This window comes from Sorex fumeus, unplaced genomic scaffold (genome assembly GCF_029834395.1).
Source record: "Sorex fumeus unplaced genomic scaffold, SorFum_2.1 ptg000003l, whole genome shotgun sequence".
NCBI lineage: Eukaryota > Metazoa > Chordata > Mammalia > Eulipotyphla > Soricidae > Sorex > Sorex fumeus.
Window position 1 is genome coordinate 60,378,362 of NW_026606060.1, and position 285,373 is coordinate 60,663,734.

Below are 285,373 nucleotides of genomic sequence, written 5' to 3' on the forward strand. Positions count from 1 at the left end.
CCCTACGTCCCACGCCTCCCCCTGCATCTATGGCAGACAATTTCCCCCATACGTTCTTTCTATTTTGGGGCATTATGGTTTGTAATACAGATACTGAGAGGTGATCACATTTGGTTCTTTATCTGCTGTCTTTATTGGAGAAGATGCCTGACCCTTTCCTGAGGAAAACAGAATTTAATTCAATGATCAGTGTCTTTTAGCATAAACTGTTCAAATAACAGTGAAAAGTATCTGGACACACACAAAAGCAAGAAAACTTAAGCCATGGGGCCAGAGAGACAGTATAGCAGGTAGGGCATTTTCTTTGCATGCGGTCAACTTGGGTTCAATTTCCAGCATCCCATATGGTCCACTAGGAGTAATTCCTGAGTGTAGAGTCAGGAATAACCCCTGAGTACTGCCAGGTGTGATCCAAAAAGAAAAAAAGAAAGACAGAAAAAGAAGACTTAAGCCATGATCAAGTATGAAACCATCAATTAAAAAATAGTCAATCAATTAATTGGAAATTAATCAAGAAAGGGTACATATTTGAATTATCACAGTATGACAAAAATATCAAAGAACTTATAGGCAAGGTGAAAACTACATATGAAGACATTGGCAACTTCAGAAAAGTGGTAAGAGCAAAAATATATGCATGCTAAGAATACACAATGTAGTATCTGGAGTAAAGCATTAGGTAAGGTGCTCAATAAACTGGATAGTTCAGTGGAAGGAAAAAAATACAAAGTATCCTAATTGAAAGAACAAGGAAAAAGGAAAAAAAAATCATTGTTTGAGATCTATAAAGCAATGCCACACTGTCTGACAGTTTATATTAACAGGATACAAATGAAAGGCTACCAGGAGAGGAGAGAATGGCAAAAAAAAAATTAAAAGACGGTAGTTTTCCCAAACATAATGAAAGCTATCATTTTACAGGCCCAAGAACTTAGTCAGCATCAAGAAGAAAGAATTGCAAAGAAAACTACATATAGGCACAACCTGGTCAAAGAAAAAATTAAATTTTTGTTTTGGGGTCCTACCCCAAGATGCTCAAGGGTTACTTCTGGAATAACTCCTGGCAGTGCTTGGGGACCATATGGGATGCCGGGGTTCGAACCCCAGGTTGGCCGTGTATAAGCTAAGCAAGTGCTCTATCTGCTGTTATCTCTTTGGCTCCCTGGTCAAAATTCTGAAAAACAAAATTACAGGTAGAGGAGCGAATCCAGGGAGCTAAACTGAATCACAAATGCAGTTTAATAAAAAATAAAGGAGACATTGACGTGCGTAAGGAGCCAAAAGGAGAAAAAAAACTGTCAACCTAAAACATTTATATATAGAAAAGAGTATCCTTCAAAGCTGATTATTAAATAAAGATTCCTTCACACACACAGAGCAAAGGCTTCCTCTCCAACAAACTACTCAAGAAATGCCAAAAGACGTTTTTGAGGTTCAGAGAAATGATCAGGTCTGCAAGGAGGAATTTAAAAGGAGCAAAATGGACAAATATGTAGACAAAATAAAGAGATATGTATTTATGAATGATATGAAATGATATACTCATTTCTAATTTTTTTAATCTTCCCCCAATCAATGGTAGATTCTATGACATGTGTAAATATAAGCATCATAAAAGAACGGAATTAAGCTATTTTAAATTTCAAATGTATTCAAGATACCGTGATAATTAAAGATGTAAATTGTAATTTCTGGGGCAACCATTATATTTAACAAAATGAAGAGAAGCCAGAAAGGCAATCTAGGAATTAAAATAGAAGATGCGGAAAAAAACATTTATCCTCCAAATTTCAGAAAATGAGGAATAGAGAAACAATAAATGGAAATGAAGAAAATAACTTTCCTCAGTCTGTAATTATTGAACACAGAATGGCTTTGGAAATTAGCCTTTGCTACAACTCGGTGACATTTATGAATTCAATGTAAAACTACAAAGCAAACTAGAGGTACATGTACAGCTTATCCTGAATTTAAATTATTTTGACACAACTAACATTGTTCGAATCACAAGTAATCAAGCTCCATTATACACTCCTCTTGCTGTGAAAAGTTAAAACAAGAACCAAGTCCTCCATTTCAGCAATTTACAGCATGTATATTTTCCTGAACTGAAAACTACTGCTCCAACAGTGGTTTTCGGATTCAACACAAGTAAAAAAAGAAAGTTCCATATTTAACATACTCTGTGCCACTGAAGCACTTCTTCCTAGCCATCGATTGGAAGTGATTAATCTTCAGAGTAATGGTATTCTGAAGGAGAAATAGCTAAAATTTACAGAGATCTAGTAGAGCTCAGTAGATGACTATGCAGTGTATACATTCAAGGAAAATCATAGCTCAGAGACTGATATATTTGGCAGCCTCTACCTGAGATAAAAGAAGTATGGAAAATCTCATTAGTCAGAACATTAAACATTTGCAGTCAGCTTTTTGTGTGTTTGTTTTAGTGCCACACCCAGAGTTGTTGGTTTATCTCCCCAGGCCCAGCAATCAATTTTGTTTATTTGTTTATAGGCCACACCTCATGGTACTGGGGTTGAGGGGAGGGGAGGGAGGTTGCCCCCTTGTGCTTGGGGATCACCTGGTGATGGGGATGTTAAAAAGGCCTGTGAAATCATTTCTCCGATCCTACAATTCAACTATGAGACAGAAAAACACTTGATGGTTTGACTAAATGAAATGTTACAACCCTCCCTCGATGCTATCCATTCGTCTTGTGATTGAACCCCTATCACAATTATTAGTGCTGCACTTTAGAGCGTGTCAATAGAAATTTGTAGTTATTTGTTTTCCCTTTTGTAATTTATGTACCTACACCATTTCCTCCATGTGCCTCTAGGTCCTTACCAAGCCTCACAGCTTTAGAGTCCTTTAGTGAGTGATTGCAACCCCCAAGGCTTAAATGCTGTGTTTGCTACAGTTACCATTGCTTCTTTGGCTTGGCAACTTCCGACATTCTAATGCAAACTGGTGCTTTCAGAGTCTCTTGGAAAAGGAAAGGAGGAGGTAAGAATGGAAATCGACAGACCAGACCCGAGTTAAAACCTTGGTAGCTAGTATGGATGTGGCAAGCACTCCCGGTCATTCAACTCTTTGTAAGGATTTATTTGCTCATTGAACACACTCACAAGCGTCTTACAGCCCCCCCCCCCCCCACACACACACCGTTTTATAGAAGCAGAAGAGGAATTGCCAGGCATCACTCTATTGATAAGTGATGTCAGAATTTAGCCCAGCTAAGGGACTCCAGAAGCGAAGTTAGCAAAATCATCCTGATGGGGGGAACTGAGGAGACAAGTGGTCCAAAGCAGAGGGGCGCTGTGGCCTGAGATCTTTCTTCTAGGGAGAACGGGGCTCATCATATGATAAAACTGGGGGCTCACAGACCCCCCACCCCCTACTCACTCCCACGTCCCCCCAACTCGGGACTCATTCCCACCGCAAATGCTTTAATAAACTCAATGAGTATTGTCTGGATGGGTGTGTTTGATAAAGCACGTGCGCATTTTATGATGCAGGGGGTAGGATGGGGGGGTCAGAAAGGTGGGTAGGAAAAGCTCCTAGGGGCGCCGGGGATCTGGGGAATCAGTCCTGAGCTCCCCATCAACACGTCAGCGTGGATAAACGCGTTGGGTCGCACGCACACCGTACGCCAAACTCCTCTACTCTGCACCAAGCCGGGCTGAGGAATTGAAAAACACCGCGCCGCGTTCCGTTTCCCGGAACAGACAACCCAGCGCGTTTTTTTTTTTTTAAAGAGGCAAGTACTGTAACACTGTAGCACTGTCCTCTCAGTTGTTCATTGATTTGCTCCAGCGGGCACCAGTAACCTCTCACAACAAATTGTGAGACTTGTTGTTATTGTGTTCGGCATACCGAATACGCCACGGGGGAGCTTGCCAGGCTCTGCCGTGGGGACGGGATACTCTCGGTAGCTTGCGGACGGAGGACTCGAACCCGGGTCAGCCGCGTGCAAGGCAAAACAACGCCCTACCCGCGGTGGCTGAGCGCTCCAGCCCAAAGAGGGCAAGACGAGCAACCAATCAACATCCTAGTGCTCAACATCCTTTGCCACCCAAACAAAACGAAACAAAACAAAAAGAAAAAAGATAAACTCCAGTCCCACCGGCCGTTTCTCCCAGGCACATCAAGATTCCAGCCGGGGCACCCCGCCCCCTGGACCCTGCGGCCGGCTGGCCAATGACCGCTCGGGAGCAGCGCGGCCCGGGGGGCGAGGGGAGGCGGCGGCCGGCCGGGGACGGCGTCCTGGCAACTTTGTAGTCGAGTCACCTCCGGCGCGCCGGCGGCCGCTGTGGCTTTAAAAGGGCAGCGGGTTTCCAGCGCGGCGGGCGGGCGGGGGCCACTGCCCAGGCAGGCGCGCGCCCACCCCCCCTTGACCCCCGCCGGCCAGCGGTGGCACCCCCAGACCCCGCCGCGGCGCACCCGGGCCAGGCGGGTGCAGCGCCCGCGCCCCGCTTTGTCTCCGCGCGCCCGGCCGACGCTTCCCGGGGCGCGCGCGGTAACCCGAGCTCCGGTTTCCTGGTGGATTCTCTTAAAGAGGCCGCGGCCCGCACCCAGAACAAAGGCTATTGTCTTATTTCCTCCCGGGCAGGTCCGCGTCCTCACCGGAATGTCCCTTCCTCGAGAATGAATCTCGGCGCCTCTGTGCTCCGAGGAGGAGAAGGGAGGAGGAGGAGGAGGAGGCGGGAGGAGGAGGAGGGGATGGGGAGGGGGAAGAAACCCAGCGCACCCCCCCACCCCCCACATACACACCTAACCCTATTGCACCGAATAACCCACCCCGGGTGCCTTCCTGGCTCTAAAGAGCTCTCAAGGGAAGGTGGGTGGGGGGCGTGGAATGAACACAAGCAGCTGGGGGAGGGGGTGTGTTTCTGGAGAGGAGTTCCCCCCCACCCCACCCCTCCAAGCCTGGGACTTTTATTTATTTATTGGTTAAAAAAAAAAAGTGTCTTCCTGGAGCGAGGCGATTGTTGCGCCGAGCTCAAGCCAGGAGGGGGGGCGGGTGCTGCACCGGCCGGACCCCTCCCTAAGCTTCCCCTTCCCCAGGTCTCCTCTCCTTCCCCCCTACCCTACCCCGGCGCCCCTCCCCCGCGCCCGCGGCGCTCTCTCTCTTTTTTTCCCCCCCCCATCCCCCTCCCCCGTGTCCAAGCCGGGCTTGTAACCCGAGCTTGAATTTCCTGGTGGCTCCTTTAAGAGGCAGAGCTCGGGTGCTGGGAATTCACGTCAGTTTCGGGCCCGAAACTCTCCAGATCAATGAGCAGCGGGCTTTCTCGGGGCTGCCTTTCAGTTTCTCTCCTCTTCCAGGAAGGAAAACACTCGGGCGAGCGGGGAGCGAGCGCCGAGCGCGCGGCGGCGGCGGCGGCGGCGGGAGGGCGGGGGTGGGAGGAGAGAGCGGAGGGGCGAGCGGAGCGCCGCGCAGAGGGGAGGAGAGCGGCGCGCCGAGCGGGGCGGCGGGCGGGCGGGCGCGAGAGCCAGCGAGCTGGGAGCCAGCGAGCGAGCTGAGCAGCGAGCGCGGCCGGCCCCTGCGCCCCGGCTCCCGGCGCCAGCCGTCGCCGCGCCCCGCAGCCCCCCCGCCGCAGCCCCCGCCGCTGCCCCCGCCGCTGCCCCCGCCGCCGCCGCCGCCGCCGCCGCCGCGCCGGGCCCGGCTCCGGCTCCGGCTCCGGCTCCGGCTCCCGCTCGGGCTCCCGCTCGGGCTCCGGCTCCCACGCCCCCGCCGGCCGCGCCGCGCGCTCCGCCCCGCGCGCTCCCCCCGCGGACCCCCGCGCCCGCCGCCGCGATGCTGCAAGAAACTTCTTAAATGACCGCGTCCGGCCGGCCGGCCCCGCGGGGAGCGTCGCGGGCTTGGGGCGAGGAAGGGGGGAAAAAAAAAGAAGAAAAAAAGAAAAAAAAAAGGAAAGTGGAAAAAAACTGAGAACTTCCTGATCTCGCTCGCCGTGAGACATGTCTGAGACTCCTGCTCAGTGTAGCATTAAGGTAAAGAGCTCTTGCGCGTCCCTCCCCGGCGGCGGCGGTGCCGGGGTTGGGGGGGTGGGCGGCGGCGGCGGCGGCGGGGGGGCGACCTGGAGCTCGCGCCGGGTGGGTGGGGGGCTGTCTCCAGCCCCCAGGGGTGCGCGGGGTGGGGTGGGGTGGGGTGGGCTGCGGCGCTGGCCCGGCCGCCGTGCGCAGTTATTTGGGGACGCCGGGGACGGAGATGCAGCTCGCGGCCGCCGCCAGTACCCTTTGGTGTAACCTTGCTGCACCCCCCCCACCCTCCTCTTCCTCCTCTTCCTCCTCCCCCTCCTCCTCCTCCTCCTCCAACCAAGCCCCCTCTTGGGCTCCTCGGCCCCCCCACCCATCCACCCAGCCCCCCCTGCGTTTGTTTTTAACAATGCAATGCCAGTTACCGTTGGTCAAAGAGGATCCGGAGTTGTCTCTGGAAACCCCCAAACACTCCCCCCCCCCCACCCCACCCCATAATTAGTACGCTTAAAAAAAAACTCAACAAAACCCAACCAACCCAGCGCCCCTACTCCTGCTCCTACCATGTGACTCCAATGTAACTTTTGTTTTGGAGGGTGGTCGCCTTTAGGGGTGTAGGGGTGTGTGTGTGTGTGTGTCGGGGTGGGGGGTGAAGTTGTGCAGTCTGTCTTGGGGATGCAATTGATTATTTGAAGGACTCTTGGGTCTGATCAGATTAGGGTTGTTTCCCCCCCCCCCCCCCCCCCCCCTCTGTAATCGTAAACGTTGTCGGAGAGACAGTTCCTGGTGTCAGCTTTTTTCCTGGGCATTGCACAATGAATTTCTCTCCTTCTTACTGTTTTCAACCAAGGTGAGCCAAGTTGCTGAATGGTTATTGACTCCGGTGCCTAGGAAAGTCGTGCAATCCCCAAGTAGAAAACTCCCGTGGACAGGGAGAAGAGAATTAACCTGAGTGACCAGGGCAAAATGACCTTCCCTGTTTGACAGAGCAGAGAGCAGTTCCCGGGAGCTGAGAGCACCCGGGTTTTTCCTGGCTGTGTTTTGTAGCTCGGTGAATGCGGGCTGGTGGATGTTTGCAAACACAGAGCTTTGGCGTCTGAGTTCTGTTGGTGCATATGTTTTTGTATCTGTAAAGGTGGTTTGTTGCTTCTGAAAAAGTTGTTGTAAAGTTTGCCACCGGGAGGAGGCAGAATGATTCGTTCCTGGCACCCAGTTATTTTGCGTTTATTTATTCTGTGCTTTTATTCATTTCCCTGTTCTATCAGTACCTAAGGGGGGGAAAGCCAGCTAACTCGGGAGAGCCGCTGAAGTTTATTTTGGGCTTGGGCCCTTGGTTGGTGTGTGTTCACCGAGTGTCCAAGGTAGAGAAACAATGAATAAATGACCCGGTTTCTCCTGCAGGGAATTTGACAAACCTTTTCTGTTTTAACACTGCTTTCCCACTGGGATCTGGTTAGAGGAAACAGCTTTTTTTTTAAATTATTATATTTGCTTACTAGGTTTTCATAATTGGACTAGATCTAGCCTCTTCTCATAGGGAAGATTTTCAGGGGTTTGAGGTAGGACTGAAGTGAACCTAAAAGGTGAGTTTTTTTGTTTGTTTGTTTGTTTGTTTTGGGGCCACACCCAGCTGTGCTCAGCACTTATTCCTGGCTCTGGCTGGCTGTGCTCGGGACCATATGGGGCACTGGGATCGAACCTGGGTCAGCCATGTGCCAGGCAAACCCCGAACTCGCTGCATATCTCTGCGGCCCCACGTTGTTTTTTTTTAGTCTCAACAGAGCGCTCAGGGGAACTTGGGAGGTCCTGTGTTTTGTGTTCCTCTGACCAGACCAGTGGGTATTGACAGAGGGGCGGGTTGTCAAAGAGTAAAGAACTTGGGGAGACTTTCAATTCTGTTGGAAAGTTTCACTGCTCTGTCAAATCCTCTGGTACGGATCGTGTAATACGTTAATGAATCGACTTGACATTTCCTTACCCAAACAGCGGTAACTAAATAAATAGGAGCACAAAGTCAGAGAATTCTCTTTTGCTGAGTGACAGTCAGTTTGCTATCGGGACAACGGGGAAGGAACACCTCTAGGGGGAGTGATTTTAGAGTGTGAACCGCAAAAAAATAAAAATTAAAAAATTAGAAAAAAAAGAAAAAGAAAAGCAAATCTGTCTCTGTTGGCTTTTCTTGTTGCCTCTTCCAAAGGAACTCAGCCCCCTCTCTTGTGATGGGCCGGTGTGGAATGTGGCCGGCCGGAGTGCTGTGGAGTGACTTGTGTGTCTGAGACCGGTGTCACAGCCCCTTACACACACAGAACCAACCCCCTTCTGGACTGACAGTTGGCCTGTCATCCCCCCCCCCCCCACCCCCTTACTGCTCTTTTTATTTTTTATTTTTTTAAAATTTTATTTTATTTTATTTATTTATTTATTTGCTTTTTGGGTCACACCTGGCGGTGCACAGGGGTTACTCTTGGCTCTGCACTCAGGAGTTACTCCTGGCGGTGCTCAGAAAACCATATGGGATGCTGGGAATCAAACCCGGGTCGGCCGCGTGCAAGGCAAATGCCCTACCCGCTGTGCTCTCTCTCCAGCCCCTCACCCCCTGATCTTTTTAGGTGCTTGTTTCGGGCCTTGAGTCTCTAATTTTCTATGTAATTGTGCCTGCCCTCCCCTTATTTGGGCTTCTTCAGGCACCCCTCCTGCACAGACTCCTTGCCTAGCCAGCGAGGACCCGATCGGGGGCGGATGGGGGGGGTGTGGATTTTCCCCTGCAGAGTTTGTTTAAATTGCGGCTGTGTTCCAGTCCTGAGAGCTGGAGATGAAGAGCTGGGATTATTCCAGGTCATCTGAAGATGTGGTCGGGACGTGTGCGGGGGGGGGGGGGGGGGGGGGGGGGGGGAGGGGAGGGGGGACGTACTGCGAGTCCTTGGGATGTGGTGGAGTGACTACAGAATAAGCAGTGTTTGCTGGTCACCCACAAGCTAGTCCTTGGATGTTTTGCGGAGTCCTGCTCGCTGCCGTGTGCCGCAGGGAATGAGGGGCTGAAGCTTGTACGGCCAGGCGGCTGGCTGCAGGGCAGAGGCTCTGCATGTGGAGGGCTCGGCCTGGGACCCCCAAGCCTTCCCCGCTCCCTCACACTCCTCGCAGGCCGCAGGCCGGGGATGTCTCAGCCACAATTGGAGGGACCACGGGGGTTCCTGAGCAGAGGCAGAAGCTATTGAGGGAGGGACTGGGTTGACTTCTTTATTTTGGTTTTGTTTTGGGCAGGGGCACACCCAGCGATGCTCAGGCCTTGCTTCCTGGCTCTGCGCTCAGGGGTCACTCCTGGTGGGCTTGGGGGACCCGATGGGGTGCTGGGGAACCGAACCCGGGTCGACTGTGTGCACGGTGCACGTCCTACCTGCTGGCTGTCTCTTTGGCCCCTCGGTTTCCTTCTGAGCAGTGGCTGTTCTCCTCTGAAACGGTGGGGCAAGTGGTGACGGATTTCCAAGGCGAAAGTTTCTCGGTTCCTGAGTGAGAATTGTTGGCCTGGTTCGGGAGGCCGGGGAACGCCTGGTGCGGGCTCGCTACTCGGAGATGTTCACGCCAGGCCCAGGTTTTCCCAGAGAAGTGTGGCTGGGCCACCCGGGTCCACTCAAACAATTCCTTAAGCCCCTCAGGGCCTCAAGGTTCTGTCTGTCTGCCTTTCTCTGTGTGTGTGTGTGTGTCTGTGTCTCTTTCTCTCTGTGTTTATACGTCTGTGTATGTGTGTGTCTGTTTCTCTGTGTTTGTGTATATGTGTGTCCTCTGTGTGTCTCTGTGTCTGCTCAGTGTATGTCTATCTCTGTGTTTGTGTGTGTCTGTCTCTCTCTCTGTGTTTGTATGTGTGTCTTGTCTCACTCTCTGTGTTTGTGTGTGTCTGTCTCTGTCTCTGTGTGTGTGTTTGTGTATGTGTGTGTCTGCTCTGTGTGTATCTGTCTCTCTCTGTTTGTGTGTGTGTCAGTCTCTGTGTGTCTGTTTCTCTGTGTGTACATATGTGTGTCCTCTGTCTCTGTTTGTGTGTCTGCTCTGTGTGTGTCTTTCTCTGTGTTTGTGTGTGTTTGTCCATGTGTATGTCTGTCTGTCTCTGTGTGTGTGTTTGTATATGTGTGTCTGTCTCACTCTCTGTGTTCCTGTGTCTGTCTGCTCTGTGTGTGTGTCTGTCTCTTTCTCTGTGTATTGTCTCTTTCTCTCTCTCTGTGTTTGTGTGTCTGGTCTCTCTGTCTCTGTGTGTGGTGTGTGTCTGTCTCTCTGTTTGTGTGTGTTTGTTTGTCTCTCTGTTTGTATATATGTGCGTCTGTCCCTGTGTTTGTGTGTCTGTGTCTCTGTGTGTTTGTGTGTGTGTGTGTTTTTTTGTGTGTGTGTTTGTGTGTGTGTCTGTGTGTTTGTGTGTCTCTGTGTGTTTGTGTGTGTGTGTGTCTGTCCCTGTGTTTGTGTGTCTGTCTGTCTCTTTCTGGCCTTTTGGGGGTTTTCAGTGTAAAGACAGGGTCACCTCGCTCCAGCAGCCTGTCTTCAGAAGATGATCGCGGCAGCCTGGGCTGGTCACGGGAGGGAGGGAGAGGCTGTCTTTTCCGTCAGCCTTCACCTTCAAGTCACCTGTTCAGCTTTAAGTTCAGCCAAGTTGCAGCGGACAGTGGTCACAGCCCCTGGCGGGCACTGAGCACCTGTGCCGCGTGGCCTTGTATCCCCTGCCCGTTCGCCAAATGCAACCGTTGGGATTTTGCTGCTCACTGGGGCGCTCTCTGGGTTTCCCCCAGCCGGACTCGGGCTCCTTCGGTTTCGCGATGATTATCTCTGTGTCCTCTCCCACCGCTTGGAGTCTGGCACAGAAATGTTTCTCAGTAATGCCTGCAGACTGGAAGCGATGCATGGAACGAGGTCAGCGCCCTTTCCTCTGTCTCTGCCTGTGTGTTTGAGGGGGCCCTTTTAGCGCCAGCTTAACCTGCCTGGCCTGAGCGTCCAGCTGGCCACATGGCTCTCTGTGGGCATGGGTGGAACAGAGCCGATCAGGAGGAGGATTTGGGCACAGTATTATTATGAATGCTGTTGCTGTGTTTTTGCTATCCCGGGCATGGATCTCAGGGGTCTCCTGCATACAAAACACGTGTGTTGTTACCCTTGAGCCTTATTCTTTGAATACATTTCCCCCCCACCTCCCAAATAGCTTTGGGTCTAAACCGAGAAAGAAATTGAGTCCAAGAGACACAATAAAACGCTTTGAGAGGACTCGTGCCAGAAGTTTGCCCTCGTAGACTCCCGAGTTCCCGCAGTTCCTCAGATCATCCAGGGAACTTGGAGACGCTCAGAGGCAGGTGGCCTTGGCCATGACCTGGCCCCAGCCCCTGTGTCTGGGGAAGACACCAGAGCTCAGGGGCCACTGCCACTTGTGAGCAGGCTGGCTTCCTGGTGCGCCCCTATAAAAGGCCAAGGAAATTCGATACAATAGGCTGTGCTCTTGCTGACACTTCCTTGCTTGGTCCATTTTAATCACCAGCCAGCTGGTCTGAGGGCCTGGAGGTATGTGCCAAGGAAGCCGGTGTGGGGGGGTGCCAAGGGCGACGGGGAGATGTGAGAAGAGGAAGTAGTAGGCGTCGGGGGGCAGGCAGGCAGGCTGTGTGTTGGAGTCCTATCTGCCCCTCCGTGCTTGTACATGAAGGAGGCGAGTGTGTTCCTCAGGTGGACCACTTCACTGTTTCCAAGACGACAGCGTGGTACAATTCTCTGGCTTTGCCACAGAACTCTGGAAATTCTTCACTTCCCAACACTGAACCACTGAAACGGTGTACACGGATTCTCCTCCTCGATCCTAGCTAGCCCCCTTTCTCCTTCCAGTTTCTATGATTTTGACTGAATTTGTTCCATAGAACTTCATGAGAGTGGAATCTGTATACAGTTTCTTTTTTTTTTTTTTTTGGTGGTGGTGGTGGGCTGGTGTGCTCAGGGCCCCGCCTGGCTGTGCTCAGGGCTTACTCCTGGCTCTGTGCTCAGGGGTCAACTCCTGGTGGTGCTGAAGGAATTGTTTGCATTGCCGGGGATTGGACCGGGGTCTGACTGGGGTTGGTGGTGTGCAAGACAAAGCGCTACCCCCTTGGTTTTCGTTTTGCTCTTTATTTTTCAATGGAAGCCATCCTGCATGATTGCATGGTGTAAGTTTCATGTGCATTGTTGCTCAGAGAGTATTTAAAAAAATTTTTTTGGCTACCCTGGCAGTACTCAGTCTTACTCCTGATTCTGAACTTGGGGGACACTCTTGGTGGGGATCTGGTGAGCCACTGGGGTGCTGGGGAAGAGCCAGGCTCTTGGCCAGAGTGGCCACATGCAGGGCAAGTGCCTCACCATCTGTCTCCGGCTGCTGCCTTTCCCTTTTTAGGGCTGTGTCCTATTCCACTTGGGGGTATGGGACCCCTTTTCTTTACCCGGTCTCTGTCAGTGGTCCTGTGGGCGGCCACCATATCTCTCACCTGTTGTGACTAAGATTTTCTCTGGTGGACACGGTTCTTCCAAATCACCTTTGAGTACAGTACCCCACGGTAGGCTGCAGAACCCCCTTCTCTCTGGTGTAGCAGGCGGGGCATTCTGGGGCCTCTGTCTGCTCTCAGCCAGGAGCGGCCAAGGTCACTGTTTGCTGCCGTGGGCAGCATCAGCTGGAACATGGGCAGCTGGGCCTGGAGGAGCCATGACCTTAGCGTCAGGAAGTCGTGGGGAAAATTGCCCCCCCATCTAGGCACCCGCAGAAGGCAGGACAGGACCAGACCCTCCCCCAACTCTTGAGTTGAGCTGCGTTTATTCACCCCAGGGAAGGTGGAGGGAGTCAGGGAGATGGGGTAGTGGGTGGAAGGGCGGGAGCATTTTCTCAGCAGTCTCTAACCCTGGTGCTTTGAATGGCTCAGTGTCAGCCGAGCCCCTCTCGTTGCTGGGGGCGCCCGGCGACCGCTTTTCCTCCATGAATGCTGCTTTGAGAACGCCCTGGAGTTTGTCTTCCGAACAGAGCCCCTTGCCGCTGTGTTTGTTGTTGGATGCGTGGAAGAAACCAGCCAGTGTGCCTTTGGAGAAAGGAAGGAGTTGCAAGTTGACTCAGTTCCCACGCCGGAAAGGGGCCCCTGACTTTGACCCCGTGCACTGCCAGGCCCAGTGTTTGCGGCCGGCTGAGAGAGGCTCGGGAGGAGGAGTCGGGATTCCGGCCTGCCCGGCAGCCGCCGCATCCTCATGGATTTCTGAATATCCAGAAACAGACCCATAAAGTGTTGCTTCCCAGGGCATCTCAGGACGGGCTTCTGAAGAGGCAGAGCAGCCTGGGTTTGCGCATGGTCTGTGGGTTAGAAACGAGAGTTTCTGTGGGCTGAAAACTGGTCCTTCAGCGTTGAACGATTACCACAAGTACACGCTTTGCGCTCTTAATCTGCCCGATGACCCTCTGTCCTTAAGAGAGTGAAAACACATGGCCTTTGTCCTCAGGATCTAGAATTCGTGGAGGCGGGGTGCGGGGGGTTGGCAGGCTGGGGGAGGCTGGCAGGGCGAGGCGTCCCACTGTGTTTGCTATGTGTGCTCTCCCGGCTCCCCCCGAGACACAGCGTCTCGGCCTTCCTCAGTTGTAGGGGCTGCGCTGAGCGTTATCCCTCCTGCCTCTGGAGCGCTGTCAGCTCGTGCTCGTGCACACAGATGTGTGTGTGGTTCCTGCCCCTCCCCTTCATCCCGACTTGGGTACCACTGCCTGCTGGTCCCCGAGCTCCTCACTTCCGTCTGCTCTGTTCTTCACGACTCTCAGGGGTGCACGTCTGTTCCCCACTTTACCAACGAGGAGCCTGTGACTGGGGACACTAAGCAAGGCCCCCCTCACCGGCGACATGCGACAGGGGCGGGCACTCCTCAGCCCTGCCGTGTTTTCAGCGCGGCCACATGCAGGCACCTAGGAAAAGCCAGCAGCGATGGGATTGTACAGAGCTGTTCCCTGGCACCTGGGATTGTACAGAGCTGCTGTTCCCCAGAGCCCGAGTGTCTTCCCCGCTCTGTTCCCTGAAGGTGGGGGGACGCCCCACCCTGGCCAGGCCTTCTGGTTCTCATGGCGATCTGTGGTTTTCTTCCCGGCCATGTTCTGTTCTGCAGGAGTTTGATCTTGGGCACTTCCTGCCTGTTCTCAGAAACCTCTCTGCTCCTCACCCTTCTCTCTCTCTCTCTCTCTCTCTCTCTCTCTCTCTCTCTCTCTTTCTCTCTCTCTCTCTCTCTCTTTCTGTCTCTCTCTCTCACTTTTTTTGGGGGGGGGTGCTGAGTACTCAGTGGTGCCCAGGGCTCTCTCTCTCTCTCTCTCTCTCTCTCACTTTTTTTTTGGGGGGGGGTGCTGAGTACTTAGTGGTGCCCAGGGCTCTGCATGCTCAGTGATTATTCCTGGCTGAACCCCGGGGACTCTGTGTTGCCAAGGACCAAGCCCAGGTCAGGGGCGTGCAAGGTCAGCATCCTGTCTGCTGTCCTCTCTCCGGCTCCTTCCTTCTCTGCTGCTCTCTCTTTCTCTCTCCCTTGGCTGGATGGAGGAAGGCCAAGGGCCCTCTCACCTGCCCGGACTCATCCCCTAGCCCGTCCCTTGTCTTCCCACGTCTTTGTTTTCCTGGAAAGCGCTCTCGCAACCCATGAGCGCCATCACCGTGCATTTGGTTCGTTTGGCGTCATCCCGCACGGCACACACAGTTTGGGTACCGCATGAGCTCTAGGAATCCATTTGCAGATTTCCAGGGGAAGGGGGTTGGGGGAGGGGGTTCTCAGACGGACCTCACCACCCCAGGATTCCCCTCTCTCTTTTTCTCTCTCCTGCTGGCCTGACCCCACCCGCCTGGTTCTGTGTAGGGAAACTTTCGGGCACGCACTCCTGCCTGGATTCTGAAAAGCTTCTGGGAAAGGGGTGGAGAGAGGGAAGGAAGCAGAGAGCGACCAGCCGAGGCAAACCGGAGGGGGGGGGAAGGACGCACAGGCCACGTTTCTCGTGAGGCAGACAAGGAAGAACTTGTGTCCAGCGGCAGGGAAACTGCTTCCTGCCATCACGACACTTGTGTAGACAAGCCAGAGTCAGAGTGAGCGAGTCTGGCTGGGCAAGTAGTTTTGGAACATTCACAAATGTGGAGGAAAGTTGATGAAAAGGCCCACCGGAATTCACTGAGCTGAGCTTCAGTTTTTTCGACTCAGGCTTAAACCCTTTACTCCTGGGTCTCATTCTGGTGAGGCTCGGAGGACCATTTGGGGTGCATAGATTGAACCCGGGTCGGCCACGTGCCTGGTAATTGTCTTACCTGCTGTATTATCGCTCCGGCCTGAGTGTGATTTCACAGGGAGACTGTGGCATTAGCCATGATTATGACTTCTGTGTTCAAGTCAGAATTTAAGAAGTGTAGAAAAGCACACAGTGTGTTTTTCAGAAAGTTCTCTAACAGAAGTAGGTGCTGTGGGGGCTGGAGTGATAGTATCGCAGTAAGGCATTTGCCTTGGACGTGGCTGGCCTGGGTTTGATCCCTGGTATCCCATATGATCCCCGGAGCACCTCCAGGTGTGATTTCTGAGTGCAGAGCCAGGAACAACCGCTGAGCATTGCTGGATGTGACCCCCCCCCCCCCCCCCCAACACACACACACACAAAGAAGTAGGTGATGTAAAATCACTTTTTTTTTCTTTCTGGTTTTTGGGTCACTCTTGGCAGTGTCAAGGAGTCACTTCTGGTGTTGTTCCGGGCATCATATGTGGTGCTGAAACTTAAGTGGGGATGGTCGCATGTAGGGCAAGCACCTTAACCCCTGTGCTATCTCCTTGCTCCTGGGAATAAGCTTTAAAAGGTGAGGATTGAGGATCAGAGCAACAGGACAGCGGGGAGGGTACTGCTCTTGTATGCGGATGGCCTGGCTTCGATCTCCGACACCCCATATAGCCCCCCCCTTCCCCCAGCCCACCAGGAGTGATCCCTGAGTTCAGAGCCAGTAGTAAGCCCCCAACACTGCCCGGTGTGGTCCCCAAGCTGAAAATAAATAAAAGGCGAGACCAGTCATGTGCACAGCTGTCTGTGACCGACCCTGACCAGTAAGCCCAGGAGAGAGTCCTGCAGTTAATCTGCACGTGCGCCTGTGCTCTTCTGGGACCATTTTCTCTGCATCCACAGGAGTCGGGCATTCAGGCAAGGGGCTCATTTCCCAAAGGAGCTGAGAAGGACTCAGTGCCCTGATGTGGGGCTGGCCACAAGACGCTCACGTGACAGCAGCGTGGCTGTGGGGGTCGTTCCCGTCGACTCTGCCTCAGACGTGAATTTGCATTTGCTTCTGTCTTGTGTTGCCCGTTGGTTCCTGGCTGTAAGCTGGTTTGCTTAAGTGCTTCCCAGAGTGGGCCTGGTGCAGTACTGCCCGGAGGAGTGTGTGTGTATGTGTGTGTGTGTGTGGGGGGGGGATACAGAAACAATGTGCTGGGGGGATGGAATATTGGAACAGTGTGGAGGGGCTTTGAGAGGAGAAGGCTTGTAGCTTCTGGAGCAGTGGGGGGTGGGGCTTCGTGTCTGCTCACTTAAGCAAAGGTCCATTTTCTGAGGGGGCCCCCCGAATTGTGTTTTTTTCTGAAAAGAAGGTGCTTAGGCCAGATTAGCCTGGGAACCCCTGTCTGGCGAGTGGTGGCGTGCAGAGGAGCAGGGTCCAATCTTTGCCCTCCCAGTGGGCGAGCATAGCCACGGGGCCCGGCAGGTCTGAGTGGGATCCTGCTTCCGGCTTGGAATTTGTTCAGATCCATCCTGACCTTTTAGCTCCTCTCCCTGGGCAGTGAGGGAGAGATATGTCAGAGGCTGGTGCAGCGCCTGGCACTGTATTTATTTATTTATTTAGGTCTCCCAGGGTGGAAGGGAAACATCCCCCTTCCCCCTCCCAAGCCCAGGAGTCACTCCCCTTTACACCTGGGGCTGTGGTCCCAGGCTCCAGTACTGCCGGGGGTGGGGGGGGTGGGGGGCCCTTCAGTGTCAGGGATTGAATAGGGGGCTGGCCACAAGCAAGGACCCTCATTCCCCTTTACTCTCTCTCTCTCTGACCTGCATATTGATTTTTTTTTTTAAGCTCCGTTTCTCTCTCGGCCTGGAGAGAGCGGAGCTCTGTGCTGCTCTGCCTCCTTCCTGTATTCGAGTGCACAGAGTCAGGAACACTGATGCGCACATGGCAGATTGGTGGCATTGCTGGAACTCGGATCCTGGCATCCCACGCTGGCTGCTGCCCAGTACACCCAGCCACTGCCCTGTGAGCCCGAGCTCCGATGTGACTTGGATGATGTGACTTGGATGGAATCGCAGCCCTAGGAGCCACGGGCCCGGGGGCCCCCATTTGCAACTTGCAGTGACTTATTCTTAGGAAATAGTGAGGACGTTCCTGAATAAGTTTCCAGGGATGAAAGAAAGGTGTGTGTGTGGGGGGAGGGGCGGGAATAGCCCCTCCAAAGGAAGTCCTGGAAGGAGCTGCACTGGGGCTGCAACCAGCGCTATTACTCAGCGCTGAAATATTCGGATCTATTCAGGGGTCCGCTTGTTTATGCAGATGCTCATTATTCCCGCGCAGGGCAAATCGTGAAAGAGAGAGAGCATTGTCTGTTCTTGGGACTGCTTTTGTGGCCCGAAAGACAGTTCTCTCTGTGTGTGTATGTGTGTGTGTGTGTGAGAGAGAGAGCACTCCCAATGTGTGTGTGTGAGAGAGAGAACACTTCCAATGTGTGTGTGTGTGTGAGCGAGAGACAGAGACAGAACACTCTGTGTGTGTGTGTGTGAGAGAGAGAGAGAGAGAGAGCGCACTCCCAATATGTGTGAGAGAGAACACTTCCAATGTGTGTGTGTGTGTGTGTGTGAGCGAGAGACAGAGACAGAACACTCTGTGTGTGTGTGAGAGAGAGAGAGAGAGCGCACTCCCAATATGTGTGTGAGAGAGAACACTCCCAGTGTGTGTGTGTGTGTGTGTGTGTGAGCGAGAGACAGACCATTACGTGTGTGTGCGCGCGCACACTCCTAGTGTCCAGGGCCAGCACCAAGCAGTTGCTTGGTGGATTCGAATCCACAAGCAGTTGAATAGGCCAGATGGGGTCAGTAGCTACAAGAGCCAGAGCTCCGGCTCCTGGATTGTCCTTGGTATGAGGATGGTGACCAGAGTGGGCCCGGTGGGGAGATGGCGTGCTAGTTGCCTCTTCCTCCCAGATCTGGAGGCCGCTGTGGGTCCCGGCAGTGAGAGGCTCGCTGTGGAGAGAGACCAAGGGGCATCTGCTCAACTATCTTATGCCCCCCCAAACCGGTGGGTTGTGATGGGGCAGGCTCACTGCCGTTTTTTTTTTCCTTCATCTTTTTATTTTATAAAGTAGTTCACAATATTTGATTATATTTAATATTCAAACGCCAATCCGACCACCGTTACACCTTCCTACCACTATATTTTGGGTGTTTTCACCCAAAACCCCAATCCCTGTCCCAAAGTAGAACCGAAATGATATAATATTCTGCTCTAAGGTTGTTTGCCTCCTACTTTGAATCCCATCAAATGTGGTGTGGTACTCTTGGCACATGGGTAGGGTGGTCCTGCGAAGTGTTGCATGGCTGCATTTGTGGCCGTGCGGTTCAGAAAACGGTTGACTCATGGGTGAGGCTCGGCCCAAGCTTACGGAGAGCGGAGAGCGGTTGTTAGCAGGCTGGCGGTTGGGTTCTGGAGGGTTTTGGCTGCTGGGGCTGGGTCCTTTGGGGTGGGGAGGGGTGTCACCCGTCCCCCTCTGGGGCGCCCCGAGTGAAACAGCCTGGTGCGGGACCACTGCCGTTGTTGGGAGCCTTCCCTGGAGAATGGGGTGGGGAACCCCGGTCTCACTGACTTCCCAGAGTGCAGAGGCCGCATGCATCTCCTGGCCTTCCCGGAAGAGCTGGAGCTGGAACTCAGCCCCGTAATTACAAAGCGCCCAGCCCAACCCCCACAGCGCCGCCTGCTTGTCCCCCAAGTGACTCCTGCTGCTTGTTCCTGAGTCAGAGTGTGGGTTCAGGAGGTTGTGGGTCAGCAGAGAGACCAGGAAGAAAGGGGGAGGGCTCGGGTGGGCCCTGTGGGCATGGCATGTGAGGTTAAGTCCAGGCCAGGTGACAATTAGCAGGAGTCTCTTCCCCAGCCCTGTCATGAATAGTCGGTTCTGTCACTAGCTCCGCTCCTGGGTGGCTGGAGGCGGGGACCCGGAGGTAAGATCGGATGGGATGGGGAGGGGGGGTTGCTGGGCCCCTTCCTGACTGCGGAGCTGGTAGCAGGGAAGGAAACGCCTATCCACCCGAGTCTGTCCACTCCTCACGGTATTTCCAGGCCTTTTTCCTTCCCTGTCTGGCCGGGCCTTTCCCCTCAGACTCCCTGGGTGGCGTCTGACTGAGCCAGGTGCTCCAGCCCCGTCCTGGAGAGCCCCGTGACCTGGGGTGCCCAGTGCGAAGGGAGAGCTGTTTCCTGGGCACCTGTGGTGTGCGTGCATGCTGGCCGGTTGGGGGAAGTGGACACCAGAAGGGTCGGTACCCTGGTTGGTTTGGTGGCTGCTCTCTCCACCTTTGCTCTTGAGAACTGGGAGGTTTTTTTTTTTTTTTTGTTTGAGTGGGGGAGGGTGAAAAGTCTCCCAAGTTGCACGCTGGCGGCCCGGGATTGCTGTCCTTGCATTTCTCTGCCACCTTGACTGGTGGTTCAATATGAGGGCCTGAGGCTAGAATGCTGCTTGGACCTGGAGGTACTTCTGGGGCATGGAGGTGCTCCTGGGGCCTGGTGGTGCTCCTGGGGCCTGGAGGTACTCTTGGGGCCTACTGGTGTTTTTGGGGCCTGAAGGTGCTCCTGGAGGTGCTCTTGGGGCCTGGAGGTACTCCTGGGGCCTGCTGGTGCTCCTGGGGCCTGCTGGTGCTCCTGGGGCCTGAAGGTGCTCCTGGGGGCCTGTTGATGCTCTTGGGGCCTGGAGATACTCCTGGGGCCTGCTGGTGCTCCTGGGGCCTGGAGGTGCTCCTGGGGACCTGTTGGTGCTCCTGGGGTCTGCTGGTGCTCCTGGGGCCTGGAGGTGCTCCTGGGGCCTGCTGGTGCTCCTGAGCCTGGCTGTGCTAGGAATTATTGACCTAGGCACCACCAGGACTGGACCCACCCAATGATGCTCAGACCATGAGGTACCAGGAATCTTCCTAGGTGCAGTCACAGGAAGGCACATGCCTTAATCCCTTAGCATCTTCCCACCTGAGGGTCAGGTGATGAGGGACAAAACAAGGAGCCCGTGGAGTGGGAGCTGGTTTGACCGGGAGCCCTGAGACCACGTGCTGCTGAACGGGCCCTGACTGTAGTGGCCAGTGCTGGGCAGGGTCACAGGTCCCGGAGCACCCGTGGAGCTAGTGCCCCGGGAAGGGCCCTCACATGGGGCTCTGTTGCCTGGGGAAGTCTCTTGCTCCCATCTTGGGGACCTGACTGAGCGATGTGGATGTCCTGGAAGGCCACCAGCTCTTTCTGTCCAATTCTGTGCTGCTCCTTCCTTGCCCCTGTCTGCCTGCTGACTTTTGGCGCCACTTCTGGACGAGGTGGAAGCAGAGACCACATAGGACAGAGCCTGCACCTTCCTTGGGGGAAGCAGAGGAGCCAAGACTTCCTGAGCTTGCGCGGTGCCATTGGCAGGTCAGGGAGTGTCAGGCCAGGTTCAGGTCCGGGAGAATGTTGGCAGACACGGGAAAGTCGCAGAGACGATTCCTCAAATCTTCTTTTTTTCTTTCTGGCCAGCAGGAGAGGGTCATGAAAGCCGTAAAGCAGGGAGGAGCATCCTAGGGTCCAGTTAGGTCTCAGGCTGGGCACCTCGTGGCATCAAGGGGTCTGTACCTCCATGGCAAGACACTTCCTCATCCCCCAGGGTTACCCTGCAGCGAGGCAGAGCTAGACCCAGGACACAGGCCTCTGTCCACAGAGGATGACTTTTCTGTCTGGAAACATTTGCTGAGATGCTGAGTGGCACCTCTCTGAGACGGGGGATGTCCATGTGTGCGTCAGTGGCCAGCCAGCGGCCAGCATGCCTGGCCAGCCCCTGCTCTGTGGGTTCCAGAGGGGTTTCTCTGGAAGAGGTGTGGGTGGATGAGCCTTCCTCTAGCCTCTTGGGTCTTTCCACGTGGGTCCCGGAGTTTGCAGCGCTTCTGGTTCTGATGTGGGTATGTAGCCAGGAGCCCTGCTCGGGTGATTCCAAGTCCCCCCACCTGATGGGTACGCACCGACAGGTCGGCTCAGGGCCCGGTGGATTATGGGGAAGAATTGACTGTGCAGCGCTGCCCGCAGGCTGGCCTCTGCTGACACCTGGGTCCCCTATTCTTAGGGTTCTTGTCTCTTAATCCTCTTGGCGATGTTCTCCCTGCCCCCGGCGCAGTGGGACAAGTGTCTGCATGCATGGCTGGCTGCCGAGGGGAGTTCCTCTCGTCGCCTTTGCCAGAGAGTTCCTCTCTGCGCGTGTGTGGGGCAGCTGTGTTAGATTCGGGGTGTGGAGTGTGGGGGGGGACTCGGCTCCCTCTCGACCCTTTGCTCACAAGGGTGGACATCAGTGGCCACATCACTCCGGTTTGTGCTGGGCGATGGCTCCACACCGCCAGGTCTAGAAAGAAGCTTCTTTGGGTCCCCCAAGGGTCAAGCTTTAAGCACCCAGCGCAGCGGAGGCTTGAACTCGTGTGTTTTGGGGGGCGGGGAGGGGCACTGGCTCGAGTCCTGCCCAGGAGCTCATGAAGGGGCTTGTGCTGTGTGGGTGCCGTTCTGCGCTATCCTGGGGTCCGTCCTGGCATCTCCACCCATGGGTGTGTGCTCAGGGTGCCTGCTCCCCGGGTCACGGGCGGGGAGGGCAGGAGTCCGCCTCCCAGCTCCCGGAGGGAGTCTCCCCAAACCCAGCCTCGAATAAAGAAGCTTCATTGGCTCACTCGCTCATTCAGTCACTTGCTAACTCACTCATTCGCTCCCTCACTCATTCACTCCCTCACTCATTCGCTCCCTCACTCATTCGCTCCCTCACTCATTCACTCATTCACTCACTTGCTTACTCATTCGCTCCCTCACTCATTCACTCCCTCACTTATTTACTCATTCGCTCCCTCATTCGCTCATTCACTTACTTGGTCACTCATTCGCTTGCTCACTCAATCACTCACTCACTTGTTCATTGGCTCGCTGCTCACTCACTCACTCACTCACTCACTCACTCACTCACTCACTCACTCACTGCCTCATACCCATGCTCACTCGCTCACTCGGTCCCAAATCCATAGATCCTGAGTACTGTTGTCTCATTACCACCTCGAGGGGAAAAGGGTTCCCATATCCCTCCTTGTGCTTCTGCCTGCCCCAGGGAGGCTGGCTCCTGCTTCTGTCCAGCTCCCCAAGATGCTCCCTGAGGTTCCTGGGAACCTCTCCGTTTCCTCTGGCAGTGAGTAAGGGGGTGTGCCCTGCCATGTGGGGTGTTCTACTGGGGGAGGTCCCTGAGCTGCCAGGACAGGTTTCGGTCAGCCTCTACCCTGGTCTGGAAGGCAAATACTCTGTAGGAGTGTTTGGGGTGCCTTTGGGAGACCGGTGGTGTCTTCTTTTTCTGTTTATTAAAACCCCGTGATTTACAAAGTTGTTAATCATACGGTTGTTTCAAGCGTTTAGCATTCCAACACCACCAGTGGGACCTTCCCTCCACCAATACCCCCAGTTTCCCTGACAATCCCAACCTGCCCCCTTAGGTACGTAAACACATTTGCTTTATATCGCTGATTCCAACGCTACTTTGAGAAACGGCAAATAGAATGATCGGAAAATAAGTGAGAACCAATTTGTGACTGCTGTATGATTTTGGCCTATGTAAGTCGGAAAATCAAAACCATTTAATAAATAAAGTGCCTGTTCTCATTTACATATATACGTTTTCAACACAAATATAAAGTATAAGACATTAAATTTTATTTCATATTTGGATCTCATGTCTCACCTGTCACTAATAAAACTTTCAAAACAATGCTGTGCTAATCTATTTTGGAGCTTACATAAAATAGGTAAGGCCTACATATGTAATTTTTTCTCTGCCCTTTGTATAAACACTGTGGTTTACAAACTTGTGCATGATGATTTGTTACTGTCACTGTCACTGTCCTCCCGTTGTTCATCGATTTGCTCGAGCAGGCCCAGTAACCTCTCCATTGTGAGACTTGTTGTTAACTGTGTTTGGCATATCGAATACGTCACGGGTAGCTTGCCAGGCTCTGCCGTGCGGGCGAGATACTCTTGGTAGCTTGCCGGGCTCTCTGAGAGGGGCGGAGGAATCAAACTCTTTGGGTCGGCCGTGTCGGCTGCGTGCAAGGCAAACGCCCTACCCGCTGTGCTCTCGCTCCAGCCCATGATTTGTTACAGACATTCAGTTTTCCAACACTAATCCCACCACCATTACACCTTCCCTCCACCATTGTCTCCAGTTTTCCCAAACTGGTGGTGTCTCTGTGGTCCCGTCTCTTGTCAGTTAGTTGTGGTCAGATTGGTTCTGCGAGCTGTCGTGTCCCTTAAAACCACAGTTTCCAACAACTCAAGGGCAGCACAGAAGAGCACTAGGTGCAGATGTCGGTGTTCAGAGGATCGGGTTTTGGAGAAGCCTTAAATGGCCTTAACACCCAGCAACTTGGGGGGTGTTAGCAAGTGGGATGTGAAAGTGCCTCCCCTAATCTGGTCCATGAAGGTGATGCCCCCATAGGGCAGCTTCAGAGTAGTTGGCCTCAAGTGGAGTTGATGGTGGTGGTTGTGTGTGTGTGTGTGTGTGTGTTTGCGCGCGCACACACACGTGATGGGGAGTGGTCTGAAAAGATCTTTTCAAACGTTCTCTCCTTTGTGAGCTGCCTCTCTCCACGCCGGGCTCTGTCCTGCTTTGTTGCTTGGAGCTGGGCTGTGGGAAGAGGCATCTGGTCAGCCACAGGCTCTGAACCAACCGGACTTCAAAAGCTTTGGCGTGTCGGTGATGCTGGCCTGAGCAGGTCGTGGCTGCTGCAACGAGGCGTTGGGCCTCGGAGCGCAGAGATGAAGGGGCGGCCACCCCGAACCCAGGTTTCCGAGTTCAGCGAAGCCGGGTACCTTGGCCGCGTCTGATCTCACTGAGGTTCTTTTCCCTTTGGCCTGTGCCCGTTTCTGCTCCGTGAAGGAGACCCCATTCTGGGGACTTGGGTGCCACACTTTGGTGGCCATGTAGCTCCTGTTGTCTTATGAAACCAGGCGTCTCTTCTGCTAATCCTCGGAGCACATCCGCCCGCTGGCCTGGGAAAGCCCTTGTTGTTATTATCGTTGTTTAATTTACTCTTTGTGGGGCTGGAGCCATAGCACAGCGGGTAGGGCATTTACCTTGCACGCGGCCGACCCAAGTTTGATTCCCAGCATCCCATATGGTCCCCCGAGCACCACCAGGAGTAATTTCTGAGTGAAGAGCCGGGGGTAACCCCCTGTGCATCGTCGGGTGTGACCCAAAAAGCAAAAAAAAAAAAAAAAAAATTTTACTCTTTGCCCTGCACAGGCCAGGTTCTGCTCGGAGTGGCTGTTGAACAGGACTGATGCCAGCTTTTCTGGGTGGGGGGTTTTTGTGGAAAGAGTCTCTCTCACCCTCCAAAGGCAGAGTGAAACAGGGCTGTCATGGGTGCAAGTGGGTGGCAGGGGACAAGAGCTGGGAGAAGGCCAGCAAGGATAAGTTCTGCCAAGTCACCTCTGTCATTCTTCAAAGGCTGGCCTGAAGGGCGCCTGGCTGCACAGCCCTCCAAGGTGCAGGAAACAGGGAATGACCCTTGTCTGGGCCCTGCCCCTCGCGGGCTCACCCACACTCGCTCCCTCAGGTGACGGGGACCCTGGCATGGCTGATGGTGCGTCTTTTCCATCCCCCACCGGCCTTTCTTCCCTATCCTGACCACCCCTCTCTTCCTGGGGGGCCCAGAGACCTCCTTCTTCCACCTTTCCACACTCCTCCAGTCCAACCAGAATCGGTCTTTGTAGACAGAAAGTTGATGGTGTCAGTCCCTTTCTGGCACCTGCGGTTCTGGATGGGACCCAAGTCCTCCTCGGGGCAGGCCAGGCCCTTTTCAGGCTCGCTTTTCTAGAATCATCTTCCCCCTTCCATATCAGGCTCCATCCCAGACCCCTTGATGAACTTGTGCACCTGCATTTTATTCATTCTCTGGTCCTTTTACTTTTTTTTTTTTTTTGCTTTGGGCCACACACCCGGCGATGCTCAGGGCTTGCTCCTGGCTCTGCACTCGGGAATCACATTGCCTAGTGGGGGCTTGGGATGCTTGGACTTGAACCTGGGTTGGCCCCGTGCGAGACTCACCTATCTGTGGTGCTTTTTTCTGGATGTCCCGAGCATAGCTTGGGAAGCATCGTTCCCTGGCATCTCTTCCTCCCAATAAAAAGGCATGACAGGGGAAGAAGGAAAGAGGAAAGGGTCTCAGACTCAGGCCCAGAGCCTGGGCCTCCCAAGCTTCCCCTGAGTATGCGGGCAGGCGGGGCCTTTTGGAAGTTTGCTGTCCTGAACCGGGGCAAACCCACCAGGCTCTATGACTGTGCCCCAAACTGTCACCCACATGGTGGGGCCGGGCTTCCCCACCCACCTGGCCTTGGGTGTGTGGGCTGCAGGTGACTCTATCCACAGACCTCTCTTTTTTTTTTTCTTTTGCTTTTTGGGTCACACCCGGCAATGCACAGGGGTTACTCCTAGCTCTGCACTCAGGAATTACTCCTGGCAGTGCTCAGGGGACCATATGGGATGCTGGGAATCGAACTCAGGTCGGCTGCGTGCAAGGCAAATGGTCTACCTGCTGTGCTATTGCTCCAGCCCCCACAGGCCTCTCTTGTCCTCGCCAGGCCTCCAGGGTCCTGGAGGGGCCGTTCCGGGAGGACAGAGTTCAGCCACCCCAAGACCTGCTGCTGTGTGTTCTGGGGGTGCTGCTAGGGTGTGAGGCAGGAGAGCTAGGTTGGCCGCTGGGAAGACTCAACTTCCTCTTCTCTCCTGGAGACAGCTAGCTGCTCTCAGGTCTCCCACCGCCACCACTGCCGCCCCTTCCCCAGTTTCCACCGTGGGGGCTGTGGATGTGGCCCCGTTGCTGACCAGTCCTCCACCACCTGTCTCTCCCGTCTAGCCCCTTCCGTCCCGTCCACTTCCTGTCTCTCCCTTCCACCATTTCCTGTCTCTCCCTTCCGGCCGTTTCCATTCAGTCCCCTTCCTCTCCCTCCCTCTGGCTTGCCCCGGCCTGGTAGTGAGCGGAGCCCCCCTGTGCCAGGAGCTGCCCCCCCCCGCTTCCTGCTCCTGACTCCATTCCGAGGCCCGCTGTAGAGCTTTGTCTGAATTCCAGGCCTGGAGTCGGGCTCAGGGCTCTCTGCCATGGCTCTTCCTTGAAGTGGCTTCAGAACGGCCCAGCCCAGAGGAAACCTTACCTTCCCCTTTATTCTATGGGCCCTGGGAAGGTGGAGATGGGTAGGATGAGAGGTGCCTCTCCCTGCCCCTGCACTGTGTGGAGTGGCACGCCCACCCCCTCAAAATAAAAAAAAAATTAAATAAAAGCAACCACAAACCTTGTCCTCCCCAAAACCCTGGTTCAGGGCATCAGTTCTAATAAAGAACTTCCCTGTTTTTCCAACGACGCGGCCAGCCCGGGACAAGGGCACGCTGTTCTGTTTCCTCAAATGACTTTGATTATTGAAACAGCGCAGGAGATGAGCTGGGTGAGGAGGAGCCTTGAGGGACGCCCACGGCCACTGGGCCTCTGGGGCGGGGGACAGCCGGTGAGCGAGGGCCCTGCCTGCCACCCACCCACGGCTCTGCTCAGAACCCCAGCCCGTGTTTTTCTTTCTTCTGGAGAGAAGTGGCAAGGACACCTAAGCCTTGTGCTTCAGGGCACAGCCTGACCGGATCGCTCACTGAGATCAGGAGGAACTTTCCCCTGTGGAATCAGGTTGCACAAGACCAGCCCGCCAGGCCAGGTGTGCTCCCTGTTAAACAAACACACCGGGCCATCTGCGAGCAGGATGTGGGCCCATGGCGGCCTCTATGGGCCCGTGGCCGGATTCCTTGGCAAGCTGGGTACTGGGAGATGCAGGGCAGCCGGGGTGTGTGTGTGTGTGTGTGTGTGTGTGTGTGTGTGTGTGTGTGTATATTGTGGGCCTATGGGGGCCTTTGTGGGCCTGTGGCGTTGGCAAGCTGGGTACTAAGAGATGCAGGGCAGCCTGTATGTGTGTGTGTGTTTTGTGTGTGTGTGTTGTGTGTGTGTGTGTATGTGTGTGTGTGTATTGTGGGCCTATGGTGGCCTTTGTGGGCCTGTGGCGTTGGCAAGCTGGGTACTAAGAGTTGCAGGGCAGCCTGTGTGTGTGTGTTTTGTGTGTGTGTGTGTGTGTGTGTGTGTTGTGTGTGTGTGTGTATGAGAAAGTAGTGGAGAAGGGTCTCCTTGTGTGCAGCATTTCCGCTGGGCTGCTGAGAGCTCAGGCCGGCAGGCCCACCCAGCCGTGCTCACTCTGCAGAGGTCTAAGTCCCTAGCCTCAGGCACACACAACTTTCAGAGTTTTCTGCAAACTCACTTCTCCTTCCCTGGCTTTTGCTTTCACTCCAAGCTGGAGAGCTCAGACCTGTGCACCCCCCACCCCCACCCCCAAGCACCCGGGTCCTGCTCCCAGGAGGCTGCCTCAGCTCCGCCAGGCCCACCCAAGCCTTTGCCAGCAAAGCTCCTGTTGTCAGCGACTTCAAAGTTGTCGGATCCGAAGGAAGAAGAGGGGGTGGGGAGTGTGGACTTTCGCTTTTCTTTCTTTCTTTTTTTTTTCCTCCCCCTTTACAAAGTCCTTGCCTGGGAGCCTCTTGTGCAAGAGGATAATTGCCAGCGATTCCCAGGCCGGCCGCTCTATCTCCTGCGGTGCAGTGTTTCCTTCTGTCTCTATTATTAGCTCTCGGCCTCTTCCATTCCCTTCCCGCCTCTCCCCCTCCCTCTCATCTCCCCCCAGCCCTTCTTTTCCCTTGCCACCAAAGTTAGGCGGTGGGTTAGCTCGGGCTGCCCGTCTGTACTCTGTCGAGGACCTGCCTTGTCTTGGTTGAGATCAAACGAGTCCCTCCTCCAGGTCCCCGTGCCTGCCTGCCTAAGCGAGACTCGCTCTCGTCCCCACAGGCTGCCCAGGAGTGGGTTCTAGCAGGAGGACCCTGGGCTGCTCAGGGCTCAGGGATCCCAGCCACCCCACCCCTCACCACCCACCCCCCCACCCCCCATCTCCTCTCACCCTTCTCTCTGCTTTTTTTTTGTGAATTTGGCCAGCTCTTGCTTGGTCCACCCCCAGATTGCCGTTTTCATCGCAAAGCATTCCTCTTGGTTTGTTCAGTTTGTGTTTTTTTCCTCCCCCCCACCCCCTTTAAGTATCTCCTACTTTAGGACTGTTGGTCTCATGTTAGAGATGCTACTAGTTTTCACTGTGCTAGGGAGTGAGTCTCTGGTACTTGGGTCAAGACAGCCCTTCAGGCATGGGTGAAGAGAAGTAGATTTGGTGGCCAGAGCAATAGTGCAGCGGGGAGGGTGTGTTTGCCTTGCACACAGCCGACCTGGGTTCAATCCCCAGCATCCTATAGGGTCCCCCAAGCCCCGCCAAGAATAATTCCTGAGTGCAGAGCCAGGAGTACTCCCTGAGCATCTCTGGGTAGGAACCAAAAAAGCAAGATAAATAAATAAAGATTAAAAAAAAAAAGAAGGTAGATTTGGAGCAGCTTTTTTTAAAAAATGTATTCTTTATATTTTTTAAAAATTAAGACACTGTGTTTTACAAAGCTGTTCATCATAGAATTGTTTCAGGCCTACAGTGTTGCAACACCGATCTTTTTGGATCACACCCGGCGATGCACAGGGGTTACCCCTGGCTCATGCACTCAGGAATTCTTCCTGGTGGTGCTTGGGAGACACTATGGCATGCTGGGAATTGAACCTAGCTCGGCCGCGTCAAGGAAAACTCCCTACCCTCTGTGCTATCGCTCCAGCCCCGCAACACCGATCTTGAGGCAGCTTTTGAGGGGCTGATCATCCTCAGTTCATAATAAATGTGGATGAGGTAGTTCATGTGGTCCTTCCTTCTCTGGTTGGTTTGGGGCCACCCCAGTGATGCTTGGAGACTGGTCTTGTCACAGCGCTGTGAGTGGTGAGTGAGATGGTGTCTGGGGGACCATGCCGTGTCGGGGGTTCAGAACTCGGGGCTCCTGCATGAGAGCACGAGCTTCAGCCCCCCTGAGCCCCGTCCCTGTTAATGGTTGTTCATGGAGTGAAAGCTTGAATGCTCCTCTTCTGTTTGTCCTTTATGTGCGTGCCATCCAGTTTGGGGAAGGAATCTAGTTTCAGTGGGAGCTTTTCCACCACGGCGCTTTTTTTTTTTTTAATAAATTAGGATATTTATTTAATCTCAGCACCGAGTAGTTTCTGGAGGTTATGAGTTTTAATGCTTGTGAGATAGTCTACTGGGCATGCCAGAATTTGCGTTGAATGGTGGAGTTTGTCAAATGTGCCATCCTATATCTAAGTAATGAAACAGCTCTAATTTTTTTTTTAAATTAAATCACTGTGAGACAGTTACAAAGTTGTTCATGATCATGTTTTGGTTCTACAATGTTCCAGCAGTCGTCTCTTCACCACATTTCTCACCACCAGTGTCCCTAGTTTCCCTTTGACCATTCCCAAACCCGGTCTCCCTCTGACAGGTACTTTTCTTCTCTCTCTCTCTCTCTCTCTCTCTCTCTCTCTCTCTCTCTCTCTCTCTCTCTCCCCTTCTGGGCATTATGGTTTCCCTCCTTGCAGCTTGCAGTACAGGTACTGAAAGATTATCATGTATACCCCCTTCCCTCCTTTCAACACTCAGTTGTGGTCCAAAGCGGTCATTTCCAACTATCATTGTCATCGTGGTCCCTTCTGTATCCTAACTCTCCCCCAGCCCTTGTGGCAAGCTAGTAAAACTGTGTGTGATGATTGAGTCCTCCCTGTTCAGTCTTTTTGGTGTAGTCATATTTCTTGACTCTTTACTACTCCTCATTTGTAAGATTTTTTTTTTGTATAAGGATAGGTTTTTTTTTTATCACGTTTATGGCATATATTGTGTGCTGGGAAGAGAGGGAATTAGTTGAGGGAATTCTGCTTGAGTTGTACCCACCACAGGACAAGGTCATTACAGTGTTTAAAAATTTTATTCTAGGGGTATACTGGGGGTTTTGGTGGTGGAAAATGGACACTGGTGAAGAGACGGGTGTTTCATCATTGTATGACCGAGACTCAAACCTGAAAGCTTTGTAACGGCTCTCACAGTGATTCAATAAATAAATTTATAAAAAGGAAAAAAAGAAAAAAATCTCGAATTTGGTGGTGGGATTGGTGTTTGAATATTAAATGTAATCAAATATTGTGGAGTAACTTATAAAATAAAAAAATAAAAAGAATTTTATTTTAATTCGTTTCTTTTGTTTTTTTGGCCATAACTGGCACGACTTGTGGACTCCTCAGGGCTCTGAGTTGAGGTGTGTGTGTGTGGGGTCCATCCTATGGTGCTGGGGATTGACTCTAGGGCCCCCGCATACAAAGAATTTGCTCCGGCCCCTTGAGCCATCTCCCTGGCCAGGCAAGATCATTTCAGAAATGAAAGCAGCACAATCAGCATTAAAAAAAAAAAAGTGGGGGAAAGATGTAGGGGAGGAGGTTTATAGGATCAGTTTTATGACTAAGCCAGACGTATACTCTTTTTCCCTTTCTGGTACATGAGGTGTTTTAATACGGTTGGGTGAGTAGTTGCAATTTTATTCTGCCTAAAGCGTGACGCTTGCCTAAGTCTGACACTTTGGAACTTGCTTCGTTGGGGTTTAAAAGCATTCTTGCAGATTTTAATCATTTATAATAAAAGAGTACCACCACTAGGAGGTTCATGTGTGCTTTTTTTGGAGAGGCAGGGATTGGAGATAGTTCTTACTTTGCCTTGTCTGATGTGAATGACTCAGATCTTCAAGGTATTGGGTGAGGGTGATTTCTCCTGTATAACTCCCCTCTGTCTGCCCCCCTGCAAAAAAACAAACAAACAAAAAACCAATCCCCAAACTGCTTGTCAGTGATCCTGAAAGGGGGAAAATAGAGAACTTCAATTTTCCTTCTAAATTTTAGTTCCGTCCTCTGTCGCATTCCTAAACCATGAGGACTGGGAGGGTTTGGCGGTAGAAATGGGGGAGGACTCTGACTGCGTCCAGGGTGGGGTGAGAGGTCTGCATGGGGCCTGGTTTCTTTGACTTCTTTCTGCCCACTGAGTTCTGTCTGTGCGTCGGGACACTCTCTTGGGGGGAAAAGCAGCCCCTGCCAACTCCCATATTTGTGTGCGTTGCCGAATACGCAGGGGCCAGAAAACTGCCCATTGAGGCCTCGGATGCAGATCTGACCTCTGGGGCTGACGTTCGAGGGGTTTCGGATGATGTTTCCCACCAGAACCCAGGCCGCCAGACTCTCCAGCCAGCTTTCAAGGTTTTGAACCCAGGAGTTGATTTTATTTCAGGTTCTTTTCTTTTTTCCTTTTTGCTTTTCAGGTCACACCCAGCAATGCTCAGGGGTTACTCCTGGTTCTTCACTCAGGAATTACTCCTGGCGGTGCTGGGGGACCGTATGGGATGCCAGGGATCGAACCTGGGTTGGCCGCGTGCAAGGCAAATGCCCTACCTGCTGTGCTATCGCTCTTGCCCCTTCGGGTTCTTTTCTAAACCAGGCAGACCAGCTCAGATCAAAATCACTCTGTAAATAGTGGGGGGATTGTAAAACAGAATCTGAAAAGGAGAAACCCTATCTAAGTTCTGTTGGGATGCTGTTTTTTCATGGGGGGGGGGTCTTGTAATCTTCCAAGGCTTTTGCTTGAATGCTTCTCATTTGGGCATAATTTATTAGGATTATTCCTTAATTTAGAGATTGAAGGCAGGTAGGAAGATACAGAACCCACCCACCGTCCTCTCCCCCACTGCCGTCCACTTTGGTTTCTCTAGACTCATCCCAAGGCCTGGGGCTGGTTCCAGCCTCTTGACCATTCAGTTTCCTCCTGTTGGTGATAGTGCAACCCCGAGGTTTGGGTATTTTCAGAGCCCTTTGGCCCACAGGAAGCAAACTAACCCTCAGCCCAGACGGAATCTCCTCCAAGATCCCACTCAGTAGTGAACGCCCTGAATGCCCGTCCATGAAAAATGCTTTTCTCGGCTGAACCTGGAGGCTTTCATCCTTCAAATAAAATCTCTCTGCTCACACTTGGATCGTGCACGGGCAGATGGTAGGCAATTGAAACAGAGAGGCAAGCTGGCAAAAGGAAAAATAAAACCGCAAATATCTGTACACGAAGGTGATCGACGCTCTTGCCAAGCCCCCTCCTAAACTTCGTTAACGCAGCAGTAGAGCAATTAAGTTACATGGGAACTCAGACTCATATGGCTAATCCAATTGTCCTCCGTTAATGGGGTGAAACAAAGCTTGCATATCATACGCAGCGCCCGCCCGTCGTCACCGAGGCAGGAAGAGCCGGAGGAGAGCGGGAGGGGGTCTGCGTCAGGACCCTGCTGTATAGGTGGACTGCCACGTTCTTGACACTCTGACCCTCAGCACCCGTTAACCGTTGGCTCTCCTGGACGGACGAGATGTTGGAGTGATGTCGCCTTAAGAAAAGAGACTCCCAGCATCCCATAGGGGCCCCTGAGCACCACCAGGGGTGATTCCTGAGTGCCTGAGCCAGGAATGACACCCCTCCCCCCACCCCGTGCAATGCTGGGTGTGTCCCAAAAAGCAAAAAAAAAAAGAAAAAGAGAAAAGAAAAGAGACTCCTCTGCCAGTCACCCCACTCCCAGCCTCTGGAGGGCGAGCCAGGCCCCCTGGGGGGTGGAGGAGAGAGGAGGGATGCTCAGCCCTGGTTTGGTGGGGGAAGCCCCTTTGGGTGGAAGAGGTGGCCGCGCCCCGTGGGGAGGTGGCGTGAGGAGAGTGCGCCCTTGCGTTCCCTCTGCCTTGTCACTGACGGGAGAACGTTCCAGACTGTAAAATCTGGCTTTGCTCACTAACCTTGAACTTGGAACATCCAGTGACAGAAGGGAGAGCGGGAGAGTGTTGTTGGGGTTGCTGGCGCGGGCGTGCGTGGAGCTGCTGTCACAGCGGGCCATTTGTGGGCCTGGCGGTGCCAGGCTGGAGCGTGCGCATGAATTGCGTGTGCGTGCATGCGTGTGTGTGTGTGTGTGTGTGTGTGTGTGTGTGTCTGTAAGAGGGGAGCCGGGGAGCGAGCTCAGCTGCAGGAGTTGCCCTTTTCTGAGCTGGTGACTTGGGGGGGGGGGTGAGATGACTTTCTCTGCAAGGCAAGCAGCTTACAGCCCACGTGCTCACGAGTGGGGTTCAGGGAAACATCCGTGCACTGGCCCTGTTACAGGCTCAGGGTGCGTGTGTGTGTGTGTGTGTGTGTCCCTCTGCCTAAGGGCTGGTTAGCCTAGGGAATCGGGGTGCGGGGGTGCTTCTGGATGACTCCCAGCTTTTGCTGGAAGGTTGCTCCTGGTGGGTGTCCCAGGGACCTTGTGATACTGGGGGTCCAGGGTGGAGCTTGGTGGGTTGCGCTACCCCTCTCTGCCCCTCAGCAGGGCCTTTCCCGAAGTGGCCAGTCCTGACCCCCACTCCTAACCTCCGGGGGCGGGTTACTAGAACAGTCCAGGCAGTAACTAGCCTTGGCTGCAGTTGCCTGGGGCGTGTGAAGTGGGGGCAGGGGAGGTCAGGGTCCTTAAAAGAATGTAAGGGTGTGCTGAGTGAACTTTCCTGCCCCTGAAAAGTGATCAGTAGTGGGCCAGCGGGTAGGGCACTGCGAACCCTGTCCCTGGCACTCCAGAGGGCCCCTGGGGCACTGCCAGGACCGATCCCAGAGCACAGAGCCATGAGTGAGCCCTGAGCTCTTTGTGGCCTAAACACTTAGACACACACACACACACACACACACACACACACACAGCAGTAGCTTCCGTAAGTTTGGGGCCCGCTTCTTGACGTGGTGTGCGTTAGCGGCAGCCCAGGATGACCAGCAGCTGGCATCCACCTGCGGAAGGCAGACTGCATACCCTCTGCCCCCGGCTCAGTGCTCAGAGCCGCACAGGCCATGAAGCGTGTGCCAGGATGCAGGGGGAGCCGATTCCTTCCCGTTGCACCTTGGAAGGTTCTTGCTGGCCAGTGCTCCGGGCCAGGGGACACAGAGATGTCGAATGCCCAGGACAGGCCCCAGGTGGTCACGAGGAAGAAGTTAAAGAAGCAGCTTCTGTCTTTATCACCGCCTGCTTCCAACTGGCCCAGTGTCTGCCCACTGGGGCTTGTGGCCCCAGGAAGGGGTGGGGTGGGGGGAGATGGAGAGGGGCGGGGGTGGGTGTCGTATGTTCCAAAGCAGCCTGCACTTGCGTGCAAGTCAAGGCCGTGGCTTGGGGTTCCTGGCTTTAGTTTGGTGGTTCCCCGGACTGGGGGGGGGTCAGCCCTGCATTCAGGACCCGACTGCTTCCAGCTCTTCTTTTCCAGGAGGGCTTAGAATGACCCTCTCCTAGAGGGATGCTGGGGGGGTCAGAGCCCTCCAGAAGCACCCCTCCCCCAAGCTGGGTCCTGGGGTTCAGGTTACTCCTAGTTCACCCTGTCAAGCTCCGGGACTTAGCGCATCTGGGGTTTGACGGATGAGGGCGTCAGCCCCTCACCTAACCCTTCCTCAAGCTGGAGTGTGCTCTGGGGGTATGGCTGGGACCCCCTGGCTCCCCAGACCTCCTATCCCATCCCATCCCATCCCATCCCATCCCATCCCATCCCATCCCATCCCAGTCAGGCTTACTAAGTATCGACTGGCTGGATGCCTGGTGGTGGACCAGGGTCACTGCCACGCAGCGCAAGAGCACTGGAGTGTTTTCTCCATTTGATTTACTCAGGCCCCAGAGCATCTGCAGTTCCCAAGTGTGCTGACTTGGACATGCAAATGCCCTTCCCCGCCCTGCCCCTCCCCCACCCCACCGACTGATGATCTCCCGGCTGGACTCCTGTCCCCAAGTGCAAATCTAAGGGAGCCCTTGGGAGCTGATGGCTGCAGAAATGGATCTGAGAAGCATCCAGAAGGACACGTGCCTATTTCAGTGTGCTGGAAAATGCCTCCTCTCCCCTCCCCCCCCGCCGCCCCCGCCTTTGTGGTAGACCCTCTGAAGATGCTTCATGCCATGTGGACACACCCAAAGGGAATGTGAGTTGAAGCTCAGGCATGGGGTTGGAGGTTCCCCCCTGCCTCTTAGAAAGGTGTAGTTTAGTCGGAGCTCTGTGTCCTAGGAATGATTCTTTGAAAAGGAAAAGGCCCTGAAGGCAGTTGGAAGGCTCCCGTCTCCCTGCCTTGCGTTCCTCACCACATCCTATGACTGCCCTTGCGTGCGTGTTGTGACAGCCCACATGTGTTCACGTGTGTCACCACAGCCAGACATGCATACCCGGCGAGACCTTGTCTGTTAGTTTGTGCAAATGACCTGGAGGGGCAGCAGACTAGGACTGCCCCCGGAGGTGGGGCTCCCGGCTTCTTCCTGGTTTCTTAGCTACTAGATGGGGGTCTCTTTGACCCTCAGCCTTCCCCGGTGAAAGTCCCTGTCGCCTGCAGCAGCCCGGCTGTGCCTTCCCGTCTGCCCCCTCCCTCATTCATTCTCAGCCTGTCTTTGCCCACCCTGATCCCACCCAGATTTCCTTTCTCTTCCCAGATGACCTCGGAAACACTCTTTCCCTCTCTTCTCTCAGGGAACTGCTCCTTCTCCAGGGCTCTTGAGTCTGGAGGAGACACCCCCCACCCCGTCACCCCCAACCCCCACCTTGAGGCTCCTCTGTCTCTGCATGGCCTTGTTTTGGTCACTTGACTCCAGGCCCATGAAGTCAGCCCCTTGGTTGGTGCCTGGCCGCAGGGCTGGGCCCTGACTTGGTGCTGCATGAATACTTGTCCAGTGGAGGAAGGCGGTCCCCGCTGGAGTCTGCACCTGGCTCTCTCCCATGCCTGGCCGGCCCGCTCAGGTTGCCCATCTCTGTGGGACCATCCGCTGGCTGCCCGCCGGGTTATCCAGCCAAGTTGGGTGGCTAGAACTTGGCGTATATAGAGAGCACCGGGGAGTTGACGCCCGCTCCAAGTTGTGTCTTCTGTTGCTTGCAACTGAGTGTGTGCAGATTGTTACTCTCCTTGGTCTCTTCTGCTCCCTGCTGTGAGGATACGGTGACCCCCAGACTGTTCTAAGACAAGAGGAGTGATCGCACATCTGTACTCATAGCTGCCTTGAGAAAGGAGAGGAGAGAGATGGGTCTGTGAGAAACCCTAATACTCTCTCTCTCTCTCTCTCTCTCTCTCCCCCACCCCCCATTTTCCTTCTCTCCCCCTCCTCTCCTCCCCTTTCCTTCTCCCTCTTCCCTCTCTCCCAGGGAAAGAACTGAACTGCTAAAGGAAATCCAAGTTCTTTCCTGGCTCTGGATGAGAGCATAGCACGCACATCAAAAACTCTGGAAATGCACGCGCATGCACGCGCGCGCACACACACACACACACACACACTCACACTCACACACACACTCAGTTTCAACCTCACACACACTTCCAGTGGTTTCCTGGAAGACCTGTTTCTTGCTCCTTAAGTATCTGACCATGATCTGAGTTTCTCCTTCGTTGACTGGGCCATGACTAAAATGACACGGGCTGGACGTGGAGCCTGGTGACTTGGTGTGACTGAGCTGGGCGGAGCCGTCCTGGTGTGCTGGTGTCTGGCCCACGAGGCTGTTCTGTGGTGGACCCCAGCACATGCCACATGCTCTGTAACCTTGGCAATGCGTCATTTCTAGAAACTTCCAGTCTTTCCGCTGTGAAGGATGGTAGTGTCCCCTGTGGGTGAGGATAATGACAACTCTTTCCTCAGCCACCAGAGCTGTCCCAATGCCATTGGTGGCACTCATACCCCATCTCCTGTTTTGGGTCATAAATACCCTTTTCCTGTGTCCTCTGGCAGAGGACCACCCCGCCCTGCCCCACTTTTACCACTAGCTCTGGGCAGTGGTACTGCCCTCCCCTCTCAGCGCCCTTGGCTTGGGTGCCACCCTTCTGGGCGCTGAGCCACTAGGCGCTCATCTCCACAGCCCCTGAACCAACATAGGATGGGGCACGGAGTCCTCCACGCATTTGCTGCTGAATGAGTGAATGAATGGGGAAGGCTTATGAAGAACCCCTCACGTCACCTTCTTAACGCCAGCAACTTTGGCCAAGAAAAGAGGATGAAAGGGGACAGGGTTCCCCACGTAGCAGGGTGGTCATGTGTACCCCACTTGCCAAGGAGGTCAGGACCTGCCCGATTCTGTTCTTTACCTCAGGGTAGAGAGCGCCCCGAGGTCTGGGGGTCCGTCTGCCTGGGGCCCACCTGCAGGTTAGTGGCTGCAAACAGTAGCTCGTAGGCATAGGGCAGGGGTGACCTGAGGTGGGCGGTGACTGATGGGGGTGTGATCTGAGTGGGGGGGGCAGTCTGAGGGGGGTGGTCTGAGGGGGCTTTCTAGAAGGGGGGTGGCCTGAGAGGAGTGATCGGAGGGGGTTGACCTGAGGGAGGTGGTCTGAGGGGGCTTTCTGAAAGGGGGTGGTCTCAGGGGGACTTGTGAAAGGGAGTTGGCCTGAGGGGGGTGGTCTGAGGAGGGTGGTCTTAGGGGGCTTTTTGAAAGGGGAATAACCTGAGGAGGTAGTCTGAGGAGGGTGGTCTTAGTGGGCTTCTGAAAGGGGGTGATTTGAGGGGGGCAGAATGGCAGGGGGTTGGAGGGGCTCCTTTGACTACATTCCCGACTTTCTTCCTCCTCCCCTGACTCCTCTTCCGGAAAGCCCTGTTCCTCTCCTCTCCTCGGGATCAGCCCAGAGCACGCGTCATTGTCTCCCTGAAAGAGACTGCACGGGCTGAAGGGAGAGAGAGTGTTCGTTGTGGTTATTGGCGCTCTCGTCCCCACAGCCTGTTGCGTGAGGAAGAAGGGGGGCTTGTGGGAGAGACCACGCCCCAGGATTGTTTTTTTCCTCCTCCTGGACCTCTTTGGGCCTCAGCATGGAAGTCAGGCGAGACCTGAGCAACAGCCGTTCTTGGGCCTGGGCAGGGCTGTCGCGAGAGGAAGTTCTCAGTGTGGGCGGCTGGGTGCTGGGAGGGTGTGTTTTCCGAACGAATGTTCTTTCTTGGGTGAAGCCCTGTTATTCTTCCAGTCCCTGTTCACTCACCCTGTCCCTCGGTCCGCCCTGTCTGTAGTCTGAGGTGACAGACAGAGGGGCCATTTTCTTTCTTTGGGGCTGCTGCAAAGTTCACTTGGGTACGTTGAAGGATCTGGACGTGTCTCCGGCCTCTACCTAAGTCCTGTTTGAACCCTGGGCCACTGTGGGGTCAGGCTGTATTTATTCTGGTCTTTCTCTCCTCTCCTCCCTCGGGGACATGGTACAGCTAGGAAGTGTTTCCATTCCTGGTGACACGTGGGTGGCTGGTACCTTTGCGGTGTCTTCTCTCCTGCACTCAGAGCTGGAGATTGGGACGGCCAGATCCTCTCCAGCCTGGTCTTCCTGGGGCATCAAACAAAACTGTCAAACTGCTGTCCTCCCGTTGTTCATCGATTTGCTTGAGCGGGCCCAGTAATGAACGTCTCCATTGTGAGACTTCTTGTTACTGTGTTTGGCATATTGAATACTCTCGGTAGCTTGCCAGGCTCTCCCAGAGGGGCAGAGGAATTGAACCCTGCTTGGCCGGGCTGGCTGCGTGCAAGGCAAACGCCCTACTGTTGTGCTATCTCTCTAGCCCCGGGGAATTAGGTTTGTTTTTTTTTTTTTCTTTTTGGGTCACACCTGGCGATACACAGGGTCTACTCTTGGCTCTGCACTCAGGAATTACTCCTGGAGGTGCTCGGAGGACCATATGGGATGCTGGGAATTGAACCCGGGTCGGCTGCGTGCAAGGCAAACGCCCTACCTGCTGTGCTATTGCTCCCCCCCCCCCCCGCCCCCGCCCCGGGCAATCACTTGTGTAGTGAAGTGACCCCACCGTTCTTGGTGCTCCCCACTAGGACGCCCACGGAGTTTCCTTCAGGCACACTTGCCCTTTCTCCTCTCAAGCTTGCTGGGTTCTTTCCTTTGATTTCATTTGAATTCAGCCTCCCAAGTGCTCCATGGCGGCCACCCGGCGTTCCTGCGTCCTGCCTTCCTCCTTGGGACAAGGGGACACATCCCGCTTGGATGCTCGCAGGCTCTGTGCGCATTTCGCCTTGGGAGCGCAGAGAGGAGGCGGGTGGGACTGTTGTCCTCCTTCCCAGCTCTCCGTGCAGTTCTGCTGCTGTCAGAGCGATGATGCAGAAACTCCCGCATTCCCAGGAGAATGGCCGGGCACCGACTCCGCAAGAACCTTGAGCTGGAAAGAACCCTCCCATGTCTAGGGGTGGGGAGGGGGGAGGCTCCCAGTTCATTTCAGGGGTGTCGTGAGCTCGCCACCTTGACCCACGCGTAGAATAGCGCCGCTGTGTATGTACACTTATATGGTTTCTGAACTCCGGCTGCTGGTGGCGTGTTCTGCTTCCCTTGTTTCTGGCCAATAACTGTCCCCTCCACCCCTCACCCCTGGAGTATTGGGGCTGCTGCCCACCTCATCCCCAGAGGGTCCCGCGCCAGTGCCCAGTGAGGATGGGGACAAACATGCCTGAGCACAGAGGTTCCCTGCAGCCAGGGATTCCCGCCTTCTGGACGCAGCCCCGGAGTGGCGCACGGGCGAGCAGAGCCGTTGGTTGTGGGCATGACGGACTGTCCTGGTTTTACCTCCGAGCCGCAGAGCTAATTAGAACATCTCCCCGATGGGGCCACGGCTCCAGTTCTCCTGGCTCTCGTTTCAACACTCCTGTGGCTTTTGGGGGGGCTCTCTCATTGCTTTCTGGTTTCCAAGAGTTTTCAACCGTTGGGGTGTATCTGGATGGGTTGGCAGCGCACGTGTGGCCGTGAATGTCATCGAGGTTCTTAAGGAGAACTTTAGGCCCTCAGAACCTGGGCCCCGCTTTCTGGGGACGCTGAGCTGGGCCCCAGACACCAGGAGGACGGATTCTTCTCTGCACCCCACTGCTTTGCCACTCATTTCTTTCTCATGTGGCTGGCGTACTCTGCCCTGCCCCGGGGGTGAGGGGGGGGGATCAGAGTGATCTTGGTTATGGTGTCAGGGTGCCTCAGCAGCTGGTCATGCCCATTGATAGGCTGTATTTTTCAGTATCAATTTTGTTTAGCTAATAGAGGGGCACACACAGCCCCCCTGCATTTCCTCTCTTGTGGAATGAATTAAAGAGATGGGGAGTCGTGACCTTCGCACAGTTAGCCGTTCACACCTTTTTTTGAAACTTAGCAAATTCTGTGCTTCTTTTCTGGTGCGTTCCTAGTATTCTTATCTCCACTAAGAAGAAGCCGCCGCTTCCAGTGACTTGCCCTGGCGATGGAGAGAATCGGTTGGTAGTAAGTGCAGTTAGGCAGGAACGTTCCTGACTGGAAGGATACAGCTCATTTTCTTTCTTTTTTTTCTTTCTGGGTCACACCCCGCAATGCACAGGGTTTACTCCTGGCTCTGCACTCAGGAGTTACTCCTGGTAGTGCTCAGGGGACCATATGGGACGCTGGGAATTGAACCCGGGTTGGCCGCATGCAAGGCAAACGCCCTACCAGCTGTGCTATCGCTCCAGCCCACAGCTCATTTTCAAGGTTTGTTGTCCCTTTGATTGTCAGGGCAAATTGTTTCAACTTCAAGATTTACTCTGAATTCAATTCAGCAACTTGTCTTCAACGTAAGCTCTTTTTTGTTGTTGTTGTTTTTGGTTTTGTTTGTTTGGCGCCATACCCAGCCACACTCTGGGGTCACTCCTGGCTCTGTGCTCAGGAATCACTTCTTGTGGTGCTCGGGGGACCATATGGGATGCTGGGAATTGAACCCGGGTTGGCCGCGTGCAAGGCAAACGCCCTACCCGCTGTGCTATCGCTCCAGCCCACAGCTCATTTTCAAGGTTTGTTGTCCCTTTGATTGTCAGGGCAAATTGTTTTGACTTCAAGATTTACTCTGAATTCAATTCAGTAACTTGTCTTCAACATAAGCTCTTTTTTTTTTGTTTTTGTTTTTGTTTCTTTTGGGCCGTACCCAGCCACACTCTGGGGTCACTCCTGGCTCTGTGCTCAGGAATCACTTCTGGTGGTGCTCGGGGGACCATATAGGATGCTGGGATCAAATCCAGGTTGGTTAGCATACAAAAGCAAAAGCCCTCCCCGTTCTGCTATTGCTCTGGCCCATCAGCTCATTTTAATGTCATTTTTCATGCACACACTAGCCATACTTTGTTTGGGGTGGGGGGGGGAAGGAAGTGGACGTACCCTGGGCTGACTCCTGGGTCTTTGCTCAGGGATCACACCTGGCAGGTATCAGGGGACCATATGGGTTGCCAGGGATCAAACTCAGGTCGGTGATGTGCAAGGCAAGCTCCCAACTTGCTTGTTCGACCCCTAGCCATACTTTTTTTTATACTTCAGTGGGGTACGACATTTAAGGCAACGGGTTGCAATTGTAAACATGTAATTAGTGAATGACTCATTCTGTTGTTCGAATCCTAGCTGGGGTCCATTTGTCACCATGCTGAGAGTCCCCCAGACTGTGACTTTCTCGATTTTATATATAGGGTCACAGTACGAGGAATACAAAAGGGAAAGGGGCATTATTACCTTTAAGGCTTCTTAGGACACCTGGTTGGCTTTCAGTAGCTCTCAAGTCTCAGGGAACTGAGGGCAAACTTAGAGCTGGAACGTCCAGTTTGTTTTCCTAAAAATGCCACCAGAATGCAAACTCAGAAACAGATCACCCAAAGGAAAATTCCCAAGGAATCCTTGATGCCTGTTCTTTCCTTCCCATCCGCCCTTTCTGTCACTGTTTTGCCTGTGAGATTCTGCGCTTCTCACGTGTAGCTCCTTGACCCCTCTTTGGAAGAGGCATTTCTTTACATGAAGCAGGACTAGAAAGCCAGGCAGCTGCCCTTCCTGTCAGCTGATACCAGCCAATGCAGAATCAGTTCTGGCGTTCGGCGGCTGAATATTGCCACATGGAGAAGGGATAAGGATGGTCATTTGTCACAGGCATTGCCACAGGAAGCAGGAGTGACTCAAGGAAGTTGGCTCTGCATGTAAGGAGTTTTAGAAACACCGTGACCAATTAATTTCACTTTATTTTCCTTGTAATATTTGTCCAAGGTGAGTGTAAACATCACATGTACTTCTGAACCTTCCTTCAGAGGGAACAGGAAAACCCTGCCTGATAAAGTGGTTCTTTTCTTCCCATGGAGATAACTTCGGGCACTGGAGGTGATGCTTCATCTTTGGTGCTTTGATTAGCTGCTCATTTGATCAGTGATGGAGCCTCTGGGTTGCTTTAGCTTCAAAAACAACTCTTCTTTCTCCTCCTCCTCCTCCTCCTCCTTCCTCCTCCTCCTCCTCCTCCTCCTTCCTCCTCCTCCTCCTCCTCCTCCTTCCTCCTTCCTCCTTCTCCTTCCTCCTTCTCCTTTCCTCTCTTCCTCCTTCCTTTTCCTCCTTTTCCTCTTTTTCTTCTTCCTCATCCTCCTCCTCTTCCTCATCTTTCACTTCCTTCTCCTCCTTCTTCCTCCATCTCCTCCCCCTCCTCCTCTTCCTCCTCCTCTTCCTTCATTTTCCTCCTTCTCTTCTTCTTTTTCTTCCTTCCTCCTCCTCTTTCTCCTCCGCTGCCCTCTCCTCCTTTTCTTCCTCCTCCTCCTCTTCTTTCTTCTCCTTCTCTTCCTCCTCCTTCTTCTCTTTTCCTATTTCTTCTTAGAAAAGATTTCTTTACCTGAAGATCAAATACATACTCAGTTAAATATATAACATGTTACCTGTTTCACTTACCCAGTTTGGTTTTAGAAGATGATTGGAGAATTTTGTGTATGTATTTAAAAACAAAGAGACTGGCGTAATGAACTATACACATTCATCACTCAGCTTCAGTAATTATTAGATTCAACTAATCCTGTTCTACTTATCATAAACCACCACATACAGTGATTTGAACAAGATGATGCAGAAAATTGCGAGGTTGTTAAGACTTTATCACTCTTCTCATGCTTTCCTGCTCCATTATTATTTTAAAAGTTTTTTTTTTTTTTTTTTGCAGAGGGAGAGATAGTATAGCAGGTAAGGCTCTTGCCTTGCATGCCACCAACTCAGGTTCAACCTTGGCACCGGACATGGTCCCCAAGCTCTGCCAGCAGTGATCCCTGAATAGAGTCAGGAGCAAGTCCTGAGCACTGCTGGATGTGACCCCCAAATCAAAATTTGGGGACTCTACTTGGGAGGGTTCAAGGGCAGATCCATTATTTTGAAGAGTAAATCTTCACATAGTTTCATCTCTAAGTACTTAGTATGTGCTTTCTTTCTTTCTTTTTTTCTTTCTTTCTTTGTGCTTTTTGGGGTCACACCCGGCGATGTACAGGAGTTATTCCTGGTTCATGCACTCAGGAGTTACTCCTGGCGGTGCTCGGGGGACCATATGGGATGCTGGGAATTGAACTCAGGTCCTCTGCGTGCAAGGCAAACGCCCTACCCGCTCTGCTGTCTCTCCGGCCCCTTAAGTATGTGTCTTTAACTGGCTCCCAAAAATAAAATGTCATGGTCCCTAACAGGCTAACAGTGTCTGAAAACTTCAAGTTCCAGCAGGATGCTTGGGGTTTTAGGTCTGAGGTTTCTGCTTTTAAGGAAGGTTAATAGGGTTACAATGCCAGTGAGCCAGTCTGCTACCATGTGGAGACAGACCAAATAGAAGTAAAATAAAAACAGTCCTAGTACTAATGAGAGCTTGGAAACAAGCAGCATTTGTGGGTTAGAGGGAACAGAGTGGGTCTAGGCTGTAAAGGGGGCTTTCCAGAGGAATCGCTGACCTGAGACTGGGGAGATGTCCCGGCCAGATGGGGCCAGGGAGGAGATGACCAGAGGAAGTATCCTGGGCATCAGATGAGGCAGAGGAAGGAGCCTGGGACAGGGTGGAGAGATTTATCAGGCCCCTCTAGTCTGATGGGCTGGTGATGGTAGGATGGGATGGCGGTTAATATTGGCTTTCATTATCAGCATCCGTAAAGCATCACTTTTTGGTGTCTGGCTTTTCAACAGTATTTGTAGAAAGACTGAACACATGTAACATGCAGATGCTGGAACTGTGGCTGATTTAAAACAACAAGAACAGAACAAAACATGTTGACCAACTTTATTTAATTGTCCCCGGGCATCCCAGAAAAAGGGGGCAGGCCGGGATGGTGGGTGGGAACTGGGGACGTTGGTGGAGAGAAGGTTACTCTGGTGGTGGAAGGTTACTCTGTGGTGGAATTGGTGTTGGAGCACTGGATGCCTGAAACAGCTATTATAAACAAGTTGGTAAATCACGGTGTTATAATAAAATATTACACAAACAATAGAGACAATTCAGATTATCCAGAGATCCTCTGAAATGAACCAACTCTAAAAGGCAGAGTCTTCTCTGGCTGTACTAAGACAACCCTTACTTGTTTTTTTTCGGGGGGGAGGGTCACACCCGGCTGGCGATGCACAGGGTTTACTCCTGGCTCTGCATTCAGGAATGACTCCTGGCGATGCTCAGGGGACCATATGGGATGCTGGGAATCGAACCCGGGTTGGCCCGCATGCAAGGCAAACGCCTTACCCGCTGTGCTATCACTCCAGCCCCCCAACCATTCATTTTCATTTCATTTCATTTCATCATCCTGTTATTCGTTGATTGCCTCGAGCAGGCCCCAGTAACGTCTCTTTCATCCTAGCCCTGAGATTATATTCAAGGCTCTTTAGGAGAATGAGACCCGTCATTGTTACTGGTATTTGGCATATTGGGTACGCCACGGGGAGTTTGCCAGACTCTGCCCTGTGGGCAGGCTACATTCGATAGCCTGCAAGTTTGTCCAAAGTAGGAATGAGATAATAAGATGTCATAAAAAAATGTCCTGATACGATGTCGCGCGGCCACAAATGCGGCCACGCGGTTCTGGGAGCTGGTTTTTATAGTCTCTGAGTCTTGGCCATTGATGGGATTACACGGCGCCAGGGGGCCAGGTGGTGGGTGTGACCCCCGCCTACTGGAATTTGGAGGATCTGGGTGGAGGATGCTCGACTCCAATCTGAGTAGGCTTGGAGATCTCGGCCCCGGAACCCACGTGGCTTTGTCCCTCTGCCAGTACCTTCATGTGTGCGGAGAGTGGTCTCAGCATGGTGGTGGTTGGTCCTGGAGGTCTTCGGCTGCCGGAGCCCTGGTTCGGGGCGGGGAGGAAAGCTCAACCCGCTCCCCTCCAAGGGGCCCTGGCGAGTAACAGCCAGGCGCGGGGGCAGAAGACTGCACAGTTCTCCTGCCTACTGGAATTTCCTCCCCGCCCCGACCAGGGCTCCGGCAGCCGAAGACCTCCAGGACCAGCCACCACCATGCTGAGACCACTCTCCGCACACATGAAGGTACTGGCAGAGGGACAAAGCCACGCGGGTTTCGGGGCCGAGATCTCCAAGTCTACTCGGATTGGAGTCGAGCATCCTCCATCCAGATCCTCCAGATTCCAGTAGGCGGGGGTCACACCCACCACCTGGCCCCCTGACGCCATGTAATCCCATCAACGGCCAAGACTCAGAGACTATAAAATCCAGCTCCGGGACGAGAACAGTGCAGTCTTCTGCCCCCGCGCCTGGCTGTTCCTCACCGGGGCCCCTTGAAGGGGAGCGGGTTGAGCTTTCCTCCCTACCCCGACCAGGGCTCTGGCAGCCGAAGACCTCCAGGACCAGCCACCACCATGCTGAGACCACTCTCCGCACACATGAAGGTACTGGCAGAGGAACAAAGGCATGCAGGTTCCAGGGCTGAGATCTCCAAGCCTGCTCAGACCGGGGCTGAGCATCCTCCACCCAGAACCTCCATCTTCCAGTAGGCAGGGGTCACACCCACCAACTGGCTCCCTGGCGCCGTGTAATCCCATCAACGGCCAAGACTCAGAGACTATAAAACCCAGCTCCCAGAAGCGTGCGGCCGTATTCATGGCCGCACGACATCTTATCCGGGGCCGAGAATGGATTGGAGTCGAGCATCCTCCACTCAGATCCCAACCCTTACTTCTTTTTAAAAATTAATTGCCAAAAAATTGAGATCCTGTGCTTTTCAGTGCTATAGTAATGGTTCCGCAGGCACACAATTCCAGCACCCACACCCGTCCGTCATCAGCATGCCCCCTTCTGCCTCGCCACCCCCTACTTCCAGTTCAGTGTGTGAATCTCAGTTCTGCTGTTACGTTGCCTTTGGCCCTTTGTGGGTACTTTGCTGTGTATCCTTCTCAGTCTCACATAAGAGAAAGACCAGTCTACAGCACCCAGATCTCCTAACACCTCTTTTTTTTTTCCTGCCAGCTAGGGCTTGGGGCACTTCCTGATTCTGGGTAGAAGACAAGTGACAGCTCCTTTATTATGTGTCCCTTGCGACTCTTTAACACTTCCGGAGGAAGCCGGAAGGAGGAACCCAGCAGAACAGATGTGTTTTCATGTTCCTGGGCAAAGGTGGGCATTATGAGAGAAGACAAGGCAGCGAAGGTGGGCTCCGCAAGTTTGATCCAGTTGCACGAGGGGAGGCTAGTCATGGCCTTTCCTGCACCGAAGATGCAACAGGGTGAGGTGTGCATGGAAAGGAGCAGAAGTGGATGCGGCCATTTGTGTTCTCCTCAGCCGTTAAGTCATTTGAAAGAAAGTCTTGACACAAGCACAAAGAGTTTGTCAGCTTTTCTTCAGACACAGCGGCACGCAGTCAGACTAAACAATGGTTGACGGTTCATTTAGTCCCCAGTGCATATACTGGTCCCTCCTCATATTTCCCTTCTACCAGAAGGCCTTCAAGGTTAGTTTTCATCCCCAAATTTAACCCCAAGCAAAATTCCAGTGTGTTGTCACACAGTGTAGAATGTTATCTTTGATGTAATCCAGAGATTCTGCCACCACTCCCTTCTCCTAGAAAAAAGTTTCTGGTATTTTTCGGCTTAGCCAGTAACTCCATTCAAGCCCTGTGGATAGTTTTGCAATTTATGAAATTACTTTCCCTCATGTATATTCTTTGGGTTGGAGCGATAGCACAGCGGGTAGGGCGTTTGCCTTGCAAGCGGTCAATATGGCCAGGCTGGGTTCAATTCCTCCGCCCCTCTTGGAGAGCCTGGCAAGCTACCAAGAGTATCTCGCCTGCATGGCAAGGCCTGGCAAGCTGCCCATGACGTATTCGATATGCCAAACACAGTAACAAGTCTCACGATAGAGACGTTACTGGGCGCACTCGAGCAAATCGATGAACAACAGGAAGACAGTGACAGTGACATGTATAGTCTTCATTTGCCAAACCTTAGGGCCCATGGGTTAGCTGGGCTCCTGCTGCTGTGGTGTGTGTGTGTGTGTGTGTGTGTGTGTGTGTGTGTGCACGCGCGCACGCGCGCACGCTTGTGTGCACACATGCCCCCCAGTGGGGTATAGATGAGTGGTAGATTCCATTTATCTTCACTTACTCAACCAGAAAATCATGGTTTCCGATGAGCGCTTAGCCCTTTGAGGATTCTGCCGTATACCTTGTTGTTAGAGGGTCCTGGAGGTAGGGGTGGGGACAGAATCAGTAACTGTGTCTTATTGTCACTGCCAGTGTTTTCCTGTACCGATTTCTACCTTCAGTTTGCTTGGTGATACCCATCCCCCCCCCCCCCCCCCCCCCAACCACCACTGCCACCTTCTTTATTTGAGGGTAGGAGGCACAATTGGCAATGCTCAGGGGCCACTCCTGGCTCTGCACTCAGGAATCACTCCTGGCAGTGCTCTGGGGAATCGGATGGGATGCCAGGAATCGAACCCAGGTTGGCCCTGTGCAGGGCAAGCTCGCTGCCGACTGTCCTATTTCGCCAGCCCCAACTTGGCAGTACTTTCAAAAATCGTCAAATGTGGAAAAGGAGTAGAAACACCCCCCCCCGGGATCCCATCCCAGATGTAGGGAAGATCACTTGAAAAGGAGCCGTCGGAGAAGGGAGCTGGCGCACAGGGAGGACTCTGCGGGCCAGTTGTTGAGTAAGAAAGAGCGTGTGGTTTTTATTTGTGTTTATCCTGTCCCTTCACGGGTCCTGCTTTTAAGCCCTACAGGGAAAGAAAAGCCACATGGTCTTTTCCGTAAAGATGCTGGTGGCGTCGTGGCGGTAGACAGAAGGCCACTATTTGTGGCCCCAGACGCTGGGCCAGCCATGTCAGGGGTGCGTGTGGCTGAGGAGGGCGGAAGGGAGGGAGAGCTGGTGGCAGTCGGTGGAATGGTGGAATAATGATCCTGGGGCAGTCTCCAGCCCTCAGCACGCTTATCAGGACTGTGTGTTTTGCAGGTGTTCCCTCCCTGGATTTGGGTTTGCTTGGGTGAGATAGAGACAGTTATACTCTGACCCCGGGTGTAGCCCAGGACTGGTGTGCCCTCGAACCCGGACAGCCAGGCCTGGCCCCCTAAAAGGAGCTGCCTCTAGATTCTGACACACACACACACACACACACACACACACACACACACACATACACACACACACTCCACAGCATATCAGGATGGTCCAAGAAAAGGGGGGGCCCTAAAAGGAGCCGACTTTAGATTCTCTCTCTCTCTCTCGCTCTCTCTCTCACACACACACACACACACACACACACACACACACACACACACCCCTCAGAATATCAGGGTGGTCCAAGAAAAGCGGAGCAAAGCCGGGGATCTTTTGGCCGAAAGGGGATGCCCGCCTAGTGCATGGTGGAAAGTTCCGGGGCCAGGGGTGTCTTTCAAAGGACTCAGGGTCAGAGAGGTCGCCCGAGGGCTAAGGCACTTGCCTTGCTTGCACTTGACTCTGGTCCCTTCCCTGGTGCTGCCTATGGTCCTCCGGAGACCCCCACAGGGGAGACCTTGGTCGGAGAATCAGAAGTAAGCCCTGAGCACCGCCTCGAAGGCCAGAAACACAAATGCCTAAACCCCCCCAAACTAAACAGGCTTGATTGGGCAGCAGCTGGAGAACCACTGAACACATTTCCTGATGCCCGGGAGAAGGCTCTCGGACAGGGAGTCGCAGGTGGGATGGGACGGCCACTAAGATGGGCTGCGTTAGTGCTTCTCGTTCCTTCCTGCTCTGACCCTGTCACCGATGGTTTGATTTGCCGTCTACCCTTGCTCCCTGGCCTGGGGGGAATCAAGTGGACATCTGAGTCATCAGGCAGAGACGGACACTGCCCAGGGTCTCCAGCACCCAGACCTGTGTGCTGATGGGTGGGGAACTGACTGAGAAGGCCAAAGGTCAGGTCCAGTTGATGGTCTTGCCTGGAGACTGGGTGGGGTGGGGGGCCCCCCAGGTGAGTGGAGTGGGGGTTGGAATTCCTTTCTCTTTTTTCTGGATTTGGGGCTGAAGCGATACAAAGCCCCATTTCAAAGCCAACTTTATAGAGAACGGGGTGTCCAGAGAAGCTTCTAGAATAATCCTAACCCCAGTTGTTCCTGGAGGCCTAGTTTTGGATGCCAGGGACTGGTTAGGAGAAACCTTCGGGATCCCTCAGTCCAGGCTACCTGGTATTTAGAGAGCACGGTCCCGGGTGGGCAGTGACCACAGTTTTCTCCTCCTTGCTGATTTATCTCGGCCTTAAATACAGGCTCCAGACCGCAGGGTAAGCGATAGCCACTTGAGGCGGCAAGCAAGCTGAACATTAGGTGACATGGGGCTCCCGCGAGTGTGGGAGGGGCTGGGAACAAAGGTTACTGACTACCTCGATAACTCTTTTTAGACAAAGAAAATATGTGATTAAGAAATGTTTTGGCAAGATCGCCTGGAGATTGCTTACTGGGAAGGCAGCCCAGGATGCAGCCGGGCAGGAAAATGTGGGGTGTTTGCTGAGGTTGAGGGAGAAGTTTGGAAAGTGGGGGAGTCGAGAGGGCGCCTGTCAGGGTGGGGGGTGGGCTGGGGGGAATGGCAGCTTTGTGCTGTCTCAGGGGTCCCCACGGATGCTGGAGTCGGGAGTTGGAGGCGGGTGGCAGGAGCAGGCCCGGACTCTGCCCTGTGAGCGGCCTGTGGGTCTAGGACAATCAACCCCGCGCCCTCGCTCTTTGATTTGACTTCTCACCATGGCTCGCTCCTGTCCAGGCTTCTCCAGGAAGAGAATCCGATTGTTTCGAGTCACCCTAGCATGCAAAGTCCACAGCTTGGCGACACCAGGCTGGCTTAGGTACACAGAGGAAGTTCGCCTTTCCGGTTCCCAGTGTTTCATGCCCTCATTTTATAGAAGAAAAAAAATAAATGTTTGTGCCCTGAAATTTTGGGGTGGGGCGGGGGGCTTAGTTTCAGGATGTTTGGGGATGTGGGCCGGGGGGAGCTTGCCACGGTTTCTGTGGGCTCGGATGTGTTTGTGTCCCAACTGACCTTGTGTCCCCCAGGGACAGCTACTACCCAGGGGCCCGTGTCTCCCACGAAGATCTCTTCGTCCCTCCTGTTGGCCTGTTGCTCAACACGTGTTGCCCACTTGCTCCTGGGCTGTTGTTCCAGACGGTCCAGGGCAATCTACCTCCTCTTTGTAGCGGGAACGGATATTGTTTTCGGGCCTAGAGTCAGCTTCCTGGACACTCCATGCGCGTGGGCTGGGTCATGGGCCTGAATTTATGATGCTGCTTCAGAAGGCCAGATTCTTCAGAGGAGATGAGTGTTGGCTCCCGCGTGCCTTGGGGTGTGGAGGGTTTCTGTGTCCTGGTCACGGAAATGGACAGACACGCCGCCACAGATGGTGGTCTCCAGTGCTCCAGTTCCTCCAGCCAATGCCAGGATAAAAGGGCTGAGGATTGTAATATGCAGGTATGGATTGTGTGGGTGGTGACATGTAGACGTGGACCGTGACACGTGAATGTAGACTGTGACGTGTGGACGTGGATTATGTTGCGTGGATGTGGATTGTGATGTGGATCGGACTTGAATGGGGATGCTGATCCCATCCCAGGCAGACTATGATGGAAATCAGAGAGTGACAAAAAAATATGTTTGTGTGTGTGTGTGTGTGTGTGTGTGTGGTGGGGGGGGGGGTGTTAAGCCTAAGGAAATATCCAGAACTCAAAGTTAAAAGTTAATATTTAGACTACTGCATAGAACAGAAAATCAGAATTATAAAATGCTTGAATGTGTCAAGCACAGAGGAATTAAAATGAGAGATACGTTAGTAGGTATAAAAGACTTGATTTGGGCATAGAATTTGGGAGGAATTAGGGTTACTATATTTATGGGATTCTTTCAACGATTATCACAACTTTTTGAGTTGTTTTAGAACTCAGTGAAAGAACTCTCAGTGCTCTAGGAGCGCCTCCTGTCCCCCTCAGGACAGCTGCTCACTTGGCAGAGTTCAGGCTCCGTGGTATAATATTCTCATGACTCCATTTTTTTGTTATTGTTTTGATAGTGAACTTCAGAATGTCAAGAGTTGGATTAATCATCATCTTCTCGGTGTACTATCTCCATCTTTTGACCTTTTGAAAGTGATGTGATAAGCCACTGTAAACTCATCTGGTCAGAGGGGTAACTTGACCCAGTTCCCTTCAGCGGCCCCCAGATAAAAGTGAGATCTCGAAAGTACCCTACATCCACCCAGTTGATGTTCCTCCCACTCTCAGCCCCTTCCTTTTGTTGCCCGTGACCCGAGTCCAGCGTGCTTTATTTTATTTATTTATTTATTTATTTTTGGGGTCACACCCAGAGATGCTCAGGGGTTATTCCTGGCTCTGCACTCAGGAATCACTCCTGGCGGTGCTCGGGGGACCATATGGGATGCTGGGAATCGAACCCGGGTCGGCTGCGTGCAAGGCAAGCTTCCTACCTGCTGTGCTATCGCTCCAGCCCCTAGCGTGCTTTCTTAATTCCTCGACTCTCTGCAGGCTCTCTTCCACCTAAGCATGCTCTTGACGTGAACCACATCAAAGCACAGAGCACTGACATAAAAATCTGTCTGTGCAATACATGTAATTGTAGTTGTTTTCTTCTTCTAACTTCATAAGAAGGGCGTCTGGCTCCGTCGAGTCCTTTGGGACTTATCTTTTTATCTACTGTGTTTGCTGCTCACTTTGGTCCCTCCCTGTCCCTCTAGTGCTCTGTGACGTCGTCTGCTCTGTGATGCTCGGTTGGGTGACTTCCTTCACCGTCATCCAGGTTGTCGCTGGGAATCTGGCTCTTGGGGAACACATTAGCTCGAGAGATTCTGCATTTGTCAGCAGTGTCTGTGCATGAATTAACTTATGTTTGTGACTCTGCTTTTTAGTTTAGTTTTGTTTTTGGCTGTGCTCAGGGCTGATTCCTGACTCTGTGCTCAGGGATCACTTCTGGTGGGCTTGGGGGACCCTACGGGCTTCTAGGGATTGAACCCGAGTCAGCCTCAGGCAAGGCGAGTGAAGCTCTGTGACCCAGCTATGATTCTCTGCTTTTTGAAACCATGAGCCAGAGGAATGGTTGGGAGAAACACAAGGATGAGAACTTCACAGTGATTTCTGTGTCAGTTCGACGTGAAGCAGAGTTGCACGGACACTCGTGTGACTCAGGGCATCATCTTATTTTTCGGTTGTTCCGGTTCTGGTGCTGGGAGCAATTCTGGGCTCTCGGTCCACCCTGACTTCCACACGGCTTCCCTCGGCTGCCCTGTGAGTTGACCTATCTGTGTTCAGCTCTTGGAAGGCAGAGCCGTGTTCAGCAGGAGACAGGCAGGGCGGTTTTCTACACCACGTGTGGAGTGGCCCCCGTACCTCATGTGGGCACCGTCCGAAGGACGAGACTTGTTGTCCTGAGGGGAAAGCGTGTGTGCACGCTGGGAGTTCGGGTGCATTAGGGCTTGTCCTGGGATGTTTCCTCGGAGAAATGGGTGTGCTGTGGCACTTGTGGGAGAGTGTCTGGGATGTGATCTTTTTTTTTTTTTTTATAGCTTTTTTTAAAAAAATTTATTTATTGAATCACTGTGGGAAAAGTTACAAAGCTTTCAGGTTTGAGTCTCGGTCATGCAGTCATCAAACACGTTTCCCTTCACCAGTTCTTAATATTCACCACCAAGAACTCCAATAAATTCTCCCTCCCAACCCTCCCAATGCCTGTGAGGCAGATGAATTCTAGATAACACTCTATCTACTTTGATTAGATTCATTGTTTAAACAAAAGATGCACATTATTATTTAGAGTTTACACCCCAAAATCAGACTGGGATCTGATCTTTGGAGACTAAGGGTTTGCAGGATAGATTGTGGGGGTGGAGTGCAGGTGGATGGAGGCCTATGCAGGGGACTCAGCTACACGTGGGAGGGCATGGTCACTTTGCAACTGTGTGGTATGCAGAGGTGGGCTCCCCTGTGTGTGTGTGTATGTGTGTGTCTGTGGGGGGGCATCTCTTCAGTTTTGAGGATCGCAGAAAGCCCAAAGTCATTTTCACTTCCGTCCATCCCTGTGGTCATCCTGCTCTGTGGCACGTGATGGCCACCCTCCCCGTCCCCCTTCATGACTTAGGAAGTTGGGTCCAACCACATGTCCAGGCCAGCAGGAAGAGCCAAATGACCTCTGGTCCTTGTGTGCCTCTTCCCTCAGACAGGCACTCTCCTCCCTAGTGCCCGGGTTCTGGTGGCTGCGGTGGTGTGGGACCTACTCTCTCCTGGGACCAGACACAGGTGACTCCACCTTGGAGAAGGACAAAGGACTCAGTGGTGTGTGTGTGTGTGTGTGTGTGTGTATGTGTGAAGGGGGGGGTTGTCTGTCTCCTGCCTGTATCTTTTAGCCGTGGCACCTGCCTGCTGTCTGTCCTGGCTGCTGTCCTCCCTTTGCTCCGAGTGACAGGCCAATGGGGACCCATCGCTGCCGTGTGCTATCGGGGACCCCAGCGGGAGATGTGAAGTCCAGTAAGAGCCACTGGCAGGCACCCCTGGAACAAACAGCCAGCCTTGGTCCTCCCTCTCCCCCCTTCCCTCCACCTGCCACCAGACACACAGGCACACGGATGGGAACAGGGCGGGAGTTGCACCAAATAAAATTTTTATTGGAACCGGTGGCAGTGGGGAAAAGTATTTTTATGACCCCGCGGCATAATAGAGGGTGACATTTTTGATGACTTTGGGGAGGGGCTGTGTTCCAGCTTTGCCTTATTAGGCAGTGCGTTTCATTCTTCTCTTGTTCGTATTTAGCTCAATGGTCAGAACACGCAGATGCGACAGTTCCCGAGGCCTATGCGGGGGAGAGGAGGGCAACAGGCCGAGTGCAGGCTTTGCTTGCAGGAGCAACACCAAGCACTGAGCTGGGAGGAGCCCCCGGGTCCCACCTTGTATGCAGCGCTTCTCAGGCCTGCCTCTGGTTGGACTCTTGTCTCTGTCATCTTTGTACTCTGCCACGCGGGCATCTGAGTTAATGCCTGGGACTTAGCTTTCGTCCCGAGGAATGGGCCGCTCATCCTTGGCCTCTTTCCCTGGGCTCCGTGGCGAGGGTCGTGTGAGACGCGATGCCGGTGGAATGTTTTGTTGGGGAGTTACTTGCATTTTGGACCTCTATGTTGCTTGCACACAGAAATTCAGTTCATCTTGTAGTCTTTGCCACACAGAGGGAACCTGCCTGGCCTGCTACGTGGATGGTCTTCTGTCCCAGCTGGTACAGAGTCTGATACAGATAAAGAAGGTGCCTAAAGTATTTTGGGTCACACCCGGCGATGCACAGGGGTTACTCCTGACTTTGCACTCAGGAATTACTCCTGGTGGTACCCAGGAGACCATATGGGATGCCGGGAATCGAACCCGGGTTGGCTGTGTGCAAGGCAAATGCCCTATCCGCAGTGCTATCGCTCTAGCTCCAGAAGGTGGAGCTTCTAAACAGAGTGTTTGAAATCACACATCCTTACTCCCAGCCACACCCAGCAGTGCTCAGGACTTACTCCTGCCTCTGTGCTCAGGAATTACTCCTGGAGGTGCTTGGGGGACCCTCTGGAGGGTTAGGGATTAAATCCAGGTTGGCCGCATGTAAGACAAATAATGCCCACTACTGTCTTGTTTCGGCTGGAGCAATAGCACAGTGGGTAGTGCGTTTTTGCCTTGCAGGCAGCCAACATGGCCAACCCGAGTTTGATTCCTCCACCCCTCTCAGAGAGCCCGGCAAACTACCGAGAGTATCTCGCCTGCACGGCAAAGCCTGACAAGCTACCCGTGATGTATTCGATATGCCAAACACAGTAACAGTTGTCACAATGGAGACGTTAGTGGGCCCGCTCGAGCAAATCAGTGAACAACGGGAGGACAGTGACAGTGACTGTGACTGTCTTATTTGTCCCAGTTTCTCTCTGCTTCCATGGGTTCAGCTCTGTGACGGTTCACAAATCCCCACGTACCCTGCTGCATGTTTGTCTCCTCCCTCTGCTGGTACCCAGAAGAGGACGTGCTTTCCGTTCCTGGGGAGGGCTGGCCATCCGTTTCTCCAAGGGCTGCACGCTCATTCTGGGTCAGCGTGTCCTGTGTCTTCCCTTCCACCTCCCCTGAGTTAGGCAGAGACCACGGGGAAGTGGCCGTGGACAGATGGGGCCTCTCCTCTTGTGTGTCCACGGTGGATGCTGGTTTGCCGCCGGGGCATGGAATTTCCCTGGAGCCTGTGAGATGATGCTGAAATCGGCCTGCCCTTCATCCCATGTCCTTCCTGGTCTCTGTGCAGGTCACACGGACCCTGTAAGAATGTCCTCTGCTCCTTGTCATTAGCGCTCATCCCCTGCAGAAAACTTTGTGTGTGTATATATGTGTGTGCTTATGTAGGTGTGTGCATGTGCGTGTGTGTGTGTGTGTGTGTGTGTGTGTGTGTGTGTGTGTATGCCTGTGTGCTCGGCACATACGTGTATCTGTGCCTAAATATGCTTGTGTGGATTTATTTTTGGCGTGGGCCACATCCGGTGGTGCTCAGGGCTTCCTCCTGTCCTGGCTGTGCTCGGTGGACCCTCTGTGGTGCCCGGAATTGAACCATGGTCGGCCACGTGCAGTCGAGCCGCCTCCGCCAAGGTGCAATCACTCTGGCCCCAGAAGAGAGGCAAAGGGTTTGTGAGAGACGAGCGGACTCAGGCCGACTAGCTGAGATCTCGCCACTCTCCTCAGGAGCATTTGCAGAGTTTCAGGTATTTGAGTGGAGCGTGTGTTTGGGGATAGACAGTGAGAACTAAAAGGAGTCTGTTCCTCCCTTTGTCCCTCTTGGAGCCAGCCTGGCGCTTGGTAGATGTTCTGGAAGATTCTGATGATTGTCTTGAATCTCCAACTAACTCACTGGCCGTGCTTGCTAAGTGGGTGGGGACACTGCCCAGGGCCGCGAGGTGTTTTTGCTCTAAGTGACAGTTGGGTATTACTCTGCGTGGGGTTGGATGACGGGATGATCACTAATTTTTCTCCAAAGCGTGTAGAGCGCAGTCATTTCCTTTTGGGACCGTGGTTTGGCCAGATGATTCTTGGGAATGGACCCCCCAGGATAGAAACTAGGTGGGTGAGGCTGTGTCACCCCCCCCTCCCCCCCGATACTCACGGGTGCTGCCTCACCGACACACTTGCATGACAGAGCAGCTATGCTGATGTCTGAGCAGGCAGGAAAAGAGGAGAGGATGGGTGATGGGAGTGAGACGCTCTCCTCCAAGCTTTGGAACCACCGCACCAGACCTTCCAACTCCCTGCGCTTCATTTCTGGTAAAAGGAGGGGGAGGGGACCGGCGCTCTCCAAGAATCCTTCTTCCTTTTTGAATTTCCCGATTCCATGAAAAATGTTTCAGAAGGGCCCAGCCTGATTAAGAATTTAAGGGCAGGAGTGTCCCGTGGGGGTTCAGATAAAGTGGAAGGGGCGGTCGCTGAGGAAGACTCGAGCCAGTGACTTACTGGCATCCAGCTCCTACTTCTTAGAGGCAGGGGAAAATTTTCCAGTGTTGATGTGGAGAATGCGCTGGGAACCATGTCTCTGCAGCGGTCCTGGCCGGCATCCTCACACTGGACAAGGCTGTCTGGGCAGCTGCTGGAAGAACCTTTCCCATCACGGGTCTCGGGAACTTTCCAGTCGTACCCAAAAGATAATGTGTTTGGCAAGAGGGCTTGGATCTTGACAAAATCTCTTGCCCAATATCGGTTTCCAGAAAGGCTGACTTACCTAATTCAAAAATGAATAGAGAACCAAACCACTGGTGGTGAGTTGTTTGAGGAAATGCTCCAGGAAATGGTCATCTCCCCCCACAACCCCCAACCTCCATGTCCCCCACGTCTAACGAGAGTGGAGATTGTTACATTCACCCCAATATCTATACTTGCTTTCCTGTCCTGTTAAGGAACGAGCATTGCAGTCAGGCTAAATGGTCAGCAGTGATAGTTAAGTCATGGGTGTGTGTGTGTGTGTGTGTGTGTGTGTGTGCGCGCCCCCCCCCCATTTCTGTATCTGTCGCTTTCCCAGTCTCTTCTGTACTATTGGTTTTCTATTGCTGTACAAGTGACTACAGTCTTATAATCTTGTTCTTTTTTTTTTCTTTTTGGGTCACACCTGGAAATGCACAGGAGTTACTCCTGGCTCTGCACTCAGGAATTACTCCTGGAGGTGCTTGGGGGACCATATGGGATGCTGGGAATCAAACCCGGGTCGGCTGCGTGCAAGGCAAACACCCTACCCGCTGTGCTATTGCTCCAGCCCCCAAACCTCACACACACACACACACACACACACACACACACACACATACACACACACACACGGCAGCTCGCTGTCTTGGCTAGCAAAGGGTGCATTGTTCTGTAGCTCGAGTTCTTTCTTGAGTTGCTCCTCTCCTCATCAGTTAAGAAAAGATAGAAGCCAGGAAGGTCCAGAAAGGTTAAGGGGAAATGTCTGAAGTCACAGAGCAGCCCGGGCCACGCTGGACCAAGATTATAGATGGATTAGTAGCAGGAGCTCAGTCTTGTCGGTGGGCCCAAGACCGTGCAGAGAGCTCCGTGAGTCTCAGCCTCGTCTTGGAGAGCGTGCCTGTCCGTCGGCTGTTGAACACGTGGGGAAACTGAGGCTCTGAGAGGCTATAGACCCTGTCCAAGGGTGACGGGTAGAGAATGCTCCGGTTGAAACACAGGTCGGGAGCTTCCAGAAGCCACTGATGACCTTCCATGGAGACCTTTCCCTCTGGGCGGGAACTTGGCCTGTGTTCAGAACTCTCCTGGGCCAGGGCTGTGCCCACAGTACCGCAAAGGGAGTCTTGTCCGGGCAGCTCCTTCCCAAGTGCATTGGTTAAAGGGAGAAACGGTGGTGTGTTTTTTTTCTTTAATTCCTGGAGTCGGGCTTTCTCATTTTTCTGAGGACATATGGGACAGATTCAAGGAATCCAGAACTGAGTCAGACTTGTCTGTATTAATGCTGTGTTTGCTGCAGACACAGCTAAAGCTTCAGACTTAACCACCCCATGAAAGCTGTAGGATACATTTTAATTCATGCCATATAGTCATTGAAATTAAACCTTAATGCATTTTACTCTTCCATGAAACACCGGTATTCTGGGCAAAGGCCAAATTAGTCTTTTAAGTTTTCACCCTGTGAAACCATTCAAGTGGTTGGCCCTTGCTGAGAGATGTGCAAAATTTGGTGTGAGTGTTATGAGAAACTGCGGGGTTAAAAACAAAAGTTGAGTGTGTGTGTTTCTTCTCTCTTCCTGGAACTCTAGGGAGTTACCTGCACGGTTCTTTAAACTCTGTGAGCACGGAGGAGGAAGAAAGTATCCAGGGGATTTGCTCACGTTTTTCCCTCAACCTGCCCATTGGAGCAGCCACCAAGTGAGCAAGAGGATAGAAAAATGCCACGTTGGGAGGCCGGGGCTGCAGCTCAGCGGCAGAACTGAGGCCCTGGGTTCCATCCCGGGCACTGCCACTGTAAAGAAGTAACAGAATCAAGAGGCGATGCAGTTCTCCAGTGCCTTATGGGTGAAACTCAAAGTCTTGGGGTTGGAACAGTAGCACAGCGGGTGGGGCATTTGCCCTGCAAGGCCCAATCCGGGTGTGATTCCCAGCATCCCATATGGCCCCGCCAGGACTGATTCCGGAGTGCATAAGCCAGGAGTAAGCCCTGTGCATTGCCGGATGTGACCCAAAAAGCAGAAAAAAAAAAAAGAAAGAAACACGTGCTTAGTGAGCAGCTGGGGTTTATCCTGTCCAGGCAGCCACATGACTGACCCTAGAGATGGTCCAAGCTGCATCTCCTGGCAGCGAAGTCATGCCAGTCTGCCACACAGTGCTTACACTCTTTAGTTTGAAGAACAGAGCCGGGGTGACCCCTGTCTTTTGGGGGGAAGGGAGTAGGGAGTTGGGGCATACCCACCAGTGCTCAGGGCTTACTCCCAGCGCTATGCTCAGGGATCACTCCTGGCTCTGTGCTCAGGGATCCTCTGTGATACTGGGGATCAAACCAAGCTTGGTTGCATGCAAAGCAAGTGCGCTGCCCACTGTGCTATCTATCCGGCCCCCCCAGATCCTTGACTCTTCAGAGCCTCCTTATGGCGCTTGCCTCTCTCTAGGAGGAACAGTTTGATTGTCAGCATGACAGAAAGTCACATTACCTCGCCCACCTACAGTTTTTATTCCGAGTTAGAAAGCATCAGCCGTTTTTCTGGGAAAGTAGAGAAAGCAGATGTGGCCAATATTCTCATAGCAATAGGTCCGGGCCCCTGACTGTCGCAGGTGGGGAGGGAAACACAGTTCTACTTGATCCCCGTCGTGGGGGAAAAGGACAAGAGATTTGTTGGCTGCAGGCTGGATTGAGGGAAAAGAGCCGCGCTCGATCGGCAGTATCGCCCGCGTTTCAAGGAAAAGAATCGTTTGGCTAACCTTTGTGTCAGCCAGTTCTTTAGCAGAGGATTTTTTCCTTTCTGTTTTAGTCGCTCCTTTCAAAGGGTGTTATAAATATAAAGGGCCTAGAGAGGTGCGATAAAAATAATTTTAAGATTTAGACTAGGGGTTTGAAAAGAACAGGTTCGAGGGCGTTTGGGGAGTAACACGGGCTGATTTTGCTTCCCGTGGCAGGAAACACCCCAAAGGCTATTTACGGGGAAGCTCCTGTGTCTACAGCATACGGAAGCTTCAAACCAGGGGCCAGATTTTCCCTGTGCAGGTGACAGATGCCCCCCCCCCCCCCCACCCCGTTCGTCACCCAAGAGCAGGAAGTGGAAGGAAATGCTGATCCTGCCAGGAGAGAGGTGGGGAAGGATATTGGTGCTGAGGAGAGCACCAGCGACTTCTGGGGGGGGGGGGGGGGGGAAGAGATGGGGCGTTTCTTCCGGACACTCCAGGGGACCGAGCTTCCCCAGGCACTCTGGATGTAGCCCTCTCCCTGGGTATTTCCCATTTCCACATGGGGAGCAGCCTGCAGGCAGAGACAGGTGATTGTCCCGCTGGGACTCCTGGGACCGAGGCAGAGTTGCGTGGTGGAGGGTCTGAACGTGGTGGTGCCTGCTGTTCTCACTCCCATGCGTCTCGCTTCCGGGGACACTTGTCCAAGCTTCCGCTCCTCTGTCCCCTTGTTGTTGTGACTGTCCTTCTTAGGACAGGGACTTGGCGGTATTTCCAGCATCATACCCAGCCAGTCCTTGAGATGTGGGGAGCACTGCAGTGATAGTACAGCCCGCAGGGCACTTGCCATGCGTGAGGCTGACCCAGGTTCGATCCTTCGCATCCCACATGGTCCCATGAGCGATCCCTGAGTGCAGAGGCAGGAGTGACCCCTGAGCTCTGCTGGGGGTGCCTCCCACCCTCAAAATGAAAAGACATAGGGGCCAGGAAGGGCTCAGTAGACAGGGGGTGCTGGACTTGGCACCTCCAGACCTCCTGCGCACTGTTGGGTGTAACTCTGAGGCGTGACCCGGGGGGCCCCCATGAGCTGTGGGGGTGGCCCGGTGCCCTGTGGGGTCCCCAGCACTGCAGGGCCAGTGTCGAGCCAAGTGTCGTAGGAGGCCCCTGAGCACTGCTTGTTGGGGGCCCCTAGCACAGGCCTTGAGGCCATGCAGCTGACCCCAGGTTGATCCCCAGAACGACCCGGTCCCTAAGGAGCTGCCGGATGTGGACTCTTGGGCACTACTGGGCAGGCCCAGGTGAACCCAGCACTATAGTGCAGTGCTGCCTCCTTAGGCCTAGCACTGGACCCTAGGCCAGAAGGGGTCCCGTGCCTCCTGAGCACCTTTTGGGGACCCCCACCCCCTCCGCCCAACACACACATCCCTGCAAAGGAAGTATTGGCATGAAGGAATGAATGAAGGTAGGCAGGGGTAGGGGGAGAAGAGCTCATAGAGAACAGTGGATGGGAGCACCTAGGGGGCAGCGGGGTGGGAGAGGGAGGGAGGGAGGGAGGGAGGGAGGGAGGAGCAGGCAGGCTCAGAGCCAGCCCCCTGCTACAGGAGTTCAGGATGCGCTCCACGTGGGTGATGTGGGGACCACGGCAGACGCAGGACGGCAGACGCAGGACGGTGTAAGCTGGAGTCCGGGCACTCCGGGGCTGGGAAGCGGTTTGCTGGGGCCTGCTGGGCAGAGTCCACTGTCTCTTAAAGCAGGGAAGGCTCTCACAAGACAAATCTCCCTGGTATGTAAATCGTAAATTGGTGGGGGAGGAGAAAGGGAGAGAGGGGGAGAGAGATGGAGAGAAGGAAGGAGGGGGGAGGCAGAGAGGGAGACGGGGAGATAGAAAGGGGGGAGAGAGAGGGATGGGGAGAGAGGGAGGAGAAAGAGGGAGAGAGGGCAGGAGGGAGGGAGGGAGGGAAGGATTGTAGGTAGCTCTGACTCCTTTATTTATCCCCTGGCCTGGCCCTCAAGCTTCGCGGCATCTTTAGATGAGGTTATCCCCACGGTCTTAATGAAGCGATTCTGCAGCCAACTGCCCCCTGCTTTGGAAGCTCAGCACCGTTCTCCCTCAGTCGCCCCCAGACGAAGCACAGCACCTTCCTTGCTTTGGTCCAGTCTGGGTAGTGGAGTTGGATTCAGAACACGAAGTCCCCGACGTCAGGGCAGAAGCCAGTGGAAGGGGAACCCCCAGGTGCCTGACTGTGGCCTGCAGTTGGCCTGCGCTGGCCCTCTGGTGCTTGGCGGGGAATGCCTTTGAGCCACAGGACCCTTGAGCAGAGGAGGGGGAGATTGGGGGTGCACACACCCGAACCCCCATCAGCTGCTCTGGCTCAGCTCAGTGTTCCGGGGAGCTGGGGGGCTTCGAGGCAGCTGCTCTTTCTTGCCTTCTCCTGCCCGCAGGAGCCCAGGGGCTTGCCCAGGGCCGTGCTGGGACACTGCAGACTCTCAGGTGCTGCACCCTGAGCTCCCTGAGCCCCTTGGGGCTCCCGGGTCTCTGCAGGCCCCCAGACTCGGACTGGGAGGTCCCTGACTGGGTGCCTCATGGCACGGGGCCAGGGAGGGGTGGGGGTGGTAAGGGCTGGGGTGGCAGGCCTGGCTTGATGAGGACAAGGGGGCCCGAGGGTCCTCCTATGCTCTGGGAAGGGACGCAGTAGGGAGGCCCCCGGGGAGGCCTGCCTGGAAGATTTGCTTCTTGTAAATCCAGGGTGCTGAACCCTGGTACTTCTGGGCCGGCCCGTGCTGTGACCACCTCTTGTTCTCTCTGTGGAACTCAGGGTGGAGTCTGGATTTGTGGGGGTTGGGAGGTGGGGACATCTGAGCTGCACGTTGTTGGGACAGCGTTTATGCAGGGCGGGCAGCCGCCGTGGCCAGGGTGTCCGCTCCAGTGTGTTGGCAGAGGAAGACAAACGCTATGTTTTCAGAAAGGGCCTATTGTTCCCCGCAGCTGCTGTGGCCAACTTCTGGGGCTCCTTCCTTGGGTCGGCGCTGGAGTAAGGATTGAAGTCAGAAGGACGCTCCCCCACACCGGGAAGCACCCCCTTCCAGGCTCTGGCTGGGGAGACAGGCAGGCAAGAGTGTGAGAGAGCCATCTCTTCATCCCGGGGTTGAATCTCAAGTAGATTATCTGGGAAAATCTCCGATGCACGTCCATCCCTTCTTCCCGCCACTCTCAGCCTGAGAGTCCCGGCTCCCGGCCAGCCCCGAGCACACTCCCCTAAGCAGCCCCACCCCAGACAGCAGCTGCCTTGGGGCCTCGGGACAGTGTCTCAGGACCTGGCTGTCCGCTTGCCTGGGCCCGGCTTCATAACTTGTTTTCCCAGGCACATCTTGGGCGTTTCTGACAGGGCCCCCCGCTGCTGTTCAGGACCCAGGGGCGTTTTCCATGCTTCAAGCTGCTGAGAAAGTGGGCGGAACTGCATCTGTCCCGCTGGGCTGGACAGAGAGCTGTGGGTGCGGGGACCTGGGCCCAGGGAGAAGGGGGAGCCCGGGAGGGAGTGGCGGTCACTGACGTGCAGTGACTCAGGTCTCTGCATTCCCGCACTCCCTTGCCTGCACCCATGCACCCCTTCACCCTCACAGAGACCCAAGACTGCTGAGCGCCCCTTTCGGATCCTTCTCCAGGAATGTGCGCTTATAACCTCCTCATCTTTGGAGCAACCATGCTGTTTGCTTTTTTTTTTTTCTTTCTGACCCGAGTTTGATTCCTCTGCCCCTCTCGGAGAGCCTGGCAAGCTACCAAGAGTATCTCGCCCGCTCGGCGAAGCCTGGCAAGCTACCCGTGATGTATTCGATATGCCAAACACAGTAACAACAAAGTCTCACAATGGAGACATTACTGGGCCCACTCGAGAAAAGCGATGAACAAAGGGAGGACAGCTCTTTTTGGGTCACACCCAGTGATGCACAGGACTTACTCCTGGATCTGCACTCAGGAATTACTCCTGGCGGTGCTCAGGGGACCATATGGGATGCTGGGAATCGAACCCAGGTCAGCTGCATGCAAGGCAAATATCCTCCCCTCTGTACTATCGTTCTGGCCCCTGCTGTTCGCGTTTTGTTTTCTAAACTTTCCTCCCTAAAGTTTATTTTTTTTTTCCCCAAAGTCCAGTCGTGCCAGGGAACAATGGTTTCTGGGTGCTTTTCGGGGCACATTCTAACAACCCAGAGCGCACCCGCTCCAGACGGACACTCGTCTAAGTCACGGCTCTCGCGTCATTTCCTTGCTTTCTTTAGCCGCATGATTTTTGAGCCGGGCCGTTTCTGGATCGGCGTTTGTGGAGGAAGAATCGTGCGGTATTTCCCAGCACCCCGCCCGCCTCCGTGGATGCGATTGCCTCACGGAATCACTTTTCTTTATTATTTTTTCCCCCTCCCGTTTTCTGTCTCTGTTTCTTTGTCAGGGTTCCAGACCCAGCGTTAGCTCCTTTTTGGGATTTATTTTTTTCCCCCTAGCCGGGAAGTCTCAGCCGGGCGTCTGGTTGTTTTCCCGTCATTATTTTACAGCCCATCGCGGACGACTCCAGGAAACGAAGTTCTGTTGCTTAATCTTCAGGTGGAGGGTGAAACCCTGAATTGGGTCCCCCTTTCCCACCTCACTTTCGTAGCAGACTCCGAGGAGGGGCAGTTGCCAGCTCTGTCATGCTGGGCACAGTGACATCCATCCGTGCGCCCGGCCTTGTTCTCTAGTCCATCCGCCCAGGTGGTCCTGGGGACCACGCCGGCTTGGGGTCTCCCTGTCCTCACTCTCATGCCTTCTGGCCCGCTACTTGGTGTTTTCCTCTGTGGTTTTTCTGACCTGCTGAGTCTTCTTGTCTCTGAATATTATCTTCTTCCTCTTCTATCTCTGGGAGAGAGGACTCCCAAACAGTGCTCCTAGGGCCCCGGGCTTGCTGATGGTGATCCACATTGAGGCTTGGATACACGGCCTGCAGGCAGGAGGGTTCAGTGGTGGCAGCTGAGCACGGGAGCCTGCGGGGCTGCCAGGTAGACCCGGGGACCAAACTCAGAGCCTGCCCCATGAGCCTCAGACCGCTGCACCGTCTCTCTGCCTTCCTCCCTCCGACTCTTGACCTTTGCCCTTTTGCCCCCCCACCCACTTTGCAGAGTTGGGGGCCCTCGTGTGAAGTGAGAGTGTGAGGGGAAGAGCCAGGGAGCCCGTGACTCACAGTGGGCAGTGGGCAGTGGCCAGCTGGTGGGTGAGTGAGTCCCTCCCCCCAGAGTCACCCATTCCTCAGGTGGGGTGAGCCACCGTGGCTGCAGTGGAACTCAGGAGGATTCAGCGACCGCACATGTGTGTATGAGAATTTCTCTTCCACATGTGCTGCAGTTGTCTAAGAACCTTTCGTTTTACTGCATGACTTTTGTTGTTGTTGTTGATATTTTTGGTATTTTTGGTTTTTTTGGCTTTTTGGGTCCCACCCAGTGTTGCCCAAGGGTTACTCCTGGCTTTACCTTCAGGAATGACTCCTGGTGGCGCTCGGGGACCATATGGGATGCCGGGAATTGAACCTGGGTCAGCCGCGTGCAAGTCCAACACCCTCCCACTGTACTTTCCAGTCCCCCCAGCATGACTTGTTTTGATCTCCCCAGACCTCGAGTGCCGAGACAGCCCCTAAAATCAGATGAACCCTTTACTCTGGTTGAAAAATCTCTTGCTCTCTTCCTTGGGCAAGTCTTTGTTTATTAGTCTCCTTTTCTATTTTCAGTTTTATTTTTCCTTTGGTTTTGGGGACCATACCCAGCGATGCTCGGAGGCTCTGCACTCGGGAATTACTCCTGGCAGTGCTCAGGGATGCTGAGTTTTGAACCTGAGTCGGCTGTGTACGAGGCAAGTGTCTGACCAGCTGCACCATCCCTCCGGCCCCTCCTTTGCTGTTGCACAGGCGACCTCCGGGCCTTTCTGGTTTTTCTGCTATAGGGGAGTGCATCCCTGAGCAACCAACATGAGGGGCTGCAGGCCGTGTCCCCCCCACCTCCACCTCCCCAAGTCTCTGGCCATGCACGGCTGACCTGGCTCACTCCTGTATGTTTTCCAGAGACATGCTCGCCTGGCCTGGCCTACTCTGATGCCCCCACCCAACCGTTGGAGAGAAGAATAGATTCTCCCACTTGGTTGTAATTGTGTTGCTTTAGTTCTCTTCCTAGTACTTGCCAGAAATTACATATCTGCTGTCTAGACACACCTACTAAATCCTTGGGTCTCTAACTTAGACGCCCGACACTCTCTCCTTTAGAGCTTTGTGGAATCCTGGCAGCAATCCGCCAGCCAGAGGCCCGAAAGGAGAAACATTTGTGGAAGAGAGGTGCCGTTGGTAGTTTACAAACCTTTCCAGGTGATTCCATGTCCTAAATCAGATCTGTGATTCCCATCGCAAGCTTGAGAATCCGTGCCCTAGCCTAGAATGGGTTCTCGAACTTTCCTTCTCAAAACCACCCGGCGAGCTTTCCAACATCCTGATATCTTTCTAATATTTCTTCTTCTTCTTTTTTTTTTTGGGGGGGGGTCACACCTGGCGATGCTCAGGGGTTACTTCTGGCTCTGCACGCAGGAATTACTCCTGGTGGTGCTCGGGGAAGGGAAAGGCTAACCCAAACCAGACTTGGATCCATTTTTTTTTTTTTAATTAGTTTTTGGTAAAGCCCTTAAATCTTCAGCAGTCCTGGTTCTGCCCGCACATGAGTTAGGAGAGTCTGGAGGTGGGGGTGGGGGTGGGAGACTGTGACTGCCAGGGTCTGAGGGGGTCCGAGGAGGGTATGTCCACTCCCTGGGCCTGGTACAGAGAGTGACGGAAGAGACACTTGGCTGGCTTGCTTGCTTGCTTGCTTTCTTTCTTTCTTTCTTTCTTTCTTTCTTTCTTTCTTTCTTTCTTTTTCGCTTTTTCGTTCACACCCGGCGATGCACAGGGGTTACTCCTGGCTCTTCACTCAGGAATTACTCCTGGCAGTGCTCGGGGGACCATATGGGATGCTGGGAATCCAACCCAGGTCGGCCGTGTGCAAGGCAAACGCCCTACCCACTATGCTATAGCGCCAGCCCCACTTTGCTTCTTTCTTAGCCTGTGATTGTGCCACTTGGACCAGTTTCCCAAAAAACGAGGGCAGGGTTGGGATGGGGACTGCCTGTATCCCTCAGGATCTGGCTGGTGTTGGTTATCCAGGTGGGGAGAAGTAGCTTCAGCCTGGGCTGATGGGGGTGAGAGAGGGCAGGTTTCTCTCTTCTGCCCATTGGGAATGCTCCAGGAGGCCAGGACTGTCCCTCCTACCCAAGACCCTATCCCCCATGCCCCTTCACGTCTTGGACCCTGACATAGAGGAGCGAGTTCTTCTCCACGCTGCAGCTGAGCTGGCCCAGGAATGCTGTGGACGTCTGGCTGATGTTCTTGCAGATGGGCAGGATTCAACTTCCTGTGCCCCGGTTCTGAGAACTGGGCCTTAAAACGTCTGGGCATCACCCGGAAACCCCTCTGCCACTTCTCCTGGTCTTGCCATTTGATTCCTAATTTCTTTGTTTTAAACACCCATCGCCATCCTTTTTCTGCCTCTCCACCCCGAGTCCCGACGCTCTTCCCCTCGGCTGACCTCAGTATGGGGGGCCGTGTCTCTTGCTTTATTTTTGATTTTGTTCCATCTGTGGCCTCTTCTATTGCATGCACAGGCAAAGTCATCTAGTCTTTGTCTTTCTCCTTATGATTTATTTTGATTTGCATAATCTCAGCATTGTGCCGTAAGAGGCAAGGTGTCGGCTTGCACATCGAGAGTCCCACCCATCCTTCCCCCCCCCTCCGTGTCTCCTTCCATGGTTTCCAGATCATAAGTAGCACGAGCGCAGCAGTTAGCACTGGGGCGTGTCGTTCTCGGGGCTAACGACTTCACATTCTCGGGAGAGATAGCACGCGAGGGGTGGGCCAACCGCATCACCAGGCCGTTTCCATCTATAGTCGTGTGTGGATGCCCTCTCTCTAGTCTTCCCTCCCGGTGTTAGGATTCCGTGTGCACGCCGTGTCTCAGATCTAGAATAATTCGGAGGTGCCAGGGGTGAGAGGGGGCCAGGGTGGTCGCTGCCAGCTCTGCTGGGAGCAGGGCCTGGGGACAGAGGCTGATCTCTGTCCTCCTCTGCCCTCCCCCACTGCCCCTGAGCCAGAGACACCCTTCCCCTTGCCTGTCATTGCCCTCCGTGCCCCGTGGATGTCCATGTCCTCCTCCTGCCCCGGCGGCTCTAGGCTCCGCGTTCTTCCTTCGCTCAGCAGCGGCCAGTCAAGCCTTGCCTTCCTGAGAGCAGTCACGCCTGGCCAGGCCCAGGGTGCCATGTGGGTCCAGGCCCGGCGGCGGTGGGTGCTCTGCTTCCCGTCCTTCAGCCCCGATTAGGATGCACAGACAGTGCTCAGTGACAGCTAGCCCATAAAACACATCTGCTTCCTGCTGACTCCGTGGTTCCGCCAGGAGGCTGCACACGGGAGGGGTCTAGACTGCAGGGAGAGGCAGGGGCTGGGGCCGTTGCCTTCCAGGAAAGAGAATCACTTGGTTGGAAAAGAACACAGCAAGTGGCACCATCTTGCCCAGCTCTGATGTGTGTGTGTGTGTGTGTGTGTGTGTGTGTGTGTGTGGTGGGGGGGGGGTTGTGCTCATGTGTGTGTATGTATGGGCATGGGCTGTGGAGTCCCCATTTGTCGGACTGTCCTGTCCGGGGACGTGTGAATTAAGGGGTCCAGCTCCTGTGCCCACAGGTGGTCATAGTAGCTATTGGCAAGTTCGCAGGAACAATGGTCGTTCTTGGACTCCTGGGAAAGCTGACTTAGCGTTGTTGGGGATCCCTGTCACCCTGTCACACTCGGGTTCACCCCCGCCCCCCACCCCCAACCCAGGCCAGCTGCCTGGCCTGTGAGCTGATGAGCCCAGGGCTGGAGGCCAGGGGTGGGGGCAGGGGCAGAGCAGAGCCCATAGAGGGTGAAGAGCACTCTCTCCAGAGCACTCTACCCTCTCCAGCTCCTCAGCCCTTGAGCTCTTGGAGATTTCTCTCCAGCCCCAGAGAACTGAACGTATCGATTGCCACATGCCAGCTTTTAAACCCAGCTTCTAGAAAACAGCGGGGGAAAGTCAGACCTGTCTAAATCTGAGAAAGAGAAAAGAAATATGGGCCTGGAGCAAAGATTTTGAGACAGATCCCGGGGAGTTCCTGCGCGAGCCGCGTTTGGGGTGTGTGCGTGAGCAGGTCTGGCCGTAGCCATCCCTGGTGGGGTGGAGGCTACAGGAGGTGGACAGGCCAGCCCTGCCCCCTTTCCCAGCCATCCTCCCGAAGCTGAACTCCCACGCCACACCCAGTAGCCCCCTCCCAGCTCCATCCCCCCCTGCTTCCACAGCCACCACACCCAGGCCCAGGGGATGGCTTAAGTGACTGGTTAAAGTACAGTGGGAGAATACAGAACTAAAAGCCCATGCTCCTGGTTTAAGAACTGGGAAGAATTGGGGCTGGAGCGATAGCACAGCGGGTAGGGCGTTTGCCTTGCACGCAGCCCACCCGGGTTCGATTCCCAGCATCCCATAGGGTCCCCTGAGCACCGCCAAGAGTGATTCCTGAGTGCATGAGTCGGGTATGGGCCCCCCCCAGAAAAAAAGAACTGTGAAGAATTTCCGCGTTGCTTCCTCCGAGCATTGAAACAAATGCAAGCAAAGTCACCAGGTTCCTGTACAGCCTCACACGTGCATGCATCCACACATGCACACACTTGCACACACACAAACACACGCACATGCACGCAAACATGTGCACACACGTATAAATTCACACATAGATACATGCACATATATGCACACGTGTATCACACACATAAACACATGCACACACACGCACACACGCGCACATGCACACAAACACATGCACACATGCAGTGGGAGTTGTGGAGTTGAGCGGGGAAGTTGATTGCGGCCTCTGAGGTCTGTCCCGAGAGACGGGGGCCCCTCAGATGGGGATGGCTCGGACCGAGGGTTCTCTTTTCTGACATTGAGGCCATGTGGAACTGCTTTTATCTAGTGTCTCCCGGCTCCTAGGATGGTCCCTGTGGTGTCTCAGACCTTGGCAGGACCGGAAGCAGAGCACATCAGGCCCAGGACGGGTCACGCTGCCACCCAAGGCGCAGGGCTGGAGGTGGCAGAAGGTGGGGGTCTTGGGAGCTGTTTATTGCCATTCGGGGTCCCCGTGCCCGCGTCTGAAGAGACCCACAGCTGTGCTGGGAGGCATCACCTGGGAATGACCTGGGAATGTGACTGTGAGTTGAAACCCCGGTGCAGCCTCATGAGCTGTGGCAGGTTGGCGGGGAGTCACTGTTTGAGATTCTGGACAGGAGGGGCCGGAAGACGGCTTCATGGCTCAGAGCACTTGCTCAGCCAAGGGTCTGAATCCCGAGCCACAAAGAGCTCCGATGACGAAGGACCCAGGAGATGGAATGGTGGGCGGTGGTTAAAATTAGAACGAGCTCTGTGGAAAAGGAAACGTGTTTTCTCAGCCCCTCTCACCCGTGACTCAGAGGGGATTGCGATTTCAGAGCCTTTGTGGAAGGCCAGGAAGGGTTCCCCATTGCTGGCTTCTGGAGAAGTTCTAGAATTTGAACACGGTGCTGGACTGGCCATTTGCAGGTGGAACCAGCATTCTCGAGTTAAGCTGACTGGATGGTATCCGATAATCGGGGCAGGGAGAATGGGGGATGGGGCCGATCGCAGGATTTGCCTGTGTGTGCTTTTTGCCAGTAGTAGTGTGGCTCCCATGGTGTGTTCACCAGAACTGCTAACAAGGAGAGAAGCCCATGGTGGGGGAGCTTCCTCGCCTCTGCCTTTCCCTCTGCTGCTCCTCAAGAGAGGTGCTAATGGCTTTTGAGAAGACCCGGACGTGAGTTGCTCTGGGAAGGCTTCGCTGTGGACTAAATGAGGGGTTTGAACAGTTGAGATTGAGATCTCCTGGGAAGAGGAGACCGGGAATCTACCTGCTGTGTGCGATCACAACCCAAATCAACACCCCAGACAGGACGCTTTTCTCTACAAGCTGCAGTGTTCATCCTCGGTGGTTACTTCGGCTCACTGCTGCCTCTTTACCTTTTTGGGGTGTGGGGGACACTGTGAGGGAGATTGACCGCCCTAAGAAGAAACCGAAGACCCTCCTGGCCTGGCTCGGGGGTGGGGGGGTCTCACTGTCATTGAAAAGCCAGAGTGACTTCTGGGAACAAAGAGAATTGAAATTTCTCCCCCGCCCCAAGCCTCAGAGAGTTGGTGCTCCCAGTATTTGGACCTTCCCCCCTTCCCTGGTGGGCTTTCCTCATCCACCCGCATTTCCGCTTCTCTCTGGCTCTGCTTGTCACCTTTCCCTTTTCATCAAGTCACCACGGGGCATGAAACTTGGCTGGACCCCGGGGGGGTAGAACCAAGATGTGGCCAAGCTGGAAAGGGTTGGCAGGGGCCGCGACCCAAATCTAGAGATTGGTCGGTGTCAGAAGATGAGTTTTCAAATCCCGCTCCCTGGCTGTGAAGGCCACGTCTCTTTCTGAGGGGCCCCAGGTTTCTCACAGCTGCCAGATCTCTTAGTTGCCCAATTCCTTGTGTGGGACACGGAGCTGCTGATACCGTGTAGGTCCGTGCGTGGCCTCTCCCTCGTGAGTACCTGGGATTATTGTCAGTTGTATCTTGAGTGTTTGAAGCAGACAAGCGCGATGACGCCTGTTTTAGGCGCCCTACTACAGGTACTGGGGGAGTTGCTGGTTTTATTGAGCACCTACTGTATGCAGAGGTGGACTAAGGACTTTTCTGGCACCGTCCATCGCGTTGAATAGCTCCTCTCCCTCCACCCTCCCTTCTCCCGTTCAGTCCTACCCTCTTTATCTCCTTTCCCTTCCTTCCCTTCTCTCTTCCCTCCCCGCCCCTCCCCTCCCCTTCGATCTTGCTTTTCATAAACAATATTGTGGCACAGTAGACTTTGGAATGAACCCTGTGCACCGCGGGCAGCAGCTGTGACCGTCTACTCCGGCCGCGTGCAGGGTTTATTGGGAGCAGGAGCGTGTGCTCACGGTCTGACCACCGGGTAGAGCTGAGAATCCCCCTCCTCGACCGATTAGGTCAGCCAGAGGCGGGGAAGCGGCTGCATTTCCCCTGGGAGCTGCAGGACGTGTGCAGGGTGAGAGTTTGCTGATTGACCCAGGTGTGGGTCCTTTTTTTAAATCTAGCCGCCCGGCTTCATGAGCAGGGAATAAAACAGGGTCCCGAGCACGCGCAGGTTTGTGGTAGAGAGTGTCAGTGTGGAGTTGGAGCTCGTGGGCTCAGCCGCCTTCTTCCAGTTGCGCTCTCCGTGGGGTACCAGCGTAGCGTTGGGTTCGGGTGAACCTTCATCCCAGTGACCAACTTGGACTTACACCCCCGGGATTCTTCTGGTACTTCTGTGCCCGGCGTGCTCCTGGCCAGCGCGCACTTTTGGGGAAAATTCACACCACCTCTGGGTACAGCCAGGTGCGTGCCATGGCCACCTGGGACAGAGCCCCGTCACCTGGAGAGCTTCCAGGGAATTTGTGGGACCCGTGGTCTGGGAGGATGAAATTCTGACTCCTGGGCACCCCCCTCCCCCACCACCACCAAGCCTGCGGAACGCTGAGCTCTGCTGGGGCTCTTGCCCACCTTCTCTGCCCCTCTCTACCCTGCAGGGAGGCTGGTGGCTGCCCCGGGCTCTCTGGTCCAGGGACAACCTGAACATGGTGGGCTCCCAGCAGGGCACCTGCCGTGTGTCCAGTGACGGTCCTCGGGTCTCCTTGTACCGTGCCAGGTGTTCTGGGGGTCAGAACATGGTGTGAAGCGAGGGCTGCCCGCCTCAGATGGCCAGTGTGGTGGCCAGGTTTAGGGGTCCTGCACAGCAGCCAGAGAGGAATTGTGACCTCAGAGTCAGGAGGGCAGTTTCCTTCCGCAGGCCTGTGGGCCAGCACGATGGACTGTCAGGGCCTCACTGACTCTTTGTGCCTTTCCTTTAGGACTGGGCGCGGGGCACCCCGGGCGGCCCTAAGCACTGGGGAGAGACCCCCCCCTCCCCACATGGTACTGCATCTACCTGTGAGGTAGAACCCTATGCAGGCAGGACTTGACCCCGTCAAGTCTGGTTTCCTCTTTTTCGAGGTGCCGGCCACCCGCCTCTCCCCGTGTGCTGCAGGGCTTATTGCCTGCGCTCTCTCTCTCTCTCTCTCTCTCTCTCTCTCTCCCTCCCTCTCTCTGACTCACTCGCTCTCTCTGTCTCTCCTCTCTCTCCCCTTTTTCTCTCTGTTTCTCCCTCCCTCTCCTCACCCCCCCCCCCCCCCCTCCACCTCTCTGCCCTCCTCCTAGCAGATGCACTGGTGCTGAATTACATGTCATGCTGTGAAAAGTGTGAGCGGGTTGGCCAGAATTCCAAACTTGAGGCACATGAGAAAGTTCCCCTGTTTGACATGTACGCAGCTGTACCTGTTTAGCACGAGACTGCCCTGACTGCTAGGCAACACTGCCATTTTCTCTGGGATACGTTTGTTCTTCCTGCTTTGTGACCCCCCCCCCCACACACACACACACCCGGATGGGGGTCTCCTGGAGCAGCAAGGACCCAGTGCCTGGCGGGGGTGGGGGGCGCTCTTGGGGCCGGGGCAAGGTTCCTGAGCCCGAAGAATCCTGCTCAGGCCAACATAGGCCCTTCCTGCCGCCCTCAGGGCTCCCGGTTCCTTGGCTTCTCTTCTCTTCGTTTCACTGCGAGTTTGCGCCTTTTCTTCTGAGTCCTTCCGCTCACATCCGGGGTGGGCGAGAATCCTATCCAAGCCTGAGTGTGCAGGAGTCCGTCCACACCTGCTGGGCTCGGCGTCCCCTGGCAGGGCAGGAACGAGCTGGGGAGGTGGCCCCGCAGGCTTCCCGCAGGCTGTGGAGTCGGTACGGGAGGAAGGCACAAGAGGGGACATCAGCTGTGTCCAGAGTCCTCGGTGGTTTCCCGAGGAAACAGACCCAGATAATTTTGGATGTGGGGAAACGCGCCCGTGCGCAGAGCAGACCACAGCCACCCGCAGGCACCCACGGAGAAGGGCGAGAGGAACAGAAGGTTCCGGCACAGTTGAGGCAGGGCCAGAACTTTCCGGCTAGAGAGAACTCGGAACAAATCCCTTCAGCCTTGGTGTTCTGGAGCAAGGAAGATAAACGCTTTGGTGGGCATTTGTGACCTCCACAGGGCAGGGGCCCTTCAAGAGGGATTCCTGGGTCCCTTCCTTCCGCTCCGCCTCCTTCGTGGCCTGAGTGGCCACAGCCTGCCCAGACAGTCAGGCTTGGGGTCTCACCCCGGGTCTCCACCGTCACCCGAAGTGACCCACCCATGCCGGATCTTCACTGGCCTTGAAGATCAGTGCCCGGCGTGGAGACAGGAAGTGCATGTGGTGGAGGGCAGACTGCCCCCGCGGCCATGACCCGGGCACACCCCACCCCGCAGTTGCAAGTGTCCCCATGCACATACATGCCACCCAGAACTGGCCCCTGCAGCTTTGTGCCGCCCAGGAACCACTGTGTTTGGTCCCGGTCATCGCTGGCCCCAGCTCTGTCCTCAGGTCTCTGTCCTGAGTAACTCAGGAAGCCCATGGAGAGGAGGAGGGGTCACCACCCTCCAGGAGAAATGCCAGAGTCAGAGGCCAGAGGACAGTGAAGAAGTCGGGGACTGTCCTGCCAGTGACCCCCTTGGGCCGAGGGCGGAGGACAGGGTCCCTGCAGGCGGGGGATGGGAAAGAACCCGAGGCCTGGGGGTCCCAGAGAGGAAGCAGGGGGCGGAGATGAGACCCTGGTGGGAGAAATGCCCATTTCCAGGTTGCCGTGGCCAGGGTCCCCCAGCACGGAGCAGGAACAGAGGAGCACTCGGGACCCCTTTACTACTCGGGAGCCCTGAGACCACCCAGGCCCGGAGCAGTGTCAGGCACCAGCCCGGGCACTTTGTTCCCGGGGTGGGATTTCTCGGGGGGGGGGGGTGCAGTGTGCCCCTGTCTGCTCGGGACTGTCCGGATGAGACATGAGCACGGCCGAGCGAGCATCTCTCGGGAAAGTCAGTGCTGGGACTGCCGGGTCCGAGCAGGGCGGCGTCCGGGTGGGGACAGGAAGGCCCCTGCCTTAGGTCTGTGGCATTGATAACGAAGGAAACACTCTAGCTTTGTGTTGGAGCCACTTAGAGTGCTTTGGTTTGGGACCACACCCAGCAGCGCTGCTCAGGGATCACTCCTGGCATGCGCAGGGGACAGCAGGGGGTGCCAGGGCTCGAGTCCAGGCCGCCCGCATGCACGGCAGGTGCCCAACTGCCAGCACCTTGAAGTATTTGTCTCAGATGAGCCTTTCCACCGGGATCGCAGCTGCCCACACCGGGAACTGTCTGCTCAAAGCTGCGGCTCATGGTTCCCCTGGAGGTTAACCCTCCACCCAGTGTCCGTGATGCTTTACCAAACCGTGGGACGGACATCGTCCCTGCATCCGGACCTCTCACCCTGCGCTCCTTCTGCCTCTGAATCGAGCTCGGCTCAAGAGTGGCCAAGCCGTAGTAGCTTTGTAACCGCGGGCAGGACCCAGTTTTGGCCTTATCGTCGTTTCCTGCTCGGGCAGGTAAGAGCTGCTCAAGGTGCCAGGCGGCCAGGTGTGCTCGTTGGTGGCCTCGAAGGGGCAGCTGCGGCTTGAACTTTGCCCAGGTTTCCAGCGTTTTATCTGATCTCAGGGGTGCGCTGTGAGTGTTCTCGCGGGGGCGGGCGCTTTGGTCTGGGGGGCCTCTTGGAAGGTGTGACCCTCCAGTCCCCGGTCCCTCCCCACGGGCCTGGGAGCAGTTGGGCACATCTTGGCACAGGTGGGGGTTGGTGGTGCCAGGGTGGCCGTGGGTTGCTGAGAGTCCTGAGGGTGTCGTTCGCTGGGTCGCCCCCTTAGGGACATGGGGCTGTGATAGCAGTGGCCGCTTTTCTCTTGGAGGTCACGGTCTCTGCTGCAGGTTTGCCCCGACGTGGACCTTGGCGGGGGGGAGGTCGTGGCCCTGAACTCTTGATTGACTTGATCCTGTCTAGACGTTGGTTGAGTCTGAGAAAGACTGTGCCCCGGGCTATTGTTTCTTCCCAAAATCGAGTCTTTGAAGATTCTTTTTTTTTTTTTTTTACGTTTGCATGTCCGAAAATCTCCTCTATTTTTATTTTATTTTATTTATTTTTTGCTTTTTGGGTCACACCTGGCGATGCACAGGGGTTACTCCTGGCTCATGCACTGGCGGTGCTCAGGAGACCCTATGGGATGCTGGGAATCAAACCCGGCTCAGCTGCGTGCAAGGCAAACGCCCTACCCTCTGTGCTATCGCTCGAGCTCCGAAAATCTTCTTTCAGAGTGGGGGAGGGGGAGGGGAAACTTTTCCTCCCGCGACCTGCGTCATGTGGGTGGGAATAATTTGACCCCGAAGAGGGCCAGCTTTCCTGGGTTCTTTCCTGAGTTTTTTTTGGGGGGGAGCTGATTCACAAAGGCACTGAGGGTCCCTCCGCCACGTTTCCCAGCCGTGCCACAGAGCCGACCGCTCCCGGACACGCACGTGCTCTGCCAGGAGTTTTTTCTGCGCAGGTGGAAAGTGCTGACGTGACGCCAGGACTCGCTGCCCGCTTCCAGGCTGCTGGGAAGAGGCGGGCGGTCCTGATGGAAACAGCCCCTGCGACGTTCATCTTCTTCTTGGCAGTTCTTCCCTCTCCGCCCTCCAGAATACCGCGGCAGAGAGAGAACTGCGCGTGGCCTGTGGAGGCCTTTGTAGGTCTCAGGCCAGAGCTCCTGCCCTGGCCTCCTGGTCTCTGGGCCGTTCAGAAGCGTCTGGAGAGCCCGGGGCCAGAAAGCAGTCTGACCTGCTCGGGGAGTCTTGTGTAACAGAGGAAGTCCGGGGGCGCCCCTGGGCCTGGCTGCCAAGCCTGGAGAAGCCAGTTTGTAGGGTGCACAAAGGTGCCAGGCACCGGGGTGCTGGAGGGCTGGACGGAAGCCCCCGGGGCGGGGGAGGTGGGTTCAGTGCTTGTGGGCTCAGGTGAGACGGCGAGGCCTCCTGGCCTGTGTTCCAGGACCCTGTCACCTTAGCCCTCTCTGGGTCAGCCTCCAGCAGCTCAGAATGGGGCCGGCTGCTCACTCAGCAGCAGGCGGGAGCTTGACTCGTGTCAGCCTCGGGCATGGGGGTGTGGGTGCTCATGGGAGGGGAAACAGACCGGGGGGGTGGGCAGAAGGACCCCTCATGAGCTGCCCTGGGTGAGCCCTTTTGGAAAATGGTTTTATTTTGTCCAAGTTCTGCTGCCGGGAGTCCGGGGAGTAAGGGGTGGGTGACTGTTCTAGGGGACGCACGCAGGCCGCTCTCATGAGTGAGGGGGAACCCCTGATACCAGCCCCTCTTGGGCTGCCTGCAGGCCCCTCACACTCCCCTCCCCGTATTGGAATTTGGTGACCCGGAAAAGGTTGGAATTGAAACTGTGTGAGTGGAGCTGCCTGAGAGCAAGGGCGGAGCCGTGGGCTGTGGGTACTTTCTTGGCTGTCTGTCCTTTGGGGCAGTGAGCTGGTCTGTGAGTGGGAGAGGGACAGCTCTCAAGATAAAAGCTCCCGGTCCCTAGCTCCCCGGTTCTGTGCCCCCAATGGATGCAGAGCCAGATGCCTGGTTGGAAACATCCCACAGATGGAAGGGCTGCCGGCTCCCGGGTTAAGTGTCAGTCTGATCGAATCTGACTATGGTACCCCAAGTGATGCAGAGAGTGGGGTGAGAACGAGGGGCTGTGGGTGCCCTCTTGTCCTGTTTCTCTGAGACCGCTTGCCTTGGCTAAACTTGAGGTTTTGCTTGGAGGTTTTGAAATTCCCCACCGTGATTCTCCAGAAGAGAGAGACAAAACACCCTCCCACCGCCTTTTCCTTCTCGCTCTCTACTCTCTCAGCCGAGAAGGAAAAAGCAAATTTCAGAAAAACATGAGGCGGAACAGGAAGTACTGAGAGCCCCGTCATGCTCGGGAGGGATGAAGTGCCCGCGGCATTCTCATATTGTTTCTTTAGGGACTTGGCACTTCCTGCTTCGAGAACACCTTCCTCCCCAGGGGCCCAGAGCCCTTTATCCTCATTAATCTTCATCCTCCCAGCACCCAGGCACAGATGTGGGGAAATTTCGATGCGTAGGAATATCTTTGTGGGTGTGCCCCCAAAGTAAAATTTCTGATCTCTGAAGATTTTTTTTTTTAAACTATAGACCGAACATGATTGCCATTCAGTGCCTCTCTTGCAAACCACAGCACCCAAAAGGAGAGAGAGAACAAAAGGGAATGTCCTGCCACAGAAGCAGGGTGGGGGGGGGGATGGGGGAAGGGGGGTGGGAGGGATACTGGGATTCCTGATGGTGGGAAATGGGCACTGGAGGAGGGATGGGTGTTTGATCACTATAACTGAAACCCAAGCACATAAAATTGTAAGTCTACAACTGTACCTCACTTCACTAATAAAAATTTTTAAAAAATACTGTAACTCAAAAAAAAAGATTTTTTTTTAAAAGGGGGTGTTCTTTATAGCATTATGACCCCAGTAAAATTTCTGGTTTCTTAAAACTTTTTGTTTTTAAAGGGGGGTGTTCTTTATTGAAGTATATGGTAAAGAAACAAAATCCAGGATCTGAGCAGTAGTACTGTGGGAAGGGGATTTGCCTTGCATCTATCTATCCTACCTGGGTTTGGGTTTGATCCCCGGCTTCCCATATGGTCTCCTAAGCTTGCCAGGAATGATTCTTGAGCTCACTGGGTGGGACCCCAAAACCATTAAAAAAAACCCCAGATAAACAAAATAACCAAAGGGCATGTGTATGCAAGGCCCCTGGTTTGGTCCTGGGCACCACGCCTCCTTAGCACAGCCAAGGCAACCCCAGTGCCCCCCACCCCCCCTGCCTGATCTAACCATTGAACCACTGGGCCCAGTGGACTGAGTGTTCTGAAGTGGACCTGAATGAACACTGCTTGGGAATAGCAACCCCCCCCCCCAAAAAAAAAAAAGAAAAATGAGTTCACTGGTCTTGATTTCGTGGGCCCCTTGGACAGAAGCTTTCTGGGAGGAAAGAATCCGGAAGGAGGAAGCAGGAGGCGTCCCGGAACCAGCCACTTCCGTAATAAGCTCCGTCCAGGTCCCTCACAGACGCCACCTCGCCACGGCTTCCTGCCCTCCAGGGGCCAGTGCCCGCTGCCGCCTCAGCCCTGCTGGCGACCTCTTGCTCAGGTGGGGCTGGTTCTGCCAACCCAGCCCCCTCCAGTCCTTTGCCTCGGGAGGACCCCCCACTGTTGCTGATCCTAACCACAGGACCCCAAGTCAGGTAGCTCCTTTCACTGAAACTACCCAGCTCTAAGTTTGCACTCGGCTCATGTCATGCTAGAACGTTCCAGCAACTAAGAACCCTTCTCTGGTCCATGAGTTTGTGGGGCCACTTTCATTTTGGCAAAGCTCCTTTTTTTAAATTTTTTTTCCATTTTGGGGGAAGAAAGTACCAAGGGAGCGCAGGCTTGGCTTCTGACGTTACCTCCAGCCTGTTCCAGCCCCACCTGGGGAACCCCGGGGAAAGGGGTAAAAAGTGATTTCTCCTGTGTAAAACGGGAAGGCTTCCTGTTGATGCTCCCGAGGGAATAGGAAGGCTCCTCTCCTTCAGGCCAGTCCCCACGATTATTTACTTCTTCCTCCCGTCTCGGCCCCTAGCCCTCCTCCTTCCTCTTATTTCTCTTCTTCCCCTGCTGGTTAGTCTCTGCAGAGGTGTAGGCTGAAGGTTCAGGCTGGAAAGGGCTCTGAGTGGTGCTGAGTAGGTGGTCAGCCTAGGCCTTCCCTGGACAGCTCTGTGTCGACGGAACCCTGGGGGGACAAAGGAGCTCTGTGTGGGCAGGGGGACGTGTCCATTCTTACGGCGGCACAGACACCATCCACGCAACCCCGTAGCACCCCAGAGCTACTGCGTCCCAGCCAGGCGGAAGTGCCGATGTGGGTGTCCAGGGGACAGTGATTCTGTGCTGATGGTTGTTGGGACAGGCCAAGCCAGGGTGGGAACCACTGCTCAGCCGACCACTGACGTTTCAACGCTCCCTGGCATATTCCTCAGAAGCAGTCAGGGCCTGTTTTCCCAGAGTGCAGCTGTGGGTATTTCAGGAATTACCTCCTGGAAATGTTCCCTCTTCCAGGTAGATGGATGGTCCGACTCTGCCTGGGCACTTACCTTGCAGTTCCTCTGACTCATTGCTTTTCATCTAAATGTAGAAAAAAAAGCCACAACTGTTGATACACTTCTAGAATTAAAACTGATTCAACAAAGCAGCACTTTTTCCTTTTGAGTGTTTCCTTTTGGGGCTCCCTGTTTTTTTTTTTTTTATTTTATTTATTTTATTGCTTTTTGGCTCACACTCGGTAATGCACAGGGCTTACTCCTGGCTCTGCACTCAGGAATTACTCCTGGCGGTGTTTGGGGGACCATATGGGATGCCGGGGATCAAACCTGGGTCGGCCGCATGAAAGGCAAACACCCTACCCGCTGTGCTATTGCTCTGGGCTCCCTGCTTTAGAGATGAACTGCTAGGGTGCGTGGAAGGGCTGGACACGCAAAGAGAGACTCGGAAACGTGACTCGCGACCCATCCTGGCCAGGGCGGGTGCTCGCTCCAGCTGCCACAGAGGAAGCTGCTGTGGAGCCAGCTCATAAGTGACGGAGACTGGGCGGGTGTCCACTTGGGTGTTCTTGGGAGTGCCTGGCACGCTGGCGCGTGGACTTGGCATGGAGGTTGGTTCATAGGCTTTCAGTGGTAGCTCCCTGTGTGTTACTGCTCTCGTTCACACAGTGTTTGGGGGTGGTTTATAGATGAAGACACTGAGGCTTAAGGAGTTAAAGGAATTTGTGCAAAGTGATGTCACGGGCAAAGTTTAAAATGAGCTGGTGGGGGGAACTGGAGCGATAGCACGGCGGGAAGGGTGTTTGCCTTGCATGCCAACGACCTGGGTTCGATTCCCAGCATCCCATATGGTACCCTCGAGCACCACCAGGAATAATTCCTGAGTGCAAAACCTGGAGTAACCCTTGTGCATTGCCGGGTGTGACCCAAAAAACAAAAAATAAAATAAAATAAAATAAAATGAGCTGGTGGGGGCTGTGTCCACTCATTGGCCTAGATCATAGATAGGAAGTCTCTAGACCACACAGCCACTTTACACGGCCGCGTGGCCCCTCCTAAAGCAACAAACAGCTTAATAAAGTCTCAGACAAGGACTGAACAACCCTGCGATCGGATATAACAGTGTTCACGTAAATTGATTTTTATATATATTGATTTTAATAGTGCAGCTTTGTGTAATCAGTTTTAATTCTAGAAGTGTATCAACTGTTGTGCCTTTTTTTTTTCTACATTTAGATAAAAAGCAATGAGTCGGGCGTTTCCCAGCCATTGCGCCTCTCCTCTCCTCTGTATTACCTCCTGGATCTTTCTTTTTCCCCCCCAGTATGGAATGAAGAAATAAATGTAAGGGAAAGGAGAGCTTGGTTGTTAGAGTCTGTCTTTTATGAAAACAGTAGGAAACCTTTTATAGTGTCATCGAAGGAAGTCTAGCCGGGTCTTGGGCGGGGATGGCACTGGAACTGTGGTAAGCGGTGCTGTGCGTCTCACACACACACACACATGTGGAGCTTGATGTGTGGGGGTCTGTGGTCTTACTAGACATCAACCAGTGAAAAGGCATCTGTAATAAAATCTTGGAATAAAATGTCATTGGGATGGCTCTGGAAAGGCTCCATTTTTATCTTCTCATAATAAAAATCAGCAGGCCCATTCATTTGTGATACACACACACACACACACACACACACACACGCATACATATATGAACACTAATATCCATGGCCAGGGAGAACATGGGTTAGGAGAACTGGTCAATGGTAGGAATCAACCACAAGTGTGTGTGGGGTGGAGGGTGGGTAAGATAGAGAAGGGACCAGTATGACAGTAATATCTGGGAATGATCAACACAGGACAAGAACTGAGTATTGAAAGTAGGTAAAGGGATGTTCCTGAGGCCCTTTCAGGACCTGTACTGCAAACCACAATGAGAGAGAGGGAGAGAGAGGTGGAGAGAAGGAAAAAGCAGGGGGAAGCACCTGCCACAGAGGCAGGCTGGTGTGTGTGTGTGTGTGTGTGTGTGTGTGTCTGTGTGTGTCTGTGTGTGTGTGTGTGTTATGGAACTGGTTTCACTGGTATGGGGAAATGTACACTGGTGGAAGGATGGGTGTTGGAACTGAATGACTGAAACCTAATCGTGAACAGCTTCGTAAGGGTCTATCTCACAGTGATTCAATTAAAAAACAAAAGTCAGCAGACCCGTCATTTATGGCCCAAATCGTGTTCCAAAGGGGTTCCTGTTAGTGTTTCTGCTTTTAGGTGCTCTTCCCCATTCACACGTGTCTTTGTTTATCTACAGGAGTTGGTGGGGTCATGCTTGGAACTTGAAGTCAGCCTTGGGCTTCTCAGTGCTCATGAGGACTCTGTGTCCATGTGGGTGTGTGTCCATCAGAGTCTTAGAAGTACCCGCTGAGGCCTGATATAGTTGGATGGTGCACCCTCCACTTCGCGTGGTGGCGAGTCCTGGGTTTTGCTCCCTTGGGCTCTGGGTTCGAAGGCTGGCCTTCATCCATCAGCATGATTCCTCTCATATCACACTGCCACGCCCCAAGGTTCCGTCTCGAATCTGGGACTTATGGGTCATACTTCTTGGGTTGCTTGAAAACTTGGATGAAATCATAAGTGTTTGTTATTGAGGGTCGGCAAGAAGTTCTCTGCAAAATTTTCCTCCTAGAGTTAGCTGACCTGCCACCTCCTCTTCAGAAAAAGTACTCAGAATCTCCTTGGGAATCTGCCTTTCTGAAGGGCACAAACCTGCCTGGTGGGGTGACCTCGGGGCCGAGGGCCCTTGTGCAATTCTTCATCAACCCTGTTGGAGGTTTGGAGATTCATTGTGATGATGGCGGGGCTGGTTGGACCCCATGATGCGGGGGGGGGGGGGGTTACCTGGGCAACCCCAGTGGTGCCGGGGATCTTCAGGGCTGCACCAGGTTACCATGTGGTGACAAGATTGAATCAGGACCTCCTGCAGTATAATGCCAGCGTCTTAATCCTGTATGGCCTCTCTGATCACGAAAGTTAAATCTTAAGTACTGATCATATGCTGAAGGAAAAATTTGGCCGTCTGTTGAATTTAGTTTGGTTTGTTGTGTTTGTGGACCATCCCTGCTGCTCTGTGTGTGCTTGGGGGTCTCCTCTGGGGGACCATGTGATCCAGCCCAGGGCTTTTGTTTGCATGCAAGCATCGGTTCCAGCCTGTTGCTCTCTCATTGCACAAATTCATTTTAAATACACATCTCCCATTTTGTACCTAGAAACTGCCCAGTGGCCCTGGTGCACAGTGGCATTTATGATCGTGCCCAGTGGAGTCCATGAAAGGTGCTCTGAGGTCTCTCTGGGGAAAGTTGCTGGACTCCAAAAGTTCGAGACGCATTTTCCCCTGCCTTGTTAACTCTGCTCTTTGCTGTGGATGGGTTTCTGACACTCGGAGGCGGAAAAATAGGCTTTAATATGATTAAGTTTCACGGAGAAGATAGCTTTGCTGGTGTTCATCAGGATGATTTTCCAGTGCATTTTCAGCCTCTCAGAAACTGCTGACGCTCGTGAGAACAAAGACTCCATCGGTGCTCTGTGCTCCGTGTCTGCGAGGCCCCTTTACCCTCTTGCAGGCACGGCGGTGAGCCCCCGCACCCAACTGATGGGCAAGGCTATAAATAGTGCAGTCGCTTGCGGGGAATTCCAGCGCTGGAAGGAAACGCTAGCCCCTTTCTGGTTCTGGCCCTGAGGATCTCAGAGTCTAATTCCCAGCTTTTGGGCTCAGCCTTGCAGATCTTACTCGGGATTCAGTGCATTGAGGGTCCTGCTGGGTCTATGGGTCATTGTCGAAAGATGCAGAGAATTGCTGCTTCCATGTGGAAGTTTCCACCCACGCCCAAGTGATTCTCAGAGACACAGGCAATCTCCCACCCAGGTTCTGTCTCTGGTAGGGAAAGGAGATAGCTGAAGGGAAAGGAGAGGGACATTGGGAGTGACAGCGAGGTGCTTGGAAATATTTTATAGGAAGAAGTGAAATTTCTTTTCTTTCTTTCTTTCTTTTTTTCCCCCCACTTTTTGGGTCACACCCGGCAATGCTCAGGGATTACTCCTGGCTCTGCACTCAGGAATTACTCCTGGAGGTGCTCAGGGGACCCTGTGGAATGCTGGGAATTGAACCCGGGTTGACTGTGTGCAAGGTAAACGCCCTACTCGCTGTGCTATTACTCCAGTCCCAAGAAGTGAAATTTCTACTGGCTTCCACTTTGGGATTAGTTTCTGTCTCCTCTCCCCCCCCCCCCCATCCCCCAAGGAATGGATAGATAAATCATTTTGGTTCTTAGATAAGCTTGTGGCTTGTGTCCCCTTCAGGGCCACTTAGAGACGAGATGGCAGTGACCCAGAGCTTAGAAGACATGATGGATAAGAGGCTGCTGGAGACAATCGAGCAAGGCTGGGTGTAGGTCACCGGCTCCATCTGCAGTGGCTGGGGTTCAGGGTTCATTCCAGGAGTGTGTTTTCAGTGGCAGTACCTGTACCAGTGTAGCACTGTCCTCCTGTTGTTCATCGATTTCCTCGAGCGGGCCCAGTAACGTCTCCATTGTGAGACTTGTTGTTACTGTGTTTGGCATATCAAATACGTCACAGGGAGCTTGCCAGGCTTTGCCATGTGGGAGCAGTACCTGAGGGACCAAATATGGTCTCGGCGATTGAACACTGATTGCATGCAAAACGAGTGTCTTAACCCCAGTGCGCGCTCTCTCTCTCTCTCTCTCTATCTCTCTCTCTCTCTCTCTCTCTCTCTCTTTCTCTTATCTCTCTCTCTCTGGCCCAGTGTGGGAGTGTGGGTTCATTTTTTTGCTTAGCCTTGTCCTGTTCCTGCTAAGCGGGCATTTCAAGTGCAGCTCCTGCTGAGAATTCCGTGCAGTGAGGAGTCCCAGACCGGGAGGCCTTGAGCTTCCGTTCCTAGTGGGGAACTCCAGAGGCAGGGTGGGAAGAAGAACCCAAAGCACAGACACACCTGTGCAGGCCAGTTGGGATGTAGGTCAACAGCGCGCTGACTTCCGGTAGTCCTCTGGTGATCGCTGTTTTATGGCCCAGAGCAACACAATAGCGATGGGCCCCGGAGGGAAGGACAATTAGCCGGCTGGAAAGAAGGTCTCTGGAAGCCGGTCGGGAAGGAGCTTCAGTCCTTGAACAAGCGTCGGCATTTCCTCCCTTTCTTCCTGACGAAGGACTAGTTGGCAGCCTTCCTCTGTATGTGGGACCCCACAGCTGACCACTGCATATTGGGCTTTCCTTCCCCCTTCAGACATCTCCAGATGATCTCAGGAAGTAGCCCAAAGGCAAATACTATTTTTTCTTTCTTTCTTTCTTTTTCTGATTTTTGGGCCACACCTCGGGTTGCTCAGGGCTTACTCCTGGCCGTGCACTCAGGGATCACTCGGATAACCCTGTGGGGTTCGCTGCATGTAAGACAAGCACCCCAGACCCAATCCTACTGCTCTCGCCCCAGAATACTTGCATTAAATGCGCTTCCGAAGCTGTGAGCTGAGGCTCCAGCTAGGCAGCTCAAGCCTGAGTGTCATGTGCGAACAGTCATTGAGGTCACGGGCACACGTGTGACATAATTTATTGCACTCCACACCAGACCGATAACGACGGTAGCCTGGGAGTTTCCTTCTTCTTTCAGGCTTCTTAACGATCACTGTTGTCAGCATGTACACACATGTGCATGTGCGTGCATACGTGCACACACGTCCTTATTGTGTTACACACCCTCAGACACCTCTGCATCTCATTCAGTTACACACTCATACCACTGCATCTGAGTCACAGTCTATAGCCCTGCAGCTTAGATACACACACATTCAAGCGTGCGTCCTCACACCACTGCATCTCACTCAGTCACACACACACACACACACACACACACACACTCATACCCCTGTATCTTTCAGCCATACACACACACTCATACACACATTCACACCCCTGCGTCTCATTCAGACAGACACCCACACCTCTGTATCTCTTCAGCCGTTCACACACACAAACACACACACAGAGTCACATCCTTGCATCTCATAAGACACATACTCACACATATACACATACATAACTCACACCCCTGCAGCTCTCTCTCACACACACAGAGTCATATCCCTGCATCTCATCAGACACACATACACACATAACTCACATCCCTGCATCTCTTACACACCACACACACACACACACATGCCCATACACGCACACAGAGTCACATCCCTACATCTCATCAGACACACATACTCACAATAACTCACAACCCTGCATCTCTTACACACACACACACACACACACACACCCAGCATCTCGCTTTTTTCCCTCCCCGTACCATCATGCTGCTGCATTTTCCATAACAGCCGTTCTGTCCTGGTCAGCAGCACTTGCTCTAGGAAGTCTCCCAGTAGGCCTTGCTCACGGTAAGTACCAAGGAAGGGAAAGATGTTCTTTCTGGGGTCCTTGGGCGCCCCGTGTCTTAGACTCAGGGAACTTCTCTGACCTTTGACAAGGCAAGGCAATGATCTCTTGCAGGACGGTTATTACTCCTGGAAGACAGCCTGGAGGTGTGGCCGCCCATTGCTTTGGCTGCTGCTCAGAGTGGGAGAGTGGGAGAGGGCGAGGGCAGGGGTCTTGCTCTCAGGCCTCATGCTGCACCCACTGCCGTCTCTCCCGGTTGCAGTGAATCCTTTGCCCATTTCACGCCCAGAAGACAGATCTCATGCTTAAGGCATCCAGGAAAGAGCTTGTGCCTCAGGGAGGGAGCGTCTCGGCTTCCTCATGCCAAGGAGCCTTTGTCTCCACAGCCTCAGGCGGTTCTCTCGCCTACGGCTCCTGGTTCTTTGGGCCACCTGGGTTGGCAGTGGGACTGACTGATGTGGGTGTCATTCTGTGGAGGGGTGCCCCCTCATCTCCTGTACTCCTTTCAGGAACATGTTCCTGAGTGGCTTATCGAAGACTATTTTGGTGGTAAAGCACATTCCAGAGATAGGAATCTTCTAGATCAAATCTGCCCCTGTGCCTCTTGCTATAGTTTACAGTTGCCTTTTTTTTTTTTTTGGGCTTTTCTATTTCTAGTTATTTCTCAGCCCGAGGCAACTCAGGAATGTCTTATCTGGTGAGTGAAAGGGAATGTGTTCAGTTTGAGCCTTTGACCCGGTTGGTTGTGATGGAAGGTGGAGAAAGTGGGGTGGATCCAGGCGTAGGGTGTTGGAGAACTTTGAGAACTGGATTGGTAATGTGGTCGTAGGGAAGTTCTGAGGTTTGGTCAAAGCCCCCCTCCCCCCATCCATCCCCACCCGATTCCTGGTGTCTTCTTGAACTCATCTGTAAATCTTGCTCTGGTTTCAAGCCTTTTCAGATGTGTCTGTCTGTCCATCTCGTTGAATGAATGTTGGTTTGCAGGACAGTATGTTTTAGGGGTATGGTTTCACACCTCCTCAAATGGACACACCACAGTTACCGCCCAAGTTCCCAGTAACAACCTCTGCTCACACCCCACAGCGTGTTCCCTACCCCTCTTTAGCCGACCACAGTCGGAATCCAAGAATTAGTTCTGGTTTTGAAGCCCAGTGTATCTTAGACATCTGCTTCAGTTATTCCTGGCAGCTTGTAAAGATAAATCCTAGGACATTATTATTATTATTAATTATTATTATCATTATTATTATCATCTTGGCTTTGTGGGCCACACCTGATGATACTCAGGGGTTACTCCTGACTCTGCACTCAGGGATCACTTCTGACGATGCTCAAGGGACCTTATGGGGATGTCAGGAATCGAACCCAGGTCGGCCATGTGCAGGGCACATGCTACACTATATCTCCGGCCCCACCTTTTTAGTTTAAAAGGAGCTGGAGCAATAGCACAGTGAGTAGGGCATTTGCCTTGCACACGGCCGACCCGGGTTCTGTTCCCAGCATCCCATATGGTCTCCCGAGCACTGCCAGGGAGAGTCATTTCTGAGTGCATGAGCCAGGAATAACCCCAGTGCCTTGTGGGGTTGATCCGCTTTCCTGGCTGCCAGGACACAGCCATTCAGGAGTGAAGGGAGCAAAATGAACTGAGTGCTGAGCAGAGGCACCCGCAAGCTGCTGGGGGTGAAAGGTCTGTGTGAGGGGAGGCAGGTGGGACCGGGCCAGGGAGGCTGAAACCTGACGCTCTCCTTTCCTTGGCCCAGATCTGCCGGAGCCCAGCCAGAGCTGGAGCCCAGCCTTCACCACCTAGCAGGTGGCAGCGCCAGCCCACGAGCTCCCTCTCTCTCTCTCTCTCTCTCTCTCTCTCTCTCTCTCTCTCTCTCCCCCCCCCCCTTTGGGGGAAGAAATTGAGAGGTGCTTGCTAATGGCACCCTCCATAGGACTAAATAGCAACTCTCCCGCTTCATTACTCAGTGGCCCTGGGCAGGGACCCTGCAGATTGGCTAATTGTAATAGCCAGCCCATTAAGGGAAGAGCACTAATGGGGGAGAAAGCAGCTCATCAACGAGGAACTTGGCCACTTGGTTGTGCCCAGGAATGAAGCTGCTGGTGAGTTAAGTACCTGTTTTCCTCTGCCCTTAGTGTGAGTCTGAAGGACTTAGTCAGCCCCCACCGGCTTCAGAAGGTTCAGCCAGGCCTGGGCGCTGCGTGGGGGGGCTTCTAGGGAGCAATACGGCCGACCCGCCCCCGCCCACCCGCCCGCAGGCTTTGCGTGACAAGGCTCAGATAGGCTCCCCAGCCCCGCTGCGAGCCCCCCTGAGCACCAGCTTCCCCCAAAACAGAACAAAAGGAGTCCTAGGCCCTTTCTTCCTTTTAAAAATGGAGTGGCTGTGAATGACAAAGTTTCTCGGAATTGAGTTTCAGGCATACAGTGTTCCAATACCAACCCCTTCACCGGTGTCCACTTCCCTTTTTTTTTTTTTTAAAAAAATAAATTTTAGGCACTGTGGTTTGCAGTACCATTCCTGATAGGGTTTCCTGGGTAATGTGCTTCCCCTGTTCACCACGCCCGCGTCCTCCTGAGTGACCACTTCCCTCCACCATTGCTGTAGAGTTCTGCTTCCTGCTGAAGGCCAGTGTTCTCCAGTGCCTCTGGGCATTCGTTACTCCCCAGCTGGGTTTTTTAAAATTTTTTTTGGCTTTTGGGTCACATGTGGGGATGCACAGGGGTCACTACTGGCTTTGCAACTCAGGAATTACCCCTGGCGGTGCTTGGGGGACCATATGGGGAGCTGGGAATCAAGCCTGGGTCGGCCACGTGCAAGGCAAACACCCTACCCGCTGTGCTATCGCTCCAGCCCCACCCCTGGCTGTGTTTCTTTATGCCTCACTGCCGAAGAGTGAGATCATTCTGTGTGTGCCCCTGTCCCTCTGGCTAACTTCGCCCAGCTTCAAAGCTCCCCAGCTCCATCCATGCGGCAGCCAATCGCACAACTCCATCCTTTCTTACTCCAGGGTGTGTAGGGACACCATCCTTTCTTTGTCCAGTCGTCTGTTCTTGGGCACTTGGGTTGTTCCAGACTTAGGCTGCTGTGAATTGTCCTTCCACGAACATAGGAGTGCCGATGTCCTTTCTGCATTGTGTTTTGGGGGCCCATGGGGTACATTCCAAGGAGTGGGATTGCTGGGTTATATGAAGGCTCAATTCCTAGTTATTTTTTTGAGGAATGTCCATAGTGTCTCCCAAAGGCTGGACTAGTTGATGTTCTCGCCAGCAGGAAATGACGGTCCCTTTCGCCGCCAACATCCACACCAGCACTGGTTGTTTTTGTTCATTCTTGTACCAAGGCGATCCATTGCCTGTAGGCCGCTCACTTTCTCAGGGGGCTTCTTGGGTACCCCCCAAACACACGGAGCAGCCTTCCAACCTAACCTCCTGGGGAGCCCCACCCTGGTGGGGAAAAAGGAGTTGGGGCAGGGTCAGGGGGTTGTCCACTCTCTCAGCATGCCAGAAGCACAGTAGAACTCCAACCCCCAGAGATGCACGCTCTCCTGGGTTGGAAAGGACCAACCTCTGCGAGGCCCCGGGCACCCTGGGGTAGGGAAGTGTGGAAGAGTCTGTCGGGGCTAGGTCATGAGCTTTGACTTGCTGGTTGAGCAGAAGCAATTATGAGGCATCTCCTGAAAGCGTAAGGTCTACCCCGACCTCATGCCCAGCCCAACTCCCATCACCTTTCACCTCTGCTTTAGGGGAAACAGGAAGTTCTGGTGGATCTCTCTGGGAAAGACTGGTCTTCAGGGACCCAGGTCCAGGTGCTGCCCTGCAGTGGGTGGGCATGCGAGGAGCATGAGCCCCTCCCCACTGCTCTCCCACCCCACCCCCACCCCACTCCAGGCGTCTTACCCCAGGCCATCCCAGGCCGTCTTCTGAGAGCCAAAGTGGAGCTTCCCGTTTGTGGGCCTCCCTGCTAGTGGGGGCTGTGGCCACTTTGCTTTCTGGAGCTGAGCCTGGTGCTTTTGAGACCCTCCCCCACTCGCCTGCTGTGGACCACCAAGCCCTTCATCTCCCCATCAACGACTCCTGCTTTCCTCTTAAAGGGCCGCGCTCAGTCACGCGAAGGAGTTGGCTGAAGGCAGTGCTCCTAAGGTCAGAAACGCATCTGGTGGTCACCAGAGCCAGGGGCCTGGACTCAGACAGCGCCCCGGAGATTTCCCTAGGGTGGAAGTCTTCATAGTAGAAGCCACGAGGCTCCCCCAGACACCAGCTCCCTTTCCTGAGTGGGTCTGAGACTCCCCTTTCTAGCTGAAACTGGGGCCTGTGTGTGTCTGGGGCACACCTGCAAATTTTGGCGTAGGGTGATGCTCATTCCCCACTCCCATTTTTTGGCCAAGTGTTATGTGGTGGTTTGTGTCCCCAGAGGTCCCAGCCCCCCCCCCCCCCCCCGGCTTTGCAGGACTCCAGACAAGGTGACCCCTTCTCGCGGGGGGATCAGTGACTGCAGGACTATTCCAAAGGGCTGTTTTGGGGATGGGGCCCCAAATGATGAAGTGTGGGTCCATTCTGGAGATTCTAGGACCTGAAAGTCTGAGTCACAGCATCGCAGGCTTCAGATTAGTCAGGTCTTTGGGGGCCGTGCTGGAGGCCGGATGCTTCAGAGCAGTAACCGGGGTAAGAGAACCCAAGTCACCCTCAGTGTAAGCCAGACTCTGGTATACCCTAGGGTATACGGCCTCTGACGTGTACCCAGACCCTGTGTCGTTCCCTGATATATACCCCAGACACTATACCTTGTCCTAATATATACCCTATGTCTGGAGCAATAGCACAGCGGTAGGGCATTTGCCTGACACGCGGCCGGGTTTGATTCCTCCATCCCTCTCAGAGAGCCCGGCAAGGTACCGAGAGTATCCTGCCCGCACGGCAGAGCCTAGCAAGCTCCCCGTGGTGTATTTGATATGCCAAAAACAGTAACAACAAGTCTCACAATGGAGATGCTCCTGATGCCCGCTAGAGCAAATCGACGAACAATGGGAGGATAGTACGACAGTGACCGTCCTATGCCAAATCCTAATATATACCCCAGACCCTATACCAAGTTCTAATATATACCCCAGACCTTATGCTGTACCCTAATATGTACCCAGACTCTGTACTGTATACTAATATATACCCAAGACCCTATACCATAATCCTAATATATATCCCAGGTCGTATACTGTACCCTGATATATACCCCAGACACTATACCATGTGCTAATATTTACCTCAGGTCCTATACCAAATCCTAATATATACCCCAGACCTTATGCCATACCCTAATACATACCCAGACCCTATACCATATCCTAATATATACCCAGACCATATACCATATCCTAATATATACCCCAGACCCTATGCCATATCATAAAATATTCTCCAGATCCTACATTATATCCTAATATATTCCCCAGACCCTAAAGTGTACCTCAGAATCCAAGGTGTTCCCACTGAGATGCTAAGGTTTACTTAAAACCCTTAAGTTACATCTCAAACCCTCGGCATGCCCACACCCTCACACCCCAAGCTATACCTCACATCCTATCCCGGACCCTAAAGTATACTGTTTTCTTCTCAGGAGATGACAAAAATGTCATAATCTGTAACCGTATGTACAAATGTATATTTAGAAAACAAGAGTGATCATTTGCATCTTTCCTCAAGTTCTTTTAAGTTTCTCTCTGAATTTTGGAGCATGGAAAAATCTCCCATGTATTTTGTGCAGTGGAAGGAGTTGACATTCAGGAATGTTGGCTTGTGAGCATGGCTGTCGGTGTTGCCGAGACAGAGAGTCCAGATCACGGTTCCATGCACGGTTGGCATTGAGCCTGGGGTGATCCGTCTCTTCCTTCCTCTGGGGAGTGAACTCTTGTTCAGCAGGGACCCAAGTGCCCCCCACCCACATGCCCACCTTCAACCACATTGCAGCCAGAGCATGCTCTTTGGTAACTGGATGCTGAGCTCAGTGACGGAGCTCACCGTTAATAGATGCCCACAAATGTCTTCTGATCAGTCTGGAGACATAAACATCCCCTTTGCTGGAAAAACCCGCTGGGTTGGGAAAAAAAAAGCCTCTTCCTCAAGATGCTGTGGATTCCCGGGGGACACTGTCTGCTCTTGTCCATTGTGTCTGGGTTCCCAGGGACCAGTAGGGTGATGAGGAAGATGAAAAGCAGCCTGTGCCCCAGGAAATGGCCCCAGTCGCCCGTTGTCCCCAAGTGCACTTCCCCCTTGGGATTTCCCGGGCTCCAGCCCCCTTCCCTGTGGGGTCCTGGTGTTTGTTGCAGGACTGGGACGAGTTCCAGAGAAGTTCCTCCGTCCAGCTCCTCTCGCTCGCTCTGCAGCTCGGGGCTGTCCGGAAGCCAGTGACCTCTCTGTGCCGACCCACCCCAACTTCGTTTCTGCTTTCCTCGCTTCCCCAAATGCTCTGTCTTCATTTCCAGAGGGTTAATGTTTAATTAGCAATAGACTCTTACATTTCTCAGCCCTTCAGCCTTTTTCGGAGAGTTAATGGTGTAAAAACAAATGTGTTCTCTGCACTCGGGGCATCTCCGTGATTAATCGGAGCTCTGTCATGGAAACTTTTGGAAAGGAGAGATCTTTTTATTTTTCATGAACAAGTATATTTGAGATCTAGAGAGACCCGTCCGTGAATTCTGTGCCTGGCCCAGGTGTGGTCCCCAGCACCAGGTGGTCCCCTGGGCACTGTGGGCTGTTACCTAGGAGGCCCCTCAGCATCTGTGGGTCTAGGCCTGGCATCCCCCAACTCTGCTGGGGTGACCCTGGTGGTTCCCGGCCCCACAGAACCTGAGTAGCACCGTTGGGCAGCAGCATTGACCCGCCGCCCACGTGGCTGAGTATTGCCATGAGTGACCCGTGGGCCCACTCTGGAGATTGGACAGTTATTCAGCAAGGTTGAATCACGTTGAATCAGAGCCTGCCCCACGGGAACTATATGCGGAGTTCAGTTACAGAGTTGGGGTGGTCTGCGCCACTTCTGGGGAAGGCACCACACAGCAAGAGAACGCTTTTTGCACCCGCTGCGGGGAGAGATGCCCTTTCTCGCAGCGTGCGTGCACAGAATGTGGTTGTGTTGGTTGTACTCACGTCCTGGGTGTCTAAGCTCTTGGTTCTGACCCTTTGTGGGGTTGGTGTGAGAGGGTAGGGGTGACAGGAGAGGGACGTGAGCTGCCCCTGTAGCTAGCCTGCCGCTCCCCATGTGTCCACAGCCCAGTCACTCTTCAAGAAAAGTTTTCTTTCTCTGCTGGTCAGGCACATTTGCATTTCATCCAATGAAGACATTACTGGGCCCGCTCGAGCAAATCGACGATCAACGGGAGGGCCTTTACCTTTACCTTTACCTTTACCCTTTCCTAAAACCAGCTTCTACCTTGTTTTCTCTTCTTGGAGCATTGTACCCTGCCACTCTGCCACGCAACCCTCCCTACCTCCTTCCTTTTTTTTTTTTTGGTCTTTTTTGGTCGCACCTGGCAATGCACAGGGGTAACTCCTGGCTCTGCACTCAGGAATCACTCCTGGCAGTGCTCGGGGGACCATATGGGATGCAGGGAATCGAACCCGGGTCAGCCGCATGCAAGGCAAATGCCCTACCCGCTGTGCTATCACTCCAGCTCCGAGAGCCTCAAAGTATTGTCCAACAGCAAAAGATTTGGAATGTGCAATGACCAAAAACTCAAACACCCTACTCGCTCCAACCCCCTTCCCTTTTTTTTTTTTTTTAGGGTAACAATTGTCCTTAGAAACGGCCGCTTCCCTTTTGCCCAGCCGCTTGGGCTGGTAGCTCGTGGCTGTGGTTTGAGAGCAGCGTTGGCCTTTTGTCAGCCTCCAAACGGCAGTGTCACCCCGGCACATCCCTGGCCCCCACTGCAGGCGTCCCCACCCGCAGGCCTTAGTTCACCATCTGCAGCATTTCAATTTAATCAGAGCTGCGGTGGTCGTGCTGGGGGGGGGGGGGGGGACCCTGCTCTCTCCTCATCTCCTTGATAAGGATGAAAGAAAACACCTCTGGTTTCCTCCCATTGACCCTTGCCTCAGAGGTGGGCAGACTGAAAGCCAGCCGCACCCCTGTCCTTGGTGAGAGTCAGGCCAGAGACGTAGTAGGAAGAAGAAAGATGGTTCCTGTCTTTGGGAGGTTGTTTGATGGCTACCTCCGAGATGGTCTCAGTCGGTTCATTTCCTGAATCGCTGGTCCTCCTCTGAGGGGTCAGAGGTGAATAGAGAAATGTACCCTAGGTGAGTGACCCTAGCAGGGAGCAAGGAGACAGAAAGGTTGAGACACACACGCACACACACACACACACACACACACACAGAGACAGTCAGAGACAGAGACAGATAGAATGAGAGAGAGGGAGAGAGACAGACTCTGTTTGTGTGTGTGTGTGTGTGTGTGTGTGTGTGTGTGTGTGTGTGTGTGTTTCTGGGTGGTGTATTATCCTATTTGGAGGGAACCCTAGGCACCCAGTATTGTTCTTTCTCTTTCTTTTGTTTTCTTTTTGATTCATGTTTTTGCAACCATCAGTTAGCTGCTGAAAGCCGGATTGCTGCCTCATAGGGTTGCTCCATCTCATGTTCCAAGGTTCAAGAAAAGACGGTAGAGCTATATCCAGGAATACTATGCAGCTAGGACAAAGGATCCGTCTTGCTGTTTATGGGGTTCTTGAGAGGATGTGGCTGGTACCAGAGGCATAGGAGGGAATTGTGCTAAGGGGAGTGCTTCAGGGGAAGGACAAATACTATATGATTGCACTGTCTGTAAAATGCAAACAAAACACAGACAAGCTCTTAGATTCTGACACTGTAAGGAAATGGAGTAGGAAGGTCCGCATGGTTTGGTACCATGGTATAGTAACGCGGCACGGTTACATACCTTTGAAGAGATGTGTAGCTCTATCCCTGAATGTTTGTGATATTGAAATATTGTTATATTCCTTCATGAAAAGATAGTGCTGCCTGAATGCATTCACCTTCAGGCAGGTGGGGACCCACATTGCTAGTGAGAATAAAGACTCCATCCTCACCTGATCTCAGCTAAGTCTCATAATGGTATGTGTGCATGTCTGTGAAACACTGTGACAAAGTGTTGTGTGTGTCTGTAGGTATCTCCCAGATGCACTGTGTGTGTGTGTGAGAGAGAGAGAAAGAGAGATGGAGATAGATAGAGAGACAGACAGACAGACAGACAGACAGACAGAGACAGAGACTGATGCTCATCCTAGGATTGACCATTGACCTGATGGGAAACGATGATTTCCTAGGTCTGAGTCTGTGCTTGATGAAGGCGGTACCTTGGATTACAGATGATTCTTTGAGAGCCCGGCAAGCTACCTGTGACGTATTCAGTATGCCAAACACAGTAACAAGAAGTCTCACAATGGAGACATTACTGGGCCCGCTCAAGCAAATTGATGAACAACGGGAGGACAGTGTGGTTTTTTTGTTTCCCTGAGATCTCAGGAAAAAGTCTGCTTCCACCTGGGTTTCAGCTCATGCTGGATGGTGCTGGCCAGGCCAGGATGCAGTGACCTCTCCCTGCTAGTTTCAGGTTCTTGTTTCTCCTTGCTTTCAGTGAAAGTCATCCTGTTAAAAAAAATCCACTCCCCCCCACCCCCATTCATTTCTTACACTTATGCTATGCCATTTGAAAACCTCTGGCTACACAGTGCTTTCTTCACCACTGGTTTCACTTCTGCAAAAACCTGAACAAAACAGAGAGCTATTTCTGGGAATAAAGTTAACGGTAGGTATCTAGACATAGAACAGGACCGTGGGGTTGTAGGCGAGTGTTGAAACCTAAGGAGAATTGGCCAGACCAGAACAACAGACCCTGCTGAAATTGCTTAAAAATCTTCTCTTGGCTTTAAACCCCCCTAAACAGATTTTGCATGTTTCCTCTCGGTGTCTTTGCCTCTTTCACACCCCAAACCGCCCCAACCAACCACCCCCAAAAAGAACTCATCTTCATGTCAGAGTTGGTCCAAATCTGTGTGATGTTCAGTAAAGAACATCAAGAAAAGTGAAGTGGAAGGTTTCACCTCAGGGTGGCCTTTCACGGGAGATTTTGATTGATAGAGAAATACAATCCCGCATGCGCGCGCACACACACACACAACATCTTGTATTGATGCAGAAATAAGATCCCACACATGCACACTCAACATGATGCCTTGATTGATGCAGATACGCGCTACCCACCCCAACTCACACACATACATATCTTGAGTGGTGCAGAAGACACACATGTGAATGCTCCCAGAATTAGGAAATTTGGCCATGAGGTTTGAACAGAGCTATTTCTGTGACGCCCTCGTGATGGGTAGAGAATGTTGGGCCTTCAGGAGGGAAGAGTGAATCCTTTTGGAAATAATGCAGACACACACACACACACACACACACACACACATATATATATATATATATATACATATATTCATTTAAAAGTGAAACTTCCTACCACAACTGACAAAATTTCCCAGCTCCAAGCTGAAGAGCAGCTTTCCTTTGATGAGAGGGTCGGGGACACCCCTTCACTGTCCCACCCCACCGTTTCCCGCTTCCCTTCGTACCCTTGGTGAAGTAGAGCATGTTCTCTTTGGTGAACTCTCAAGCATTTTCTTTTGAAACTGCGTAAGCACCCTTGCCATTTTTTTCATCCGTGATTTCCCCCTCACCCCCTTTGGGTGCCTGGTTTCTGTGTTCCTAATGGCATGTTTGTGATCACTCCCCCCCCCCCCCCCCCCCCCCCCCGCCCAGCTTATTTTTGGATCTTGGGTGCCCTACTTTGCAGTGCCCAGTTAAACCACAGAAATGAGCGGAAGTTTAGGTATAGGGCTGCAAGTCAGTTGAGCTGGTGTGCTGGTCCGAGCTGCAACATGCATGACTTTTTTTTTTTTTCTGAAATACGGAGTTGGCTTCTTGCTGTCACTTTATTTATTTATTTTGCATTTTGGATCATACCTGGCAATGCACAGGGGTTACTCATGGCTTTGCACTCAGAAATTACTCCTGTAGGTGCTCGGAGGACCATATAGGATGCTGGGAATTGAACCCAAGTTGGCCGTGTGCAAGGCAAACACCCTACCTGCTGTACTTTCGCTCCAGCACCCCTCCTTATTGTGTTTTTTTTTCTTTTTTTTGCGGGGGGGGGTCACACCCAGTGACACACAGGGGTTACTCCTGGCTTTAGCACTTAGGAATTACTCTTGGCGGTGCTCGGGGGACCATATGGGATGCTGGGAATCGAACCTGGGTCGGCAGTGTGTAAGGCAAACACCCTACCCGCTGTGCTATCGTTCCAACCCCATCCTTGTTGTGTTTTAACTTAAAACTGATAACAAGTCTTCCCGTCACATCCACTTGTTGTCATTCTTTTGTGTGTGTTTGAAAAAAAAATCAACTTGTCCTTTATTTTCTGAAATACATTTTAATACTTTGCTGGTGTCATACATTTTATTACATTGCAAAAAAGATTCAAGGGAAATTTGAGGATCCTAGTAAAAGTACACATTGCATTGACTTTGGGCATCACAATAACCTCTGTCAGTGTATCTCAAACATATATAAGGAAGATATAAAATTATGCACAAGGTAATTTGTTGTAATTTTCTTCTGTTCTTTATATTTTTCTGTTTTGAGAGTCAGTGGTTCGCAGTGCTATTAATAATGGTTTCTCTGGAGCTGGGTCAGTAGTACAGCAGGTAGGGTGTATGCCTTGCACGTAGCCAATCCAGGTTTGATACTCAGAATCCCATATGGCCCGTCCCTGCCCCCTCTGGCCCTCCCTCCCCCAAATCACCTTCGGAAGTAATTCTTGACTACAGAGCCAGGAGAGATGCCTGAGTATTGCTGGGTGTAATCCCAATCCCCTGAATAATAATAATGATGATGATGACGATGATGATGATGATGATAACAATAATACTACAGTAATAATAGTAATAATGTCTCTGTTTTCTATAATTCCAACACCACACCCATCATCAGTGTTCCCTTGTTATAATTCATGGTGTTTCCCCCTCATCTAAATCCAAATAGGAGGTTTGCTGAAGACCCTCAGGCCACCATCTTTGTCAGTAGACTATCTTGGGTTAAACCATACTTCCCTGAAATGCAGATGAACCTCTGAACTCTGAGATACTTCAGAAGGGAAGGGAACAAACAGGCTCCTGGAAGAGGGGTTGGAGGGACAGATAGACACGATGATGTGGCAGGTGATGTCCCACCTCTGAAGGACAGAGGCCACCCAGGATCCTTTTGTTTGTGCCGTGATGAGCTAAGTGGGCAGAGAGCCTGGCTTGGAGATGAATAGATGAATCTAGAACTGCGAAGCCTTCCCTGGGAGCTCAGATGAGATCAGGAGCCTGGGATGGAGTCCTGGCTTCCCTTCTAGGCGGGAGAAGGGGGGAATATACTTCCAATGTATCGGCAACATTAGTCATGTGACTTGGGGAAGGCACTTTGGAGGGAGCTGGCATTGAAACCATGTTTCTGAATATCCTCCTGGCTGGTTCCTTCCTCCCACCTGTTCAGTTTGTTTTTGTTGCGGGGCCGCACCCAAGGGTGCCCTGTGCTCTGGGATCGACCCTGGGCTGGCTGCATGTGGGGTGATTGCCTTTGCCCCACTGCGGGCTCCCCGCCCCCCTGTCTCTGCTCTTAACCCCAGCAACTGAGCCACGTCCTAAGGAGAGCCCCAGGGGAAACTATCCTAGAGTTTGGTTCCTTGTCCCCAGTGGTCTGTCATGTATTTATTTATTTATTGGACTGGAATGGTAGCACAGCGGTAGGGCGTTTGCCTTGCGCTCAGCTGGCCAGCTGAGCTGGGTTCGATTCTTCTGCCCCTCTCGGAGAGCCCAGCAAGCTACCGAGAGTATCTCGCCTGCACTGCAAAGCCTGGCAAGCTACCCGTGACGTAATCGATATGCCAGACATAGTAACCACAAGTCTCACGATGGAGACATTACTGGGCCCACTCGAGCAAGTCGATGAACAATGATCATGATTTATTTATTGCTTTTTTGGTCACATCCAGCGATGCACAGGGGTTCCTCCTGTCTCTGCATTCAGGAATTACTCCTGACAGTGCCTGGGGGACCAGATGGGATGCTGGGAATCGAACTCGAGTCAGCTGCATGCAGGGCAAACACCTTACCCGCTGTGCTGTGGTTCCAGCCCCTGTCCCCAGTGGTCTTGGAATGAGGTCCCCCTCCCCTGGCTGACACCCCAGTTCCCAGCGTTCGTTCACTCTCTCTCTCTCTCCTCCTCCCCAACAGCAGGAGCGGGTGTCCTACACACCTCCGGAGAGCCCCGTGTCCAGCTACGTGCCGCACGTGCCCCACTACGGCGCCTCCACGCCGCTTCATGTCCCAGTGCCCCGCCCGCTCAGGATGGAGGAAGAGTCGATCCGCCTGCCTGCGCACCTGCGTGAGTGTTGGCACTGGAGGGACAGGGACAGACTGACAGCCAGGCCCATGGAGGGATGGACGGGAGAGGGGAAGAGGGAAGCGGAGACCACCCCCAGAGGGCTGGCAAGGGGCGTGCCCTGTGGCTCCTGGGGGCCCGTCCCCGGCACATCAGAGGATGGGGAGGTCGCGTTCGTGCTATTTGGGGCAGTTGCTCTGGAACCTTCTGTGCGCCTTGCCCCCCGACGGCCCCGCCCCAGTGGCTCTGAGAAACTTGGGTTTCCGGCCGGGGGCCTGGTTCCCTGGCATTTGTTCCGTTGTTGACTCTAGGACACGGTGTCCCGCTCCCCGCCTGCAAACTGGCATTGTGCAGTAGCCGCGGAGTCCCGAGCTACCAGTGAGCGGGGCTGGCGTTGCGGGGAGTGTGTCTCCGCCAGCTCCCGCCGTGGGTCCCCTGGGGCCTGGGCTTGCTATTCCTGCCCCCGCCTCTGAGCTCTCTGCCCCTTCTGCATCCTGCCCTGCTCACACCTCTCCCTCCGGCATCCACTCCGTCAGCATCCAGCCACCCCATCCTGCCCCAGGAGGCTCCGTCTCACTTGTGCTACCGAGGTGGAGGCGGATCCCCGAAGCCTCAGCCACCTGCCGTTTCCCTTTCACCTCTTTGCTGTGCCGCAGGGGTACCCAGATGGGACCAGGGCAGCGAGGACCACTGAATGCCACCCTCATCTGTGTTTGAATGGCCCGGACACTGCTCCCCCACTCACCAAGCCCAGGGCACAACCCGGGTATCAAGGATACCCGGGTCTCCTTAGGACCCACCCCTTCCCCCCCACCTCCCCATTGATTCCTCCTGACTTAAATGGGCAGAGGGTCGTGTTTCTTATCTCTAGGATGATCCTTCCAGAAAGGACCAAGGCTCTCCCCACCCCTGATTCCAACCAGAGGTGCGAGGCCGAAGGGTTCCCCATGCTGGGGATGACTTGGAGCTCTGATGCCTAGAGAGGTCCCGGGGTGCGCCCTGCTCCCTGTGACGATGGTCGCTGGGCTCTACGCAGGGATGGGGATGCCAAGACTGCGGGTCCTCCCCCCACCACCCCAACAATTCCCTTTCCTGGCTTGCTGCAGTTGTGGTCAGTGCATCCCAGCTGCATAGGGCCAAGAGGCCCTACTCCTGTCTCCCGCAGAATGAACTTGGCCCAACGAGAAGGTGGCAGGACCAGACTGCAGGCTAGCTGGAAGGAGGGGAGTCTGCCATCATGGGCTAAGCATCCTCCCACCCAATCTTGACCTGGCAGATCTGGGTTGCCCTTGAGAAAAAAATACCAGCACTTGGCCCCCATAAGCTGCAGCTTCCTTCAGAGCTTTTGATCCTGTGCTTTGAAGACAGCCCCCCCCCCACCCTCACCTACACACACACACACACACGCTTCCCCAGGACAAACCTCCAGGCCCACCTTGACCCGCCTCCAGTGTTTTTTTTTTTGTTCTTTTTGGGTCACACCCGGCAATGCACAGGTTCTGCACTCAGGAATTATTCCTGGCGGTACTCAGGGGACCATATGGGATGCTGGGAATCGAACCCGGGTCAGCCGCATGCAAGGCAAACGCCCTACCCGCAGTACTATCACTCCAGCCCTCTAGCAGCCTCTACATAGTATTTCACTTCCTTTACCATAGAGGGGTCTTTGCAGAAGAAATTACTGCGGTGAAACCAGCTAACAAACTTGCTGCCTTAGCTCATGATTCTAACTCGTTCTGCCCTTGACATGTGTTGGCGAGTCTTGGTCAGTAGTACTCGGCCTTCCTGCCCTCCAGCACTGTGACTGGACAGTGCTTCCCGGCCTGCTGCCTTTGAACGATCCTCATCTCCTCCCTTGCATCTCCTCCCTCCTGCTCCAGTTGTCTCCCCTACCAGCGCTTTGATTTCCACGGCTGGTCAGTGCCATCCAGGCCTGCCCAGGTGCCTCATGCACGGTCACAGCCGCTGTTGAGGGCCCACGCAGTGCAGATCATCCTCTGTGAAGGCCCCTGTGTGAATGATTCAATTCTCACACTGCTGGGAAAGTCCATATTCTTTTTCGGTTCACGCCACACGTCAGCGATGCAGGCATAGAAAATGGGAGTAACTTGCCAAGGGCACACAGTTGGCGTGAGACAGAATCAGGATTCACCGCGGTTCTCTCTGCCTCCAGAGCCCAGGCCCGCCCTCTGGGCTGCTGTTTGAGTGGGTTTGATAAATATCCGGGAACGGGTGGATGGATAAATTCAAGACTGGAGTGTGGCTATCATTTTGGTTAGTGGTTGGTCAGTTGTTGAATAGTTTGCATAGCTCGGATGGACGATGAGTAGGTAGGTGGGTGGATGGGTGGGTGGAGTAAGGGAGGGCTGGGTGACTAGATGATGGAGGGGCAGAGAAGGGAGGGGTAAATGTTGGGGTGGATGAATGGTTGGATGAATGATGAAGGGAGGAATGAATATTAAGAGGAAGAGGGAAAGATGAATGAAAAGATAAGATAGGACTGGAGCAATAAAAGGGGCATTTGCCTTGCACACTGCTGACCAGGGTTTGATTCTTGGCACGCCATGTGGTCCCCCAAGCCTGCAAGGAGTCATCTCCCTGAGTGCAGAGTCAGGAGTAAGCCTGAGGACCATTGGGTGTGCCTTCTTCTCCCGCCCCCCCACCCCAAAAAAAAAACAAAATGAAACAAAACCAAAAAGGATGGATAGAGTAAGGGCAGAATGGACAATTGGTTGGAAGGGAAAGAGAGATTAATGTTTGTATGGATGGATTGATATAAGGAGGAAGGGAGAGAGCAAGGGATCATGGATGGATGGATGGCAGGAAAGAAGGAACTAAAGTATAAATTAAGGAAGGATGGGTGTTTGGGTGCATTGGTGAATGGATGGATGGAAGGATGGAAGGAGGGAGCTAGAGCGGGAGGGATGGGTGAGAAGATTGATGAAGGGTGACCAGATCCCTACTTAGCTAATGATCTGGGGAAGGATGCCACACTTTCCTGGCCCCCCGCCGTCTGCTGATGGGTTCCTGGTACAGGATGAGATGCAGGGTTTGCATCCGTGCCTCGAACTGGCAGCCCGACATTAGAAACCTCCTTGGAAAAGCTGTCTGGGCCCCACGGGACGAATCTTGGGAGAAAGCCGGAGGTTCCCAGACTCTCACTGCCTGCCTCCGCGGGTGCTTGCCTCACAATGTCCCCCCCCCACCCCCACCACACCCTCCTGCACCCACCGCGCTGTGCTGTGCAGAGACCTGCACGGCCCTCAGAGGGTGGATGCCACACCTCACGCTAGGAGATACATCCCAGCTGGGGTTCCAAACCCAAAAGAAAATAAATATTCTGACAAGGGAATTGGGTTGTTGCCGTTTTAATCTGGGATTCCAGACAATTCCCGGCGGAATGCTCATGGAAAGTACGGGGAAGAATCCCAAGGCCAGGACCAGGCCCGCGGGACTTTTATGGTATTGGAGGTGGCTGGCATTCGCCGCTGGCTTTAAAGGGACACTCACCACATCGGCACGTCTCCGAGCGGCGTCCTGCCCACCGCGTTAACCGCACGCAGCTGCAGACCAAGCCTTTCCCTCCACATTTCAATTTTTTTTTTTTTTTTTTTGTTCTCTCCTTCTTTTCCTTCCTCGAAGCAGAAGGTTTCCTGTTCAGGTTGGAGGGAGGGCGGAGATTCTTAGACCTGGCTCTGCCACTCTGTTCCCAGGCTAGACCCAAAGGAAAGACAGTGTTTCCCAGCTGCTCTGGTGAGGTGAGAGTGAGGCTTGTTTCCTGTTTGTTGCCTCTGAGCACTGTGCCGCATTGGGAGGTGCTGAGCAGGGACCGGGCGAGGAGGTGGGTCCAGGAGAAGGGTCTTTCTGGGGGACTGAGTCTTTGCCCAGAACCCTTCACCGACCTGACAGCTGTTCTCAGGACCGCACCCTCTCCCCCGCCCCCCCCTGCACCTCCACCGTCTGATCGGGAGGGTAAACCACAGTGTTTTATCAGGAGACGGGAAGAGTGGATTTTGTTTCTCTTCCATAAAAGGCACTGAGCGTTTTGTTTTAAGCTTCAGGACAGAATAACTGAAGTATAGAAAGAAGCTCTGGTAGGTCAGTGGGAAGCTGCCTGTCGCGTCTTTTTTTTGTAGGGAACCATAAGCCATTCCTTGGACCCAAATCCTCTTCAAGGGCTCAGAACCCACACACGTGCCTGGACAGAATTGCCCTTGAGTCTCTGAGTGGGGCATGGATGTTGGGTGGTCTCAGGGCTGCATGCAGAGCCTTGGGGGTGAGAGAGGGATGCTTGGGATGAGAGAGGGATGCTTGGGACAAGAGAGGGAATCTGGGTGGTGGCCCAAGTACTACCTGTTTTCCAGTTCATGGCAGGGTGAACTGTTGTTCGCAGTTGTACCCCGGGAAGCACTGGGCCTCTAGGTAGGATGCCCGTGGGATACTGTCAGTGAGTTTCTGACGTGTGGGGCAGAGTTTGAAACACACTAGGGCTCAGCACTCCCCTTGTATTTGAGAGGTCCCTGGTTCGATTCCTGGTACCGCCAGATAAAAAAAGGGGAAAAAGGAATTTTAAATGATCGTTATCAAGGTAACATGATTGTTAATATTATTACTACTCTGCTCCCTGGAGATAGTGTTACCTGTACCATTATCTCTAGGTCTTTGCTCAGCTTTTCTACACCCCCCCCCCCCCCCCACACACACACACACACACACACTTTTCTCTTAGGAGCCCTTTGGAAGCCTAAGGGTTTGTTTTCTTTCTTTACAAAAAATTCTTTTGGGGTGGTTGTTTTTATTTTGTGCCTAAACATGGTGGGTGCTCGAGGCTCTCATCTGGTTCTGTGCTCAGGGATCACTTCTGGGGGGGCTCAAGGGACCATATCTGTGGTGCTGAGAGTTGAACCCAGGTCAGCTGTGTGCAAGGCAAATACCCTACCCACTGTACTGTTGCTCTGGCCCCTAGATAATATTTTTTAATGTTCTCAATTTTGTGTGATGTGGTGATGGTATTGGTGTTGGTAGAGTGTGTGTGTGTGTGTGTGTGGTGGCAGTGGTGTTGGGGTGTGTGTGGTGGTGGTGTTAATGGTAGTAGTGGTGGTGGTGGTGGTGGTGTGGTGGTGGTGGTGGTGGTGGTGGTGTGTGTGTGTGTGTGTGTGTGTGGTGTCTTAGATCAGACCTGTGGTCTTCAGTGACATTTCCAGCTCTGCTCTTCCTCCTGGTTCTGAGCTGTCGATTCACTCCCGTACAGTAAAGCAGCTCTCAGCCCGTCTCTTTGGCCCTAAGGGTTGTGTTCATTGACGTGGTTCCCGAGCTTTCTCTGTACCTCCCATGAGTGAAATCATCCTGCATGTGTCTTTCTCCTCTGACTTACCTCGCGTACTCCAACCTCTCCTAGTTCTTGCCACGTTGTTGACACAGGCAGGGTTCCTGTTTTCTTACACCCGAGGAGCGTCCATCGAGTGAGGCACAACTCTTCCTCACGGGCTTGTCTGTCGCTGGGCGTTTGTGTTGTTTCTGGGTCTTGGCTACGGGGAATGGTGCTCCAGTGAACATAGATGTCTGTCTCTATTTTCAAATTAGTCTTTTTTGTCTTCTTTGGGTAAGCTCCTAGGGAGTAGAATTACTGTCTCATATGGTAGATCTATTTTGAATTCTTTGAGAAGTTTCCATACTGTTTTCCATAGAATCTGAACCAATTTGCAGTTCTGTCAGTGGTAAATGAATTTCTTTCTCTCTCCCTCCCTCCCTCCCTCCCTTCCTTCCTTTTCTTTCTCTCTCTCTCTTCCTCTGTCTCTCTTTCTTTCATCACTAAATTTTTTTTAGTGTATGTTCTTTCTCTATCGTGCTTTCCCTTTCCTGACACAACCACATCTGGTCACAGGTTGACATTTGCCCCATACCAGAGACTCTGCACCATACAGGGCCCCTCCGGCCACCAGCATCCCTGTGCATTGCTGTTTTATGTTTGGAGCTGAGGGCTCATCTATCACTCTGAAGAGGGCTATACTTTATGATGCTGCAGGTTAATAGCAATAATAGCCACTGGAAGGTTTTAAGAGTCAGAATACCAGAAAGAGTCCCCTGGCTCCGTTTCCTGCATGGTGCGTCTTTTAAAATTCTGCCATGGCTTCTCCGACTCTACGTGCCTTCCCCATGTCATTTAATTCCATCGCTGGCAGTGCTGCCTGGCTCGCTGGTCACCTGCTCAGCCCTGCACTCTCAGCAGCGTCTGGTTTGAGTCTGTCCTATGACAGACCGAGCTTTCTCAGAACCAGGGCAGTGACCGGGGATGTGATGTCTCACCTTCTAATTAGCCGGACACCCTGAGTTAGGCACTTCAAGTTTTTTTTTTTTCACTCCCTACAGGAAGAGGCGGACGTGGGGGCATTCAGGAGCGTTGGAGTTGGTTCATTGTTGTCTTCCGAGCTCATGTGCTGGCGAATCTCGCCACGATGGAGTGTGCTGTGGTTCTGAAGTCGGCATTTGTGGCTCGTTCTCTTTTCTTGATGAGATGGCCGGGCTCAGAGAGGTTCTGTGGATTCTGTGGACCTCGCAGTCAGGGGAGAGGCTAGGGCGAGTTCTGTTTAGGAAGTCACTTCTCACTTTTTAAAGAAGGAGGGCAAGGCAGTCTCTTGGACTTGAAAGGGGGCAGTGGCACAGCCTGGACAGGAGGTGGGTGGTCCTGTCTTGGGGGGAGAGGGAGGGTGTGTGTGTGATGATGTGTGTGTGTGATGACATGGGGGACCTTCCCAGCAGGCTGGCTTCCACTAGGCGCGATGAGCATTTCACCCCCATCTGCTGCTCCTCGTCCATTACCCACTTGCGAGCTCACATTCAGGTTCACAACCTGGACAGTGGTGGCCAGAAAGACCCGGGTCCCCAGGGCTCTGCCCGGGGCCATGTTCCTGGCCTTTCATCAGAGATGATGTACCATGAACAGATTCCACTTTATTATTTTTATTTATTTATTTATTGCTTTTTGGGTCACACCTGACAATGCACGGGGGTTACTCCTGGCTCGTGCACTCAGGAATTATTTCTGGCGGTGCTCGCGGGACCCTCTGGGATGCTGGGAATAGAACCCGCTCAGCCGTGTGCAAGGCAGACTCCCTACCTGCTATACTGTTGCTCCAGCCCAGATTCCATTTTAGCTTTCCAAGTGATTGTGTTCCCACATGAAAGAGTAGGGTGCTAGAATGTTCTCAGGGCTCCTTAGTGGAGGGATAACTGAACCGAAGGCTCAAGTTTCTGAGACTTAGAGACCCTGAGCTTCATTCCAAATCAACTCTAACTGGCATGGAACCTCCAGCAGGGCCTGTAGCCCCTGGGAACGCTCTCTCCATTTACGGAGCTGCTGGGTAGCCTCCATAGGAGGGGAACCCAGCTCGGGAGCAGCTGGCGGTGACCATGCGTGTTCGTCAGGGACAGGACCCAGGGTGCTGTGTGCAGAGACGCGGTCTGGTCTCCCCCAACCTGCCTGGACATGGGCTTCCCAGCTAGGCCCCATGATTTTCGATTTGCCCTGAAGCGCTTCTGCCCGGCTCTCCAAGCCGTTTCAGTCCTGCTCCTGGATGTGTGTCAGACCCTGCATGTCTTCCGCGGCCTGTGGTCAGCCCCACCACCTGGCACGCGTCACACCACAGAGTTGAGACAAGAGGACCCGGGCACCAGACAGGCTCTCGTCCGAGCTTTGAGGGGGCAAGGAGGCTTCTGATGGAAATAACCTCCTCTTTTTTTTGGCGGGGGGAACACATCCGACAATGCTCAGGGGTTCCTCCTTGCTTTGCACTCAGAAATTACTCCTGGCAGTGCCCAGGGGACCATATGTGGATGCTGGGAATCGAACCCAGGTTGGCCGCATACAAGGCAAAAGCCCTCCCCTTCTGTGCTATGGCTCCAGCCCCTTGAGATGACCTCTTGCCCTTGCTCTTGGCCCCCCACTCAGGCTTTCCTGGGGCGTGTGGGTAGGCGAGCTCCTTCTTAGAAGAATCGAAAGCTGCTTTCCCAGTTGCCCATGTGTGACACTAGCCCTGCCTGATGAGAACCAGCAGCCCAGCCCCGAGCAGTCCGGGTGCCTTGGAAGGGAAATTTCCTTTTTGGGTTGACTCTCGGAAAGAATTTCCGAGGCAGGCAGACGTTAATTTTCTAGCTCCTTGCTTCCTGATAAGGAAGCGACTTCAATAAATGGAGCTATTTATAGAGGCCTTTAAATATATGTATATGTAAAACCAAAGGTCTGGTGACCTTTTCTTTGGCTTCGAATGTCATGTGGCGTGCTTTATGTGTATCTAAAACATCAGCTGGGCCAAAGGGGCTCGGATCTGGGTGGGCGGGTGGGGGGGCATGGTGTCGAGGTTGGGGTGGGGGTGGTTTCCCCGATTTTCTTGAATTTTGCCCCAGGTATGTTCAGAAACCTTTGGCAACTGGTTGACTCTACCTGGGACTCTGGGACTCTGGGTTATTTATGTGAGTTCAGACGCAACTATTCTAGACGCAACGCTGAAAATAAACCGGGAGAGGGAAAGAGGGAGAGAGAGAGGAAGGGAGAAAGGGAGAGAGGGAAAGAGGGGGATAGGAAAGGGGAGAGAGAGAGAGAGAGAGAGAGAGAGAGAGAGAGAGAGAGAGAGAGAGAGAGAGAGAGCGCAAGCTTTTCAAAAATAAAGGTGATGGGAACCGGTTGGAGACTTGATGGGAACCAGCGCGGAGACTGGAATAGTCACAGGAAACCAGAACTGATATTTGTATTTTTTCTGTCTCCTCCCAGCAGCGGGACTTCCCCAGCCCTCAGGGCTGTGGGTCTCTCTCTGGTGTGTCTTTTGGCGTTCCGCAGATTGAAGACGTCCCTGGTCCTAGGTCCCATGCTCACCTCCCACCTCTGCTCCCGTATCTCTGAGTAGATGTGGGGAGGACCAGCCATGGGTCTGCTCAGCATCTCCTACCTCCTCCATCACCTGCATTCACTGCACAGTCCCTGCATCGGGGGTCACTTCCCTCCTCTTCCAGCTGGAAGTGGAATCTGATGTGGTCATTCATTCGTGCCACCCAAGGGGGTTTTAAGGAGCTTACAGATCCTTGCCGCAGGGTCCAGAGTGGTAATCGGGTGTTTGCCTCGGACACGGCCGGCCTGGATTCAATCCCCGGCATCCCACATAGCACCCCTGAAGCCCGGCTTACGCCCTGAGCACCGCTGAGTGTGTCCCAAAAACCAAATAAATAAGAAACGCTGACCCGGAGCAGAAGCCGACATCAGCCTTGTCTGAAGTTATGCACCGGCTGGAAATTCTCAGGGAGAGTTAGTCCCTGTGCCTTCTTGGTATTAACAGCTTCCGTCTGGGTTAGGGGACCAAGCCCAATGCTTGTTAAACCTCTCTGCTAAACCTGCTATGCCTCTGTGCTGATTCTTGCCCATCATGGCAGGGCAGGAATAGTCCCAGAGTCTCCTCTCGGGTTTCAGTGCTAGAAATGCAGCCCGCCCGGCCTGCATGGTAACTGGACTAAGCACTGGAGATGTGTGGCGGGCGAGGATTAGACTCCTGGAGGGCAGAGGCGATTGCTCCAGAGCTGTTCCCGGAGCACTTGATTCTGCCCATTCAGCTGGGGCCAAGCTCTCTGCTCTGGAACTGCGTGCACTAATGAAGTGGTTCACTGCGGTTTGTAAAGAGAGATGCACCGCATCCTTCTGCATCACTGACACCCTGCGCTTTTTCCGTCATGCTGGCACAGGTTTTAAGGAGGCTGCACAGAATGGTGGCATCTCATCAGTGCGAAGGTGTCTTATTATTTTTTTTTCAAGTCTACACATTTTTATTGAGATAATATTAATAAATCAGTTTAAGGAATATGCACTAATTATTTGATCTATGTTTTATTAAAATAGCACAATAAATTTAATGTATATCATTCCACACAATTCTAAAACATGTTCACATCACAAAAACTTTTAAGAGAGCTTTCTCAAAAATTTTTAAATGTACAATGTAGGATTATTAACATTTTTTTTTTTTTTGGCAAAAGAAAAAAATGTGGCATTGAATTTCAAATGGTTCTTTAGTGAGATACGGGATGGCCATCGAGTGAATCGGAGAGAATGGCACCGTGTTAAGAAACATTTCAGAGGCAGAGGGCAGTTGCTGCAAGAACATTCCTAGAAGCAGCCGTGGTAGGACACAACTGCCCACCGATTCCCCAGAGTGGCTCAGCTTTGAAATAGTTGTTTCTAGCAGCCCGAGGATGGAACCCCAGGATCACTCGCTGTGGGCACAGCACCTTACATTTTTCTGAGTAGCCACTAAGCCCATGCGGTAGTTGGTCTCTTTTCTGTCGAGGCATAGAAATGGCAGATTCCTTGCCATGTGTCACCCAAGGAAAAAGGGAACAAGTCAGGGCTTGAATCCCCATCTAATTCCAAAGCCCAGACTGTTTTTTTTTTTTTCTTTTATCTCCCCCACTTGGCCACATTGCTTCCTAAAAGTATTAGGAACTGATGAAAGTCGTTTTCTTCTCGCTGTTAGTAGGAAGGAGAATATCCAAGCAAACAGGTTTTTAGCTGTTTTTTCTCCCCTCCCCCCAGCAAAACTTTATTATAAACTCCTGACCAAAAAAAAAGATCAAAGGGTTAAATTGAGATAGAAACTTAATTATCTTTTGCATGTGGAAGATGCGTGTTTACCTTCAATGATCGATGCAGAGAATCGTCTGTGCTTGGTGTTCTGGTGTGTACATTCTGGAGAAGAAACAGACGCGAACAAAGTCGGGAGGTCCCTGCCCAATGCATATTGTTTTCCCTTTTTTGTATGAGGATTTACTTCCTGGTTATCATTAAGCACTAAGAGGACATGCTTTAAGGCAGGGCTGCACTGTGAAGTAACAGATCAGAGTGTTTCCCTTCCTGGTGCTTTTCTGTTCATCTGACATCTTCCCAAAGCTACTTTGACATTTGGAAATTGGGGGGCTCCTCCCAGGCATGCTGAGGGCCGTTTCCCTCCTGGCCTGGGGTCCTGATAGAGCCCTAGCTTTCCTGGGATGGAGTTAGAGGGTGACACACACTCCAGGCCCCGACACCCAGTCCCAGCCTGTGCTCGCGACCTCCCTCTGGCTTGAGAATTGTCGGCTCTTTGCCCAGTGCTGCTCCACTTGGTAACTGCCCGTTAGGCTCCAACCGCCTACTTTGGGGAAGTCCCTTCTGCCTCCTTCCTGTCCTGGAACCCCTGGAATGCCACAGCCTGCATGCATCCCCACTCCACAGTGCTCCCCTCCTGGGGCTGGGCGCTTCCCCTTGTAAGCGATGCCACACAGCTTGGCCAACTCTTCTCCTCCCCCTAGACCCCCATAGCATGTGCACAATTAATACCACATTCGTGAATTATTAATTATGGAGCACACAGCGCCATTGGCCAGGGCGCCTGTGCTTTCCAGCCTGAAAGTGAAGGCTTTAAGGCTGGGCTTTCAAGTGCGTTTTCATCCACCCCTCCAGGAGAGAGAAGAACCTTGAGAGATTTCTCCCATCCGTCCCCGGGCTGGTGTGCTCGCACCCTCCAGAACACGATCTGCAGAAGGGCCCTGAACTGGGTCCTCGTCTCCTCTCGCACTACTGGCTGTGGGAAGGAGGCAGGTGTCGGGACTGGGACCGAGCTGATGAGGGGGTATTTATTTTGTGGTCTCCTCTTGCGACCGCCGGAGCCTTTTGTCGGAGTCTAGAGCAGCCAGTGACTTGGGGCTGAGCACTGGACGGAGATGACCCTGCCCCTGCCCCTGCCCCTGAGGTCTAATGACAGGAACGGGCCGCCCAGGGCAGGGCTGGTTGCAGACTGCTGTGTGGGGTGAATCTTGCTAGCATACCAGGGAACAGGAGAAGGTGCCGCCTCTCTTTGCTGTTCCGCTTCCTGTCTCCCGGGTTCTCCCAGGCCTGCGGCATGCACAGGCTCTTTTCACTCCTGGCACTTGTGTGTGGGGCTCACTCTGAGCTCGGTGTTTGGTCATGGAGTGGATATGTGCTCAGGTCAGGTCTGGGGGCAGGTCAGGAAATTCTTTAAAATCCCTTGAGGTGGAAATGACATCTGTACCTCTGTGTTCATTGCAGCACTGTTCACAGTAGCCAAAATCTGAAAACAACCCAAGTGCCCTAGAACAGATGACTGGTTCAAGAAACTTTGGTCCATCTACCCAGTGGAATACTATGCAGCTGTCAGGAGAGATGAACTCATGAACTTTGCTTATAAATGGAAAGACATGGAGAGTCTCATGCTAAGTGAAATGAGTCAGAAAGAGAGGGTCAGACGTAGAAGGACTGCATTCATTTGTGGAGTACAAATCAGCATAACATGAGGCTGACACCTTAGGATAGTAGATACACGGGACAGGTAGATTGCTCCATAGCTGGGAGCCTGCCTCATGAGCAAAGGGGAGAAGGCAGCTGGAATAGAAAAGGGATCACTAAGAAAATGATGGCTGGAGGAACTGGTCGGGATGGGAGATGTGTGCTGAAAGTAGATGAAGGACCAAACATGATGACCTCTCAGTATCTGTATTGTAAACCATAATGCCCAAAAGTAGAGAGAGATAATGGGGAATCATATCTGCCATGGAGTCAGGGGAAGGGTGGGAAAGGGGGGTTATACCGGGGATATTGGTGATGGGGAATGTGCACTGGTGGAGGGATGGGTGTTTGATCATTGTGTGATTGTAACCCAAACATGAAACTATCTCACGGTGATTCAATAAAATTAATAATAATAAAAAACAGTATTGGGTCCCTCTGAGCACCAGCTGTGGGTACTTCTGAAGTAGCGAGTTCTAGCAGCCCTGCGGGTCACCAAGGCATGGCTGTTTGCTGGTACCTGGCATTATCGCTCAGCCGTCCGGGCACTTGCCTGCCATGACCACACCAGCCCTCACTGGCCTCCTCGTCTCTGCCCCTCTGTCCCTCCCATCCCACACTCACTGGGCCGTGGGCAGTGAGTGACCACTCCCTCTTGGGTGATGCCCGTCTCTGCTGTTGCCAGTACAAACATCTTTCTCTCCTCCATTAATGAAGTGGTTGGAAATGGAAAATGAAAATCTTCACGCGAGGCTGGCGGGTTCCTGCTAATGGCACCGTACTGGGAAGCTCCATTAAATACCCACCTGGGCACTCCCCCACTTACCTGTAATATGTCTGCGGGATTAATTTTTATCCAACTGTGGGATTCAGATATTCTCCCACCCCTCCTGGTGATACTGAAAATGCTCACTGGGGAAGTTTGGGTGGCAAAAACCCAGAAAAACAACCAATAGGGATGCTAAAGTTTGATAACAGACATGCTTTTTTAGGAAGTGTTCTTAGCCCGTTTTCCGAACTCCCTTGTGAGAAATACTCAGTTCTTTCTATCCCAAGTCTTAATTATGGGGGTTGGAGGGCAGAATTGGAAAGGCAAAATGAGGGGCTGTGTTCACTCATAGACCCTTCTTTTTTTGCTTTAACTCTAGCTGAGATATTTCTGTTTTGTTTGACGTGTTTCTCTTCATATCAGTTTTTATTTTTTTCTCTTTGGGTCACACCCAGCAATACTCAGGGGTTACTCCTGGCTCAAGCACTCAGGAATTACTCCTGGTGGTGCTCAGGGGACCATATGGGATGCTGGGAATCGAACCCGGGTCGGCCGCGTGCAAGGCGAACACCCTACCCACTGTGCTATCGTTCGAGCCCCTCATGTTAAATCTTTAAAAGTATTTGTAGTGAGGTGACATTGCCTTCCGTCTTGAATTTTAAGTGTGGCTCAGCGAAAATCCAGCGTCTCTGGTACAAAGATAAGAGTCCAGCCCAGAAAGTGTCCTTCTCTCTCTCTCTCTCTCTCTCTCTCTCTCTCTCTCCCTGTCGCTGTCCCCTGTGTTCACTTGGTCTCCACTCCCCACTCCTCCCCCTGACCTTTCCCCTCCGGGAGCCAGGCCTGGAAGTCACAAGTGTGGCCTTGGAGAGATGGGGGTGGGGGGACAGGAAGCAGGGGCAGGGCACATCATGGGCACCGGGAGGAAGCGGTGGGCCGGGTGGTGGGCCGGGGTCGGTTCCCCGCTGAGCTGTTTATCCCAGAAGCGGCAGCAGCAGCGGCAGGGGTGGTTTCAGGACTCCGCTGCCAAAAGTTTTCTTGAAACAGCTCTGCTCAAAGGCATATGCTGGGCTCACTTCTGAGGGAAATTTCCTTTTTGGGGAAGTCGAAGCAAAGGAATTTCCTGTGTGGGCAGACAGAGCTTCCTGACTTGAAGGCTTCTTGGAAGGGAAACAGTTTCATAATGAAATGACAAATTAAAGACATACCAGCCGGGTTCACTTCAAAACAGCTATTGAGAGCGCAGGCAAAGCCCTATTATACTCCCGCACAGAACAAAAATAAATCCCATCCTGACAGGTTTCTGTATGCCGGATTATATCCGTTCCCTTCCCTCGCAGCCTCTCGGTGCCCTTCCTCCCGCCCCCGCCCTGCGCTGCCAGCCTCTAACTTTACCCACTCCCGGAGCTGCTCGCCTGCTGCCCGCCCTGTCTGCCCGCGCCCAGCACCGCGGGCCCCCCTGCCCCGGGGCTTGTCATCGCCACTCTGGGCGTGAAGACGCAGTCGCAGCCGCTCCCGCGGGCCGGCCATGGGGGCCCTGGCTGCAAGGCAGCCCGAGTGTCCATCCGAGATCTCGGTGCGGTGTGGAAGGCCTGCTTCTCTCTGCCCGCCTCTCTGGGGTACCCCCTCTCTAGCCCACCCGTCTGCAGTCTGAAAACACGGACACGAAGGGGAATGGAAAACAGGTTGGCGCATTTTGTTAAATATGTCCCCGGTTGGGCATGAAGTCTCCCAATTCCAAAGTTAAATTTTGCATTAATTTGTGTGTGTGTTTGTATATGAGCGAGCGAGCGAGAGAGAGAGACAGACAGACAGACAGACAGACACAGAGAGACAGACAGATCAAGGAACAAACCCAGAGCCTCACACGTTTGTTCTTTTTGCCCTCCAAAAATTTTTTTCTTTCTTTTTTTTTTTTTTTTTGCTTTTTGGGTCACACCTAATGATGCTCAAGGATTCCTCCTGGCTCTACACTCAGGAATCAGTCCTGGCGGTGCTCGGGGGACCATATGGGATGCTGGGGATTGAACCCAGATTGGCGACATGCAAGGCAAACTCCCTACTCTAACTGTACTATCGCTCCAGCCTCTCAAAATTATTTTTTGAATGGACCTGACTAAAAGAAAGGAGGATTGGATATAATATATCCAAAGGATATACCCGACCGTGGGATTCAGGAAAGGATATAATATATATTATATATAAATATATATATTATAATTTTTTTAATTAAAATAATATTTCTTTTTTTTTCTTTTGGTTTTGGGGTTACACCGGGAAAGCTCAGGGCTTACTCCTGGCTCTGCACTCAGGATTTAACTCTTGGCCCTATGAGGTGCCAGGGATCGGAGCTGGGTCAGCCCCACAAGGCATTCCCTACCCACTGTACTCTGCCCAGCCCCAGGATGGCCATATTTGGGGGGCAGTGTTATGCAGACTCAGGCTAAGGAAGTGGAACTGGTCCCAGTTTTAGAACCAGATATCTGAGTTCAAGTGCCATCCCTGGCAATGCCCAACTTGCACGATGACCTTGGGTGTCCCTGCTAGGCCCCACTTTCCTTCTCTCCTAGATGCCTGCAGCATCCTGCCACCCTGTCCCATTGTGCAGCCCATTCCCTGGGCTCTGGAGGGTGGGGGGCGGGGAGAAACTCAGCCCAGGTGTGACGCTCAGCCCAGGTGTGAGGTTGAGAGTGGCCACGTGGGGTCCAGAAATCAGGGTGCTTCCCTGACCGCCATTCCATCCCTCTGTGACTTGAGACGAACCAGTGAGCCATCGGGAGCCTCAGCTGCACCCCTGTAAAACGGGGTTCAGTCAAACTTTGTGGCATACCTGATGCTCCGGCCGTTGTGTAATCAAGCCGTAAGAGGTCTCAGCGTTTGGCAGTCGGTGGCGTTTATTCTGAAGCGTAAGGAAAGCACTCTCCCTGTGTCACGGGCTGCCTGATGATGAGGCTTGCATCCAAACGCTCGATATTTTTAATAGCTGCTACAAACAGGAAGAAATGGCGCTTGCCAGGTAGCTCACTCTAGCAGCCGGGGTTGGGGCATTTCTGAGCGGAGGCTGACTGGAAGGTAACTAGGGTGGCGGGGCCTTTTAGCCTGGGCTCCAGATTCGCGTCATTCATTTAAATCTTCCATCGTGGACTGGCGGCAACCCCCCAGAAGAGCCACCGCAGTGTTAACTTGTCCTGCCAAGTAAGTTTCATTAGACACCATAGGCTCCTGATTTAAGGGAAGGACTCTTCCTAGATTTTGCCTCAAAACTGCCTTCTCGGTGCTTGTTTTTGCACTGCAAAAACCAAGGTTGTAGAGGAGCACTGGTATAGGAGCACTCTTGCAAAACCAGTTGTGGAACACTGTGGCAGCCCCGAGCACTGAGTGCAAACTGTTGGTGTTGAGTGGGTGTGGATGATGCCCTGTCGGCCAGTGCTCCGGCTAATCACTTCCATCTTTTTTTCCCAGCAAGCCCGGGAGGAGGGTGGGCGATAGAATCTCTGCTTTACAGACACAGAAACCGGGCTTGGGACTGTGAGGTCATCGATCGTGCTGGAGGCCACGGAACTGGTTGCTGCTGGAAACAGATCTTGAGCTCCAGTGTCTCCTGCTGCCTGACCGGGACCCCGGGGGTGGAGGCCATCTGTGTGGGTTGGTGGCTGCACAGTTAACCCCTGTGCTGAGAAGCCAAGTTCATAGCACGTTCCCCGGGAGGGAAGAAAATGGGCAGCTTAGAATCAGCATAGTCTTGTAAGGGCCAAAATGCTGGGAGCTTTCCCTTGTGGAAAGTAATGTGGCCATCTAGTGAGTAATAACGCTCTCCCCTCCCTCCCCTTCCTCCGGGAAGAGAGCCTGTTTGCTTCATCCTATAAGCCAAGCCAATGGCTCCAGCCATGGCCTTCCAAGGGCAGATGCCGGCTGACTGGTTTAGATAGGGAGGAAAGTGACAGGGACCAATGGCATCCATTGCCTTACAGATGGCCTTGGGAATGCTACTTTGCAGCTGCGTGGGCTTGTTCTGAAGAAAACCCAGAAGAGGCTCAGAGCGAGGACTGTAGAGATGAATAAGGCTGGAACTCAGGCTAAGAAAGCAGAAAGATCATCACTCAACAAAACCAATGTTTATTGAGCACGTACGGGGCCCATTAAGTGGTAATTACTTAACTTAGCTCACATGTACAACAATGGGTTTTTAATTTTCATAAAAGACATTCCCTCCCTTCCTACCCACCCCCCTTACGTTTATAAGTCTGTTTAAAAAGTTTTTTAAAATGGTTCTTGGTACAAGTAAGCTTTCAGTGTATGTCCTATGTTTTATTATTTTTCACTCAGTGGATGTTGGTGTCAGTGATTTGGTTTTCATCTCTCCTCCACATTCTCTTTGTGATCTTATTTTCATTCCCCCCACCCCCCAAGAATACAGATATTCACACTTAGCCTTCCATAAAATACAAGCCACTGGAGACATTCACGTATGTCTGGAACACAAATTGCATTGAGGATTTTAAAAAATCTGCAGAAAAGAGGGTGATTTGAGTGGTAGGTGTCTAGTTAAGACTCACAGTACAGTTCGTCTTTGGTGTACGTAGCAAAACACGATGTAGGGTTTGAGTTCATAATGAGAAGCATGCTCTGATTGGGAGAATGCAATTGCTCATTTTATATATATAGTTTCCCCTCTCGGAGAGCCCGGCAAGCTACTGAGAGTATTCGATATGCCAGACACAGTAACAACAAAGTCTCCAATGGAGACGTTACTGGGCCCGCTCGAGCAAATCGACGAGCAACGGGAGGGCCTTTACCTTACCTTTACCTTATATATATATAGTTTATTATTTAAATTTTTTTTGTTTTAGAAAGTAGTTCACAATATTTGATTATATTTAATATTCGAACATCCAATCCCACCACCATTATACCTTCCCACCACCATATTTTGGATGAATCCCGATCCCTGCCCCCAAGCAGAACAAAAATAATTTATTTTGTATTGTTTGTTATGAAAAAACACTGAAAATGCTACAAAAAAAGTTTCCCTTAGGGGAAAGAGTGTGAAGATTGTTGTATTTCACCCAGGGGTCATTAAGCCCTTCTATAAGAGATCACTAACATGTTGCTAAGGGTTGAGCCTTATGTGCTTTTATATATGTAAAAAAAATGTTTCCCTCTAAGATTGGTTGCCTCCTACTTTAAGCCCATACTTGGGAGTATGGGTGGTGTGAGGTAGTGAGTTGTTGTGTGGCCGGGAATGTGGCCACATAATCCAGAAATACATTCACTTCTGGGTGAGGCTCATCCAGAGCTTGTGGAGAGCGGCCGGGAGTATGGTGACGGTTGAGTTCTAGAGGTTTTCAGCTGCCAGGGCTGGGTCCCTTGGGGCAGGAAGGGGGTCTCACCCACCCCCTCTGGGGCGCCCCAAATGAAACAGCCTGGTGTGGGGTCTGGCAGCCTGTGTTCCAGGACCTCTCATCCCTCATACAAAATATCTTCCCATTTTTGGGGGTGTGGCTTTGAGGGAAGGAAGAGGGTGTGGGAGTGAGCTTCCCTCAGATCTGGGCTGCCACATGCATGCTCTGTGCCCTGCTCGGGTGGAAGAGAAGAGTTAGAAGTGAGAAGAGGGAGCAGAGGAGGGTAGGGAACTGGATGGTGTGTGCCGTCCTGCACCCTCCTGAGGTTTTTGGATCCAGGGCCTGCATTGATTGCCAGGGGAGAGAATTCCTGGGGAGAAACGGGTGTTGCAGGGAGCCTGAGACCCGTGGAAAAATGCAAGATCCTTTCTGCTCAAGGCAAAGGTTCTGAAATCACTGGTTGTGTTGGCGGTGAACCTTCCGCCTCCCCCCAACCGCATCCCCTGCCTGCAGATTCAAGGTGGCCGTGATGTGAAGTGAACAGATAGGGCAGCCAGCAGCACCAGGCACACATTGGTCCGGGCCCGAGCCCTGTGCAGACCACCTGACATTTGTCCTTGTTGTTGGGAGCTGCCACTGTCCTACCAGGGAACTCCCTGGTGTCTCTACCCCGTGGAGAGCCCCAGAGTGGGATGTACTGGCCCAGTTTTAAACCCTGAGCCCTGCACCCGGAAGGAAGCCCCACCACTTTGATGGAGGGTAATGTAGGCTGACCTCTGTCCAACCGAAAGGAGAGGGGTTGCTGTGTTTCTTCATGGTTTTCTGCCCATACCAGTGGGCCGGGCATAGCGTGGCAGACTAGCCCCGTCCCGTGACTCCGAGCAGGGAAGCCCATATCTAGCTGAAGAGAGACCCCCCCCCCCCAGCTCCAAAGAGTCTTAAGATTTAGGGAATCAGGGACTGGAGCCATAGAAGAACAGGTCGGACATTTGCCTTTCATGCAGCTGACCCGGGTTTGGTCCCTGGCACCTGCTATGATCTCTGGATCCCTGAGCCAGACCTGGAGTAAGCCCTGAGCACTGCTGGGCATGACCCCCAAATAAAAAAATAAATCATAAAAAAAATTATTTAGGGAATTAAATAGACCTTCTAGAAAGATCTCCAGGTCCTTCCCATGCACCAAAAAGGAGCTTTTCTTGCCACACAAGGAAGCCAACCTTTTCATGTGTGTGGCAGAGTTGGGTAAAGACCGTATGACGCGGTAGGGTGGGGAGTCGGGGGGTGGGTGTTGGCTGCCATCAACCAGAATGATGTTGGCAGCTATAATGGAGATCCAGCACCATGGGCCTCTGTCTCTGCCATGAGAAGCTCTTTGGCACAGCATTTTCACAGCTCCCGACCCCCGTGGCCACACACACACACACACACACACACACACACACACACACACACACACGGTACAGAAAACTCAGTTTCTGGAAATGTGATGCAGGAGCTTGTAGGAATTAATACCAGATCATGCTGGATCGATCACAGCCCATGGCCATGCGCCAGTACAGTGGGAACAGGGCGGTACTGGGCATTTGTTCCAGTGGGGTTCCCCCGCTCCCCCGCCCAAGTTTTTTTCTGCTTCTTTGTCAGGTAATGTAATAACTGAATCCATCACGCCAACCTCGGGAGCAGTTGCTCTCGGTGGACGGTGTGGCTTTAAAATCTTGAGCCACCTTCTCCTTGCTTCTTCCTTGTCATGGAGTGTTTATACTTTGACCTTCCAAAGTCAGTCTCCAAACACTTCAGAGCTAAGTCCCGGCGGAGACGAACTTTCAGCTGATAGGGCTTGGGGTGGGGTGGGTAGAGGAACCCTTTGGGGAGTGAGAATGAGATACTTGTGTGTCTGGACTCGGGGTAGGTTTGTATGTTACCAGAGTGATCTCCATGGTAACCCATCAACATGGCGCCAGCGATAGGCCTGCACTCAGGGCATTGGGTTCCCATGAGAAAGAGGATTCTTGAAGCAAATAGAGTGGAAGAAATCAAGGAATTCTAGAGACACACTCCCCCGTCGAGTGTTAGTGGGGATGTTTTTGTTCAGAGAACCAACATGTTTCATTTACTTGGGTTCCTTGGAGTAAATCAAAACTCACTCTTCAGAGAACGCACAGTGCTCTCTGGGTTTATAAACTCACATGAGGTTCAGGCAAGGGGTTGGTGTCTAAGACCTGTGTTGCAGTGGAGAATGTGACTTGGAGTCCAGAAGCCTGTCTCCTGATCCTGCTGTGCCACTATTTCCAGATTTTTCAAATCCCTGCCAACTTCAGTCGTCAGTTCTCCAGTTAAACCAAAACCTCCCAGGATGAAACATTGGCACAGCCAGAACTCAGTAACACAAAGTGCTATCCCGACCCCTTTCGGTGGTTTGACAAGGTTGTGATTATGAGCATGGAACTTTGCAGACACCTTGCAAAGTAGAGATGGGGGGGGGGGAGATTCCCTGTCTGTTCAGAATTAATCTCTTAATGTCATAAAGCTAATCTGCAGACGGGGCAGCCAGTTGAAGAGTGGCTTTTTCAGGAATCAGCTTTCACAAAGGTTATTAGTTGGAAGAGAGAGACAGTCATCACTTGTTGATCTTAAACCACAAGGGAGCATTTGTGAATTCAGAAGAACAATTATATAATTTGGTAATTTCATGCGCCTCTTCCCTGGGGAATCTTGGGACTCAATGATCAAAGGTAGGCAGGGAACCTACTTTTTCAGCCAGGTCTGTGCCCAGGGCTGGGGCTTTGGCACTTCCTGAAGAGAGAGTCTTTGTGGCCAAGACTTTGGCGCTATCGGGTGATGGATGATTGGAATGATAGTTTCTGTTGTTGACATTTAGAAGGAGACCAGTTCTTCCACCAGTGGGATTTTTTTTTTCCTGAAGAATTTATTCTTAGGGTTGTGGGAAGTTAAAACTGCTCTGAGTCAAGAAGTCACCGATGGCCTTTTTTCTCGAAGCTACCAAGGACTTGATGGTGACAAAGGCACACCAGCGGTTCGGTTTCTTTGCCTCACTTTGAGAATCTTGGAAGAATAATGGCTGTCCTTCGCCTATCCTTGTCTGGTGTGCTTCTCTGGTCTGTCTCTGACCAACAGAGGCCTGGAATTTTTATTTTAGTGTCACGGCGTGGGGGAGATCTGTTAGCATGCCTGATCATAGGACTGCTTCTAAAATGGGTCTTGGGGGAATCCGAGATTAGGATTTAAGGAAGAAAAACCTTAATCCTATTTCGCTGACCGCTTTTGTTATCTTTACTGTGTTGGCATAAAGGGAATTTTTGGTTTAATTCAGCAAGAGCTACATGAACATTTTGTGTTTTTATTTTAAATATAGACTTCTTTTTTTTTTTTAACTCTTTTTACCTGAGCATCAACTGTTCTGAGACTGTTTGCATCAGAAATGGGCAGATTGTAGTAGCCTCAGAATGAGTAAGACAAGAGTTTTTAAATTTTTTTTTTAATTTTACTTATTCATTTATTTTTTGCTTTTAGGGCCACACTTGGCAATGCTCAGGGGTTGGTTCTGTCTCCACTCGGGAATTACTCTTGGCGGTGCTCAGGGGACAATGTGGGATGCTGGGAATTGAACCTGGGTCGACTGCATGCAAGGCAAACGCCCTACCCGTGTACTATTGCTCCAGCCCCTGACTCTTACCTGCTTACATTCTTTGTTCATTTGGGGATGGTGCCTGGTGGGGCTCAGGGCGCTCTCCCTGCTCTGCACCCTGGGGGTCACCCCTTACAATGCTCACTAAACCACGTGGGCCCTCCAGGATGCTCTCTGGTCATTGCACTGCATTCCCGGTCTGGCCTTTCTCTTTCTGATTCTGCTTGAGGCGGAGGCATTATGCCTGGTTATGAGCACTGTTTTGGGAGACAGTGGTCCAGCCAAGCTGTTATGCAAAGCACCTTTCTCCTGCTCAGGATTGTAGGACTTTTGGAAATAAGATTCCGAGAAAGCCAGGGAGGTAAACCAGGGCTGCATTTCTAATGAGGTACGCAAAAGGCTTGGCAGGGGCTGGAGAGATAGTCCGGCTAGGAAGGCGCTGGCCTTGCACAATAAGGGTAGAGCCGCCAGGACTCCTGACTCAGATCTGTGAGAAAATCCCATTTCTGGGAGACTGGGGTCTCCACCCCTGGGGTTCACGTCCCCAGCGCAGCTGTGCCTGGGGTGCGGATGATGGATCAGATCTGAAAATTGGTGAGGGGTTGGGGGTGAGTAGGGTAAAGGCTGGTTGTGCTGGTGACTGTCCTCCCCTTTCCAGGCTTTTGGGTGCTGTCAGCCTCGGGGGCAGAGCTGCACTCCCCCTTGTGGGAATCAGATCCCACACACCGGAAGAGCTGGCAGACCTTGGAGAGGGGAGGGGAGAGGGAAGGAGCCCTGTTTGCTTAATTTGCTTGGGCTTTCCCGGAAGCGTTCATGAGTGGGGTGTCTTGTCCAGGTCTGAGACTGGTTCCCCTTGATGGGGACCTCTCTCATTAACAAGAGACTGATCCTCAGGCAGGTGTCACACTTCCAGCTGCATGGGTACCACCTGAAGATGCCACTCAGGATGTGGGGGCTGGCGTAGATGCAACTGGGAGAGCCAGGGGCTGGCTGGCCTGCACTGCGCGAGGACCCGGGAGAGTGGCTTCTCCGCCTTGAAGGGGTCCCTGCAGGTGGGTTGATCTGCAGGTGGAACCTGGGCTCAGCTCATCTTCGTGCCTGGGATGCCCCCTGCCACTCCCCCTTACCCTGAATTAACACACTTACACCCGGAACAGGTTGGGCTCAAGGGACACTCACCACCCCCCACCAAGGTCAGAAAGGTGCCTATAACATTTCACTCCCCCAGTGAAAAAACAGTCATCTCCTGGCGTCTGTCTCCTTGCTGGGGATAGGTTTCAGGGCACCCCCATTTCCACCCATTTCCACCCACCCCGGTACCCAAACCTGTACCTGTTCGAGGCTCATTGATCTGCCCTTAGGGTTCGACAGCCCTGTATTGAACCCGTCCCCTCCGTAGTGAAGAACGTTGTTGAAGGGTCAGCGGTCAGTGTTGATCAGTGGGGGCCACACGTGCCTGTTTTTGATTTCTTTTGTCAACCAGGGCGTTGTGTCCCGAGCCTTCGCGCGGGCCCACATGCGCTCTCCACTCAGCTTCCTCCCTGGCCCTTCCAGGTTCCTGGCAGGCACACACAGTCTTACTTGATGCTGCGCCTGGCCTCGGGTGGGGGGAGGCTCAGGGGTGACAGCAGGTTTATTTGTGTCGGACACGGTGGGTCCCTCCTGACCTACAGCCACTCACACGAGACCGTGTAAGGGTAGAGAGAGCCCGCAGAACCTGAGATGAAATTATAACGCAGTGCATGCAGCCTCTACAGAAGCACTTTGGGCAGGTGGGAAAGGGACCTTGAAAGTGAGTTTTCCTTACTGGCCCTTTTCAGAAAAGCCATCCCCGGGAACCTTCTTGTTATACCATTGGGCATGATGGTTGTGTTTGTCTGTCGGGCCAGGTTCGAGCCTCACATGAGGCCGCAAGGAAGAATCATGTTTCTGAAACACCTCGTTTCCCGGAAGGGGCAGGCTACAAGTCTCTCTCCTCATTAAAAAGGACTTGATCATTGTGTAACTGAAACCCAAGCACGAAAGTTTGTAAGTCTACAACTGTACCTCACGATGTTTTATTATCACTGTCACTGTCCTCCCATTGTTCATCGATTTGCTCGAGTGGGCCCAGTAACATTGTGAGTCTTCTTGTTTCTGTGTTTGGCATATCAAGTACATCACGGGGAGCTTGCCAGGCTTTGCCGTGCGGGCGAGATACTCTCGGCAGTTTGCCAGGCTCTCTGAGAAGGGCGGAAGAATTGAACTCGGGTCGGCCACGTCGGTTGCTGCAAGCAAATGCCCTACCCACTGTGCTATTGCGCCATGTTTCACTAATTTAAAAAAAAAAAAAGTAGTCCAAGATAAACCAAAAGGAAATGTAGATTGTTCTTACGGTCTCTCTTTTGCTCTGGATGGTGGGCAGAATTTGTTCTTTCCTCAGAAATATATTCAATCCCCTTCTGATGACAACCCCCCCCACCCGCCCCCGGCCCAGCATCATGGAGTATTAGTTTTGTCCACAGGGACTTGTGAAATAGTGTTCACGTCTGTTTCCCGTTGGCCTTTCTGCCCCCGGATTTATCGCGTTCCAGTGTGGATCTGTGCATGTGTTTCCTATCTCCTCCTGACATCACTCGGGGGCTTTTGCTCTGGGCCCAGGACACCACGGGCAGGAGACAGAGGCCAGCTCACCACTGCAGCTTCCTCTCCTCTCTCTCTCTCTCTCTCTCTGCTCTGTGGCCGTCGGAGCCTGCTCGGGTTCCTGTACAGCCCACTCCTCACTCATCTTTCCCCTCGAAGCGTCTTCTCTGCACGGGGCTGCGCTACCCACTCCTAACTTAGCCAGATGTATTTAACACATAGTCACCTCGTGAACGACTCTGGGGACATGGCAGCCCCCTCCCCCAGTGCAACTGAAAAACCCTTCTATTAGTTCTCACTCCCTGGCAACTCCTTCCCCGGAACAGGTAACGTAGGTTCACTGTCCTCCCATTGTTCATCAGTTTGCTCGAGCGGGCCCAGTAACTTTTTTGAGATTTGCTGTCACTGTGTTTGGCATATTGAATACGTCACAGGTAGCTTGCCAGGCTTTGCCGTGCGGGCAAGATACTCGGTAGCTTGCTGGGCTCTCCAAGAGGGGTAGAGGAATCGAACCCAGCTCGACCAGGCTGGCTGCGTGCAAGGCAAATATATACAGCCCTACTGCTGTGCTATCGCTCCAGCCCATGTTCTATATATTAGACTGTATTCATATCATGATGTAGGCAAGAGGAAGATGTTACAGAAATCGCCAGGAAGAAACAGTGCTTTTAACCAGACAGGGTTCCAGGGCACCTGGAGAGATATTGGAAAAAACTCCATACATAAGTGCATCCTTCCAGTCCAGACCTGGAGTGTTCCAGGCAGCAGTATTTCCGGCTCATCCTTTTAGTCCTCCTTGTGAGTCCCTTATCCATACTGGGTACCACAGAACCTTCCAGCATCCTCTGTGTACTTCCAACCTGCCTCCAACTTCCCTTCTGACAACATGGAGGCTTGGTCTGTCCTCACTGCTCAATCCCAGAAGCCTAAGAGCTGGGACAGGCTCCCAAGGGTTGCTCATCACGCAGCCCCCACCCCGCTTCTGGCCCCCCACACACCAGGCTTGGCTTCTCTGTCGCTGGCTCTGAAATATTTATGAATGGAAGATGCTCAGTGACGTGAGCGAAACCATGTTCTCAGAGCAGGAGCAGTCAAAAGTTGGGGGCCGGAGAAATAGTACATGGGGTGAAATGCCTGTGGCCAACTGGGGTTTGATCCCTGGTACTGCAGATGCTCCCTTGAACACACAAGGAATATCCTCCCCCCCCCCCCCCACACACACACACAAACACATGCACAAAGAAAATGAGTGGGCTTCGGGTCAGACCAGAGCACCTGAGTCTCGTTGTTCAACTGTACCTATCGTACATGGTTGTTGGAGAGTCTCTGCATTTCTGTGTGTCCAGTCCAGTGTCTGGCAGGACCGGGAATGGTCCTGTTGTTCTGGGCTGGCCTCCTCCACACAGCCACGACTGCAGGGGGCTTGCTGGGGACAGAGATGGGTTTGGCCAACGCCATGGCCGTGCTCTGCGTGGGAGTTCCGAGTCGATCCAGAAGCAGCCTGGGGTCCCTAGTGAAACCTCCACGTTCATCTGCCACCCTCCCCTTGTGCACGCCAACCCTCGCGTGTCCAGACCCCTGGACCCCTGTCGGGACTTCCGGAGGAGAAGGAGAACTCCCCCGATAAACCAAAGGGCTATTGTTTTTCCTTTCTGAAATCCACTGTTCTCTCCCAGCTCCATGAAAGACGCCCAGTTGAGCACCTGGGCTTGAGTTGCACGGCCTCCAAGCCAAGTCCTGCCTCTGTTGTCGGGCCTGGGGGTGATTTCAGGTAAAAGACCCGAGAGACCCAAAGCCCACATTCTTTGCTCAGCCGATCAAGCGATTTCGCCCTGGCACTGTCTCCTGACTGTGGCTTCTTGAATATTATCAAATGGTCCGACTCAGGCTGGTGGTAGTTTTATCTTCCAAACAACCCGAAGCAGATTTCTGTGTTGGAGGTAGATATCGGGTGGCTTTTGTCCTTCCTATCTCTGGGCGCCGGATAGCTGGGAGCTGGATTCATTCCACCGCTCTGTGATTTCATGGATTTGGGCTTCAGGCTGAGTGAAGATTAGGCCTGATCATTTCCGTGTGTGTGTGTGTGTGTGTGTGTGTGTGTGTGTGTGTGTGTGTGAGAGAGAGAGAGAGAGAGAGAGAGAGAGAGAGCCTCTCAAAACTCACTCTTTGATGGAGAAATGATCTGCATTCCACACTTTGCACTTTCTGCAGTTTTTGGACATTCCCTATAGCAACTCTGTTGGACCAAAAGTAAGCACAAAACTTGTCCTCAGAACTTGGTACCAGATTTGTAGAGTTACTGACTTTTTTTCCCCCACTAATTTTTTTTAATTAAAGCACTGTGGTTTGCAAAATTATCCATAGTTGATCATAGTTGATTTTTAGACATACAGTGTTGCAGCATCGACCCCCGCCCCCCCCCCCCCCCCAGTGTCTACTTTCCTCTGCCATTATTGCCAGGTTTCATCCCAAACTTCCCCCTCCCAACACCCCCCCACCCCACCCCAGCCTGCCCTCTTGACAGGTACCTTTCAAAGTTTGGTCACTCAGGTTTGGGTCCCTTGGTTCAGTGCTGTTGACTCTGTGGTTTGAGTCTTTGGCTCCATCACTCCTTAACGCCACCATTGTACCTGACCGGAGTGGCTGTCTCAATAACTCGAAATTGCTTTGGCTTTTCCTGCCATGTGTTCATTTCTGCTCTAAAAGGGTTGGCGGGGGCAAGCCATCATTCACATCAGGAACAGGATGGATTTAGAAGTCAGTAGCTAGAAATGAACCTAGGCCTGCTTCCTTTTTTGTACCTCGAGGGGCCTGAAGACAGATTCCCGGATGGAAATGACAAGAGCCAGGGCCCAGGCAGCCCCTTGGTTGTTTATTGCGCTCTTTGCTGCCAGAAGGAAAATGTGTAATACAGCGTGGAAACCTTTCCCCGGAGATGTTAAAGCAATCACCAGCATCACCACGGGGGCCGCTAGGGCCCCGGAAACGCTGGCGTCTTAGGATGCCTCCGTTCTAAGGCGTTCTCGTGTAGACTTTCACTCAGGTTTTTCCGTGCAGATTTTTACTCAGAAAAACAGGTGGTTCCCACAGTGTTCCCTGTTACCATTTGGTACACGAGGAGCATCTAGGTGGTGGTAAAAAGAGTAAAACAGGATGCGGAGATGAAACTTACCCTTTTCCGTGTTCTCATGGTGCACCGAGGAATATAGCCCAAGTGTCGAGTATATGAACTCGTGATACGATAGCAAATAAATGACAGTCCTCTGCAAAAGACTTTGCCCACAGGACTTTAATTGCTGTGCCCTAAACGTGAGACGTCTTCTACCTTCAGCCTTGTCGTTTTGTACTTACCTACACGACCCCAAACAAAGGGGTTCGTTGGGATTTGGTTCTTCTGGTTCTTTCTGGCACGGAGAAGGCCTTCATTAGCTGCTGAATGAATGCAGTGGGCTGAGTCATAATTTATCACGCCATTGATTAATAGAAGTGTAATTGTTATCTCATTTAATAGCTACAGCTGCTTTTTTTTTTTTTTTAATGATCTCTGTCATCGGGATCCAGCTTTTTAGAAACACAGTTTGGCTTGATATTAGCAGTAGCTTTCAGCTCTAATAGCAGGCATTTTTTCCCCCCTTTACTACACTGGGACAAGAGCTGATTTTTTTTTTCCCTCCAACTCATTCTGTGACCAAACACTGTTAGAGGCTTGCCCGTTCTTACATGCAAAATGAAAAGTAGTCATGTCTAGATTAATTAGAGAAAGTGTTGCAAAGATTGGCGTGGCTCATTGGCGCCATTTGAAAAAAAAAATTGTAGCAGAAGCCAAGGCAAGACTGGGCAGCCCAAGCCTGGCCACGCCTGGGCTACTGTCCTGTTTGGGAAGCCACCGTGGATGGTGGCCAGCATGTTTTTATCACCCGGATGCCCAGCCTGAGAGCACCCACTGTCTGGGGGATGTGTCACTCCCCAGAGAGCCCCAGACCAGGGCACACACACCTCATTGGCCCTAGTTACGTTCTGGGGGACAGGAGGAAGCACATCACTCATGTGGGGATCCCCCTAAGAAAAGGGGTGTGCAGTTTCTGGGTCTCCTCATGCACACAGGAGCTTGGGAATGGCTCAAGCAGAAGGTTTTCGTCTGGTGTTCATGACCCATATGGAAGTGCTGCTTCCTCTCTGTGATCCCCAGGATGGCCCTGTGAACCCCATCGGGCCGTCTGCTCCTTCTTCTTGGCTCACAGTTCCCGGACCAGGCTGTCACAGATGATGCAAAGTCTCAAGGACTTGTTTCCGGATTCTGTTCCCATCCTGGGCAGGGAACAACGGCCCAGCCTGGCTGCAGGGGGAACGCAGGCTCCGGCTTGGAGCAGGCGTCCCTCCAGCTCCTGGGAATCTCCATTCACTTTCAAAGGTCCCTTTGGTCATCAGATGAGACTCAGTGGGTCTGCCAGCGGCAAGGAGCTCAGAATGGTGATTTTGCAATGCTTTGCGCCCTCCCCGACTGTTAGCCAGATGGATTAGTCCTGGGCCTCCTTTTGCGAAAAATAGTTCCGTAACACCCCCTGGAACTCTATCTTCATTAAGCAAAAGTGTCCTGAATTTTACTTAAAGCTTCTTACTCCCCTCCCCACCCTCCTCTCCCTATGCACATACGCCGCCCAGGAGGCAGTTTACTTTTTGGGGGAACAGGTGCTGTAGCATCCCCAAAGAGAACAGAGTGATGAGCTGCTGCAGGAATACCTTCCCCAGGGAATGTGTCCTCTTACCCCAAACTTGTCTTGATGGCTCTGGGTAGGAGAAAGCGTTTTCTTTTTTTCTTTTTTTTTTTTTTGGGTCACACCCGGCATTGCACAGGGGTCACTCCTGGCTCATACACTCAGGAATTACTGCTGGCAGTGCTCGGGGGACCATATGGGATACTGGGAATTGAACCCGGGTTGGCCGTGTGCGAGGCAAACCCTCTACCCGCTGTGCTATTGCTCCAGCCCCCCTCCCCTTTTTTTTTTTTCTTTTTTAAGAGGGGCCTGCTCAGGTGGTGCGAGTGGGCGGAGGGCAGAGAGCCAACTGTGGATCAAACTCAGCACCTTCCCACTCATTGGGCAGGTGCTCTGCCCACTCAACTGCTTTCCTGGCCAAAACTTTGCTTGAACCCACCCACTGTCACCCTGACCCGTTGCTCTCTTTTATGTGGGTTTGGGGGCCACACATGAAAGTACTCAGGGATCACTTCCGCCTCTGGACTCAGGGGTCACTCTCGGCAGAGCCCAGAGGACCATATGTGGTGCCAGGGATCAAATCCGGGTTGGCTGTGAGCAAGGCAACAGCCCTGTATTAATATCTTACCCCTGTATTAATATCTCTTGTCACTTGCTCTTTTGGTTCCTGTGTTGTCGTGTAGGGCCAGATGGGCCTGTTCCTTCCATATGAGTCCTAGAGACAGAATTTAGGAGTGAGAGGTGGATTTGATGCCCACCTCTGCTGTTCGCTGGCTGAATACATTGTAGGCAATTTATATCATCTCTTATGAAATGCTGTTTCCTCTTTGGTAAACTGAGTAAAATAATCCCTACTTTGCTGGGGTTAAAGATAATTGAGAGTAGTTTACACTGAGCTAGGCACCTGGCCCATCGTGGCCTTAATAGATGCTAACTGTTCTCATTATTATTAGTCATACAATTAAACAGGATTATCTTGTCCCTTCCGGCTTCTCTGCTTTGGTAAGACTCTCCCCACTTGGCACGAATCCCCCTGGGGATTTTACCATCCTGGTCTTCTGGGCTCTCTTGGTTTATGCAGATTGGTATAGAAATGGGCCCCATTGGCTGGAGAATGGAAGAATGGCACTGTTTCAATGGGTACAGGTTGTCTCTTGGAGGAATAAATGGGCATTAAGAAAAAATCAACACGTTAGGAGGTTGTGTTAGCAGTCTAGAATCTGTGTTATGTTGATCATTTCCTGCTTGTTGTCTAAGTCAATTCTTCTCTTCAATGTTTGCTTCAACTTAAATACATACCTTTGCATTTAACTCCGCTAACTCATGTGGGTCGAGGAAATTTTTATCCTGTCTGTCACCCCTTCTCTAGAATAGCTGCTACTTTGCAGCTTCAGTTTTGTTGAGAACTTACTCTCCCTATACCTTTCTGTGAGTTATTTGGAAGGAAAACTAAGATAGCAACAGATTAGTAACACAGCCCCATGGCTTGCCTCTAGAGGCTACCTTCCGGCGAGAATAATGAAACCTCATAATTAACAGAGACACCAGGGTCATGTCATGGTTAATGCCAACCACCATGGCTGCCATAAATTTCACAGCATCCTTTTTGCAAATAAGCACAATATTATTCCATTTCTGTTTAACCTGTAAGAAAATGTCATGATATCATCCAGTTATTTGCTGAAACTAAAATGTACTTGGAAGGGGGCGGGAGGTCTCCTGAAAAATCTTCACCCATCACCCTCTTTTTTTTTTCTAACCTACTCAGGATAAACCCAAAATCTTGTTGTTACCCTTCTCTAAAGAGGCCTCCTGCGTCAGTAATAAAGAGATGGTTAATCAATGTATAGATTTTGGGTGCTTTCTAAAGAGAAAAAGAACTGCAGTTTTGTCGTGAGAGTTTTTAACCTGACAGGACACCAGAAACATCTGAAACCTGCTAAGCGTTGTATTCTTTTATTCATGAAAGTATAGTTGTATATTTTCTCCCATAGAACACATGATAATGGGTTGTGATATTTATTTTCCATTTCAGAATTGATTGGAATATTCACTAATATAAAGGAAAGACAGAGCAGCTGGGGAATGGTAAGGAAAGGCTTGCAGTCAGTCTAGTTTTTATAGGAGTTTAACATTTGTGAGGTTTAAAAAGGGGTAGCTTTCCTTGGTTGTGGGCTATTTCTCTCTAGAAACAGTTCTAAAAAAAAATCGGTAACTAATTTAAAGCGGGTTCCACCTTGGTTTGCAGACACACAGAATTATTTGTAAGATAATCTCAGGTCTCTTGATGCAAGAAATGCAAGTGAGTTCTTCCCATATGTAAGACAGATGTGTAGGGCACCATCTGTGGGGAGAAAAAAAAATAACTACCATAGTGACTGACTGAAGAGGGAACTAGGACTGTTTGGGGAACCAGGGGCATGCCTTGTTGAGTAATGTGAATTTCACCCGGAATATTGTACATTACTGTCAGGTTTAGGTGTCTAAAATGCCGAGTCCAAACTACAGTCAGCAGGAACGGAGTGAATGGGAAGTATTGGTGATGATGAACTAGATTGAACCGGCCCAACTTAGTGATGGGTTAGATGAGAATAAGGGATAGAACAGAAGAGCTTCCTGCCCGGGGCACACTTCGTCAGGTGGGTGATGGAAAGGAAGCTTTTGATTCTGATGGCCCAGGGTGGCAGGAGAATGGCATAGACCAAAGAGAATTTCAGCGAGGTCAGAGTGATGATGGTTCCCTTCCTTCTCCTAACCATGTGCTGTAGGCAGTGAGGCAGAAGGAGAATCAAGGGTATCCTTGGCTTCCATGAAAAAGGAAGTCATCAGCCACCCGGGCAGAATTCTTTCCTATGTTGGAGAGAAGGGGGTGCAAGCCATACATGCTGTGTGTTGGCATGTGGAAGAAAATGAGCTCAGGCATCTCTTTGGTTGACTCAGACTGAAATAGAGATGAAGAGGCCTGGGATCAGGGAAGGGTGTTTGATGATTTAGTCTAACGATGGGAGGGGTTTAGCCAGAAGAGTTGCTGGTAGGAGTCGGGAGTTGGACAGATCGGAGAAATGGGTGGGGTGGTTGGGGAATGGGTCTTGCAGAAGTGGGGGCTGGGATGGCAAAGTGGAAGTGTTCCATTGTCCGTAGGAGGATGAGTTCCTTCCACCAAACTCCAAAAGTTCCCGGACTTACTGGCCTACCACCCCTTTTCAGAGCTAAAGGACTCCTCCCATTGCACCCCCCAACCCCCAAATCTACCTCTTTATCAATGCCCCCTCCAGTGCCCCGATAAGTCCTCCCTGGGGACGCTGTCACCCACCCTAGAGAGGTGGCGAGACCTCTCCAGAAGCAAGGTGAGCTGTAAGTTATGGCGAATCATGATTCATGTGAGTACAGGCCTAATAATAATCAGTAGGTGCTCTCCCAGCTACAGAAGCCATAGTTGGAGGAGGACGTGGTGAAGGAAATAGAAGTGACTGAGCAGAGGAAGACTACTTGACAAATTGGGGGCCCGGGTTGTCTCCCAATGGGAGATCCTGAATCTGTGTTGGTTGAGGTTTGTGTGTGGTTCCCCACCCGCATCTCTGTGCTGTACAGTATCTTGGGGTAGCGGGTGGATAGGAGGGGGTGAGTCCCGTTCTTTTAGCAAAGCTGACTTCCCACTGTCATGGCCAGTCCCAAGACTGGAGAACCCGGAGCTGACAACAGAAGGGAGCAAGCAACCATGGCCTTCTTGCTCCAGAACATTCCGAGCACAGAGAGTGCTCCAGGCCTGGGGAGACGAAGTTGGTGTACTCACAGGGCAGTAAGGAAGCAGGTGTATTAGAGGTGACTGTGTGGCAGGTTTGAAAGGGGGGCTGTGAGCAGGAGGATATTTGAGGAACCCGGAACCATTAGAAAGAGTTTGCTTTTCAATTTGCTGATGAGAATTTAGATGTCATCTGATTTGGATTATTTGGTTTGTTTTCATGGGGCCACAAGTGATTGTGCTCAGGACTCACCCCTGGGTCTGTGCTTGGGGGAAGGGGGTCATTTCTGGCTGGCCTTCGGGGACCTTACGGGGACTGGAGATCAAGCCCAGGTAGGCTGCATGCAAGGTAAGTAAATATACTCTCTGTTCAGCCCCTGATTTGGATTTTTAAAGAATCCTTGTTACTGTAGGAAAAGAGCTTGTTAGAACCTGTTGAAGAGCTGATAAGTCATGATGGGGCCTGGGTCTGGAGTGTGCTCTGCCTCAGGGCCTTTGCAGGGTCTGGACTGTCAGTCGAGGATGCTCTTCTTGCTGGTAGTCACTGACCTATACCCTCCTCTTCTTCAGATTCTGCTCAAGGGTAAGTGCTTCATAGCACACTCTTTCTCCCGACACCTTTTTCTTCTGTTCCACTCACCACTCGTTGGCATTGAGTACGTTGTACGTATTTTTTTCTTGTCTCTTTCTCCTGCCAAGAATGTTAACCAAAAAAGAACAGGGGTTGCTGTTGCTTTCTTCGTTACAGTGTGAGCCTGTTGCCTCAAACAATGCCTGACCCAAGAAAGAGCATGATCGCTGTTCATTGAATGGGGCAGGACACAGAATTGTGTGTGTGTTGTCACCCACCCCACCTCCATCATTGTACCTAGCAAGGGTAATGGTCACACGAATGTTGTCTCTCTTTGGGGGAAGACGCAAAGCGTCTTCTGTCTTCCTTTGTGGAGTAGAAGCAAGTCTTCTTGTCTCCTCAGGAAGTGAGCCGCCCTGCCGTGCTTCACGTCTGACTTTGCATCTTTTCTTAGCCGTGACACACACATTCTTGAGCCTCCTCTGGCTTCGACTCCTGAGGAACTCTGGACACTGGAGTTCGCCGGGAATTTGAGAACCAGAAGCAGGCGACTGCCAATCGCATGCCTTCTGTGTTGGCATCTAATTTGGGTGCCTGTGTTTGCAGGTTTGATTGCATAACTCAGCCGTTGGCTTCAGACAGTGACCGAGTATCCAGTGGGGAGGAGGGTTGTGAGGTACAAGATGGGAGCCTTTTTAGGGAGTTGGAGGATGGGCGGGACTTCTTGTTTTTAAAAATGAAGCTGCAGCGCTGGGGTGGTAGCACAGCGGGTAGGGCGTTTGCCTTGCACGTGGCCAACCTAGGTTCGATTCCCAGCATCCCATATGGCCCCACCAAACACTGCCAGGAGTAATTCCTGAGAGCCAGGAGTAACCCCTGTGTATCGGTGGGTCGGACCCAGAAAGCAATAAAATAAAATAAAAATAAATGAAGCTGCCTTTCCAATACTCTAGGGTTGATTCCAGGTCGCCTGTGTTAACTACCACTGACGGTTACTTACAGTGCAGTAGTATGGCCTGCGCTTTTCTGGGTAGTGATTATAGTTTTTTCGTACTAAATCTTCCTCTTGGCTATGTTTGTTTGTTTTTTTTTTTATAATTTATTTCTTTATTGAATCACTGTGGGAAAAGTTACAGAGCTTTCGGGTTTAGGTCTCAGTCATGTAAATATCAAACACATTTCCCTTTACCAATACTTATTTTTAACCGCGAACCCCAATAGAACCCCACCTCCCACCCCTCCCAATTCCTGTGAGGCAGATGAGTTCCAGTTAATTCTCTATCTACTTTGACTAGATACATTGTTTCGATAGAAGATGCACTATTATTGTTTAGAGTTTAGACACCCCCCCCCCCCAATCAGACATGCTGAAACAGCATTGTGAAATGATTTGCTTTCTACAACTTGGTTTAAGAATAAAATGATGTTTTGGATTTCTGCTATTTTACTTATTAACCCTGGAAAATTTCTATTAAAAGTTAGATAGTTAAGAGATTGGTTTCTGTGCTCTGGAGTCATGGCCGTGCTGGAGAGCCGCTCGTGGGGGGCAGCTGGCGACCTCGGTCGGGCGTGAAGGACGGCCCACAACGCCCCCCTTCCCATGAGGTCCCTGCCGCTGCCCCACCCCCCCCCCCCCCCCCGCGGCTCAAACCTGCTGTCCACAAGGCTCCCGTGCGGCCGCCATCTTTCTTTCGGCTATATTTGTTTTAAGCCTGAATCCCACGTTATGCAATACATTCTTTTAACTCCCCACCCTGCCCCCCTCCCCGCCAAATCTCCATATTAAGTGCCCACTTTTTCCTAAGTAGAGGTATATATATACATATATAGAAAGAGTGAGCGAGACTGCTCTTCAGAACTTCTGATAAGAAATAACTGAAAATAGCTCCTGGAGTTGACATACTTCCAGAGTCAAAGCAAAGAACGTGTAGCTTTAGTCCTTCGTAGTCCCGTTGTGGAATAAAAATAGGATTTCTGATACCTCAGGCCGCGTTTCTAAAGGAGAGGCTTTGGATCACGGCTCCGGTTTCTAACGTGTAAAATGGCAGTTGCCAGAGGAAAGTGCACACATCGAAGAGGCGGGAAGCAGTTCTTCGGGGGAGGGAGAGAAGTTGGGTCACACCCGGCAGTGCTCAGAGGTGCTTCCTGACTCTGGGCTCAGGAGTGACACCTCGCGGTGCTCAGGGGGCCATAGGAGTGCCGGGGATTGGGTCAAGGTGGACACGATGCCAGGCCAACTGCCTTAGCTCCTGACCCATCTCTCCAGCCCCCTAGACAGTAGGTCTGTCCCTGCGCTCCCTGCCATGTAGAGACAAAGGTGTCTGTCCAGAGAGATTGACCCAGGTGATCCCCAGAGAATCCCCTGCCTTGGAAGGACAGTGATGCTTTGCTGGCCTCTGGCCCCTTTTTGCAACACCCAGAGCAAATGACGGCTCAGGAGCACACTGCTCTCCGAGAGGGGGTAGTTCTTATCCTCAAGCAGACCCCACCCCCCGACATCCAGCCCCGCAAACATCACTGATAAGTACCTGCAGATGTGATGCTGCGGCCTGTGTTGGAATACTGAAGTGACCACATGATAGAACTGGGAGAGACACAGAGGTATTACTTCCTCTCGTGTAGGGCGCCAGACCGCTAAGAATCTAAAAAGAAGAATGTCAGTGGGCCCGTGAGCCCATTTTGATTCTGAATTCAAGGAAGGCAGTGTCAGGGGCACAAAGGTCTAGAAGGGTGATGGTGCTCCGCTTGGGACCTGAGTTCTACTCGGTGTGAAAATACATCCATTTTTCTTGGTCACTATTCTTGGAGAAGCAGAATCCCTCCCAGAACCAACTGTCCATGCTCTGCTGTCCAGACCGATGGCCACTGGCCACGTGCAGCCAGCAGGCAGGGCCCACTAGCCTCAAGAGAACTGTCACAGGAGATAGGGAGTATCTCACATTGTCTGTTACTGACATGTCATAGTTGAGATCCTTTGGGCTAGATCAAACATTGTATCAGAACTCATGTCTGCTCTTTTTGCTGTGGGAATGAAAGTGTTCTACATTCCATGATGTGCCACTTTGTCTCTTTCTCTTGGAGGTTTGTGTCTCCCCAGGGAGCCATTACTAGGAGGTGGGAGAGGAGGGCTGGGAGGTGGGATGCGGGGGTGGGGGGGGGCTCCATCTTGCACAGGAGCAGAGTGAGAACAGAGAGGTTCGGCCTCCTGATCAGCCTCCTGCCACGCCTCGGTTGCTGAGCCAGGATTAGGTGCTGTGTCACCTGTTAAGGGAAACAAGTGATTTGGCTTTACCTGGTGTCTCCAAGTAGCCACTCAGAATAAAAGCCAGAGCAGTTTCCTTGCAGGAGCCCAATGTCACCCCGATCCAGGCTTACTTTCCTCCAAAGATACACAGCAGAGAGGAAAAAAGGAAGAAGGAATGCAAGTTGCCGGCGAGACAGGCCCCATTTCCTTCCTGAGCTGGTGGCTTTTCACAGCAGAGCCCGTGTAGAGCATTAATTGCTGGGGAAAACCACAGTAAGAAAGAAAGCATTGACAGAGAACCCCGCCTGCCGTGTTCATGCTTTCCCTCTCTGCACACGAGAACCCCCGTCCACAAACACCCATTAAGAGATTCTACGTGAAAAAAAAAGAGAGAGAGAGATTATAGATGACTGGGAATAAATGAGTCTCTTGTTCCCGGTGTTTCATTTGACATTGTTTCCCCAGCCTCGGGACCGACAGGAATGTGTGTTAATAGGACAGCAAGTGAATTTTTCAAGGCTTAAAGAGTATTTTACAAATATTGAGCTAGCAAGACTTCAGTCGACTAACAGCCACCGTACTCTTCCTCACAAATGAAGTCTACTTACTCCCTCCAGTATGTACGGATCCTAACAATTGTGCATCCAGACTGTGCTTGGGCCCATATACTTGAGAAAGAGCGTCCTTGGATGCAAAAGCTACAGGCCACGGTACCCTGGGTTCTTGGTCCTTTCCCAGAGCTGCGGTCCCTCCGTCCTTCACCCTCAGCCCACAGTGCCGGACACCCCGTGCAGACTTGGGGGAGTTCACCCTTGCCCAGGGTTCACCCTCAGACCCTTTGTGCCCCACACCCTCCTGTCCCGTGCTGGATTTCCTGCTCCCCAAGTCTCTCTGGTGTTTATCTGATGCTTTTGTCAGTGACTTCCAGTTCTTACGGGTCATGCACGTTCCTGCTGCTGATTCTTCATTCCTGAACATTTCCCCCTCTTCTTCCCTTCCCCTTCCCTGTCCCTCCCTCTTTCTCTTTACCCTCTCTCCCCTCTTCCTCGCTTCCTGTCTCTCTCTCTTCTTTTTTCGTTTTTGGTTTATGTTTCTGGCCACACCCAGAGATGCTCAGTGGTTACCCCTGGCTCTGCACTGAGGAATTACTCCTGGCAGACTTAGGGGACCATATGGGGTGCCAGGGATCGAACCACGTGCAAGGCAAACGCCCTCTTCTGCTTGTACTATTGCTCCGGCCCCTCTTTCCATCTCTTCCTCCTCTGTCTTATACATGGTCTTCACTGGTTCAGTCCCCGGCACCACATATGATCCTGTGAGCACAGAGCCAGGAGTTAACCCCGAGCACAACTGGGTGTGGTCCAAACACAGACAGGCAGAATGTCTTTGCTGCTGACACACCTTTCTGAGTCACCCACACCTCCTGATCCAAAGTGTGTTCTTTAAAAAGTTAATGGGCACGCTCTTCTCATCGTTCTGAAATAAAAGTATTTTCCTTTACTTAAAAAGAAAAAAATCTCTTTGCTGTTATTTTGGAGGAGTTAGGGGAAAGAGAGCAGAACTAAAATTAACTTCCTCAAACGCTGATGGATTTGACAGCCTTTCTGCCATGGGAAGACTGTCTAAACTATATGTCTTCTTATATATGTCAAATGAGAACTTTGTCAGTTGGACAAAGGAAAGGCGTTGTCAGTTGGGATTGTTACTAGGGATCTTTTTCTTATTTGTAGACAAGTGCAGGTGGGTCATGGTGCTATTGCCGAGAATTTCTCTGTCCTGTAGAAGGAAACAGTTTATGTCTCCTTGGTTCCACGAAATTGATGGAAGAAACTGGATATGATCCAGTTTTTTAGGGCCAGAGAGATGCACAAAAAGTGCAGTTCAGGCTTTGCATGTGGGAGCTCAGGGTTCAGTCCCCAAAATCAGCAGGTATGGCCCAAGAAACAAACCCCAAAACCCAGTTGCTTAGGCTTTTGTTTTGACACCGGCAGTCTTTCATTCAGTTAGTAAATAAATATATAGACCAACAAGGAACGAATTAGTAAATAAATATATAAACCAACAAGGAACGAATGTAAAACACGCGGAAGTAACAGGCACACAACACTCTGTATCAATTGGCTTCTGTTAGAAACCATGTCTTTTGTCAGACTTAGAAATTTCCCAAGAGTTTTCTATCCAGTGGGTCTCAAACCCAGCCAAAAACAAAATTCACTGGATGATCTTTTCTAAAAAGCTGTCATTTCCGACCCATACCCGCTTAATCAGAATCTTCGGGGTGTGTTCCAAGTATGGAACAAAAAGCAAGCTTCAGTTTTCTGGGGAAGAGATAAGTGAGACATTTCGAGAACTGGGGAGGGGTGGGTGACATCACAGGTGGAAATTGCTGTGTGGATGGTAGTTTAAGAAGGAAGAGAAATGAATCAAAGGGGCCCGGCTCTGAGAGCAGAGACTCAAAACCAATGTTCGCGATCCCTGTCAAAACATGAACGAATGTGCAAATAATATACAATGCACACGCATCCATACCTGTGCGCATATGTGTATTTGTTTGCGTTTGGGAACCTGGGACGCTCTACCCGACCCTCCCACTACATCGACCAGTCAGGCGTCACGTTGTTGCCCCTTTCTGCGTGCCATTTGCCCCTCGGTTCGTAGATGAGCTGCAGGGCAGGTTCGACGGATAACGTGCAATTCTTCCTCAGCTTGAAGCCTGAGGTGTTGACCCAATGCAATAAGCGCTTGCTCTGCCCAGGCCCACAGTCTGGGCTCGGACCCCTGCGGCTCTGAGATGGATTTCCCTTCATTTCCTTCTTGTTCAGACTCAGGTCTCCTCGGCTAATGGCGTTCGGTTTCCATTCATTGACCGGAAAGCCAGCCCACCCTGATTTGTGCCTGAGTGAAGCCTGAGGAAAAAAAAAAAAAGGGAAGAAATTAAAAAAAAAAAGCATTAGGTTTTCTTTCTGCGTAAGTGGTTCAGAAGGCTCTAAATGGTTATTTCATTTGAGAATTAATAGCTACCCTTTGTTTAACTAACACAGTGTTTGGAAGCAGAGTCACTCGAAGGATCGAATTCTCGATTATCTAATTATAGAATCATCAATAGGAATCAGAGGGGGAAGGGGCGGAGAGGCAAAATCTCAAAGCGCAAAGTTCACGTCATCGATATTTTTGCACTGTAAAACAGTGGACGCTCGATTCTGAAAAATCAGCCCGCTCTAATTTACTTTACAAATCCTTACATCTTCAGACTTTTCTCCTTCTTGTAACAATGGGGAGAATAACATCCGAGCTCTGGGCTGGCCAGATAGCTCCCACTGTGAGCTTCATTCCAGATCCTTACTCACTTGTTTGAGCCACAACACGGCCCTTTGAGAAGGTTCAAGAAGGTTCTAGTAGTAAGTTGCGGCCCTTTGAGAAGGTTCCAGTAAGTTGCGGAAGGTAAACTGAGGGACCAGGAGGTACCAGAATGTGATGGAGCACTTGCCGCACTTGGATACGCCCAGGGTTTGATCCCTGGCACCCCAGAACCTCCCCTCCCCCCAGCACTGCCAGATGTGACCCCAGTGGCCCCTTAGCACCCATTGGAATGGCCCCTGTTAAAAAACAAAGTTCGACCGAATCACCACAGGAGCTAACTCACTGGTAGGTAGCGGGTGTCCTATGTTACCTGCTTTGAGGCGCATACAGTCCCCCATCCCCCCTCACTCCCAGATGCTGTTTTTTTGTCTGGGCTGCGCTGGTAGGATTACAGGTTTGTTACACTTGATCTTCTCCAGAAGGGCCAGAATATGCTGTCCAAGTTGTTTTAGACAGAAGCCAGTGAACCCCCCTCTCCCCTGCTCTTCCTCCTCGAGACGGACTCAGGCCAGACCAGTAGCTCTGCTCAGAGCGCCCTGGGGAGGCCTGCGGAACTAAGAACTCAGTTGGCCTCTCCCGGTCTCCCAGATGTGCCGCCCGGGTCGGGGCCGGCAGAGCTCTGCTCCCGTGTTGTTGGCCTTGACTGTGCTCGGAGGCAGGAAAGGCCCAACCACGGCATCCCAGATGACAGACACTGGGGGATGTGTTTCCACGCCCAAGGAGGAACAGGGGTGGGGGGTGGACTTACTCTATTCTCGGACCTTCAAGAAACAAACCTCTTCCCCTTGGCTCCAGAGAACTGGACCCGCCACCCCTGAGCTGCGTTTTCTTCTCCCTTTTTCCTTTTTTTACCTTCTCATCCAAATTTTTTTTTTTTGGAAAAAAAAGAATGTTGAGATCATCCCCGAGAAATCCAGAATAAATACCACGAGAAAATGGTCTTTCTGGAAGGCAGCTCCTTCTCCTGCTGTTTGTAATTGTGACAAGCTCAGCAACTGGGCAGCTGGCTAGGGATAAATATAGCCCCGTGCTCTGACGCCCGCTGAATCCTGCTTTCTTAGAAGCACAATGGGGCGGCACGGAGTCAGCGAAGGAGCCGAAGGAGCCGTAAAGCCCCGTCCAGCCTCCGTCAGCCTTCCTCCCTCCCTGCCTCCTCCTCTTCCCTCCTCTCCGCCTGCGCCGGGCAGGCCTCCTCCAAGAGTACTTAATAAATAGCTCTTGGGCCCAGATGCTGGCGAGGCTCAAAGACAAGGAAGATGCTTCCTCTGAACTGGCCCCCACCTGACCCCATGCCCGGGACTCTTTGGGCCGTTGTGGTCCAGGTTCGCATGAGCTTCTTCTCTCCCGGGCACCAGCAAGTCTTTCTACGTGAGCTCCAGTCCTTTGGCGCCTGGCTGCTGCCTGTGTATACTCCGGTATCTCATTCTAACCAGACTCAACTGTCTAGAACCCGAGGGTTAAAAATAGCCTCCCGGTGCTGGCTGCAGAGTTAAAGGCGGAGAGACTCCCAGAGCCAGAGAGGTCAGCTCCGCTCAGTGCACCTGCTTTCTCGAACCTCTGTCTCTCGAGGGTGTTTTATCTCCGGGGGGTATTTTTCCCTGCTCGACGCTGCCACGACCTACTCTTTCGTGGCTGTGCACGATAAAAACCATTGCCTTAGATTTGTGGGTCTGGGCACCATTAGGAGCCTGGATTCTGGCAAGAGAAAGACATTATTTTGCTCAGTGCTTCCCAGAAACAAATTGTGTCCAGTTATCTCTCCACGCAGACAGCAAATGACATTTGGTGGTGGTGCATACGTGTATTTGTTTGCTCTTTCCCGCTTGCTAGTAAATACTTCAGGGAAAAGAGCCCTGTCTTCTACTTTTATGCTAACTGCCACAGAACTTACTGAATCATTCTACCCACCTCAATAGTTTTGTGACTATTGAGCTGACAAAAACAGTCCTTTTTTTTTTTTTTTTTTTTTGCCTATGACATGAAGACTGTTAGTCGTCTGACAATTTATTGTGAAAGGTAGCGCTTTTCAGCCTTACTACACCTGTGGACTGGTTAAAATAGAAATGCATCGCAGACGGCTAAGGCAGGGAAGAAAACGTTGTAGTAAGAATATTTATATACTAATACTTACGTGTTTTTAGTAGGACCGCTACATAACCCAGGCATCGCATATGTCAACGAGCAATAACTTTTCTTTTTTTTTCTTTCCTTTTTTTTTTTTTTTTTTAGTGAAACACCATGAGGTTCAGTTATAGACTTATAAATTTTTGTGCTTGGGTTTCAGTTATACAATGATCAAGTACCCATCCCTCCACCAGTGCCCATCCTCCACCACCACGGGTCCCAGCATCCCTCCCACCCCCCCATCCCCCCCCCCGTCCCACCCTGCCGCTGTGGCAGGGCATTCCCCCTTGTTCTCTCTCTCTTCTTTTGGGTACTGTGTTTTGCAAGAGAGGCCTTGAGTGGCAATCATGTTTGGTCTATAGACTACTTTTAGCATGCTTCTCCCACCCTGGGAAGGTCTCACAACGCCCTTTATTTGGTGCTCTCTTCTCTATCTGAGCTTCCTTTTCACCTAGCACATGTGGCTGGCCTTCAAGTCATGGAGTAAAATTCCTGGTACTAATCTCAGCCATTCCTGGGTGTTAGTCTCCCATTTTGTTGCAATAACTTGTCTCTTAAGCTAGCAAATACCAGTGATCAAATGCCACTAGCCTAAGGTTTGGAGTTCTCCAGTAGTCTGAGTAAATTGGTGCATACGTGTGTGTGTGTGGGGGGGGGGGGGGTTTGTTTTGTTTTGGGGACACATCTGGCTGTGATCAGGGCTTACTCCTGGTTTTGTGCTCAGGGATCACTCCCTGCAGGTCTCGGGGACCATAGAGGATGCCAGAAATTGAACCCTGACTAGCTTCATGCAAGGCAGGTGTCTTGCCCACTGTGGTGTCTGACTCTGTGTGCACGCATGTGTGTACACACACATATGTTTAAGAGTTTCGCCATGAACTGCATCTAAACATGGATGTTTTAACATGTCTACGATTACTTCATTCGGATTCAATCTCAATGTGTAACATTTATAAAAATTAAGCTAAACGAGAGAGAGAGAGACAGAGAGAGAGAAAGAGAGAGAGAGAGAATTTTAGCATGATCCTGTGAGAGAAAGCTTTGAACCAGCAGAGTTGGGATGCCATCAGCCCTCAGCCCCACTTCTTCACGAGATCTCCGGCCTCAGTCAAGTTCCCAGACTTAGAACCGGAGTCCCCTGCCCAGAATCCCCCGCTGTTTGGCCTCGGTGATGCCGTGGAGAAGGGCACCTCCGGAAACCAGGCCACCACCTGGACACATGGCAGAGCCAGAGAGAATTACCTTCTTGAATTACCATCGGGCCCTGGTACAAGTTATGCAGAGCTGCAAGCCTGGTTTCCTGAAAACTTGCACAATGTCCAGAGTTAGCGTCGACCTCCAGGGCTTTGTGGCCACGTTGGTTCTGTCCCTTTGCTCGCACCAGAACCACCAGGGTTCCAGACGGTTTGATATACTTCCCCACACGCACGCAAAGGCAGTGCTGTGCCATGGAGAATGAGGACATTTGACTTGGATCTTTGTTTCTTTTTTAAAGTGAGGTGACAGTTTAGGGTGCCTGTATGCATGTTTTCGGGGTACAGCCTCATGAAGACCATTAGAATTTGGGGCAAGCCCACATCTGATGACTTTGCAGGATCTTGGGACATTCTGTAGCCTGTCTCTAGAGACTTAGAGAATTGGGTTGATCATCACTGTGGCTCCTTCATTGGACTGTCCTTGGGGATGAATTACACCCCAAGTGTGAAATGCTGCAGTGTCGGGCAGGGAGTAAAGACTGGACAAATATTGCCTTAGGTCCGTAGAGGTTTCCCCCGTGGCTGGTAACTCGAAAAGGCTAGGAAATGATCACAGTGAATTTGATCTAAGGGTTCACAAAGTCATTCCCATAACCAGCCATGCTCAGGGAGCTGGCCTGCTTTCTCTCCACTTTTCTCTCTGCTTCAGATGAAGTCTCTACCACGCACAAACGCAGGAGAATTCAGCTTCCAGAATGGTGACTGTCCTGCAGGAAAGGAAGGTGTGTGGTGTCCGAGACTCCTGGGCCGAGGTCTGGTTAGGACATTCACAAGGAGAGGAGAGAGGGAGGTTTAGGCCCTTGGGTACTGCCACCGGGAAGCAGCCGCCACAGCCTCCTGGTCCCAGGCCACGGCTTTTCATGTGTCTGCTCCACGCTGTGTTCCTCTTCAGCCCCTCCTGTGCCGATCCTGTCCCCTGTCCCATTTCATTTAAAGCTAGAGCACTACAGGCTGGGGTTGTGACCAGAGAGCCTGGGGCTCAGTGACCAGAAAGGACTTGTCCAGAGTCATAAAGCTTGAAATGTGCAGAGTTGAGGGTCGAAACGGAAATCTTATGATTCCCACCCCAATGAGGTCAGCGTGAAAGTGGAAACACGTGAGGTACTGACGGTCCTGGAGATAGAACCTTTCCCCTGATAGGCCGTGCTGAGAACCCATCCTGGGCCTTGCGCTGAGGGGTCTGCTCTGTGCTTGAAGGGATGGGATCGGGTGGCCAGAAGGTCGTACAGCAGGTGGGGTGCTTGCCTTGCACACAGCTGACCAAGCTTCGAGGCCCGGCAGCACAGAAGGTCCCAGAGCACCATCAGCAGTAATCTCTGAGCACAGAGCCATGAGGAAACCCTGAGCACTGCTGGGTGTGGTCCAAGGGGGGAGAAAAAGGAAGAAAGAAAGAAGGAAGGAAGGAAGGAAAGAAGGAAGCAAGCTTCACTGAGAGATTTTACTTGTTTTCTTTCTTGTGATAACGTTAATGTATACCACTGTGTAAGTTTCAGGAGTATGAGTTCACGTCTTGACAAATGCACACATATCTCACACCACACCTGCCACCACCAGCCTAGTTTCCATTCGCTGTCACCCATCCAATCCCCTATTACTTTTCCTCTCCCCGCCAACCCTTCACCATCCCCTTCCTTTCTAGTAACAACCATTGTGCTATTAGAATCTAAAGGTTGGTTTGGGTTTGGGTTTGGGTTTGGGTTTGTTTGTTCATTTGTTTGTTTCTTTATCTTCCACACTGGAATGAAATCATCAGGGCTTTTTTTTTTTTTCTGACTTAACAAGATTCCCCTCCAGTTCCACACCTGTGTCATCACTAATGAGCTCGATTGCATCTTTATTTTTAAAGCTGAGTAGTATTCCACTTTGTATAAGTAGCACACCTTTATCCGTTCATTGCAAATGGACACCTCGGTTGTTTTCACATGTCAAGTATTGTGAAGAGTGACTCAGTGAACATTAAGGTAGAGATAGACATATTTTCAAATTAGTGTTGCATAGTGTTTGGATATGTGTTGTGGGATAATATTTTCAAATAAGGATTTATTGCCTTCTTCTGGAGGCATTTGAATGTGTTCAACAAAAGATCCTTTCTCTTCTTTAAAAACAACCTAGAGCTGGTGTATTGGTGATCCACTGCAGTGTTCTTCACAAATCCAAATTATGTGTTCAGAAAAGTCCAGTGGTTTTTTTTTTTGTTTGTTTGTTTGTTTTTGCTTTTTGTGTCACACCTGGTGATGCACAGGAGTTACTCCTGGCTCTGTTCTTAGGAGTTACTCCTGGCGGTGCTCAGGGGACCATATGGGATGCTGGGAATCGAACCCGGGTCGTCCACGTGCAAGGCAAACGCCTTACCCGCTGTGCTATCTCTTCAGCCCCAGAAAAGTCCAGTTTTTAAGAGGCCATTCATTTGGTTTTTCCTTCAAAACTGGGGCCACAGAAATGAAGGGAGGTTGTTTTTTAAGAAATTCACAGAACCAGGACTGTGATTCCAGAACCAGGACTGTGCCCACTGAGTCAGGACCATCAGGGAAATTTCAGGGTTGGCTCATAGGAGGGGGAAAAGACCCATCATTGTGGAATGTGAGGTAAGGGCTTTCTGCTGAGGTGCCGGGGTCCTGTGGGAATATGGACTCACAGAGCAGAGTAGAATCTGGGATTCCATCAGAGAACATGTGTTAAGAAGAAGGGTGTGGGGTAGAGCCGGATGGAAGCCAAGACGAAGGGACCCTGTTATGGCAAAGAATAGCATAATGATGCAAGAGGGTCCGCGATTGGAGTGACAGTCACTGTTTTCCCTAAACAAACCAAGCTTCCACTTGATAAGAGCAGAACTGTGTCCAGGAATTGGGTGGATAGGAACTTCCTGGAGAGGATTAAAGGCAGTCCAGCTGGGAAGGTCACAGGACTACAGGATCAGATAACCAGAGATCTCACCACAGCCAGAACCCGAGTAGAACAAACAGGACTGCGGCAGTATGTGCCTCTTGTCTTGAAGAAAATGAGCATTCTCTGTCTGCATGATTGAAAGGAATTTTAGTCAGTGCGTCTAGTAGACTGTGTTACGAGATTGTCAGGATGCTTATGATACCATACTGCTTTACTATTTTTATTATTATCACTTGCTGTGAGGGTAGCTCATTCATTTATTTCTGGTAACCATGAGAAAAAAAACTCCCAGTGGTTTTTATTACCACATCAGGATATGATTTCAGACTCTTATCTTTCCCACAGACACCTATCAAACCCTCTGCTGTGTGCCAGGCACAGTATTTGTACTGTGATTCCAAAGTCAAAGTCAGATAGTTCTGGCCCCAGTGAACTTGTCTTCTCATGGGAAAGACGGATAACTGAGCAACAGATTCAAATGTCATAGAACACAGAGAAGCTAGGACTTAGGACAGGAAAAAGCGGGTTGTGAGGAAGGTAAAAGTCAAGCCCAAGGAGGACAACGAGATTGGTTCTTAAAAATGGCCAGAAGCTGGTCACTGAAAAGAAGGGGAGTGGTAAAAAAATACTTGAAGGAGAGACCCAGGGGACCATAGTGCTGAACTAAAGAATTAAAACTCGGGGCTGGAGCGATAGCACAGCAGGAGGGTGTTTGCCTTGCATGTGGCTGACCCAGGTTCGATTCCCAGCATCCCATAGGGTCCCCTGAGCACCACCAGGACTAATTCCTGAGTGCAGAGCCAGGAGTAACCCCTGTGCATTGCTAGCTGTGACGCAAAAAAAAAAAAAAAAAAGAATTAAAAACTCACCCCCAAGACTGCAGACCTGGGGAAATGACATGCCTTCCATGTTGAGGAACAAAGCTTTGGTGAAGCGTGGACAATAGACTAAATGAAGGGGAAAACCAGCAAAAAGGGGAGATGGTGATAGCTGAGATTTCTTCTTCCACCACCTCCGCTAGCTTCCAGTTCAGACTCCACTACACAAATCGACACCCTGGCCAGGAGCCACCCAGGAAAGGATTCAGACTGGAAGAGATTGAAATGCTTGTGTTCAATGAGGGAGTGAATTATAAGAAGGCACACGTGTAAGGACAGGGCACTACATTTAAGGTCTGAATCAGTTTGTGGCCGTGCTCTGGATAAGAGCCTAAATCTTACATTCTGCTTTGAAGCCACCCCTCAGCCCATTCTACCTTCTCTTACAAGTAAAATTCTAGCATTGACCCCCTCGGCTTTCCTCCTCTCTCCCCTTAGAGATCTCCAGCCCATTTTTGCCAGTATTTGTTTTCTTTGGAGGTAGGTGCTGATTCAGTGACACTTTCTTCTCCTGACAAGAAACGCATTTCCCCCACCCCCAAGTGGCTTTCCCTTCAACCGTTTCTTGTTGTTCTTGCCCAAGACCCAGTATCTGCCAAAACAAATGTATGTGAGTGATAAACGCTGAGAGGAATGTCTGTTGGACCACAGGAAATTTCCTGTTCAGGAAGAGATCTTGGGAACTTCCTGTGGAGCGGTGCATTGTGGGGCTTTTGGCTGCAGGCCCTTGACCACAGCTGCAATTAACCCGGGGTGGGGGAGGGGAGAGGAAGACTAGGAGACAGCAGTGGCCCGTAGGACATTTTTGTGCGTGGAGGTAGTCTGGAGAGAGAGAGAGAGAGAGAGAGAGGAGATGAGATTAGCTAATCTCCGCAGCCTCTTCCTAACTCTCTTGGGCTCAGCCTTCCTTCATTGCCACCCATTCCCACCCCAGATGCTTCCTTCGGGTGCCCCCAGATGAAAGCTCAGGTGCCTGAGCCATGCAGGGACCCCCTCCCCAGTCTTCTAGCCCCTGTTGAACCCCACCGGGCAGCTGGAACCCTCTCCTAAGCCCAGTCCTGCTGGTGACTGCAGGCCGCCTAGCACTGGTCATTGATTCCCTCCCAAGTTAGGCAGAAAAGAGGAACAGCAGCCTTTTAGCTCATTGATTCCACAAAGATCACAGAGATGCTGCAGAGTGGCCACGCACGACTGGATTCAGAGGTCCTTTTAGCAGCCAAAACTACCCCAAGAGCCCCTTCTCCAGCCCTGGTGCCCTTCAGACACCCCCAAGTCCTGGTTGGTGCCTCAAGACCAAACTTCTCAGCACCCAGAGTGGGCCTCCTGCACCGGGACTTTCTTTTTTTTTTTTTTTCTTTCTCTCTTTTTTTGAAAAAGAATATTCCTTTGTTTTTGATTTTGTCCAGGGGGGCCACACACCCGGTGATGCTCAGGGGCTACTCCTGGCTCTGCGGGGAGGAATTGCTCCCGGTGGTGCTCAGGGGACCATATGCAGGGGATGCATCTCGGGTGGGCCACGTGCAAGGCACAGCACCCTGCCTGCTGTACTATCCCTCCAGCCCTCTGTGGAGACTTTCTTTGGCACCTGGAGAGGAAGATGGATGGCAGGACCCCGGGCCTCAAGGCTGAGACACGGAGAGAGGGCTGTGAGGAGGAGAGGAACTGTGGCCACTGGCTGTGCCAATCACTGTGTCTCTCCACCTCTCCGCTGCTCTGTGTGACCCGGGGAATGACGCAGCGTGAGCTGCACTCAGCCAAGTGAAAGGGGCCGCCCGGTTCGCAGGCGTTTTCCCTAGAGACTCACTAAGTTCATCGGTGCCGTTTTCTCCTCAGTCAGAGGAAAGGCTTCCGGGAGCCGCCCGGCCTCCTCAGCCTTGGGGATTTGTGCTTAAGAGAGTCTTTAAGAGCGTTCAGAAGAAGTAACTGAGTGCCCGCTAGTTCTCTGCACCTTTCTCACGCATCCTCTCTGCAGAGGTGGGTTTTTGTGTGTGTTTTGGGATTCAAGTCCCAGCTTGGTGGAGGTGCATATCTGACTCTCTCACTGCCTTTTTGGGGATCCTCTTCAAGTCTGAACAGGAGCCCGGGTGGTCTCTGGGTCGTGCCGGTGACCCGCCCTCTGTACCTCTCTCTGCCCAGAGGTGCAGAGGTCGGCTGCTCCCTCCGGTTTAGGGGTGTCTGTGAGCGTGGCTGGCAGGGAACAGGGCCCATCCCTGCCACAGGGCCACATGGAATCTACTAGATTTTCAAGGAGGGGTTTAGGGAGGGGGCTCTAATGACACTCACAGGCTGCCAGGCCGAATGGTCTTTGTTATTATTAAATGTCTGTTGACATGCTCTGGTGACTGTATGTATTGTCTTGTCTTCCCTTGTCATTTGACCTACAGATTCCATTGTCACATTTTTAAATTTCCATTTTCATGGTCTCCATTTCTTCAGAATCTCTCTCTCTCCTCTCTCTCTCTCTCTCTCTCCCCCACCCCTCGCTCTTGCCCCTTTTTGCGTGAGATCTGTAAATGAACTGCAAAGGTATTGTCCTACATAAAAGGGGCCCCTAGATTGGGACCTGACTACTGAGGAATAGTACAACGAGTAAGGCAATTTGCACGTGCCTGACCTGGGTTCGATTCCCCCGCATCCCAATTAGTCCGCCGCCAGGAGTAATTCCTGAATGCAGAGCCAGGAGTAACCCCTGAGCATCGCTAGGTGTGACCCCCAACCAAAAACTAAAAAAAAAAAAAGAAAGAAAGTAAAGAAAAAGGAGCCCCTAGAATTATCTTTATAAATGAGGTCCAAGGCCAGGCAGGTAACCCAATGGCAAAGCATATTGAGACCTCAGGTCAGTCTCCCCCACCCCCCCATCCCTCAAAAACTAAAGAAGGGAAAAAGAAAGAAAGGAGAGGAAACTGACTAATGTTCCCTGGGAAGAATGGAAAAGAAAGTATTTTGGCAACAAACACTGAGTATTTTCTAGTTAATACTAAGTTTAGTCTACTTTCTGGAGTACTCCTGTGACATCATGGATTTAAAAATATAAGCAGTCATGCTGGGGAGACAAGGGTGAGCTGGATTCACTGAAGGGCTGTCCTTGCCGGTGCCCTGGGGTTGCGGGCCTGAGTGCAGAGAAGCAGGAATTCACTGAGGCCTCTGCGCAGAGAAGCAGCAGTTCACTGGAAGAGAGCGAAATATTTTGACCTCTCCGCTGGTCTTTCTTTTTAAAGCCCTGACCTTTAGGAGGAAAGAGTCAGTGTTTCTTGGTCTGGTTTGGTTTTTCTCAGCGTTGTCTGATTTCATTCCAGAGGCCCCCCTGGCGATGGTGGGAGCAGATGTATTTGACTGTCTAGGTTTGGGAGATGTCTCTGTTGGGTAGGAAAATGCAGGGAATCATGAAGTCAGTCAACCGTTGAGGCTGTCGGAAGGCTCCAGAGTTGCACTGGGTGTTTTGAGTTTATGGACCAAGATTGGGTTGTGGAACGAACCCCTCTCCCCCTTCCAAGAGCCAACGTATCTCTTCTATGGATAATACACTATGGGCCTTTGTCTGTGGATAATACACACAACATCGAATAACAACACAGTACAGTTGAAGATTGGGTGATGCTCAGCCGACACTATATTCTAACTGGCTCCTGTCGAACCGTGGGGTGGTCTGTTTTGTTTACCGTCTCTGTCCCCCTTGGTATTCCTGAGGAAACAGAGAGGTTCCAGGGTGAAGGTCAGCAAGAGAGCCCACACTCGCGTCCAGATGGCGTCTCTCTCACTTCAGTCTGGGGAGACTGCGGGTGAGGCAGCGGGCGGGCGAGGTAGGAGGCGGGAGCCTGCGGGTGCCAGTCAGTGAGCAAGTTTCTGACATTCCCAAGGCCAGAGGAAGTCAAAGCACTTCTTTGTTCGCCTCAGTCTCTTCCCCTGCTGTTGGCCCCTGACCTCCTGCTGCCTTTCCAGCCTGATTCATCCCCACCCCCTTCTGCCCACACTCAACCGCCTCTGTACTTTTTGGGGTGGGGTGGGGAGGGGGGACGGGGAGGGTGGGTGGTGAGTTGAGGAACTCTTTGTTTGTGCAGTAAAGGCTTCCTCACAGGAAATTTCCTGTGATGGAAACTCTGGGGAAACTTCCTGTTGGTGAGGACATTTGCAGGGGGCTGATAACACCAACCACTTAAACCTCTAAACCTCAGCTGCCCAGGAGCCTGCAACCGGCCTACCCCACCGGGCTCCAAATCTGAGAGGGCGAGAACGCTCGAGGCCGTCTTAAGAGTCTCGCATGAGCAGTTTTCCAGAAGCAGAACACCACCGCCGCCATCACCAAGTTCTTGCAGCTCATCTGCCCTGCTTGAAGAGCTGCTTAATTTCTAGTGGTGTTGGGAGTTTAGTGTTTGGAGGGCCCTGGCCTCTCACTCAAAAGCCTATTGGCTTGCAAACATCATTCATTTTTGTCTAGTTTGGGGGCCACACCCAGCAGTGCTCAGAGGCTACTTCTGACTCTGTGCTCAGGGCTATTAGGAGTAGCCTCTGAGGGAGGCTCCATCCTGTCAGGCTCAGAGGGACCATCTGTGGGTGCCGGGGAATGAACAGGGCTAGGCAGCATGCAAGGACCAGCTCCTTTCCTGCGGGAACTGTCTCTGCATCCCATTTTAAAAACACTCCGCGGGGCTGGAGCAATAGCACAGCAGGTAGGGCATTTGCCTTGCATGTGGCTGACCCAGGTTCAATTCCCACCATCCCATATGATCCCCTGTGCACCGCCAGGGTAATTCCTGAATACAAAGCCAGGAGTAACCCTTGTGCATCACTGGGTGTGACCCAAAAAGAAGCAAAAAATAAAATAAAAAGAGGTTTAGAGGTTCAGGAATCCTGCAGCCATTTCTTTGCTGTTCTTTCTTAAGGATTAGAAATTTGGGGCTGGAGTGATAGGATAGCGGGTAGGGTGTTTGCCTTGCACGCGGCCAACCCGGATTCGATTCCCAGCATCCTATATGATCCCCCGAGCACCGCCAGGAGTAATACCTGAGTGCATGAACCAGGAGTAACCCCTGTGCATCGCCGGTTGTGACCCAAAAAGCAAAAAATAAAATAGAAATTTTTTTGATTTCTGTCATTCACATACGTGATTGACTAGACACTAGTAGCTGGGTTTGCCTGACACCATGTGTAAATTGCCTGGGGAATATTCCTTCGCACATCTGATCTGGAACTAGAGCACAAAAGTCTCCAGTATGTGTGTGTGTGTGTGTGTGTGTGTGTGTGTGTGTGTGTGTATGTGAGAGAGAGAGAGAGAGAGAGAGAGAGAGAGAGAGAGAGAGACGTCCACGTGACCACCTAAGATTTGTGGCAGATTATTTTGTTGTTTGCTAGCATTTGGGCAAAATGAATCTTTCCTAAATCATTCCTTGGGGTTGAACTCGACTTTGTCTGTCTCCAATGATATAGATTGTTTTTGGTTCCCTTAGCAGTGCTCACCCACTTTGTAGTTGAAAAGTTGGATTGTCTAATTCACCTGTACTATCCCTAACAACTGTAGACGTATTACATCTTGGGCTGTCTGGTTATATGCTAAATTAGTTGACCACCTAGCCTCTGTCTCTTTCCAGGTAATAGACTTATCAGAGGATGCCTCTCAATTACATCAACTGAATACAATTCCCTACAAGTTTCTTGATAACTTGTTTTTCTGGGTTGGGGATTAATTGGCACCTTCTGTTTCGGAAAGTGCTAAGTTTACTGGAAACTTCTGCCAGTACTACTTCCCCGTACTTCTGACGTAAGCTGGTGGTCTCTGTCATGTTTTCTTTATAGGACGGATCATTTTAACATTGTTAGTAAATCAATGAACTGGATATATTTTCAAATCTTATTTCTGGGCCACACTGCTAGGAAAATTAGAAAATAAGAAAAATTAAAGTTAATCGAGAAGAAAGGTATTGGCCAATGAGAAATTGACCTGTTAGATGCTTGGGAGACAGAGCCCATTGTTCATTCTTGTATACACTATAATTTATAATGTGGGGGTCACATCGTTTCAGTACATTTGTTAAATGAATCCTAAAAAGGGATCTTGAATTCTGGGAAGTGTGAAAGATATGAGTTCTTTAGAACTTAATTCTAGAGGCTGAAGAGATTGTACAACAGGTGAGGGCACTTGTCTTGTACACAGCCAACCCAGATTTGATCCCTGGCACTCTGTGTGGTCCCCAAGCCTTGCAAGGGGTGCAGAGCCAGGAGTAAGTGCAGAGCCCGGAGTAAGCCCTGAGCACCTCCTGGTGTGACCCAAAAGCAAAACAAGGAAACTGATTCTTAAGGATAAGCTCTCCTCAATCGAATGTTGATCTGCGAATTCTGTTGCACTGGCAAATTCTCGCTGATGAGTGTTTCTTCGCATCACATACTTAAAAAGCTTAGGAAAAATATCTTGATAAAACTGCACAACATGGTGATGTAAGAACATGATTTAGTTTGGGGAGCCCAAAGGATTGGGCCTATTTCAGTGTCTTTTAGTCTGATTTATTTTGGGTTCTGTATTTTATATTGTAGAGTGGGATATCTGGGATATGTTATAATCAGAGGGAGGTTGTAAATATTAATTACCACCATTCGCTTACTTAAGAATGACGACATTAGCAGTGCCATCTTGCTTTAAAATACACTGCAGTGATGTCCTACGTGTAGCCTGTATCTACACAGTGGTATCCTATACAGTGTATCTACACAGTGTCCTACACAGTGTCCTACACAGATGTATCTATACAGTGATGTCCTACGTGCAGTGATGTCCCACGTGTAACCTGTATCTAGGAGTGAACCTAGCAGTATCTGTGGATATTCTTATCATAGGTTCCTCAAAGTAGTCTAAAGCTAGTCGGTATCTTTCTCTTTGAGGAAGTCGACTCAGTTGTATTAGAAGGACTCGGGGCTTTGGCATCTCAGAACTAATTTCTCGGTCTGCCTTTGCTGTCACACTCATTCTTCCTGCAGATAACATATGAGTGATGACTGTTTACTTGTAGCTCTGAAGTAGGTACAGTGACCAAGACAGGCATGGCCCCCGACATCCTGTCACTCACAGTGCAGAGAGGAGACTGTGGTTTACCGAGGAACTGCCACCAGCCAGAGCCCCTTTCTCACACCACAACCAGAGCACTCTGCTGTGCAGAACCAGTGCCAGTGTCCCACTTCACTGCTGGTCTCCACCTCCAGGTTGAAGCATTCTGTGTTCCATGAACGACTGAGTTCCATCTAATCTGGACCCCCTGGCACTATCCAACTTTCCAACTTTTCCTTGAACTCTGATGTCTTTTGTCCTCTTTGTTCCTCTTCAGCCTTGCTGGTCTCCTCACTCTCAGAACATTCCAAGCATGTTCCTACCTCAGGACCTTTGCACGTACTCGCCTGCCTCCTAGTTGTTCCTCCAGACATTCCCAGGTCTCTCCCCTTATTTGAATACACCTCAGCTCCATTGAGATACTTCCATAATACCTTTATCCAAAACAGCCAACTCGTTCGTTGACAGCACTTTTTACCACCTGATCTGTCATTGACTTTTTGGGAGGCGGTGATGCTTGGGAGTCTGTTCAAAAAGGTCATCATCAATCCTGGGTTCACAGGTGGGCTCACCACCTGGTGGGTCCAATCGTGATGGTTCACATGGACAAAACTCTGGCCATCCCCTGGGATGCGAATCTCTGTGGCCAGTGAGTGGACCCCGGTGGACAACGCTCACGTTCCTTGCTTACAAGCAACCAAGCTGGGAAGGGACTTGAGTTTTCAGATTTCCACAGAATTCCTCTGTGTTCTCCTGAACTGATACCCTTGACTGAACCCGATTCAGTGTCGTCTCAGCCCCCAGGAGCAGTGGCATGGGACTGGGCGGGGTGACTGGAGCCCTTCACCCTTAACGGACTCTGCATCCCTCTCTCAGGCTGCTTGAACCCGCAGTGTCGGGAGGTTCTGTGAGGAGACTCAGCTGGTGTCTTGTTGCTTCGCCACTGGACAAGGAGGACGCGGCTGGTCCACTCTGCTCCAGTGGCTACCAGTTGTCCCGGGTCCCTCCCTCCGTGGCCAGCTTTCCTTCCCTACTCGCTCTCTCTACGAGCTTTGTGACTCTCCTTCCCCTTCTGCCATAGCCCAATGGGGCCCGGAGAGCCAAGTCTGACTCGAGCCTCCCTCCAAGGTGCTTTGCAGTTGGAAAGGGAGGGAGTTGGCCTCAGATGTGTCCACTCAAAAGGAGGGGCGAAGGACCTGGGGGGAGGTGGGGGATGGCTAAGAAGGGGGATGAGGGCTTACGAAAGCCCCAGACCCCTGTAGAAGTTTTCCAGGCAGGAGAAGGCTGGCCTAGGGGAGTGCTTTGTGCAAAAAAGGGCCTCGTAAAAAGGCCCTGAGGCAGAGGCAGCAAAGTCCTGTGAATAATCTGTGATCTGGGCGGCCATGATCCTGGGGCCTAGGCGGCATCTCACCTGGAGAACTCTGGGGCTTCTCTTTGGTCAGCTTTCGCCCCCCTCCCTCTTTGCCCACCCCCCACACACGAAGCAACACTGACTTAGTGCTGCCCTCACATCATGTCTGTTTGCTGCATTTGCTCTTCAAGGCCAGCGTCAGGTCACTACAGGCCCTTCATTGACGCTGCTGTCATGAGGTGCCGTTGAGGGATAACCTTGAAAAGCGAATCAGTGAAAGGGATGTCAATGTCACTGTCCTCCCATTATTCATCGATTTACTCCAGCGAGCCCAGTAATGTCTCCATTGTGACACTTGTAACTGTTTGGCATATTGAATACGTCACGGGTAGCTTGCCAAGCTTTGCTGTGAGGGCGAGATACTCTCCGTAGCTTGCCGGGCTCTCTGAGAGGGGTGGAGGAATCGAACCTGGGTCAGCCAGATTGGCCATGTGCAAGGCAAACGCCCTACCTGCTGTGCTGTTGTAGTGAACAGGATACATGGGTGGCACCCAGAGGTCGATTAAAGGGAAGTTTTCTAGCCTGGATTGAGAGCCTGGGCCTTAAGGCACTTGCCTTGCATCCTGCTCACTCAGTTCTAATCATAGGCCCCTTCGGGTACTGCCAAGGGTTCCTTTTGAACTAAGAGCCAGGAGTGGCCCCCAGCCACCTCTTAATGTGGCTTAAAAACCAGAAAGGAGGGGCAATTTTTGTTCTTCACCCCCACCAGGCCAGGGTTGGCTTGGAGGTTGGCACACATGCTCACACGTACGGCAAAGCAGACACTGGTAGAAGTTGATACCCCAAGAGTCGGAGCCTTAGGGGCAACACGTGCCCGAGTAAGACCAGCAGCCTCTGTCCCGAGCAGGAGACCGTGACAGTGACAGGGTCCCTGGAGGTTTTCGTGTAGATATGCGAAGCTGCGTGCTCACAGACTGATCCTCTGATCAGGCGTCCCTCTAAGCTCACGGCCTGGCATTTGGGAGCGTGCTCAGCATTTCTTGAAGGACAACGGGGATGACCCACAGAATCAGGACAATAGCTAGAATGACCATTGAGCTGAATCGTTTCGGGTTTCTGGACTTCATTTGGAGGCGGGGGGACATTAAAGTTGCAGATAGATTCTGAGTCACCGCCCCCCACCATACTCTCTCTCTGTCTCTCTCTGTCTCTCTCTGTCTCTCTGTCTCTGTCTCTGTCTCTGTCTCTCTCTCTCTCTCTCTCTCTCTCTCTCTCTCTCTCTCACACACACACACACACACACACACCCCAACCCCACATTTCAGACGCCCCAGGGAAACTGAGTCTAGTAGTGCTAGTAGTTCCAACAAGGGGCCTGTGTGCAGTTGACGTTGTTCACAGGATCACAGGGCACTCACCTTTCACTCCATTATTTCATTTTTGTGGTCCCAGGGGTCACACATATTCTTTACTGTGGCTTCTGAGAAGGAGGTAGGGGCGAGTTCCCGCCACCGTGCTGAGACCCCCATGCAGCCATGTGAGCTGCCCAGGGATTAAACTCGAGGTCTCGTGCATGTGAGGTGGGCGCTCTGCTACAGGACTGTCTTTGGGCCCAGGACTGTCGCGCTTTGGGCAACTGCATGGAAAGGACTCGGCTGGTGCATGAGAATCAAAATCGGCTCCTCCTTCCTGCAGACCTGAAGGACTCAGAGGGAATTAAGTGCATTTTTGAGGGTGGCGGGTTTGGATGGCGTCTTGCAAGCATCACATGCAGAAACATGTCCTATTAGAGAAAAAACTGTCGCTCATACAGGGTCTCCCGGTGACCGGGGCGTGGCTGGGGTTGCCGACAGGACCCGTTTCCAGGGCTTAGGGGTCAGGGATAAGTGAGGCCCGGGCTGTTTGGGTAACACTCAGGCAGAAGGACCTAAAAATAAAATGAAATCAATTTTTAAAAAAATAACTTTTCATTTAGGGGGTTTTGTTGTCAGGCGGGTGAGGAAGAAAAGGACAGTCTCATAATTCTGTCACATGCAAATACCAACCAAATACCCACGTGGGGCGTTACCCCCGGCCGGAGGAGCACGTCCTGTTTAGTGGCGGAAGCGTCCCCTGAGTGACCCGTGGAGACCATCCTGCAGCCCTCGGCCCAGAGGAGCCATGCCAGGCCCGAGGAATCCGTCACCAGAGCCGTCACTGTGGGCTCAGACTAACTTCCCTGTAAAGAAGGAATCACTGCCGGTGGTGTCAAGCACTGCCCGGTCCAAAGCTTGCAGAGCGCAGGAAACCCTGATCCCTGAAAGGAGGAATCGGACCCTGTTTCTTTCAAAGTTGTAAAGTCTCTCTGTCTCCCTCACACCCCCCACCCAAGCCTCCCTCCCTCAAGAAGCAGCAACAAAAGGGAGCAAAGGAAAACATAAAGTTCCCTGGACCAAGAACACCCATGAGGGAACCTCATCTTTTCCATATAAATCACTTTTTTTTTTTTTTTGGTCCGCTAAGTTCATTGTGTGAGAATGATGATGACATCTGATGACAGGGGAGGTGGCCCACAGTGGCGTCCCAGTTCTCAGTTCGGGGGGAGCAGAGGGATGAGGGATGAGGGAGGGAACTGGGCCCCACATGTCCTCTGTGATCAGCTTTGATGGGAAATTCAGAGTTTTCCCTCCTCAGTTCTGGCCACCCCCCTGCAGGGTGCAAGAATGAACGTGCTGACAAGGTGCGCAGAGAGCTATGGGTGATCAGGGAAGTAGCGTGCAGTGAAGTCTTTGAGGCACATAAAGCCAGAGAGTAGTAGGGGGTGTGGGGATATGAGGGGGGCGGGGGGTGGGGGAAGGGGTGGCATGAGAAATGTGACTTTGGGGAATTCCTCGATAGCTGAAGTTCACTGGGCCAGTATTCAGAAAAGGAGGCAGAGAGATGGGGGAGACTTAAGTGGAGGGATGGTGGGAGCCAGGCGAAGGGGAAGGAAGAGATGAAAGGCCGTGAGGGAAAGCTACGGAATGAGAGAACGTAAGGGGCAAAGGAAAAGGGGGAAAGACCGTGTTAGGCAGAGGAGTCCAAATGGATGAGCAAGGGGGCTGCCTTTCCTCCCCGCGGACCCCACTGGATCCCAGGCTGCCAACCTGTGTCGCTCTCCCAAAAGGTGAATGTTATGACCCATTCAAAACCATCGATCATTTCCAAACCGTAATCGGGCTTTGACTAAGGGTATGTGTCTTTTGGTTTGGGGCGGGGAGGAGGGGCATCTGTGATAGTGCTCAGGGATCACTCCTGGCCCTGTGCTCGGGGATCTTCCCTGGCTCTGTGCTCAGGGCTGACGTCTGGCTCTGTGCTCAGGAATTGCTCCTGGCTCTGTGCTCGGGGAGCGCTCCTGGCTCAGTGCTCAGGGCTCACTCCTGGTTCAGTGCTTGGGGACCACTCCTGGATCTGTGCTCGGGGATCACTCCTGGCTCAGTGCTCGGGGACCACTCCTGACTCTATGCTCAGGGATTGCTCCTGGCTCTGTGCTTAGGGCTGACGCTTGGCTCTGTGCTCAGGGCGCACTCCTGGCTCTGTGCTCAGGGATCACTCCTGGCTCTGTGCTCGGGGCTCACTCCTGGCTCTATGCTCAGGAATTTCTCCTGGCTCTGTGCTCGGGGATCACTCCTGACTTCGTGCTCAGGGCTCACTCCTGGCTCAGTGCTTGGGGACCACTCCTGGCTCTGTGCTCGGTGATCACTCTTAGCTCTGTGCTCAGGGATTGCTCCTCGCTCTGTGCTCGGGGACCACTCCTGGCTCTGCGCTCGGGGCTCACTCCTGGCTCAGTGCTTGGGGATCACTCCTGGCTGTGTGCTCAGGGATTGCTCCTCGCTCTGTGCTCAGGGATCGCTCCTGGCTCTGCGCTCGGGGTTCACTCCTGGCTCAGTGCTCAGGGATCACTCCTGGTGGGGCACCAGACCCTGAGTGCTGTCAGCTTGCCCTGCCCTACCCACTTGCTGTCTCTCGGCCCTTAGGACGCACCGGGTTTATGTTAGCCAGTTGGTTACACATTGTTGCTTAATGAACACATTTCTTTCCTGAAACCAGGGGCCGGGTGGTGAGTAGAAACTCTAACCCCGGGGTTCATTTCCTTTCGGCTTCCTCCCGGGTTTGGGGGAGTCTTGTGACAACAGCCGGACATCTGCCGGTGTCCCTTGTCTGCTGGGCCAGTACTTGCATAGTGGCGGATGGAGGTGGCTGCAGGCGAGGTTTCACCTAGGGACCATGGGAGCCGACACCCTCCACCTGCACACCCCCCAGCTCCCCCAGTACGGTGCTTCTGCCTGCACCAGGGTTCAGAAGCTAAGGGCTAGAAAGAGAGGAGAGGTGCCTTCTCCCTTCGGAAAGCCCTGACGTGTCTTCATGTATGTTCTTCAAAGACACAGGAAGAAGGGTAGGAGCGATAGCACAGCGGAGAGGGCACTTGCCTCGCACACAGCCAAGTCGGATTCGATCCCTGGCATCCCATGTAGTCCCCTGAGCACCACCCAGAGTGATCCCAGAGTGCCGAGCCAGGAGTAACCTCTGAGCATTGCCGGTATGACTCCAAACAAACAAACAAATAAACAGAAACACACAGAGCCGTGGTCTGGGGTACAGGGTATAGGGGGGTTGTGGGGGTCTCTGTCCTTCTCAGAACTCAGCGCCTGGCATCTGTGTGCCATGAGCCACAGTGTCCAGTCAGCCCCAGAGGAAAGTGAAGTTTGCGAGTGAGTCTGAGAGAAGCCACAAATCATACACGAGTACCCGCTGGTCCCCGCGGGCCAGTCTTGGGGTGACCCACGCGCACACACAGCCGCCTGCTTTCCCAGCTTCCTGGGAGGGGTCTCGTGACCGCACTCCCGAGTGATTCTGCTCCCAGAGACTGCCATGGTGATTTCTTTTCACTGTGCTGCCACTGCTGCTACCCATGTGTGTATCGAAGGGCTCTTGACGGCCATTCAGGGCCATTGAGACCTTCTTATGCCTGCTGCCTGGGCACCGCTGATGCAGAGCCATCCGCTGCCCAGACACCCCTGAGAATGCACCTCGTGGGCCCATCTTGCATTTGTTTCTACTTGATAGGGGGGTGATGACGGTCTCTGGGCAGCACTCGAAGGCCCAGGGGAGGCCCCCGTGGTGAGTCTCAGCACCCCCAGACTGCTGGCTCAGGGCCTGGAGGACGTGCTGCTGCTTCTGGGCCTGCTGGTGCCAGGGGCTCTCCAGGGCCATGGCTGACAGTGCCCTTTAGGGCCACTCCTGGCCTTGTTTGATAGGGACCATGTTCCATCGGGACCAAGCCCAGGTCTGGTGCGGGCTACAGCCGCCCTCCCTCCCGTATTAACTCCTGTCCACCCCCACTTTGCATTTCTAAACACCACCACCAGTGCGGGGGGTGCCCAGAGCGACAGGATAGCAGGTAGGGCACTGGCCTTGCACAGGGCCGGCCCGGCCTGATCCCAACATCCCTGGCACTGCCAGGAGTGATTCCTGAATTCAGAGTCAGGAGTAAGCCCCCAGCACCGATAGGTGTGACCTGAAGACCAAAAGCAAAAATACACATCTACGAAATAATAATGTCCGTGGGGAGAAACATCTGCACAGTCCCAGAGGCAGGACGCTGCTGGGAGCCATGCCCCACGCACGAGCGCTTCTCCAGGTCTGTTTCTCCTTCCAGCTATTAGGACAGGACAGCCACGGACACACCCCAAGGTCACACACCCAGCCTCCACCTCAGCCTCCACACCGCTCCCACCACCTTGGCTTCTGCCTCCTGTCATTCTGGTCCCACCTAAGCCCAGATAATCCTGTTCCCTGGAACCAGGCTGTGAGCATTCCAAGAAGTGGTGTCTTGCGCCGTCCCTGCCCTGGACCTATCTGCATCCCCTGTTCCTCCTCCCCCTCCTCCTCCTCCTCCTCCCTCTCCCCCTCCCCCACTTCCAGAAAGTGCCAGCTGCCTTCCCAGTACTTCCCTGCCCGGGTTTCTGTCTCTAGCAGTTTATTCCTTGAACGTGGGTTTTCATTTTATTATTTGTTTTAAGGGAAGAAATGGGGGAGAAAAAAAAAAGCCCATTGACAGGAAAATGGCCCGTTGAGCTCCGGGTGGTCATTTGACTTGAGCGTTAATCATTTTTAGAGCCTTTCCTGGAAGGGCTTCGTGCAGAGGGGAGGCGGTATCGGGCAGAGCCCAGGTTGGGGCCGGGGGGGAGGGTGTGGATGCCACTGCTGAAGGCCTGAAGCCTGGGGACCACCTTTCACAGAAGGGGAGCTGAGCTCTGGATCCTTTCACACAAGGGGGAGCTCGACTCTGGGTCCCGACCACAGGCGGGGCTTAACCAAGTCCCCAGCCCACCCGGGCCCTCTGGTGCCCTTCTGGGGTGCCCAGCAGCTGGGACGGGCTGTGCCCAACTGTAGCAATAGCCATGCAGGGCCGAGCGTTCCCCGCGAGGACAGTGCACAGAAATCTTCAACTCGCAGCAGTTAAAACATCCGGAAGCTCATTTTTAAGCCCTGGCCCGGCCCAGAATTGATCGAACCTTGTCAAGCACCTGGCGGCGATGTGGCCTTTGTTTATCGGGAGCCTTTCTGCCCATTCCTTCATCTTCCCTCGTGCCCTCCCTGCTGGGTCCCCGTCCCCCAACCCCATCTAAGTTGGCAGCAGAGAGCTGTGACGCCGAGTCCGACGCCTGACACCGTCGGGGTCCAGTTAGGCGAGGGGTCTCCTCCGCAGCCTTGCAGGGAAGGTGGGAATGGGATGCAGAGCACCCCCCCACCCCAACTGGGTCTCCGAGACCCCCACGCCTCGCTCAGATCCCCCTGGTGTGGGTCCAGGGCCCTGATCTGCCTCCCAGCCCCACCCAGGTGGGAGCCTTGGGTCCCTGTGTTGGGGTGAAGGTCCCTGTGCTCCAGAAACAGGGCTTCAGGGGAAGACACCCCCCCCCCACCAGACCCACTCTGCATCTTCCTGTAAAAGCCCACTTTCCCTCCTGTGACTGTGGCCTCTGGGTCCACAGGCGGCCCCGGGCAGACTTCAGGTGTCCACAGGCTCCTTTTGGTGGGGGCTGATTCCTTGGCATTTTGTATGGATGCCTTTGGACTCTGCTTTCCCACACACACCCCCCACGGGGTAATCGAAATCTGCCCTAAAACTACGTGGGGACCAGCCACGCTCTCTCTCTCCCGCCGGCTCAGTGAGCTCCTGCCACCCAGGCTAGTTGAACTTTGGGGCTCCTGATATTCCTGAGTGGCGGGCACCAGGCTCTGGAGCCCACCCAGGCTGCCTGGGAGAGGGCTTTTGTGTTTCTAGAAGAGGCAGGAAGTGAGGGTCCCCTCCTTCTGAAGGGGCAGTATTGATTTCTGCAGCCACTAGCAGGCAAAGGCACAAACAAAACCCCCAAACCCACCTCCTCCCCTAGGCCTCCCCTCCCCCCCACTGCTGTCCTGCCTCTGGGGGCCCCCTATGGCGATCTGCTCGCTAAACCCAGGCACTCTGAACTTAGCGGTGCTGCTGGGCTCCTGCTTTTTTCAGTCACAGAGTTAATGGGGCCATGACTCAGAATGATGGGACCCCAGATGCTAAGGAAGTAAACTAACATCTTTTTGGCTCACAGAGGACTCGTAGTCAACAGAATAGGCTGTGTATGGCAGGGAAGCAGCCTGGAAACTCTGTCCTTGGTGACTAAGTGATGCGTGGTGTGACTGCCTTCCTCTCTACGCCTGCCCTCCCTCCCTTCCTCCCTTTCCTCCCTCCCTCCCTTCCTCCCCTCCTTCCTTCTTCCCTTCCTCCCTCTCTTCCTCTTTCCTTCCTTCCTTCCTTCCTTCCGTCCTTCCTTCCTTCCTTCCTTCCTTCCTTCCCTTCCCTTCCCCTTCCCCTTCCTTCCTTCCTTCCTTCCTTCCTTCCTTCCTTCCTTCCTTCCTTTCTATCTTCCTTCCTTCCTTCCCTCCTTCCTTTCCTTCCTTCCTTCCTTCCTTTCTTCCTTCCCTCACTCCCTCTCTGTCCCTCTCTCTTCCTTACCACTCCCTTTCTCCCTTTATTCCTTCCCTCCCTCCTTTCTTCCCTTCCTAGACAAGCTTTCCTCTTGGATATACCTGTAGCCAGATGCTCACTGTTCTGTACAGACCGGAGAACTTTTCCACTCCTTTGAAGGCCTGTTTGGTGAGCAGTTAGAATCCTGGGCCCCGGAGTCACACCAACAATAATGCCAAGCAATACCCCTGCCAAATCAAACCTCAGTAACGCAGACCCCCGCCCAGGCCTTCACGAGCACCCTTCTTCCCCGGAGTACCAAGCTCTTCCTCGTAAATTCGGCCTTACGTTCACAGAGCACAGATTCTTTCCTAGAACTGATTTAGGCTCTTTTGGAAAATGCATTGATTATTTTAACCATCAAGCTCCGAGTTACAGTAAGACCTCTATTATCTGATTTTCTGTGAATTTGTAAAGCTCTTATTAACGGGCACATTCTATATTTCACCCGTTATGATGGCTGATGTTTATAATGGTGACCCGATCTTTGCTAAGATCCTGAATTACCCACTCAGGAATCAATGAAAGATTAAATCGTATTCCAGAGGGTTTTGATGTTGTGTCTATTTCATTATATTCAGATCTTGTTTGGAGAAGCATACGTCTGCTGTGATTTTTCCAGGGTAGCAGATTTTAGAGTACGTTATCCTTCCTTGACATCACAAACCAAATCTTAACCCCCGAAAATTTCATTACACTGGTTCTAGACTATAGGTGATTAAATCTCATAGCTGACAAGAAAATGACGTTGAGGAACAGTGTTGCACTAAGAAGACGTTATGAAAACAATGGTGCACGTGTGGAGTGCATACCCCAACTGCCCCTACAGCTTGTCTCTGAACCTTGAGCCCCTAGCGGCATGCTTTGGCCGTGCTGGGTAGTTGGCATCCTCTGGGCACCGACAGCCTTTTAGCGCCCAGCCCAAAGATGGCTCAGCCTCTGACCTTCCTCAAACTCAGCCATCTGGCGAACTTTGTAAAATGTGGCCTGCGCATTTTCCTGCGTGGTGGCTTTCTGTTGTAAACCAGATGGGGCCAAACAAGAACCCTTGAACCAAGACATGGAAATTGGGGCTGGAGCAATAGCACAGCGGGAAGGGCATTTGCCTTGCACACGGCTGACCCAGGTTTGATTCCCAGCATCCCTTATCATCCCCTGATGCACTCAGAGCAGGAGGATGCCAGCCCGCCCTCTCCCCCAGGGAGGGACATCTGCTCATGTGCGGTTTCCCGGGGCCCCGTTTGGTCTCACAACCACCCTACCGGCTGGCGCTGCCCACACCCTCAGACCGGGTGTGAAACCAGGTGCCGGGCAGGCGGTAGCTCTGCACAGCTCGTCACAGTGACATCAAGTTCTCACATGCCTCCCCCCCCGCCCCAAGTCAGTGGGATGCCCCAGGAAGCCACTGTCTCTGTTCCCCCCCCCCAATGCCCTGTGACGAGAGGTGGGTGGGCATGGAGAGGACCTCAACCCCCCCAGAACAGACCCCTTCTAAGTTCCCCAGACTTGGGCAAGCCCTGACTAGCGGGAGACTCATTCCTACTGCTGACCCGGCCACTCTCTGACCAGCAAACGTGGAGTTAGGGTGCAGAGGTGGCGGCCAAGTTGGGCGGTGGGATGTCTCTTTTAACGGGGCTGGCTGGGCGCCATGCACGTTGGTGGCCAGCCCTGCAGGCCTGACTGTCCCCCGAGAACTCCTGTGCATTTGGGGTCTGCTCTGGGGTCTCAGGGCGTAACTGTTGTGCTTTGGTTTCCGGCAGCCTGATACCTGCACCCGGGTTTCCCCTGCTCCCACCGCAGCCACTCAGCCCAGCACCTTGACCAACTCTGTTGGTGCTCTCAGGGTCCAGGCCCTTCCTGTGACCGGGACCACGCTGTGTCGCCTGCAGCCTTTGGGGGTGGGGGGCGGGTGTCAGTCAGTGCGTCACACTCTCAGCCCCAGAGCACCGGCTTCCTGCTGCCTCCAGGCCTTGCCCTCAACTCTCACCTCTGCCCATCATTGCCCCGTGGGATCGCCCTCCCCTCCCCTCCCCTCCTCCCCTGAACTCCCCTCTGGGTTCTCCTGCCCCTGCCCTCCCGTCTCAGCTGGCCTGGGGTCTTCAAGAGCCTCCCATTTGCTTCCTTCCTCACCTTTCACTTGGCCTGGGCCCCCTGGGGTCCGCTCCTTGCAGCCCCACCTCACTTCTGCTCCCTGCCGCTCCCAGAGACTGGCCCCACCCCACCCCTGCCCTCCCAGTCTGGACTCTTTGCCCCCTTAAACACCTTTGCTTATGGGGGGTGGGGCTCCTGTCTTGTGCCTTTCCCCCAGAGAGCACCTGCCACCAGGGGTCCCAAGGGGCAGGGACTTGACTCACACCCTGTCTCTCTATCCTGCATCCTGGGTGCGTGTCCACTAAGACCTAGGTCACCTCTTGAGCCAGCCGGCCCCACGGTCACCCCACCTGACACGGATCTCACAGGACGCTCCCTCTTGTCTCTGCGGGCTTGGGCCGGTGGGCACCACTGTCCACTGCAGGAACCAGAAGCCTGGCTTCTCGCCCCGACTGCCCCACCTTGTCCAGCTCATCCCCAAGTCCCTTGGGCGGACGCTGGGGTCTCCACGAACCCTTCTGGCTCCGTTCTGACTCACCCTCCCGCTGCAGCCCGAGGCAGCCTCAGCCACAGTACCTGATTCTGGGGCTCCCTGTGGGCACTGCTATTATAGTCAGAGCCCCCTCCCCCGGAGGACAGCAGACTGACCCTCCCTGCTGGGACTCATCTCCGCCCCCACCATATGCACAGCTCCCCCAGGTGGGCCCTGCCCACACCCCAGCCAGCTGCAGTGTTGAGGAAACCGAGGCTTGGAAAGGGACTGGCCTCAGGCTACCCAACTAGTGAGGACGCCAAAGACCCCACCTCAGATAGGGCGTTCCACACTCCAGGTAACAGTTGGTGGTGGCTGAGGCACGGGTGGCAGCCAGGGGTCAGCATGCCGGCTGAATCTGTGGCATCTGTCAGTGGATTGGAGGGAGGGTCTGAGAGCAAGGAGACCTGGGGTCCCAGGGTCCTGGGTGCAGACACTGGGGGAGCACTTGGCTTTTTGGGGATGAGAAAGGTGGACAGGAGAGACTCGTAGGGCACAGGTCAGGGGACTACTCTGCCCCACCCCGCCACAGCAGCTGTGCTGCAAGGCTCCCTTAACTGGCTTCTCAAGCCCTCTGCATGCCCAGGCCTCCGTCCAAGGCCCAGCTCATCTCTGTCCCCTTTCCTGCCTGTCAGGCTTGGCTTTTTCCGTCTCCCCTCACTGTGGACTCGCACCCAACACCACATTAGGGTGGCACTGCCCGCTGCGTCATGTCAGAGCTCTCCCACCCCAAACACCCCTCCTGGAACCACACGTCTTGGGGACTTGAGGAGCCGGTTCTGTTGTGGGTTGCCCACCGCATGCTCGAGTTATTTATAAGGCACCAGCTGATGAATGAAACCCGCCATCCACCCAACTTACAAATGCACGTGTCATCCCCTGGCCTGTGTGGCACCAACATAGCAGGCATCACCGTGTGTGTGTGTGTGTGTGTGTGTGTATGAGTGTGTGAGTGTATGCCTCCATGCATGCATGCATGCGTGGGTGAGTGTGTGTGTGCAGGAATGCATGCCTCCACGCATGGGTGAATCTGTGTGTGTGAATATGTGTGTGGGTGCCTGCATGCTTGTGTGAGTGCGTGCCTCCATGTGTGGTGTGTGAGTGAGTGTATGTCTGCATGCTTGAGTGCATGCCTCCGTGCGTGTGTGCATGGGTGAGTGTGTGTGTGTGTGTGTGTGTGTGTGTGTGTGTGTGTGTGTGTGTGCATGAGTGCTTCCGTGCATGGGTGAGAGTCTGTGTCTTTGGGTGTGTCTGCGTGGGTGACTGCGTGAGTGTGTACATGCATGCATGTTATGCGTGTGTGCATGGGTGAGAGGGTGCGTGCGTGTGTGCGTGAGTGCATGCTGCCATGTATACCTTGGGTGTGCGCGTGCCTGGTCAGTTGGTGCCAGGGTGAGTGACTGGAGGCTTGGACCCACTCAAGGGCGGGCAGGGGGTGGGCAGAGATGCGCCCCCACAGCTAAAGCAACGAGATGATGGGAATTTCCCTGGCGCCTGGCCAGGCGGTGCTTGCGGGAGAGGGCCTGAGACAGCAGATGTCAGGAAGCGCTCGCACGTGTGTGTGTGTGTGTGTGTGTGTGTGTGCGCGCGCGTGTGCACGCGCGCCTGTGCGGTGGGGGTGGACGGGGGGGGAAACCGCTGCACGGGGCCCCTTTACTACATGCTCCCTAGTTTTGACTCCTTGTCTCCTCCTCCAGCCCCGGCACCCCTAGACCTCCCCTTGGCACCCCAGGTTGTGTGTGGGGTGGGGGGGCGGGCAGGGGAGAGCATTTAACCTGCTGCCCAAGGGCTCACCCGGGCAGCCCCGGGACAGGAAAGTGCTTCTGTCAGGGCACTGCAGGTGCAGATGAGTGAGCTCGGGAGAGGGAAGGGAAAGGGGAGAGTGTCCGTTTCCAGAAAGGACTGTCCTTCTTCCTGGAAGCGGCCCTGGCCACGGGCGTGGGGAAGGGGAAAGATTTATTCCCCATTGTCACGGCTCCATAATTCAGCCTGAGCATTTCCGATCGATAACGTTTCTTGCAAAGTTTCCAAGGGCTGCATTAAAACCGTCATTTAAAAAAATCATCACCGTGGGGCCGCATCCTCCTCCGAGCTCCCCCTACACACACACACACACCACAGCAGTCTGTGACCGTGGGCCAGCTCCCCGAGACTGGCACCACTGACCCGATACTCTGGGTGGCTCCCAGTGGCCCCTCACAGCCCCTGGGTAGCCTGGGACTGTCACCTGTCCCCACCTTTCCTTGAACTGCTTTGCCATTGGGCAGGTCCGGCCGTGGCAGGGACCTTGGGACATCTGGGGTCACCTGAGGTATTTGGGGCGGCAGACAGACCCTCTGCTGCTGCTGCTGCTGAGTTGAAATCTAACCAAATTGACAGTCTTGACTCTCTGTGAGAAGAGGCCTTGGAAAGACACAGAGGAGTGGGGGTGTCCAGGCTGATACTAGGACCTCCCCACCCCCCAAACTCCCTTCTATTTGGATTTCCATTAAGGGACGTTTGGGGCCACACCCGGTGGTGTCCGAGGCTTGCTCCTGCCTCTACGCTCAGAAGTCGCTCCTGATAGAGCTCAGGGAATCCTTGTGTGGTCCAGGGGCTTGAACCCGGGTCTGCCTCTTGCAAGGCCTCCGCTCTTTTTTGTTTGGAAGTTGGTTTGGGGGAGGATGCTTTCTTGAGCCTTGGAACAGTTTCCAGGAAGGGGCTAGAGCAATGCTGTAGCAGTTAAAGCATTGGCCTTTCACGAGGTCAACCTGGGCTCAATCTGTGACTCCTGAGTGTAGAGTAAACCCAGAACACAGCCAGGTGCCGCCCCAAACAAAACAAACAAAAAGGAGCTGCGGACCAACGAAGGGTCATTTGGTTTTTTGTTTTTTGGGGGTTTTTTTCTCTTTGGGTCACACCTGGCAATGCACAGGGGTTACTCCTGACTCTGCACTCTGGAATTACTCCTGGCAGTGCTCAGGGGACCATATGGGATGCTGGGGATCGAACCCGGGTTGGCCGCATGCAAGGCAAACGCTCTACCCGCTGTGCCACTGCTCCAGCCCCAACGCAGGGTCATTTGAGGTAGCCGGATACTCCTGAGCACTTCCAGCTATACCAGTTTCCAAGGGACACAGAAAGGGGGCGCTCTTTTTCTCAAGCTACCGGGAAGGGTCTCTCCTTGCAAATAGGAGTCTCAGGCAGCAACTTCAGCCCCGTTGTTTCCATTTTCAGATGGTTGGTGTGTTTGGGTTTGGTTTGGGGACCACACTCGGCATACCTTAGGGCTTATTCCTGGCTCTGTGCTCAGGGATCACTTCCGGGTGGATTCTGAGAACCATATGGGGTGCCCAGGATCAAATCTGAGTTAGCTGTGTGCAAAGCAAGCACCCTATCCGTTCTTGCTGGGTGCAAAGCAAGCACCCAGCCCCATTTTTTATTGTTGAATTCCCATCAGTTGGCTCGGGTTGATAGCCAAACAATTGTGCGTGCATTGGACTCCCTCCCGGCACCTCCCCGCCTTCCTCCCTCCCATCCCCAGAGCCGCGCCTTTCTCCTGAGCCAGTAGCTAGCTTTGCTGTCTGATAGATGTTGTTTGCTCCCAGGGTTTATATCCCACATGTGAGTGAAACCATCCCGGGGCGGCTTGCACGTCCTTCTTCCACTGAGCACAAACATCTGCTCCATCCATGTTGTCCCCCAGGTCACAGCGTCGTGCTTTGTGATGCCTGTGTAACCTTCCATGAAACATCAAGACCCGCCTGTGTCTGGTCATCGGCTGGCAGGCTGGGACAGGAGCATTGCAGGGTTCAGTCTGCAGAACCCCCAGGAAGGAGACGAGCCGAGTAGTGTGGTCAGTCAAGCAGAAATCCAGGGATGGGAAGCAGGCCGGGGGACGAGACAGCTGCCTTATCTGGGGATTTCTGATGCCCTTAGAACAGGAAAGCCCCAGGGGACAGTTAGAAGGCGCCCAGGGCTGGTTTTCAGGGAACAGCTAAAAGTGGGCATCCTTTTGCTGGTCCCAGAGCAGTGGGGGGGGGGGGGGTCTTGGAGGTCTTGGACTCTAGTCTCTGTGAGCTCTTTCACTCAAGTCGGAGGGGAGAGACAAAGGGAAAAGATCTCTCCCAATGGGAATCAGAATCCGGGCATCTTCCCACGCCGTTTCATACATAGGCAGTCCGGGTCAGAGACAGGCCACGCTCTCAAACGATAGGAAAACCCATTTCACATGAAGGGCAGGTCTTGGGAAGAGTTGCAAACTGCCACCCTTTGGACCGGAGCCATAGAACAGCAGGGAGGGCACTTGTCTTGCACACAGCTGACCTGGGTTCAGTCCCCGGCCTCCCAAATGGTCCCCTAAGCGCCTCCAGCAGTGAGCCCTGAGCACAGAGTCAGGAGTAAGACCTGAGCAGTCAGGTGTGGCCCAGACCTCCTTCCCTGCCCCGAAAGAGTCAAAGCTGTCACCTCCAACCACAGGAGCTGTCAGGCGTTTCGGAAACGATAGGAAACGTGGGGGAGAGAGAACAGCATAAATCAGAATTAGGAACACTTAGAAGTGAGGTGACAGAAGAACCCAGAAGAGAATGAAGAATGAAAGGAAAGTCATTTCGGAAATGAAGAGTGAACAAGGCAAGACTGTACAATGAAAGGCAGTAGCACCCCCTTCTCGGTGGGGAATACGGGTCAGGGTCTCCCACGCTGCTCCCAGACTTGGAAGAGACCAGGCTCGCTGCCGTGTGCATATGCCATGCCCCTGACACAGTTTTACCATGAATAGCTTCGGGGGTGGGGGGGGAGATTTAATAGTGAGAATCGACAATAAAATAGACCATGGTAACTATACGGTGGTAAAGTGTATGGCCATGTGAATGTTTTCTCTCTCTGTGTCTCTCTTTGTCTGTCGTCTCTCTCTCTCTCTCTCTCTCTCTCTCTCTCTCTCTCTCTCTCTCTCTCTCTCTCACACACACACACACACACACACACACACACACACACACACACACACCTATTGCCTGGAATATTTTCAGAACTCTGTAGATTCCTCTGGGTCGCCAAACCCCAGGCACCGGGGGCTACTCTAGACAACAAAAGTGCTTTTTGAAAAGAAACGGGGTGAAACTTGAGGGCAGGGTGGGGGGGGGGGAGTTTTAAAGGAAAATAGAGATTCGATGATGGAAGAGAAAGTGATAAAGTTGCGGGTGAGCCCCGGGCTGGTGAGTGGCAACTCGGGCCCTGTGCCTGTGCAATTCTGTCTGGGGTGTGTCTCCGCTCAGCTGTCTCCTCTCAGTCCCCCGTAAGGACACTTGTCATGAGATCAGAGCCCTCCGGAATGATCCAGGATGAGCTCATCTCGAGAGAGAGCCCTGGCGGAATCACATCTGCAAAGATCTTTTTTTTTTTTTTCTTTCCTTTTTTTCTGAACAAGGTCACATTTCAGAGCCCAGGGATCAGGATATAGATCTCTCCTCTTCTTTTCTTTTTTCTTTTTTTTTGAGGGGGGGGGGGCACTTTTCTCCCCCTTAGAGTCTCCGAGCTAGTGAGTGGCTTTGCATTTCATTTTATTATAAAGTAGCTACAGGGACAAGTTGGCGTTTCCAGTAGATTAGCTACTTTGCCAAAGCAAAGAGCAGACAGCCTGTGCTCATGAGTGGGCAAACCTGGGGTCACCCTGCAGAGCCCCCGGTCACCTCAGCCCCAGCTCCCCCGCCTCTTGCCCCTCGTGCCAGCCTGGGAGCAGCGAGTGTCCACCCTGTGCTAGACCATACGTCCGTGTCCTCTTGGTCTGGTGCGGCCGGCTGATAGCTCAGTGCCTGCCAGCAGACTCACGTGATGGCATGTGATGCCCTGAGTGGGAACCCCAGCGATACCTGGACCCAGATGGTCAAGTATCGCCAGCAGCGGCCCTGGAAGTCCCTGAGTGCGACCTCCCCGGGACCCGCCAAGACTCAGAAGCACAGAGGCCAGGGACGTGGCTCAGGACTCAGAACGCGCACGCGTGTACGGTAGCCCAAGCGCTTTGCTGGCAGACGGCAAAGCGTCTGGAGAAGACCCGAGCCCAGAGCAGCTGCCGAGGACGGGAGGGAGAGCATCTCCCATCTGCTCTGGGTCTGGGGAGCCCACTGCCCTCCAGATATGCCGTCCCGCCCACTGCCCCTCCCGTCTCAGTCCTCTGTCCCCTCCATCTCTCTCCACTCTACTGGTTCCCTTCCAGCCCGCCCTCCCCAAGAGCCAGCGGACCCCGTCGTTGCAGGGAAGGGCTCAGAGAGCTGGGGACCGGATGGCAGAGGTGGAGTTGGACTTACAGGGTGACCGTCATTTAGCACGAGCCGCTTCAGGGCTGCACACCCGGGACATACCTACAGCTGAGAGGCAGTGTTGCTGCCAGAAAAGCAAACGATGGCGTGGGCCCAGGAGATAGCACAGTGGGTAGGGTGCTGGCCTAGCGTGTGGCAGCCAGGGTTCGATCACCAGCAGGGTTTGATTTTCCATAACATATATATCCCTCTTGGAAAATCTTTTGAAGTGATGAAATAGCCCGGGCGGATATGCCAGGTGGGGTCATGAAACCCAGTCTGGGGGAGATCAGCCTATGTTCCACATTGTGATGAAATGGCTGGAAAAAGAGACTAGAAAAATGCCTTTCTGAGGAGTTAGGACCTCATCTCATAGCAGGTAATAGGGTCCCCTGAGCCCTGCCATGTGTGATTTCTGGGCTAAGAACCAGGAGTAAAGCCCTGAGCACAGCTGGGTGTGGCCCCCAAAGGAAATAAAACAAAAATGTTGGCAGCCTGGGAGGGTTTTCTCCCACCCCCCCCCCCCTTGAACCCACAAGCTGGTGGCACCCCCACTCCCTAGGGTAATCCCTGGTAAAGCCGGAGGTGAGGCCTTGTCGGGGGCCGCTTCTGCTGCCCTAGAAGGGGTGGGCCGGGCTGTTTAACTATCCCAACTCCTCTGACCAGTAGTCAGACCAGACTCCTCTAAACAGTCTCCCACAGCCCTGACCCCAGGAAGATGACCTAGGGTGAAAAATAACGGATCCAAATTGGAACACATCAGACTGACCATGTTTCCCGTGTGTGTCATGTGTGTTTCCTAAGGAAATGGCACCAAAGTCGGCCTCCTCAGTGCCCTGACTCCCCGCTTCTGGTTTTATTGGGGGGTGGGGGTACACCCAGGGGTGCCCAGGAGTTCCTCCTGGCTCTGCACTTAGGGATCACTCCTGGCCGACTCAGGGGACCATATGGGATGCTGGGGATCGAACCCAGGATGGCCGCGTGCAAGGCAGGTGCCCTCCCCGCTGTACTATGGCTCCGGCCCCTGTCTCCCCACTTGTGGGCGAGAAAAGGACATCTTTCCTGCTTCTCACTTCTCTTTTCCTCTTCCCAGTACCTTGGAGGGTGTAAAGGGGGGGAGGGACAGACAGACAGACAGACAGCTGTATGGATGCTCAAGCCTGCATTGCATTGCCAGTATTTGGTCAGACCCATTTGCACACCTGAGCCTAACACGGTCTCCACCTAGGGCCTGCCAGTGCTTAGCGGCTCTTTGCCCTTCGACCTTGCAGACAGAGCCCTATGTGCGCATGCCCGCGCATGTCAGAGGAGTCGGAGGCTCCTGCCAGGCTCCTGGGCCAGGGCCTGATTCCCCACCCACCCACCTCCCCACCCCCACCCAGTTGAAGCACAACTTGGCTTGTCTTCCTCTTGCGCTTAGGAACAGTCTTCAATAGTTGGTCGCTTGTTCGAGCCGAAAGCGTTGTGTTTGTTCCGATCTGCAAAATCCTGCCTGATGCAGTCATTTCTCGTCTGTGTTTTTACCAACTCGGGCCATCGGCGGCAACCATGTCACTTCCTTGGCCCAGCCTGAGAGTACCCCGAATCCCACCTCCCCCCAGCAGCCCTCCTGCTTGTCAGTCCCCCACTGATGGCAGCTGCCACACCCCCAACTCCAGCTTCTGAGGCACCTCGGGCTGCGGGAGGTGTGGTGACGGTCCCACTGGTCTGCTTTTGAGCTTCTGTCCTGCCCACCCACCCCCCTCCAAGTTACCGATCGCCTCCCGTGTCCCTGCGTCCTGCACCCTGTGGACGGGCTCCCTGCTTTCAGATGGGGCCTTTCCCTGGAGGAACTTGCCCTTCTCTGCTCCATTTCTCGGTGGCGGCGGAAATCAAGGTTCAGGGATGTCTCAGGTCACTGAGTTTGCGGCGGAGTCTCTGGTGTTCTAATCAGACCCAGATCTCAAGCCCGCCGCGGCTCACGGCGGCATACCACAGGCCTCCCGTCCTGAATGCAGAGAGAGAGAGAGAGAGAGAGAGAGAGAGAGGAGCAGAGGGAGCAGGGGGCAGAGGGGCAGAAAGGAGAGAGGGGAGGAGAGAAAAGGAGAGAGAGGGGAGGAGAGGAAAGTGGAGAGGAGGGAGGAGAAGAAGGAGCAAACGGCAGAGGGGAGAGGGCAGAGGGGCCGGGCCTGAGGCCCGGGAGTCAGCTGGCGTGCGCGAGGGCAGGCGCGGGGCCAGGGCTGCTGTCAGCAGGCCTCCGACGAGACCTCCCTGTGGATAAAAGGGAACCAAAGCCAGAGAAAGCTGCAGAACGAAGCGCCAGCAGACACAGTAGCTGAACAATAATCATAATATCATCATAAAGACACTGCGGACGTGTCGCCCGTGACTCTGGTCGCAGCCCCGTGGCTCTGCTCACACCAAATCTGACCCTCCCACCTCACTTGTATTGCTGGAGGGTGACCTTGGGGACGCAGATGGGGGAAGGGTTTGGGAACTTCCAGTCCCCGGGTGACCGCGCTCAGGAGCTGAAACAGTTTGGATCCCTTGTACCTCCATGGGGAGCGGCCAATGGGAGCACCTAGGAGTTTGTCTGCAGTGGGGGGTGGCAGGGGGGGACACAGGGAAGGCAGCGAGTGCCCCCCCCCCCCCGCAGGTTGGCAGGGCTGGAAGTTGGGGCTTTCATCTTCATGCTAATAACTGGGCAGAGGAGAGACGGGCACCTGGGCCGACCTAGAGCTCACCTACCTGTCTGGAGTCATGAGGGGAAGGCACCTCATCCCTGGCGGTTGCATTGTCCTCTGGACACTGTTTGCTGTGACCCAAGGGAGGACCCCGCAGGCTCTGCAGAAACCTGGGGCTGGAGCTCTGGCCCCTGGAGTCCGTCACCCTCTGGTCTCAGCTGCCTCCCTGGGGCGGCCTGTGTGCTGTCCCCACCAGCTCCGAGGAGAAGGGGGTTGGCTGGGAGAGGTGGCACCAGCCCCAGGCTGTGAGCTGGCCAGAGCAGAGCGGCCTAAGGTTAGGGGTCGGGGATGACTGAGGGACCCCTGGATGCCGGGCATGATGTGACCGTCACTGTTCTCCCTTCAGCATCCAGTGGTGTGTGTGTGTGTGTGTGTGTGTGCGCGCATGTGTATGTATGTGTGATGTGCACGTGTGTATGCATGCATGTGCATGTGTGAGTATGTGTTACAGGGGACCAAACCAGGTGCCCCACCTCTGCTGCATGAGTCACATCTCCAGCCCAATGCAAGTACATTTTATTTATTTATTTTGTTTGTTTGTTTGTTTGTTTGTTTGGGGGCCTCACCCAGCAGTGCTCAGGGCTTACTCCTATCTGCGTGCTCAGGGTTCCCTCCTGGCAGGGCTCAAGGGACTGTGTGTGGTGCCAGGGATGGGTCCCGGGTAGCTGTGTGCACGGCAAGCGCTGTCCTCTCTGTCCTCTCTCTTTCTTTGGTCCCATGGGCACTTTCCTCTGATGTATGTCCCCAGTAATTAGCCACTGCTCTGCCCCACCCTCCACCCCAAAGGGAAAGCAGAAATGCAAAGAGGGTCCTCTCATTTGGACTCAGGTTTGGCAAAGGAAGAGGAATCAGTTGGCAAGGTAGAAATTCGGGGGAATTTTTAAAGGTCATGAAATCATCTTCGAGTCGGAGAAAGGAAACGAAGTGAAAGGGGCACAAATAGGTGTTTTCTTGAGGAAGGCAATTTAAAAATAGCGGGGGAGGGGGGAAGGGGGCAACGAGAAAGTACAGGGGTTCAGGCACTGGCCTCGCACCCACAGACCCCATTTCAATCCCCAGCCCTGTTTATGGTCCCCCAGGCACCACCAGAACTGGTGACTCCTGAGCACAGAACCAGGAGTAAGCCCTGAGCACAGCCAGGTGTGACCCAAAAACAGAAACAAAACAAAAACCTCATTTCTCAGAGGTGAGCCCTCAGAAGTTAATATTTATTGGGCTCTTAAAATGTCACCAAGTTGTGTGCCAGAAAGACCAAGCCAATTTTTTTTCCCAACTATTGGGTATAGCAGTCTGGTGAATTCAGATTTTTTTTTAAAATATACAAAAATTTTTTAAAAGATGCCCAAACCCCTTGCTTAAGAGAGATGCATGAGGGATAGAGTGATAGCACAACGGGTAGGGCATTTGCCTTGCACACAGCCGACCCAGGTTCGATTCCCAGCATCCCACAGGGTCCCCCAAGCACCGCCAGGAGTAATTCCTGAGTGCAGAGCCAGGAGTAACCCCTGTGCATTGCCGAGTGTGACCCCAAAAAAACAAAAAAACGATGCATGCAATAGTCCTTTGCATTGGAATGCTCCAGTTTAATGCAGGACAAGCTCTTGGAAGATCCTTTGGAAGCTGGAGTGAGGCACGGGGTCGTGTGCAGAAGTGGCAAGAACAAGGAGAAAACAAAACTTCCACTTCCCCTGTCTTTCCATCAGGGCCAGTTGTCAGATTGAAACAGGTAGTCTCCACACGGACGGGGGAATCAGGGCCTGGCTCAGGTGATGGGATTTAAATGTGAATTTAAAGTAGCTCTGAATCAACTTGAGACTGGTACATACCAGTATGTGACGAGTGACACCCCGGGACCAGAGAACTGGCCAGGGTTCAAGAGAGGCCATGGATGGTGAATGTACCCTTAGGGGAATGGGGAAGAAGATTTTCTTTTAACCTTCAGACTAGGAGAGGAAAAAAAGACCAAATCACATGAGCTGAAGCCCGAGGAGCTTCCTGGTGAGAGATGGGATGCGTCCTTCAGGCCTGTCTGGTGCAAGCACTTAGGGAAGTTTTCCTTAGAGACCAGAACCTCCTTTTCTCCTTCATCCTCTTCAACTAGGTCACTGAAAACTTACTGTCTTGTGAGGTCACCCAGAGAAGCCTTTTACTGAATTTCAGCCATCGCTTATGGCTCAGCTTGGGAAATGAGTCCAGATGCCCCAAGTTGTTCCAAGGGACCGAGGTCAGAACACCTGTAAGCTGGCCACAGGGTCACAGGGTCAGTGTCCAGCTGCACTGAGGTGACCTTTGGCACGAGAACGTGTCCCTCTCAGCCCTCAACACGTCAGTATCAGTAACCCCGTTTGGTGACGTGCCTGTCGATGCTTCAGACAATTGACGTGAGGCTGCTTTTCACCCAGGACATCTGCGGTAGAGCAAGGGTTTCTGCTACGCCCCACACCAGCCATCTCTTGCTCTGAGCCCCTCCTTTCCTCATCTCTGAAGCAGAAACTTGAATCCCGCAGATTTCCCGGGGCTTCGGGAGAATATGTGTGAAAACACCTTGTCAAAATGTTTGGTTGATGGTTGCCGGCGCTGGGACATAGCTTTTTCCAGGAATTAGGACACACTAAAACACCCCAAGACACGGACGTCTCGTTTACCGTCACGCCACGTGCTTTCCTTCAGGAAATTGCCACATCTTGGTCTTATTGCCAGCCAGAGACATTGAGGGCCCAACTATTGGAATCCTTTGTGTTTTTTGTGATCAAAATGAAATGGGAGCATCGACTCGGTTTCCCCCCCTCCACCCCCAGAAAGGGATCAAGTAAACTAGCTGCTGGCCCCAATGCACAGAGAGTGGCAGAAGGTACGGAACTGGGAAAAGTCCCAGTCTCCGGCCCAGCGTCCTGTGGTGGTCAGTGGCAGACCGAGCTGAGAGCCAAGGTCAGGCGCTTGGCTCCCAGCATCCTTGGTCGGCTCGGGACGTGCTGCTCAATGCGGCTTGGAATGTTCGAAGGACATCTGTGGCGTGTCCTGGACAGAAGGGAGTGTGTGACACCGTGAACACAACTCCACCCACTTGGGGACACACCGGGCCCTGGAATGCTCAGTAACTTTCCTCCCCAGCACAGCTCGTTTTTCTCTGGACCAACTGCATCTCAGATCTGACCTGAAATACATTGGTGGGGGCGGGGGGGGGGGGATGGATTGGTTTTCGTGTGGGGTTTGCCATCATACCTGGTGATACTGTGGACGGATTCCTGGCTCTGCGATCAGGGATCACTTGTGGTGGGCTCAGGGGGCCATCTGGGCCACCCAGAGATCAAACGTGGCTTGGCCATGAGCAAGGCAAGCGCCCTACCTGCCGTGCTATTGCTCCCCAAAAATGGCTTTTGATGGTTCTCACTGAGTTGTTCTGTGTCGCATCACCTGGGTGCAGAATAATCTGCTCTACTCTGTCTGATTCTCTCCTCACTCACTCACTCGTCTTGTTAACATTTATATTCCTTAACTTGGTTCAGTTGAAGTTGCAAGAGATAACAATAGGACAGTGGTAATCCTGCCTTTTCTTGCCCCTTATCACGTTAGCCTGGAGAACTCAAGACCAGTGGCTGGGACCCTGAGGCCCCAGGACAGTCTGTATTCCTGGATGGTTAAAACCAGATTTCTGCCTATAGCTTCGTCCTCTTCCCATTTATAAATCTCTTTCTCCAGAGAGCTACAGTATTTTGAGTTCTCTCTCTCTCTCTCTCTCTCTCTCTCTCTCTCTCTCTCTCTCTCTCTCTATCTCTCTCTATCTCTCTCTCTCTCTCTCCCCCTCCCTCTCCACCCCCCTTTCAGTCTGTGGATAACTTAGAAAGCCTCTAAGAATCAAGTCTTAGATAATGGGGAGTATTCCATTCACTCTGTCATTTGTGAATCCCAAAGAAACACTAAAAATCAATCATGATTCTGACTTGGGTTGGGAAAGGTCCGAGTCGGCCTGGGTGTGGGCATTGGCCAGGGTGGGGGATAAGAACGCAGACTCTCCCTCTCAGACCAGACTGCCTGGGTTCTAGTCCCAGTCCTTCTTACTCTGGCCACTATGGCCTCGGACAGACCCCTTCAGTCTACTGCACTCCCTTGGGAGCAAGGCTGGAACACGCAGTTCCACCAGGTCCTATGGATGAAGGGCTTAGGCACTTGCAAAGCAATGAAATTCAGAAAAGTGATTGAATGAGTGAAATGGGCCTCCTGAGTACCGTAACCTCCTGGACCAGGCTCCGTCCCACTTATGTGCTTTTAACACCAGGGTCTTAGCGCCCTTAGAGTTTGGGAAACAAAACTTCCATTTCCGTGTTTTAGCAACCATTTTTATTATTATCACGGACTCGGGATTGTTTCCAAAGTCATGGAATGTCGGGCGTCGAGCTGTACCCCCACTGGATTGACCTGTCACTCCTGCCACCAGCATTCCAGTGACACCCCACTCCCTCCCCCAGAGACCTTTCTCCTTGGCCCTCCCCCCAGACCACCCCCACCGCTGCCCCTCCAGGGCCCACAGTTTCCAGTTCCGGTGAGTCTGGGAGTGAATCCTGTTGTTTTCAGCGTCACCTTTGTAGCCTCCAGTTAAAAAGGAAAGTCAAGGGATTTTGACACAGGACTTCGGGGTCTCCCAGGCCTCTCCTAAGAGTGGACACCCACCTTCTGCTCAGACAGTGCTGACCTGCTCAGCTCAGCTGCCCTGCTCCATGGGGATCACTAAGAGTGCCCACACAGTTGGCATGGGGCACCCTGTTTTTTGGTTTTTTGTTGTTTTTTTTTTATTTGATTCACTGTGAGGTACAGTAACAAAACTTTCATGTCTGAGCTTCCATCATACAGTCATCAAACACCCATCCCTTCACCAGTGCACATTTTCCACCACGAAAATCCCCAGTATCCCCCCACTTCCATTCCACATCTCCCCTTGCCAGTGTGGCAGACAATTTGCACAATACTCTCTTTCTCTACTTTAGTTACCTTCGAAATTTCGAGACCAGTCCCACTACCCCTCATACCTGCCGAAAAGGCAATGCTAGACAGCGTGTTTTGTATTGCTTGTTATGGGTACAATATAATGTCACACGGCCGTGAAAATTTTAATAATTAGGGTCTGAAGAGATCGCTGCAGCAAGTTGCTCGGGTCCGAGATTTGTTTGTGTGTCTCTGGTGGAGCATGGCCATGTGGGAGCTTAAGTAGACGTGGACGGATATGGCGTCATCTCAGAGTTGGGTGGGCCCCTCTCACACGTGTTCAAACCTTCTGGAAGGATGGTTCCTGGTGAGGGGCCTTTCTCATCGCGTCCTGCTTGCTTCGGGGACGGGGCTGGGGGAGAGAGAATGGGAAGTGAAAAGAGAAACTTGTCAGCCGGCTGGGCTGCTGGGAGTGTGTGACCCTTCTTGTATTTAGGGAAAAGATTACTCATGAGTATTTTCTTGCAGTGAATAAAAAGAACCTCAAATTACTACTTGAGTCCCCCGCCCACTTCACACCCGCCTTCCACTTCAACAAATCTTCCTCCCATACTTCAGCATTTCACTCTCATTTCTCCTCCAGGGGGGATTCGGTTCTGTATTTGCATTTGGAGCCCACAGGCCCCAGACTCTGGGCCCTGCCCTGATGAGGCAGAGGTCCTGGGGACACCAAGCTCCCTCCTTGACCAGGCCCACGGGCACCTCCCCTTGGGTCCCCAGGGGTCTGACTATCCCCATGTTCTCCGGGCGGAGGTGGGGAGTGGAAAGTCCCCACAGCTGGTCCTGTTCAAAAGTGACCCCGTGGACAACAGGAAACCACCTTTCCCCGGTTTGGAAGTTGAGATCATGCAGAATGCAGGACACACGCGTGGCCCACCCCCCATCCCCCACCCCTCATCCTCGGCCAATCCCATTTCACTGGGATTTGTTCTTAAGGTCATTGACAAGACTAGGGGCACTTCTCACTGCTGGGGACTGTGTGCTTCCTGGGCAGATCCCCCTGACCACCAAGCACCCAAAAAAGAACCTTGAGTCCCATTGTGGCAGTGTTTTGAGACTAAAAATCTGAGAGCAGTGTTACTATTCTATGTCCCTTGGGGATGGGCATGGGGTAGAAGGGTGAGGGGGGCACTCACTGGGTGTGCAGTGACTCTGATTCCCATCTTCACTTGTCATCTGAGCATCTCCAGGTGTCCTCCCCCACACCCCACCCCCGGGTGGCTTGGGTGTATTCCTATAGCAATGCAGGGCCCGAGCAATATTGTATCCCAAGGCCTTGGCATTGAGCCACTGGCCTGGTTGGGGTTCTGGGTCTCCCAAACACTGTCTGGTTCCCCTTAGGAGTCCTCCCCGTCTCACTCTGAGAACCCCCATTGGGTAGCCAAGATTCCCCCAAGAGAGCACACCAGGGAACGAAGAAACCCTCTCGGGCTGGCAGAGACCCAGGCTCGCTCCCACCCCACTGGGGCTCATTCTGGTCCATCGGTGAGGTGGGCAGCCGGCGTGTCATTGAGCGGACTCAGAAGGCAGAATGGAGCCTTTTTCCTGGCCTTGCCCACTCTGCCCAGATGCTGGGCCCGGCTGGCCGTTTCCCAGAGGCCATGTAGATTGTTCTTCCTGGAAATCGTTTCGGGGAACTTCATTATCTGGCAGCTCTGAAAGGTCAAGGCCAGCCCTGGAACATTCCCATTTCCAAAGGCCACTGAGCTCCCATCAGATCAGCCGGGATTCAGGTCCCTTGTGAAAGCTGTAGGTCTTTGCTCCCTGGGGCCCCACCCAGAGGCACCTTTTGGGGCACCCCCCCACCCCCGGAGCTGGGCCTGTGGGGAGTACAAGACCGTTTACTTTCCTCATCTTGCTGTTTCAGACACTTAGGAAACTAGAGTTTTGTTGGGGTTTCATTTGTTTTTTTGGGTTTGAGGGGCCACGTCTGGCAGTGCTTAGGGGTTACTCTCTGCCTCTCACTCAGGAATCACTCTCAGTGGTGCTCAGGACAACATCTGGGGTGCGAGGGATCGAACCTGGGTCAGCCACGTGCAAGGCAAGTGCCCTACCTGCTGTCCTATCCACTCCAGCCCTGAAACTAGAGTTTTTCCCTTGGGTTTCAAAGTTGCACATGCCAGCTCTTCAAATACAGACAGAGGCAGCCACTCAGGAATCTCGTCCCTTCCTCCCAACTGCCTTCACTGACCAGCCCTTTCTTTCTGCCTGGCTTTCTCTCCAACAGGCTTGCAGCCAGTTTACTGGAGCAGGGATGACGTAGCCCAGTGGCTCAAGTGGGCTGAAAGTGAGTTTTCTCTAAGGCCCATCGACAGCAACACGTTTGAGATGAATGGCAAAGCGCTCCTGCTGCTGACCAAAGAGGACTTCCGCTACCGATCTCCTCATTCAGGTGAGAGTCAGGGAAACCTGCTGGCCAGTGGGGAGGAAACTGGCTGCTCCCCGTCCTACCTGAGGAATCTCCTCAGGAGGTGACCATGGGCACAAAGATGGGACTAAGGGAGTGTTTCCTGCCTCAGGGGAGACTGTTTGGCAAGCCTTTTACATTTGGGGGGCTCTTTTAAGGTCAGAAGTGGCCATCAGGCCTTTCAACACTGAAACTTCAGCAACCAGTTGAGCTACCACCTGAGGAGGAAAGTGCCTGTCTTGGGCCCTTCCGCCTCAGCCTTGCCCCCTGGTGCAGTGGCATTTGAATCAGACATAGGTGGCTGCAGATTGTAGGTGGCCAATGGCTCAGTCAGGAGCAAGGACATGAGGAGAGAGGCAGTAAGGGCTGAGAGAGAGAGAGAGAGAGACGTGGGTTCAGGAGCCTAGAAATGGTGGTAAGGAGGGGGGAATTGCGACCACAGGGGGTGACCCAGGAATTCAGGCAAGTGTAGAAAGACCTTCTGGTGGTTTCCATTCGGAAGTGCTCAATCTGGTGAAGTAACGTTTTCTTTCAGAACGCCAGGAAAATCCGGTAGACATGTGCACAGACTCATCCACGGAGGGAGATGAGTCAGACCAGGGCTCTGAGGATCCCCTCACAGTCCCCCAAAAGTCTCTGTTTGGGAGCAAGCAGCCGGGCCTGAGGCACGTCCCCAGCTCTGGCCACGGAGGAAGAGGGCTTTGTGGGAAGGCTGCAGGTCCGAGGGGCTCTTGGGTCTTGGGTTTGGGCCTCTGGAAGTGTCCCTGGGGACCGTGCTAGGGAGTCTCATGGGGCCAGTGCCCTTTGATGTCACTCGCAGTGGCAGCTCCCACCCCCCACACCCACAGCCCCCCACCACCACCCTTTTTTTTTTTTTTTTCCTTGACAAAGGGCAGAGTTCCTGCTGAAGGTTCTGGCCTAATCCCCAACTATGTCAAACCTTTATTTACCCCTGGAGGCCCGCCAGACACTAATAAACTAACCGTCATGAGGAAATGTTCCCTCTCAGGGGTGAGATAAGGATATGGAACCCTTTCTCCCCTCTCTCCCCGTTGCCACAGACCGTTTCTATGAGGAAACGCGCAGGGGGAAGTTTCCCCCAGAAGTATAGACGTTACTGAAACTTGGCAGGCTTTGATCTCTGAAACATCGGGTTCATCTTAAGGTTTTGCACCAGCACACAAAGGAACCTAAATCCTTCCTTCAGCCTTCCTGTAGCCTGAGAATAAGAAAGCTGTGAAATAACCTTGGGCAGAACTCAGAGAACTAAAACTCAGAGGAGCCTAAGTGGTTCCTTTTAGTTTAATGCAGAAAAAAAAAGAAAAGAAAGAAAAGCAAACCACTTCCCTTTTCTGTTCCAGTGGAAATTAAAAGAGGCCAAGGCCTTTCTGGAGGGAAAGGTCGCAACCTCCTTAGTGCCCCTGGGGAATTCTTCATGCCAGGCAAACCAAGACCCTGCTAGGGTTTTTTGTTGTTGTTGTTTTTTGCGTTTTTGTTTTTGGGGTCACACCCGCCGATGCACAGGGGTTACTCCTGGCTCTGCACTCAGGAATTAATCTTGGGTGCTTGGGGGACCATATGGGGTGCTAGGAATCAAACGTGCAAGGCAAACGCCCTACCTGCTGTGCTATTGCTCCAGCCCCGACCCTGCTGGGTTTTGACTGACGTTCCCGTGGCTGGTGGAGAGTCTCGGGCACTGCTCAGGTTCTTTATTGTGTTGGCACATTCTCCATCAGTGACCTCACAGCTGACTTAAGAAGAAGCAGGGCCGGACGCAGAGCCGTGCAGAAGCATTGCCCGTGGGTGGGCTTTGTAGCTGGAAGGACCCTGGGATGGAAGGGACCGAGTCTGTTGTCTCGAGCTAGAGACGAGGGCGGGTGGCACGAGAGGCAGTGGGCCCCAGGACTGGGAGGCTGGGGCAAGGCTGGGACAGAGGAGAGTGTCTAGGTGAGTGGAACAGCCTTTGTGTGGTGGAGACTCAGCGAGGAGGTGCCCGTTGGGATGGGGGGGAGGGGGGTGGTGCTGCAGACTGAGGGATCGGTTTCAGCCTTACACACCGGAAAACCAGGGTGAGAGATTCACCCTGAAAATCCTCTGAGCAACTCCCAAGTAGGGGCCCAAGTACGGGCCAAAAGTACGAGCCCGGGGAGAGGTCGTTTCGAGCGGGATGGTCCAACAGCCCGGGGAAGTGCTCCCGGAGCTGAACTTTGACAACGTTGCAAGGTGAGCAGAGGGGCAGAGAGCACGAGGAAGCCTGACCGGCAGCATGGAGGAGGAGTTCAGGTCAAGGCCGTGAGAGGTTTAGCCCTCCCTCATATGTCGCACTGCCTTTCTCCGGGAAATCGGCGCTCCCTGTTCTCAGCCCTGCTCCCTGGTTCTCCCTGCCCTTCCTCCCACCTCCTCGCCTGCCCCAGTGTGGGCTAAGTACTTTTCCTGTTTCATCCCAAAGTGTTCCCTAAACCTGGACACACACACACACACACACACACACACATTGTAGTGCTTGTGATTTTCTGTAACCCTCTCCTAGAATAGAAAGGTCTTCTTCCTTCTTTCCCTCCTTCCTTCTTATCTTCTCTCTACTTCCTTTCCTCCCTCCCTCCCTCCTTCCTTCCTTCCTTCCTTCCTTCCTTCTTTCCTTCCTTCCCTCACTCCCTCATTCTTTCCATCCTTTCTTCCCTCCCTCCTTCCTTTCTTCCCTCACTCCCTCTCTCATTTTTTCCATTCTTCCTTCCCTTCCTCCCTCCTTGTTTCCGTACCTTTCTCCCTCCTTACTTTCCTATCTCCCTCCTTCCCTCCCTACCTCCTTCCTTCCTTCCTTCCTTCCTTCCTTCCTTCCTTCCTTCCTTCCTACTTATGCACACACAGTAGTTTCTATGATTGATTTCTGTGTCCTCCTAGACTACAAAGTACACACACACACACACACACACACACACTGTTTCCTGTGTCCATCTCCTGGGAAATGGGATGGAGGCGTGTCCTGTGCAGCCGCCATACCTCTAGCACACAGCCCAGTATCTGACATCTAGTTGGCGCTGAACATTTCAACTCTGATACTACATCTTTCCCTGGCTCTCCTTCCTTCCTTCCTTCCTTCCTTCCTTCCTTCCTTCCTTCCTTCTTTCCTTCTTTCCTTCCTTCCTTGTCCTCAGTAATGTATTTCATATTGCTTGTTAGAAATAATTTGCTAAAAGAATGATCGAAAAATGTTTCTTGGGGCCGGAGCAATAGCACAGCGGGTAGGGCATTTGCCTTGCACACGACCAACCCGGGTTCAATTCCCAGCATCCCATATGGTCCCGTGAGCACAGCCAGGAGTAATTCCTGAATGCAGAGCCAGGAGTAACCCCTGTGCATCACCAGGTGTGACCCAAAAATAAAACAAACAAGAAAAATGTTTCCAAGAAGAAAGCTAGTGACGATTGTCGTATCTCACCATGAAGATGTTAAGCCTTGGAGAAGAGATGTGTAAGCTCTTGTGACGGGTTAAGCCTTCTGTGTTGATATTTTGTTAATCGAGATGGGTTGCCCTCTCCATTACCTCCCATCCAGTCTGGTGTGCTACTCCTGGGTTTATCTATGTTATAGAGGTTGGGATGTCACTCTCTTGGAAATCCAAAATTTTTAATGAGGTGATTGATACAGCTGGAGTTAAGTGGCAACTTTGGGGCATGTGCATGACTACAGGGACATGGTGTGTGGGGGGGAGGGGAGAGCCCATCCCTGATTTTGTGACAGCCTGGAGATTTCGGTCACAAACCTGAGTTTTTCAACAGATTAATTTCTGCAGGAGGCTCATCTTTAACGATGGGGTCCAGCCAGGAGCCTAGTGGCAATTGTGGAGTGTGGAGGCGTTTGGCTGCAGGGGCACTGGTTGGGCGGGCCCTGGGCTCACCTCCAGGGCACCCCAGACTCTCAAACTTTGCACAAGGTTCAGGGGCTCATGTTTCTTGAGTCTGAGTAGAAGGGTTTGGATTTTGTTTTGCACGGCATAGGAAACCTGAAAGATTTGGATCGGGAGATTGAGTGCCTGGAGGGACCTCCCGGGGGTGCATGTTCTGATCTCTGGAGTCGGGGTGAAGGAGCACTAAAAGCAAGGACCCTAGTTGGAATGCTGTGGCTTCCAGCAAGGCACCTGAGTTCAGAACTGGATCTCTGAGCCCGCATAAAGCCATTCATTTGTGTACAGAGTGAAGCCAATACTGGGAGCTGATTTTTTCCATCCTCGTCAGAGTTCACTGCAGTCCGGGATGAACTCAAGACATCCAGGAAACGGTGGTCTGCTCTGTGGATGCAGCTCTGAGACAAGAGCCAGGCCAGAGCTGGGGACAGACGTGAGCGTCACCCCCCCTTCTGCTGGGCTCTGGTGCACTTAACACGGCGGTAATTGAATGACGGTCTCAACCAGAAGGCCAGGGACCTAATCTCACGAGAATTCCGGCCAGTAGGGCTCCAGGAAAACATCCCAGACGGCTGAGACCCGGAGGGTTGGGAAAACGGATGGTTGCGTGCGTGTGTGTGTGTGTGTGTGTGTGTGTGTGTGTGTGTGTGTGTGAGAGAGAGAGAGAGAGAGAGAGAGAGTAATCACGGCACCCCTGGCAACCTGCTCCTTTCTTCCTTATCACTTGCTGCAGTGGATGAGCTGAGGCCCAGCTTTTATCCGGGGCCCTTTCACAGGTCACCTCACTTCCCTGGCCCCCACGTTCCTCATTTTTAAAATGGGATGTTTACCACGTGACTCCTAAGGTCCTTTCCGGCCCTAACGGCTCAGCCCAATTGCAGCCACGGAATAGGGAACCAGCACATGAATCTCCTTCAACCCCTGGGACCCATATGCCATGGAAAACTGAGAGTGAGCCTGATACCACCACCCTCCACCCCCACATACCCCACACACACTCCACCACCACCATACATGTGCACTGTCATTCCCTTTTGTCAAACTAAGAAGAGTCAGCAGTTTCCTCACTCATTGGGGGCAAGGGTTGGGTGGGGGGGGGGGGGTGTCGGGGTGGAAGGGAGGGAGAGAGGCCAGGGAGGGTTGCTGAAATCAAAGCCAAGTGGCTGGGTGCACGAGAAAGGCTGTCGCCAGCTTCCTTCCGGCTCCGTCTCTCTGCCCGGACTTTCCCAGAGTTACACTCTGTTTGTGGAAATTACAGCCCATCACGGATGGGGAGAGGAGAGAACAGGACTGGAGGCATTAACGTTGCCCGGATATTAATAGACCTAGGGCCAAAGGCAGCGACCCCTGAGCTCCTGATCTTCACCATTTCAGCACACACGCTTTGAGGCCTCGGCCAGCTCCCGGCCGAGAGTCCCCGTTTCCATCCTCAAGCAGGAAGCACTCACAGTGGACTCTAAATAACTTTATCATCGCCAAACAGAGGGTACCAAGGTCGGAGATAAATAAACTATTTTCATTGAAATCTTCTCCGCCTCAGAGAATATCAAGGTGTCAGCTAGATAGTGTTGGCAGAATTAATGTCGGTTCTGCTGTCTGACTTTGGGTACACCTGGCGGTGCTCAGGGACTTCTCCTGGCTCTGTACCCCGGACTCACTCGTGGCAGTTCTCAGAAGAACCAGGTGATACTGGGAAGCAAACTCAGACCTCCTATTGCAAAGCATGTGCTCAGCTTGTTGAGGGCTCCCTGTGGATGGTGATTTCATAAGACTTGATCTGGGAAAGGATCAAACCTATTCCTTGGCTTCTAGATAACATGTTAAATGGACTGGAGTGATTTCAATTCAAAGGAGTATTGGATTATTTGACCCCTTGGGACTCTGATAAAAGTCATTGGTAAGAAGCAGCAGACAAATTAATATGGAAAATAACTCTTATTTCCAGTTATCCATGGCAGGGCATGACAGTCGCATGATTTTAGATGGCCATTATTTATATGACCAAAAGAGAAGGGATGCCAGTTATTTTCCGTTTAATTCCTCTAGACTCTAGCAGTGCTATCAAAGTTCACTGTACAAAGTGTACAGTCTTCAGGTGTACTAGTGTCATACTTCAAGGCATTTTCTTCTTTTCCAACGCCCCAGAGGCTTTACTTTGGAGACACGTGCTGCTTGTGAACTTAGCCCTTTCAAGGTTCAGCCGAAGGGTCTGTATCCACAAGAAACTGCTTGCACCGACTTGCCTGTTCATTTCTATTAAGCAACGAAGCAATGGCAGCTGGTGTGCTGGATTGAGTCACTATGTCAACTGGCTATTTTAGAACCAAGCCTCGGAATCTGAGGGTTTGGGTCACACAGGGGAATTGTGCCAGAAGACACCCAGAGTTAGCTCTCTTCTCCTCCTATGTCCTGAAACAAAGCAAAAACCCTAAAAACCAAAACCAACAACAACAACAAAACCAGGTGGCTCTCGTCAGAGGGAGACTTGACTGGGTCAGTGGTAGGGAAAGCATTTCATTCCTTAGTGTTTCACTTGCCCCCTTTGTGAAATAACTCAGTTGTCGAACTCATGGACAGACCGTGATCTTAGAATAAATTGTGAGACATACAGCCCCTCTAACAAAGCACTCACTTGTCTCAAGTGAGACTTTTATTGTCTCAAGCAATTACTCTTGGGGGCTGGAATGATAGCACTGTGGGGACGGTGTTTGCCTTGCATGCAGCCGACCTGGGTTTGATTCCCGGCATCCCATATGGTCCCCCGAGCACCGCCAGGAGGAATTTCTGACTGAAGAGCCGGGAGTAACCCCTGAGCATCACTGGGTGTGACACACACACACACACACAAAAAAAAAAAAGAAAAGTAATAACTTTTTCACACCTTCTGTTCTGCATCTAACTAAAGGCAATTTTCTCCGCCAGTCACTTTCCTAAGTAGCCTAATCTTGTCTGAAATACACTATTCAGTGTTGCCCACAACTGCTTCCTGTTTCCCAGGGTCTCTGTCACCAGAATATCAGTATCGAGCTAAATTTCAGGTGTTTGTGCCTCAGCAGCCGGCATGCTTGTTTTTGCAGTCACAGAAAATACTCTGTATTAAATAAAAAAGTTTGGAATGCAATCAGCCTACAAAAATGCATGGAATGGAATGCTTGGGAAACTGTCTCGAGTCAAATCGGAAAGCCAGGCACCCTGTCGCAGAGGGGACCTCTGCAGGCCAAAAAGGGGACCCCCTTGGGCTCAGAGCTGCCTTGATGCTTCCTCTGTGGAATTTAGGAGAACCCTGGTGGGAATGAGACCTGGAGCTTCCCGCAGAACACAGGCAGAAAAGACCTGGCACAGGGAAGTTTCTGGAATGCCTAAAATGTATCCCTCCGGGGGGTGGGGGGGTTGCAGAGTGATAGTACAGCAAGGAGGGCATTTGCCTTGCATGCAGCCGACCCAGGTTTGATCCCCAGCATCCCATATGGTCCCCTGAGCTCTGCCGGATGTGACCCAAAAAATAAAAAATTAAAAAATTCCTCCCACACAGGCATGCTTTTCATATATATATACATATATATATATATATTATTTTTACTTTTTTGCAATGCCTAGTGCCAGAGCAATAGCACAGCGGTAGGGAGTTTGCCTTGTGTGCAGCATGCCCGGCCGAGCAGGGTTCGATTCCTCCACCCCTCTCGGAGAGCCCGGCAAGCTACTGAGAGTATCTTGCCCGCATGGCAAAGCCTGGCAAACTACCCTTGACGTATTCAATATGCCAAACACAGTAACAAGAAGTCTCACGATGGAGACGTTACTGGGGACCGCTCGAGCAAATCGATGAACAACAGGAGGACCGTGCAATGCCTAGGATCAAGTTCATGTCTGATGCATGCAAGTAAGACATGCAGTGTACCATTGTACCACGTCACTGGCCCTCCTTTTATTAATTTTTTTAAAGAAATGGCACAAGAGCCATATTATGGCGGGTAGGGGCCATATGTATAGTCACCACATATGTAAATGTAAGTACATCACATACTTATGTTGGTGTAGGTACACCACACACATATGTGGTGTCCCTGCATATGTATACAGTGTACATACATAGGAATACATATGTAGGGACACCACATATGTATGGTCCTCCAAGCCCACCAGGAGTAATCTCTGAGCACAGTGCCATGAATAAGTCCTGAGCATTGGTAGGTGTGACCCAAAAAAAAAATAAACAAACAAGAGGAAGAATTGGTTAGAAGGAAACAAAAGTCTCAGAATAGAAACAAAAGAAAGAAGACTCTTTTTTAAGAACAGTGCTTCTGATCACTTCCTATGACAATGAATATAAGTTATGAAAATGTGAGGTTGCACATGAGGATAAAGTTTTAAACCTACTGAAGTGAGAAAATGCTACAGTGTGGGTCACCCTACTCACCCCAGAGCCTCTGTAACTTCAGAAAAAAGTCTGTGCCCCAGCCTTCGGGAGAACAGTGCATAATATGAGCTCAAAAGCGTAAAAATTAATCATCCCTTACCCGCTTTATGCCATTCCTACAGAACTATCCCAAGGAAACAATCCAGTGGAAGGAATAAAGACTCCCTTATTTATCTCTATGGAAACTAGGAATACCCACGATACCCCCTATCACAGGTTCGCAGCACGTGACGGAGGAATTCACGGTAGCTCACTGCCGTTCCCCAAGTCCCTGTCATCTCTTCACGGGGTTCTTCAGGGCCCAGCAGGTCATGTTCCAGACTGTCATTGTCATTTTCTTTTTTTTTGAAAAGTTACAAAAAATTCCTTAATATTTTATTCCTGGGGAGCGATAGCACAGCGGTAGGGCGTTTGCCTTGCACGCAGCCAACATGGCCGACCCGAGTTCGATTCCTCCGCCCCTCTCAGAGAGCCCGGCAAGCTACCGAGAGTATTCGATATGCCAGACACAGTAACAACAAAGTCTCCAATGGAGACGTTACTGAGCCCGCTCGAGCAAATCGGTGATTAACGGGAGGGCCTTTTACTTTTACTTTACTTACCACTACCACAATTTACAGGGCAATATACCTGATGTAATGAAAAGAAAAAAGAAAAAGCCACAACAGATAAAAGACCTCAGGAATGTCCATCTAATTGACACTACATTGCGTTAATCAGTAGCTGCAGTTTGGCAAACCGTTGCGATGACAGTCCTGAACAAGAAGGGTTTCCTGTTGAAGCTGCAGTAACTTTTCTGACTGGGGATCATCGCTCCTCCTGTGGCAGATTTTTACAGTTCCTCTCATGGATTTGGGACGACTTGTCTCAAAGTAACCTGCAGCTTTCCTGTCATTGTCATTTCCAAGATCGGTAGAGCCAGCAGAGATGGCCCAGGGGTCGAAGAGGAAGATGGGGAGAGAGAATTCAGCTTGAGGAGCAGAGGTTGTGTCTGGGGGTGACTGAAAATGGGGAGAAGGCTTGTCTCCGAGCCTCTGTTGCTGATGCTGCATTTGGGGAAGCAGGAGGGAGGGGGTGAGGGTGATACCCAGTGGGTCGGTTTGGGTTTGGTGTGAACCTGTCAGCTGGGCATTTCCTGAGCAAAGCAACACAGCCTGAAGACCTCAGCATTCATCCCAGGAGACAGAGACCTGTAGATGCACCGGAGGAAATGGATGGAGGACAGGAAAGAGGGAACGTTCTGGGTTGTGAAGGAAGCCTGGCCAGAGGAGTATTAGCCTCAGGGGAAGACAAGCTGAGATTACACGGGGGGGGGGGGGGGGGGGGGGGGGGGGACCTGGAGTGATAGTACTGTGGGTAGGGGTGTTGATCCTCAGCATCTTATATGGTTCCCTGAGCACCACCAGGAGTAATTCCTGAGTACAGAGTCAGGAATTATCCCTGAGTATGACCCAACCCCCCCCCAAAAAAGGTAAAGGTAAAGGTAAAGGCCCTCCCGTTGATCGTCGATTTGCTCGAGCGGGCCCAGTAACGTCTCCATTGGAGACTTTGTTGTTACTGTGTCTGGCATATCGAATACTCTCGGTAGCTTGCCGGGCTCTCCGAGAGGGGCGGAGGAATCGAACTCGGGTCGGCCATGTTGGCCGCTTGTAAGGCGAACGCCCTACCCGCTGTGCTATCGCTCCAGCCCCAAAAAAAGTCACTAAAAAAAAAGCAAAAAGCCAGAGGTTAGACCTGGGGGGGTGGGGGCTTCTAGTAAAGACTTTGGGAATGCAGAGGAAGAGTGAGGTGCAGGGAAGCCCTGAGACTCGGGGGTCCATGGGGTGACATAGGAGGAGGAGGAGGAGGTAGTAATTGCTGGTAAAGAAGGTAGAATGGCCGGCTGGAGCTCAGGACTGACCCATGCCCATGCCTGTGCAGGCTTGCAAACAGAGCCTCAGCAAGAGCATTTGAGAGTCCGCCTGGAGCAGAGGCATGGACTAAAGTCTCTGAGAGGAGGAAGGGGCAGAGGTGGGCAGCTCTAGGGAGAACCAGGGTTGTCGTGGGAGACGGTGGGAACAATCCCTAGGGGACACCGGAAGGCAGGGAGCATGTGAGTGTGTGCAGGACAGGAGAAACATAAACAGCTTTTTGTAGAAACTGATGTCCGCTGGAAACCCTGCGTGTGCATGTGAAACCCGTGCCTGTGTTCGTGCAAAAGTACAACCAGTTGCTTCTGGAATTTTGAGACACACTAACTACCGTCTGTGATGGTCACCAGCTCCCCCTGTTTGGAGCAGTTTAGAGCACACAGAGACGGTGATAACTTCTCCACGTAGCCTTATCCAAACCCCACAACAGCCTTGGCAAGTCTCAATATTCTGCTCACCTGAGACAAAAGAATATTTTAGCCAAGTTCTGGACTGAGGCTCAAATTTCATTTGCTTAAGGACCAGGATTTGACCTGGGGACTTCCATGCTGCAGAGCCCAGACTCTTCCCTCCAAAGGTGAAGAAACTTAAGTCCACCCCGCCACCGCCGCCCGCAAAAAGCATCTCTCTGTTCATCTTTGGGCAGCAGTAAAATTGCTAAGGCAGCTTAAAGGCGTTTCATTCCCTCTCTCTTTCTAGCCGTCTTAAAAACACTGCAAGTAAAAGAATTGATGGTTCTCACAGTACACATCTGGCTACTTGGACATACCCCCCCCCCCCCCCATCGCCCCGGTCACCAGTGCCGAACTGTATTATGTGTTTTAGTTGGTGAGTTTCTGTGTTTTAGTTGGTGAGTTTCCGTGTGTATCCATGGGTGCTCATGGGGGGTGTGTGCACTCAGAAGTGTATCATAGTACTGTGGTGCTCGAAGCCTTGGGCTCTTCCCAAAGGCCTGAGCCAGTGGAGAGACGGACCAGCCACGCCTGCCCAGCCAAGCCTGTGTGCAGGCATGTGCAGGGAGCTACGTGGAGACAGAGAACCAACAGGAGCGATTAGCCCTTGACCAGTAGCCTCGGTTCCACTGCTGACAGCCATAGAAGCATGTTATGGCCAGAACTGGGCCTTCTCTGGGCAGACAGGGAAGGTGTGTCAGGAACGGAATGGGCTGAGACCCCCGAGCAGTGAGACACGCAGTGAATTGGCACGTGCTTTTGCTCTCGCCGGGGGATAAGTATAACTTGGTTTCCAATCGCCCAACCATTCCAGGAGTTGGAGATGGGAGTCGCCTATTCTGGGCTTGAGGGGATTCCCAGAGGCTATTGTGTGTGGGGGAAGGGGGGGGGGGGACCATGGACTCATACAGAAAACTACAGTGGACAGGACACACGTTTTCCGTTTCCCCCGCGGCCAGGATAAGAACTGAGGATGCAGGGAAGGCCGGGTTTAGCTCCCCAGAATCCGCAGTCTGCGAGAGCTGTCCACAAGAGGCTAGCTTGTGCCGTGGCATGCTGCACACTGTGATTCTCAGCCAGCGCAGCTTCTTAGAAGGTCGGGGGGCAGGGGGTGCTTTTCCTGACTCCAGTTTAAGTGAGCCTGAGAAACCTCCACATTGCCTCTAGTTCAAGGTCACTTCAGAGCCACGCTTCCTTTGTGTGTGTGTGTGTGTGTGTGTGTGTGAGAGAGAGAGAGAGAGAGAGAGAGAGAGAGAGAGAGAAAGAGAGAGAGAGAGAGAGAGAGAGAGAGAAGAGAGAGAGAGAGAGAGAGAGAGAGAGAGAGAGAGAGAGAGAGAGAGAAATGTTCTAGCAACCTGCTGGCAGTGCCTTGTTAGTGGACCCTGTGAGCCGGGGACTTCCCAGGCCACCCTCCTGGGTTTCTGGGGGCCTCCAAAACTGCACCGGTGATGCTCGGGGGAGCATGTGGTTCTTGGGATGGAAGCCAGCTCAGGTGCATTCAAGCCCTGCGCCTTAGGCCCCTGACCAACTGGCCCGTCCTCTGCAGCTCTGGGTGCTAAGGAAACCTTTCTAGGGGTGGATTCACACAGGAGTGGCCTCTCCCCTCCCCCTCTTTCCCGGCCTTCGTCCTGGGGCCTGGGTCCACACTCCGGCCGAGCAGCCTTGTGTGTTTGCTGAATCGGTCCTCCAGAGCATGGGGTCGGAGCAGCCGGTCTGCCCGTCTCTCTGCTTCCCCATGAGCACTGAGAACTGTTGGGAAGGAGGGAGGGGGCACCCCGGATCTAGGGCGCAGAAGCGGCTCCACCCCCCGGGAACCTTCTTCACTCCTAAGAGCTTGTCTAACCCCCCTGGGAGCTCGGCTAACCCTCCTTGCCCCGCCTCCCCCTTGCAGGAGATTTTTCCAACATCAGGAACCCACCCCCACCCCCAGTTAAGCCTCACCCCCCCAAACCTTCTCCCTGTTTCCGCCGCCTTCCAGCAGATTTCTGATGTCACTTTTGTCACTTACATTTTGCCTCTGGGCTCATGTGCTTACTCAGGGCCACAGTGCCACTGGCAACCTGCATCTGCAGTGTGTCCCCCTCCCTGCCCACCCCCCACCCCAGCAGCAACGCCCCCACCCGCCCAGAGCACCCTCACAGATACTGCATTCATAGTTCCCCGCCCCACCTCACCCCTTCCAGAGTGGATGCGTTCATGACTGACCTTTCTCCTTCCATTTTAGTAATAGTAATCATAAGGAATGCTTTTCTCTCCATGCTTTGCTGGTCTCTTCTGCATCCCACCAAAATAAAAAGAGTTCCTCAAACCCGGAGGACAAAACCCCGGGAGTGTTTAAGACTAGGAAAGTTCAGCAAGGCACAGCAGTCAACCCCCAAAAAAAAAAAAAAAAGTGTTGATTAAGGACTTATTTTTGTAAGCGATTAAAATATGAACCATTAAAATAGGACTGTATTTCAGGCTCCGTTTCCTCATCTCATCAGAGACGACATTGCCATGACTACTAGGTTTGAATTAGATTTTTGAAACCTTCCCAGCTCCAAAAGGCAATGGTGTGTGCCAGGGTCCTGTGCTATCCAGAATGTTCTTGTCTGGTTCAGAGCACCTGTAAGCCTTGCCCATTTCACCGAAAGGGAAAGCTCGGGTTACTCGATGTCTTCGCCTCCGTCGGGTCTGACTTCATTTCAGCAGAACAGTCAATAATGGCAATGAGTTCAGTGGATAATCAAATGTCAAAGTAGGGAAAGGAACAAGGTCCTGGCAGAGCTACCTGGGCCCCTCGGGAAGCAAGACGAGGGGGGGGGGGGGGGCGCTGGAATCTTCCTGTGTACTGATGTGCTGGAGTAGGGTTTGCAGAAAGAAACTAAAAGGGAGCGATTCTCAGGTTCAAGCTTGAGTTGAAAAGGGGAGGAAAAAATTAGCAATATCTACAGCCCAAAATATGCAGTTAAATGAAGTTGTTAATTTAAGTATCTGGTTTTTAAAAATGGCTAAAATTAGAGACAAAAGCCCATTGTTTGGTACAATTGTTGACTGCATTCCTGTCTGTGGAAAGGCGTAGGGGCACAGTGAGAAGCCTGTGGTATTTCAAAGATTAATCACCAAGCCCAAGGGGTTTGGAGGCACCCACCTGCGTTTTGAACTTGGATCTTCGACAAAGGGGTGGGCCAGGAGCATGACAGGTTCTTTGATAATTAAGTACTCAGTGGACACTTCAAATACCGACTGTATCGAACAGGCGCCCCCCCGCCTCCTCCCCAGGCAGACCGGCCCTCACTGGCAGCAGGAGGCTGGCTCATAAGCTTGGCACAGTTCCTGGGTGTATTTTTAAAGGAGGGAGGGAGGCATCCTGGAATGTGCCAGTTCCTCCTCGGGTGGCTTCGGTTGTTAGCACCTCTGACCGGACTCTGCAAAAATCCCCCACCCAACCCCCACTTCGTATTTATTCTCATTCTGCCTGGAATTGAAGAAGTCTTCTCTCTCTCTTCTCTTCTCTCTCTCTCTCTCTTGCATTTGTAGTTTCATGCTTAATGACTTCGTTAATTCTGAGACTAATCGTTGACTCGGGTCAGCCATGTTGGCTGCGTGCAAGGCAGACACCCTACCCGCTGTGCTATCGCTCCTCCCCTTGACCCAAGTTCGATTCCTCCACCCCTCTCGGAGAGCCCGGCAAGCTACCGAGAGTATTTGATATGCCAGACACAGTAACAACAAAGTCTCCAATGGAGACGTTACTGGGCCCGCTCGAGCAAATCGATGATCAACGGGAGGGCCTTTACTTTTATTTTACTTAATCGTTGACATGCACCAAGAAGGTCGTGACAAAGATATTTTTTCACATAAATTTAGAGCAGTAATATAGTCAAAAAACTGAATGAGGGGCCGGAGCGATAGTACAGCGGGCAGGGCATTTGTCTTGCACACGGCCAACCCAGGTTCGATCCCCAGCATCCCATATGGTTCTCCAAGCACCTCCAGGAATAATTCCTGAGCGCAGAGCCAGGAGTAACCCCTGAGCATCGCTAGGTATGACCCAAAAAGCAAGGGGAGTGGGGAAGATAGCAAACTGCTCAGTAGCGACTTTGCACGTGAGATGCCCCTCCTGGCCCCAGGACTCTGTGAAAGTAGGTTTGGCTGTGCCAGGCAGTGCCAAGTTCAGTGAAAAACCGAGGGGTTGGTGAGAATATTCCCGCGTCTCAATGCCTCTTTCCTTTGCCCTGCCAGGCGATGTTCTGTATGAACTCCTTCAGCATATTCTGAAGCAGAGGAAACCTCGGATTCTCTTCTCGCCTTTCTTCCATCCCGGAAACTCTCTCCACACCCAGACGGAAGTCCTGCTGCATCAGAACCACGAGGAAGGTACGAGAAGGGCCGAGTCAGAGGAGCACAGGCGACTTTCCTTGCTCATCTCATCCCTTCCTGCTCTCCCAGCTCTTGTTACATGTTTGGTAGGGTGCAGCCAGGAGGGCATGGGTGGGGGGAGGAATCCTGGAAGTGAGGTTTATACTTGAGCTTCTCGGCCTCCCTTTGTCATCTCATTGAAGACATGAGACAGATCCAAGAAGATCAAGGTGCGCTGTGAGCTTGCGCGCCAGGAGGCAGGTGGAAGGGGGAACTTGCATTAGGTCCAGTCTCGTGAAGGGGCAAGTTCTGGAAGATTCCTTAACTCTGCTAAGCAGGGATAGAGCAGAGACAATCCCCACCTCAGGGGAGGGAGATCCTCAGGGTAGTCAGATACCTTGTGTTGTAGCATTTATGTTCTTCAACCTTTTTTTTTTAATTATTTTTTTCCCGTTTCATTATTTTTGTTTTAATGATCACTTGGTTACACTCTGTGTTAACGCTCTAAGGTTCTGCAACCCTTCTTATGAAAAATTTCAAACTAGGGGCCGGAGTGACAGCGGGTAGGGTGTTTGCCTTGCACACAGCTGACCCTGGTTTGATCCCCAGCATCCCCATATGGTCTGTGAGCACCACCAGGAGTAACCCCTGAGCATCACCAGATGTGATGCAGGCAGGCAGGCAGGCAGGCAGGCAGGCAGGGAGGGAGGGAGGGGCGGGCTAGAGCGATAGCACAACGGGTAGGGCGTTTGCCTTGCACAAAGCCAACCTGGGTTCGATTCCCAGCATCCCATATCGTCCCCTGAGCACCACCAGGAGTAATTTCTGAGTGAAGAGCCAGGAGTAACCCCTGTGCATTGCCGGGTTTACCCAAAAAGCAAAAAATAAATAAAAGAGAGAGGAAAAAAAGAGAGGAAAGATTTCAGACTAAATCCCATGAGTTATACCTCTACTTCAACAACAATTTCCATTTTGATTTTTATCACATTATTTTTTAATCCGTCTTTTTCTTATGGTGCCGGACATAGAGTCTCACCCCTCATACGTGCAAGGCATGTGCCGTACGTCAGAGGCCTCTGCCCGGTCCCAGCTGTCTCCATTTGGGCATTGCAGAGCTGGTCTCCAGAGTTGAGGTGGAAGCAGAATGCGCAGGAAGGCAACAGAGAGTCCCTGACATGTCGCGAGTGTGGGGTGATGAATGTTGGAGGAAGAGAGTCCCAAACCCTGCGAGCGTTGGGTGGGACCAGGGGTTTCCTCAAATGCCAGTGCGTTTGGGTGAGCGTTTGCCTTGGAGCTAAGCGTGTGTTTCCCCTGCCCTTGAGCTGCCGTCACCACAGAGCCCTTGGTAGCAAACAGAACAGCACACCGGACTTGAACTGGGGCCCTCGATGGGGTTCTGGAGTGGGTGGATTGTGACGATCTGCCATTGAGCGCCATTTCACAGGACAGTGGGTCTCCCCATTCTCAGGAACAGCCCTTCCCTGTGTCTGTGCCCAGCTCAGGCCATTGGCACTTGGAGCACGCATGGTAGTTTGTGTGATGCTGGTGGTGGTACCAGAATCCTTCCCGGGGCGGGGGGGGGGGGGGGGAGGCTGAGGACCACACACCCGATGCTCTGTGGGACGGAGCCCAAGGCCTTATCACATCTGCTCAGCGTGTGCACTTGAGCACAAACGTCGCAGTCTCCACAAGGTCATGTGTTTTCTGGCAGGGGAGAGGGTTCCCGGGCAAGTGCTCAGGGTACTCGGAAGCCGTCCCCAGTGATAACTTGGGCAACTGGGTCAGTTAGTTTTAGTGCTTAGACCCAAGAATACCCCAGGGTCACCCCAGCGTGCCTGGGGCTCGTAGTGCAGTGCAGTTAGCAGGGTCCTTGTGCGATTCCCAGCCCCAAAATAAATACCTTTTTACTTGATTTTTTTAATTTAATTTTATTTTTATCAAGTTAAATAATTTATTACATTTAATATTCCAACACCAATCCCACCACCATTCCACCTTCCCACCACATTTCCAATGTTTCCACCCCTGCCCCCAAAGCAGGACCTAAATAATTTATTTTGTATTGCTGGTTAGGAATAATCGGCTAAAAATGATCCCAAAAAAAGTTTTCCTTAGAGGAAAGCGTGTGAAGATTGTTGTAGTTCACCCTGGAGCCATTAAACTTGATTCTTTAGACCCAACGGTTAGCAGGGATCTAAAACCTGGGGCATATCTTTACATGGGATCAGTTTATCCTTCGGGTCAGGGCTGTATATTTTTGCAGTTCGATATAGCAAATTAAAAAATGAGAAGGCATTTGTTTCCTTAATTAACACTTCACAAAAGAGAGGATGGCATGGGGCTCCCCCTTCCTCTCTGGGGGGTGGCCCCTTGCAGGCTGGGGAATAAACAAGACTTTCATGTGCGCACCCTGTCCCTGGACTCTCTCTCTCTCTCTCTCTCTCTCTCTCTCTCTCTCTCTCTCTCTCTCTCTCCTCTTTCTCACTCACTCTCACACTCTCTCCCTTTCTTCCTCGAGTTGAACCTAGTTAAATTTAGCCGTGCTCCCCACCCCTGGTCGAGTCGCTCCTATCTTCTGCCACGTACATTTCTGGCAGCCGCTGCTGCCGGCGAGGAGGAGGTGGCTTTCGGGAAGCTTGACTTTCAGGCCAGAATCCTATTACCTCGCCTGCCTCTTCCAAGCTGAAGGAATCCGATGGCTTTTTTTTCTTCCCCTCCCTTTCTCTTGTTTTTTTTTTTCTCATGATTACAGAAAAAAAAAACCATCAAAATGAAAATGCCATTTGAAATGTCTCTTCTCCTTTTCAGTCCCCCTCCCCAAAGTGATTAGAAGTACGGGGGTGAGAGGCACTCCATCACTCACATCCCTTCTTCCTTCCACACAGAGAAACTCGGGATGTCGGTGACTATGGCAGTGCCGGCACGAGGCTGGTTGGGCCCCTGCTCAGGGAGGACTCAGGTGCTCCAGCTGGATGGAGCTAATCAAGGAGGCTCGGGTCGGCGCTTGCCCCACCCTTCAGACCCAGCTGGAACCAGCCACGCGTTCTCGGGTCTGTCCACCAGGAGCACCGTCCCAGGCTGCACGCCTGCCCCTCCACCTGTTCACACATGGTCCCTGCCGTAGACGGGAAGGCCTGGCCAGCCGGGCCCTGGTGCGTGGCTGCCAGCCATGAGCGAGTGACCACAGTGCTGATGAGTAGAGGCTTCGTACAGGGCCTCCCCATCCCTCTCGCCACTCTCCCAGCTCCCTTGTGTCTAGAATCAGCACTGTTGGATTTCGCCCTCAAGGGTGCCACCCCAATAGGGGCCTGGGTGAGGCCACAGGAAGATGTGGCCTAAATAAGAAAGTTTGTGGAGGCTGGAGCGATAGCACAGTGAGTAGGGCATTTGCCTTGCATGCAGCCAACCCAGGTTCGATTCCCAGCATCCCATATGGTCCCCCAAGCACCGCCAGGAGTAATTCCTGAGTGCAGAGCTAGGAGGAACCCCTGTGCATTACCGGGTATGACCCAAAAAGGAAAAGAAAAAAAAAAAAAGAAAGCCTGTGGAGTGAAATTAGACTCAGGGAAGCCTCAGCCCCTAATGACTGGCTCGGAAGGAAATGGGACAGAGTGAAGGACGAGGCCAGTGGCGCACAGTGGACCTGACTCAGCTCGTCCATGGCCTGGCACTGGAGGATGTGCAGAGGGAAGGCAGAACTCAGAGCCCGTGCGCTGCCCCGGGAACTTCACTTGCAGCGCAGGCTGCCAGCAAGTCCTGTGGGGTTTCAGCACAGACAGATGGTCTGTGTCATCTTGCCACGGCTTCCTGCACGACCCCGTGCGTCGGCCGCAGGACACGGAAACCGCTTCCTCCTGGTGGTCACGTGGCAGTGCCAGCCGCCCGGAAGTCAGTGGCGTGGACGCCGAGGCTTCCTCTGGGGCGACGGCAGGGCAGAGGGCCCAGGCCTCGTCTCCGCTGCAACTGGGTCAGGCCTTGGGGGAGGCAGCCTTCACCTCGCCGCTCTGTTCCCTTCCTGCCTTGGACTCGGCTCACTGATCCTCCTTGGCTAAGTCACCGGGATGCGTCGTCAGCCAAGAGGACAGTGGCCCGAGAGTTAGGGACGCAGCTCCGATCCCTTCTCTCTGTCACAGCGGGTCATGTGTGAAGCTGCCCATACTCTGCGCCTCCCTTTCCTCCCCGCCGCGTGCTCGGAGGGCCCTGGGGTGGAGAGTTGGGCTGCTCCGGCTCCGCTTGGCTTTACTGGCTGTGAAACTGTCAGCTGCTCCCTCGCTGGAATCGTGGGGCTGAAGACTGAGGGGTTGGGGAAGATCCTGGGCCAGGCTTGGCAGGAGTCTCTCTTCATGTCAGTGCCTTTGTGTACGGTGGAGCCAGGAAGTGTCTGTGTGTTTGTGTGTGTGTGTGTGTTTGTGTGTGTGCCTGTGCATGCATGTGCGTGTGCATGTGCATTTGTGTGTGCATGCACATGTGTGTGGGTGCATATGTGTGCTTGTGTGTGCACGTGTGTACATGTGCATGCGTATGTGTGCATGTGCGTTTGTGTGTGCATGAGTATGTGTGCGTGTGCATTTGTGTGTGTGCGTGCATGTGCATGGGTGCGTGTGCGTGTGTGTGCGTGCGTGTGCGTGCATGTGCGTGCATGTGCGTGTCTGCATATGTGTGTGTGCTTGTGCGTGCACACATGCACGCGCACACACCCACAATCTGCTGCAGCCCTGTATTCTGGCAAACTCCCCGTGGCGTACCCAGTATGCCAAATACCAGTAACAATGATGGGTCTCATTCTCCTAACCCTGAAAGAGCCTTGAATGTGTCACTTTTTAGTCTCGGGGCTAGGATGAAGGAGACGTTACTGGTGCAGAGCCAGGAGGAACAATAATAATATTGTTCATTGATTATTATTATGATTATTATTGATTCATGGGATTAGAGTGATAGTACAGCAGGTAGGGTGTTTGCCTTATACACAGCTGAACTGGGTTCAAACCCTGGCATCTGCCACTCTAATCCCAGTTACCAGTGTGCCCGGCCACATGCCACTGGGCGAGATACTAACCATTCTTGGGTCTCAGTTCTGATCTGTTGCAGAAGGGAAGCAGGGTTACCTCCAGACCCGGTTTTGGGAGGAGGCAGAGTCAAGTTACCCTGGAGGGGGCCCTGAGCACTGTGCCTCTGGGGCCCAGCGCTCTGCCGAGGTTATTTGGGATCATTGTTTGATGTCTCTTAGCTCTCTTGAGTGGCGACCTTGCTGCTTTGCCTGATTAAAAAGACTCGGCTGTGGTCAGCCACACCTGCCAGGCGGCCGTAACGCCCTATTAAAGTGTAGTGTTGCTGCCCTGTGCAGTGTCCTCGTGGTGGGCGTCTTATCTCCAGATTCCTTCCCCAGCCCTTGCAGATGCTTCTCTGTGAACCAAACTCCTTATCCTGACATTCCTTCGGGGGTTAACCATCGCAGTCTCCAGAGCTCTGTGGGGGTTGGGGCTGGGGGGGGGGGGGGGGGCCTGGGTTCCTTTCAGACTGCCTGTGGTGTGTGTGAACTCCAGGCCCATCCTGCTGTACTCCTTGGGGAACTTCCTGTAAATGCTCCGGTCACCTCCCCTCAGGACCTGTGTGTGTCCCTCTCGGTCGCGTGCTCTCTGGCCGTAGGAAGTCACGAGAAGCCAGCAAGGAAGATCAGCCCCCCAGTCTTGATGGCCAAGCTCCTACGGCCCTGGTCAGCGCTTCTCCCCTCCCAGACCTCATTCCATGCCAAGCTTGGCCACCCCCACTCCCCAGATCTCTTCTCGCTGCTTTGCTCCCCTTTTCTGGGGTGGGGGGTGAGGTCAGCTCACATGATCTTTGGCTCTCTGACCCTTGTCCCTGGGGCTATATTGACTGAGCCGAGAAATGGGGTAGGGGGGATTGGGTGCTGGACCTGCCCCCCTCCCCATCCCTGACCCCTGACCCCTGGCTTCCTCCCACCATGGGGAGGCTGCTCAGAGCTCAGAAGCTGCCTCCTGGGGCTTGAGTAATAACTCTACTAGGTAACCAGGAAGTCTTCCAGAAACTTCCTCTTGCCTCTAGGGAAGTGCCATCTGTTGGCTGAGCGATAAGGGGACTGGGGGCCCTTTGGCCCTGGGCAGTCATCTGCCCCTTCCCCATTCCAGGAAACTTGGCCTTATCTCTGGGCTCCTGTCCCCTTGGAGGATCCACACTGGGCTGATGGATTCCTTTGAAATCTGATCCTGATCTTGTTCCTCCCAAGCTGCCTTCCACTGGCCTGCTGGAGACCCCCCTCCAAGAGCCTTGCCACTGCTGAGAGACCCCCTGTTTCTGCCCTCAGCCATGGGACATTCCCCCCACCCCAAGCCTTACAAGGGAGCTCAGGGAGTCAAACGTTTCTGGGGTGGACAGGCTGAAACAGGCCGGAAAGCCCAGTAGAACCTCTCAGAAAGGGCACAGGGGCTGATGGACACTGAGGCTTCCAGAAGAAAGTAGTGCAAAGCAGCAGACATCAGAGAGAATTGTGTCCCCCCAGGTCTGGAGGGCGGACTGAGACAGTCTGGGTTTTGCCAGGACCACGGCCACTGGCCTCTGGGCGGGGCTGTCGCTGGCCAGCTTTGCCGTTCCTTCATTGTTTACTCCGTTTTCATGCTCCCATGTCCCAGTGCCATGCCCGTAGATCAGACTCAGCACCTGTGGTGTGGGGGATGTGAGAGTGTGTGTGTGTGTGTGTGTGTGTGTGTGTGTGTGTGTGTGTGTGTGTGTGTGTGTTAGGGATATGTGGTGCTGCGGGTATTGGTGCAAATGTGAATTTATTCCTGACCTCATGGGGTCTTAAGACTTGTGTGCGAGGCTGGCATACGAACCCCAGGTCCTTAAGAAGTTCAGGTTGGGGGGCTGGAGCGATAGCATAACGGGTAGGGCTTGCTTGCATGCGACAGACCCAGGTTCGATTCCCAGCTTCCCATACGGGTCTCCGAGCACCACCAGGAGTAATTCCTGAGTGCAAAGGCAGGAGTAACCCCTGTGCATTGCAAAAAGAAAAAAAAAAGTTCTCATTGATGATAGCTTAAGAGCCTGGGTCCAGGCCCCTCCCCAGGGCCAGGGCCTCTTCTCTGGCCCCTGTACAACATCACTCATCCTGTCCCTCGACACTCAGTTCAGGTTATAATGTCCTGGGCCCATCCTTTGCCGTCTGCTGACCACGAGTGTGTCCCCTGGCTAGGAATTGTCCCCACACTGTTCTCTGTCCATGTTCCTGATCTGGAACCTGCAGCGAGAACCCTGTCCCCCAAGTCCCCATGCTGGAGGGTCGCTGCTCTGAAGCCTGCCACTGGGACTCTCCAGGGCTGTCCCCAGCCCTCCCTGTCCCCTGGGCCTTCCTTAGTCTCCAGCCTTGGCCATGTGGGTGAGGTCCCTGGCCTCTGTCCAGACATAGGTGAAGGGACAGAGAGACAGAGCTGCCTCTCTGTGGGCTTCCTTCCATTTCCTGCTCTCCACCTCAGCCGTCCCTTTACCTTGACTTGATAACTTTTTGGGCAGGCCAGGTTTAAATAATAATAATTATTATTATTATTATAAGTATTATTATTATTTGGGGTTTTGGGTCATACCCAGCAATTCACATGGGTTACTCCTGGCTTTGCACTCAGGAATTACTCCTGGTAGTGCTTGGTGGACCATATGGGATGCTGGGAATCGAACCCGCGTCGGCCATGTGCAAGGCGAACACCCTGCCCATTGTATGCTCCAGCCTGGCCAGGTTTAAATGGACAGATTAAATGAACCAGTTCACTAATGCTTCTCCCTCCCACTCTACCCTAATAGGGGTAGGTGTATATAGGTTGGGGTTTGTGTGCGTCAGGTGTGTGTTGGGGTGTGTATGTGGACACGTGTGTGTGTGTGTGTGTGTGTGTGTGCCTGTGTGCCTGTGCCTGTGTTGAGCATGTCTCTTCACTCTGCGCATACGGTTGGCATCACAGAGTGCTCTTGGATTCCTTCCATGTTTTGTAGCCACCGTGTGGCAAACATTTTTTTCAAACATTCTTCCATCAGTTGTGTTGTCTCAGAGTCTGGCCATCCGCCCACCAGCTCCCAGCGCCAGCAGGACCTTATTGACGGAGGACTTAGCACAGGCCTGAATTCCCGAAAGGTCACACGCTGATGTACGGGGGGTTGGAACTTGAACATATGAATTTGGGGGAGGGAAAATACAACTCAGCCCTGAGCCGGGGGTAACAGAAGGTGCTTGTGCCTTGGGATCTTTTTTGAATTCTGCCTGTCACCGCAAGCCTTGGACTTTTGTAACCTTCTTCATCCCATGCATGAGTCCCAGCAGAGTTTTACAGAAGTCGAGCGGGGGAAATGGTCCCTTCTGGAAGGAGGAAGAACATGGAGGCGGGGAGGGGAGAGAGGGAAGGGCTGAGGCCGTTGAGGGGTGTCCGCTGAGCCTGTGGGTTTGTGGCTTCAAGTCATCCTTCACCAAAAGCTTCAGGGAAAGGGTGAGAGTGGAAATGTGGGGTTTGAGAGAACTTTTTGCCTTTGCTGTACCCTGGAAATGTCCTTGTCAAAACCTGTAACTTCAACCAAAGGCAGTTTTGAAGTTTCGTTTGGTTTGGGTTTTACTAGTTTCTTATTTTTTTTTTTTTTTTGGAACATGATAAAAGTGTGGGCCAACTTTTGATGAATGTTAAGTAGAGAAAGGCATAAATTAAGGCTAAGAAGATAAGAAAAGAAATCCAGTTTCTTTTTTTTTTTTTTCAGTCATCACATTTTAAAATCCTAAACTGCTTTTTGGGACTGTTTAATAGTGAGAAGAGATTGTGTCCAAAAGAAGTCCAGAAAGAGAACCGCGTGAGGGCCAGATAGTACAGTGGGTGGGGAGCTTGCCTTGCACACGGCTGTCTTGGGTTCAATCCCCAGCACTGCATGCAGCTCCCTCCCCCCCTTCCCCCACGGTGAGCACAGAGCTGGGAGTAAGCCCTGAGCACAGCCAGCTGTGGCCCAAAAAGTTTCAAAAAGAGCAGCACTCTTTACAGTAGCCAGAATCTGGAGAAAACTTGAGTGCCTGAGAACAGATGACTGGTTAAAGAAACTTTGGTACATCTACACAATGGAGTATTTACTATGTAGCTGTTAGAAAAGTCATGAAATTTACATACAAGTGGTACTACATGGAGAGTATCATGCTAAGCGAAATGAGTCACAAAGAGAGGGATAGACATAGAAAGATTGCATTCTTCTGGGGAACATAAAGTAACAAAACAGGAGACTTTAACACCCAAGAATAGCCGAGATTAGTACCAGGTGGTTTACTCCATGGCTTGGAAGCCAGCCACACATGCTAGGGGAAAAGGCAGCTCAGATAGAGAAGGGAGCACCAAGTAAAGGGTGTTGGGAGGATCCTCCCAGGATGGGAGAAGCATGCTGAAAGTAGACTATAGACCGAACATGATTGCCACTCAATGCCTCTCTTGCAAACCACAGAACCCAAAAGGAGAGAGAGAACAAAAGGGAATGCCCTGCCACAGAGGCAGGGTGGGATGGGGGGATGGGGGGGTGGAAGGGATACTGGGGTCTGTGGTGGTGGAAAATGGGCACTGGTGGAGGGATGGGTATTTGATCATTGTATAATTGAAACCAAAGCACAACAATTTTTAAGCCTACAACTGTACCTCATGGTGTTTCACTAATAAAAAGATTTTTTTAAAGTTTCAAAAAGGGGGCTGGAGCGATAGCACAGCGGGTAGGGCGTTTGCCTTGCATGCGGCCGACCCGAGTTCGATTCGCAGCATCCCATATGGTCCCATGAGCACCGCCAGGAGTGATTCCTGAGTGCAGAGCCAGGAGTAACCCCTGTGCATTGCTGGGTGTGACCCAAAAAGAAAAAGAAAAAGTCTCAAAAAGAATATAACAAAGAGCGAGATGTGGGATCACAAAACTTTCTACCAGCGTGCGTTTCCTACCTGTCCGTGATCTTTCTCCCCTCACTCTCCCTTCCTTCATGCCCACCTCGCCTCTCTCTGCTTGGCTCTCTCTCCTTTCCTTGTGATTTCCCTCCTGTACCAAGACCTTCAGTGCCAGGGCAACAGAGATAATGTCCCAGTTTTCCAGCTGGGCAGTGCACCAAGAACAAACCCAGACATCAAGACCAGACCCCCCCGCCAAAAAATTCTTGTTTTAGACAGAAGACTCCTACATCTGGGGGATTTAATGCACCCACTGTCCACCCCGGGCATTTCCTGTGTCCGGAGCTTCTCTGCCTGCCGGCGGCTCTGGGCTTGTAAGTTTCCATGCCCTGCTGCCAACTTCTAATGACAGAGGCTGCCACCGCCGGGCAGGGGCGCCAGCGCCCACTCGCTAACGGGGGCGCTGGCTTTGCAAACTGAAACAAAGCTTGGAAGGTCTCATTGCCGGCCTTTCCACCCCAACAGTAGTTGTGCCCAGACCACCAGGAGCCAGGAATTAAATCCCCTCAGATCCAGTTCTCTCCCATTAATGTTATCAGCTCCATCAAGTACTTCCTCTTGGAGTGGTGTCTGCGGAGAAATAAATAAATCAAGCCTCCTCCATGGCCAGGTCCTGCCCGGATCCTGAGTCAAAAGTTGGATTATCCAGAGCCCCGGCTCCCTCTGTCATTGTTCCCAAAGAGCTGGGCAGGAACAGAGAGTGAAATCTCCCCAGGACATTACATCAGTTCCTCTTTTACCCTTGGCAAGAAAGTGCTTCCCCTCCTGGTCCTCCCAGACTTCCTAAAGCCCTGAGCACACACCCGTGCACCCAGGCTTTAAGTTCAGGACTTCAAAGGGAAGTTGCAGGTAACCTCACCATGGCCGAGCCAACGCCTGTGTCTGAATTGTCTTAAGAGGGGAAAGGAATCAGGAAAGAGTGATATTTTTTCACCCATACATGGTCTTCACCTCCCTATGTATTTTTAAACCTCAACAAACTTTTAAGTACGGGAGATATTTTATAAATGGCATTGAGGAGAAAATGTATGAAATGCCACAACTAGATGGACTTTAATAGTTGCTGAGAATTGAAAAGTGAGCCATGGAGGGACCAGAGCAGCAGGAGAGTGGGGAGGGCGTTGATCTTGCACACGGCTGACCCAGGTTCAGTCCCCGGCATCCCATATGGTCCCCCAAGCACTGCCAGGAGTAATTCCTGAGTGCAAAGCCAAGAGCATCACCAGGTGTGGCCCACCCCCGCACCCCCTACCCCAATTTGCTTATTAGTTAATTTGGCCTCTTCAGGTTTTCTGTTTCCTCCTAATTATTGGGAGTTTGTAGGATTCCACAGATTCATCTGCCTCCAGCAAATCCAGTTTCTCCAGCTGAGTGACAAACAGTGTTCATCGTAATCACTTCTGATCCTTTGTATTTCTGGTCATGTAATGTGCTTCCCTATTTATGATCATTGATGATCATTTGTAACTTCTCCCCTTTCATCTCTCATCTGGTTTTTAGAATTTTCTCTCTTCCCCCCCCCCCCCCCTAAGTCCAGTTAAGAGTTTGTCGATCGTATTTATTCCTTCACAAACCAGCTCTTAGTGTTGTTGACCTTGATTGTTAGATCATTTGTTTCGGTTCTAATTTTTTTTTAGCTCCTTCCTCCTACTTACTTTGGGTTTCATTTGCTGTTCTCTCTCTGGTTTCTTGAGAGGTGAGAGCAGGTGATAAATTTGAGCTTTTTTTTTTTCTTATTTTCTGATGTCAGCCTATATTCCGATAAACTTCCCTCTTCAAATTGTTTTTGCAGTGTCCCATAGGTTCTGATAGCTTGTGTCTTTGTTCATTTCCAGAAATCTTTTATTTCTTTTATTTCCTCTTTCACCCAGTGGCTGTTCGGTAGTATGTTGAGGGAGAGGAGCTCTTCCTGGATGATCTCACGCGTATCTGGTATATAAAGAGAATACACAGTGATAAATAAAAAGAAACCCTTGGACTCTGGCAACAGAACTGAGGTTCTCAGAAGGGAAGGGAGGTGGTAGGATGGGTTCGAAGGGCCTTAACAACAGAGGTAGTGATGAAGTTATATATAATAAACACTGTAGCACTGTAGCACTGTCCTCCCATTGTTCATCAGTTTGCTCAAGCAGGCCCAGTAACGTCTCCATCGTGAGACTTGTTGTTACTGTGTTTGGCGTATCGAATACGTCACGGGGAGCTTGCCAGGCTTTGCCATGCGGGCGAGATACTCTCAGGAGCTTGCCAGACTCTCCAAGAGGGACGGAGGAATCGAACCCGGGTCAGCTGCGTGCAAGGCAAACGCCCTACCCACCGTGCTATTTCTCCAACCCAATATTAACACTCATTTTTAAAAAAGAAGATAGACATATAGAGCCAGAGAGCCAGCCAGAGCTTAAGGCACTTGCCTTGCACTCAGCTGGGACCCCAGTTCAATCCCTTTTGCCACGTATGGTTCCCCTGTGTCAGCCACTCCTGAGCATAGATCCAGGTATAGCCCCTGAGTACTTCCAGGTATGGCTTGATCCCCTCCTCTCCACTGCACCCCCCCCCCCCAAAAAAATGTTGTTGTTGTTGTTGTTGCTTTAAGAAACAGAAAAGATAAAAAAAAAATTACAAAATAGGAATTATGGTAGTATCTCTTCTTTATGATCACTGTTAGCTTCGAGCAGTATTACCCAATCACTGTGTCAGAGAAAGTCCTTGCTGAACGTCGTCATTCATATCCACATCGACCCCAGAAGGTGTGGCGAGTACCACAGTTTGGTTGAGACTGCTCTGTATAAATCAGTGAGTAAACCTAGAGAAAAATGCTCCAGTTCCCCGGAAGCCACAGGGGGCCTCGGGTCACACATAGGGAACGAGAGTTTGCCTTCATGGTGTTCTCAAGCCCCCAGTGAGAGATCGAGGTGGGGCTGGCAGACATTCTTAGTTTTTCTAGCAGTACAAAAAGAATTTCCAGGGGACTGGGGAAATCGCACAGCGGGTAGGGCGTTTGCCTTGCTCGCAGCCGACCCGGGTTCAATTCCCAGCATCCCATATGGTCCCCTGAGCACTGCCAGAAGTAACTCCTGAGTGCAGAGCCAGGAGTAATCCCTGTGCATCGCCGGGTGTGACCCAAAAAGAAAGAAAGGAAAAAAAAAAAAAGAATTTCCAGTATGTGCATGTTTCAATAGCCAAAAAAAAAGGAAAGAAAGAAAACAAGGTCGATACTCTCCCTCCTGGCCAGAACGGCTCTACTTGGAACCCATCACACACTTCTCCAGTTCCTGCCTTTCTCATTCACGCTTGTTTGGGTTTTCTTTGGGGGCCACCACGGCAGTGCTCAGGCTTACTCTTGGCTCTGCGCTTCGGGACCCACCCCGGCAGGCTCGGGGAACCATATGTGGTGCTGGTAGTCGAACCTCAGTCCCCCACATGCAAAGTAGTGACCCTCCTCACTATCCTGTATCTCTGGCCCTGTCATTAACCTGTAATAGAAGGGTCCCCCCTGCAGTGCAGGCTTGACCTTTGGGGATTGGGGGGGTTCGGGGATGGGGAGAGAATGAGATGTCAGGTTCAGCCCCCTCCTGACGGTGCCCTGGGGTCCGTGACGGTCTCTCCTTCTGCTCCACAGAGAACTGCCTGCAGCGGACCCCGCGGGCCTCCGTGGAGAGCGCACAGCACAACCCGCCCACCATCGAACTCTTGCACCGGTCCCGCTCGCCCGTCACCAACCACCGGCCCTCGCCCGACCCTGAGCCGCGGCCCCTGCGCTCACCCCTCGACGGCATGATCCGCCGCCTCTCCCCGCCCGAGAGGGCCCCGGGCGCCGCGAGGCTTCACCAGGAGAACAACCACCAGGAGTCCTACCCGCTGTCCGTGTCTCCCATGGAGAACAACCACTGCCCGCCGTCCTCGGAGCCCCACCCGAAGCCGTCCTCCAGCCCCCGGCAGGAGAGCACCCGCGTCATCCAGCTGATGCCCAGTCCCATCATGCACCCCCTGATCCTCAACCCCCGGCACTCGGTGGATTTTAAGCAGTCCCGCCTGTCCGAGGACGGGCTGCACCGGGAGGGGAAGGCCATCAACCTGTCCCACCGGGAGGACCTGGCCTATATGAACCACATCATGGTCTCCGTCTCGCCGCCCGAGGAGCACGCCATGCCCATCGGGAGGATAGCAGGTGAGCACCCCACTCCTGCTCCCGGGCTGCAGGGGCTGGGCTGGGCGGGGCACAGCAGCTCCGCTTCACACTTTTCCCAATTAGCTGCCCTGGGAGGCTCTGCCGGGCGGAGGCGAACTCCCTAATGGGCTAGTTAATGAGCTACTGGGATGGAGTTACTTAATGAGCCTCGGCAGTGTTAAGAAACAAATGTCCTCGGTCCAGCTTGCAAGGAGAGGGCCCCGGCAGAATCCGGGCTAAGCGAAAACATTTAAAAGAAAAAGGTTTATGAGCATGTTAATAGCCCCGGCCAGAAGTTTCCAGCAGCTAATTAATGACCAGACAGCAGCAGCAGCAGAAGCAGAAGAACCTTTGTCTCTGCAGACTGGGGTCTGTAATTCCAGGCTTGGGCCCCCAGCAGCTCTGACCTTGGCTGGGGGGTTAAAGGGAGAGAGAGAACGTAGGAGGAGGAGGTGATGCCCACTGAGAAAGTCACTCCCAACTCCTTTTTCTTTTCTGATGACAAGCCCAGTTGGCATAGCCCGGAAGAGAAATGGTGGGACCCAGGAGAGAAGCGTCCACATGTGCGGCTGCGCACCTTCCTGCAGTTTGCACCCAGAGACTCAGGGCTCGAGGCACTAACCCCTAGGCCAGGTTGGCTCTGCCTCACGCGTCTCGCCGTTCAGGGCACATTTATCAAGCACCCACAGTGCACGAGAAACCACACAGTGCCTTGCACGCACAGAGCCCTTCCTTGTGGGGGGTGGGGGGACTGTCCTCGGGAGATTGATGTGGGAAACACTGAGACGCAAGGCAGACTTCCTGTGTTACTTCCGTAAAGCTCAGGGCAACAACACGGCAGTGACATTTGATTGGGGCTTTGTGGGGCCCCCGGCCCAGAGCTGAAGAGGGTGATACTTGGTGGGGAGTGCGGGGTGGATAGGGTTAGACCTGTTCAGGTACAGGTGAGAAATACTCTTTTCTGTACAAGCTGCTCCCCCAGCACAGAGTCTAGCAGACCCCAGCAATGGAGCAGTGCTCAGCCGGGCTGACCACCCAGAGCCCATAGAACCTGACCTCCCTCTGTCTGGACGTGTGATCCCTTTTCTGCTCACATCATCTGTTCCTAAATTCTTTTTTTTTTTTTTTTAATTTTAATGAATCACTGTGAGATACAATTACAGACTGTCAAACTTGCATGATTACGTTTCGGTGATGCAAAGTACCCAACCCTCCACCAGTGCCCATTCTCCATCACCAGTGTTCCCAGTGTCCCTCCCCCACCCCCCATGCCTCCATGGCAGGCACATTCCCTCTTGATCTCTCTCTGTCCTTCTTGGTGTTATGGTTTGCAATACAGATACTAAGCAAGCCATCATGTTTGGTCCATCGTCTACTTTCAGCACGCATCTCCCATCCCGAGCAAGCCCTCCAACCGTCATTTACTTAGTGGTCCTTTCTCTTCTATCCCAGGTTCCTTTTCCCCCAGCACAATGAGATCGGCAATACTCTCCCCAAAGCATTACACAGATTCAACGCGATCCCTCTAAGGATGCCCATGACAATTCCATATGGAACAACAAGCGCCCATGAATAGTGAAAGCAATTCTGGGGGGGGGGGGGGGTGGGCAAAGATGGCTGTTCTTAAATTCTTCTCTGGCTACAAGTGCCTCTCCTAGGTTGCCTTGATTCTGTTACTAGAATCTGCATCAGGAATGTTGAGTGTAGACACTCCAGTGACAAGGAAATGGGACGTCGGTGGTTCAAGTACTCTGGGGAAAAACAGACAAACAAAAAAAAGAGAGATGATCTGAGTCTGGGATTTGGTTCAACAGGATCCCCTGGGGAGCAAGGACTGGGTGGGGCATGAGTTGAGGGAGATGGACAGGAAGCTGGTTGCTGAATGGGTGGGAAGTGCCCAGAGTTCTTTACACCCTTTATAGATTGCTAAGCATTTTAATACTCAACAATCATTACAATCAAAGAAAGTGAGAAAGCAGAGATGAGGGATAAAGAAGCAAAGAGCTTCAAACCCAAGGGCTCAGGCCGGCCACGTGAGGTCCCAGATGGTGGCAGAATCTGGGGTGGGTACCTTGCAAAGAATAGAAATGGCCTGTCACGTGCTTTCCCGGAAAGACCCTTCTTGTCTCTGCGTTTCCCTTCTTGTCTCATTTCCGGCAAGGGTTGGCGGTGAATGGGGCATGTTGCAAATTCTTTCTGGTGGTGTGTACTCGGAGGGTCATTCTCCAAGAATGACCGCCAAGGTGGCTTATTACTATTCCGCGCCTTTAATGTGGAGTGGCCATTTAGGAATGACAGCGGAAACGGAGCTCCAGAGAGTCTCCGGCGAATGGGCCTTGGGTCGCAGGGTCAGGGGGTCCTGTTGGCTGCTGGCCCCACTTTGAAATGTGTCTCTCCACCTTTCCCTTCCTGCGGGAGGTCTTCTTGGGGACCTGAGATAAGCCTGTAGGTCAAGGATGTAAGTTATTAGACTAATATCATGGCTTTTCCCTTATTTATTTAACAGAGTTTTGTTGTCATTGTTGGGGGAGGTCGTTTGTGTAGGGGGCCACAGGTGGTAATGCTCAAGGGTTAGGATCACAAGTGCTTAGGGATCACTCCTGGCCCCTATGGGATCTGGGAATTGAACCCGGGTCAACCTCATACAAGGCAGGCACCTTGCCGCTCTGCTGTCCCTCCAGTCCTGTGTTTAACAGATTCTATACATCTTAATTCTAGCGTATTAGTCTTTCTTCAGTGCTGCTGCTGTTTTTGTAATTGTGTTCCTTAGCCTCAAGTCTTTGTACGATGCGTTCTGTAAGAAACCCCACAAATGCTGTTCTACCAAGGTGCCCCCCAGGCCCCTCCAAAGCGCACATCGAAGGGGAGTCTTTGCTTTTTCTGCATTGCTCTAAGGAGTCCGAATTTCATGTGAAATAAAATAACTCCGTCCTGGGAGGGCTGTGGGAGAAATTTTTGAATTAATTGCTTCCAGATGAGAGCGCCCCCTAAAATTCTTCACTATTTAAAACTTAAGGCTATATTCATAAATGTCTTAAAAGGGGGCTGGAGCAATAGTACAGAAGGTAGGGAGTTTGCCTTGCATGTGGCAGACCCAGGTTTGATTCCCAGCATCCATATGGTCCTCTGAGCACCACCAGGAATAATTCCTGAGTGCAAAGCCAGGACTATCCCCTGTGCATCACCGGATGTGAGGGTGTGACACAAAATGCAAAAAAAAAAAAAAAAGTGTCTAAAAAATCTTCAGGTCGATATTTCAGCTCATACCACCCAGCCCAGAGTTCCCGACTGAGCAGAGGGGTTTGTTTTTCTCGCTTTGGGGAGTCTGGCTCCAGCCCCAGGTCCTGCATTCCCCGACTCCTTACTCACCTCTGCGTGCCCCTGAGCTCCCCAGGTCTGAGCCCGCTCCTCCCATTTCTTGCAGACTAAATTCACAGAGCAGTTTCCAGGCTCCAGGGAACGAAAATGCAGTGTGCAGGCAGGGGCCGGGCATTGAACTCGGGGCCCCATGGAGGCTGGGCGGCAGGTTTGAGCTCTCTCTCTCTCTAGCCCTCCTTAATGCCCTCACTGGTGGTCCCAGAGTGTGGGGCTGTCTCTCTCCCAGGCACCACCACCCCCACCCTGGGGTTGGATTCCTGGCAAGCACTTGAATCCCCCGAGACAAGTTCCAGGCCCCACCTTCAGCTTTTCCGTGGCTTGGCTTGTTGTTGGGGGAACCACATCCAGTGGTGCTTGGCGGAACCCAGCAATGCCAGGGGTCAAGCTCTGCCTCCTGCAGGCCAAGTGCACTCGGCCTCTGAGCTTGCTCTCCAGTGCAGTGTGGAAGTAAATGTAATAGAGATGGACAGGAAGCCGCAAGGGCTTAAGTGTGTGTCCCCCACAGGTGGGATCTGCGTGACTTCTGCTTGGGGACCCTGTGTTGAAGGGCCCCCACTGGGGTCTGGAGAGGAGGAAGATGCCGTGGTTCTGAGAGGAGCCACCAGCTGGTATCGTGTCTTCTGAGGGCCTTGCCGAGAGCAGGCCGAAGGTGGCTGTGTGGCAGAGCTGGCTTTGCAGCGGGCATTGATGGGCACTTCAACCAGGACGAAGGAAGGTGGGAGGCAAGTGGGTGAACCCCGGAAGAGCAGACGCTGCAGAGTAGGAACACGGGATTGTCTCATCTGGGGTAGAAACAAGAGTCCAGCCCTGGCCAGAACCAGTACAAACCCACTACATTGCATCACTTTTTTTTTTTTATTCCACCTTTACTTTCCAGTCATTCTGAAATGGAAAGGCCCTCGTACCATGAGGAAAACACAAGGCAAAGATTTTGACTGTTGATTTTGGGATTTTCTACACCGTGAAATGACTAAAATGGTCGAGAAATTTCTGTAGGTCATTGGCAGTTTTTAGTACAAACTGCAGATATATGGTGCATAGGAAAGATAGCTTCCTTTTTTGTTTGGGGGGTCACTCTTGGCAGTGCTCTAGGCTTACTCCTGGCTCTGTGCTCAGGGCTGACTCCTGCCTCTGTGCTTAGAGCTTGCTCCTGCCTCTGTGCTCAGGGATTGCTCCTGGCTCTGTGTTCAGGGGACCAGGTCAGTCATGAGCAGGGTCAGCACCTTAATCACTGTACCATCTCCCCAGCCTCCTTTGTAAAGGGGGCACTTACTTGTCAAAGAACTATTTTGGAGTTTCACCAGTTGAAACAATGGGGGCCTTAGGGCTGGAGTGATAGATAGCACAGAGGGTAGGGAGTTTGCCTTGCACGCGGCCGACCTGGGTTCGATTCCCAGCATCCCTTATGGTCCCCTGAGCACCATCAGGAGTAATTCCTGAGTGCAAAGCCAGGAGTAACCCCTGAGCATCGCCAAATGTGACCCAAAAAAGCAAAAAAAAAAAAAAGAATGAGGCCTTATAGGGAGAACTGAACCTGGGTCAGCACAGGACCAGGGTTTATTTCACACTGGCTGGCAGTGGGGATGAGCAGGTGACAGCCAGCAAGCCTTGTCCCCCTGTGCTGACTTGCCTGGGACAAGCTGGAGCAGAGGGGACAGATGTCAGCCTTCCCAGACTCACTCAGCCCTCAGGTTGTCAGTCCTGGTTCTTGCCACTGTTTTTCAAAGCTTAAAGAGAATGTGGCCATGAGTGGGGGGGGGGGGGGGGGGGGGGTCGGGGGGATGGCGCCTGTGCTAGGGAATTCCAGGCGACCCCTGAACAGCATGAGACTGGGGCACCCCACAGAAACATCAATGAGCCCTTTGTCTTGGTGGCAAGGAGCCCAAGTTCAGGACTGCCCCCCGCACCCCCCCACCTCTGTGCCCAAATCTGATGGTGTTATTGTCTCCTGCCACCTCCTCTGCATCCACGGGCGACACATCCATCACCGTGAACATGGCCCCTCCGGAGAAAAACAGTCCACAGTGGACTCATGCAGTTCAAAGGGGGTGGGGGCTCCAGGCCGGCCCTGTACTGCAGCCAGTTAGCTGGGTGTCCTTCCAAGGCTAGAAGGGTCTCCAGATGGAGAAAGGGAGATTCAGACATGCCCGGAGTCTGCACCTGCTTCTTGCCGGTGGTCTTTCAGACACAGGCCCAAAGTCCAGTCCAGAACAGAGGCTGGAGACTGGTACCCAAAGGGCTACAGTCCAGGATAGAGCCGAGCCTTGCACCCTTGCACTGCACAGCTGACTGGGGCAATAAGCCAACAACGCCGTTACTTACAAACCGACCCTGTTGGGACATTTGCTGCCAGTCAGTTGGGGTCAGTAGGCTGCGGGGGTAGCACAGGTGGTGACTCCTGGCTCTCCAGGACTGACCTGATGGCCAGGCAGGCCTCGGCCATGTGGCGGGAGTGACAGAAGGTGATGAAGGAGGAAGGATGGTGTGGGCAGAGCCTTGTTTGCAGACGGGATGGGGATAGTTCCAGTAAGAGCCTTCGCCCCCATCACATACTTCCAAATGAAGCAAACTCTTCCTTTGCAGTCCTGTTCCGTGACAGGCCCTTAATCGTTCACCAGGTGAGTCCCCAGGCCAGTGGTATGTGTTTGGCTGTGTCCCTCCTGCTTTAGGCCATCAAACCGAGCTCCCACTGGTGACTGACCACCGTGAAATCCTAGAAGGAAAATTGGAAATTGTGTTGGCTTTCTTTTATAGGTCTTCAATTCCATGCAAACCTGAGTTAAAGCCTGAGTTCTCTAAGATTTGCTCTCTGCTTATTCCTTTCTGGCCCTTAATCGAAAAATCTGGAGGAAGATTCAGTGGTGAACTAGTACATAATTTATTCGCAGAAGTGGGGACTTTTTTAAAAGTCTGTTTATGTACCTGAAGCAAATAGTTTAGCGGTTGGGATATTTGCCTTGCATGCAGCCAGCCCAGGTTCAATCCCCGGCATCTCATAGGGTCCCATGAGCCCCACCAGGAATAATTCCTGAGTGCGGAACCAGGAGTAACTCCTGAGCATACCCAGAAAGACCAGAAAATAAATTATTAAAATCCTGTTTAGAGTTGCTTGTCCCAAGGCCAGGATCCACCCAAATGGAGAATTGTTGATGATTTACCCCTGGTTTATAGAACTCTGTGTTTCAGAGTATAATTTTACTTCTCAGTGTCGATAGAGATCCACAAATACCACAAAAGTTCTAGTACCATTCACCACAATCAAATTCATGCCCTAGACCCTTTCTCCCCACCTGCTGCCCCTGCCCTTCTGGACATTAGCAGGGTGTTTTCTGGGTCTGAATTTTTTTGGTATGGGGCAACACCCAGCAGTGCTCCAACCTTCCCCCTGCTCTGCACCCAGATATCAGTCTTTTTTTTTCTTTTCAGCTCACAACTGGCAATGCACAGGGGTTACTCCTGGCTCTGCACTGAGGAATTACTCCTGGCGGTGCTCGGGGGACCATTTGGGATGATGGGAATAGAACCCGGGTCAGCCACTCACAAGGCAAACGTCCTACCTGCTATACTATGGCTCCAGCCCCACTAGCCACCTTTTAACATGCCCCTCCTCCCTCTCACCTGCCACACTGGTCACTCTCTCTCCCCCTCTCCGCCACCTCCTCCCCCCCACCCCCCCTTGCTGGCTTTGTTTCACAGAAAAGTAAAATCAAAGTATCTTAGTCCTTCACTTTGTGATTACGGCACCAAACACTTCCCGGTCCCATCCAAGTCACCACGGATAACCGAGTTGCAGTTTCATAGTGAAATTATATTTCTTTGTGTAGCTGGATTTCCCTCAGGCTCACCGTATTCTTCAGAGAGAAGTATCTTTTCAAATCTTTTACCATTTTCCATGGAGTGTTGTGCTGAGTTTTGCGAGTGTGTGTGGTTACCATGAGGTTTGCATGTAACGAAAGTATAATGTGAAAGTAATTTAACGTTGAATCCTCACACTTCGTGTTTATTTTCTTTTCATTTTATATACTCCTTAAATGATGACTGTCAATTTAAATAAATACTGTCCCTTTTGGGTTTTGTTGTTGTTGGGGTTTTTCGATTTTGTTTTTGCTTTTTGGACCACACCCTATGGTGTCAGGGGTTACTCCTGGCTCTACACTCGGGAATTATGCCTAGTGGTACTCAGGGATGCTGGGGATCAAGCCTGGGTTGGCTGTGTGCAAAGCAACACAAAAAAGTGACTGTGCTGTCACTCCAATCTTATCCCTTTTGTTTTATAACATTAACATGAAGGGTAAAAGGATTGAGTCCCTGTCTTTGCTGTGTCTTTGCTCTGACCAGTAAAATCATTCTCTTTCCTTTGTTTCCTTCTTACTATTTCATTATTTAAATACTGTAGCACTGTCCTCCCGTTGTTCATCAATTTGCTCCAGCTGGCACTAGTAATTTCTCCATAGTCAGACTTGTTGTTACTGTTTTTGGCATATCGAATATGCCACGGGGAGCTTGCCAGGCTCTGCCGTGCAGGTGGGATCCTCTCCGTAGCTTGCCGGGCTCTCCGAGAGGGACAGAGGAATCGAACCCGGGTCGGCCGTGTGCAAGGCAAACGTCCTACCCGCTGAGCTATCCTTATTTTTCCCCTTGTGAGGCTGATTTAGCGAAGGTGCATCCCTTTAGTCTTTGTCTAAAAGGCTCTTTACTGCTCCTTCCATTCTGAGTGGCCACCTGGCCAGGTAGGATACTCTTGGTCAAAAATTTCTCCCTTCAGCACTTTAAGTATACTAGACTCTCCCTGGGCACCTGCCAGTATAGCCTTAAAGGCCCCCGTGTGTAACAGATGGGTTTCTCTCGCTGCTTTCAAGTTTCTCTTTCTAGCTTGAACTTTTGACATTTTGTCCCGATGGGGTCTGTTTGGCTGATCTATGGTGGTGGTTATGGTGCCGTGAGCAAACCCTGCTTCCGTGCACGGAGGGCCACTAGCCACATCCCTGCTGAAAGGACTCTGCTTCCTGACCTGCTTCCCACTTCTCTCTACGGAGGGGAAGTTCGGGCATTATTTCTTCCAGTGGGTTTTCAGCCCCTTTCTGTCTTTCTTGGGTTTCGTGCCCCCCCATGAATGAAGCGATTGCTCCGATACGGCCCTCAGTGTCCCTAAAGTCTGCCTGATTTCCACCTCTCTGCTGCTCCGCTTGGCCGGTTTCCATCGCCCGGATTTCCAGCTTCTCTGTTCTTCGTCTTCGTCGAGTGGAGCAGGGGCCCTGGCATTCCTCAGCCCACTTCGTACTATCTTCCCTTCCCTTCCCCGACTCCCCTGCGGTACGCACTGTGCATTCTCCGTCTCTTGGGTGATATTCTCAAGGTTCTCATTCTTTTCCCAAACTCGGTGAGCCACTGAAGGACTTATTTTTTGAATTCTTTTTTTTTGGGGGGGGGGTTGGGGGGAGGGGTGGGTTCACACCCAGCGATGCTCAGTGGTTACTCCGGGCTCTGCACTCAGGAATTACTCCTGGCAGTATATGGGATGTGGGGGGTTGAAGCTGGGTTAGCCGCATGCAAGGCAAATGCCCTGCCCCATGTACTATCGCTCCAGCCCTGAATTCCTCATCCAGCCGAGTGCTCATCTCGGTTTCTGTAAGGGCTTCGTCTGAGATTCTTCCCCTGCCCTTTCACACGGAGTTGTATATGTTTCCGTCACATTTGCCTGCTCTGGGGTTGAAGGCATGGCTGTGGGTGGGGCGCAGGGACCAGACTGCCCGTCCCTGCCTTGGACCTTGGTTGTCTCGTCTTTGTGATCATCAGAGCGGTGGGCTTTTCCTCGATGGCTTCCAGCTGTTGGGGATGCGGGGACTAGCTGATTGTTTCAGATCTGTGTGGCCCAGAAATTTACTCCCAGCCCTCGCCCTCTGCCCCCCCACCCCGCCCCGCCACCACCACCACCTCCAGAACCTGGTGCCCAAGGGATACCCGCCGTGTTGAGTTGCCTGTGCCCACACCAGGGTGACTGCAATGTTCAGATCAACAAACAATTCCCCTGCCTATGGGGCATTTTCCAAGTAGCTGCTTCCTGCTGTGAACATATGTGCACTGGCCCTTTAAGAGCAGACAACACCTCCCCCCCTAACTCTTTGTTTTACAAATCTACAGGTGTTTGGAAGTCATCTCTGGGGTCCCTAGGTGAGGGTTCCCCATGTGTGACACAGACTAAGCGATTTTCAGAGAGACAACTGTGGTTTTTCCTCCTGAAGGGGGTCACCATCAGTTTGGGGGGATGGTCCCCACCCCTCCTGCACTTTCTGATGGGAGCTGCAGGGGACCGCAGCTGCCAGCTCAAACCCAGACCTTTTGTGTTTTGCTCCTGGCTTGCTAGTCTTTTATTACTGACCTTGAACCGAATTCACTAGGTTCAGTAATACGCGTAAAAAAATGAAGCAGGACCATTTGGCTGCTGCCTGCTGGTATTTAAGCTCACAGAACGCCCGTCTGCAGACCTGCACTCAGGATTCCATTTAGACCGTCAAAACACGATCGAATGGAGCCTTTCTGAAATTTGAATGAGCTTCTGTCCTCATCGACCATGCTCTGTGTCAATAGCTTGATTGACTTGCCCACTCAGGTTTGTTTAGGTGGAGGAGTACATCTGGCAGTGATTAGGAGTGACTCCTGGCTCTGCACTCAGGAATCACTCGTAGTGGTGCTCGGGAGACCCTATGGGATGCTGGAGATGGAGCCCAGGTTGGCTGCATGCAAGGCAAGCACCGGGTTTTGTTTTGTTTTTGTTTTTGTTTTTGTTTGGTTCTTAGTATATTTTTTTTTTAATTTTTATTAGTGAGACACCATGAGGTACAGTTGTAGACTTAGAAACTTTTGTGCTTGGGTTCCAATTATACAATGATCAAATACCTATCCCTCCACCAGTGCCCATTTCCCACCACCACGAATCCCAGTATCCCTCCCACCCCCCATCCCCCTCAATCCCACCCTGGCCTCTGTGGCAGGGCATTCCCTTTTGTTCTCTCTCTCTTATTGGGTGTTGTGGTTTGCAAAAGAGGCAATGGGTGACACTCATGTTTGGTCTATAGTCTACTTTCAGCATGCTTCTCCCATCCTGGGAGAATCCTCCCAACACCCTTTATTTGGTGCTCCCTTCTCTACCTGAGTTCCCTTTTCCCCAACATGTGTGGCTGCCCTCCAAGCCATGGATTAAAATTCCTAGCACCAGTTTTTTAAAGAAATGTTGTCTTGCATGGGTCTTGTCTTTGTGGGGTTTTGCCTTTTTTTTTTTCCCCCGCATTAGAAACTGTTGGTTATGTGTGACTTGCCTATCTTTTTACAATCCGCTCAATGAGTTTGTACAATGAGTCTCCAGTCAGAGACAGACGTGGGAGTGAAAATATTTCTCCTGAACCACAGGAAGGGGGGTTTACGGTGCCATTTAGTTGCGGGTACCCAGGGCTCTGGGCCCAGCAGGAAAGACAGCAAACACTTTTTCTGCAATTGGAAAATGACACCTTCACTCCGCCAGCCCCACGTATAAGCTTCCTCTCGAGAGACAAGGCAAATCATGGGCATTTGTTTAAAATATCCACGTGCCTTGGCAGGAGAAAGCCCTTTGTTTTCAAAGAAATCCACTTAAAATTAATGACTGCCTTGTGTTATAAAATGTTCTTCACATGCACCTTCAAGGGCCTTGAAACAGGAGGAACTCTGGTAGATAATTTGATTGATTTCATAGTATGAAGTACTTACACTGATTTCCAGAAAACTTGTTTCTGGGCAGCTGTCAGTTTTGTTTTGGTTTGGGTTTGTGATGGTTTTGTGTTTTGCTTTGTATTGGGGTTTTTGTTGGTTGGTTGGTTGGTCGGTTGGTTTGGTTTGGGGCTACACCAAAAACCAAACAACACTCAGGGGACCCTTTGGGATGTCCAGATCAAACCCAGATTGGCTGAGCATGAAGCAGGCACCCTACCCACTGTACTGTCTCTCTGACCCCATATCTGTCAGTTTTGACAAAGCTGATGGATGGCATTGGAGTTGCTGCCTTCTGTTTATTATAAATGGTAAAATCAGAAATAGTGCATATATTTTGAACTGGGGATAAAAAAACCTCTTCTGGGGGCCGGAGAGATAGCACTGCGGGTAGGGCATTTGCCTTGCACGCGGCCGACCCGGGTTCGATTCCCAGCATCCCATATGGTCTGCTGAGCACCACCAGGAGTTAAGTCCTGAGTGCAGAGCCAGAAGTAACCCCTGTGCATCGCCGGGTGTGACACAAAAAGCAAAAAAAAAAAAATCACCTGGCGTAATTTTTCACTAAAGAAACAAACTAATAGTGTTTTAAACACCACTTCGGCTCTGAGTTTGAAAAGCCTGCTTCATGCCCCAGAATCCCTATCGCTACCCATGTCAGTGACCACGTAATTCAAGATACCGGGAATGTCCACGTATTTTCATTAAGCCAACACTGGCTTTGCAGGATTAAATGTCATTTTAAATGATCAGTTGGCAGCTTGTTTGGGGTTGTTTCCCTGTTTGTGAACGAGGAAAGTTTTTAAAATACAAATGTTCTTAAAACTTATCAGTAAAGGCAGTTCCCTGGCCAGCCCTTCACATATCATCAAAGAACAGGTGATTTTTTTTTTCCTAGATCTTGTTGAGTGTGTGGTTCACACAAAGGTCTCTGTTTGATGTCTCGGAAAACCCACACATTCCAGCCAGGGCTGGCTCAGCTCCTCACGGGGAAAAACGGCATGTTCCGCAGTTCAGTGCTTTATGAGAAATAGAAGGTGCCGAGGCAGAAAAGGAGAAGCACTTTCCCTATGTGAAACGGTACTGTAGTGCCTGAAAGTCTAGAAACAGACGCGGATGAGAGAGAAAGAGGCTGTGGCAAGTGTTGGTTCCAGAAAGCCTTGGGCAGAAATCCCTGATCAACAAATACCAGTATATTTGCCCTTTTTTTTTTTTTTTTTTTTTTCTTTTTAGGGTTGGAGCGATAGCACAGTGTGTAGGGCGTTTCCCTTGCACGCAGCCAACCTGGCCAACCCAGGTTCAATTCCTCCGTCCTCTCGGAGAGCCTGGCAAGCTACCGAGAGTATCTCGCTTGCATGGCAAAGCCTGGCAAGATCCCTGTGACGTATTTGATATGCCAAACACAGTAACAAGTGTCTCAATGAAGCCGTTACTGGGCCTGCTTGAGCAAATCAATGAACAACGGGTGGACAGTGATAATGGGTCACACCCAGCGATGCTCAGGGGTTGCTCCTGGCTCCTAGCTCTGCACTCAGGAATTATTACTGGCAATGCTCAGGGATATAGGATGCTGGGAATCGAACCCCGGTCAGCTGCGTGCAAGACAAACGCCCTACCCACTCTGCTGTCTCTCCAGCCCCCTTGCCCAGTTTCATGTGGTCACTTTTTTTATTTTAACGATGCCAGGGATGGAACTCAGGACTTCACACTTGTAAAGCGTGTGCTCTGGTACACCCCCAGACCGCACATGGGCAAAAGTTCTTTCTAAGAAACTCCACGAGACAGCCACACATTTTGTTACAGTCATCTTGAGTGGCAACATACGTGACTATAGATCCTCACATATCCACTCTGGACAAGTCCGGAGGTGTCTTCAAGCCTGTGTGGGGTATCAGTGTCCCCCTTCGGCAGGGGGCACCACAGTCCCCTTTGCCCCTCCTCGCCTACTTGCGTTTTATGTGCTACTGTTTGGTTTTGCCGGATCTTTTCCAGTTAGACAAGATTATAGGAAATCTCCATGTTGCTGCCAGTTGACAAGTAGACCAAACCCTGGCCCAATCAGTCCTAGCTCAGTTTTCTATTTTTCTCTCTGTAGTAAAAAGGAAACAAAATGAAGGTTGCAGGACAAGAAGGTAGCAAAAAAAAAGGGTTAAGACGTTTTGCTTAGGGGCTAGAGTGATAGCACAGTGGGTAGGGCGTTTGCCTCACATGCAGCCGACCTGGGTTCGACGCCCAGTATCCCATATGGTCCCCCGAGCACTGCCAGGAGTAATTCCTGAGTGCATGAGCCAGGAGTAACCCCTGTGCCTCGCCAGGTGCGACCCAAAAAGAAAAGAAAAAAAAGACATTTTGCTTAGAGGAGACAGAATAATAGTAGAGCAGGTAGGGCGTTTGCCTTGCATGTGGCTGACCCAGGTTTGATCCCCAGCATCCCACATGGTCCTCTGAGCATCACCCAATGCTGAGCACAGCCCACCAAAAAAGAGAAATTTTGCTTAGAAACTCTCCATCCTATTCATCTTCTCACAAATGCCTTGAGCGAGGGCCAGGCTCTGCTGGCAGCAGTTTGGGGGCGCTGATTCTCAGGTGAGTTTTGATGTTCCAGCTCATTGCTCTCTGACACCCACCCCCTCTCCTCAGCCCACCCTGCGGCAGTGTAAAGAATCGGGGAAAGGGGTGCTGCAGTAGAAGAGACACCTAGGCCAGTGTCTGCTGTTACTCCAGGATAGAGCTGGGTTTGTGGGGCCGTGGGTTCAGTCCCCAACACTAGTCACCTGCACCCACAGAAAAGATGATCCCTGTCCTTGTGTGTAAAACATATCCAAGGGACCGAAGTGATAGTACAGTGGGGAGGGCGTTTGCCTTGCATGCGGCCGACCCAGGTTCGATTCCTGGCATCCCATATGGTGCCCTGAGCACCACCAGGGGTAATTCCTGAGTGCAGAACCAGGAGTAACCCCTGAGCATCACCTAGTATGACCCAAAAAGGGCGGGGGGGGCATTGGAAGGGTTTCAAACACAAACAGCCATGGGAAATGACTGACGGACGAAGGATCCTACAGGTTCATGGTCACTTCAAGGTGAAGATGAAGCCCTGGGCAGTCAGTATCCTGGAGACACCTCAGTTCCTGCCAGCTCCTTTGGCTATGGGGCGAGAAGGCCAAATTTCATGTGTGGACAGGAAAGTGAGTTAAATTTTGCTTTGGTGGGTTCCAACCCTCCAAACCAGCTTCTCTGAGGTTCCATATCAGGAAATGTGGCTGAGCCCAGCTGGAGGCTGGGGTTACCCCCACACACCCCAACATGTTCCTCTCAAGCTGGGCACCCAAATGAATCATACACACATACACACACATACACACACACACACACACACACACACACACACACACACACACCAAGCCTCACTCTCAGCCCGCCTGTGGAGAGAGTGCCAGCACTGTCCCCAGTGTCACGGGGTCACACGCCCGCCGTCCCAGCCAGCTTGCTGCTCTTTCCCTGGCTTTTGCCTCCCACGACGTTCTTCTGTAACCCTGCCAGAGTCGTGAGGACCCCTATACCTCGGGTCCACTGAGATCTGCCTCCGTTTCCCCCCCGTGTATGTTCCCTGGGGAAGGACGCATGTCCTCTTTGGGTCATGAATATGTCAGCTCTGAGACACCACAGCCTGAAGGGACACTCCCCTCCCGGGTGTGCCAGCCTCACCCCCTCCAAGACAGGCCTCTTCGTGTTCAAATCCAGGTTCCTCAGGCATCGTGTGAGTTCAGGGCATGTGTGTAAAGGGAGGGTTGGAAACCGCATGTGAGTTGCTCGGCACATTCGGGGCATGCATCCATCCCTCATCTGTGACCATCACCATGGTGTCTAGCAGAACTCCTGGCCCTGTAGCACCCCTGAGGACAGCCCGGCATATATATATATATATATATATATATATATATATATATATGTATATATATATATACACATATATATTTTTTTTTTATATAGCACTGTCCTCCCATTGTTCGTCGATTTGCTCGAGAGGGCACCAGTAACGCCTCCACTGTGAGACTTCTTGTTACTGTTTTTGGCATATCTAATATGTCATGGGGAGCTTGCCAGGCTCTGCCATGTGGGAGGGATACTCTTGGTAGCTTGCCAGGCTCTCCAAGAGGGACAGAGGAATTGCGTGCAAGGCAAACACCCTACCCGCTGTGCTATCGCTCATATATATATACATATATACATTTTTTTTTTCAAAAAGTAGTTTATTATAGTTGTTGCAGATAGTATTCAAACACCAACCCCACCACCGAGCACCTTCCCACCACAATTTGAGAGAAGTATGTGAAGGTTGTATTTCATTCTGGAGTCATTTAAGCCCATGGATAAGAGTATGCAAGCGAGTATGTTAAAACCAAACAAATGCTACTTTTGGTACATCAGTGGGCTAGAGTAGAAGAGGTCACGTGACTGCAAATGCAGCCATGTGCTCCAGGAAATGCTGTGTCACTCTCTTCCAAGAGCTTTCGTTTAAGGTCTCTGGATCTTGGCCGTTGAGATGACATGGCGCCGGGGGCAGTTTGTGGGTGTGACTGCCAAGCTACTGGAAAACTGGGGAGCTGGGGGGAGGAGGCCCAGTCCCAATCCAAGCGGGCTTGGAGATCTCAGTCACGGGTCCCGCATACCTGGGTTTTTCTGCCAGTTTCCACTTGCATGAGGTCATTAGAGCATGTGGAGGGTGGCGTTGAGCATGGCAGCAGTTGGGTTCTGGAGGTTTCCAGCTACCAGGGCTCTGCTTAGGGTGGGGAGGAAAACTCAACCCCCCCCCCCCCCCCGAGGTGCTCCCGTGAAGACAGCCTGGCACAGGGGCAGGAGATTCTGCAACAGCCCAGCATTTTCCAAACCGAGAATCAAGTGTCTGTAAACCAGGCTTGGCTGGAGGGCCGGCCACCCAGCCGCCATGCTGTTGGCATCCAGGAAGCATTCGAACAAGGAACACAGGCAAAGGCGTCTTCCCTGGGCATCTGTGACACACAGCCCAGAGGGCAGGCGTGCCGTGCAGGAGGCTCTCGTGAATCCCAACAGCGTGGCCGTCTGTGTGCTTTAAACCATGTTCGAGTGTGAGCCACTGGTGGTACACACCCAAGGGCCAGCCTGAGCTCCTGGCTCCGTCCTGCGTGACTCCACAGTCCAAAATCAGGTTGAGAGCTCAGACAGGGGATTACGGGAAGGTCTGTGTCCTGTAAGATAATCCTGCTAGCCTGTTTCCCACTGTAGCTCTCGCCGAGGCTTGGACTTTGCCGCTTTTATCAGGTCGCCCTGGGCTCCCCTTGAGCCGTCGCACAGGGGGGGCACCCAAGTTGTCCTCTCTGTTCCTACCATCCCACTCGCTTTGGAGTGTTGGGGGCTCTGCCCTGGCCCCTGTCGACCTGCATGTAATCCCCTTGCTGCTAGTGCTCTGGCCAGTCTCACTGAGATGGGAAGGGGCTCCCTAGCTCTCCTCCTGAGCAGGAGGACGGGGGTCATGGCCCAGATGCTCATCAGCCCTCCCCTCCCCCGCGCCCCCACTGTCCCGCTCTCAGACCACCACCACCCCCCCGTGTCCTGTCTTCTCCCTTTGATACAGGAAGTTGGACAGTGTGTCCAGAGTCAACTAAAGCAATTCCTTGATTTTTTTTTTCTGCTCTTCCTGGTACCTCCACAAGACACATTTCCAACCGTGTTTTCTTCCCTTTTCCTCCCTAGACTGCAGGCTGCTTTGGGATTACGTCTATCAGTTGCTGTCTGACAGCCGGTACGAAAACTTCATCCGATGGGAGGACAAAGAATCCAAAATATTCCGGATAGTGGATCCCAATGGACTGGCGCGACTGTGGGGAAACCATAAGGTAAAAGGACTACAGATGTCTGCTCCGTGGACGAGGCTCGGACACCGAGTTTTTGTCCCTGGACGGGAGGGTTATGGAAGGTCATCTGCTTCCTCCATCTGCCGGTAACTGTTGAGTTGATTCCAGACAGTTACAGAGGGAAGAAATGCCGCTGCTACTCCCGGGGCCGGTTAACATGGCATGTTTGGCCTGAGGGGACTGTTGTCAGTGACCCTTGGGCCAGCCTTGCCCTGCCTGCTGGTCCCAGGGACGTGCGTCTCCCATTCTGCTCCCTTCCAAAGGCCTCCACTCACTCACCAAAGCCCATTTCTCTGTGGCAGGTGAGGACAGCTGATATTTAAACGCCCCCCTTAAAAGCAAGAGCACATGAAGTCCATGGCCCCATGGTTTCCCACACTGACAAGTGGGCATGTAAAAGTGGATAAGACATGGGTAGATGTAAAAAGTGGATAAAAAGACGCCCTCTCTGGCCGTGGCTGCTGACTCATGAATAGATAAAGAAAATCTGGCCTTGGCGCTGAAGTAATAGCACAGCGGGTAGGGTTCAATTCCCAGCATCCCATATGGTTGCCTAAGCACCGCCAAGTGTGATTCCTGAGTGCAAATCCAGGAGTAACCCCTGAGCATCACTGGATGTGACCCAAAAAGCAAAAAAGAAAGAAAGAAAATCTGGCCTTGGAATCCAGTGACATATTATTCAGCCTTTTTTTTTAAAAAGGGAAGGGAGGAGAAAGTCGGCAGTAGGACACAGTGTACATAAACCAGCATGGAGGGGGTCTATGTTAAGTAGACCAGTCCCAGAAAGGCAGATAGGGCTGATTCCACTTCTTGGAACATCTGTAAAATGGGCAGATTCAGAAGGAGGAGTTACTAATCCGTGCATGTGAAGTTCTGTTAGTTAGCAAGGTGAGTTCTGCAAGTAACATCCCTATTCAGTGCTCTTAGCCACAGGAATCTAAATGAACCCGTGTTCTACTTAAAGAGGAACTGGGTCCCTGGCGATCCAGGCTTTCGCACAGGCAGAGATGCTGGGCACTGGGCTGGCCACAGCCCTGTCCTGGTGGCCCTCGCAATGGCTGTGACCAGATAGCGCTGGGCCCCACTGATGCCGTGGGAGTCACCAAAAACTGCCCCTGCTGTTCCCAGTGCTCACACCTGCCCTGCCGTGTGGAGTCTTGAGGAGTTTAGACCCCAGAACACCCCCTTCCTTAACTGACACCCTCGGGGCCAGAGGGAGGGTGCTGTGGGTAAGGCACTTGCTTGTCTTCCACCCGTCAACTGGGGCTCAGTCCCCAGCACCACCCAGGATCACTGCCAGGAGTGATCCCTGAGCACAGAACCAGGAGCAAGCCCTGAGCACTGTTGGATGTGCCCCCCCCCAAAAAAAAAAATAAAAGAACCCTAGAAACATGGTTGAAAAACGTTAACGCAGTCCCTGGCCATGAGAAGGCGAAGGGTGACTAGCAGTGGGGCAGGGTCTGTTCTACTCCTGGGGTCCAGCACAAGCAGAAATGGAGATGTGCCGGGGCGGAGGGGGGGGGTGGCTAGGAGGAGGCTTGTGACAGGGACACAGTCCCTGGGAGGATCCTGGCAGCTGACAGCCCAGAGGGTGGACCTGGGGCACAGCTGATTGGCGGGAGTGGGAGGGATCACCTGTCCTGTCCGACTGGGAAGGGCTTTACTTGGAAGAGTTTGAAGAGCGTTCTGTGCCCTTGCTGCAATGCATTTCATTGTGTCTTTGTGCTTTATTTCCCCTCTCTCTCTTCCTCTCTCTTCCTCTCTGTCTCTCTTCTTCCTTTGAACAAACAGAACAGAACAAACATGACCTATGAGAAAATGTCCAGAGCCCTGCGCCACTACTACAAACTAAACATTATCAGGAAGGAGCCAGGACAAAGGCTTCTGTTCAGGTAGACTTCCTCGCTGCCCCGCTCCTAGGGAAGGGGAAGGGGGGTGGGGATGCTTTCTTACAGCCAGAGGGAGGGGGGAGGTGGTTGCCATCTTTTCCCCGCTGGGCTGATTGTCCGAGCCATTATCACTGCTGGTCAGATGGCAGGTGCTGGGCTGAATGGGGGAAGCCGCATTTACGCCTTCTCTTTAGTGCAGCTGGAATTAAATCAGTGCCTGGCGTTGGACTTACCTTTCACAGAATGCAAGGATCAGTTTTATCTGTTGTTCATAGTCAGTGTTGACTGAGGGAGCATCGGGGGTAATCCTGTTGGCAGTCCAGCAGGGAACGAAATTCCAGTCTCGTCAACTGCTTTCTGGGGCTGCATTGGCCAAGATGATGACCCCTTAGTGAACCATGAAATCGATTTAATGAGCCCATCACAAGGCTTTCTCGGGGAAGGGGGACAGAATTGAATGGGACAAGAGAGAGCGGAAAGTGTCAGACTGCAGCACGTGGAAATAAGTGTGTGGATTCAGGGGGGGAAACGTACTTCACGGCTGTGTTTGTGTGATGAGTCTTGATGTAGGTTGCGTTTGTTACCACGCGTTGGAATCAAGGAACTTTGGTGGCTGCTGTAGGAAGCACTCTGCAGTTCCTTGCAGCTAATTCCTCTAGCTGTTTCAGTTAATGGTTTCCAACCACTGTTCCAGTTGATGGTCTGTAGGTGTGGAAAAGGGTGAAAAGCGCTGGCTTAATCTACCTCATAGACTATGACCCCAGGAACTGTTCAGAACAGGAGGAAGATAGAAACCGATGGAGAAGGGAACTAAATGGACCTGTTAGGAAAGGGAGATGGTGGATGTTGACTCGGGTGTTTGTTGACTGGGCAGATGCTGAGAGGAGATGGTGCAGAAAGGCGTTACAGATGGGATTTGGGTAGAATTTTCTTGGAAAAGACATTGTGTCTGATGGAAAGAACGGTGAAGCTGAGTCTCCACACTGGGAAGGTGTGCCATCTTGGTTGTGGGAAGGAGGGGAAAAAAAACAGTGAAAATCTTTAGATGAAACCAAAGAGACTGTTGAGAAAAAATGCAGAGACTGTTCCAAAAGATGACATGGGGTAGGGGTGGGGGGTGGAGAGATAGCGCAGCCATTAGGGCATTTTTCCCTGCCCAAAGCTGACGGGGCTACAATCCCCAGCATCCCATATTGTCCCCCTAGCCCACCAGGAATGATTCCCGAGCTCAGAGCCCAGAGTAAGCCCTGAGTAGAGCCGGATGTGCCTCCCACCCCTCAGAGAAGAGGGTGGCATAGAAGATCGAGCTTCATCTTCTCTCACAGACACAAATTGTTGTACAGCACAGCAACATTCATTCCCGGGAGGGGCAGATCACGCGTGCATATGCCTGCACGGTCAGCTGCACCCTCGAGGTCAGTGGTGCACTCCGTGATGTCCATGCATCAAGGAAATCTTGTGATCTGTTTCCTCAGAGCAGGACCTGGTCCGTAAGGGATGCTGCATGATGGTGAGCATGCGTGGTTCCCTCCAGAGCAGAATTGAAAACGAGCTGATGTTCCCTCCACTGCAGAGGGGAGAAGTGACACCATCTCATTGGGACCGCCCCCCACAGCCAGGGGGAGCATCACAAATACAATGCTTTTGCCTGAGAAAATTTCCATGCAGACAGTAGAAAATGTTCCAGGAGAGATAGCGTAGCCATCAGGGCATAGGGTGTGGGTCAGCGCCACTTGTCAGCCCCTTCTCTGACCCACTGGGCTCACACCACCTTTGCTGTACCCCTCTGGTGTGCTAGCCCCGGAGGACACGCCCATAGCCCCACCTCTTCCTGTTCCGGGAGCCACTCACGGGCCCCCGCTGCAGCCTTGCCACGCCCCCAGGTCCCGCCCTCCACAGCCCCGGAGCACCTCGCCTGGTGCTCTCTGCTCTAGCACCTCACCCTAAAGGCCACCGGAAGGCATCTGGGCTCCCATGCACCTGGACAGAGAAGCAATTTGCCTCACTTGTGGAGGCATCCAAGAACGGTCCCAGAGATATCTGACTACTAGGATATTCGCAGAGATTTGAGACAGCCAAGAAGGAGAGCAGACTTAAGGGTCAATAATACAGGTTCATCTCCTACACAAGACCAGTCCATTACGATGGGGAGAGCTGTTTTATTCAATATAGAAACAGAGCCAAGCAAAGAAAGAGGCAAAGGAATTTTTTTTTTCAAATGAAAGGAGGAAATAAAACCCTAGGAACAAAAATCAAAAGGAAATGAAGATAAACACCCAATGAAGATAACAGAGTAATGACTAACCAAACTTGGAAGAAAAGTGAACAGAAACAGCAACATCAACAACGAGAGAGAAAAGTGTAAGAAAGTGCCAAGCAGAAACTGCAGAACTGACTGAAAAGTCCAGTACAGGGAGTGAATGGAAGGCCAGAAAGGTGAGGAAGGAATTGGTGACTGGAAGGTAAGGCAGTGAAAATCACCCTGCCAGAACACCAGAAAGAAAAGGAATTCTTAAAAAAGAAGAAAACTAAGGAACTGGAGAGATAATATAACTGGTAGGGTTATATTATCTGCCTTGCGTACAGCTTCCATCTCCGGCATCCTATAGAGTCCCCCAAACCCGATCAGGAGTGATTCCGGAGATCAGAGACACAAGTAATCCCTAAGTATTGCCAGGTATAGCCCAAAACTTTTTAGAAGAAGAAAACTTAGCAGCCTTTGGAACAACATCAGTGGAATGACGTTTGTATGGTGATGTATAAGGGTTCCAAAGAAGAAAAAAAAAAAAGGTTGGATAGTTAGCTCAAAAGGACAAATGCAAGCTTTTCAAGATGGGAGCCTAGAGCAATGCCAGGAGTGATCCCTGGGCACAGTAGCCCATCAGGGGTAGCTCCAACCACCACCAAGTGTGCCCTTCCTCAAAACAAAGAGAGAAAGAAAGCAACAGAAGCTTAGTGGAAGAAATAATGACTGAAACCTCCTTATCTCAGGAAAGATACTCAGTCTGGATTCAAGAGTTCCAAATAAGAGAAACCCAAAGAAACCCACACCAAGACTTAACTATGATTAAAATGCCAGAAGCACAAGGTAAAGGGAAAAATAAGGAGGCCCCTTCCACTCCCCCAGGACTGTTGGCATATTATTCTGCAGACCTGAAAGGAATAACTTGATGCAAAATGCAGAAAGGAAAAAGCTTCCAACCAAGAATATGCCACCCAGCAAGGTATGTCCCGAAAGAAGGAAAGACCAAAAGACAAAAGCTGAGGCAGTTTATTGCCACAGCTTGGCAGTACAAGCTGCACTAATGAGACTTCTTTAGGCTGAATATCATTGGCACTAATGAGTAGCAAGACAATCAACATGGAAACAGTTGAGGCAACATGCATGAAAGGAAAAATTGCTCCATAAAGGAAACTTTATAGAAAAGGCAGTGGATTAAGCATTTTAAAAGCTCATATAAAGTTCAAGGCAAAAGCAGTAAACATGACTATAGCTGTAATTACTTAAGAGATACATAAACAAAAGACATAGGGTAAGGGGCCAGAGCAGTTAGGGTGCTTGCCTTGCACATGGCCAACCATTCAATCCCTAGCATCCCATCCCTGAGCACTGCCAGGAGTAATTCCTGAGTGCACAGCCTGGAGTAACCTCTCAGCATTTCCTGGCTTGCTCACCCCCCAAAAATAGATGCAGGTTCTTAGAATGTGTTTGAACTTGCTATCCACTTAATTTGTTACATAGGGCTGGAGAGGTAGTACAGCAGGTAAGGGCCTTGCTTGCATGCAGCTGACTTGGGTTCTCTCCCTGAGCACCACCAGGAATGGTCCCTGAACACAGAGCCAGGAATAAACTTTTAGCACTGCTGGGTGTAGCCCCCAAACAAACAAAAATGATTTATAGCAATTGTCCTCCCATTGTTCATCTGCTCGATGCGGACCCAGTAACGTCCCCATTGTGAGACTTCTTGTTACTGTGTTTGGCATATTGAATACTCTCTCAATAAAATATAAATGCTAATATAAAATGTTGGGCTGGAGCGATAGCACAGCAGGTAGGGTGTTTACCTTGCATGAGGCTGACCCGGGTTTGATTCCTTCGTCCCTCTCGGAGAACCCAGCAAGCTACCGAGAGTATCTCGCCCGCATGGCAGAGCCTGGCAAGCTCCCCGTGGCATATTCCATATGCCAAACACAGTAACAACAAAGTCTCACAATGGAGACTTTACTGGTTTCTGCTCCAGCAAATCCATTAACAACGGGATGACAGTGCTACAGTGCTACAGTATAAAATGTTACATTGTAAAAAACACTCGCTTCTTAAACTGTGGGTCACAACTAGCTGAATCTGGGGGCTGTGAAAGATGTGGCCACAGAGAGAGGTCTCCAGATGTGCCACACCTACAGGCAGTTCCCAGTCATCCAAGTAATCAGTTCCAGTGTTTCTGAGAGTGCTTGCGCAGGTGGAGAATAGGGGTCACAACTAGAAAAAAGAAGCCCCCACATTTTCAGAGTATTATATGTGAGCCCTGTAGTAACTAGAGTTATCTATTATAGTAGTAATAATAGTAGTAATCTATTATAGATACAAAAAATGGTATCAAGAAGGGAAAGCATAGCAATATAAAAAGTTATTAAACTACCAGGGAAGAACAGGAGGGAAAAAGTCGTAGAGAACAATAAATAAATGGTACTAAGTGTGTGCACATCCTTAAGAGCTAAGTTTTTTAATTCAGAGACTCAGTTCTTAAATTCAGAGACATGGAGTTGGATTCAGTGGCAGAATGGATTAAAAAAATAAATGCCAGGGGCTGGAGCGATAGCACAGCGGGTAGGGCGTTTGCCTTGCACGCGGCCGACCCGGGTTCGATTCTCAGCATCCCATATGGAACCCTGAGCACTACCAGGGTTAATTCCTGAGTGCAGAACCAGGAGTAACCCCTGTGCATTGCTGGGTGTGACCCAAAAAAACAAAAATAAATAAATAAATGTCATCTCTATGTGCCTACAAGAGACTCACCTCTGAATGAGAAGAGATGGGAAAAGATGCTTCCTACAGCCGAAAACCAAAAGAAATCAGGGAGAGCTACACTTCCATCCGAAGAAATGTAAGCGCAGCAGGAGAAATAGTTGCCAAGGGTGGATGTTACATAATGCGTAGGTAATCAATCCAACAAGAGCTAGAACACAAATGTTGACAAATAAAAGGAAAAGCTAAAAGCAATTCTATAATATTAGGAGGCTTTCATATCCTGCTTACATCAATGAACAGATTATCTCGATAAAAAAAAATCAATAGGGAAACGGTGACTTTAAGCAACATATTAAGCCAGATGCTTAATGGATACTCACAAACATCCCATGCAAAAGCAACAGAATTCACATGTATCTCATAGACACAGGACATTCTTCAGGGTCTATTGTGTATTACGCCACAAAAGTGCTCTCAACACGTTTAAGACGGTTTAAATTACATTATGCACATTTTCCAACTACAGTAATACAAAACTACAGTGATACAATACAACTACTACAGAAAAGTGGAGGTTTTTCTTTTAAAAATGTGGTAGGAAATCACGAATACCTTGAAAGTGATATTTGTAATAACACAGACCTACCTCAAGAAACTGGAAAAATCTAAACTTACACTTAAAGGAATTATGAAAAGAAAAGCCAGAGTTTGAAGGAGGAAGAGAATAAATAAATGAAACATTTAAATATAGTAGAAAAGAAAAATTAAAATAGTTGACTCTTAGATATCATGAAGCTGACAAATCTTTAGCTAGACTCACCATGAAAAAGAGAGGGCTCAAATAAATCTGAAATGAAAAAGAAGTAATAACTGACACCAAAAATGCTTAGAAACATAAGAGATGACCATGAACGATTATTTGCCAACAAGTTGGATAACTTGAAGAAATGGATAAATATACAAACACATATCATTACCTAAGACTGACTTATGACCAGATCATTAATCAGAAGTCCCCCAACAAGCTAAAGTCCAAGACCAGACCACTTCACTGCCATTTAAAGAATTCAAATAGTCAAAGATCTAAGCCCTATTTTTCTCGAATTCTTCCAGAGTATCGAAGAGGAAGGTACAATGTCTCTGGTGAACATACATGCAAAACCCTTTACAAACTATGAGAAAACTGAATTAAGTGGCATATAAAAGTGATCAAGTAGGATGTAGCCCAGGTATGCACAGATGGTTCAATATCCACAAAATGATAAAGCTGACAGCCCACAATTAACAAAATAAACTTTAAAAATTATATGTGATAGCAGTCGATTCAGTAAAAGCATTGGACAAAGTTAGTTTAGTTTATGATTAGAAAAAAAGTAAACTCTCAAATGGAGTATGGAAAGAAAGCAATTCAATCTAATAAAGGCCAGATGTGACAAGATCATAGCAAACATCATGTCAACGACGAAAAACTAAAACCTCTTCCTCTAAGATAGGGAACAATACAAGAGCACCCGCCCTCCCACTTCTATTCAGCATAGTACTAGAAATTCTAGCCAGAGCAGTTAGGCAAAGCAAAGAAAGAAAAGGCATCTAAAGTGGAGAGGAATAGTAAAGCTGTCATACCAACAATGAACAATTCAGAGGAGGAATGAAAACAATCCCACTTATTATTTGCACAAAAAATTAAAAAGAACGATTTGCCTAGGAATGAGTTTAAACAAGGAATAAATGTAACCAGAGAAGAGAATAAGAAACTATATGTGACTGACCAGATAATTTGTGAGAGAAAAAGATGCAGTGGGAAAAAGGAGAACTTCGTCAATAAATAGTGTTTGGAGAATTAAACCAGTTAACCATATGCAAAAAATAATTCAAAAAGAACTTGAATGTAACACCTGAACAGGCAGAAGACTCCTTAACATCAGTCTTTGTCATGATTTGTTTAGATCTGCTTCCAACTCCAAGGCCAGTAGAGACAGCCAAAAAAATGGAAATACATCAAACTAAAAATCTCTATAGCAATGGCAACTACCAATAAAACAGAAAGGCAGCCTATTGAAGTGGAGAAGATATTTGCAAATCAGATACCTGATAAAGGAGTTAATAGTCCAGATATGTAAAGAAATCATGCAACTCGTTAACAACCTGATTAAAAATGGGCCATGAACCTAAAATAGACAGATGTCCAAAGAAGACACCCAGATAGCCAATGGACATGTGAAAATACTCATCAGGATAATTCCGACCAAATCACAATGACAAAGCACCTCAACCCTGCCGGAGTAGCTGCCGTCACTAGGACAGGCAATGAACTGCAGGTGAGGATGCAGACAATGGAAGTATAAAAGGGTTTCGCCAATGGGGACAACAACACACAGGTTCCTCAATAAGTTGAAAAAAATCAGGGGTACCAGGGCTAGAGCGATAGCACAGTGGGTAGGGTGTTTGCCTTGCATGCAGCCAACACAGGTTCGATTCCCAGCATCCTGAGCACTGCCAGGAGTAATTCCTGAGTGCATGAGCCAGGAGTAACCCCTGTGCAACGCCGGGTATGACCCAAAAAGAAAAGGGGAAAAAAAAAAATCAGGAGTACCATATGATCCAGCAGTTCTGCTTCTGGGTACTTGACCAAAGAGAATGGAAACAAATGCAGAAGTTTAACGCACCACTATTTTCATCAGAGAACTATTGCTGAACCCCCCAAAGTAAACCCTGAACACCGCCGGGTGTGAACTAATAAATAAAACTGGAAAACGGGGTGTGGATCACAGAAGCTTAGGAGGAAAATGGGAGAAGAAAGGAGTGATTTGGATCCAGAGTACATGGATACCAGCAGGGACAAGAGCAGAAGCTGTAGTGGACGCTGCTGTCTCCTTACAACACAAAAGGAATGCTGCGAGTGAAGGGTGACTGTCATTTTTAAGGACCCAAGTATTGGAAGGCGGGCTTTCCCAAAAATGAGGAATTCTTGAGCAAAAGTACAGTGGGTAGAGCACTTGCCTTGCATGCGGCCCACCTCAGTTTGCTCTTGGACATCCCAGATAGTTCCCCAAGCCTGCCAGGAGTGATTCCTGAGCACAGAGCCAGCAGTTAAGTCCTGAGCACTGCCAGGCGTGCCCCCACAACGCAAAATAATACAGATTTTTTTAATTGTTGTTTTCTTAACGAGAGATTCTGGGTATGCCACCCAGTGGGTCATGAAGTGGAGTGATGAAATGGTGAGAGTGCTGCAGAATTGTGGTGTCAGAGGAAGAGTTCAGTGTTGTGTGACGCCTCTCGCTGTTCTTTGGTGGCCGGGCACAGCAGGAGAAAGGAGTGTTCCAGATAAGAGCGAAGCCACGGGTGTGCATGAGCTGCGTCATGGCTGTTGCACAAAAAAGGGGCTGCCAGGCTGGAGTGGGCGTTGATGCTAAAAAGAATGGAAACGTTTCCTAGAGAGAGGATGGAGAAGCCCAGTGGGCAGGCCAACGGCTGGTGTTTACACTGATAATCAGTCATCACTAGAGTGAGGAGAGAAATGACTGTTACCTGTGGAGGGGGGGGTTGTGTTTGTTTTTGAGTCACACCCGGCGGGCTACTGCTTGTAGGTAGTTGGGTTCCCTTTTGGTGGTGCTCCAGGGACCCTGTGATGTCAGGGATCAGATCTCTGACTCCTGTATGTGCTGCGGCCTTCTGAGCCCTCTCCCCAGCCTGGAAATACATGCCAAGTCCCTGGTCCAGGGCAGAATGTGTGGAAAGGAAAGGACCCTCACATCAGGGGGTAAAATTCTGTTCTGCACCCAGGCGACCTCACAGTGGGGAATCTGGGACTGAGCCATGGGGAGTCGTGTGAAAACCCAAAGAAGAGACGATCAGGCTTGCCCTCCGACTTGGCACGGAGGAAGGGCCACTTGCTAGCATCCGGGTGCATCAGTGATAACTCTGAAAAAGTCATTCTGCCTTTCGCAGTTCCAGAAACATCACTGACTCGCCCTAGTCTCCAAACTCCTCACCCAGCGTTCATTGGCCCCCTTTGGGTCCCATTTGGATCTCGAAAGCCTATGGATTCTGGGCCTGGGAGGAAAGTTGCATCTATAGCTCTCCTGGGACTTTAAATAAATAAATAAATATGCCTCTAAAAATAAGGCTTCCCTCCTCTGATCCCACGGAGATGCTGGCACAGCATGCCCTGGGCATCGGGACTTTGTAGTAGTTATGGCACCATTTTTCATGCATCTTTTTCTAACCTAGCTGGGTCGGGAGCTTTGCAGCTCTCTGAGCTCTGAGCCTACAGGCCTATCTTTGGGGGGGTCAGGGATGAGGCGGGGGAACAGTCTTAGAAATTTGGAGGCTGGGGAGATAGCACAATAGGGAGGACGTTTGCCTTACAGGTGGCCAACCCGGGTTCAATCCCCAATATCCCATAGGGTTCCCCTGAGCACCGCCAGGAGTAATTCCCAAGTGCAGAGCCAGAAGTAGTCCCTGAGCATTACCGGGTGTGACCCCAAAAAGCCAAAATTTAAAAAAAAGAAATTTATAAAGACGGTGACCTCTCTTTCCTCTGGTGAAGGTTCATGAAAACCCCGGATGAGATCATGAGTGGCCGGACCGACCGCTTAGAGCATCTGGAGTCTCAGGAGCTGGACGAACAGATTTACCAGGAGGATGAGTGCTGAGAAACCCACCCAGCACCTCCCGGGATCGCTGGCCGCGGGCCCAAATGGCAGCAGGCAGGCTGAGGAGAGGAGAAGAAGCCACACTTACCTTGCATCCCAGGAGGGACCCCAGAGCACCTTAAGACAAACCCCCTGACCCTGCTGAGGCGCCGCGCGGAGGGCAAGAGCCTGGGACTCGCACTGGCCGGTTCCTTGTCACCTGGAATCTCACCCTGGTCACTTCTCCGCCCCCACCCCTCCCGCCTGTCTTTAGTTTCAAGGTGGTTTTTTGGTTTGTTTTTTGTTTTTTGTTTTTTTTTTTAGTTTTTTTTTTCTTTTTTTTTTTTTCAAGAAAAAAGTTTGACTTTTAAACGTTCATGTAGGGGAAGACATCCCAGGTTGTTTTCCTATGGAAATATATACCTATTATATATATATATATATATATAAATATATCTCTATTTTTTGCAAATCTTAAACAGTACAGCAAGCCCAGCTGGTCAGGAAAGGGAGTTAGAGTTCAGGTGCCTCTTATCCGGTCACCATTACTGTTGGGGTCTTGGCCCAGAGGAAAGGGGTGGGGGGAGAATTGGGGGGTGGGGGGAAGATGATTCTTTTTAAAAAGTGACCTGAAGTGCAGTCTCTCTCTCTCTCTCTCTCTCTCTCTCTCTCTCCTCTCACTTCCTTCTTCCCTCCCCACCTTGCCCCCCCCCCACAGCACAGTTCAGTGGTTTTGGGCAGGGCTCAGCCCCTAGAATGTAGCAGGAGGTATTGTGGCTGGCTCGGCAGAAAACAAGCCCTGAACCAGGCTGGGGCTACCCTGGGGCAGGACAGAGCTACTCATTGGCCCCGATGCCAGGAGCACTGTGGGCTGGGCAGAGAAGGCACACGCCAGCGTCCCTGGGTTGGCTTGAAAACACTGCTGAGTGAGAAAGACCAGAAGGCCGTGCAGGGCTATGATCTAGGACCTGGTGAGAACCCGACCGAGGAAGGACTAATGTCCCCAGAGCAGGGCGGGGGGTTGCTGGGGGAGGGGGCGGTGTCTGGCCAACTCTTGTCATCTGTGTCCTGTGACCTTGTAACTTTGAGAGTCGGGGTAGGGGGCCCCAGAGTCCAGCGTGGGCTGCTCAGCCTGGCAGACAGGAAACTGGTCCCCACGTGGCATTTTCTCTCCTTTCATGGCTTCCTCAGAATAAACTCATTTGGGGCTTTTTCTACCACAAGAGAAGCCCCATCTTTGCCCATAAGGAAAACGCCACCCTCTCAACTTTTGGGTATTAAAAAAAATTTTTTTTTCTGCCTTTTCTCACCATCTAAACGGTCTTTTCCAAGTCTGCATTCTGAATTCAGGCTGAGGAGTGTTGAATCCAGATTGGGCCTGCCTTGTAGGGCACTCCCTCGCCCGTGTTCTCTCTTTTTCTGCTATTCTCTGAGCACCAGCAGACACACATACACACAGAGAATGAATGTGCATGCCGCCGGATTTTGGGAGGATGCCACCCGCACCCAAAAGCTTCTGAGCAAAGCCAGGCACACAGAAGTTGGGGGCCCAGGGAGAGAGATACAATGAGAAAAGGAGAACCTCATCAATAGTGTTATTTAGTACTGAAAGTGGTGGGAGGGCAGGCAGGTACTTATCCTCGTCCTGGCAGGATGTGGAGCGCTCAGTCACCAGAACTGCTCTGGGTGATGCCATTGGGACCCGACAGGTCGCAGATACTCTGAGAGAGAGGCACACCGTGAGACGGGGGGCATTAGAGAGGCCAACCCAGAGCTTGGAGGAGTTCTGAAAGCCAAAGTCTGCCTTCTTTCTGCAGCCAGACTTTCTCCCCTGTGGGTCGGATGGCTCTTTCTGGCCTGTCGGTCGACCCAGAGGAGGACTCAGGGGCTCTTCCGAGACTCACTGCTGATCAGGGAGGGGGATCCCTTTGGCCCCCCGGGCACTTCTGTAGAGCTGTTCTGTGCTTGGGAGGCTGAGACACTGGGTCATGCAGAAGGCACGGCCATTGATGCTACCCTCCCACTCAAAGGCCCCCAGGGCTGATGGCAGTACAGTTTCGGCCAGGCACAGGCGGAGAGGAATGGGCAGGGATTTCTCACCTCAGCACCAAGTGCTGGGGGTGGGACCAGCCCCCAGACCCGGTGATGGCTTGTAGAGTGGGTTATTCCCCAGCTGCCATGCTGGAAACTCTGGGCTTCTCCCGAGCAGAGTGGGGAAGGGGAGATGCTGGGTGGCGGACTGGGAGCGACTCCCTCCAGTGTTGTGAGCTCTCCCTGAGCCTGGGAATGCCCCAAAGCATCTCTCCCCACACAGAGGCTGCCCTGAGTGACACTTGGTCTGCTCTGGGCACCTGATGCCTTCCCTAAGACTTTCTGGCCTAGGACAACTTGATCTTGCCTGAAAGGGCATCTCTGAGGTTGCTAGTTCTCTCGGGAGTGTGGAGAGTCGCCTTGAGGGAAAAAAGGGAATAACAGGCTAACAGATTTTTTCCTCTCAAACCACATTTTTGGTACCTTCTGATGCAAGGGTTTGGGTTTTGGGTGTTTTTTTTTGGGGGGGGGGGGGGGCTGGGGTGTTTTTTCCACACAGATCCTCTGTCTAAAGGGATAAAGTGGCCTGAAATACACGTGGCTATGGGCTGATGTCCCCCAGCCCCTCCTCTCTCCCTGCTCTGGGCTCAGTGCTGAATATATTTTTGCAACATTAACTTGTTCTTGCGGAAGGAAACCAAAGCCTAGTTATCAGCGAGATCTCAGGACTTAACAGAGGAGGCGGCGGTGGTGGCGTTCAGTGCCGGGGCAGACTTAGAGTTGGTGGCCAGCCCAGCCAGCCCCCTCTCCCCACCCCACCCTCACCCCTACCCCCGTTTGACCTTTCTCACCCAGGAAGCAGAAGGGGGGAAGATGGAGGGAAAGACCAGGAGCAAAGCGTAATTTTCTTTACCCAACGGTTGTGAACTCACCGGGCTGCTTTCCCAAGAAGATAGCTGGAGGGAGACAAGGCAGGGAGCAAGGTAGTAGGGCACCCCGGAACCCCAGCCCCCGAAAGCACGAGAGCCTGGCGCGTTGCTCTGGGCCCATCCGCATCGACACTGAAGAGCTGCAAGCTCCCTGATTCTCGCTCACATGCCAAGCGGTTCTTGAAGATTCCTCTCTGGGACTCCCGATTATCTGCACGCCAGAACGAATCCTACAATTCAATTTCTTTTTTTTTGTTTTGTTTTGTTTTTTTTTCTTGGGGAGGGTTCATTTCTAATCTCGTTGTTTATGAGGTGTGGGGTTTATAAGGGACTGAATCAAATGAATGTAACAAAAAAAAAAAGGAAAAAAAAAACAAAAAAAAGCCTTTTCTCAGGGCCAGTGAGTTGAAAATAATTTTTAAAAGAAAAGCCTATAATTACTTCATCTCAATAAATTTTTATATGAAATAAAGGTCTCAAGTCTCTTTAATCCCAGAGAGTGAGACAGGCACGGGAGATTTAGGAAGTCAATCTAGGATGTGCTCAGTTATGGTAAAATTATAAGTGCGGTCACTTTCCCATGGCAGAACGCCCCCGGTCACCACACGTGCTGCTGGCAACCTTTAGACATGTGGCCCTGAAAGGTCAGCACAGTCAACTCAGATCCCAGCAGCTGTCCTGGCTGGGGAAGTTTACAGAAGGAGACAGATCGGAGATGCTGGGTCCTGTGCTGTGCCAAAGGTTTCTGGGCCACCGAGGACTGGGAAGTGATACCAAGAACAAAGGCTCAGAAAGATTCGACAGAGAGCAAGGTGCATGGCGGCCCAAGTTCTATTCCCGGCCCCATCTCTGACTCCTGGAGCATGGCCAGGAGTGATCCCTGAGCACCACCATGTGTGGTCGCAGAACTAACAATGAAGGGATGCCAAGAATGGGAAGGGGCTATAGCAGAGCAAGTCAGGTGTTTCCCTTGCACACGGCCCACCCGGGTTCAATCCTCGGCAGCCCATATAGTGCCCTGAGCACCGCCAGGGGTGATACCTGAGTGCAGAGCGAGTCAACCCTGAGCATCACTGGATATGGCCCAAAAGAAAAAAAAGGGGGGGAGGGGCAAAGAGGCAGACCTTAGGTTCTTTAGATTCTCTCGGCAAAGAGCTCCTAGATTCTACTTGAGGGTGTGGGTCTGAGCATACAGGCAGGGCAGAGCCCCTGACCCCCCACCCTACCCCCCCCACACACACACACCCCTTCCCCAGGACTAGAAAGACACAGAGAATCAAACTCATTCTCAGATGTCACACTGGCCGGAAGAGCCAACAAGGAAGCTTTCAGGATTCCAACAGCAAACTTACACACGGCCAGAACAGTCCTAAAGCAAAGCACATGGCTTAGCAGCAGTTTCGATTATAAACTGGGGAAACAGAAGTCTGAAAGAAAATCATCTCAGACTGTCGGCAGGTTATCTCTGTGTCGGGCCCGCCACCTGCACTCCCTCCTGGGACTGTGGCTGGCTGGAATTGGGCCCGAGCTTCTCACTCATCAGAGAGCATCATCAAAGAACAAGCAAGGACCTTGGATGTTTCCTGTGAGGCTCAGAATGCGGCACGAGCTCTCATTTCTGTAACCCAGCTTCCGCATTAGTTAGGAATTAGAAATGCAATTTGTTCATCCCTACCCCATAAATACTCAGTCCCAGACTCAGCCATCTGTTTGAACAAACCCTGCAGTTGATTCTCGTCCATGCCAACGTTTGAAAGTCACTATGACCGTCCGTGCATCATACTCTGAGAAAGTAGACGCCCATTTCAACAGTTAGTACAGAGAATTTGCATTAGTAATCAGACAACAATGTGGCATTTTCTCCCAACACTAGATGTCCTATGGAATGAGGCTAAATGGACACAGGATCACATGCCAAATCCTGATTCCACCAGCCCCTTCAAGCAGCCAATTTGCTAGAAAGATGAAAACTCTTTAACAGCTGACCTGCCTTTGCAAATTAGGGCTAAGCAATTTATCCACTTACCACCACTGGTCTGCTGCACTGGCCTCATCTCTACAGCAGAAGATCTTGGTCATTTACTAGTTAGCCTTGGCTCTCACTCCCTGGACTGTGGGGTGGAGCCCCACAGATATCCACTTAGTCTTTTTCAGGGGACCCCTAAATCACAAGTCTAAACCTGCAAGTACTTGTAAGTCACCTGGGGATTTTGGATGGGAAAAACACTCGCACACATGCGCTCACTCACACACACACACACACACACACACACACACACACACACACACACCACTGCTCTAAACAAGCTGGGTCCCACATTTCTAACCAGCATGCCACCGGTGCTCAGAAAGAGAGTAACCACAGCACCCCCTTCCAAGCGAAGATTCTGGGGTGAACTTAAGGGGGCTAAATCCGTATACTTTGCATGAGGGGGATTAGATTTGAACCCCAGCATCCCTAGGAGTCCCTAATGTTTGAAAAGAGCCCAGTGGGTAGAGTCCTTGCCTTGCACACGGCTGACCCAAGTTTGATCCCGGCATCCCATAAGTCCTCCAAGCCCTACAGGAGTGATTCTTGAGCACAGAGGCGGGAGTAAGCCCTGAGCACTTTCAGGTCAATCACAATCAATCACAACCATCCTGTTATTCATCGATTGCCTTGAGCAGGCCCCAGTAACGTCTCCTTCGTCCTAGCCCTGAGACTTTTTTTAAAAAGTGCCATATTCAAGACTCTTTCAGAGTTAGGAGAATGAAACCCTTCATTGTTACTGGTATTTGGCATATTGGGTATGCCACGGGGAGTTTGCCAGACTCTACTGTGTGGGCAGGTTACATTCGGTAGCCTGCCAGTTTGTCCAAAGTAGGAATGAGATGATAAGGTGTTGCACGGCCACGAATGCGGCCGCGCGCTTCCAGGAGCTGGGTTTTATAGTCTCTGAGTCTTGGCCGTTGATGGGATTACACGGCACCAGGAGGCCAGTTGGTGGGTGTGACCCTCACCTACTGGAATTTGGAAGATCTGGGTGGAGGATGCTCAGCCCCGATCCGAGTAGGCTTGGAGATCTCAGCCCTGGGACCTGCTTGCCTTTGTTCCTCTGCCGGTACCTTCATGTGTGCGGAGAGTGGTCTCAGCATGGTGGTGGCTGGTTCTGGAGGTCTTCGGCTGCTGGAACCCTGGTCGAAGCGGGGAGGGAAACTCAACCCGCTCCCCTCCAAGGAGCCCCGGCGAGGACAGCCAAGCGCGGGGGCAGGAGTTTTATAGTCTCTGACTCTTGGCCGTGTAGCACTTTCAGGTGTGGCCCAAAAAATCAGGCCTGAGATTCTGACACCAGAGCAAAGCAGGAACCAGCTGTGATCCTGCCCTGGAGACAACAGCAACCAGCGTCTATGCTGTCATTAAAGTTCCCTTCCCCGAGTGAAGGGTCAACTGTTCACAGACAGAGCCTGAGTGAAGGGGCTTGAAACCAAGCGGTTCAGGTCACCTGCCTTATGGAAGGAACCGAGACCTGCCTGACGTGGCCGCCTCTTCTCCAGCCCATAAGAAGCACAGACCATCCTGAATTAGGACGCTTGCGAAGCCATCAGGGACCACTCAAGAGAGCTGAGAGGCATCCAAGACGCCTCTGGTGGGACAGACTGCGTTCATCTGTGGTATAGAAATATACATATACCACACATATTATATGAGCAATAGCATAGCGGGTAGGGCATTTGCCTTGCAAGCAGCTGATCTGGCTGACTTGGGTTCGATTCCTCCGCCCCTCTCAGAGAGCCCAGCAAGCTACCAAAAGTATCTCACCCACACAGCAAAGCCTGACAAGCTCCCCATGACGTATTCAATATGCCAAACACAGTAACAAGTGTCACAATGGAGACACGTTACTGGGCCCACTCAAGCAAATCAATGAACGGGAGGGCAGTGACAGTGATAGATAGATAGATAGATAGATAGATAGATAGATAGATATTTTATCCATGGCCAGGGAAAATGGGCTAGCAGGACTGCTCAGTGGTCGGAATCCACCACAAGTGTGTGTGTGTATGTGGAGGAGGCAGAGGGTGGGTAAGATAGAGAAGGTGACAGTTATAGCTGACAGAAGATGACAGTAATAACTGGGAATGGTCACGCAGGATCAAGAACTGAGTGCTCAAAGTAGGTAAAGGGATATTCCTGAGAACCTTTCAGTATGTGGATTGCAAACTGCAATGCCCAAAAGGAGGCAGGGAGGAACACAGAGAGGGGGAGGGAGAGAAGGGGGGAGAGAGAGATTGAGAGAGGGAGAGGGAGAGAGAGAGAGTGGGAGGGAGGGAGAGAAAAGCATCTGCCATAGAGGCAGGCAGGGGATGGGGGTGATGGGAGGGAACCTGGGGACACTGGTGATGGGAAATGGACACTAGTGGCGGGATGGGTGTTGGAACACTGTATGACTGAAACCAAAGCATGAACAGCTTTGTAAGGGTCTATCTCACAGTGATTCAATAAATAAATAAATAAATAACTTTTTAAAACTAGCCTCTGTGGAACGGTCAAAGGTGCCAAACTCAAAGCTCTGTTTCCCAGACTGCCCCCAGCCCAGTGTCAACAGCAGACGGCCACGGCCCCATCCTCAATGCCACTCTGACATGCAGCAATGCCCCTAGTTCCTCGAGCCTGAACAGACATCTCTGCGCCAGGAAACCACCAAGGAGATCCCTCCTGGCTCCTGTGGCCTTGCACGTGGAGCCCGCGCTGACCCTCACTGCTCAGGTGTGTCTCCTACGGCACCAAGTGTTGTCTGTCCCTGATCCAGCCACCGCTCTGTGTCCTCTGATTGCTAAGTTGAGTCCATTGACATCGAGTGAGAAGACATGTGGACAGGTTGACTGCCGTTATTTTGAAGGAGTTACGCACCACCGTGAGGTTTGTCTTGCCTTTTTGAGAAGTTCCTTGTGTGCTTCTTGCAAAAACCCATGTTGAGGGGCTAGAGCAATAGCACAGCGGGTAGGGCATTTGCCTTGCACACAGCCAACCCAGGTTTGATTCCCAGTATCCCATATGGTTCCCTGAGCACCGCCAGGGGTAATTCCAGGAGTAACCAGAATTACCAGAATTACCTGGTAATTCCAGGTAATTGCAGAGCCAGGAGTAACCCCTGTGCATCGTCGGGTGTGACCCAAAAAGCACAAAAAAATAAAAAAATAAACCCATGTTGAGTTGAGTTAATGCTTAGCAGTGTGAAATTTTGTATCATTCCTTCAAGAGGGAATGATAATCTAGCTGGATAAAGTATTCTTGGTGAGTCATTAAATTTGTTCATTTGCTCAGGGGTGACTCCTGGCTCTGCACTCAGGGATCACCCCTGGCAAGTTCAGGGGACCAAATGGGATGCCAGGGATTGAACCCCCGTGCAAGACAAACACCCTACCCGCTGGGCTCTCACTCTGGTCCCTCTTTCAGCACTTTTGACTATAATATCTTCTGAGGTTGAATTAAAAGTATGTGTCTCTAAACCTTAGCTCGCAGCCCACCTGGGTTCGATTCCTCCACCCCTCTCGGAGAGCCCGGCAAGCTACTAAGAGTATCCCACCCGCACGGCAGAGCCTGGCAAACTCCCCATGGCGTATTCGATATGCCAAAAACAGTCAAGTCTCACAATGGAGATGTTACTGGTGCCTGCTTGAGCAAATCGATGAACAATGGGAGGACAGTACTACAGTGCAATGTTAAACCTTAGCCACTCAGTTCTGGAACCCTGTGAGGGTCTCTGAGTCCTTCCATTGACCCCTAGGGAGCTGCCCCTCCCTCCCTCCCCTCTGCATGCCTTCCAGACCACTCCCTGCTGGTGTGCCTGTGACATTGCCTCTGGCAGCGATTGCCCAGTTCCTCTGTACCACCCACCCACATACACACACACACACACACACACACACACACACATACACACACACAGTGGACCGCACAGTTGCAGGCTCTATGCCCTTTCCTGAAACCAGCCCTTCACCCCAGGACAGGTCCGTGTCTGTCATAGTAGTGTGGTGATCTTGGGTGAGAAAGATTTTAGGTACAGCACCAGAAACACCATCTATCAAGGAAATCTGACAGATTAGGCTTGGCCAAAATTACACCTTGTACTTTTAAAAACACCCTTAAAGGACTGGGGAGATATAGTGGATGGCCTTTGCACGAAGGAGGCTTGATTCTTGGCACCACATAATCCCCAGATCACCATGAAAACACCTCTGAGCACTAAACTGGGAGTTGTCCCAGAGTATCTGTAGGACTCCGAAACCAAAACACAATTAAGAATGGGAAAAGATGGGCCAGAGTAATAGTACAACAGGTAGAGCACTTGCCTTGCCAAGCAGGATTTGATCTTCAGCATCACATATGGTCCCCCAGATGCCACCAGGAGTGATCCCTGAGCACAGAGCCAAGAGTAAACCCCAAGCACCACTGGTGTGGCCCCCAAACAAACAAACAAGCAAACAAAAATGGGGAAAAGAGAAGAGAAAAGTACAGGGTTAAGGCACTTGCCTTGCACATGACCAACCCTGGTCTAATCTCCAGCACCATGTGGTCAGGAGTACCACCAGGAGTACCACCATGGCAGTCAGGAGTAACCACCGGGAGTACCACCATGGTGGTCAGGAGTACCACCATAGTGATCAGGAGTACTGCCAGAAGTACCACCATGATGGTTAGGAGTACTGCCAGGAGCACCACCATGTGATCCATGAGCACCACGCCTGAAGTAAGCCCAGAGCAACTGGTATGACGAAGGAGGAAGAGGAAGGGGAAGGAGGAAGAAGAAGAAAAAGGAGGAGGAATGGGAAAAGATAAGGTGGGGAGTCAGCTAGATACAAAGTAAAGACATTTGTTCCGTGCACTTGAACAGACCTTCACATTTTTCCTTTGTCTGAAACGATCTTCCGAGACAGTTCCCTTTTCACTGGTAACTGCACAGAACTGATGCTGGCACGGAAAGGCAGCGAAGACCTGTGTACACAATGAAACCACCGTCCCCTGGGCTTCCTCTTCCTGTTGTCTTGACAAGACCACTTCTCGCTGTCCTAGAATTCGTGTTCCTCCTTCCCTTTTATGAATTGCTAACCAAGGCAGCCTCTTGGGAGGCATCCTAAAGGGTTTTTTAATTAGATACTAAATCACTCCCTCCTGGTGAACAGCATTATGTGCCTTCTTGGTCCCAGCGTCCCAGCCTATCTTGCTCTAGGCAAAGTAGCATCCTTAGAAAGTCAGCACAGGACCTGGGGAAGGACCACAGGGTCAGACGGTGACCAGCAAGGTCGGGAGCAAGCCTGGCACCAGGCAAGGGATAGTCCCATTTCAGATGCTGGTTTTGTCCACCTTTGGGCTTCTACCTGGCCTTTGACATCCAACTTTTACTTTGCTGGGCATATCAAGAAGCCTAGATGGACACCCAAGATCAGTGGGACCAAGTTTTTCTTTCCATTCTGACTTCACAGGCCCAGCACACCTGCTGGCTGGCCTGAGAGTCTCAGAGTTGTGGTTGTGTGTAGTCAACCCCAAACACACCCTTATCTCACCACTGTGACTTTAAGCAACTGGTTCCACTTCTCTGGGCCTTAGTTTTCTCAAATGTAAAACTGGGACAGTAGTACTGATAGCACCTGCCTGAGGACGGTGGTTGAGAGGACTGGGTTCTTCAAGAGATGGGGTTTTAGAGAGATAGCTGACTCTCTGAACTGGTGGTGTTTTTATTTACACTACTCTGCCTCTACAGAGCTGTTCAGTACTGCTTTATTCAGAGCAGACTGATCCCATTGGGATTCCTCTAGAGGCCTGGGAGATAGCTCAAGAGAAGGGCATGGACCTTGTATGCATGTATTTGATCCCAGTACTTCTGGGCCCAAACAGCACTATAGCACCAGGCCTGAGTATTGGACCATCAGGCCCAGTGGGCTGAATATCATCAGTGGCAGCCCCAGGTCGACCAAGCACTGATTGGGAGCCCCCTGTCCATCCTCAGCCCCTCCTCTTCCCCTGGCCACTTTTTTTTTTTTGCTTTTGCTTTTTGGGTGACCCCTGGCGATGCACACCAGGAATCACTCCTAGTGGTGCTCGAGGACCATATGGGATGCTGGGAATCGAACCCGGGTTGGCCACGTGCAAGGCAAACGCCCTACCTGCTGTGCTATCTATCGCTCCAGCCCCTCAAATATTCTTTCTAAAAGAAGTCTGTGTTGTTTTCGTTTCAACAACACAGGTGACAGTTCCACGGTTCCTGGAGCATGTGGCTACATAGGCAGCCACGTAACAGCTCCATAATCCACAGGACTGACAGCCCAGTGGGAGCACAGAAAATTAGATGGGAAAGTTGCCTAGAAGCACGATAAGCTGAATGAGTGAGAACAAAAACACGGAAGCCGCAACGAGCAACAACAACTCAGTAAGTCCTCAGGCAATGATCTCAGTAACACCATGGTGAGGTATATGTTGTAACAAGCAACATGAAGCAAATGATTTTATACCTGCTAAGGGCTGGGGCTGGAGGTGGGGATGGAATACTGGGGACATTAGTGGAGGGAAGGTCACACTTCTGGTGGGACTAGTGTTAGGACATTGAGTATTTGAAACAATTGTATTATAAACAACTTTGTAAATTATGGTGTTTACATAAAATTTCAAATATGAAAGAGAAACCAATCATACTGGGTGAGTGCAATCCTATCCCTATGGATAAAGGCCTTCCTGGTTGTCTGATTTAGGGCTCCCAGACCCATAACTCCCTGAACCATGTTCTCACCTCAGGCAGCTATCCAACTACTGGTGGGGTGGGGGTGGGGGCCAGTGGTATATTTACCTGTAGCCATGAGCTCAACCCAAGGGAAATATTGGCTCGACTCCCTCAGGTTACTCACAATATTTTTATCTGGTTTTGTTCTAGTTCAATAGCTTTAGGGAATGTGTTGGTTTTGTTCTATTTGAAATTAGTTTGCAAGCTTCCTCCTTGATTTGGTTCTCTCCTCCTTTTAGAAGGAAGTCCCGGTTCAGTTCACCTGTGCACAGAACAACCTCATATGGGGTGGGAAGAGATAGCACAGGGGTAAAGCACTGACACTGCATGCATGAATCCCTGGCACCACCAATGCCTGAGCACTGCCAAGAATGACCCCTGAACACAGAGCCAGCAGTACTCTCTGAGCACCTCTGATATGGCCCAAATCACCAACACCACCAAAAGTTCTTTGATTTGTTGTTTGTTTGTTTGTTTGTTTATTTGGGGGAGGGTCTCATTGTTTTGTTTTGTTTGGGGGCTATACCCAGTAGTCCTCAGGGCACACTGCTGGCTGTGATCTCAGAAATCACTCCTGGTGGAGTTCAGGGGGGCCAGATGAGGTGCTGGTGGGCTGAATGTGAGGCAAAGTCCCGCATGTTATACCATCCCCTCTTTGGCTCAGTTTAAAGAATGGGAAATGATCTCTGCAGAGACACCACTGTCACTGTCACTGTCCTCCCGTTGTTCATCGATTTGCTCAAGCGGGCCCAGTAACATCTCCATTGTGACACTTGTTACTGTGTCTGGCATATCAAATGCATCACAGGTAGCTTGCCAGGCTTTGCCATGCAGGTGAGATACTCTCGTAGTTTGCCAGGCTCTCCGAGAGGGGCAGAGGAATCGAACCTGGGTCGGCCGGGTCAGCCGCAAGCAAGGCAAATTCCCTACCCACTGTGCTGTTGCTTACGCCCACAGAGAAATTTTCAGGTACCCTGGTGTCCAGGCTGAGAACTCTGGGGTCTCCTCAGAGTGGAGGCAAGCAGCCTCCACCCACCTTGCCCAAACTTCTGGAAGCTTCAGTGGCCACGTCTACCTCCCACAGCCACCGCCATGTGGACTTACCCAAGGGCCCTGCTCTACCCATTCACGACTAAATCTCCGAGAAAATGCAAGCTAAGCAGCTGAAATTTGTGAACATACCAGTCACCCCCAGCTAGAAGCACTGGGGCACCCTCCAGATGGGGTCTGGCTGAGTCCTGCCCTACGAAAGACCCAGCAACTGCTACAACCACACCAAGAGCTCAACTCCACTACTTCACTAGTACTCTCTGCAGAGACACCAGACAGCAAAAACGTTAGGTACTTGGTGCCCAGGCTGAGAACTATGGGGTTTTCTTGGAGTGGAAGCAAGCACTCCCTCTCACCCTACCCCTGTACTTCCAGAAGCCCTGGCAGCTGTGCCCACTTCCCACAACTGCCACTGTGTCAACTCATTGGCCCAGACTAAAGATGCTGAAGTTAGGCCGGAGTGATAGCACAGCGGGTAGGGTGTTTGTCTCGCAACGCAGCCGACCCGGGTTCAATCCCTGGCATCCCATATGGTCCCCTAAGCACCACTAGGGGTAATTTCTGAATGCAGAGCCAGGAATAACCTCTGGGCATCACTGGGTGTGACCCAAAAAGAAAAAAAGAAAGATCCTGAAGTCTCTGGACCCCAAAGCCTCGCAACACCTTCAAATCCCTCAATAACTGAAATTTCAGTAGGAGCACACCATATTAGATAGGAAAATAACATAGAAGCCAACTAAACTCAACAACTAACGATAACACAGAAGGCCCAACTAGCAACAAACAGCTTAGTAAATCCTTCATGATCACAATCATCCTGTTGTTTGTAGATTGCCTTGAGCAGGCACCAGTAACGTCTCCTTCGTCCTAGCCCTGAGATTCCAAAAAGTGCCACATTTAAGGCTCTTTCAGGGCTAGGAGAATAAGACCCATCATTGTTATTGGTATTTGGCATATTGGGTACGCCACGGGGAGTTTGCCAGACTCTGCCGTGTGGGCAGATTACATTCAGTAGCCTGCCAGGTTGTCCAAAGCAAAAATGAGATAATAAGATGTCGCACAGCCGTGAATGCAACCGCGTGCTTCCGGGAGCAAGAAATTAACAACCCCCATCAAACCACAGATACCATCCACCTCCTAGCACCCATGCTGTTCGGTTCTAAGTCTACTGAGTCCCTGTGGGAACACCACCCAATGCCAGCTACTCAGGACAACAGACTTGGATTTCCTGACAACCCAGCGATTCCTTTGGCCCTTTAAAACACACACGGCCCATGGGTGAGACCAACCAAAGTCAATTTGAGAACCATGCTGGAGCGATAGCATAGCAGGTAGGAAGCTTGCCTTGCACACAGCCGATGGTGGCCAACCCCTGTTCGATTCCTCCGCCCCTCTCAGAGAGCCCGGCCAGCTACTGAAAGTATCTCGCCCACACAGCAAAAGCTTGGCAAGCTAACCGTGATGTATTCGATATGCCAAAAACAGTAACAAGTCTCACAACGAAGACATTACTGGTGCCTGCTCGAGCAAATTGATGAAGAACTGGAGGACAGTGCTACAGTGCTACCTACAGTGCCATGCGGAAAGTCAGATCATCCTTCCTCCGCTTGCCCACCTGCTCCCCCCTCCAGCCTCCACCTCTGGGCAAAATCCTGCATAGGCAATTTGCATCACTTGCAGCTGCTTAGTCAAATGTAGAGAGAAATGCAAATGCTCAGGGGGATTGAATCTGCTTTGAGTAATTCCACCCCTTTCCCTTTTAAGTCTTGCCTTTCCCTTTTAGCACCCCCAATCCCCACCCCACCCCCGCCCCCAGGCTGGGTTCCACCTCAGAAACACCCCTACACCTCCAGATGAACATGGCAAACTCCAGGCAAGACTTGGTCCCCAAATTCCAGAGATGGTTTTCCCTAAAAGGAAACTTCGCTTTGGGTTGAGCCCACCCAGATGTGCTCAGGGTCTTTATCTAGTCACGCCCCCTTGCCAGTGGGGCTCTCATGTTCCCCCTCGCTCCCAGCCTTCACCACCATTTCCATCTTCCAGTATGGCCCTAGTGCCTGGCACCATGGGTGGGAGAAAGCACCGGGGGTACTTGGCCTTGGTACATTTGCCCTAAGGACTACCCGGTTCGAGGCCACACTTGGCTCTCCCAAGCTTCTTTCGTGTCAGACATGTGATGGTGACAGAACCCACATGAGGCCAGAATTATGCCAGTGTAAAATCATTATACAATGTCGTGTCAGGGCTGTTGTTTGGCCTCCCCCACTTTGTAGCTCTGGGTGCCAGTCTTTACACGGGTTCAGACTTGCCCATGCGCATTCCCTACTGGGAGGCCCCAAGGAACTGGGTTTGAGGGAGATGGGGCTCGCGCAGGGACCTTCAGGTCAGGCAACTTCAAATGATTTGGGACCTTGCCTGATCATTGCTTTCTGGGCAAAACTGGGGGGGGGGGGGGAGGGCGTGTCCTGGGATTGCAGCTTCCGGTGGATCAGCCGCTGCTTCTGGGATGTGAGAACTCAGTGTCCCTGTGAAGAGGCTTGGGGAGGGACCCCCCCTCAGTTGGGAACTTGGCTCTGAACCTCACAACAATGCTACCTGATTTTTTAAAAAAAGAAGTGCTCATCGTCTCTGGGTACTCATTTCCCTGTCTACACTCCCAAGGGATTCTTTAAAAGGTGGAGATGAGGTTATGGAAGAGCCTGGCACACTGCAGATGTCCAGTAATCAGCACGCATTAGGATGCAACAGGATGGTTCTTTCTCCAAAAGTGGATAGAAAGATGAATGTAAAATCTTCTGTCCCCAATTTATATTCCACTCACCAAATTGTACCTAGTTTCTCTCTTCACATCCTGCTCTTTCTCCTCCTTCATTATTCAAAGAAAATGGTTTTTAAAAGAAGCCACTAATAGTATAGAGGTTATTCCACATTTAAAAAAAAAACCCAGCCTCCTTCCCATTAGAAATGTATAAAGTGAGGCTGAGAAGAACTTCTGAATCCCAGGTCAAAGTTTTTTGGTTAAGGATGGAGTACAAGTGTTAATATAATGAACCTCTCAGCACTGCCAGGAGTGATCAATGAGTACAGAGACAGGAGTCAACCCTAAGTATAGTCAATAAAACAAAACTGAAAAACAAAAACAAACAAAAAACCCTTTAGCTTTTGCAGAAAATGTTGGTCTAGGGACCAGACTGATAGTACAAGCAGGTAAGGCACTTGCTTTGCATGAGACATATCTATTTGACCCCTGCATCCCATATGGCTCTCTGAGTACCACCAGGAGTCATTTCTGAGGGCAGAGCCAGGAGCAACCCCTGAGCATCACCAGGTGTGGCCCAAAAAGCAAAAGAAAGAAAGAAAGAAAGAAAGAAAGAAAGAAAGAAAGAAAGAAAGAAAGAAGGAAAAACAAGAAGGAGGGAGGGAGGGAGGGAGGGAGGGAGAGAGGGAGGGAGGGAGGGAGGAGGAAGGAAGGAAGGAAGGAAGGAAGGAAGGAAGGAAGGAAGGAAGGAAGGAAGGAAGGAAGGAAGATAGTCTACCTAACCCCACACTGGAAAACTGATTCTAAAGAAACCCGCCTAGAGCAAGAGTGTGTCTGTTGGTCAAGTTTCCACAGAAGGCTGGAGGGTCTGTTTGCAGACCAAGACCTTCTGAAGCCTTCTACACTCTGCCATGCTGTCCAGGAGTAAACTTCCACCTCTGCAAGTCCTTGTGCCCGAAGTGTTTTGAACTGGCCCGTGGAGACCAGAGTAGACAGAGGACAATAGGTGTGGCTGGAGCACAGGTTGACTGTGGCCGTGGTTGCTGCTGTTCTGTGGCTCCGGAAAAGAGAGCGCACCAGCAGTCTTGTCACCGGGTAGCAGGAACGTCTTTGAAGAAGAAGGGGGAGGACTGCAGACAAGCTTCCACTTGGTAGCAGACTCCTGGTCTTTCCCCGTGGCCTTTGCCCGTGACACCTGTCCCCCTCAAGAATGAGGCTGGGGGGCTGGAAAGATAGCACAGTGGGTAGGGCGTTTGCCTTGCACGCGGCCGACCGGGGTTCGAGTCCCAGCGTCCTATATGGTCCCCTGAGCACTGCCAGGAGTAACTCCTGAGGCAGAGCCAGGAGTAACCCCTGTGGATCATCAGGTATGACCCAAAAAGCAAAAAAAAAAAAAAAAAAAAAAGAATGAGGCTGGTGGGGTATTTATCTGGGTAGGGTGGTTCTCCTGTGCACAATTCGATCCCTGGGTGGTTGATGGAAGCAGACAGGGCAGGGTAGGGTGGGGCTCCTGATTAGGCCTTCGATTCTGTTGAGACGGAAGCGGTCATTGAAGCCCTAGCCAATCAGGGCATTCAAGCCCAATACATCAGGATCCTCCGTGGGCTGTATTGCGGATTCACTACCAGGATCTCACCATTCTACAAAGAAGTGATCGTTGATGTCGAGAGGGGTGCGGCAGGGTGATACCATTTCACCGAAACTCTTCAGTGCCACCCTCGAGAACATCATGCGATGACTGGAATGGGAAGGAATGGGAGTGAAGATTGATGGTCGGCAACTACACCACCTCCGCTTTGCTGATGACATTGTTTTAATAACACCAAACATCAGCCAAGCGGCACAAATGCTGGCCGACTTTGACCGTGAGTGTGGAAAGGTAGGACTACAGCTGAATCTTACGAAGACAATGTTTATGAGAAACAGCCTTGTTCCTGACGCCCCATTCGCTCTCAATGGAACGACCATCTCCGAATGCAACAGCTATGTGTACCTAGGTCGAGAGGTCAACATGACAAATGACCTGGCACCCGAGCTGCGCAGGAGGAAGAGAGCGGCTTGGAACGCCTTCAAGAACGTCGAAGAAATAGCTAAGAGGACAAAGAACCTCCGGCTCCGGGCACATCTCTTTGATTCCACTGTTCTTCCTGCATTAACATATGCCTCAGAGACCTGGGCCCTACGCAAACAAGATGAGAACGCCATTCAGGTCTCCCAAAGAAGAATAGAAAGAGCTATGTTTGGAATATCATGTTTCACTCAAATGAGAGAACGAATCCGGAGTTCTGACATCCGTCAACGATCAAGGATCAGGGACGCTGTCTCATTTGCCAAGGTGTCGAAAATCAGATGGGCTGGTCACGTAATGAGATTTAAAGACGACCGCTGGACTAGAGCTGTTACTGATTGGATTCCACGGGATGTCAAGAGACCGCGTGGCCGCCCACCTACCAGATGGTCAGACTTCTTCGTCAAGATCATGAACGATCGGTTTGAGGCCCTTCATGTTCCCGGAGCGAACAGATGCCATTGGGCTACACTAGCACGCGACAGGGACAAATGGAGACGTTACTGGCGCCCGTTCGAGCAAATCGCCGACTAACGGGAAGTTAAGTGAGTAAGTGATTAAGTGAGGCTGGTGGGGCTGGAGCAATAGCACAGCAGGGAGGGCATTTGCCTTGCATGCGGCTGACCTGGGTTCAATTCCCAGCATCCCATGTGGTCCCCCAAGCACCACCAGGAGTAATTCCTGAGTGCATGAGCCAGGAGTAACCCCTGTGCATCGCCGAGTGTGACCCAAAAAGAAAAAAAAAGAATGCAGCCGGTTCATTCATTTGTAGGGAAGGGCTAAGGGCTAACGGCACTGGACAGTGGGTTCACCATCCTAGGGGAGGACTGTTGGGCAGAGCGGACCTGGTAAAGAAGTAATGGAGGAGGCGCAGATCAAACGAGCTACAGGGTCAGCCCAGAGCTCTGTGGAATATCAGGGGGTAGAAGTGGTCAGACCCAAATTTTAAATACAAACACTGATGACTCTGGAACACTTTACAACAAGCAGCCAGATATGGGCCAAGCATTTGGAAACATAAAGAAGCAACTCTTAGGAGAGGAGTGGGGTGTGTGTGTGTGTGTGTGTGTGTGTGTGTGTGTGTGTGTACAGGCACTAACCCTGCTTTTGTAGCTCCAGCCTCACTCACTGCTGGGCAGAGCTTTTGTGTCACAAAAGACAATTCAAGTCATGGGAACAGAGAATCTTAGAACAAGGAGCAATCTTAGCTCATTCCACGTCAATTGGGGCTCAAGAGTTGAATGACAGACGAAAGCCACACAGCTCCCTGGTGACATAGCTTGCATGCTTCTGTATGGTTCATTGGCTTTGCCACAAAGCATTAGGAAAACAGTGGCATGAAATCAAGGGTGTTAAAAAAAATTTTTTTTTAAATCATCCTCAAGAGCTATCATCCAATAGTATAAATAGGTAGGCAAAAAGAGGAGAGAAAACGTTCTGGAAAGCACAGTACAGATACACAAAAAAATAGTCACACGCATGAGGAGACAATTTAGTGTTTGGAAAGACAGAGCCCAAAAGGAGAGAAAGCAAAATATGTGCCTCAAAAGAAAAAGCAAACAAAAGAGAGAGAGAGAGAGAGAGAGAGAGAGAGAGAGAGAGAGAGAGATTAAGTCTATGGATGGCTTGAATAATAAAGTACAGGCCACAAATATTTGATTTTTTTCACAAAGAAACACAAGGAAGTGGTTTGTGTGAGAGGGAAGCCTGGATGCTTACTGCTTTTTAAATTAAAAAAAAAGAAGAAAAAAGTATGAATAAACTAGTTTTTTAGGTGAAAGTCGGTAATTCGGTGTTCCAGTCAGTGGCTTCCTGCTAGCTTCCCAGCAATTTATAAATACACATGAACAGTTTCAGACACCAGGTTAGAAATGAAGGCTAGTTTTCACTTCTAAGTTCCAGAAGCTACTAGGTAGACGAGTGCCTAAAATGATACAACTTTAAACAAAGTGAGATTAGTCAAAATAGACGATTTTAACAAACATCATAGCACTACAGTGTGGAATGTGGAATGCGTGGAAATATAATATAGGCGACAATTGGAGATTAAAGCTGGAATGGTGGTTACCAGATTCTTGCTTCTTACATGAAGTAATGCAATATGAACTCAGACGCTGAGTAGTTCAGAATATATATATATATTCTGAGAGAGAGAGTAATGTCTAATCAATCATTTTTAAAATGGAAAAAACATTACTATACCAACCTTAGTGGAATTGATAAAATATTCAACAAATGCAAAAGAAACCAGGGAAGGAGAAACAGAGAATAACAGATGGGACAATTAGGAAACAATATTTAAAGCTGAAAGCAGGCAAATTAATGATTCCATTAAACGTAAAAGAAATAACATTGCAAATAAAACACAGAGATGTTGGTAGGGATTTAAAAAAAAAAATCCAGACCCAAGCACAGGGATCCCTCTAACAGACACTTTTCAAATATAAGGGTACAGATGGTTAGAAAGAAACGGGCAGAAGAAAATGCTCTGTCAAGATCCTGCCTGAGAAGCTGAACCGACAGCATTACCCAAAGCAGACTTCACGGAAAACGGATCACTGCCTTTCAACAAGCAGGAGCCATGGGAAACTGGCCTGAGTTTGTGGCCACAGAAACTGAAGCGGCCAGCTTGTCAAAGGAAAGACACAAGGACAGCATTTTCTCAAATGCCCCTGTTTTTCTTGAAAAGAATGAGACAACTTGGTGTCAGCTCACCGAATTTCCCAAGTTCTCACTGGGAAAGGTGAAAGACAAACCCTTGGAAGAGGAAAGGTCTCAGGGCCAAAGAAAGAAATGCAGGTAGGACGCTTGCCTTGCATGAAGCTGACCACGTCGATCCCCAGCATCGCATATGGTCCCCCAAAGAGCACTGGAAATACACAGCCTGAGTACACAGCCAGAAGTTACCCCTGAGCATCACCAGCTGTGTGTGTGTGTGTGTGTGTGTGTGAGAGAGAGAGAGAGAGAGAGAGAGAGAGAGAGAGAGAGAGTCTCTGTCTCTTCAGGGGCTGGAGCAATAGCACAGCAGGTAAGGTGTTTGCCTTGCACGCGGCCGACCCGGGTTCGATTCCCCGAGCACCACTAGGAGTAATTTCTGAGTGCATGAGCCAGGAGTAACCCCTATGCATCGCCAGGTGGGACCCAAAAAGCAAAAAAAAAAAAGTCTCTTCAAAGTAGAGGGCTGGAGCGATAGCACAGTGGGTAGAGCCTTGTGCGCAGCCAACATGGCCAACCAGAGTTTGATTCCTCTGCCCCTCGGAGAGCCTGGCAAGCTATGGAGAGTATCTCGCCCGCACAGCAAAGCCTGGCAAGCTACCCGTGACGTATTTGATATGCCAAAAACAGTAACAACAAGTCTCACAATTTGTTGTGAGATGTTACTGGTGCCCACTGGAGCAAATCGATGAACAGCGGGAGGACAGTGCTCAGTGCTTCAAAGTAGAAGAGAAACTTGGGGGCAGGAGAGATGGGATAGCAGGTGGGCTCAATTCCTGACATCCCATATAGGACCCTGAACCTGTCAGAAATTATCCCTGAGCACAGGCAAGCCTGAACACATTGGGTGTGGCCCCCAAACCAAACCAAACCAAACCAAAAATATCTATTTGGACATGCAACGCTACACAGATGCTCCAGCAGGAAGTGTCATTGAAAAGAACGGGGTCTAGCCAGTTATTTGTTTAACAAATATCTCTTAAGTTCTTACCAGGTACCAGGCACTCTAAGCTTTGGGTGCAGAAGCAAGGGTCCTGAGCCTGCACCCATCAATCAAGTCACAGAACCACCTCGATACTTTCCTAAACACCACAAAGGTTTACGGTGCTGTAAGGAGAATAACAGAGGAATGTCTGCAACCAGACATTCAGGAGGGAGGGGAGTTTACTGGAGAAAGTTGGGCCACGGTGCTCCAGGAGGTAAAAGGTCTGGAGTCTTCAAGGATCAGGGTCCAAAGTAGATGGAGCCCGGAGTAAGGTACCCAGAGATTCATTGTGTGGGGAGATTCTACCAAGTCTTCAAGGAAATAAAAATTAGCAACAACATTTTTCAATGACATTATTTTTAAAAGAACAAAATAAAACCGTTCATTAGCAGGGAAAGAAAAAAACAAAAACAAAACACTTTGCTAGCTCAAAACAGACTTGCTTTGCCTTGATACCAAAATCCCACAAGGAAGATACAAAACTGGAAATTACAAGGCAGTCTCACTCATCAACGAGATATAAAAATCCTCAATCCAGAAAATGATCACAATAACACTTATATAGGTCCTGGGAGGTTACTACAAAATAGCCCAAAGCCTCACACTTTGAAAACTAGTGGGGGGGGGGGAGGGGGGGAACTAGCAGGAAAATAAAATAGTTGCTTTATCTATCACTGTAAAATTTGCATCTGACTGAGATGCAAACAAGTGTATAATGGCCAGCATTTAGGCCCTTTCAAGTTTCGATTTCCAGGGAGAAATGGCTCTATGCAAATTTACAAATAGGTAAGATTTGCCTTCAGGACCTAGTCTGTTCTTTCCCTTACCTTCAATCCACAATCTCTCTTTGAATGGTTCTACAGCTTTTCTGTTTGGGGAAAGGTTTGGGGGCTGAGTGTGCTACTTAAATTAATGTCTTTGAAACAGGGGTAATATCAAACTCCCTTAAGTTGGTGAATGTACTTAGACACATTTGATATCTGCTGTAGCCCCAGGAAAATACTAGGAACACAGTCTTGTTTTTCTGTTTGTAGAAAGATGTGTTACCTTCTAAGACTGTTGGTCTTGGGGCCGGAGTGATAGCACAGCAGGTATTGCATGCGGCTGACCTGGGTTTGATTCCCAGCATCCCGTATGGTCCCCTGAAAGACTGTTGGTCTGCTGTAGCACACAGGTAGGGAGGATGGTAACAAATTAGGAAACTTCTGTACCACAAAGAAAATGATTAGAATCAACAGAAACCCCACAGACGGGGGGGGGGGGGGGGGGGGGAATATTTACACACCACTCACCTGATAAAGGTGGCTATCCACTAAAGCTGGTAGAGTTTTACAAGGAAAAAGAGAACAAGCAAAATATTTTATTCTGTGGCTCGTTATTTTGTCCTATTGACGGCATACTTTCACAGAACCTTCTCTTCATTTTCATTAAGTCCAACTTCCCAATTCTTTCTTTCATGAACAGAGCCTTTAGTGGTGTATCTAGAAAGTTATCAGTGAAACCAAGGTCGTCCTTGGTTAGACATTCTTCTGTGCTTTTTTTTCCCTAGAAGTGTTACAGTTTTGCATTTTATATTCAGATCTGGGATGCATCTTGATGGAGTTAAGTTTACTTGTGTCCACCCCTGGCTTGGCTCGGGCCAAGCAGTGCTGAGGGCTATTAGGGGCTACACAGGAATGCTCAGGGGGCTAAGTGGTACCAGAGCTCCCAAGTGCTCCTCTGTCTGTCTGTCTGTCTGTCTGTCTGTCTGTCTAGCCAGTGGCTTCTAAGGAAGTGTGTGCTACAGAGTGAGCCGCTTCCAGGTTCTCGTCCTATCTCGCAGAAAGTAATTTCAGGAGAAGAAGCTGTGAAATAAAAACAGATTATATTCAGAGGCTTTTAGGAAGGAGAAGGAGGGAAAGCAAAGGGAGAGAGAGAGAGAGAGAGTAACAAGCTCCAGGGAGTCCAAAGGAAAGAGTCTCAGTATACATCTCACGAGGGGAGATGCTGGTGACACACGTGCTCAGCCACATGGCATGAGCAACACAAGGGCTCGAGCCCCATACACACACGCTTCCTTTGTTCAAGTTGCCTTTTTTAAAAAAAAATTTTATTAGTGAAACACCATGAGGTACAGTTGTAGACTTACACATTTTTGTGCTTGGGTTTCAGTTATAAGTTGTCTTTTATAGGGTTTCTCCAACCTGCCCTGCGTGGGGTTTTCTAGCTAGGAGGAGTCCATTGCCAGGGGGGTTGCCAAGGGGGTAGAGTTGGGAGTGACCAACAGTCTTTAAAATTCATTTCTTGGGGGCTGGAGAGATAGTACAGCAGGTAGGGTGTTTGCCTTGCACGCGGCCGACCCGGGTTCGATTCCCAGCATCCCATATGGTCCCCTGAGCACTGCCAGGAGTAACTCCTGAGTGCAAAGCCTGGAGTAAGCCCTGTGCATCGCGGGTGTGACCCAAAAAGAAAAAAAAATTTATTTCTTTGGCCTTTGTTCCTGCTGGATCTTCTAAGTGGGGTCCAGCCTTCTCTGATCTGTTGGCAGCCAGGTGGAGTCCTGTCAGGCTTTAATTCCTGCATTCACAAGGTAAGTTTCTTTGTAGCCGTGGGCTATTAGTTGTATGTTACTTGCTAGGAATTCCATTGCCATGGGGGCCTGTCCCACTGACCTGCCTCCATCACATCAGCTATTTCTATCATCTCAGCTCTGACCTTTATCCTCAGCTCCCTTCCGCCTTTCTCCTGCATGTCCAACACCATCTAATTCGGTGGGAATACTTCAAAAGTTTCCAGAAGAGCCATGAGTGACACTCAGGTGTTAAGACAAATGGTCTAAGAGATGCTAAGATCTCCGTGAATTTTCTCTATCTAGATTCCCAGGCTTGATCTGGTTCCCACAAGCTTTATCTCCAGGTGTGAGGCAGTTTTGTGATATATCAACAATAAACACAACTATTATGAGAAGGTAAATTTTGTCGACATGGCTCTTTAAAAATTCAATTTCTAGACTGTTTGTCTTTTCCTTTTCTCCTTACTTTCTTACTTACAAAAACAAGCACCTTGTCTACCCCTTGAAACACCTACAACCACATCATGAATTTCATTATTAACACACCCAAATCTGCCTCTGTCAGTGACACATGGCCCCTTAAGTCCCCATGCAGACACTTGCCTTTCCAAGATTCTTTGCATCTGGAGATACAGAAAGGCCTGTGACTTGGAAAGAATTGCGCAGTTCAAGGATTAGACTGCAGCTAATGAAAGTTGATAAGACTCATTTGCCTGGAGGGTGGAGAGGCACGAATCTGTAGCCAAGCCAGCTCAGTCGGTCCATTTTCCAACTCATCACTTTTCACCCTTCATCAAGAGCAGGCAGGGAGAGACAGCTGAATTCACAAAGCCAGTATTGTTGATTGTGATTAAAAGGAGTGTGGGATTCGCTTTCTCTAACACAAGGGAGGAACGAAAGCTGATTCAACCGAGAAGGGCAGAGGGAGCCCAGCCCAGGGGCTCCTCACCTGCAGAGGAGATCCAGGGGAGACGGGGACCTCCATTGTTCAGTGTCTGGGGAAGGCAGGAAGAACAGGGCTCTCATTGTTCCACGTCCAGCATTCAGCTCCCAAAGCCGAGTGCTTCCTTTCTGCCTCTCACCTATGGGCCGGAATAGCTGGGCACGGTGATCGGACTATCCTGTAACGTGCTCTGAGCTCCCTGGAGGACATCAGCAGCAGGAACACATGTGGGACCCTCATCAACTCTCACCCGCTCGCTATTCTCTTCTCATCTTTATCACTATGCACACACAGCTGCTCAACCTGGTAGGCTGTTCAGTTGAGCTGTGGCCAACGGTTTGAGCCGTACAAAGGGGAAGGTAAGTCAGCTTTGCACCAGGAAACAGGAAACAACCAAAACCTAGGACAACCTTCTGAGCTTCAAAGCACAACCTAAGGCCAAAGCGATAGTACAACAGGTAGGGCGCTTATTTACCTTGCATCCTTGTATGCAGCTAACTGGGTTCAATCCTGGCATTCCATATGGTCCCCCAAGCTTTCCAGGGGTGATTCCTGTACACAGAGTCTGAAATAACTCCTGACCATTTCCGGAGTGTGAGCCAAAAACCTACAGAGAGAGAGAGAGAGAGAGAGAGAGAGAGAGAGACAGAGAGAGAGACAGAGACAGAGAAAGAAAGAAAGAAAGAAAGAAAGAGAAGGAAATAGAGGAGAGAGAGGAGAGAGAGGAGAGAGAGAGGAGAGAGAGAGGAGAGAGGCCAGGAGATATCACAGGGTCTAGGGTGCATGCCTAGCAGTTACCCAACCTGGATTCAGCACCAGCATCACATGGTTCAACCAAACACATCCACATATGGCGCTGGAGGCCCTCAAGCACTGCTGGGGTGGCCCTGGTATCCCTGGCACTGCAGGGCTTGAACAACATCACAATCTCAGGCCCTTGTATTGAACAACTGGCCTGCTTAGACAAAAATTGCTGTGACCCCACAGTCTCCTGAACACCACTTGGGAGGGAAGGAGGGAAGAGAGGAGGTGGTAGGAAAGGGAGGAAAGAGGGATGGAGGACAAGGAAGGAAGGAAGGAAGGAAGGGAGGGAGGGAGGGAGGGAGGGAGGAAGGGAGGGAGGGAGGATGAATCTAATTTATAATAGGAACAAACAAATACTTAAGAAAAATTCTTTTAAAATTTTGAAATTACAAAATGTTACCAATAGTAACCCCCATCATCTTAAACAAATGAAATATTGTGTGTTGTTAGGATGACTCAAGTCATAAATATAAGGTTCTTCTGAAGTTCATCTAAAATGTATGTCATTCTCATAAATTGTCTAGGTAATTTTTTTTAGACAAAGAGATTCTGAAGTTCATTTGGAGAATAAATATGTAAGATCTGAATAAATATGTAAGATATGTAAGACTAATTTTGAGAGGAAAATGGTCAAAGAAATCTATCCTAACAAATATTAGGTAGGAAAAAACAATATGGTGCTAGTTCATCAATATTATGGGATAGAGTAGAAAAAAATCAGAAAATTGACCAAAATTCATAAAGGAATTTTGTATGAGGTAAAGATGCATGGAGTTTTAGGTCGCTGAGGACAAATGGATTATTCAATAGGCTGTGTTTAAAAAAAACAACTGGACTGTTGTCTCAAGAAAAAAGGATATATCTTTAAGCTAATAATAAAGACCCAGATATTTAAATGGCAAAAATCAAGTCATCAAAGATCGAAAGAAAACAGTGTTTAGGATTTTGTCGTGGAGAAAGCTCTTTCCAATGTGCCAAACACTGTCAATTTACTGTTCTTATACCTATCTCCTTTACCCCAATTCTTCCTAGATCCATAAAATTCAATTCTCTTCGGGGTGGCAATAAGTTCAACCCCCAAAGATGGATGATGATGGCTGTTCTTGGTCTCTGCTTTTCAGGTTACCTTGAAGTTATGATTGGGTCAATGAGATTTAAGTAGAAATCTGCAGGGAAATATCTAACTCACCAGTAAAAAATGGGCAACCATGCTGACAGCTCATCTCCTTAGAAAGTTTAGTCCTGTGGAAATCATCTTGGGATCAGAATGGAAAGGTTGATAGACTATAGTAAGAGACAATGTCCCTGCCATTGCTGAACAGATGAACCAGCACGCACCACCCACTGCCCCTCAACATCTCACTGTGAGAAAAAGAGATTTACTTGCTTGAGCCACTGTGTTTGGACTTTTGGTTTCTTGGAGTTCTGTGATACTTGCCATTCTAACATGTTAAGAATGTCAGAAAATTCAGAAAACTTAAAGGAAAGATTGAGTGATTTGAGATAAATTTTTAAAAGCATTTACAAAACAGACTTCTTTTTTGTTTTTGTTTTTACAAAAAAGACATTTAAATTGATATTACAGTAAAAGATTTGGTATCTTTGGTACATAAAGAGCTTAATGGAAATAAGGTGATATCTAGTGGCAAAATGGATACAAACAGTATGCACAAGGAAGGAAGGAATAGAAAGAAGGGAGGGAGGGAGGGAGGGAGGGAGGGAGGGAGGGAGGGAGGGAGAACAGAGAGATATTGGGGCCAGAGAGACAGGGGGTAAGATGCCTGCCTTGTATGTAGCTAACCCTAGCTTGATTCTCAGGACTACCAGGAGTGACCCAGTACAGAACCAGAAATAATTCCTGAGCACCTCCAGATGTAGCCCCGAAATCACAAAAATAAATGAATAAAAATGGCCTTTAATCATATGCCCGATTTTACTCATAATGGCATAACTTTCATAACATACCATCCCTACCAATTTGGCAGAGGTTTGAATAAAGCTTGACAAAACATTATTTTTGAGCTAACAATTTGTCTTTGACATTTATATTAGAAGAGATTCTATCAGTTTCAGAAAATGAAAGGATTGGAAATAATCCAAATGTCTAACCACATAGTATTTACATGATTAAAGACTTGCATAAAAATATTATGCACTTGGGAAAAGAATTCAGAAGCTCACTCTGGATAGTTGAAGAATTTTCAGGCTATGCTAAATGAAAAAATAAAAAAAACAGAAGTGTGAAATAAATCATATGGAATTTCATGAAAATATATTACAAGGAGGCAATGAGAGCTGGTGGATGTTCCCATCTCTCTAACTGCATATTTCCACCCAAAAGACCATAGATGGTCTCATAGATTCCATGGGTCAGGAATTTGACCAGTACCTGGACAGGCTTGAATACGAGTGATCTCTTGGTCACTAATGTCTGTGAGGAACTGACCACACGTGACCCAGTAACTGAGATAAGAGCTTCTGAAGACTTCTTTCCTCCTCTTCGGCTCCTGGGATGAGCCACTTACATGTCACCAGTGTGTCTACCAGTGACATCTGAAAGGCATGGGGTCTCCTATTCATCATGAACCCTCAGAGCAGTTAGACTTATAATAGAAGCTCAGTGGTCTGGGAACACATATCCAGTAAGGCAGAAGTGGCCTAGTTTGAGACTAGCCTCGAAATGGCACAAGTGATGTGTCATACTCTGCATGGGGAAGAAGCCCTCTCACACCCCAGGAGGGAGGACACAAATACCCGAGGTCCATCCCAGGAGAGGGGACACAAATACCCGAGGTCCATCTCAGGAGAGGGGACACAAATACCCGAGGTCCATCCCAGGAGAGGGGACACAAATACCCAAGGTCCACCATTCCTTAGCAGGGTGATCTCTAGTAAGAACCTATTGGGAGACATTTCAACATCTCTCTTTGTTGCCAGCCTTTATTTCCTTTTTTTCTCTAAGTCAGTAGGTGCTACCTGGGCTGTGAAATCATGTGGAGCCAAAACAGGGCTCTCTTGAGTCAATTATGCAGGGTCCCACTGCCCAGGTGAGTCTGAAATGGTGTTAGATTCCAAGATATGCCCACGTACAATTTCACAACTGCTCTCTGCCCAAGACCATCTCAGCTCCCAGGCACGTGGTGACCGAGTTGGTCCCTTGAAAAGGCTTCTTGTTCATCTGGAGGCACCTTTACTTTGCAGAACTGGGTTTGAGAGTAGCACAGCTTCTGTGGGCCTTCTCCAGCTGGCAGGGGGAGAACTGCAGGATGCATCTGGAATCCCTGGGCTATGAAGACCCAGGCTGAAGCCATCCAGGGCTGGTCTAGCCTCGTGCCTTTAAGAGGGAGCTGCCCCTACTCCATGTCTGACCTGCCCTATTATCTTCCTTCCCACCTTTGGGGCACCAACTTATTTTCTCTCCAGCTCCCTTTAATTCACCCTTTCTCCCTGTGCCACACCCAGCACCCTATGACTAGACAAAAATTCTCTGTGAGGGCAGTATGAGATGGGGAAAGGAGTGCTCAGCACCCATTTGGGTTGGTTTCTTATCACCATTTATTTCACCATTATTCTTACACTATCTGCTACATTCTAATGACTTCTTGTTTTTTACTCTGGTGAAAAGACGCTCTTGACCTGTTTCCAGGGTACAGTCCAGTAGCATGATGTCCATTCACATTGTCATATCACCACAAGGTGTTTCCATTACAATTTCATTTGCTAAAAAACTCTGTGAACAACTCAAAACCAAACCCCTTGCCCAGCTGTGAATTCTCCCATTTCTATGTCAAGTTATCTATGAACTTGACCAAAGCGGGTATTTCCTACAAGTGGCATCAACTAGGAATTGTCTTGTGCCTGTGTCTGACTGATTTCATGGAGTATCACATTTTTATGTCCATCTTGAAGCCTGTGTCAGAATTTCTTTCCTCCTCAAGGCTAAAGGAGATCCCAGTGTATGCATACATACCACGTTTGGTGAACTTATTCATTGGCTTATGGAACTTAGGTTCTCAGCAATTTGGTGTTTTCAGACAAAGGTAGGGAGGTCTTTGCCTGCTTTCTCACCTCACAAAAAGGGTCCCCAATTTGGCTGGAGAGATAGCACAGCGGGTAGGGCTTTTGCCTTGCATACAGCCAATCCAGGTTCGATTTCCAGCATCACATATGGTCCCCTGAGCACCGCCAGGAGTAATTCCTGAGTGCAGAGTCAGGAGTAACCCCTGTGCATCACTAGGTGTGACCCAAAAAGAAAAAAAAGGTCCCCAATGCCTCACCCCCAACTCCCAGCTTCTTCATGCTAAGTCTGCAGCTCCTGCTCTCATGCACAGGATCACTTTCTGACTTGGCCTCTGGACCTTGTGTCACCTCTCCTGAACCATGACACCTATTCCTAGAGCCTTCAACTCCCCCGTGGCCATACCTCCGGGCTTCTCACTGCAAATGAGACTTCTGCTCAAAGAACACAATAACCAAACAATATGTGTCCACTGCTGTTCTTTTGACAGTCGCCAAGATGTGCCAACAAATGTCCAAGGACAGTTAAGAGGATATGTGGGACACACAATACACTACTGAGCAGTGAGGAGCAGTGAAGTCTCAGTACTGCAGTGACAGGGATTGAACTGGAGGAAGTGAAGCTAGTTAGAAAGAGAAACACAGGGGCTGGGAGACAGCTCAAAGGGTTGAAGCCTGTGCCCCAAGTTTAATCCATAGCACTGTATGGATCGGGGTCCGAGCAGCACCTCATCACCAGGCCTAACCACTGAACTGCTTTCAGACGTGGAAACTTTGGGGAGTTCCCGGCCTGTTTGCTCTCATGAGAGGCTTCTCATCACCAAAAACAATACCAGCCACGCGGTGAAAGTTTAACCCATGTTTTAGTGTCTCTTAAATGTAGATAAAGGACCTGGGATCAAAGGAAAGAAATAAAACAGCATTGAGTCCATCTTATCAAGAAACAGAGCTAAAGGCCAGGAAACAGAAAAGAGCTCAAGATGTTCACCTCTGGGGAGCAACAATGTGCCCATCAATTTCAGACACAGTTTTCTAGGACTGTTTGAGTTTTCAGTGGGCTAAAATTATTGAATACTTTTTAAATAAAAATCAGTTAAAACAAACAAAAACAAACAAAAAATGAGAGGCCTCATCCATTGAACTTCTCACCTTGGGAGACATTTGGAAATTCTCTTGAAGAAGTTCCTTTATTTCAGTTCACAGCATCTGATCTATCACTGGGATCCAGGAACTTCACATTCTCTGTGTCCCTACCTTCCCACCCCCACCCCAGTCTTTTCTACCTCTGTCACAATCAACAAAACAGGAAGGGAAGGGAAGGGAAGGGAAGGGAAGGGAAGGGAAGGGAAGGGAAGGGAAGGGAAGGGAAGGGAAGGGAAGGGAAGGGAAGGGAAGGAGGGAGGGAGGGAAAGGAAAGGAAAGGAAGAAAAAGGAAAGGAAAAGTAGAAAACGGAAGGAAGGGAAGAAAGGCCAGCCACGGTGATTCCTGCTTCAGTTCTTTCCACATGCTCTCTCATGTACTTGGAGTTTTGTCCTGGTCTTCTCATCTGATAGCCCCTTCCAGACCTAAAGGAACAGGTCTCAGCACAACCTGAGGTCACCCTGTTATTATCTATGTCATCCCCTTACTTTCTCCCTTCACAGCACAGTTTAATGATTTTTATTTTCAATCTGTTTATTTATTTTTTCCTTTTTATATTCCCCCCAGTAGAAAATTATCAGCATGAAGGCAAGGAACATACCGTAGTGTCTGACACAGTACATGTCTGAATCGATTACCTGCTTGAATAAATGTCATCCCAACTGAATGCAAATCTCAATTTGCATCTCTCTGGGCTATCTTCCTGGCTGTGTTGCTCTTCAGAGTAAGCTTGGCCAGCCCGGCAGGAGATTAAAGATGTATGACAACAGATGGTCCCTAATGTAACACAACCAGATCCCTTTTGCACTGCTAAGACTCCTCCCTTATGGGTTTGTGTAACCATCTATTTGTATTGGAGGGAGCATGGAACAGAAAAAGCACACATACAAATTGAGTCAGGGGTCAGAGGGAATACTATTTTTTGAAAATGGGTTCATAAATCATTCTTAGGTAACAGGGAGCAACAACCCCTATCTTAATGGACTTTGGGGAGTGAGAGTCAAATGCCAATTTTCATTTAAATCACATCAGAATGAGTGACCTAACAGCTTAGTACTTAATAGTTATGACCACTATGAAAATTATAATGATGGCAGAGAGCAGGAAATCAGATAATGAAAAGAGCTAGGCAGTAAAGTAGCATCAGCTGTGCTTTCCAGACATTGCAGTTACATACAAACCATTGTTTCATCAAGGAAGATCTGCATCTAGTTAGGAGGTCCTGAGGACGAGGTGTTTGCACTTTGTCTGACCTGGAAAGAAATGTCTAGTTTATTATCTTAAGATTCAGTCCCCAATACCACTATGACCCAACCTATCCACCAGGGTGACTTATCCCAAGTACACTTGTATGAAAGAGCTGTGCGCTCCAATATGCTGAAATCTGAAATCTTCTTTCCTACTAAGCATGAAACAGAAGCTCAAGAACTGCTTAGAGGAGAAAGATCAAATGATTTCTCAACTGCCAGCCAGCTCTAAGATTCCGTAATTGGATGAATCACCATTGGTGGGAGGGAGTAAATTTAGGAGATATAGTTGGCCATAAACCTGGTCATATTTACGGAGCTACTAAAAGTACTTGTTGATGTCCCAGAAAAAAATGAAAGAAAAAATAAATATTTTTAAATAAATAAATATCCAGAGGAGAGAAAGAGAAATAATTGTATCAGAAAAAAACAAAACAAAACAATTAAATTCCACCTACTTATTTGCTCAGATTGTAGGGTCTGTGCTACAAAAAATATGTTGCAATCCAGAGAGTTGCTCATTTAAAAAAAAATATATATATATGAAATGCAAATAGTAACAAGAAAGAGTGAATGATGATGGGGTAGAGGGATGAGAATAGCGAGCTTACAGATTTTACTTTAAGCCTAAAATGGAATAAAAATATTAAAAATTAATGCAACTGAGGAATAAGGAAAAGGTGTCCCTTTTTACCACTGCTTTTAAACTTAATCACTTAATCACTTAACTTCCCGTTAGTCGTCGATTTCCTGAGCGGGCGCCAGTAACGTCTCCATTTGTCCCTGTCACGTGCTAGTGACCAGGGCTCCGGCAGCCAAAGACCTCCAGAACCAGCCACCACCATGCTGAGACCACTCTCTGCACACATGAAGGTACTGGCAGAGGGACAAAGTCACGCCGAGATCTCCAAGCCTACTCGGATTTGGGCCGAGCATCCTCCACCCAGATCCTCCAAATTCCAGTAGGCGGGGGTCACACCCACCAACTGGCCCCCTGGCGCCATGTAATCCCATCAACGGCCAAGACTCAGACACTATAAAACCAGCTCCTGGAACCCCGCGGCAGCATTTGCGGCAGCGCAACATCTTATTAGGACATCTTATTATCTCATTCCTACTTTGGCCAAACTGGCAGGTTACCGAATGTAGCCTGCCCACACGGCAGAGTCTGGCAAACTCCCTGTAGCGTACCCAATATGCCAAATATCAGTAACAATGATGGGTCTCATTCTCCTAAAGAGCCTTGAATATAATCTCAGGGCTAGGATGAAAGAGACGTTACTGGGGTCTGCTCAAGGCAATCGACAAATAACAGGATGATTTGTGATTTGTGTGATTGTGCGTGCTAGTGTAGTCCAATGGCATCTGTTTGCTGTGGGAACATGAAGAGCCTCAAACCGATCATTCATGATCTTGATGAAGAAGTCTGACCATCTGGTAGGTGGGCGGCCACGCAGTCTTTTGACATCCCATGGAATCCAGTCGGTAACAGCTCTAGTCCAGCTGTCGTCTTTAAATCTCATTACGTGACCAGCCCATCTGATTTTTGACACCTTGGCAAATGAGACAGCATCCCTGATTCTTGATCGTTGACGGATGTCGGAACTCTGGATTCTTTCTCTCATTTGAGTGAAACGTGATATTCCAAGCACAGCTCTTTCAATTCTTCTTTGGGAGACCTGAATAGCGTTCTCATCCTGTTTGCGTAGGGCCCAGATCTCTGAGGCATGTGTTAATGCAGGAAGAACAGTGGAATCAAAGAGATGTGCCCAGAGCCGGAGGTTCTTCGTCCTCTTAGCTATTTCTTCGATGTTCTTGAAGGCGTTCCAAGCCGCTCTCTTTCTCCTGCGCAGCTCGGGTGCCAGGTCATTTGTCATGTTGACTTCTCGACCTAGGTACACATAGCTGTTGCATTCGGAGGTGGTCGTTCCATTGAGAGCGAATGGGGCATCAGGAACGAGGCTGTTTCTCATAAACATTGTCTTCGTAAGATTCAGCTGTAGTCCTACCTTTCCACACTCACGGTCAAAGTCGGCCAGCATTTGTGCCGCTTGACTGATATTTGGTGTTATTAAAACAATGTCATCAGCAAAGCGGAGGTGGTGTAGTTGCCGACCATCTATCTTCACTCCCATTCCTTCCCATTCCAGTCGTCGCATGATGTTCTCGAGGGTGGCACTGAAGAGTTTCGGTGAAATGGTATCACCCTGCCGAACCCCTCTCTTGACATCAAAGATCACTTCTTTGTAGAATGGTGAGATCCTGGTAGTGAATCCGCAATACAGCTCACAGAGGATCTTGATGTATTGGGCTTGAATGCCCTGATTGGCTAGGGCTTCAATGACCGCTTCCATCTCAACAGAATCAAAGGCCTTCTTTAAATCAATGAACGTTAAACAGAGCAGCATCTTGAACTCCCGAGAAACCTCAATGAGCTTGGTTACCATGTGGATATGGTCGATGGTGCTGAATCCTTTGAATTCTCATTCTTCTCTTCAGGAGAATGAATAAGTGAAAGAAAAACTGAATGAGTTATTCCATGTTCACAGATAGGAAGACTCATTATTGGCAAGACATCATTTCTCCCTAACTTGATCTATAGATTCAACACAAATCCAATAAAAAAATTTTTTTTTTGCTTTTTGGGCCACACCCAGCAATGCTCAGGGGTCACTCCTGGCTCTGCACTCAGGAATTACCCCTGGTGGTGCTCATATGGGATGCTGGGAATCAAACCCGGGTCAGCCGTGTGCAAGGCAAACGCCCTACCCGCTTTGCTATCACTCCAGCCCCAATGAAAATTCTTAAAGTATATTGTAAAGATAAATTAATCCTGAAATTTATAGAGAGAGGCAAGGAACTCAAAATAAGAACCACAATATTGAAGTACAACAAAACTGCATTGATCAACACTGTGTGACATTGGCAAAAGAAAGGACAAGAGTTCAATGGAACCAAATACAAAACCCATAAACAGACCCACAAAAATACAGTCAGTCAACCTTCACAAAGATGCAAAGGGGATATGATGAACCAAAGACTTTTTCCCCTAACAAATGATGCTGGAGCAATCTACATACAAAATACCTTTGATCTATCATATTATACATATTTTATAAAAATTTAATTCAAAATATGTCAGTACATGTGCAAATACAAAACTATAAAACTCCCAGATGACAATGTAAAAGACTTAAATGACCTTGCAGTTGCAGATAACTTTTTGTAGATATCACCAAAGGAATTGATCCATGAAAGAAAGAATTGGAAATTGCATTTCACTAAAATTTTAAAAATCTGCTCTGCAAAACAATACAAGGAGAACGAGAAAATAGTTCACAGACTGGAAGAAAATAAATGCAACAGACACATCTGATAAAACTGCTATCCCAAATATTACTAAGAACTCTTAAAACTCAGCAGTATGAAGACAGCTTTAGTTTTAAATGGGCAAAAGACCTATACAGACACCTCCACAAAGATGAATGGGTGGCAAGTAAATATATGAAATAATAATAATATGAATGATAGCCTCATATATGCTTAGCTAATTGAAAATTAAAAACAGTAGCACTATACACTTATTAGAATGATCAGAATCTAAACTGATCAGAATCATAAACAAACACTGGTGAAGGTGTGGGATTACACAGCACCAGGGGGCCAGTTGATGGGTGTGACCCCCGCCTACTGGAGTTTGGAGGATCTGGGTGGAGGATGCTCAGCCCTGATCTGAGTAGGCTTGGAGATCTCAGCCCCAGGACCCGCATGCCTTTGTTCCTCTGCCAGTACCTTCATGCGTGTGGAGAGTGGTCTCAGCATGGTGGTGGCTGGTTCTGGAGGTTTTCAGTTGCCGGAGCCCTGGTCGGGGCGGGGAGGAAAACTCAACCTGCTCCCCTCCAAGGGGCCCTGGCGAGGACAGCCAGGCATGGGGCAGGAGACTCTGCCGTGTAATCCCATCAATGGCCAGGACTCAGAGACTATAAAACCCAGCTCCCAGAAGCGTGCAGCTGCATTTGCGGCAGCACGACATCTTATCATCTCATTCCTACTTTGGACAAAGTAGCAGGCTACTGAATGTAACATGCCCACACGGCAGAGTCTGGCAAACTCCCCGTGGCATACCCAATATGCCAAATACCAGTAACAATGATGGGTCTCATTCTCCTAACCCTGAAAGAACCTTGAATATGGCACTTTTTTTTAAAAGTCTCAGGGCTAGGACGAAGGAGACGTTACTGGGGCCTGCTCGAGGCAATCGACGAATAACAGGATGGTTGTGATTGTGATTGTGATTGGTGAAGGTGTGGAGTACTACATTCTCTCAAACACTTCTTGTAGAGATACAAGGAACTTGGGCCATTCTAGAAGACAGTTCTGCAGTTTCTTACAATAACTGAGCACAGTCTTCCCATCAGGCCCAGAAAGGGGACTGAAAACTGGTATCCACACAAGAAGCACTTGAAATTGTTCCAATTCTAATGAAGAAAACCTAGAGGCCACCGAGATGTTCTCCCGTAGATGAATGGATGACTAAACTGGTACAATCAGACACTAGAATATTATTTGGTGCTTTCAAAAATCATCTATCAAGCCATCAAAAGACATGGAAAAAAACTTACAGGCATATTATGACATGACAGAAGTCAACCTGGAAAAGGCTATTTACTCTGTGACTCATAATGGTAAAACATTCTGAATGAAGAACAACTATAGAGGCAGTAGAAAGATCAGTGGTTGCCAGCAGGAAGAAGAGATGAAAAGGTGGAGAACAGAGGATTTCTAGGGTGATGAAACTACTCTGTGTGGTACTATAATGATGCGTGCATGTCATATACATTTGTCCAAACTCATCGAAGACACAACATTCAGTTAACACGAAGGTTAACAATGAACTTTAGGCAATAGCATATTCTTGTATAATAGCAAGCTACCGAGGGTATCCAGCCCACATGCCAGAGCCTGGCAAACCACCCGTGATGTTCCAAATATGCCAATAACAGTAGCTAAAATGGGTCTCATTTCCCTAATCCTGAAGGAGTCTCCAGCTGAGTTGGGAAGAACAAGAGGGCATGTACTAAGCAAATGACATGCACGTCAACGGGCGGAAAGGTGCCCCGCAAGCAGCTGGCCACGAAGGTGGCCCACAAGAGTAGCACCAGCCATGAGTGGTGTGAAAAAGCCACACCTCTACTGGCCCGACACCATGGCTCTACATGAGATCCGCCAGCTACCGTTCCAGCGACTGGTTCAAGAGATCACGCAGGACTTCAAGACTGACCTGCACTCCCAGATCTCGGCTGTCATGGCACTACAGGAGGTAGGTGAAGCCTACCTGGTGGGGCTCTTCGTGGACACCAACCTCTGCGCATTCCCCGCCAAGTGCATCACCATTATGCCCAAGGACATCCAGCTGGCGTGCTGCATCCGCCGAGAGAGAGCATAAAGTTTATGATGGTAAACTCTCAGGGCTGGGACAAATGGAGATGCTACTGGCACCCGCTCGAGTAATCGATGATTAACGGGATGACAGTGACAGTGACAGCATATTCTTGTAGGTTCTCTCATATTATTAGAAGTACCAGATGTCACAGGTATCAACAGGACAGATGTGAGAATTCTCTGTACTTTCTTCTCAATTTTGCTATGGACTGTAAACTAAAGTTTATTGATTAAATAAAAATAACTGAGGCTGGAGAGATAGTCCAGGAGTATAGGCACTTGCCTTGCATGTAGCTGGCCTCGGTTCGATTCCTCACTCCACACATGATGCCCCGAATCCCAACAGGAGTGATCCTTGAGCAAAGAAAAAAGGAAAAGGACCCCCAAACCAAAAAAAAAAAGGAAAAGGAGAAATCTGACTTTGTATGACTCCCAAAGCAAGCCACACACAGAACGAATTAAAGTGATTTTTAAAGACTTCTCTACATCCTTAGTGGAATGAGTATTCTAAGAACAAATGAATTGCAAATGCTATTAAAGTTTACTTAGTGGGTTTGGCGGGAGTAATAATAATGGCATATGGTCTGAAAATATTTAAGTGTCTGGCACTCCTACCATTTACCAAAAATGCATATATATCAATCATATTGGAAGCCACGATTTTCACTGAGAGAAGAATATTTTTTAAAAGATAAATGTTAGGGGCTGGAGAGATAGTACAGTGGGAAGGGTGCTTATTTTGCAGACAGCTGACTTAAATTTGATCCTGGCATCACATACCAGACGTAATCCATGAGCACAAATCCTAAGGACCCAGGCACCACTGAATGTGGCCCAAAAACAAATACAAGTTTTAATTTCAGATATCAACACAATTTTAGGACTTAAAGGAAACATTTTTTTTACAAATGTAAAAAATGGAACACCCCTAACTCCAATTACCTAAAATCAATGAGCACAACTAGAAACAAGATTTTGGTGTCTAAATACCATTCTCACTAAAAGGGGCCAGGTTCTTTGAAAAAAAATGCTCTGAGGTGTTGTTTAAAAATACAAGTTGACCCTCAGATCTTTTATGTTACTCAAAGGAAGAAAAATCAACTGTCCTGCTTTATCTACTGGGAGAACACTCCAAGATCCCCAGTGAATGCCTAAGATTATGTTCAGTACCAAACACCAAATTCTAGACATATTATGTTTTTTCCTATACATACATGCCCATAAAAAATTAATCAATGAATGAGACACATTTAGATATGAATAATAGAATAATATATTCTATTCAATAATAGAATACACTCTAATAAAAAAGAGATGTGTCTGAAATCTCTCCAGATACCTTATTTTCCCTAATATTTTCAGAATTAAGTTGTTCTTGTGTGAGCAGTGAAAATCGAAGAATGTGAACAGTGGCCAAGTGGGTCCTACTGTGCAGAGAGTCCCAGACCCTGTCTCAGGAGGCAGAGTCTGACCTGTTGGTGCTGTCTTTGACCATAGATGGACTAGTCCAAGCACTTTGCCAAATTGATTCAGGCAGAGATTAACCACTGGACAAATTTAATTGGCCATCAGGATCTTGCCCATCTCAAAAAATTAACCCCCGCCCCTTCATCATATCCTACTAAGAAGGATAGGAAGCTACTTCTACAATAAGATATTTTCTCTTTTTGCCTCTAGGAATTTCTTTCTCTGAAAGCTGACTACACTGATGGTGGGGGGGGGGAGGGGGGTGTTTATGTTGCAGTGACCTAGCTGAACCAAGGCTGTGTTTCTTCCCTATAGGTCCTGGAAACAGCTGAAACATGTGGCCACGAAGCAGCCTGGTTAATGAAGCAGAGGTTTCTGGCACTGAAATTCTGTGTAAGTGGGTTACTGGCCGGAGGCCTTTACCCAGTCCTGCTCCTCTCTAAAATGTGAAACCAGTTTAGGGAATAGATATAGAGGATTAATTCACTTTCTTTCTTCCTCCTTCCTCCTCATCTTACCATAGCTTGTCCTGGAAACCACGCTGATTATTTTCAAAAGTATGGGTCAGAGAGACAGTACATATGTCTGTCTAAGGCATTTGTCTTGCAGGCAGCCAACCTCACTCTGAGGCCCAGCACCAGTCCTTCAACACTGCCAGGAGTGATCACTGAGCACCACAGAACATGGCCCCAAACGTCTCTTCAGCCCCCAAAAGTATTACTCAATGTCTCCATCACTCATACATGTAGGGAACTGGGATAGCAACGCAAAAATCCTCAACAAAATCACAGTGCCAAAGAAGTAATATAGTAGGTAGGACATTTGCCTCGCACACGGCCAATGAGCATTAAATCTCCGGCATTCCATATGGTCCCCCAAGCGCCACCAGGAATGATTCCAGAGTGCAGAGCCAGGAGTAAGGTCTGAGCATCGCCGGGTGTAGCCAAACCCTCCTCCTCAAAAGCCTTAGCAAAATCTTGATAAATCAAGTGAAGAGAATGGTTGTCTGCGACCAAGTGTAATTCATCAGCAATCTAAGAATGGCTCAACATACACAACTCAATTCACCTAAAACACCAAATTCAGAAAAAAAAAAAAGAGAGAGAGAGAGAGAGAGGCAAATCATATGGGCGTATTTTGTAGCAACTGCTGAAAAGGCTTTCAACAAGATTCAACATCCATTTATGAAAAAGAAAAAGAGTCACTCAAGAAATTGGGACAGAAGGGGCCTCGTCCAGCATAATAAAGAACAGACATGACGGAGGTACAAACTAGCACCAAGTGAGACATGGAAGGATCTGGAATGAGAGAAGGAGTCTGTTCTCACCACTCTTGTTATTTTTACTTTTGAAAAATTGATTGAGGTTCTGTGATTTACAATAATTTATTGTTGTTTTAAATGTTTCCCTCCCCTCCCCTTCCCTCAGTGCTGCTACGGATGCTGTGGGTCGCACCCAGGCCTGGAGGTGTGGTCGCAAAGGTTCGCTGTGTGGCGCTCTGGGCTCACACACTTAGCAAGGTGTTCGTGGGGCTGTGCGCTCCCTAACCACTGTGCTTATGCACGGAAGGCTATACTCTTTAGTTGAGGAATGCACCTAATGGTTTCGGGGTTCGCTCAGGGTCACTGTGGTGCTCACATGTGTTTCTGGTCTCAGTGCTCACTGGGGCAGGGAGAGTTCTTCCCCCCCTTTTTTTTTTTGCTTTTTGGGTCACACCCGGCGATGCTCAAGGTTACTCCTGGCTCTGCACTCAAGAATTAATCCTGGCAGTGCTCAGGGGACCGTATGGGATACTGGGAATTGAACCTGGGTCGGTTGCATGCAAGGCAAATGCCCTACCTGCTGTACTATCACTCCAGCTACACCCTTTTTTTTTTTTTGGTGGCGTTTACACATAGTGGGGTGGTGAGTCTGCAAGCTGTGTGCAGGGGCAGGGAGCACAGACAGCAGGGCTGCCAGGATTGAGCTGGAGGCCACCACCAGGGACTGGAAATGGGGACCATATGCTTGCAAGACTGGCATTTTAAGCTTCTGTGCTATTCCTCCCGGCCCTTCCTCCTTCTTCAAGATCGTATTGTAAATCCTAGCCAAAGCAATTAAAAGATACAAAAGGAATCCAAATTGGAAAAGAAGAAGTAAAACGATTGCTTTTTGTGGATGACATGATAATATACACAGAAAACACTGAAGATCACACACATACGCACAAACCCTACCAGAATTAATGAGCTCAGTGTAGAGGCAAGATGCAAAATCAATACGCGTAAATCTGTTACATTGCTGGGGGTCAGAGGAATAGCTCAGAGTGCTGGAATGTCTGCTCTGCCCCGGGTTCAATCTCTGGCACCACACAGTCACCTGAGCACGGCCAATCCCCAAACGGCAAGCCAGGAGTAGCCCCTAGCACCGGCAGGAGTGGCCCAAAACTGAAACACAAAAAAAGAACATGGTTTGTATTTTTATATGCAACCAATGAGGTGGATGAAATAGAAATTTAGGTAATCATTTCATTTATAAGTGCGTCAAATAAAAGAGAAAACTCCTGGGAATAAATTTAATAATAGAGGTCAATGGCTTCTGTCCTGAAAACTAAAAGGAATAGAAGACACAAAGAAGAAACGAAAAAACAGTCCATGTTCATGAAGTAGAATAATGAATATTAGGGAAGGGCACAGCCCTTCAGGGCTTACTCCTGGCTCTGTGCTCAGGGATCCCTCCTGGTCAAGCTCAGTGTGCTGCATGCAAGGTCAAAACTTTCCCTGCCCTGCTGTCTCTCTGGCCCTAATAAATCTCATTAAGCTGGCCCCCTTGCTCAAAGCTAGATAAAGCTTTAATACAAGCCCTACCAAAATACCAATGATACTTTCCTAAAGCAACTAGAAAAGCAATTCTAAAATGGAATACACAAGCAATCCCAAATAGCCAAGAAACTCTGTTAGGAAAGGAAAAGGGAGACTTCAAGCTCCCTGACCTCAAACTCTCTTATCAATGAGGAACAATTAAGCAGTGTGGGGCCAGGATGAAAATGAACACACAGACCAGTAGGATCGAAGAGAAAGCCCGAGAGAAATGCACGCAGACACAGACATCATGTCTATCATGGCTATGACCTGATCTCAGAGTGTACATAGAAAACAGGTGACACACCACAGGGCCTCAATAAGAAGTGTTCAGAGACTAATCTGCCACGGCCAGGGAACTCAAAGCAAAAATAAACGACAGGGTCCACATTCAATTAAAAAGTTTTACACAGCAAAAGAAACAATGGCAGACACACACATGAATCTCAGAACTGAGCAGCTCTTGGCAGAAATGCCTCTGGACTTTGCATTAGGTCACCTATGCTGGGCCATCCCATGTGGGAGTGGGTGCTGTCCTTCCGCCTGTTCACTGGGGACCCCGGCAGCCACCACCTTCCAGAACTCATTGTCAAAGTCCAGGTATGAGCCAGCAGTGATGACATACATCAGGCCTCACGGGATAGGGAAGGAGCCACTCCTTCTCCCCCCCCCCCCAGGAGGACCCTGAGATGCCGCCCACGAATGGCCCCCAGATTCTCATTAAGCTCCTTAACGGCCATGATCTCAGAGACACACAAATGAATCTCGGAACCGAGCGGCTCTTGGTAGAAATCTCTCCGAACCTAATTATTAAAATTTTAGAATTCCAAGACGTCATATGCTATTCATAAACAGCAATACAAAACAAACTGTCTAATGTTGCCTTTTCAGCAGGTGTTGGGGGAGAATTCCAAATAACAATGGTGGGACTGGTGCTGAAGTATTGAATGTGATCAAAGTAGAGAGAGAGTAATGTGGAAATTATCTGCCACACAGGCGGGGTAGGGGTGGAATGGGCAGGGTATACTGCGGGTTTTGGTGGTGGAAAATGTGCACTGGTGAAGGGATGAGTGTTTGATCATTGTACGACCAAGACTCAAACACAAAACCTTTGCAACTGTTCTCACGGTGATTCAATAAATAAATTTAAAAAAAAAAAACAGAAACAAAAAAGCAAAAAAGCATTCAGAGAAACTTGCACGTCATGCATCTGACAAAAATTCTGTACCCTAGATACCAGGTTTGGCCCTTAACATGTCACTTACTTGCTTGTCTCTCTTTTGTTCCTTTGCTTGCTTATTTCCACTCTGGAGAAACCTGAGTTCTTTCTTTCTCTCCCTTCATATCTTCCTAATAAGTTTCAATAAAACTATTTTGCTCACACAAATATATATATGTATATATAGAGAGATGTATATAAAGAACTCACAACATATTAATAGCAAAAACATGAGCAAGCAACCCCCTCAAAAGAAGGGGGGGGCAAAGGACTTCTCAAAAAAAGACATACATATGTTCTGCAGAGACATAAATAAATGTTCAGTATCACTTTTGAACGAGGGAAATGCAAATCCAGACCACAAACCAGCTATGCCCCCGTACACATGAGAATGGCCCATGGCTTGATAATCATGTTGGCGAGATACGGAGAAAGTGGAACTGGGGCTCTGTGGGTGAGAAAGTGAACTGGTGCTGTCTCTATGGAAATTTGGAGATTCCTCAGAGGAAAAAAATTAAAATGGAAATTTTCATATGATCCAGCAATATCACTCCCGGGCATCCATCCAAAACAGATGAAAACGGAAATTCAGAAGGATAGTCGCACCCTTTTATTATTGCGGCACTATGACAACGGCCCCACTACAGAGGCAACCTCGAGGCACATCAGCAGATGATGGATAAAGCAGTGTGGGAGAGAGACCCCCATGCCCTACCCCTCCGTCTCCAGGTGAGGTAATGGTGCCCTTAGTGAGCAAAATGAAACCCCAACCTTGGACAGTGACAGGAACTGGAGAATCCAGAGGGAGGTGCTGGGTGTTCTTCCTTGCTTTGTTTAGTTTTATTTGAAAGTCAAATAATGTTTTAAAAATTACTTTTAGGGCTGGAGCAATAGCACAGCGGGTAGGGCATTTGCCTTGCATGCGGCCGACCCAGGTTCGATTCCCAGCATCCCATATGGTCCCCTGAGCACCGCCAGGAGTAACTCCTGAGTGTAGAGCCAGGATTAACCCCTGTGCATCACTAGGTGTGACCCAAAAAGCAAAATAAATAAATAAATAAAAATTACTTTCACCCTGGAGGGCCGAAGAGATAGTACAATGGGTAGAGCACTTGCCTTGCACACAGCTGACACAGATTCCATCCCCAGCACTGGTATGGTCCCCCAAGCACTGCCAGAAGTGATTCCTGAGTGCAGAGTCAAGAGTTAATGCTGAATATCACCGGGTGTTCACCCTGGAGCAAAAAATGCAAAGAGGCAATTCATCTGAAAGTATTTTACCAGTGGCTCTTTGCATTTCCAAACCACTTTAAGAGAAAGAAATATGTTTAATCTGCCACCAGGGATTCTGCAGGAACCATTCCTGGCTTTTAAAAAAAGACGATCAAGCAAGAATGTGTCATCTATGGAACCATCGGTAGCCAGGTGGAGAGTGGCGGGTTTAATATGCCCTATAAAAGCCTAATAGAAAAATCACTCAGTCTACCATGATGTCGGCGACTCGTGGGTGTTAATAGTGACAGTTCATAACTCTACTGAGAATACAGCCAATTTCTGCTTATCCACAAATAGATTCTGACTCTGCCAAGTGTTCACGCAGCAATCTGTTCCAGCCTTGGCTGGCGCGGGGGGCCCCAGCATGAGTGGGGTCAGGGCTGGCGAAGGGAGGCTGGGAGGAGCATGCAGAGCAGAGGGGAAGGAAAGATGTCCCCCAGTGTGTGGCTGATGACACTCAGAGGTGAAAGCATGTTCACCTGGGTCGCCAGATACCGAGGGGTCTCCTGTGTTGGGGGCCCAGGCCAAGCCAGCAGACATCAGAGGATCACACCAGCTCTCTCGGTATCAATGTTACCCTAGAGTGTACCACACAAACCACGGGCTATAAGC

The 285,373-nt window shown here is 51.3% G+C and overlaps 1 protein-coding gene and 1 pseudogene across 3 annotated transcripts; both read left to right on the forward strand.

The window, feature by feature from the left end:
* Positions 1 to 5,737: 5,737 nt before the first annotated feature.
* On the forward strand, positions 5,738 to 240,797 carry ETV6 (ETS variant transcription factor 6). 3 transcript variants are annotated; one of them, XM_056118427.1, is made up of 9 exons: positions 5,739 to 5,873; positions 5,908 to 5,994; positions 99,845 to 99,995; positions 182,702 to 182,866; positions 197,789 to 197,923; positions 211,472 to 212,020; positions 228,872 to 229,014; positions 230,824 to 230,924; positions 240,440 to 240,797. In XM_056118427.1, the coding sequence occupies exons 2-9, from the start codon at positions 5,962 to 5,964 to the stop codon at positions 240,543 to 240,545; spliced, it is 1,383 nt and encodes a 460-aa protein (XP_055974402.1). In that variant the 5' UTR covers positions 5,739 to 5,873; positions 5,908 to 5,961; the 3' UTR covers positions 240,546 to 240,797. The 3 variants fall into 3 exon arrangements, with proteins under 3 accessions (XP_055974394.1, XP_055974409.1, XP_055974402.1); XM_056118419.1 differs by having other exon boundaries at positions 5,738 to 5,994; XM_056118434.1 differs by having other exon boundaries at positions 5,738 to 5,994; positions 99,848 to 99,995.
* A 36,807-nt stretch (positions 240,798 to 277,604) lies between these two features.
* LOC130024451 (histone H3.3C-like) lies at positions 277,605 to 277,965 on the forward strand (annotated as a pseudogene).
* Positions 277,966 to 285,373: the final 7,408 nt, after the last annotated feature.

Excerpts from the sequence above, each read along its gene's own strand:
- ETV6 (XM_056118419.1), top strand. The coding sequence starts at position 5,962 with ATGTCTGAGACTCCTGCTCAGTGTAGCATTAAG. Across the intron at positions 5,995-99,844 it reads CTGCTCAGTGTAGCATTAAG|CAGGAGCGGGTGTCCTACAC; the intron begins GTAAAGAGCTCT and ends CCTCCCCAACAG. Across the intron at positions 230,925-240,439 it reads GGACAAAGGCTTCTGTTCAG|GTTCATGAAAACCCCGGATG; the intron begins GTAGACTTCCTC and ends CCTCTGGTGAAG.